General features: G+C 39.7%; 2 protein-coding genes across 3 annotated transcripts; one reads left to right on the forward strand and one right to left on the reverse strand.

The window, feature by feature from the left end:
- Positions 1–43,851: 43,851 nt before the first annotated feature.
- Positions 43,852–68,119, reverse strand: EMB (embigin). Of its 2 annotated transcripts, XM_064736681.1 has the most exons (10): positions 67,875–68,119; positions 63,067–63,150; positions 60,020–60,097; positions 57,779–57,938; positions 56,437–56,525; positions 52,882–53,006; positions 51,670–51,949; positions 50,955–50,988; positions 49,186–49,253; positions 43,852–48,072 (listed from the first exon to the last, which is right to left on the reverse strand). In XM_064736681.1, the coding sequence occupies exons 1-9, from the start codon at positions 67,957–67,959 to the stop codon at positions 49,217–49,219; spliced, it is 972 nt and encodes a 323-aa protein (XP_064592751.1). In that variant the 5' UTR covers positions 67,960–68,119; the 3' UTR covers positions 43,852–48,072; positions 49,186–49,216. The 2 variants fall into 2 exon arrangements, with proteins under 2 accessions (XP_064592751.1, XP_064592752.1); XM_064736682.1 differs by lacking the exon at positions 63,067–63,150.
- Positions 68,120–101,722: 33,603 nt separating this feature from the next.
- Positions 101,723–224,679, forward strand: PARP8 (poly(ADP-ribose) polymerase family member 8). Its single transcript, XM_064735205.1, has 26 exons — positions 101,723–102,105; positions 102,758–102,812; positions 156,480–156,517; positions 161,218–161,307; positions 162,629–162,699; positions 165,029–165,106; positions 169,701–169,795; positions 173,058–173,118; positions 174,172–174,262; positions 177,112–177,178; positions 178,570–178,695; positions 180,841–181,405; positions 183,736–183,789; positions 183,893–183,988; positions 196,720–196,812; positions 202,732–202,857; positions 204,473–204,538; positions 205,827–205,894; positions 206,198–206,246; positions 206,945–207,057; positions 207,227–207,299; positions 208,216–208,285; positions 210,217–210,293; positions 211,253–211,322; positions 214,340–214,424; positions 215,041–224,679. Exons 1-26 carry the CDS (start codon positions 102,015–102,017, stop codon positions 215,141–215,143), a joined length of 2,571 nt encoding a protein of 856 aa, XP_064591275.1. The 5' UTR covers positions 101,723–102,014; the 3' UTR covers positions 215,144–224,679.
- Positions 224,680–271,024: the final 46,345 nt, after the last annotated feature.

The following is a 271,024-nucleotide window of genomic DNA, read 5'->3' on the forward strand; positions in this document are numbered from 1 at the left end:
CTACTCACACTGCTAAGTAGACAAACAAAAGTACAACAATGAAGTGATGGAAACAGCCAGTTTTTATAAATGCTTCCCTTAGAGCAGAATGTTCTTGCTGTGTCTGAGAATGCAGAGGACAAAGAGGAGCTGTTCTCTTTAGAAACCTGCAGAGCCTACACACTCTGATGGCCTTAAATAATGTGGAAAATGAAATGGGGCCTTTTGCCACAGGGTGTTTTGAGGCCAGACAGATATATTAAGTACTACATTGCCAGAAGTCTTTAGATTGCTGCAAAAGCAAAGCTTAATGAGTACAGACTACTCAATACCCAGAGAGTTGGTGGATGTCCCATTCTTGGTAACATTCAAGATCAGCCTAGTTGAAGATGTACATAGCCTGATCTAGTTGAAGATTTCTCTTCTGGTTGCAGAAATATGGGACAAGAAGACATTTACAGGTCCCTTCCAACACAAACCATTCTATGACTTCTCAGAAAAGTGAATTGGAGATGCACTAGATACCCAGAATGTTACTTTGCAATTCACTGACTTGTAATCTGCAGGTTGGGTGGCATTCCCACCCCTCAGCCAGTGCTCATACCACATCAAGATGTGAAGCCTCATTAAACATGTGAAGTTCTTGCCAGGACTGAGACCCCACCAATCTTGCCTGAAGCTTCCAGTTGTACCTGTTGCAGACTGGCTTAATATGCGAATTACATATTAATGTAATTATTTACAGCCTAACGTAATTAATTAGAGCTTAATGCTGTAATTCACTTGAACTAAATGACTAATTTGCAAGGCTTAGAATGTGCCAGAGCAGCCTGATTATGAAGACTTAAGCTGTTCTTTCATACAAAAAATACAAACAGGTACAAACAAGTATTAAATATATTTTACTGTTATGTTCTGTAAATATTTCTGAAAACATTAAGTTGATAACTGTATGAGTGTGTAGGCTTCTTGTACAGCTTGCACACTGCTGAGTGATGATTAGTCTCTATGTCATTAAAAAAGCTTGTCCTTTCAAGGATCTTAAAATACTCTGCAGAGCACACATATAGAACGTTAAAAAAAAATTATTTCATCAGCCTCTCATGGGATAGCATGTAAGGATTTTGTATGGAGATTAAAGTGTGGTTGTCTTTTAGGAGTATGTATTCCTAGAGAGTACCAAAATTCTGGGACAAATTGTCAAGCTTCCTTTGCTTTTGTTCTCAGAGTCACTGAATGAGTTTCAATTGTCTATCTTGCTGCAAAGCCCCTGTGTCTAAGGTAAAGTGTACATGAAAGGCAAGACCATTCCCTAGCCTTCATTTCAGTGTACCCATTCTCACCTGAAACATAATAGTCTTGCCTTGTCTAGGTTATGTGATAATGTATTCTGGTGTTCAGTGGTTTTGTGCTACAGCAATTGCTGCATCAGCTCTTCTAGCCAATTAATTCCAAATCAATTCAAATGTTTGTTTTCTTCCTATCTCACCTCTGTAGCTGGGGAGTGCAGCTCTGACAGCCTTCTTGAAATCAGAGCATTGTTCCTTAAATCATAAGAACAAAGCTTTCAGGGAAAAAGATACGCCAGAGCCGCAGCAGGATTCTCTAACCTGAAGTATTGGTAGGATTAACATAATTGAGCTGTTTCTCAAGTTCACGTGTCTCAGCAGAGATCTGGCAGGCACAGCTGCCTGTGGGTGTCTTGCAGCACTGCTGCTGAGGGAATACATGCCAGCACATGTGTGGTCTTGCCCCACTGGACCAAAACTAATTCTGTAGCTTAAGTGAAGGGCTGATGTAATTCTTGCCCTCTGATTTTGAGGAAGCATGTTTGGGTCATTTTCTTAGGTTTTTTCTGAAGTAAACCAGACTAGTCCACTATAAAAACCCTGATTACTTCGTCAGGTTGCAGCATTTATGGACAGCTACCAAGAACGCACAGTGATACTTTGTAATACTATGTCCTGTCAAGTATTCAAGGAAAGTGAGTCTTTGGGGTTATCTCATGCAATTACCACATACAGTTATGTGGATCACAGGCGAAACATCAATCCTCCTTTATCAAGATTCTCTGAGGTGAGTATAGGAAGAGAACCATTGAGAATCAGCTACAGTTGACGACCACAAACATAAATTTGTTCCATCAGCTCTCAGCTGCAATTATGATGACCCTTTAAGTTCACGGAACATACTGGCAAGAAGAATTTGGTAAAACCACATAAGCATCCAGAAGTGGAATACTTGGAATAAGAAGAATCAACATTTGTTACACTTCTTTACAATGCCTATTTTTTTCCTTTCTGTCTAACAGCAGCTAAAAGTGAAGAGAGACTTCAACTTGAGACACTACAAAAAAATTCAAAGGCAACCATGTTGCAATTTCTTAATACTGCAGTATTAACATTGATATTGGACAGTTGTACATGAAATAACTGTAATTGCCTGCTTGTGTGTCCCATAAGCAGCTAGCCCCTCTCTATGCAAACACTGTAAATTAACGTGCCAATTAAATCCAGAGCTGCAATCTGTTATTCCATCCTGTCCATCCCTGGTCTCACATGTCTTCCTGAAAGCTTGTCTGATCTGCTGAAGATAACCAACAACTTTGACCAGGCATTGGAAGGGTATCAGCCATGAACATTTCAGGATATTTTTTAAGGATTGTGTTCATAGTAATGAGTATCACATCAGCATTATTGTACTCATTATCAGCTTTATTCACTGACTACTTAAATTTGCATGAAAGAATCACCTATATTTCTGGAATACATAAGAAAAAGCCTAAGGCTGAATGTAGCCTTTTCAAGTTCTGCCTTTAAAATAAATCCATCATTAACTCACTGCTCTTCTAAAAAATAATCATTATAAAAAAAGAAAATCAAAGGGGAGGTTTTGGAGCTAAGATGACTTTCCTACTGCACAAATATACTGAGTTCAGAACAAAATGAGCTTTTAGGGTCCAACTGAGCTTGTTGAATCAAGCCATATGTACATAATTGTCTTCAGGGGAGTCTTGGGCATCACTAAGTCTCAGATCACAAAATACCATTGGTTTTTATTACAAAGTGGATGTAGGAAAACTTGCAATTTTCTATTCTTTCCAGACAAATTCTTTCTGAGATGAAGAGAGCAATTAGCAAAACCATGTGGACTCTGAGGATCCTAAAGGTTCCCTGAGCATCTACAGATACTGTGGGGAAACCCCTACCCCTAGGTCCTGAAGCATTTACACATGTGATGTGGACTTTGACCTTCTTCTGTAAATATATGGCCCAAACAACAGGTACTATTGCTTTTTGTGGGAGAAAGGACTGATGCTCATAAAGAAAGAAGTTCTACTCTGCTCAGCGTAAATAATGATCTTTGATCTTGAACTAATAACATTACCCTAATTTTAACAATAAAAGCTTTCAATGCTTTCATTTTTACATGTGAAAAGACACACTTTTGTTGTAAAAGGCTTCTGTCTTACTGCCATTCAAGTAGCAAAAAGTATGAAATAAAATCTTATTTCCAAGCCCTTACAACTACAATGCTTGATGCAAATGGGAGAAATGCAATTTTCTGCTGATCTTTCTGAGACAGTAGGAAGCCCTAGGAAGATCACTTGGTCTGAAAATTTTAACTGGAACTACAGGTGGAAAAGGAGTTTGAAACTTTTAAACTCTTCTTCCTCTGAGTAGCCCCTTTGTCTCACATCCCTGCAAGATTTCAACTGTTCAAGTGAGTTTCAACTGTCTTCTTAATGTTTAATATTTAATTGATCCTTTAAAAGGCAGAAATCTTAGGGTTTTGTAACTGAGAAGAGGTGTAGGTAAACAAACATATTTGTTTGCAATAGTGTTGTAGGATCACAGAATAGCTGAGGCTGGAAGACCTGTCTGGAGGTCAGCAAGTTAAATTCCCCTGCTCAGGGCACAGTCTAATAGTGAGTCACTCAGATTGCATCTCCATTTTTTTTGTTCATTCTAGTTTGATTTTTTCAAGGAAAAAAAAATAAGGGTTTTAAATAGTAGTACTTCTAATGAAACCAGACCCTTGTAAAAAGGATACATGAATTAGAGGAGAATGAGACCCTTATTAATGAGCTCTGTATGTCTTGCTTTTCATTATAGTGGAGACTCTGTTCATGAGATTATTTAGGTATCTTCATTTTGGATTCATGCTATAATGAATAGTGACAATACGGTACTAATGGTGTGAATAACAGTATCAATATTTATTGTGGTGAGTAGTTTTAGCTTTGCAGTTGCTGAATTTACAGCCCAGCAGCTCAAGGACCTGTCTGAGGTTAATTTGAAACCAAGCTGAGGTTGTTAGGGCTCATATTTAAAGTAAACAGAAGTGATCCTGGACATCTGATATTACCTGTTGTTTGCCTTGTACCTCCTGGCATAAAGAAGTGGACTTTGCCAGAGGATATTCTTCCACTTCTCTGTTCCTGAGGCTTCTCAGGTCACTGATACTGTTGTCAATAACAATCCAATGACATATTTGGTAGGATGAGGATTTTAAATGCCCTTTATTGTCCTCTTCCCATCATAAATGTAAAGACATTTTATGGATCAATTCCATCTCTTTATGACTGTATAGGTTGTCTTTGCTTGTACACAATATTCCTGGGGAAAACAACAACAACAACAAAAATAAACAAACAACAAAACACAAAATCCAACAACAAAAACAAAAAACCACACAAAAACTCAAAACAAAAAACAACCAACAAAAACATCCACAAAACCCCCAAACAAAGAAAAGCATCCAAAAACAAACAAAACCAACAAAAAACAAACCAACCAAACAAAAAACCACAACAACAGCAACAATAATAACAACAACAAAAGAACACCCCAAAAAAATCCCCAAAAACCCAGCAAGAAACCAACAGAGATGAATCATCCTGGTCTCTGCTTTGGGATAACTCTTGTTATCACAAGATATGAAGGACTGTTTTGAATATTTTCCTTGTTAGATTCTGAACTTCAAGCTTAGGTAAAGTACAAAACAATAAAAATTTTCAAACACCTAATGAGGATTGGAGTTTTTAATTTTTATTTCACCTTTGAAAGGTGAACAGTATTTCAGACAATTAATGGGGAGTGTGAAACATACAGAAACAATATGTGTTTTAAAGAAATTCAAACACAGTGACAACATCCATAAGCTTGTTTCGTTAGTTATTTGATTTCACATTCCTATATGCATAGGATTATATTAGGTAATCTGAGGGTGGAGTTTGATTTCAGCACTTTATTTTTCTTTTTCCTAGCTTTTAAATGTCTTGGTTTACTGCAGAGTTGATTCAAAAACCAGTTTGTATTTACAACTCTGTTTCCAATTTTCTGTCACTTAGAGACAGTTCTTTTAACATCTATAGGTTGCTACTGTCCAGATTTTTAGGCAGTCTCTTAATATTTACTATGTTCATGATCCTTTGTAGTATTTCTGAATGTTCAACCAGTATATGTCCTATTTTTCTTAAAGAAGGTGACAAGACCTTTTAAGCAACAGCATCATTGTAATGAATTTCAGAGAATTTCCTTTAAAAGAAGCCTGAGAGTTTAATATGGATATAATTACTCTTTTATAAATAATGGAAAAACAAAAAAGAAATGGAAAAAAGCATTGAGAATTAAGGGAAGGGAGAGGCTCACAGTATAGTCTCTAGGTCTCTTCCAACCCAAACTGTTCTATGAATTTATGAACTTGCCCTCCATGGAGGATTTGTCAGGTAGAACCAACCTATTTTTTAATTTTACATTTTTCAGGGCCATCATGTACTGGTGTGTAGGAAAAACTACCCTCTCTGCTAAAATGCAATAATTTCCCCCAATAGAGAGCAAGAATTACAGAAGCTGTTTATAAGTAGTGCAATTTTAGATTTCTTGTTGAATGTTATCAGTAGTGTGACATTAGAGATTGTAAAATATTAATGGTTTGTTAACTGAAGAGCAAACCTTGTTCACCTTGTTCAGAATGTGAGTCTGTTTTGCCAGATAGGATAAGGTTTAAGTACCAGTATTTGATATTTCAACTTTTTTATCATTACAAAACAAATGAGGCAATCTGAGGGGAAAAAACCCCAAAAACCCAAAACCCCAAAACCACAAATTACTGTAAGATGCAGACGTGACAAATCTTTTTATGCTTGAACACTGCACATGCATGGATGTCTCGTAAAACACTACTGAGGTTGTTCCTTACTTAACAACACAAAAGTGCTTAATATTTGTGAAAAAAATCTCTAGTATCAAGGCACTTGGAAAATGTCTTGGGAAATCTTTAAATTAAGGTCCAGGCTCTGAATTAAAGAATACTGCCAATAATGTTGAGCCTTTAAATTGAAATCTCTAACACCCTGACAGATACAGCAGGGTGAGTAAATCTTTAGTTTGAGAAAATCTACATAAGTACACAACTATGACATGCTTCAAGTAGATGTCACTGATCTATTTTTCTTTTACCTTGTCTTCCGAAGAACTAAATAAAACATTCTTATGATGTCCACTGAATAGAAAAGAAATAAAAGGGTGAATACTGGTCTCAAGAAAGCCCTGTTCCTCAGGGATTAAATGTTAACAAGTTACGGTGTAAGGGCTGAAAAAAGCTTCTTTTTCTCTCTGGGTCCTAAGCCCTTCCAGTTAGGTTATCTGGCATTTGATGAGTAACCTATCAGTTTTCCCTCTATAGGAGTACTGAAAGACTGTTCTTCACACAATTTTTGCGAGTTCAATACTGTTTCCATCAGCTGTGGCTGAACTTGGCCAGCATGTTCAAAGGTTATCACAGGATCTTGGATACACATTTCCACAAAAATAATTCTCATAAGAACACAAAACAGTAACTTTAATGAGTAAAGAGCCCATTGCACTAGCTATGACACTCCTGGTGATGGAAAACACTGAAGGAAAACCCTCCAAAAACCCAAGTTAAAACAAGACAATCTATCTACAAACCAGAATTATTCCAGATGAATTCACACTGATACTGACAGTACCGGTTATTAAACATTCCACTTTGGATTGCTAAACTGAACTAATACTATTGGTTATAACAGATTGCAACTGACCAGGACTAAGTCTACACAAAATCAAAATACTTCAGTAAAAGACAATCTATTGGATAATTCATATTGTATTCACAGTATGGTATTTTTGGTCAAGAATTTCCATCATTTTAGTAGTACATTTTTAATTCATCACATTCATCCCACCCCCCCAAAAAAAAATCAAAAAAAAAAAGTATTAAATGTAACAGTTAACCAGAGAAAATTTTAATAATACGCAAATTTTCAAGTTAGGTTAAAATGAAAGTCCTCTGGATCTAAGCTTAAAAGTGTTGAATGAAGTATTTAGATTTTAAAAAAATTATATATATCTCATCTAGAATGTGATGTCAAAGGATGAACATAAACAGTGCTTAGAAAAGTTGATGATGTGGGACTCATTGCTGTCAAAAGGAAAACCGAAGCCCTGGGAATTATGCCAGACATGAAGTAAGTGTAAGAGGAGACTGAGTTCTGAGTATCTGTACATACTGGGATGAAAGAGCTCACATTAACAAACCATGGCTATACCTCTGTAGGACAGCTTTTAGACAATACAAGCATTAGCACCTAATCCTACAGTGAGGGAGATGATGATTTAATACTTTATTTCTTGCTCGTATTTTCTTTTCCTTCCTTCCGCCACTTCCTTCCTTCCTTCCTTCCTTCCTTCCTTCCTTCCTTCCTTCCTTCCTTCCTTCCTTCCTTCCTTCCTTCCTTCCTTCCTTCCTTCCTTCCTTCCTTCCGCCACTTCCTTCCGCCACTTCCTTCCGCCACTTCCTTCCTTCCGCCACTTCCTTCCTTCCTTCCGCCACTTCCTTCCTTCCGCCACTTCCTTCCTTCCTTCCTTCCGCCACTTCCTTCCTTCCTTCCTTCCGCCACTTCCTTCCTTCCTTCCTTCCTTCCTTCCTTCCTTCCTTCCTTCCTTCCTTCCTTCCTTCCTTCCTTCCTTCCGCCACTTCCGCCACTTCCGCCACTTCCGCCACTTCCGCCACTTCCGCCACTTCCGCCACTTCCGCCACTTCCTTCCGCCACTTCCTTCCGCCACTTCCTTCCGCCACTTCCTTCCTTCCTTACTTCCTTCCGCCACTTCCTTCCTTCCTTCCTTCCTTCCTTCCTTCCTTCCTTCCTTCCTTCCTTCCTTCCTTCCTTCCTTCCTTCCTTCCTTCCTTCCTTCCTTCCTTCCTTCCTTCCTTCCTTCCTTCCTTCCTTCCTTCCTTCCTTCCTTCCTTCCTTCCTTCCGCCACTTCCTTCCTTCCTTCCTTCCGCCACTTCCTTCCGCCACTTCCTTCCGCCACTTCCTTCCTTCCGCCACTTCCTTCCGCCACTTCCTTCCGCCACTTCCTTCCGCCACTTCCTTCCTTCCGCCACTTCCTTCCTTCCGCCACTTCCTTCCTTCCGCCACTTCCTTCCTTCCTTCCTTCCGCCACTTCCTTCCGCCACTTCCTTCCTTCCTTCCTTCCTTCCTTCCTTCCTTCCTTCCTTCCTTCCTTCCTTCCTTCCTTCCTTCCTTCCTTCCTTCCTTCCTTCCTTCCTTCCTTCCTTCCTTCCTTCCTTCCTTCCTTCCTTCCTTCCTTCCTTCCTTCCTTCCTTCCTTCCTTCCTTCCTTCCGCCACTTCCGCCACTTCCGCCACTTCCGCCACTTCCTTCCGCCACTTCCTTCCTTCCTTCCTTCCTTCCTTCCTTCCTTCCTTCCTTCCTTCCTTCCTTCCTTCCTTCCTTCCTTCCTTCCTTCCTTCCTTCCTTCCTTCCTTCCTTCCTTCCTTCCTTCCTTCCTTCCTTCCTTCCTTCCTTCCTTCCTTCCTTCCTTCCTTCCTTCCTTCCTTCCTTCCTTCCTTCCTTCCTTCCTTCCTTCCTTCCTTCCTTCCTTCCTTCCTTCCTTCCTTCCTTCCTTCCGCCACTTCCTTCCTTCCTTCCTTCCTTCCTTCCGCCACTTCCTTCCTTCCTTCCGCCACTTCCTTCCTTCCTTCCTTCCTTCCGCCACTTCCTTCCTTCCGCCACTTCCTTCCTTCCGCCACTTCCTTCCTTCCGCCACTTCCTTCCGCCACTTCCTTCCGCCACTTCCTTCCGCCACTTCCTTCCTTCCTTCCTTCTGCCACTTCCTTCCTTCCGCCACTTCCTTCCTTCCTTCCACCACTTCCTTCCTTCCTTCCTTCCGCCACTTCCTTCCTTCCTTCCGCCACTTCCTTCCTTCCGCCACTTCCTTCCTTCCTTCCACCACTTCCTTCCTTCCTTCCACCACTTCCTTCCGCCACTTCCTTCCGCCACTTCCTTCCTTCTGCCACTTCCTTCCTTCCTTCCGCCCCTTCCTTCCGCCACTTCCTTCCGCCACTTCCTTCCGCCCTTCCGCCACTTCCTTCCTTCCACCACTTCCGCCACTTCCGCCACTTCCTTCCACCACTTCCTTCCTTCCGCCACTTCCTTCCACCACTTCCTTCCGCCACTTCCGCCACTTCCTTCCTTCTGCCACTTCCTTCCTTTTAAAGGGTCTCCTATTTGTTAAAGTAGGCTGTTATAAGATCTTTGGATTGTACCTGAGGAGATGTGGGTTTTTCTGAACCTGCAAGGGTTGTAGAATGACATAAAAGACCCAGTTCATCACCTGCCTGACTCTGGCAGAGTGACATTTTGAGTGTTCTCTTTCAGCAAGAGCCACATGCTGGAGGCAGAAATCTGGAACTGACTCAGTGGACATAATTTGCCACAAGTCTCTCTGATGGCAGCTACAAAATAGCCTTTTTATCTTTCTACAGCTCTCTGTACAGTTAAGAACTGAATTCCTGCCCAAGTTTGACATGCCTGTGGATCAACTCTGTAGCTTGACGGATACTGCTATTCCTACCTACTTATTGTTCTGCTTAAAGACAGTGAGCAAAGGGAGGAAAACTGCCCCTAATTAATACCAGAAAAATCTGACCATGAAAATATTTTAGTTACTTTTCCTTAAATGGTTATATAAAACTGTATATGTGGACAACAAAGTTTTGCAAGACTGAAACCTACATGTTGCAATCAATTTTGATGTCTGCCACTTTTAAGGAGGTGGTAGAGTGACAATGTCATTGAGGGAAATCAGTCTATTGGAGCACTTTGATCTCAGTCATCTTGTTTTCTTCAGGCTGCTTTCATGAGTATGTCCTATCACTATCACCGGGTCCTGATCTTCTTGCCAGAATTATTTTGTTACTGATCTCATTCAGATCTCCTGGCATCTTAAAATATATAATTAAATTCTGTATGTATGAAAACTAAAAGAAACCCCAATATAGATAAATATGAATACACCAAAATAAATGTAATTCAACAAAAACTTATTTTCAGACCACTATAAAGTGCCAAAATGGGCTAAAATGGGCATGTATTTGAAATTGGCATGATATAATTAGCAGGACACTTCAATATAATTGGTGTCCTTATGATTTTTGCTGATTTCATCATAATACTTTAAATTTTTATAATCGCCAAGAGTAAATAGATAATTAATCCTAAAAAGTATGATGAAATGCCTCTTGTTCTATTCTTGACCTTCAAAATGTTAAAGAGAGAAAGAAGTTATCAATTATTTTAAGGAGTCTCTAGAAGACCATGTATCTGAACATTTCCATTATTTTTGCAGAAACCTTTTTATAAGAGGGTCTTTCTCATTCTCTGTATACTTGCCTATGTGTTTCTCATATTCAGGGATTATTCAGAATTAATCCTATAGAGAAATTAGTGCTCTGGAAACTGGGTTTGTGCAGATCAACTTTCAATTTTAAAGAAATCCAGACAGCAACTAATTGTGACACTACAGTAGCATGTGCTTCGGGCCTTACTAAGCCCTCTTGATAACCTTTTCAAAAGTACCATGTGATTTCTCCTGAATGCATGATGAGTTTATCCTAATTATGTGAGAAATTACTGAACTACTCAAAAATATTTAAAATATTGTCCTGAAATTGACTGCAGAGAATGCTGATGGGCCCAATACTCTGATCCAATGTAAGAAAAAAACCCCAGAAATAAAGCTTTTGAAGTTGTTGCTTTAAGAGTAATTTGACAGAAAATAAACCCCCTTGTAGGTTGACCTAATTCTCTAAGAATGCATTTTTTCTAGAGATTCTTAAGCAACGAAATAACAAGATTTCCAAATTAAGATAACTTATTCAGTACAAGGAGGTAGCATGCCCACTGAAAAACTGAAGGCTGAGAAAACCAAACATTTTTTTATGAGGTGTGGAAATAAGTCACCTCTAACTGAAAGTACTAACTACTCAGATATTGGATATTTTGTTGACAAGACATCATACTGTATTCTAATTTTACAGAAAAATCTGTTATTTCTTAAAATTTCTCATAAAATTGAATTTTAAAAAATCTTTTTAAAACATTTGAGATATTTCAGTGTCATTTGTTTACATAATCACTTTTGGTATTACATAGAAGAATCCTTTTCTTTAAAGGAGGCCTGAAATTCAAACAGGAATTTTCATATCAAACTAAGAAACTTCAGATTCATTGAGGGGATCTTGACTTACTTTACCACTTTTAAGCTTTGATGGAGATAGTAATGTGTTTGCAAACAAAGTATTTCAGCCTGAAAACTTTAATCCAGTTCTTCTGCAGGTTTTGTTTATATTTCCCCTTCTACCTGCTCTTAATAATGTTTTGAGATTTACATAACTTTTCACAGCAGCACTGGATGATAAGTGATTTTTTTTTTTGCCAGTGATAAGAAATGAATTAGCAAAACTTCTGTGCTGCTTTGAAATAATATTCCATTATATTTTGCTTTGCTACTAATTACAACTGATTGTAATTTCAACTGTATTGAAAAACAGACATAAAACACTTATTTTTCAATTCTCAGTTTTATGTAGTTACTCTTATTTGAAGAAAAGAAATGTAAATTAATTAATCTATATTTTGTTCTTCACAGACTACAAAGCATAGATAATACATGCTTTGTGCGTATATAGATGTGCAAATGAGAACAATTCTGTAGACATTTGGAAAGATTACCTGTCCTTCCAATGAAATTTGCATTTACTCAGAAGTCTTGCCTGTGTGGTATGCAGCTTAGCCTTTCTTATGGCTTTATGGTTTAGATATTCAAGAAATAGTATGAAAACGCTTACACAAATGCACATATGCAATCTTTTGTTCTGCCTTTTTTTTTTTAATCCTACAGCTCTGGGTCTATAATCATGCTGTAGCAGAAATAGTTTCACAAAGGACGTGTGAAGAGGTGATGTTCTTCCAAGTGAAGTCATAGAATCACTCAGATTGGAAAAGAACTTTAAGATCATTCAAATCTGTAACTAATACTTTGAATTTGAGCACAGATTTTAGGCTTTCCCTTGAATCTAATTTTCTTCACTAGAAAACTGCATTAGTATCTAACATATTTCTAATGTGTGTCTGAGTGGAAACTGTATCAGAAAACCATGGATCTGAATAAATTTAATTACTGATTTTAATTTGTTGTATTCCAACACCCTATTTATGTATTCCTTTTCAGATGAACACCTATCTTGTTCATCTTGGGGAGAACATAAGCCTTACAAGATACTGTGGCAAGCAATAATAGCACTTTCTTACATTTACTCATGCGCAGATAATCTGTTCCTCAGCCCCTAAGCTTTTCCATGTTAGACCTGACATTTATGGTGAAAGGTTCCCCTTTCTTATTGTCAGCTTTCTCTAGAACTGCTTTTCCTCTTAGAAATGCTTATACTCTGGTGATATCACTTCTGCTATCTGCCATGCAATCTTTCACAGACATTTTTTAAATGCAGAAAAGATAGAAAGATTCTTTTTCTAACTTGGATAAGCAGATTATACAAACAACCTCACTAGGAATTTCAACAGTGTTTTAAATTATCTCATTGTTTCAGCAGACTTACTGTGAATCTTACAAAACTGTCGCTTCAAAAACAAAGGTTTCCATGTCTATTTACACTGTTGCAGAATAATATTGACAAAAGTGAAGCTCAATGTACTCCAATGCTATCTATCTCTCTGGTGATGTGAACAGATAGCCACCTTCTTTGTCTTCTGCATTGCAAGGTTTATTCACAGGGAAGTGCTTTTTCCCAACAGTCTGATGGAGATTGAAGTTCCAGAGCTGGTAGATTAGACTGGAGAGAGGCTGCAAACTGCAATGCTGGATGTCTTCTAAGAGGACATGGCACAAAATCTGTGATACTTATTTAACATTTAGTTCAAAATTCCATTACTCTTTCTGTTCTGGGATAATAACATTTGTTTAGTCTATCACCAGGCTAACAAATTTTCTTTATATTATCTCTCTGAAAATAGTTCCAGATTATTCCAGAAGGCACCAGAGAAGCTTTGTCTTTAAGCACTGGGTAAAAATACATGTACAGATTGCTAAGACTGTTTTTCAGGCACTTAAGGAAATGTCTGGCATGTGTTGTTAAGAGTACTATGTGAAAAACACCTTGGTATTTAAATGTGTATGTGTGAACTTGTGAAATGCAACATGGATCTGAAAAATGAGGGATTTTGTACATTAATGGAGCTAGAAGATGAAATTATCCTACATCAGTGTTGAAATAAAGGAATACCAACTATGGCCCATAGAGGATGAGATAGAGAATAAGATAAGATTTTGTTAAAAAGTTCAGTGAAATGACCTTCAAAAAGTATGAAATTAAAACCAAAGACACTCCTTCCACCAAAAGAAAAAGAAAAAAAAGGAGAGGGAAAAAAGGGTCAAAGGGTCAAATCTATTTCCAACAAAACAGTGGTGCTATGTAGAATTGGTGCACAGCATCTTCTATCCCCCAAAAATATAATTTAGGTGAGAAAAAGACTGAAGGAAACAACCTATCCTACTAATCTACAGTGCATTCAAGGAAGAAAATTCTTTTTTACTTCTTTGGAATATTCTATTTGCAACATCTGCTTGGATAAAATCTGAGTTTGAGTGTAAAAACTTTTATTTTAAGGTTTAAATAATCTTCATTACTCTCAAGATGCTTTAAAAAAGGATAGAGGCACATCTGCCTCTAAGTTCTAGCTTGGTCTTCTGACACTACTGTCATGCCTAAGAAATTCAGTGAAAAACAATACACGAGTCCCCAAGAAAAGAGCAGGGGAGAAAACATTCTGTTCTTGCTTTCCTGGTATCTCTGTATGTTTTCTGTCACTATGAGAAATAGTATAAGAATCACCTCAGACTTTCTAATCCCACTTCCTGAGACAGGTTATTGTCTGTTTCGTAATAAACTGGTTCTGACCTGAAATGCAGCCTTACATTTATACTGAATGTCTTTTTTCCTTCAAATTTGACAAGATTTCAGGACAACAGCACAGACACTGAGAATCTGGTTCTATATGCCACCTTGTTTGAGAAAATGGATTGTTTCAGCTCCCACAGTTAGAGAGACATAAGGTAGAGGAGGTGGAGTCCTCCTAAAAATGAAAGTACCTGAAGAGAGCACACATGAGACCAAAAAAAAAAAAAAGAAAAAAAGAAAAAAAAAAGAAATAAAAATACTGTCTTTAGTATGTGTTGATGACCTGAATACATTTGAAACTTGCTTTATAGCTGCCAGAGGAAGATGTGATGCACTGAAGTTCACCTTCTGTTTTGTGCAAATATGCATTTACTCCAAAGGTGATCCTTTAGAAGAGACTGCTCCCAGACTGCTGAGCTGCCAAATTAGAAACAGGTCTTATTGAATAGTATGCAATATTAAACAGTACAAGGTTCTATATTAATATAACTGAATTGAAGGTGACATAAACAACAGTGATTGCAACATCCATGTGCAAGCAGAGAGCAAAAAATAAACAATGTCCTAACAGAAGTCTTATGTTCAGCTCATAAAGGTAAACATCAGCTATCACACACAAGAAATAGACAAAAGCTTCGGAAATTGCATGGTTATTTGATGACAAAAGGAGGATAATGCCAAGAAATCCAGGATAGAGTCTGGAAAAAAAATAAGATGGCTTCTATTTGGAAATGTGGTACTGATGTCAGTTTGAAGCCCTTGGTGGGTTGCCAAGGAGAACGACCCAGGACAGAAGACACTGAGAAATGAATTCAAATTTCCTGGAAACATGAGAGACATACAAGTTGATCTATATGCTGTTGCTACATAGCAATTTGGAATATTTTTATATGCCTTCTTTCTCAAAACCCTCCTGGGGTTAAGTTCATAAAAAATTAACAATATAAAAGGAAATAGATCAGCTCCTTGGTCTGTGTGTGTATATGTAATGTGAAATATTGTATTTCTGGCAGTTCTTATTAATGAAGCAACACCATGTAATGGTGCCACAAAGAACAGTCCTGCTTCCTGAAGGAAGCAACTCGTCTCTACAGTTGTCTGACATGCAGCAACACAATAATTTTGCACCTTTCCAATTGCATTGCAGAAACAACATCTTTTCTTTGAGTGCTCTCTAAGTTGTCCATTGAATATTATCTGATTGCCTTACAATAAACTAATAGATTTTTCTTCCTAATCTGCCAAAACAATTGGAAAGTGTCATTAATTTCAAGACGAAACCAAAGGTTAAAATGAGTTAATTGCCCGTGACTATATCACAAAGTATCTATGGAAATGAGCAGACAATTCTCTGAACTGCTGAATCTCAGTCCAGTGCCTTAGTCATTTTCTTTTCCAGAAGAAATTTAAATCTTAGAAAATCTGAGAAATTCTTGTAGATTCTGCAGTCGAGGGAGTTTTCAATGTTATGGAAAAGTCACTTTTCTTTTCCATGGAAAATTAAAAAAAAAAAAAAAAGGACAGACTGGCCCTTTATAAAAAATTCAGAAAATTCTCACTAAAGCAACTTTAAATCCTAATGTGACTGGATTTGGAGATGCCAGAAAAATCCATAGTTTATCTAAAAATTACCAGGTGCTTGAGCTGAGATAGCAACATCTGAGAAAACTGGCCTAAATATATTTGCACATTGTGTCCAATCTCCCGCAGTCAACAGTGCTATGAGCTAGATCTGCCTCTGTGTTCTTCTAATGACCTCCCCAAAGAAAATGAACAGGCATAGAAGAGCAGACAGTCTTTATTAGATCATAAATTAAATTCATTAGCTTTTGTTATAGAGATGGCATAAAGAAAATTCAAAGGGAGTAAATGAGAAAAGAAATCAAAAGAGGTTATAAATAACTTCCCCACTGCCCATTCTGTCCTTGCAGGGCAAATACTTGATTTCTGTCAAGGTTTTAAAAAACTCAGTGGCTTTCTTTTTTTCCAAGTTCTGCTCTTTTCTCTCTGGTTGTGGACAACTTCCTCCCATAAGGTCTGGCTATTTGCAGTCTACTCCATAGCCCATAGGGTCTGCATCAGTGCAGGCTGACAGGACTTTAGAGATGTTCTTGTTTTACTTCTTCTGTTCTATTACCATCTGAAAAAGAACCATTTCCCTCCCTTCTTTTGGAGGCTTCTAAACTGACCAACTCTGTGATAAATGGCCAACATTAGTTCTGTGTAAGAGGAATGAAAACCATTGCTACCACTCTCTTCTTCATACTGGTAGTAATGCTGGACAGAGGTTTGAATGAACCTTTTCAGAGAGAGATGATAACATCCTGATCCCTTCTGGGGCAAAACACACTCATGAGGGCTGCTAATCAAACCTAACTATTCCAGGCATTAGGCCTGTGAAAAAAAAATGTGCTTTGCTTAAACAGCATCCAAGACAATTGAAAAAGACTGAAGCTGTCCTTCTTTGACAGGGTAAAGGGCTCAAACAAAAGGGACTCATGGAATGGATTTTAGGAGCCAGTGATGAGACTGGGGATTTGAGGAATGGGGCCTGCTGTTGTAGAGAAGTGTCACAGAAAGGCTCAGAGTGGTGTGCATGGAGGATGGCAGAGGCTGTTTGAGTTCAAGGAATCAGCAGGATGACCCAGCACGGTGAGGGCAACCAGCTGGACAGTCTTGTGGTCTCTGGATAAGCAGCATTTCAGGACCATCAGCCCAGCTGCTGTTCAAAGGGCTTGGATTATGTGGCCCTGGTACAGAGAAAGGGGAGGATAAAAGCAGAAATGCCTGCTCTCCTTGACCACTTACTTTGAAGAACATGAACAAACACCCTGTGAAGAGCTACAGTGTATTTATAAGGCTCTCAGAAAGGAGGCCTGGACGTGCAGTGGGGGCAGTGCCAACATAACAATGGGGAGATGTGCTCTACCCCCAGGGCTGACCACAGATTCCCCTGTGCTTAGGGGTTTTGTGCCAGGAAATCCCAGGCACAGATGCCTGCTGAGCAGAGGAGCTTGAGGGGCCTGCACTTCTGGCACCACTCATTGCTTGGTTGTTCCTCCCACGCCTCCTCCCCCAAGCTGGGATGCTGTTCCTCATGACATACCTGGACAGGACCTAGTGCTGCTGAGGGGATCTGCTGTGGGACCTCTCCCTGGCCTCATTTCTCTGGTGGCAAGTGAAAGAGCAAGCTCTGTCCCCTTCTTCCCTGGCATCTGCCAGATATGACTGAAGGACAGCCTGCAGAGAGGGCATGCAGCTCTCACCATGGGCCATCACTGGACACAGCCAAGGCAGGAGTGATGGAAGCAGGAGGCCAAGCAGGCTGTGTTGGCCTTCTCCTAGACAGATGGGGCATGTGTCATCTTCTGATGCCTCTGGCTGCCCTGCCTGCTCCAGCTGGCTCCTGCTGGCCACCAAGGCAGAGCACACTCCTCCAGAGCTTCCTCAGCAACAGACACCATAGCTTGCAAAGACAGACATGCCATATACTAGGCTTACGTGATACTGAAGGGGAAAGTAGCAAGAACCAAAGCAAGAGGTGGGACAGGGAAGTTCCAGGTCTCCCAAAGGCTCCTTCCTTGAGCAGCAGCAGCCCTGTGGGGCAGACAGAAGGGCTGCTCCCCTCATCTGCTCCCCCAGACCTGCTGAAAACCAATCCCAGTTCACCAGCCTCATTCCACAGCTTCCAGACATACACCACGACTTTACCCAGCAGGAGCCTTCCTGAAGGAGGAGGTGCTCTGTGAAGACAGAGAAATTTGCTGTCTGCCTTCAATAGGGCTTGTATCTGTGGGACAGCAGCTGAGTGGGACCCACAGCAGGAAGGGGTGGCCTTAGCACCCAGAGCTGCTGATCTCCCAATGCCTAGACTTGAGCCCAAGACCAGGCTGTTGCTCAGGTGTGCCCACAGGTGCCCTGAGGACAATGTGCCAGGACGGTGATGGGGCCTGATAAAGAGCTGAGAGGCCACAGGCAGTCACAGGTGTGACATTCCACAGGCACTGCCTCCCAGCTGCTGCCCTTTGCTGGTCACAATGGCTCCAAGGGAAATAAGTCCTTGCTTCCCATGACTTCTGCTATTGTCACATGGCACTCATCACCTTGTCTCGTGTGAGAGACTTAAAACCGGAAAGGGTTATTGTAGTCTCAGACACTTGTCAGGGGAGAACAGGAATGTTACCATGCCAGTGAGGGGAAAGTGCAGTTAAAAAGATGGGGTTGCAGAGGCAGGGTAGCACTTTTCTGGGAAAAATTCCCTATCTTGGGTAACTATCTCAAAAAACAAGTTTGAAACAGCATTGCACTTGTGTATCTGACCAGGGGAAGGGAATTGAAACCAAGAGACTCCCCAACCTCCTTTTGAAATGTTCCAGAATAACAAAATGTGTGTGGGTAAGGACTGTTCTACAAATAGCACAACTGAGAGGAGCTGTGTGTGCACTGACCATCCATGCACCTATCATCCAGATGAACCACGCCAGAGATGATGCTGGAACCCTGGGTGGTGACCTGGGTCTTATCTCTGTTTTCCTATCTTTCCTTCTTCCTCTCCTTAGAGTTTAAATCACTGAATCATGGGATGTTCAGCCTGATTCACATAAAGTTCAAAGTCTGAATTGCTGCTGCTACAGGCTCTTCCAAAATCATTGTTGCCATGTGCTGTTCAGAAAAGTTTAAACCTCTGCTGCCGCAGGCTGTTCAAAAATGTAAATCATTCCTGCCAGAGGCTGTTCAACCTATCGTAAGGTCTAAAAGTTGAAATCCTTGTTGCCATAAATAAAACTTTCTAAGTATTGTTTGGCATGGTTCTGCCATAACTTCACCCAAAAGGTATCCTGAAGGTCAGCTATCTCAGAGAATGCAGCCCTGGACTCTGCTCTCTAGACGTAACGTTTTGGATTGGCATCAGGGACAGGATACCATTCTTTGTGCTAAAAACAGTCGAGAGCACCAGGTTCCTTAGCACAACCCCTTCTCTGAGAAGACCCATATCCCAGGGAGCAAGAGTACTTGTAGGTTTTTCTAGGGCCTCCCCAGAAGTGCCCTACAGTGACAGACTTTGCACTCGCCTGCTGCAGAGATTAGAGGCTCACCGTGCCCAGCCTTCTCCCCTTGTCACGACTCTGGCCCGTAGCTACACTGCCATGATTCACAGGCAGTGGCTGAATTTCCATCTACTGAATGAAGGCTGAGATGGGGAAAAGGAAAACCTTCAGTCTCTGTGCCTTAGTCACCACCCAGCAGAAAAAGCTCATGAGCAGGCAGAACAGGCAGAGAGTGGAATGGTTGAGTCATCACCAGACATGGCTAAAGCTTTACCGGAATTACTTGGAACTGAGACAGCCTTTCCCATTGGCTTGCTGGTGAACTGATATGTAGGGACTGCTGGCCACCTTTGTGGAATCATTGGACAGGAAAAAAAAAAATAAAGGAACAGCTGGAGAGGGCTCATTTCCTCCTTGAGGAGGACAGAAGAGGGTGTCTAACTTAGCATATCCATCCAATGACTTACAAAATATGAAAGAATTGCACTCCACGGTGGAAGAGGGCGCCATGTGGGGCCTGAGTGAGACAGCGACTGTCACGATCAGCTCGGGAGATGTTCAGGAGGCCACCACATGCACCATCCCTTATTCCCCTAGAGATCTAGGTAAAATATTAGGAATATATAGGAAAAATATTCCCAGGGCTTCTCACAAACCTGAAACCGAATACGTGTGGATGATGCCTCTCACGGCAGGAGATAACATCCTAGCGAGGCAGGGCTGGGCAGGATGATTAGACCTCGTGGAGAAGGTCAATCCAAACACCCGCGGCGGGCCATACTCTGAGAAGCGCGCAGAGAGCAGGTGCCTGAGCTGACGGTGACCGAGCGTGCGTCCCGCCACAAGGCTCTTTCGGAGCGGGCCCGCAGGGTCCGTCCCGCGGGCAGGCCCTGGCCGCCGCCTCCGCGCCGCTCGCGGGGCCGCTTCAAGCCGGCGGCGGCGCAGCTCCGCCAGGGGCCCGGGGAGCTCCGCGCTCGCTCCGCCCGGACCGCGGTTGGGCCGGTGTCGGCAGCCCTGAGCGGGGCCCGTGTCGGGCAGCCCCGAGCGGGGCCGGCGCTCCTGGACACCCCGAGCGGGGCCGGCGCTCCCGGACAGCCTCGAGTGGTGCTGCTGCTCCCGGGCAGCCCCAGCTGGGGTGTCCGGCAGCCCTTCGGCAGCCCCAGTCCGGGCAGGGGTTGCGGCCGCGGGAGAGAGCGGGGACGGGAGCGCACGGCGGGCAGAGCGAATTGAAAATGCCGAGCTTCCCGTCCAGAGGTCGCCACAGCCTCTTCGGAAGCATCTGCTCGATGATAATTAATTCGTGGAAGAAACACTTTATGATTTGAAAGCACCCACAATACCTTTTGCTGATTCACTTCCACAAATCAGAATAAATTGCCGTGAAAAACTATTGCTTGATGAGTGTTAGTTTCTTTAGTGGTGAAAAACAAGTCACATAGGGTATGTACATTATTCCCCAGAGAAATGGAGGCTTTTTGATTCAAATCCATACAAATCAATTGTATCAAGCATACACATATTCCTGCATCTCCCAAAGGATATGTGTAAAATGGAACAAAGATAGATAATAAATTCACATTTAATATTTGGATGCACTCCCTATAACATATTGTTTTAAACTAAGTATTTTGATGGAGGCTTCAAACACATCTGATTCAGTCCATAAACACCAGCTAGGGATCCCAGACCTGGGAAACTTGTGTTCCCAGAATTCATTCCTCTCATCAGGAGATATTTCAGCTCTCTGCTGCACTTCCAACTCATCTCTGTCTCCTGATTTCTGCCCTGGCTGTGACCTTCGCCTTCCCCCATCCTGGTATTCCCCATAATGCAGGTTTTAGACACACAGCTCCACAAAGTTCTCTCTTCCTTACTATTTGTCTTGCAGGTGAATGTGGAAGGAAGTCAGAAGGAAGTTAAGTCAGAGTTCCATAATGCTGAACACCATTAATGAATGCCATCCATCAGCCATCGTCTCTATAAATCAGAAACAGTTCTCTGTCCCTCATTGCCCTGATTTTTCAGTGTCTGAAACACTCTCTGAAGTCTGAGAATCAATCAGATGACACATTCAGCAGTCATTGCACTGTTCATATATGTAAGGATATCATTACTCCAGCCCACAAAAGGGACTCTGTGACAGGCTCAGGTATGAACTGATCTTTGCTGTCTAGCAGTACTTCAAGGAGTTACAGCCCTAACTAAAGCTGCAAGCAAAATATAAAAGATGGAGCAACTATGGGGAAGGAGAGAGAGAGAGAGAGCATGTCTGGTTCTGAGAGACATCTCTGAATAAGGTCAGAGGAGGTCTGTGTTTCCTCAAATACAGGATCAAGGAATCACAAAACGGTTGAGATCAAATGGGCTGGACAGTTTACATCTCATTATGATCTTTTGTAAGGAAGACATGTTTGGATAGTTTGTGGATTGATTTTTTTTTGAAACTGCCAAGAGTATTTATGCTTAGGGCAACTCAGTAGCTCTACAGCTGTGTGCAAGTCCTAGTGATGACATGACTACTACAGCTGCTTCCTCTGAATTTGCCACGGAATACACTTTCAAAATTGGTTTTCAGGCTTCCCCTTGAACACAATATTACAGGTGCTGCACCTGTGTTCCTTCACAGCTCCAGCCCATGGCACAAAGCTGTTATGCTTCCATGGCAGTCTTCATTCCAGCATACAGTCCAGTTTCTAGGATATGAAGCTTTGCTACACAGAGTGGACAAGATAAGGTTGGAAGTCATCAAGTCTAGTCTCCCTGCTCAAGCAGGATCCCGTAGAACGTGTAATTCAGGATTCTCACTTGTTTGATGGATTTATGATATCATGATATTGTCTTGTTCTCGCTTGCCCTCCCTGAGGCCTTGATTCTTAGTTCCTGCTGGCAATCCTGCAGAGATAGGGTCAGAAAAAATATTTCCTTCTGTTTGGAGAAACCTCCTGTGTTTCATTTGTGTCCTATACATCTTGGCACACAGCAAGGGAAAGAGTCTGGATCTGTTGTTTTTGCACCCTCCCTTCAGTTCTGTGGAATTCTCCTAAAACTTATATGCTGAGCAGTCTGAGCTCTCTCAGCCTTTTCTATTACGAGAGATTTTCCATTCCTTTTATCATCTTAGTGGCCCTCCTTCAGACTCCATCTCCAAAATGTACATTTCTGTCTTGCACTGAATTTCCCAAAACTGAGGTGCCCTCACCAATACCAAAGAAAGGGGAAACATCATCTCCTTCAGTCTGCTGGCAACAATCCTCCCAGTCCATTCCAGGACTCTGCTAGCCTTGTTTGAAGCAAGAGCACATTGCTGGCTTACGCTCAACTTTGTGTCCACCAGGATCTCAACATCCTTGTCTTCAGAGCCAGGATGAGTCAGCCACAAAAACTCTGTGCAGGGCTATTGTAGGCTGACAGGGGTCACTGCCTCCAGATCTGGGAGAGACTTTGCAGGATGTGAAGCAAGAGTGTTTGGAGTTGCACAAAACTGACGGAGGGATGTTGTGAAAACAAGTGACACTCATCCACAAAAATGATTTGGGAAAGAACTAAAGGTGAGAGGAATGGGATGAGGCAGTCTAGATAGGAGAGAAAACAGTGTTGGAAGAGAGGAGTAATCGTAGATTCATAGGAAGTTTCAGACTGGAAATGACACCAGGAGGTTGCACCCTGTGCAACTATCTGCTCAAAGCAGCATCACTGAGGAGGCCACGCCATGTGGCTCAGGGATTTTTCAAGTCTGGCACTGAAAATCTCCAGGGAGGCAGATTGCACAGCCTCTGGGCAGCCTGCACCACTCTGAGCTGTCCCCAGGGGAAAAAAATAGTTTTCCTTTATGTCCATTCTGAAGCTGTGCTTTTTTCAGTGTTTGCCAGCTGTCTCTTGTGCTTGGCCTTGAGAGTTTGGCCTTGCCTTCGCAGCATGCAAGGTTATAGGTAGGAGATGGCTAATCTGAATTTCCCCCAAAGCCCTTCATCTCCAGGCACCCTTCAGCTCCAGTCCTTTGGCTCTCCTTGCAGAGCAGGTGCTCTAGTTCCCTCAGCATCCTGGTGGGCCTCTGCTGGGCTCACTTAATCCTGGCACTGTTTGTCCTGAACTGGAGACCCCAGCTCAGAGGACACGGTATCTACATCTGCCTTAAGTTGTGTGGAATTGAGGGGGATCATCTTGTTCCTCCTGGAAGCTGTGCTCCTGTTCCTCCAGTGCTGGATGCTGCTAGCCCTTCCTGCTGGCAGTTTCACAGTGACTCCTCTGCCACTCACTGTCTCCAGGGTTCTGGCACCATTTGCAGAACTGTTATCCAGACTGACAGTGGTCGGTACTTTACACAGAATAAGCTTATTTTGTTGAACTGTTTGAGGAGTTACTTCAAGACCTGGCAATCTTCTCAACGTCTTTTAATAAAGCTTTGACCAGATTTCAACATTTTTTTAATGTGTATCTGTGCTATGATATATGCTCACCTTAAAATGATCAGATAACTGAGGGATCATTCACAGCCATTTAATCCAGCCCGGGTTTACAGCAAGATGTACTTCCTCATGTTAGTATCTATCTTACTAAGAGCCTTGTTCAGATGTGTTTCAGCTATCTCCAATGATGGATTGTCTTTAGTCTTTCCTCTTTTTTTTAATTTTTTTTTTTCTAGGTTTCATCCATCATTGTCTGTTCAGGGCTGCATCAGAAGCAGCATGGCCCAAAGGTTGAGGGAGGTAATTCTGCCCCTCTCCTCTGCTCTCATGAGACATCACCTGGATTAATGTAGCCAGCTCTTGGCCCTCCAACATAGGAAGGATGTGGAGCTTTAGAGTGGGTCCAGAGGAGGCCAGAAATCCCCAGAGGGATGGCACACCTCTCCTTTGAGGAAAGGCTGAGAAAGTTGGGATTTTCAGCCTGGAAAGGAGAAGGCTCCAGGGAAACTTCAGTGTGGCCTTTCAGTACTTAAAGGGGGCAGATAAGAAAGATGAGGACACATATCTCATCAGAGTCTGTTTAAATAGGACAAAGAATAGTGGTTTTAGTTAAAGGGTCACCTCCTTTCCCCTTTTGATGCTCCTTTTGATGTAGCCCAGAAGCACCTTGCAAGCTCACATTGAGATTTTCATCAACCATCACTGCCAAATCTTTCTCTGCAGGGTGGCTCTCAATCACCTCTCCTTCCAATCTTTGGATATGTCTGGGATTGCTGCAAACTCTTTATCCTGTTTGAAAAATGACTGTTGGAAACTTATTAATTTCTTTTATGAGTTTTTTTTTCCTTATTTTTCTTGCTTTGAGAAAATAAGCATAAGTTAGAAAGACAGCCAGTGAAGACTTACTGCCCCCAGGTGTCCATATGAGGATTCATTTGGTTAGGAGGCAGCAGCGATATCCTTTACCAAAATATCTTTCTTTTTTCTGCCCAAGAAATAAGATTTGATGCTTTTATCATAGATGTCTGAAGACTTTCACTTTATTTTAGGATATAAGGTATCACCACAAGGACTAGAAAGAGATAAGATCAGGTTTTGGGCACTGAGCAAATACATAAGCTGATTTTTCTCAGGAAAATTTTACTTTCTGTTTTATTTTGGAACAGGCAATTTTTTAATAAATCATTTGATTACAGGTAATGATTTTGGACAAAAGAAATTAGAAACTTACCTAGCTTACTTTCAGTAACTAAGACAACAAAACTGGGGGTTATTCTCAGAGGAGAGACAGGGTTAAACATAAAAGCAGCAATGAAGGAAGCATTGTTTCCATCCCTTGAAGAACCATAGGACAAAAAAAAACCACAAAAGAAGAAACAAACTGACTAAACCCCACTAAACCCCACAGAAATACAGAAAATAAGATATTCTCTAAAGGCTAGAAGGGTGATATTCCTTAATCTGCATATCCATTGACTTAATTCTCCGGACATGACAATTCACACATTTCCTCTGAGGCACATTGGTCACTGAGTAAGGAAATACTACTGTATGACTGGAGCAGGTCGACTCCTGGTAGGATCCTATGCTCCTTGGAAAGCTCATATAAGTTTGATTTTAATGGCAGCTGCCCATTAGTACCTCAGGACTCTTTCATCTTCCTGATGTGTGTCCTGTTACAATTCAGTACGCTGAAGTGCCTTTGCTTGGTCTCATGCAAACTTTCAAAAACTGCTTGAATATTTATGGCTTCTGTTCAACTTTGTGCCCACCAGGATCCCCAGGCAGTCTCCTGAAAAGTAATTTTCCAGCTATTAGGTCCCTATCATATAGGAATGTAGGGAAAGAAAACAAAGAGCTTTTAATTAGAAAGGAAAAGACTATTCAGTCAAGGCAGGAAAGATGTAATAATATTTCTAAAATGTAACAAGTAGCAGAAGCACAGTAGCTTTGCAGAAGAAATTGTCATACAAGCACTTGTCTTAGGGAAAAAAGCTGATGTTGCTATTAGGGAATCAATCATGTATATTATTGGTTAGCAGACAGCTGAACATACTAAGCCAGTTCTCCTTGGTATCTTTCCATCAGGAAGCTTGGAAAATGCCCAGTATGCAGTGCATGATTGATATTTTTGTCCTCTGTACAGAGGTAATAAATTTTTACATTTGGCATGTGTTTTCTACATTGTTATGAGAAAATTAGCATAGATTTTTTGACTGAATTTGAGATTTGCTGGTGATTTTTATGTCTGTGTTTGTGTGAGCGCTCGCATGTGACTTTTTCATAACCTGTACATGCAAAAGTTAAAAATTATTCTCTGTGGTTTGGCAATTGCTTGGATATGTTAAGGAATCTTGATGTCAGAATTACATAATCTATTGATGCTTTTGTGAAATGGTTTAGAGGGCAAACTTGTTCCCAGCAAGATAGCCAAGTAGATTATCAAAATCTTTTTTCAGTGATACAGAAAAATGTAGATAGATTTTAAAAAATATATTTAATTATATTTTTACATATTAAATATATATTGTTTTTGTTGTAAAAAAATAGGTTATTCAGTTATGAAAAGGGAGTTAGGGATGAAACAGATAAATATACTTATAAAGCAATTCATACACCTATTAAATACATTATCTTAACTTGATCATTTTATTGTTTAACACAATTATGTTTGCAACAAATACTTCTCTTACACAGTTTGCCTCCAGTACCAATTGCTTGTTGCAATATGTAAAACTTTTGGCATAGTTTTGTAAGATTTTTTTCTTTTCCTTCAAAATTACTTCAAAATACCTGTATCCTTAGAAAATATGATTGTGAGATAAAGATGAGTATTATCTAGAAACTATGTGAATTTGTGACAAAAGCTCTGTTAATATTTAAGGTGAATATTTCAGAATATTCATGAGACTATGTAAAACCTTTTTTTTTTTCTTTTTTTTTTTAATAAGGCCATACCTCCTTATTTCTCGAATCTAACCTGGATTATTCAGAGTTAATCTCTGGCTTTTCTATAGCTTTTTTGTCACCTGACATCTTTCCTCCTCTTTCTTACATATTTTAGTCCCTGTGTGTTCATCTTCACACTTAATATTATAATGTTACTGCATTTCTAAAGTTCACACAGTTTTTCTGTATTTCAGAAATATTTTTAGTTATGCTGTCTTTCCACAGAAAGCCTTCAGCCTTTACAGTCTATTTCAGTATTGCTTCTTTTAGCAGAAGCTTCAGCCGTTTATGTTTGACCATTAATCTGTTCAGTGTAAATCATGGTAATTCTATTTCAGCCTATTAAGGGGATAAATTGAAAATTAATTATATTGTTATTATATTTTTTCCTATCAGATAGACCTTTTCAATATAAATTGCATTGTATGTTATTTATTTTACTTCAAATAAATAAACAATGGCAGTGGTCACACCTAGATTATTTACCTGTTGCTGACCCCTGCGAAACTATGGGAGAAAAATTCTTAATTTGATATGACAAATAATTGATATTTTGATATTTTATTTGTCATTTAGACAAATTTTTTTCTGAAGTGGCTTTCTCTTTGCATTTTTTTCATGGTAAGACTATACATGTCTTTGCAAGGACAAGTAATCATCAATAGTCTTCCCCTCAGATTTCTTACCTCATAATCTTATACTTCCAAATAAAAGAGAACATAACAGGAGAGTCTTATTAAAATACTTAGTTCTGAAGAACTATTAGATGTGTTTGTAGTACATTCTATCTGTTCCTCAAAAACAAGACAAAAAATATGACTCAGTTTCTATAAATCATTATTCTTTAAACAGGTCTTTCATTTGAAGAAGTTTGCTTCTGATTTTGAGTTTGAGTCACACAGTAATTTTAAAAGAAAGACAAAAAAATGTGCCTGTCTAGACAATTTGCTGCCCTAGTTGCAGAACTGTAAGGAAAGATAAAATTAAGATTTACCCTTTCTTTGGTTTTTTTTGCAAATAACATCAAAATACTGTCTGCCCCTCAAAGTGTGTAAGTCTAACCTTCATGCTGAAAGGAATTAAAATTGAAAGAAAGAAATTGAAAAGAAGACGTAAGGGTTATGTTTACAATCCTTATTATATAACTTCTCCACTACCTTTCAATCTGTAAGAGCTATCTGGTCACCCAATGATTCAGTAGCGATATATAAAAAGAAAGCTCTGGCATAAACCTTTCTAGGGAGGAAAGATCTCCCTCCTACTGAGATAAACTTTATAAGACAGAATGTACACTGTACATAGAACTTAATTTTCATCTTATTTGCTTTATTATTATTATTTCAACTTTATTGATGTTTTTGCGTAGCATTCTCAAAAATGAGCGAGAAGATTATGATGCATTAGGCCCTGACCTTTATGACCCTTGATAAGTTAATCAGTGCTTTTGCTCCATGCCTGTCTTGGTTTACCATACTTTTGTAATGGAAGGCAAGAGAAAATCAGTCAAAATTAATTGCTGTTTACTAAACTCATATGAATTGTTCAAAATTATTTGAGGGCTCGAAGAGCCCATAACTCTGAAACACAGGTTATCAAAAGGTTTTTCTTTCTCGAAAGAAATGACTGTTTGAGAGAATTTGCCTGACTGACAGGCAAACAAACACAGAACATGCAAGTTTATCTTTCTGTCTCAGAAACTTCCATCTTTTGACAAAGTAATAAATCCTGGCAAATACAGAGCAGAGTGAAGCAGAAGGAAATGAAGACTGTGTAGCAATTCTCCAGGGTGTAGTTCCAGTGTTCATAACTAAAGGTCCATCTGTTTCAGATATACCATCTTCATGTATTTTTCTTGGACGAATATTTGTTCACTTCTTACAGGTCCTGCATAAGCTTTTAACATCTGCAGTATTCCGAATCAAGAAATCTGAAAGCTCAACTGCAATTGCCTAAAGTGACCCTGGAAGAAACTACAAACATTTGTTCTGTATTTGCCTTCTTTGTGCCACTCATAATTCAACTTTCACATATAGGTTGCCAGCAAATCCTACTACCAGCCACTTGTGGGCTGAAGTGTAAATACCTCTCCTGAAAATACTTTCTTAGTTGTAGAAATCCAGAATGGGTGTGCCAGGAAACAGCTAAGTAGCTTGAAATTCTCCAGCCTATGGAGAGCATATGGTGAACTTGTAAAATCAGGAGAGAGGGTGAATTGTGTGAAAATACATTACATGTTTTCCAATGTACGTGCTGGAAAGCACGGATGAAACTATTGTGCAAAGGCTGAGAACAAACCAAAGGTGGAGGTATTTTTCATGATGTTCAATTAAACTATGGGACTTTGCTGCCATGAGCTGCTATGGAGAGAGAATATTTGCATGGATTCAATAAGTTTATGATCAAATGATGGGAAGAAAATCGTCTGCAAGTTATTAGTACAGAGGCATTGCATTCAGTCAGTAAGCCCTAGACCTGCATGGTTTTGAAGATTACAAGAGCATTTGAAAAACCTACAGTATGCTCATTCTGTTCTAATTTTTCTACTTAAGCATCCGCTGCAGCCAGGTATTAGAGCGTGCATAATGCGTTGGATCTATGCAGCCCTTGGGATCTGCACTCTTGTGGGCTTGCTTTGTCACTTCAGTTTCTCTGTCTTTACTTTCTCTAAGATATTGCAAAAATGAAGAAAACATAAAAACTGAGATTAGCATCATAGTCCTTTATCAGGGACATCTTGGATGATGATTGCCTTCTAAAGGCTGCAGAATGTTTTGGACTGTTGACCCCTAAAGTGGGCATATTCCTCCAGCTGATGCAGGAGCTGCCAGCACAGTTAATTTGAGTCCTCTTAACTGAAAAATCCCTTTAGCAACATGTGCTCCTCTCTCTGCCAGTCACTTGCTTGTGAAGCATAGATGCTGACAGTAATGTCTTTGAAAAAAAACTGCCCTTTGGAATTACTGCAGCAAATGTTGCCTTTTCTTAAAATGGGAATTTTCTACAGTAGAATGTCTCATCTGGCAAATACAGTTTGCCTTTAGTATTATTTCTGCCATGATTTTGAAGCAAATGGTAACATTTTAACCTATCTAGCAAGAACTAGAATATGTACAAATCTAGATACAAATGCTGTTTCTCAATATACAGAAAAATCCCTTCTCTTTCTACGCACCTAATAGTATTATTTCTTAGGTTTTGCTAGATATTTTTGTAGGTATTTGTCCCTTTTTTCACCTTTAGCTTTCTAGAGAATTATTTGCCTAGCGTTTACAATTCCAGCTGAAATTTTCAGGTAGAAATTTACATTCATAAGATGCTGTGAAGCCATGAAGCAGATTTTTACCTTATTATGTCTTCTGCAGTTTGTATGGTGATTCCTTCAGTCCAATTATTAAACATAACTCAAGAGAATAACATCTGTAAGCATTGTAAGCATTGTATCATTGTCCATTTAAAATCAGATCTCTGATCATGTAACTACAGTCACCCTAAGTGTAGTAGATCCAGGCCAAAGAGGAGAGAATGATAATGTGTAATCACATAGGTGCATGTGATCTGAAGCCTGAAAGCTTTAAACAAACATCATGTTTTTAGAAATAAAGGTGCATTTGAAAGCCTTGGAGTTTTTGGACTTTTTTTTTTGGTTGTCTTGTTTTTTTAATTCTGCTGACCTCACTGAGAAGAGGATGTCATGGGTGACTGTCACAATTGAGGACTGATTTTACCAGCTACTGTTAAGAAGGGTGCCAACACTTCCACATGGGTTTCACCCTCATTACTCAGATTTTTCATCAACTGATTCTGTAATGCAGCAGTCTTCAAAATGTTTTGATCACACACTCCATCATTAAAATGATTTTCAGCACACTTCCTATATATTTTTAATGTTATACATATTTACTGTTGTGCTATTATGCACACTATGAAGCATGCACAAAACCAGAGATTAAAAAAGATGAGATTAAGTTAAATTTTGAGATGGTTTTCTAAAATCTCTTTTATTGACAACATAAAAAATCTGAAAACCAGGACTTTCCTGTGCATGCACCTCACCTTGGAGACCAGTGAATCATTTCAGACACTTTAGAAAAGAAATGCTGAAAAAAAAAAAAAAAAAAAAAAAAAAAAAAGATCGCTGTATAAACTCTCTGAATAATCTTCCTGAGAGCTCACAGAACACCTGGGGGATCAGGACGTGTCACAGGGAGGTGTGACTATCCCAATTGTAGCAGCTGGATCATCAGAACCAGAGCTTCATCTCCTGCCTTACTGCAGTAGCCCAGTGTCAGGCTCCCTTCCATGTTTTTCTCATTTGCAAACTGGTTGAGTTAACCCCTCTCAGGACAAAATTACCTGTATGGCACCCTGTGTTATGATTATTGCAGCCTTAGTCCTTGAACCCTTACTTCAAGGAAGCTTGAATGCAGATTTTTCCAGCCACTTCAAAAAAAAATTTACCCTGAGAATAATAAAAGATAACTTTATGTACTGAGCTCCCTAGGAAAAAAAAAACGTGCATTACAGACTAGTTTTAAAAGTATATAATAAATATTTTCTATCAAGGTAAAGGTGAAGAACATCATTACTCATTGCAGAACTAGAGTGTAGGCAGACTCATTTGACTTGTTTCTATCATCTTTATTTTCATCTTCCTGCACAGAGAAGCAGACAGCTCTATATATCATCGTGTAAGCCAGAGCTCCTCTTTCCCTTCTCCCTGTACTTGCACGAGCTTTCTGCCCTGCCCCAGCAGTCAGGGACAGAGACATCACAAACAAATGACCAGGACATGGCATCTCCTCACGGGAGCACATCATGTCTCAGCATCCCTCCGCGGCAGCACGTCCTGGTGTCACAGCTCCTGCTGCCTTCACAGACAGACGTGCAGGCAGCCTGGGCCTGCAGGAGGGTTTAGCACCCACAGCACTGGATACTGCAGTGGCTCCTTTTTTGTTACATCCCTCAAAGAGACTCACAGAAAAATTCATTGTGATGTGCTGGGAACCACCGATACTTCCATAGGGCGCATTAAGATTGCTGCTAGGAATTACTGAGGAGTGATGCCTGTAAACTTCCTGCTATCATATTCAAAATGCGTAACTGCAAGAGCTGTCAATGAGATGAGCTCAGACATCCATTTAAACTAAGTTAATCTATTTAATTTGGGCAGAAGCAAATAAGAGAAAAGAAGCCTCTGCCTTTGGGAACTGATACTATCCACAGTCTAATTCTTCTTCCTGACCTGTAATAAGACATACCTGTTCTTACTGCCCTATCTACACTGAAATAATATGATGTTTCTCATGAAGACAAAACTTCATTTTTCATGGACTAGAAAATATAATGGTGAAATGGAAGTACAAACAGCAAAAATACCGACAGACCACTTGATCTGGACATTTAGAAGTATTCTAAATGAACCCTTTTTGATGAAATGTATCTCTCTTGGCTGATCATCCTTCTTTGATTTGGCAGTCATAAAATAATGTCTTTGTCCTGATTTTTCAGCTTCCTGTCACAGCTCATCCTTTTCAGATTCATTTGGATTGAGGAAGTTATCAATCCTGTGGTGTAATCAATGTACCCTCCTCCTTGCAGCTGTCAGTGCTACCTGAAGGGAGTCTCATGCATATTAATGCTGAAATTTTATTAAAGCTTTTGTACAGAGAATATGATACCTGGTGGGACACTAAGGAAGAGAATACGAGACATCAGGATTTATAACTGAGAGCGGTGCAAATGACAGAATGCTGGTGAAAGTCCTTTATTCATTGCTCATTTTCTGTTTCTTGATGGAGAGACAACTGAACCAAAAAAACCCAAAAAACCAAAACCCAAAAAAACCCAAAACCTCAAGTCTGTGAATAACTTCAGTTTCTCTTCAATAAATGATTACTAATTTGATATTTCCCTCTTTAATTTCTAATGAATCATATAAAATATTAATTGCCCCTCTTGTATATTAGGCTGGACATCTGTGAGTCAGTTACAAACATACTGCTGCAATATTTGATACTGCTGTAAGATCAGGGTCATTTTGAAAAGCGGTCTCTGGGGAGGAGGAGGAGTTTTCCTGAACTGCTGGTAAATTGGAGAAGACAGTAGAAATTAGAGTGATTTCATTGGTTAGGTCAGCAGAGAGAGGTGGCTTGCAGGCTGCACTCTAATATCTATGCTGCCTTCAGGTCTGTCAGCTAAAATTAATGATTCACTGCAAACTAGAAAGGACTGCTTTCTGTGAGCTGCTGGGGGATAAAACAGCTTTGCAAGGTCACATTCTGTGCACACTGTTCCTCATTAACCTCCGCCTGGCCTAATCACCAGTGAAAAAAACAAAATCCTCGTGTAGACATATGATAAAAGGCAGTAATATCTGATTATATTTGGGAGACCAGCAGGAGGTCGGAGAGCTTATTCTGTGAACAATGTATTTAGCAAGATAAGACCTGGCAGAGCAAACCTGGGTTTTAGTGGAACTAATGGAAACAAAATATTAATATATTTCATATCTAAGAACAGAGTGTGATCCTACAATATTGACTTTATAATATGCATTTCTTTATTTAAAAATGCATTTCAGCTTGCTTTCTCAATTTTCCACTATTCATCAATATTAGCTACAAATAAATATTTTCTGTATCTAAAGTGATAGACATCTAAATTATCTAAATCTCTGAAACTACCATTTTTTTTATTCTACTGAGATTACTACAAGAGAGTTTGTAGTAGGAGGGAGGAAAGGAAAAGGCTCTGGTGGAGACTATCAATTCTTAGCTAGAAAAGAGTATATTTTGCTCTTTATCCAGGATACTCTTCCCAAACCAAATCAAAATCTGGATTAAAAAAACAGACACATTTTTCTTTCATTTCTTCCAGAAATTCAGAGATGGTGTTAAAAATCTTCAGATAGGAAGGGAATTGTGTATCCCTCAAGGGACTGAGAAGAAAGCACATAAAGCAAACTTTAGAAAAAAGTCCATAAATACTTTGGAACTAGAGATCTTGAAGCCTTAAAAAAAGCCCAAATAAAGCTAAAATAATCAAGAATTATCTCAAATACACATGCTTAGTAGAAAATATATTCTGTTCACACGCTATAGATTGACATCATGGTATTTCAAATACCACATTCTTAGCCAACAAACTAGAAAATGTATACAGTTCACATGACATACATTGGTATAATGATGTTGCCCAGTTGTCAGCAAATTAAGCCGGGCACTGAACACACAGTAACAGCCCATTTTCCAGTGAACTCAGACTGCTGCCACTTTTTTTTTTTTTCTTTTTTTTTGGCAGCCCCTTGGAGCTGCTATCTTTCCCAGAAAGGAAGAACTTCCTGAGTGCTCATCAAGAACTTCTGGCTTTCTCAGTTTACAGCCTCCCTAGTGGGACGCTCTGGGCTCTAAATACATTTTTAGTATGCTGATGAGAATTTTTTATTTGACCTATTGTACCTTATAAAATAGATGACCTCATTGTCCCCAGAAAAGTAATGAGAATCTGGTATTTAGTATGATGTGTAAGAGCACTGCCTTCCTTTTATTTTTTTACACACTTTTTAAGATTTCCATAAAACATTATTTAAGATAAATAGTGAATTACAAGAGGTTCCTGATATGTTTTTAATATAGGTATGAATTAGAGAAATAATCTGCCACTCTTTCTATCACAGTGGAAAGGATCAAACATACTAAATGAACTTTATTGTTATCTCTAAAATGAAATATAGGGAGCCATTTTGTTGTGATGTATCGCAAGTGAAAACATACCACACAGTGATTTTCTGCATATATTATACTTGTTACATATTTCTGCTTTTATAGAATTACTGTGCTTGCCTAATGCTTCATTAACTCCATTCTAGAAGGTCATGTCTTTTGTACTGGCACAGCACGTTGTGAACTAACATGGTTGACAACAGTGAGTTATAATGTTGGAATAACACAGCAGTGTTATTCACAGTGATTCTAATAGGATCTGACAGGGAGAGTGTGTGAAGGCTGTGCAGAAGGTGATTATCTAAAAACTGCTACTCCACAGAACATTTGCAAGGATGTTTGCATAGATCTGCTACTCACAGAGTGTTTCTTTTGAATAAAATCTGTGATGCTGAAAAACAGTTGTGGAAACAAGTAGAGCCTTGCCAGGGATAAAGAGATCTATACCTTTTACTACTGATATAAATCAATGTTTCAAGCATTGCATCCTTGTTCTTCCTTGTTGGAAAAAGCCAGTGAAGAAGGGGTGGCCCAGATTCTCCTGGCGCTATCTTCCAGCATTTTACTGTGATGCTGAGCTAGGGGGAGTCCTTTAGCTCAGAAAGCTTTTCAGACAGAGGGCAGCTTTATGGCTACATTAACTCTGAGTTGCTACTGGACCCATCTTCTCTGTGTCTTCATGAAATCCAGATGGACTATGATAAATAGAGCTGGGAAGCTGATTGAAGTGCCCAGCATTAGGAAAGAAAACATCAGGTCTGAGAATCCACTGCTGTTCTTCCCTCCCCTCCCACTCACTTCTCAGTAACATTGCTGCCTTTGGTCTCATGCTCCCCCATCATCTGTTAGTTGTCAGAAGCAGTACTGGCTCTGGTAGTTTAAAACAAAACAAAATAGTTCAGAAACTTAATTCTTTGAACAGAAGACAGTCCTGTCTCCTGTGATGAACATGTTGCCAAATGCTGGCAGAAAGAAAACTAATTAAATGGGTGCAGAAATTCAGGGATGTTACCTAATTCAGGGATAGAAAACAGTAACACTCCTTAAAAGCACCAGGAATGAGAATGCTGGGCACACTTGCAGTATGAGTGCCATTTTGTCTTTGCTGTCAGGAGGCCCAGCTGAGAGCCTCGGCTTGGTGGCTGCAGCCACAGTGCTCAGCACATCCCTGTGCTCAGGGCATCCCTGTGCTCAGGGTATTCCTGTGTTCAGGACATCCCTGTGCTCAGCACATCCCTGTGCTCAGGCCATCCCTGTGCTCAGGCCATCCCTATGCTCAGGGCATCCCTGTGCTCAGCACATCCCTGTGTTCAGGGTATTCCGATGTTCAGCACATCCCTGTGTTCAGGGTATTCCTATGTTCAGCACATCCCTGTGCTCAGGCCATCCCTGTGCTCAGCAAATCCCTGTGTTCAGCACATCCCTGTGCTCAGCACATCCCTGTGCTCAGGGCATCCCTATGCTCAGGGCATCCCTGTGTTCAGCACATCCCTGTGTTCAGCACATCCCTGTGCTCAGGGCATCCCTGTGCTCAGCACATCCCTGTGTTCAGCACATCCCTGTGCTCAGCACATCCCTGTGCTCAGGCCATCCCTGTGCTCAGGGCATCCCTGTGCTCAGGGCATCCCTGTGTTCAGCACATCCCTGTGTTCAGCACATCCCTGTGCTCAGGGCATCCCTGTGCTCAGCACATCCCTGTGTTAAGCACATCCCTGTGTTAAGCACATCCCTGTGCTCAGGCCATCCCTGTGCTCAGCACATCCCTGTGCTCAGGCCATCCATCCCTGTGCTCAGCACATCCCTGTGTTCAGCACATCCCTGTGCTCAGGGCATCCCTCTGCGGCCGCGGCTCTCCATTCGCGGCGCTCTGGGCACTGCGGCGCTCTGCGCACCGACAGCAGTTCGTGCCAAACCTGCAAACGACGGTGACAAAGTGACACCTTCCGGCCAAAGGGAAGATTTGCAAAACGCCCCGAACACTTCCGTAGCTCGGATAGGGCAGGCGTGGAGAGAGACCAATTATTGTCTCTCCCGCAGCCTCTGTTTTCTTTTACAATATTGGTAGCTAATTGCTTTCTGCCGATACCATTCAACCGCCTAATGCGGGTAATCGAAATACCCTACGGCTGGTATTTGACCAGTGATGTTTTCGAATTGGGTTGAACTAAATAAATCAACGCCAATAATTTTTTAAAATTCTTATGAATATTCATTCAAAACCTAGTGAATATTCATTACTCAAGGGAACGAAGAATGTGACGATCTCTGGAGGTGTGTGGTAATGTGTCATCATTCCCTTGTCCTAACGCTGTGAGGCAGGCACAGAAGCGTTCCATGGGACACACACTGAACTTCTCAAGCAATGTGGGGCTCCACAGATTGTGACACAGGTGCCAAACAACAGCATGCAGTTTCTTTCACAGCCTGAAAATGGAAGGACAGGTAAGGCTGCTGAGTGTCTGAAGCATTCCAGGATTAGCTAGTTAATAAAAACCTTATATTATTCCTTCTATGTACTGAATTTGCTAGAAGTCTTCAGAAAGTCTGCCCTTGATTGAAATGCTGCCTATCATAATGGCCATTGAGGAATAGGATTGGTGGTGAGAGCAGGGGGAATAGCGCAAGGAGGGGTTTTGGTTGGTGGACTCAACTGTGCCAGTTCTGTACCTTTAGACCAACTGAGAGCTTATGAACCACCATAAGATAAAAATACTGTTCTTTTAAGCATGACCTGGAACTTAATAACTCAGCCAAATGAGTTCAGCTTGACTTGTAATAAGTCAAGGGGTGAAGCAAAATAGACTAGAACCTCATTTTCTCCTAATTTGTGTGCTCGGGCAGGTCACTAGTTAAAAATATTCCCCAAAAGAAAGCAATCAATGTTAGTAGTATATGGAGAACCAAGTAAGAGACCATGGTCATGTTCTGATTGAATATGATGATGCTTTGCTATTGCTCATAATTTTAACCAGGCATACCTTATAGATCTTTCCCTTTGGGGATCTTCAGTTATTTACCAAACCACTGTATGGAAACCTCACTTCCACTTAGGATTTTTTTCAAATGCTATGTTAATATTTCTGCTTGCAGAAATCTTTTCTGTTGTATTCTTTCCAGCAACAATCTCTGTCTGTAGTTGTTCAGTAAAACTACTGCACCATGTCTCATCATAGGCTGCATTTTTGCCTTCTAATCATGTTTATGTGATCCCTTCCATTCAGTGATGATAATCAGTAACTCTTTGTAACTAAGTGATACTGGACAGTTTCAATAAGAAATTGAATGACAGCGTGTGCTATCATTCAATAGCACTCTATTTCTTCATTGTCATTAGAGCTATAGCAATGAGAAGGAAGCAGTATTTTAATTTCAGTTATCAAGTTTTGATAAACAGGACATAGACTTTCTTTCATTGTTACTTTTTGTTTAATTGACCAGTAGTTTAAATAAATAATTTCCTGACAAATTCACATCAAGTGTCATATAATGTTTCCTGACTGGCTTTCCACTGTTAAAATAACTTTACAGCCTCACTTGGTCCCTTCATTTTAGGGTGCAGATTTTACCATGTAAACTTTCTGTAGCTTTCAGTATTTTGCTGCAAGAATTTTCTTTTCAGAGTCTGGCAGTCACTGGTTACTCAGGCTCCTGGTGAGCAGGGGAAAGGAATTTTTGAGACCTTCTAACTACTGCAGAAACAGTTCTTCCATTTCTCCATATGAACAATATCAAGATATTTTTTTCTGGGTAAAATAATTTAAAAATAGGCAACATTGGTCTGTGAAATCATTGGATTGACAAATGAGTCAACAGAATTACACCAACAAATTCAAGCCTGAATCAGTTTTTTGATGTCTAGGTGTTTTCTGATGTCAGCAATGACCAAACACATTGCACCAAAGCCTTTAGGTGCCTTTACTCTGATCCAACTCTAATCAGATAGGGCATAAATATATACCTAGTTACAAGGTATGCCTTCAGAGTACTGTGCAATGTGAGGTAATTTGCTTTTATGAATAATTTTATTAAAGGAAATTATAATCTTGAATTTCCATTTGTGAAGTACAAAAATATGAGGAGTTTATTTTGCTTTATTTCCTCCCACATATATAGATAATTATTTAGCTCTTTTTGTGCAAATTTAGCTCTTTTTTGATTGATAGAGAAGCAATCATGACATTTTGCACTATATGATGGATCAAGGATCAATCTCCCAGCTTGACCTTAAAGTAAAAGATTAGATTTCATCTTCTGCTAAGATTTGTGGCAAAGAGATGAAAAGCAAATAATCTAGCATCTGACAATCTTGAATCTGACTATATTGCTGCTTCATCTTGCATGAAAAGTACTTGCTTCCAGGAACACCCCAAATCTTGAAAATTACCAGTGGCAAATAAGGATTATTTGAAAAAATATATAATCCCCAAAGAAGTAAATTTACCTTACCTATTGCCAGCTATTGAAGGATATATGCTTTAAAGAATTATATCGTTTCCATTCAATGTTTTCAGCAAAGGTGGAGGAATTGTATTGCTTAAATGGTTGTTCTCATTATATGGCCTTTGCCTTTTTGACTCCTGCTAGAAATTTAAAGTCAATTAACTCAGTGGGAAAGAAGCTTGATAAGTTTATGAGTTATATACAAAAAAAGATATTTTTGGACATTTTTTTTCCAGCCAGTGTTGGAAAGGAGACTCAACCTGGCAAAATGTTGTTGTACTGGGTCTGGATGGGATGAGTCAATGTCCTTCACTGCAGCTCAAACAGTGATTGCTTCAAAACTGTGGTCAAGTGGCAGAACAGTGTTGATAACGCAGCAGTGTTTTGGGCACAGCTGAACAAAACTTGCACAGTGTCAAGGGTTTATCTTCTGTGCTCTGACTCTGCAGAGTAAACCCAGCATTGGCAGACATTAGAATACCACCTAATCAGAACAACTCCCTAATTGACCAAAGGAATTTTCCACCCCAGAGACCATCCTTATCTTCAAAAAAGACTCAGAGAAAATATCTGAGATATGACAGAGGACATGATATTTGCCCTCTCAAGCAGCTGTTGCACAAGCTGAGGCCTTGGTTCCCAGGAAGAATTTGGACATCTGCCTACCAAAGGCAGGCTTGCCCTGTCAGAGTGTCATGTCCTGATGCTCGAGTGGCTTTGCCTGCCTTCCATTTCCTCCGTGTCTCACTGGGAAGCAGAGCGAGTGAGCAGCTCTGTGGGGTTTTGGCTGCTGGCCAGGGTCAAACCGCCCCCACAGCCAGCTACCCAACAACAGGAAAAGCACAGCGGCATGTGCCCCTAATACAGCTCTTCCAACCTAAAACATATTATTGAGGAAAAGATAATAGCCTTTCAATTGTCTCTTCTGAAATATTTATTAATTCTCCTCATATGAAAAAGCCCAAAGTACAAAGTGACATGGGTGAAGAACAATACTTACACCAGTAAAAACATTGGTGCCTTTTGAAGGTATATAAATGGTTTCTAGATAGCATTTTTCACTAGGAAAAATTAAAAAATGGACAAACTGTACTTCAGTTTTCTCAATCTAAATAGTCTTTTAGTCTTAAGTGGTGACTATCAATCTTGGAAAAATAAAATCTGTATTATGAAGTTCTTTTATAATTATTGCAGCATTAATCCTGAAGTAAGGGAACAAGCAAAAATTCAGCATATTTCTGCTACCCTTAGCATATGAAAGGGTTTGAGAGTATGGCAGGCATACAGTGATGTGCTTCAGGGATATCTGCACAATTTGACCCATCCTTGAATTAGACTATCCTTAAGACAAAAGCTCTAATCAGTACTTAATATTGGCAGACTTTTCATTTGTGAATTTACATAATTACTTTTTAAGCTTGTCTAAACTTTGATATTCATAATACGCTGCACCAGTTAGTTCTCAGTTTAATGACATCTCATGGGAAAACTACAACCTAACAATCTCTACATAAACCAGCTATTGTTTTGTTTTTATCAACTTGTTATCTTGCTTAAAATGTTTTTCTCCTACAACTCTGAGCACTCATTTACAGATTCATAACTATCAGTGGTCTATCCGCTAAGCACCCTTGATTTTATTACTATGTTGAACATCATGGATCTCAGTGTTGGTCCCTGCACTTTATTGAAATATTTCTGTTTCTTGTTAAATCAACTGTTGTTCTATAATAGGTCTGTTGCTTTTTCCCCATGTATTTTCAGACACTGCTAGTATGGGACCTTGTAAAAAATTTTTGGAAGTCAAATACACCATTTCACTCTTTCCATGAGTTTATGGTTTCCTTGGAATAACTCTTGTACATTTGTGTGGTGACACTACTCCTCCTATACTGACTCTTGCTCAGTGAACCATCTATACTCTTATCTGCTGATTTTAGTTTTTACTGATGTATCAACAAGTGATAGAAAAAGCATACTTGATCTAGAAACCATTTACATACCTTAATAAGGCAAAGTTTTTACTAGAGTAAGTTTTGGTTCTTCATGCATATCGCTTTGTACTTTGGGCTTTTTCATATGAGGAGAATTAATAAATATTTCAGAAGAGACAATTGAAAGGCTATTAATTATCTTTTCCTCAATAGTATGTTTTAGGTTGGAAGAGCTGTATTAGGGGCGCATGCCGCTGTGCTTTTCCTGTTGTTGGGTAGCCCCTGGCTGTGGGGGCGGTTTGACCCTGGCCAGCAGCCAAAACCCCACAGAGCTGCTCACTCGCTCTGCTTCCCAGTGAGACACGGAGGAAATGGAAGGCAGGCAAAGCCACTCCAGCATCAGGACATGACATCTGATAGGGGAAGCAAAGGCTGTTCATGTAAGCAAAGCAAAACCAGAAATTCATTTACTACCTGTTTTCAAAGCCTGCTCTTCTCTTCTTTGCACATTTTTCTTACAAGCAATGCCAGAAAGCAAGAAGCAATGTAAAACACTTCCAAAGGCAGGGAACTCTGAAGTGTTAGAATATTCAGAATATTCACTAGTTCTGAGTAGTCTGCACTGTCAAAATCTAAGGCATGGTAGAAGTGAAAATCACCTGAACAGCTTTTTAAGTATTGAATCTTACTTCCTCATGATGACATCTCAGAGCATACAGACGTACAGATCCTTCTGTCTAACCTGCTGGAACAAACTGATCCCACAGCTCCTTCTCCCAAGTTAACTGATCTGACAGAAATGCTTTTATTTACTTCTCCAAAAGCAGGCTTTGCCTTTGCATTGTATTGTCTAGGTAGTGTCTATATATACATGGATGCAAAAAGCCCAGTAAGAACTTTTTCATATGCTCAGTGTATGGATGAAAAGGGTTAAATACAGAAGATTTGGTAATGAAGAAGGAATAGCTTTGCTCAAAGTGACCTTGCAGCTGGGAATTCTAAAATTGACAGTGTGAGAAAACTCCCATTTCCTATGCCTACTGTTGCTCATCCTTTGAGAAGCAGAAATCACAGGGAGAGATAAGACACTCAGACACGTGGAAAGCCTTCTGTTGCACAGGGGGAGGCAGCAGGGCACCCCCACTGTGTGCTAGGGTGAGCTCAGCCTGATGGGGGCCCTGTCCCTGGTGCGTCTCTGCTGCCTGCTCTTGCTACCAGGGTAATGAAGTAAGTCTGCTCTCTGCTTTTTGTCAGCGGTTTAATGGCTGTCCTTGAGTATTTGTTTCTGTCAATTCACACACTCAGCTTTTCTGAATGTGTGGTTGTGTCTTCTGAGATTTGTTTTTTTTTTCTCACTGCTTCCCTCCTTCATTCCTGAGTCATGAAAGTTAGTGTTTGCAAAGATTTGAGTGAACTCTCTGAGCAGAACCACCTGAACCCCTAAGTTCGGACAAAACAATTGCATGCAAGGGCTGAACTATGTAGCAAATTGAGATCAGCTCACAGAGAGAAATACATCACTATAAAAAATGATCCTAATTCCCAAGTTTCAAAGAGTAACTGCATGACCTTATTTTGTCTGACAGTCTTAGAGGGACTTTAAGTAATGTAGAGGTTAATGTATTTAAAAAATGTCAGACATGATTACTAGCTCTTTATCCACAGAAACAGAATTAAAGTCAGTAAATAGCAGTTGTTCTGCAATATGGAAAGGCTATTGCTATTTTACTTGCACTGGGGAGATGTTTTCTTTCCAATCCAGAGTGTATGTTTGAGCTGTCAAGTTGTTTGGCATTTTTAAACAATACTATTCTACATGTTTTCCTTTATGATTTTTGGAAGTAGTCATGCATTTAGAAGACTCGTGTTCCTTAACAGCAAAGGATAAAAATTCCCTTATTCTCTTCATTTGGAAGGACTCCAAATTTCACCTCCCTCTGCTATTATTTGTCAGTTTCTACATGATGCTTTTTAAATAGTAGACTTTTAAAAAAGAAAATAAAGAAGTATTTGGTACTTCAAACACATAGATTCACTTTCACTCTATTGCAATAACTTATCCACCAAATGCTCTTGGCTGCACATCTACCTCTGCTTAGGATTTGACCATTTATTCACAGGGGTTAGCATTAATCTTTCCTATTTTTGTACAGACTCGTTCTTCTGTACAGCGAACTCCCAGTGGCAGAAATGCAGGTATTGGTATTCCCTCCTCTCCACAGGTCATCCTGCCTGGTACCTGTCTTCTGCTGGGGGAAACAAGCTCACAAACATTCAAAACAGCTGCCAAAAGAGGGACCAAATATACACATGCAATTTATCTCACTTGAGCTCTTCTGGGGAAGACAGCAATGAGCAAGGATGTGCTCCTGAACACAGCACAAACAGTGCATGTACTTAACAAAATGTCATATTGTGCCTTGGAGATCATCAAAGGTGACAACCTCAGAAATGCCCTTAGGTGTTCCTTCAACTGACAACTGGAAGGATAAAAACAGTGCTTAATTCAATTTCCAAGTGCAGAGATTTACCTTCATGGGAAGACAAAACCCCTGTAAATGTGTCTTGATATATTGTGCTTCATTAAAGAAACAGGACTGATACAGGGTGATACTCACCCTGCTTAATCCAGATTCTATTTAGGCTGCTATTTTCTGCTGGAAGATACCCTTTAGCACCACCTCCCATTAACAGTGAAACACTAGATATAATCAGTATGTCCAAGTTACAATCTAGGATGAATCTAGGCCACATACAGTGTGTGCATTTAAAAAGGAATTACTTGGATTTTATTTTATCTTTGGGAATTTCCATCTAGAAGGTTACAGATCTAAGTAAAGACAGTTGGGTAATCAAGCAAATGTGCAGTCCAGGTCTAAAGATCTGAGGGTATGGAGAAGTAAATAAATTTTAAAAAAAATTTACAAAAGAGAAGTTTGATTTTGTTATGGAGTTTTTGTTTCTCTATGACACCAGGCATCAGATCACAATCACTTTATGGTCATATTTATTAAAATTATTTCAAAATACACATATCAATTCATACTATTCATAACTACCATCCCCATTATGTGATATGTATCAAACAAACCGGGTATTTCCATTTGCTTACTTAATAAGGGAACAGTCATGTGAGCACAGAATATAAAATCAGAATGTAAAATAAGGCAAGTGTGAAAGAAGCATTAGGCTTAGTAGTCTTTTACTAGACAAACAGATTTTGCTGTCAAGTTTCAGAGGAAAACTTTTAACAAATATATTGTGAAAAACAAAATTGACTATGGTAAACAAACATATTCCTTCAAGACACTGTTAACTTTTAGTATCTATCTGAAAATAATTCAGCAAATTAGTTGATAGAAATATACTAAGTAATAAAAAAACCACAAAATCTCTTTGGTTAAATACAAAGCTGAACAGAAAAAAAAAAGCAGATGAAGTTTCTGTAAGGAAGTTTTTGGGCAGAATTTTGGGTATGACAGAACAAACATTATACAACTACATAGGTGAACTCAATTGCCAACAGTAAATTTTGACAAATCAAGACCTTCCATTAGAAGCTGTAAAGTCTGGAACTTAGTGGTTTATTTTTTCACGAAGAATTATGCACATTCTAGCATAATATAGTAACAAGACTACAAAACTGTTAAACTAGCAGAGAAGTATTTTCTAAGCATGTAACTTCTGGTTCTCTTTATGAGATATCTCATTTAGCTTTGTGCTTTCACCTGTCCAAGCGTTCAGCAATGGCAGATTTTTTTTGAGCTGTTGTACAAAACTTCCTACACAGTCTGAGTGGTACAACTGAAAACATGTTTTCTCCTACAGATTTGCATTCAGTCTTCCCTGTACATGTCTAATTGTAAGTTACCTCAACTTCTGCTTTCTGTCCCCCAGGACCCTACACAACACCACAATGCCATTCCTTCCCATGTTCCTCAAATGTCCTCACATCTAGTTGCTTCCTCACTATCCACACCTTCCTGTTTCAGGGGAGCTTCCAGCTAGAACTGAGTCATCATGCAGCTAATTGTGGTCAGACAACACGTGCTAGGTAGCTCAACACTTAGGGTGCCACGCATCTCAAAAACCTCCCCTGCCCCTACTGTACTAATCATTTTCTTTTCAATTTTCATTGCTCAGCAATGTTTCATTGCTCAGTCAACTATTCAAAGGCTCTGGGGCACAATTTAAAGGCAGAATATAAACCTAAATTTCTGGCCGAAAAAGAGTCAGAGGCACACAGGTGCTGATTCCAGTAGCAACATCAGTACTGATGAGCTGTCCCTCTCTTCCCCAGATTATGTGAATCAAAGGAACCACAGCTAATCAATTTTGCTGAACAACTGCAGGGTAATGCTTAGGTTTCCATACTAAAGAAATATTAATGCAGTTCTATTTGAACCCCCATCTTCACTAGAAATTTGGTCTCACAGCTATTTGTGTCTACTTTGGACTTAAGGGGAGGAAGAATTGGCAGTGCAGCAGCTTAAACTGTTAGGAAACGGGCCTTCAGGATTCTTTTGCAGATTTCAACCTTTTCCGCTACGAAACTGGTAAGGCTTTTGATGGTCTAAAATCCAGTAAAATATCCCCTCTTGCAAGAAAAGGTTTTAATCTTGGAAGACAAAATTTGCCTAACAGCTGTAGTTAAGATTCAGTCTACCAATGTAAGCCTGTTGTTAATGTTTTATTATTAAAACCAATTCTGTGGATCCTTACACTTAGCTCCAACTGTGTTTGAAAGAAATTTCACAATTTTTTTGGATCTTATTTGGTACCTCCTGGCTTGAATGAAGTAAAAAAAAAAAAAAAATCACTTCCCAGAGTTTTAAGGTTTTTTAAAGTTATGAAGTTTTGTTCTATTCAATGCTAAGATCATAAAGCAACTACACCGGGAATGTTTTGAACATAAACAATACATACTTCTCAAAAGATAAATTTCAAGATTTCCACAGCTTCTGGTGGTAACTGGAGCAAGAAAGCAGAGGTTATGCCATTGAAGCTGACCATTAATTATGCCAATTACTTAATATTTACCATTTAATATTGTTTGTTCTTCCCCTCCACAGGGCAGCCCAAAAGGATTTAAACCTAGGAGAACATGCATAGAGTAAAACCTCTTATGACGAAAAACTACTCACCAACCTGAAAATAAAACATCAAACCCCTTAGAAAAAGCAAGGAGAACATGCTAGAGGCAGGTCAAGGCAAATCCATAGTTTCAGCAGCCAGTCTGACCAAGCTTATATAGTCCTAAAAGATTAAGATGTGCTGCTTCTAAAATCCATGCTTAATCCAGGTTTTCCCTGCTAATGCCAAAAAATTATCTCTCTGTATAAGTTGCGTATGTTAGTGAAGACTTTACAGCCCAACTGCAGGATCAGGTAGGAATGCTACATGAAGGCAGAAAGATTTACATTTTTGATTAACTGGCAGGTTTTTTTTCCAGACAGTATCTAGCCTCATTTCCATTGCAAAATATACTAATACTGCTTTATTCAGAATGTAATTCTTAGCTCTCTAAAGTAAAACTATCTTTTTTACTATTTAACTGCCTACAGGAAACAAACTACTACAAACTCTGAAATGTGCCAAAAAATTTACAAATGGTTACCAGAAGTAAACATTTTAAAACTGCCCACACTTACTTGCTGCAATAAAAATATCAATTATATCAATGAGAAATTCATATAAAAAACTGTAGATGCATTCTGGTTTTAGTAGTGCATAGAAAGTCCAAGGCAAAATACAATAAACACAGTATCTAAGCAAGGGGAATCTTTATCAGTGTCCACTCCTTACAGTCAATCACCCAACGGTTTTATAATTCTCATTGTGTCTTATTTGGACCTTAACTTGTAGTTCTTGAAACTGGAAAATAAATTATGAAAACAAAAAAGCCTACATCAGACTGGATTTTATCTCCTATTTCCAACAAAACAGCCAATCCTAGGATTTCTGATATTTTTCAAACCCCTAAGAACAGTAAAATAGAAAAAAAAATCAAGGAAGGAAATTAAATTTGGTTTATCTATTTTTTTCTACATTCCCTTATGTTCAAAGAAAAATGACCAATACAAAGAAGTACTGTGTATTTTTTTTTTCTTTCACTTTCTTATGGTGTCTGTAAGTGCTGCCTTTTTCCTTACATTTTTATGGAGAAAAGATATTTTTCTGAAGACTTCCTCCTCTCAAAATTGAAGCTTCAATTACTTCAAGCAAAGACAACTGATGCAACCAACTGTCTTCTTATTAGCTAAACATTTTCAATTGCTGAATGCATAACTAAACAGAATTATGGCAACACACTCTTCTAAAGTGTGTAAGTCACATAAGATACTGTAAGTCACTAACAGCAGCATTAAATTTTTTGTGTCAGAGTAGTAGTGGTATGTACTCATGCTGCTTCATCCTATTATCCTGAAAATTTCAGCTGCTCAAGACCCATTCTGTGCTTTGCAAGGAGTGTAAGAAACAACAGCTTGCTGAAAGAAGCAGAAGTACCAACTAGACAGTGTATGATTGGAAGCTTATACAGGTATATTCCTGAAAATTCAGCACTCCATATAAATTATAATAACCAAACTGATTTTGCAGACCCACAGAGTGCAGTTAAGTTTTTCAAGCATTAGGAATTATTCCAGGTTTAGTCTGAGAAGGTACCGTTTCCCCAATACTTCTTTCATCAACTCTGAAATATCTGAGCTATATGGTATCTAAATGTTTAGCCTATTGAAGACTACAATATAGTAGAACTAAGAATAAAGCTAAGATAAATTAGAACGAACACATTTTACTATTCAGAGCAATTGCAACTCTCTCAATGTTTCATTTAAGTCCTGATAAAGATTCCCCTTTCACCATTTCTTTGGTAAAAACAGCTGCATCATATTTGCTTCATCAGCTAGTAAAAGGCATTTTCTTTGGTGGAATACTTTTTTGATTGTACATATCCAGTTTTATAACACTCAGATAATATAACCACTCTATATTGACCATTTTTTCAATGAATACAACACTAGCTCCAATTTGGGAGATAAAAATCAAACAGATCAATCATAAACCAACAGCGAGCCTAATCACATAAAAAATGCCCTGCTAGTAGTAAAGTGGTACAGATAAACATCTAAATACAATACATCGTATTATCATCAGTACAAAATGAGTAGTTTCAGAGCTATTTTGAAAACATCTTGTTTCTCAAATGTAGAGGATTTTACTTCAAAATATAGTGAATGTTTAAGTGGCTGCATACATCTTCTGTAACTTTATGATGATTTCTACTTCTATTGGCTTAAATCTCCTGCAATAAAAAAGAATAAACACATTTCACTATAATACAAATTCTGTTATTTTACTGTTTAGCATTTTCCCATATTGTTTGAAAATAAACTTCATTCTAATCAATAGATCCATTTTTTTTCAATGGTCCAATGGACCATTGCAAAGTTGTTCAGGTTAGAAAAGACCTCCATAACATCAAGCAGAGCACCTGCCCCCATCTGACCACAGGGATTCTCCCTCCCATAGGGCATCATGCTCAGCAGGTAAAGCTGGGGGAAGAAAGAGAAATGGGAAGGGACACACATTCTGAGCCACAGCACTAGTGTCCCTAATTAACCCTATTACACATGTTCAAACATGATGAAGCCCTTCTTTCCTGGAGACAGATGAACACCTGCCTGCCCATAAGAAAGAGTGAATGAATTCTTTCCTTTGTTTCTGTGTTCACATTTGTTTTCTTCTGTCAAGCTGTCTGTATCTCGGCCCCTAAGCTCACCCATTTTTACTCATCTGATTCTTCCCCCATCCCACCCGACAGTAAAAGCAAGTGGCTACATGAGGCTGAGTTGGCAGCTGTGATTAAACCTAAGAGGAACAGAGACCATATAATCTTGGAAAACATTTGTTCTGGATAATTTTCTGAGCTTTAACTCTCTTTATGTGAACTCCACCTGTCATGTTTCCTACTGTTCTTTGGTAGGGCAACAATCTTTACTCAGGTAGATGGCTTCTGGTAAGGATGAACCAGCAGCCACATGAATGCAAAGTCATTCACACCTCTCTTCTACAGATCAGAGGTTAAGGTGCCAGATGCAGAAGAGAAACAAGTGTGTGTAGGACTGGTCCTCAACTGACAGACTGCTCTGACAAGCACTTCCAGATGGTGGAAGCAGAAACAGTCTATAATCAGACTGTGAAGATGGAAGAGATTCAGGAAATATATATATATATATATAGCTTTCATAGCACTACACATTGGAGGCCTGTGAGCTTACCAGGGCCGTGCCCTGGAAGGGCACCTCATAGGCTCTGGGAATTCCCCTCTAGTTTGGGTGAGAAGAAAGGAAAGATGGGAGCAATTATGCAGACTAAATTATTCCATATAAGGTTATGTTACAAATCTCTTACTTACCTTTAAAGGAACCTTCACTCTCTGCATAGAACTACTTATCTTTCTCAGTTACGTTGTCTCCTGATTTACTACAAGAAAAAAAGGGTAAATTCCAAAACTGAACAGTAAGACAGCACAATCATTCCCAGTCTCCTTCTAGAATAACTGCAACTAGGTTTTATGCTGTGCATCACTAAAGAGACTTGATTAAAAGTTCTCTTGCTAAAAAAAAGTTTGTGATTCACTAGGCTCCCATTTAAATACACTGCTGGATGTGACATTTAATTATAGCCTCATCAACCAAATACAGCTGTATTAGTCATCCCCTGACATAACAGACCAGACGTGTTCTTTAGGAGCCACTCTCTGGTACACAAATCCATCTTCTAAACAGCCATAACTGAAATAGCTTTCATTTCTTGAGTCAGGGAAGTACATAGTTAAATAAATTTTCCTCATATATGTTTATCCAAGAATTACACAATAAAGATTGAGCAGCTGTAGAGAACTACATCCCACATTGACAAAAAAATTATTTTAGTGAACTATTCTGTTTTACCATTCTAGTATTTTCAGCATGTTTATGAGAAGCAGGCTATGCAATGAAAGCAATTTTTCAATTTTCAACTCAAGGCATATCCCCAAACATTCAGCAGTATAATATAATACTATATTCCCAAGACATACTCCCACTTTATACTGTAATTTAATTAGAGCTTTAAGTCTGTTCAGATGAGTGGAAAATAACCATAATATATTTTCAGCACTTAAAAAAGGAATGAGAAAGTGAATATAACACAGGAAAACAAAGATCGTTGCAGCAAAAAAAAAAAAAAAAATCAAAGCAGGAAAGAATAATATTAAAGGGTTAGAAGAAAAGGGGAGACAAACACAGCAGCAGAAAAGGAAGCAAGATGACAAAAACTAGAGTAGACTGGACACACCTAAAATGACCTGTTGGGCAACTTTCCTCTTTTAAGAGGTAAACAGGTTAAATAAGGGGAACCAGGCTTCAGGGGACAGGCAGAGAGACAAGTATAGCATACTTAAGCAAGCAAGCCTGAAGAAATACATAATCCTAAGGACAGGGGAGCCAGCATGGGAGCACAGACCCTGGAACTGCAGAACAGCAACACAAGTGCCAACACCTGCTCATTTGGTTGCAGCAGCGCAGCCCAGGAAGCCCAAGGTACCACCACAGTGTGAGATCTCCTGAGAGGTTGGAATTAGCCCCCAAAACAGCCAACCATGCCAGCTCCCAAGACGCCAGCAACTACAGGCTTAGATATGAGAGTTAGGGCTTTGACCACATGCAAAGCAGAGAAATGTATGTTAACATGGACAAATACACTTTGGGGGAAAAAAACCTGCCACAAACTGCCCAAACAAACAAACAAAAACAAAACAAAAAACAAAAACCCCAAAAAAACCAAAACCAGGGCCACTTCTGATACACTTTCACCTGGAAATAATTTCCATGCAGTTATAGTCTTCTAGAATGAGCTTATAATGAGGACACACAGTGCTCTCACAAGAAGAAACAACAAAAATCCAAAACCAACACAAAACAAACAAACAAAAAACACCACCAAAAAAAAAGTAATTTCAAAATCAACTTCCAGACAGAAAATAAGTGGAATTAGGAATTCCTAAGGAAAAGAATAAATCGTTCTTTTACATCGACCACCACCCCCCTTGTCAATGGGATCAACAACAATGTATAATTTTGTACAACACAAATACACGTAAGAACAAATACTGAATTACAGTATAGGAACTTTTTTGCTTACAGTTGCTCAATTTGGTCAAATTCTTTTTCACCTTCTGCAGAACAAAAGAAGTATATATATATATATAAGTATCCATTTAATAAACAATAGAAATTTTTTTGTTTAGTACATTTAGTAATTGCTTAATCAGTACAAGACATTATTTTTTAATTTTGTTAGTTTTCTTAATCATTTATTTCAAATTATCTTTTTTATCTATTCAAGGGAATCACCTCCAAAGTGGTGAAGAAGCCTATTTTGATAAGGTTTCATTAGTCTGATTTTAACACAAACAAACAATCTTTTTTATATACATAGGTTTATACATTTCAAAATACAGATAACATGCATTTATGTCTGTATTATTAGACACATCTATTTCTCCTTTTTACTAAATGTCTTTAAAGAAACTTCTCCCATCAAGGCTAGCAAGAATTGATTCCATTTCTAAGCATTCTCCTAAAAATTACAGCCTCAAAATTCTTATATTGTAAGGGAAAAAATCCCCCAGGACTTTCAAAACGTTTATGGATAAGTATTGCTTAGTGAAAGCTCTTTTCATTGCAGTGTTTTAGATGAAAGAATTTTCAGAAATACAGATGTGAAAATGACTTAACTTCATATATGCTGCACCAAAGGCCTTACTTTTCTACCTTTGGCTGTAATTTCAACAGAAAGCTAGAAATTAATTTAAAAAACCCAAATCGACCAACCAAACCTCCCCCCCAAAACTTACCTTTTGCTTTCCTTTTCTTTGAATACACTTCATAGAGGCCAATAAGAGTTACAAGAATAGCAACTTCAGCCACAACTGCTATAAAGGGTTTGAGAGGTTCTGCGACGGACAGAACTCTAACTTCAAACCTCGCTTTACCGGGCCCTAATACAAAATCAGCTTCACACCAATATTCGCCACTATCTGCCACAGTGAGCCTGTGTATCTCCAAACGGCTTTCACTGGCAGATCGGCTCAGAATTTCATACTTGTCTTTAGGCAAAATCTTATCAATGGAAACCTAAAAAAAAAAAATACATTGCAAGTATTAATAATGTAATGAGGAGGTATTTAATCAAACTATCATCAACATTCAGCTCTGTATAGATACATACAATGAGTTAGGAACAAAAGGCATTCATGAAGCACGATTACCCCACATTAAAGGGAAGGGTTTATTTTAGCTGGACACCCGAATTCCTTCTAAACTCACTGGAAGAAAATACAAAGTTTCAGTGGGCAAATTGTCTCATATGTTTTAGTTTATTTTAGATGAGATAAAAGGCACCTTTGGCTCTACTGACTCTCCAATGACAAAGGCATCCTTGGCTGCCAGATGTAATGCATGGGTTTCACCACAGCACAAAACGTAAGTTTCAAGAAGAGGGAGCTCTCCTTTGCCAGGAAATATACTGATACTCTTAAAAAGGTCATTGCTAGTCTCCAGACATATTAAGGAGACAGATCTCTTCACCTTCTCTCAGTTGACAACGCTCAGAAGAGGGCTAAAAGAAAGTGGTTTAGGAAACTGTGCTTTCTAGATAGGTCATAAGGCAAAGAAATAGAATTACTTGTATGTGGAGGAAGTAAAGGGTCCTACAATATCTTACACGTGAAAGCATGTTCTGCTGTAAGATGATTTTTGGATCCAGTAGCAAGATTTGAGTAGTACAGCTAGTATAAATACAGTAAAAACAAGTCTCTCAAGACTCACCTTATTTGGGAGTATAGCAGGGCCTTTTTCAAAAAGAAACATACAAACCAGATCAAAAAACCACATCTCTGTAACAATGAATACTTGTAAATATTACAGACTTTTTTTTCCATTTCCATAAAGATTTCTGCTAAAGTTAATCAAAATAGAATTCGTAGAGCTTGCAATGAAGCATGAAGTAGCTGTACTTTTTTTTTTTTGTCACACTGTTTTGCTTGCCCAACAGAGGGAGATCTTACCAGCTCGGTTCCATTGTTCATAAACCACTTCCAAGCCCTGGGATGATGCTCGCTTTTACAAACCATTACACCTGTATCTCCTATATAAGCGATTACGGGTTTTTCTCTTCCATCAATAGGTGGTACTAAGAACAAGGAAAAAAAAAATCATCAAGTGAGATACGGATTTTCATTAGTATTACAAAGAATATATTTAGGTATTCATTTATAGTACTCCAGTCACTTTTTCTACTTAAAGCCCTCAGGATTCTATCATTTATGACATGAGAAGTTATTTTGGGCAGCTATTTCAGATATATCATCTGTTCAGAAGACAAGTGGAATCCTGTTTCCAGTTGCTGTGTGATCTTGTGAAGTTGCCAATCAATACCAAACGTCAAGTGAAAAAAAATCATACTGTGATTTCTACTCTTGCCCATTTCCTCTTTCCCTTCCTTGGCAGCTGCAAGCTACATGCTTCAGTTCTAGTACACTTAGAAACAAACGTATAATTTTCCTGCAATTTCACTCTTTCTGCAGAAACTGCTGGAAGTCTATTTCAGCCACAATGAGACTACATAACTACATAATGGTATCTGACAAGTTGTACATGCAGAGAATGCTTCTGTAACTGAGAAAAAAATGCAGATTGATAGAGATTTGTAGTTAAACATTTTCTGAGATGAAGCAATGACTTTTGGGTACATGCCAATAAAAAGGACTTTGGGTCCAATCTTGCTGAGGACAGAATACAGTCAACAAGAAACAAGGCATCAGTCTAACTTCAGAGGTACTTGTCCTAATCATTGTCACTGCTTGTGCCCTGCAAACTTCCAAAAGCATGCGTCCAGAAAGGCTACTGAATATATTAAGACTATCCTACAGATACTGTTAAGAGCTTAGCAAATGCATTATGCTGAAGTATTTCCACTTCCTTCCTCTCTTTATTACGATGTTTACCAACAGACCTTCCACAGATCCACTCATTTGAAATTTTACTTCCAGTTTCTTTTGCTGTACTTTTTAAGTACAGATCTGGAACATACTTCAGATTTTATGGATCACACTAGACTAAACAGGCCAAGTATTTGCCTTTGGCAGTTATGATGAACAATCTGATATAAGCTAAGATTTTTCTTGTCCTCACCCCTTCTTGACTGGTGAACACAAATTATTTTTTCCACAAAGAAGTCTGCTTCTCATGTGTATTCAAACTTATGTTTCCTATCCAGAAATAGCTATGAAACCAATTTGTTAGTAAGAACACTGTTTTCAGTCTCATAATTTGCTGCATCATACATCAAGACTCTTGACTAGTGAAGTTCTCTCAATGTGTATATTTTAATCATTAAACACTCTAATTTTAAAGAGTACTGGCAGTGTATCTTCTCTGCTGCCATTAAAAGGGATGACCTCACCAATTACTGCTGCAATCTCCCTTGCAATTTAGAAGATATACAAGCAGGTCAGGATAAAAAACCCTGTATACCCAGCACAACAACCTTATGTGGCAGTCAAAAAGATTTAGCCACACTGGTGAATGACAAAGGTCAGCTGTAAGCATGCCAGCAACATATGTGACCACATTAGCCATGATTAAGGATGTGAATATACATTTCAAATTCTGGGATCTGGCTCTATAACAGCCAATCCCTGAATGCATGCAAGGCTTGTGACAGGTCTTTTTGCAAGTGGATTACACACCAAATTTTCATGACAAAATACTTCTGCTGCACACACAAAGCCAACTTTTGAAGAAACAAACATACAGGTGTCAGCAACAGCATGTACACAAGTCAGATTTCCACACAGTGTTAAAAACCAGAGCTATTTCACAGTGCCCATAACTCAACTGCTGCTTTAAGGATCAACAAAGGGCAAATAAATTAATCTATTCTACCCTGTAGATGCTAGCAGTACTTCACAATATTTTGTAACACCCATTAATGTCCTCTCTGTTTATTAACTTGAACTTTCTGTAAATATCTCATTGTTTTCTGCAAACTTGAGTAAAAACGTAACTCCTCAAAATCTGAGGGGTTATGCCAGGCCAGGAATCGGGGCGGGGGGAAGGAGAGGTAACATATGCAATAATCCCTGACTGCCTTGTGGGAAAGATATTGCAGTTAGTTACAGCAGTGATGATGACTTAAGCCACTGAGTCTATACCAACACATTACTCATCTTTCAGTTTGAAAATTGTTCTCCCTGCATTACTGACTGGAAGATTCAAGGACTTCTCTTTCCCATTTCCTTCATTCTTGCCTTGATCTTAAAAGCATTAAGCCAGTAGGTTTTATGGCATCAGAAGTGGCAGCATTCAACCATCAGGCAGCAATTCTCTCATCTTCTTATAATAAATCAACCAGTCCTATGCACTGGTCTGGAAAAGATGACTTTCCTATTGAGTCATTGCTGCCCTTACTGTAATAGTTATTTTGTACTTTAAAAAAAAATTTCTGTAAAAAATTCTCCTTTGACTTTTTTCCATCTACACCGACTTAGTTAGCTATTTGATTAAACCTTACCCACATGCTGACAAGAAAAACACGTAGTTATTTTTTAGAGATTAAAAGGCCTGAATAAACTACAACCTTGTCCTTATTCAGCACTGCAATCTAGTCTCTCCTGGCTGAAGGTCTGAAAGCAGGTATCAATGTCTGATATTTGAACCCACGTGAGTTTCCTCAAGTCCTATTACTGGATATCCCACTGAACAAAGGCAGCTTGCAACTTCAGAATTAGGGAGACCCACCGCTTAATTTAGCTAAGGTTAGGTAATGATTTGAATAGTTAGGTTTTCTCAGAGCCTGTTTAGGGAAAATGTCTCTGTATCTGCCTTTACAGATGCTTGCCTTGCCCTTTGCAAAATTTGGATGGTAGGAACAGAGAAAGGATTAACTCCTGTTAGAGATATTCATCAGCTCAGCAGCTCGTATTACCGTTTCCACATATCTTCCATGCATCTGAATTTCACCTAGTACATTACTGGATTGGGTAACATTATTGGAGAAGAAAACAAAACAGAAAAAAGGGCACTCATACTGCTCAATGAAGTACACTAATTGTTAATCTAAGTACTATTCTTATAGTATTACAGAATAAAAGCACTAAAGCAATAATGTAGTGTTTCAGAAATACAAATAAAATTTTAAAAATCCTGCCTCCATTTTACCAATCACTGCTTCACTTTTAACACCTAACCTCAGGCTCAAATTTCAAATTATTGGCTCTTTTTGAAGAAATTTATCTGAGACACCGTCTTGTAATCTCATGCCCCAGAAAGTGAAGTGCATTCACATCTGGAGAGGGAAGGGGAAACCAGTTAGTCAAGAAGGGTAAAAAACAGACTTTTGGTTATTAGAATTTTTTTTAAAGCCTTTTTGTTTTTGGCTCAATATTCTTCAATCCACGCTAGAGAAATTACTTCGATAGTTACTCGCACTTAGCCTGACTGCATTAGCCATTACTTATCAAATTACATTGCCATTTTCACTGTCCAGAAAGAATATGAATACAGCTTCGCAGTAGTCAGCTGAACAAAAATGTTAAATAAACACAAATCAATTAAATTACCATGCAAATGAAACGTAGCACTGAGTTCTTTTTCAGCCTTCAGAAAACAAGTGTAACTTCCCAGGTGACTGCTCTCTGAGATGGTTACTCTTAACAAAAAGGAAAAAAAAAAAATCACAAATTTTTTATTGCACTACAAGTGACTGCTAATTAGCATTCCAGAGAAAACAGTAAGAATTAGTAATGAAGCAGAGAAGATACCACCACTGAGACACTAGGATTCAGGTTTAGTGCAATGCAGAAATGGTGTAATGTGTTTAAGAAAACAGAAGAGCACAAGCACACTTTGGATCACAAACAACATTTTCACTCTTCATGCTGACAGAAGGACACCTTTAAGCAGCGTTATCTACAAATTACTGAGTTAGGATATGCTTCTTAGTTCACATGGTGAATCCACATCTATGTAGGGCTTCAGGAAGAACAAACCATTTAAGCAATCTTTTCAACACAAAATAAATAAATACATAAATAAACAGTTTTAAAGAACTTTCATCTAATGAAGTCCAGCATCTTCTCCACTAGCAAACTATACATTTTACTGTCACTTTGAAAAAGATGTAGGTGTCTGTGTATATAGATTATCAAAAAAGTGATAGTTATAGTCTCATCATATTTTCTACAGAAAAAAATATAAACAAATACATAACAATAGATGAAGATCGATAATAGATTATAATAGATAACTAATAGACAATAATAGATAAATAGAAATTTTATCTAAGTATTACTGCACTTAAAGCTATACAGAAATCAAATGGAGACCAGTCAGTTAAAATGTGTAACTGGCCTAATTCTAAAAAACAATAAATTGTACTGATTATAGAAAGGCTTCTACAACATATTTTTGAATTTCTGTACAAGTCTCAATGACTCAAGAAAACCTTCAAAGTATCTTTACTGGAAATCTCACTTCTACCTTTTGTTATCTATGAAGGAAAGAAAATGACCATTATGCCTCCCAGACTTGCAAAGCAGCAATGAGGAGGAAAAGAGCGTGTGGAAAATGAGGGAGTGGAAAGAGAAATTGCTACAATATTTTAATCTCAGACTGATTATTATTTCACTTACTAAACAGGACTAGACTTTAAGGAACTGCTTTGTTATTCTATGCTCTTTTTTAAAAACAAATTATGTGCACTAGAAGAAAAATAGGAGCTCATCTTCCAGGCTTGAGATGCCTGCAATCTTTCTCCTTTCTGACAGGACATTATTCTCTACATTTTTGATTAACCTCTGCATTTTTCCCTTTTCTAATATACATGTTACTAGTATTGGGCACTGTATATAAAATGGTAACTCATTAGAATCTGCAAATCACAATGTAAAGAATGCTACTTACTTGATGGTCCAGCTGTTTGGAGCTTTACTGGTGTGACTGATTGTTTCACTTCCCTTTTTCCATGTCACTTGAGGATTTTTCAAATTGGAATTCTCATCTAATTTGCATGTAAGATCAACTTCAGTTGGACTGGCCACAGAGATATTTTTTTCAAATGGACCTATAAGAAGTGTAAAAACATTGAATTAAAAAATTAATTTCCTCATTCTAGGTAAAGGAACTTTAGACACTGCATTTACATATGCAGGATTACAGGGGGACACAGGTGCTCTTTATACTCTTCAGGGCAAAAAAGCCCCTGCAAAATCAGTTTCACAGAAATTTTCTTAACTAGTAACTGAGTTAAAATACATATCCCTTTACAAAATAACACACTCCAAATTTGTAGGTAAACTTCCTAGAGGGCTCTAATATAGAAGCACAGATACTCATTTCACTGAGAGCAAGACAGATTTAAGCTTTTACATTACTTAATCCAAATGAAAAATATTAAATATTTAATATATATATAAAAAACTATATTAATGTCAAGAAGAGTAAGACGTAAGTATCTGTAACTATTTGGATCTTAGCAGATGTAGATTTTTATGATACTGTGAGATCACAGGTATATCCTATTGCTGGGGAAGCTATTGATAAAATCTGCACCCTTAACAGAGTTGCGTCAGGCCTTTCATGCCTATAGTTACCCAAGCTGACATCAAAACCTCTTCAAACCCATTTAGGGCTACCTTTGCCTTCCTGGCAAGTCAGTAGAATCACAGTATGAAAATATTACAGTACAAGAGAAAAATTTGTCAGTTTTTTGCTTTTTATGAGTATAGGCTCATAAGCATAAAATAAACTATCAACAGCAAATATTTCTCTGATCCACAGAAACAGCCTCCTATAAAAGAACACTTCGGATGTTTTATCCATTAGTACCGCCTTTTTTTTTCATAACTGGCCTTTTCATTCATCTATTCCTGGATAGAAGTGTAGTTTGTCATATAAATACTCCAAGAAAATGTATGCATGCCTCACTTCAATTCTAGACATACCCTGTAGTATTTGGTGGTCAAAAACTATAGGTGCATTGCACAGCTCACACTCCTTCCAAGAGAAAATGAAGTTTCAAGGTACAGCTCACTGACCTAGTACTGAAAGTCATATATATGCAGCAGCAAAGTCTCACTGGAGGGATAGCACGAGATCCAGAGTAAGTGACTTTACTGGGTCTGGCAGAGCCATGTACAACCTAAAGAACAGCATATTCAGAACTGCAAGTCCCAGCCAAAGTAATTCTAATCTGTTGAACTGGAGATAAACTTAGAAGTGCAACACCTCAGTCTTCCTTTGCAGAGCAATATCAGTCACTGAAACTCATTTATTAGGGCAATTAGGCTGAATAAATATAAGCCAAGCATAACTCAGCTTGTTGAGGTTGTTCATTATCATAATTTCACAACTGGAATTGGTTCCACAGCAGCAGAAGTTTCACAGTCAGCCTAGTTAGACAAGCTGAAAACAGTATCTCTCTCTTATGAAATAATTTTAAAATGTGAATAAGCAAAATACAGAAATGGATGAAATCAACCAATAGCAGGACTGATGCCTGGGCACTCCTGCACTAAGAGCGCAGATACAAGAACAGGTAACAGACAGTACTTTAAGTTTCCCGCTAGAAGAAAATGCAGCATTAATACTGCAAAATTACATCCTTAAAATATCACACCAGTACTTTGCAAATCTTCCAGAGATACTTCAGTTAGATCAGTTTCTTCAGCTATCCAAGAAATCAATTCTAGATTATTGTTTGGCAACTGGGAACTTCGTATGTACTTTAAGAACAGGTTTATTTTTGCTGTTCTTCACACTTCAACTCCTGCAATGTTGCTAAGCTACCACCTGCTGTTCAGCAAATACTCTAGCTTACGTTGTCTCTCCAAGTGGATTGATTCATTAGTGCAAAAAACCTATTGTTTCAATTGATTTGGAGGAAGAGTTATGAATTAGTTTTAGTTTTAATAAAAGTAGGAATCTAATTCTCCACTGCAAAATAGTTATTACCAGAACAGAGAAATTAATAGTAACATAAATGCACTTACCTTTCACTAGGCCCTCTACATGCTCACTGTGAACATTTTCACTTTATCAAGAACTTGCCATTCTAGATGCTGAAAAGTTTCATCTAGATGTGAAAGTTTGTGTGTACTCACATTCAACAGAAAATAATTGGAAGACAAAAAGTAACATACTCACCAGCAGGCAGGACTATCACATGCTCTGAGAGATCAACGCTCAGCTTGTTTCCTGGCTTGAACTCTTGCGTGGCAGCATCTGGAGGTAACAAGGTTTGGGTGGAAACATGGTTAAGTTATGCTATATAAATAATGACACAAGCACACAATATGGTATGGCAATTATTAGTTATATCAATCTTGAATGGAGAAAACAGACCTTGTCAAGTGCTGACTACTGTGGCCATCCTTTTGTAAACCTGTCTTAGCAGCCAGGACTGCGAAGTTGCTGTTACAGCAATTATGCTGCTAGATAAATGTTTCTAGCTTTATCGTAATGTTGCAGTTGTGAATGTCAGTATCTAAACCATCATCACTGTTTTACAGCTTGACTCAAAAAAGTCACCAATAGCTTACACACAGAACTACATCAACATTTAAACAGTTCTTGAAAAAGTAATAAGCTCTAGAGAGCTTTTAAAAACCCAGCCAACCAACCAACACAACTCACTCAACAAAAAAAGCCCAGAACAACAGAATGCTGCCATTCCCAAAGCTTCTACAATCTAACAACACAGCCAGGAAGTCAGAGGTAGACAATCTAATCTAAGTGCTAATTAATGAATTCAGGGGCAAGAACACCTTGTGGTCAACTACAAAATGGTCAAAGACTGTTACTGCTTCTCAAAACTTCTCATATAGAAGGCAATGCCCTTCTACAAAGAAAGAATACCAATATTAAGTATCATATGGCTGACCTAATAATATTCTTCTCCTTTTGTTAGGAAAACCTACATGTACGAGGTGTATGGCCACCAAACTTCCTTTTTGATGAGGCTGTGGATCACACACCCTTCAGAGAGTATGAGATCTTTTATAAAGATCTACAAAGCTTGATAAAGCAACTCTAAGTACAGTCTGTTCCCATCACTTGCTCCATGCATTTCAAGAACACAAGAAAGCAAATTAATAAGCTGCAGCTCTAACAGATGTAGCCCAGCTACGATAATATTCTTTTAAATAAGATGATGAAAAGAAAGAAATAGATTTCCCCACCACCCCAAAAGATACACTAAATGCTTTATGCCACACATGCTTTTAGATGCTTGGAAAATATCTTTATTGTCAAATATTTCATAATGCACTGCAGAAAAATATGAACAGTAGTTAGAGACTGATTCTGCCTAGTCACACAGCATTGTAAGAGAAAATTATTCTGGTTTTCATAGAAGGAAAGGGGCTTGATTACATCTGCTGTTCATGGGTTGCAAAGATTCCCAATCACAATTAAGACAGAGGAACTGGGCTACACTTTTTAGCCTTGCCACTGAGAGATGCATTGGGTGGCAAAATCGACCACTGTAAAGTAGAAAAAGCATCTCTGAAAGCCTACATCTCATCAGAATGACTCCTTCCCTTCCCTTGCATAAAATACTGAACTCTCAGGTAAAGATCTTAAATGCATGCCTCTGAGCTGCAGCTGAGAGGATTTGGCTATACTGAAGGAGGCCCCTGCTAGTGGTTTGCATCTAAAGGTTTAAGCAGAAGTACACCTGCCTTTTCAAGTTGTTGGCCAGTTTCAGAAAACATCCTCTCCAGCTCACAGCACAAGGAATTCTGTGCCACTGGAAATCACACTTCTCCTGGCTTGTTCCACACGCATTTTTATATTTTCCCTCAAGCTTCAATCAGTTTAAATAAAATAAATGTGTATATTAAAGTGTTTTGTATGGAAGAACAGAACTTCAGGCTATTTCATTTGGTGTTGTTAGCAGTAGGTTGTTGTCAATCTTAACTGATAGTACAAAATGGCCTTTTAAGCAGAGAAATCAAAGCTGTCTTTAGCAGTAGACAATAGTCCTGTTGGCTCTAGACAAGGACAAAACAAGCCTTGATCTCTGCCCCATGGAGAAGTAAACTAGTCCAAGTGTTTACCCAGGAAATTATATCAAGGTTGAAAAGCTCTGGCAGATCTTAGCCTGCCTTTGTGCACAAACACTTGGACAGCATGCCAGGGCTGTCACAGAATAGTTGAGTTTATGTCAGTTCAGTACACACATAATTTTCACAGAAATCCCTCGCAATGATACATTCAGAAGGCACAAATGCCAGTTCATATGGCAGATCCAGCCAGAAAAAAACTAAACAGCCTTTAAAGTGTTTTGCAACAAACAGGATTTTCACAATTACTTTCTTCCACAATTCACATATCAAACGAAAATATTCAGATGAAATCATACTATATGAAACATTTTCTGTATTTCATATATGTCTATGTGTGTTTATGTATGTAGAGAGTTGTTGAATCTATTAGCTATTGCACTCTTAGTTCTCACATTGTGCTAAAAAGCTTAGAAGATGAACACCAGATAAAAACCATTATTTCATAAAAAAACCCAACTTGTAGGTGAAATAACTTGCCAGAAATTGACTTCACATACAAATATAACTTAGCTCATGTTTGACTTGCACTAATCAACATGAGCTTTGCGAGACAGTGCTGAAATTCTGATTCTCTGATCTTTATGGAGAAAGAAGCAGAACCAATAATCACTGGTTTCCTGTCCTGCCTGGAACTTATTCTCAGCTCCCTGTTAAAAATACAATTAATGTATAAGGGACAACAGACAGTTTTGACACAGCCATAACTCAGAAAGATGAAGCTAGCAGGCACAGTGATGCAAGGGTATTTTTTATACCTTTCACTAATACTCAGGCATAAGGAGCTCCCATATTAAAAACTTAAGGCTAGAACACAACCTCCCTGCAGTGGCACGAGCTGGGCACTGCCTGACCTCCAGGGTTATTGCCTGCTCTTAAAGCACATATTCCTAAGGGCAACAGGTCACAAAACTGGTAATTGTATAGCTTTTTCCAGTTCTGGAGATACTTATGACACTCAAGCTCTTTCAGTGGCTTGAAAAGACCTGTCCTGTATCTACTTCTGCTTCTTCCAGAAAGTCACAATCTTATTTCAAGAGACTTAAGTGTGAAAATGTTGACTCTGTATGACAGATATCAATAGGAAAAAGGACTATAGTTTTAAGTGAACTGAAATAAGACAATTACCAGATGATTCATGTCCAGTCACGGACATCTTAGTCACAGAATTCACCTGAGTCTGATTGGAATCTTGTGTTGTCATAGCTGGATCTAAAAAAACAAAACAAAACACCAGAAAAAGTTTTAAGAAACTCTGAGTTAGAAAAAGTTACTTCAGGAAAATAATCCCAGCAGAATGTCCTCACCTCAGCCTTTTTTCCCAAAGTTCTGAGCATACACATTAAAAAATTCACAAGAATTGTTTTTTGTTAGCTCACTTTAGGCAAGAGAAGATTAAAGAATGGAGGCAATATTTATTTTATCCCTAATTTCTGTACAGAGTTATTTTCTTGCAGTTAGCTTACCAGCTGGCAAAGCCACTCCTCAGAATGTTACAGCAACGTTTTAAGTTGTACTCATATCCTTTGTGTTCATAGGCTTAAAACACCACTTATGCCACTGACATTGGTCAATTACTTTTAATACAAATTAGCAGATTTTCCAATAGACTACAGACTTCCTTACAACTTTACAAATCTAGTGTGATGAACAAGCAATGAACGTACCTAGCACCACAGTAAACAAGAGAAAAGACATCTGTATCAAACAGTAACTTCAGCATCCCATACTAAGAATTATTTCCAGTTTACCTCAGTACCACTGCAAACCTGATCCTCCTCCTATAATACAGTTTTTACAAGAACCATTTAAGACTCTAATCTGCTTTGTATTCTTGACTGGAAAAAGAACAGCAACGGAAGGGGCAAAGGACCACTTGGTTAGTAGTTGTGTAACTCTTTTAAGAAAATCAAGATATCTAGATGTTTTAGAAGAATGGAAGCGTGCCCTCATTCCTTTATTCCCACCTTTGGGTGTGAGAGCTAGTGTTTATTTTGTTTATCTTCACTGACAAAGGTATTTCAAGACGTATTTCAGTGCCATAGCACTAAGAGAGAGTGATTCAGCCACCCATGGAAAAGACATGTATCTTGCATTTGTAATTAAAGTCTTTGGCAGGAGGGTGGAATTGGGATCATGAACTCTTCTGGATATCCAAGACAGCAAAGAACATGCACAGATCACAAAATCACAGAATATTCTGAATTGGAAGGCAAGGCTCCAGTCTTAAGTGAACAGTGAAAAGCTGCGTCATATTTTAAGTGCATTCAAACTTGAGAACCACAGGCCTTCTGCAGAAGGTGAAGTCAGAACTGTGCCATTTCCTACAAATGAACATTACTAACTGTCCTACCCCATTTCAGCAACAACAGGCATAGACCAACCCATAGATTCTCCATTGGCACCTCCAGCACACAGTTACTCCATCACAGCCATGGCTGGTTTACACCATTTGCTGTCTCAATCTGCCCATACTTGATACTTCAACCACTTTGGACTATGAGTAAAACACAGTTGTCAAAATATATTATAAGAATTAAACATTAGTGAAAAACCCACTTTTTTATCAGTCCACTGGTCCCACAGCCAGTTGCTCCTTCCCAGCCCTTCAGTTAAGAGAACTTAAAAGATCTGTTCTGATGGTGTGCTGGCTTATGAGCCAGATGCTAAAAAGACTGGGTCTTATTCTTTGCCTGACAGAGGTACTGAGCAGAGACAGCTATTATTTTTCTTATATACACAGTACAACTGAAGAAAGATTTCCATGAATTTTCTTATCTGCAGCATCTTGAGACGTTCTAAGTATGTCATGGATCACCTCCATATTAATTAAAATCCCCAAAGATGATAAATTTAGAAGGTGCCAGTGCCAAGCTGTACAGCAGCACTGTTATCTCTCAGCAATGAAGGCAGATAACCTGCAATGTGGTTTGCATACTAACAAGGTTCTCATCTTGGCTTTCTTCCTTAATTCATGTAGCAAGTGAAAGAAGTCAAGTAGTGTTATTTTTGTCCCCCCTGCTTATGTATCTTTTCACCTTACCTGGGCACACATCAAACTACACAGAACAGAGATAACACTGCCCCACTCTCTTCCTCTCACATATACTTACTGAATAGCACTGGAGATCAGCATGGGCCAACACAGCACCTTCAGTGTCATCCAGCCAGGCAATGATGTAAGCAAGTCGCGTGGAGCAACTTCTGAAACTACTGAGTCATGGCTGCACACCTCAGCCTACAGTAGCTTTGCACTAGATTTAATCTTGTAGAGGTCTCTTTTCCTTGATTTTCATGCAGCAAGGAATAGGAAAGAGTATGATATAATGAATTTAGTTTTCTACACTACTTCTGCTTCATATGGCAGTTGGTATTTTGGGGCAAAAAAGTATGGATGTACCATGCTTACTACTGCCAGAGTAATTTCAGGCTTAATCTAATTGCTCTCTTCCAGCCAGAAAAGCAGCTGAGTAAGAAATGACTGAAATACAATTTGGTTTAATTTACCATCTTTATTTTACTATTTTATGTAACATCGATAATATACTTTTTAAGATCACACGCATTCCGTAGCACCCAAAACCATGCAGCAGAACCCTCCTCATGCCCCAGAGATATCAGAGAATCAACACTAAGGTCTCCCAAATACCCTGATAAAAGCTGCACCCTCAGGTCAAACCTGAAAAACCCAACTTGGAAGCAAAGTCTGTAAGGAATGAGGTGTGTTCTGTGCTCATAGCTCCTTGAATTCTTCAGGAGCAGAAACTGAGAGATGAAGGTGAGTGATGGGATGGTTTGTCCTAAATCAATATGACAGCACTTGCTGCAGCTACACTAAGACAACCACAAAGGGAACCCACACGATGCAGCAAGTTCTGAACAAGTGTTCTGACACTTGGTTAGAAATTACCCTTAAATCAATACAAAATAAAAGCAATAGTTTAGATTCCTCCAAAATAAGCAACTAAGCAGTTACATGACCAAGATAACAACATAAAGATCATCTTCAACATATTATCTCAAAATAAAAATCTAATAGGGCTTTTGCAGCATCTGTGTGACCAGCCTGCCGACCATGCAATTCACCTTTCCACAAATCAGTCTGTGTGTGCAAGTGCTCCCTCTGCTTACTTTTACTATAAGCATTTCTTTTGGATGAAGCACCATCACATCTCCAAAACAAACACAGTTTCTAGACTTCGCTGGAAAACAGTTTTTTCTGCCTTCAGGTGTCATGAACTTCCCTTTGCTGCAGCTGTGTAGAGAGCTCCTGTGCTCAACTAGCTTCATACACATTTAGTTAATAACCAATGAAAGAGTAAACTACCGGTTTTTCACTGAAATCAAAGAAGTCACAGTATGATGCCTCCCTATCTAGTTCATACAGCTGTAAAAACATTTACTAGAAGTCTGGAAAACAAAACCTTCACTCTATACAGATGAGAAGTACTAAAGCTAGTGGCTCATTTCTTAAGTCTGCTCTACACCATGATACTCCCCACTTTAGAGAGATGGTAGATTTGCACAGTTTTTGGAAACACAAAGGTTTTGCTGTTTGATCACTGGTTTATTTTGTTTCTTCCCGCAAGAGGCTATAATTTCATTTCACCAATGGCTTTACATAAACTTAAAACTTCTTCAAACACCATCAGGTATGGATTTTGGCATTAACAGCTATCAAAAATAACTGTCTTATGGAAATTAGCCACATGCTAACTCACACATTTCTACAAATATCAGACCTTTTGCACTCAAAAAGCTCCTCAAGTAAGCTGCTAGAAATGATGTCAAGTTCTGTGTGTACATGTATTTTAAAGAAGACTTAAGAACTACTAAGTAGATTTTTGTCTGTGTACATACTTAAATACTTATTTCAAACAAGACTTGAGAAGTACAAAGTATGTTTCCTTTCACATTATATGAAACTACTATAAATTTTAGAAAAGTTAACATCACCTAGGGAGCACTAGTGGTCTTCTCGGTACTAGGAAGCGCACCAGAGGCGGAAGGAAACATAACTGCTTCTATTTCACACACTGAAAACGCAGCTAAACCACAATGAGTTCAAGTCACAGCATTGATGTTGACATACAAGTATGTATATGCTCACATACAGAGGACAGAACTCTTGGCCATGCCAAAACCTACTCCAAGAATCTCACCCTGGACAGCAAATACCAGCCATATCGTAATTCCTGCTATAATAATTTTCTACTAATCTGAAATGCTTCAAAAAGAAAAAAAAAATGACAGGCATCCACTAGTTTTAGGCATAAGATCGTATTTCCTGAGAAAGAACTGGCCTGCTGCTGAACTGCTGAAAGCCTCTAGAGGAGGAACAGGGCCCAGAAAGCTCAAGCCTGTCTTTCTTCATGATTTTAAATGCTATATTCAAAAACATAAAAACAAATCCCAAGGAGCACCCCTCATAATCCATGAGGCACACTGACACCCTAGTGTTTTGCGGGTTTTTTTCATTTAAACACTTTACTCAGCAAGGACACGACAGAAATAAGGCACAACACCGCACCTTCTCAATCCTGCACCTGTGAGCCAACAAACCCTTCTGTAAGCAAGGGAGAGGGTGCTGAGGCTAGGGGACGGCTGATCGCCGTTACGGCTCTGCCCATCTGCGGCCGCCCACGGCCTCGGTGCTGGGGGACAACGAGCGCGGATCCCCGCTGTCCCAGGAGAAAGAACCCCGATCTCCTGAGGGAGACAAGGGCGCCAGGAAGGGTCGGGGTCGCTAAGAAAAAGAAACGCCTCAGCCGCTCCCACAGGCAAGGCCGAGAGGCAGCTGCCGTGCTGAGGCAGCGCTACGCCCCCAGAGAACCGGGGGGATGCTGCGGAGCAAGGACCTTTGCTCCCAGGCGGTGCTCCGGCCCTCCCGACACGGAGGGCGGAGGGGACCCAGCCCGGGGAGAGTTTACATTTACCTGCAGGGTTCCCGCCCGAGAGGCTGGTGCAGAGCAGCAGCAGCAGCAGGCGCACCAGGCAGCGCCCGAAGAAGGTGGCAGGCATGGTGCCCCCGCCGCGCTCTCCTGCCTCGGCCCGGAGCCGCACCCCGCGGGCTGCGCCACCTGAGGAAGCCTCAAACGGGCCGGAGCGGCTCTGCAGGAGAGCCGGCTACTACAGCAGTGACGGGAGCAAAGCAAAGCTGCTCCAAATTCGCTGGGACGAAAAAAACAGGCAAAAAAAAAAAAAAAAAAAAAAAAAAAAAAAAAAACCAAAAAAAAACACGCCAGGAAGAGGCTGTTGCCACAACGCCTGCTCTTCGCGTGAGGACGTGCTCCGAGGCGACCCCACCGCACTTTAAGTGGTGGAGGAAGGGCGGGGGCTCCCACCGGTGGCTAATTGGACCGAGGCCCTGGGGCCTAAGCCGCCTCGGAGACCCCCAGGGCGGTGGGAGGCTGGCGGGCTGGGTAGGGACCCAGGATCGGGACTTATTTTTGGTCCAGAGGGGCCGTGGCTGCAGGAGCAACTGGGCCGGGGTAACGCTCGGCGGCAAACGGCTCCGTTAGGGCTTGCGCGGGGAAGGTTGCCTCGGGCAGAACGTGTGTGACCCTGGCCTTTGGCTGGTGATCTTCTGGAGAGCCCAGCTTCGAGGGTCACTGCCTCCAGGACAGCTGGGTTATACTGTATGGGAGCTGCGACTATTTTGCATCCCTTTTTCTAAATCTCCCACCTTGTACAATAGTGACCCGGGAGCACAATTTCTGGTGCTCAGGTTTGCGATTTGGGCTAAATGAAATTGTTTACACGGTTTTCTATATGTGTGTGTGTGCTTACCTAATAAGCCCACTCACATGTGTGTGTGTATATATTTAGAGATGTGCTTTATATGCATTTCTGTTTATTGCTTGGTAAATAACAATGCTGGTATTGTGAAATGAACTCCAGCAAGGTGGTATTTTCTGAAAGAATAACTTTGTGGTAGGGTACTTCCTGCCTTCTTCCTTCTTGCCAGCTTCAGCTAATGCAGAGGGTGAGTTGTGCAAGAGTTTTGTATCTATAAAAAAGGTCACTGCAAAAAAGCGTTGTTGTTATCTTAGCTCGCCATGCTGACAGAGCTGTCAGAGTTTATGCAGAGTAAATGCCCTGTATGTTGATTTTCCTGCACTAGACATGTTCATGCTTCCATCCATATTTTCCAATACCTCTACAGTAACCTTCAGAATAAAATTTTATTTCATAAAGACTCCCAGTAAACACAGCTAATGGCAAAAGACTGGGAACAGGACTGTTTCATTAGGCCCTTTGTTGTGTATTCAGGTGTACTTACAATGCAATGTGCTATGAGGAGAGATTGAACCCCCCATGACTGTTAATCTGCCACTTTGCAAAAATGCACGGAGTGATGAGATTCAGAGAGAGAATCCAACTCAGATAAAGCTGTTTAGGAATGGTAGATGATCTTCAGCTTTTAATAGGAAAAAAACTGGCTTGCACTTGAAAGCTGTTTTATCTGAACCAGTTAGGACTGAAGAGACTTACTTCTTGGTAGTGGGGGAGAGTGAGGGAAAGGAGAGGAGAGAGACTGGAAGGAAAAGAGAGGGAGAGGCAGAGGAGAGGGGAGTGTCGACTGCCTAAAGATATGGAAGGACTGGCTTGTAGTTCCAGTTAGCTCTCCCTGGAATGGGTGAAAAGAAAACTTTTTATTAACTTTCTTTACTAGTTGAGTATGCAGCACCTTTTGGTAAGACAGATTTTATCCACCTGGAATCAACATGGATTGGTTGGTGGAAATATATGCCTAAACACTGGGGGCTGGCACAAATGGATTTGCTAGGGCAGTCCCATCTGGGACCTAGCTGTAGCTTTGTCAGCTCTTAATAAATGGAAACTGTGGAGGTTCAGATGGAGACAATTTGTTGTGAGTGACTTGGTGTTTAGTCTTGCATAGGACTGGACTGTTTTTTCCACCAACTTAACTTTGGTGAGCAGTCAGAAGACATGATGAACATCTTTGCAGGGTTTCATCTTAGCTCTTGCCATCTTATATCCCACACTTGCTGAATTGAAAGAAAACAATTATTAAACTGCTGCTGAGGGAGCTGGTTTTTTCTTTACTCATGGTATGAGGTACAGAAGCCATAAATGAAACAGTATGAGAATGGAACAGTAAAGAGAAAAGCAAAGGCAAGAGGAAGGATGGCAGAAGGAAGGCAAAAAAGAAGCAGAATTTAGAGGAACTGGTCAAGCAACCAAACAGCCCTCTGAGGGTTTCCATGCTCCAGTGGCTGCCTTAGCATTATAATATGATTAGATTAGATTACCAGATTAGATTATTTACTAAGAACTACAGCTGTATTTGGTTAGATCATTGAAAAAGCGAGAGGTTTCAGAAATTATAAGGTTAGTGATAACAATGGTAAAGTAGAATATTTGGGATATTAAAAAAATATCAACTATTAGCTTGCATTTGGAAACATTGTCTGGCCAGTAATTAGAAATTTCAGGAAAAGCATTTACATACCAAGTCTAATCTACTCCATTTATTCATCTGCAGTGTATTTTCCTCTTCTCTCACTTCCACAGAGAAAGTTTGACTTATTCTCACATGGTACTTACTTGGCAAATGTGACAATTGTTTTGGAACAAGAATTCATATGTTGCACCATACTCTGGCTTATAAAAAACCTTATATTTAATAAAATCTCTGATACAGGGAAATTGCTTGTTTATTCAGCTGATTCAGGAAGATCTTTGCTAAACATTTTCGTGGCAAAAGAAAAGTAAATTAAACTCTGAATACTGATATATGCTGATTATTGGCTAAATAAAAATGCGGATTGTAATTTGTGCTTTTACAGTTTGTTTTCAGTAACAACCAAATCCTATGTTCTCAAAGCCCAGTCTTTGGCATTCATTTATTTCTTTTAAAAACTGAAACAGCTAAATAACCAAAGGACATATGTGATCCAGCAGTTTTCTTGGTTGGAGGTTTGCTTTTTATAAAATCATCTCATATTGTGCAAAGGTAACTTGCAAAGGTAACTGATGTGTATCTCAGAAGAACTGTGAAAAAAGAAGGAAACAAACAAAATGGACTTAAAACCACTTAAGGTGGAAGTTGGCTTCAGGGACAGTGCTTAGCAGCTTTCAATGTCTAAAGCTGAATCATCAGCACCTTATTAGACTTTAGATAGACTTTTTATTTGTTTTATGGGTATGACATTTTTAATGTAATCGTAAAACGTGAGAATAAACATTAGTTAATAGGAGGCACAATTTAGAATTACTGTAGAAATAAGTCTTGCAAGCTCTCCAGGAAATAATTTCGCATGGCCAGGAGATAATGTGTTACTAAACTCTGGAATACTATCAAAAGGATGTGCTGAAATAGATGTTATGCAACACAAGCATTGGGGAATTAGTTCTCCATTCTGTGGTAACAGTCTATTTTGCACTATTTTTAGAAAATAGTGCAAAATGTGCATGCTTCTAAGAACCAAAGTAATATACTGAGTGCAAGTACAAGACTACAAAGCAGAATTTTATTGTCTCCTTTAAACATTTATCTTTTGCTTGCTCTCTTTTAACTAAACAGAGGTCTTGTCTGGATTCAAAATTACAGTTTATGCAATCTGCATACTCTGCAGCTGCCTTCTCTGCACTGACTGCATCCTGCTGAGTGGCTGTATATCCAAATATCTCCTGCTACCTCTTTGAAGACAATTTGCAAGATAAAGCATATAATCTCTATTGAGAATTCTGCCATTTGTGAAATGTTTAATGTTGTGTTCTACAGTCAGAGCTGTATATGAAACAAAAATTGGTACTATAGTGCTTTGTGATCATATTTTTTGAAAATCCTAAGTTGCTGCCAGTACCAGTTATTGATATTTTTGATACTGATTATCGATACTGTCAATACTCAGTTGTTACTGAGGCTAACAGGGTTACTGTGCAGGATTGCAGATCAGGCAGTAAAGGCTTTGTCCACATGGCAAACCCACCATCATAAGGAACTGGCATCTAAAAATTCAAACCAGATTTTTGGCAAAGAATTCTTTCTGCCTACCAGTCCCCGGCTTTCTGATACCTGAAAAAAAATATTTTTTAAAATGGAAAATATAATGAAAAAAACAGTACTTTGTTGAAAACACAATTTAAATTGCATCCATTATGTACAGACAAGAAATGTCCACAATCTGTTAGTTTGCTGTAGAATTAAAGTTCACTGTGATACAAATGGATGCCACCTCATCACAGGGTTTGCTCTGCAAGCTGTGCTTCAAAATTTGCAGAAGATATTTTAAGTGACTCAAACAGGATCAGACTTCAAAGGAGGAAGGGAGGCAGTATCCTTCATTGCAGTAATATACATGTCAAAAGTATAAAAGCAGCCTCTAATCTGAATGCAAATTGAGAACAATTACTCTAATTGTAATTATGATGAAGGCACACAGGTGAGTCTCACCTACTGCTTTAATATCAGCATGAAGATCACCTTTGATAAGTCTGTCTTTATCACAAACTCTCCATTTTCTAACCTTTCAGACTTAAAAACAGCCTCTCTTCTATGGCAACAATAAAAAATTGTGAGAATTTTATATATTATATAAATTATAAATAAAGGTATCCTCCATTCTGCTACAGTATTTGCTCAGTTATCACCAAGAAGCAGGAGCACTAAACTGCCTGAAGAATCAGGCCTTACTTGATTGAATTTGGGCTACTTGGGGCTCGTGCTATGGGGTAGTCAATGTGTGAATGCTTTCTGTTTCTTGTGGGTATGGTGACAGAGTGTAGACTTTTTCTCATGCCAATTATGTGTTTTATGGTTTTCCATTGCTGGGGAGGTTTTGTAATTTGTTTGGGGTTTTTTGGGGGTTTTGTTTTTTTTAAGTTGACAGAAACTCCGTTCCATCTTTTCTTTTTGTTTTCTTCTTTTTTTTTTTTCTTTTTTTTTTTTTTTTTTATTTGGAAATATGTTTGTAATTCTGAAGATAAAACCTGAAGATAAGGCAGCATAAAATAAGTAACAAATTAAGTGGCATAAGCCTTCCCTGGTGGAGAGAAGTAATCAAGTTAAATGCCACTCCACTTATTTATGAACAAACTTCAGTAAACTTTAGAAAGTCTGACAGCATCCTTTTACTTAGAACATCTTTTCCTTTAGTTTTTATGTATTACTTTCGAAGGGGAAAAGAGGGCTTCAGTGAAAAAGGTGAAGAAAGCTATGTAGCTAGAAGTATTATTTGTAATTCCAAAGCCCTGAAACTTTAAGCAGCTTCTATTAGTCTTTTGCCATTTAATTATTTTGTCTATTAAATGAAAGGTAAGCATTTTGTTTTTTGCTCTAATGACAGGATTTCTGCTCTCAATAAGACAGCAGAAATAAGAAAGATGAAAAATGTTTGAAAACCATAAGACAATCTTCAGCACTTTTACTACGGAGCCATCATAACCAAAACCAAAGAACTGAAGTTAAAACTTTGCAGAAGGCAGGTAAGAAATGCCCCTGTCCTCATCAGCACAGAGGCACAGCTCTCAGTCTGTGTGCATTGGACATACCTGATAGTAGAGAATCTGAATGAATGTGCATATTCACTCTCCTAAATTTTAAGAATTCATATACATGATGGTAGAAAAACACCATCCAAGGCAGCACAAGCAAATGTATCCTGGAATTTCCACATTTCAGGAATATGTCCATGCTTATTGTACCATACTCTTCCTGTTAAAGAGAAAATTCAGTTTTGAGGCTTACTAGAATGATAATTCGGCTAGTTTTTAGTTCACCCAAATTCAGCATTTATGTTACAGATACAGAACTATTGAAACACTCACTGAAATGATGCATACTTAGAACTGAACAGTAGTATTCTGTACAGTTCAGAACTGTAGCAGTACTGTACAGTACAGAACTTAGTACTTTTAATAAAAAGAAATATGTTAGTTCAGACAGAGGTGGTCTTGGATAATTATCTTCATATGAGAAGGAAAGCACAATTTTAATACAGAACTGTCTGCAAACATTTCTAGTTCTTTGGATATGGGCCGCTTTCCAGTCTGCAAATATTTTCTTTGGATAAGTGGAAAAATGCCATGCAATAGAGTTCAGACGAAGGAAAGCCATCTGAGCCTCAATATTAAGGAAATTACTTGCCTGCTGCTGTAAGAGTGATTATCAGGACTCAGGTTTTGCATGCCAAGAATCTGTGGAATACTTATTTTTCCCCTGTTTGTTTTTGCAGGCTGAATGTACATCACAATCCTACTGTTTTTCTGGTGCCTAAAGTGATATGTACTCTGTACTTCCGCAGGGGAATAATTTTCATCCAGAGATGTAAACCACTTGATTAGAAGCATCCAATGGGATCAATGACAGGAGCTCCTCCACTATGAGTTGTCTCATGTATCTTTTTAGACCTCTAATTACATTAATTTTATTTGACACTGGTAATAATAGAGTTAAAATGGATTTTTCAGCTGAGATTATGTCACTCCAGAGGAGTTCAAAGATGAGCTTCCGAGTGTGACTTTTTAACAGATTTGTTCTGCAAGGCATTTCCACAAAAGATTCATCAGGGTTATAGTGCAACTTGGGTAATATTTCCAGAGGCAAAACACATACATACATTTAGAAGTGAAAGTAGCCTAAAATATATTGGTGTATAGAATGTGAATTTCAAAGTGAAAAAGAATAATCATAAGTAGTTTTTAATTTCAGTTATGATTCAGCAATTGTTAATATATTTCCAAATATTCTGGTCTTTGTAAACTGTGGGAGGATTACACAAAGATAGCATTCTCTTATACAAAGATAACTTACTCTACAAAAAGATAACTTATTTTACCTTTCAGTATAAAAATAAATTTTAAATTATTAATATATAGAAGCACAGCATATCAGTAGTGAAAAATCTACAGAGCTAAAATAAAATTTTTCCAACAATAACTGTTACCAACTTATCCTGATAAGTTGATCTATGAATTTTATTTCCAGTTTTGTAAACCTCAGAAATGCCGGCGGAAAAAATGGCATATCTTCATCATTCATTGTTCCAGCTTCCTCTGTAGTGTGTTTTGCCTTCTTTTGGTTGTGAGAGTTATTTGAACCAATGCTTAACTGTACTGCAGCATCTTAATTTCTAGTGTAAGAATTAATTTAATTATTGAATTTTGGTTGATTAAGCTACAAATTAGAGTTAGTGCCACTAAGACAGTCTTTTATAAGAAAAAGAAATTATTTGATGTTTAAATAACTCATATAAGAAGAACAATAAATTGTATCTGACAGTGGTAGGGCTTTAGAAAACATTCTGCTAAGGTTTGCATAGTTACTTACTGGAAAATTATGTTTCAGATAAAAATGTTAAACATTCTAATTTGAGGATATTGGGTCATTCTGACTATTAAGTTTACTTGTATTCCGCACAGGGTTAAAACAAGATGGAAATGTGATCTCTCCACGTGGAGCTTATTCCCATGCTTAACAACATTTAATGTGTTTGTCCTTACATCAGCCTCGTGGGTAGTGTGAAGTCCAGTGAAACACAAAGTGGCTCACCTGAGATAACCCAGGAAAAGGGTTACATTTAACTATTCTTTTTAGTTTTTTCTGCCCCGTGCCAGGTTATTTTTGATTTCAAGGATAAAGCTGAGTAGATAGAAAAGGCTACTTGGCGTGCACTGAAAAAGTCAGAGACATTCCCTGCTGACCTTTATTACTCTTCTTTCTTTTAGGAGAGAGCACACCATGCCCTTTGTACAGACAGCATGTTTGGACTTGGTTTGGGAAGGATGAGAGCTGCAGTCTGCAGCACACAGCACAGATTGCAGGTGAGCATCTGTGGCAGCAGGCAGCTCTGTGAACACAGCCATTTTGATGAAAACAAATGTTTAAGCACTTTTATACATTGGTACTGTTGGAAATAAGATTCCAAGTATGAGTGACCCAAAAATTGCTGTTCAGTTTTTTTTATCTGCTAGGACTTCTGCAAAGAATTTTATTGTTTGTAGATCTCTAGGGGCTTTGTGGTTACAGATCTCGATTTGTTGCTAGTGTATCAACTACAAAAACTGCTTTCCTTTTAAGGAAAAACTTCTTACAGAGGTGTCTTTTCTAGGTTTATGAAAAATACTGTCCAGCTTTACTGTAAAAGTGGTGTGCTCACTTCTACATTTTAACTGTCTTGGGATTTTCAGACCAGAAATAAAATTTCAGTTATAGTTTCATATTGATACACACTTCTTTAAAATATGCTTGAAAGTTTCATAAAATTATTTCAAGCTTTTCATAAAGTTGTAAAGACAAAGCTTATTAATTCTAAATTGCATTGAGTCTTTCTCTTCTCTCAGTTACACACTCTTGAGGATGGTGGAGCTTCACTAGTATGATGCATCAAGCCAGGGGCAGTGCAGGTGTTAATTACATTTTAAAAGGCAATAATTAAATAGTTTTTACTTCACACAGAGACCATGAACTCCATGAAATAAATTAATTGAATTTAGGAATAGGAAAATAAGATAATAGATCTGGATTGCAGAAGGCACTACCAGAAATCTGTGACTAGAGTGGTTGGAAAATAAATGATACTCTTTTCACACGCCTTTTTTAATCACTGTTTCATTTAACTTTGGCAAGGGAGGTTGGATTAGATGTCCTTTTATAATTCTCTTCCAAACCAACCGATTCTGTGATGATTCTGTATAGGCATGGACAAGCCTGCGTCATCTAGTACATATCAGCTTTATCAGTGCAGTATAATTCATCACTATTTCTACAGCTCCTCCGCAGCCGTATCCTTGAGCAGTGAAAGAGAAAACAGTTCTCAGGAAGTTCTCATGACAGTGCACTAATTTTTCCAGCTGTTGTGTACTGCAGAAGTTGTTCTGCCCACTGAAACTCTGTGAATCATGTATTCCCCTCCTAGTAGGAAAAAAAAGTGACCCATCCATGGCCCATGAAAACCTTTGCACTATTTAACAGACCCTCAAAGCATGTTGTGTAACACCTGAGTTAGAAGCAGTACAGGTGTTAAGTTACTACTGGAGAAACAGAGAACCTTGCAAGGAAAGGACATCTCTCTATGGGATTGTAACAAGGAATATAATGTGGTCCATAAGGCACTTAGTTTTATCTTACTGGCCAAATGAGTAATGAATATGCCGGTTTTTCACAGTAGCTGGTATGGGACTGTGTTTCAGATTTGCTGAAAACAGTACTGGTAATACACAGATGTTTTAGTTATCACTGAACAGTTCTTTTGCAGTATCAAGCCCTTTTCTGCACCTTACCTCATCCCACAAGCCATCCTAGGGATGTCTGAATGTCTGCCTGCCAATGGAAAGCAGTGAATGAATCCTTGTTTTGCTGTGCCTGTGTGTGTGGCTTTTGCTTTCCCTATTAAACTGCTTTTAGATTGAGTCACGAGTTTTTGCACTTGTTTTCCTCTGATTCACTCCCCTGTTCTGCTGTTGGGGGAAGAATGAGCAAGCAGCTCTGGAGCTGAGTTGCCAGCTGGGGTTACACCATGACATAACCTTTCAGGTACCTTATTTCACTTATTTTTTTTTTTAAATGAAAAAAGTACTTTTTTCATTTAAAAAAAAAAAACATAATAAAGGGAGAAGGTATTACTATCTACGTTTTCCTAAAACATATACTGTGTAACATTGTGAACACTCAAAAAATCCACACTTGGAGATTTTCAGAAGAGAAACTTTTCAAAAAGAGACAGGATCTTGTAATGGCAACCTGAAGCCAGAAGCATCACACTTTCCAATTCTTTGTCTGCCAAGTATGCAGCTTATCTGATTCACAGTATGACTGTCCACATTTAGTCCTAAACAGAAATCCTCTGTAGTTCAAAAAAATTAAAATTCTGGGCTTTTAAAAAAGGAAGTAAAGTACGAAAGGGAGATCTCTCACAAAAGGGCTGAATTTCTCTGGGAACTGAGCAAGCATTTCTCCAGAAGATTTCTACTGAGAACAGCAGGGCTATCAAATAGCACTTTTATGTCTCTTATTCAGATAAGGCCTTTGTTCACTGTTTGCTACATTTTCCCTCTTAAAACAGAAGCTAGAGAAGGTTTCTAAACTGTACATTTGTTTATTTCTCTCTTGATGTTATCTATCTGCAATAGCTTTTGCCATTTTTTATGTGTGTGCATGTGAATATTATCTGAATGAACAAGTACCAGTCATCAGTTGTAGTTCTTATTGGAAAAGATGAGATAGGGAATGTGAATATCATCCCTAATGCTAAGTTTATACTGTGGGTTTTTTTTTTTAATCACTCTTCTTCCTTTACAGACCTAGAGGGAAAATGCTATCAGTAGAATACATTTAGAATGTGAACTACAGGCACAAAAAACTGCCTTGTTGGAAATGTGCACATTTTTTCACAGAATGAGGTAGCAGTTTTACTGTCAGTAGGCACTGATTTGAGACCAGGCAGGAATGTGCTTGGGGTCATACTGAACAGTGCTGTGTGATTTGCTGTCCTATTAGCAATGATTGAGTCTTGCCCAAAGTCCATGTACTTCTGGCATGGATGAACTTGGACTTGTGTGCATGTTTGGGTCTGTATCTGGAAAACAGTGTACACATATCTAAACTAATCACATTTATATAAACCCCAGCTAGCAATGAATATGCAAAATCAGACTTAAATTGAAACAAAAATCCTTTATCCGATGCAAGATTAACTTTTTGAATGATAATGACAAATCATTACTTTACTTTCACAGATACCATAACTGCCCTGGGGCACAACTCTGCAGGACAGAAAACCTCCTTTTTTCAGGTTCTAGATAACTTCACTGCTGTTAGGGATATACTGACATGCGAGCATACAGGATTCAGGGACAGAAGAGAGTAGATGGGTATTTAATTTTGGAGGGAAGGTGGTCTCAATTCATCTGGAAGATAAACTGATTTTTTTCACAGTGGTCCAGTAAACATATTTTTAAATCAGTCTTTGTTTTTCAATTCAGTAAACTCTGTCAAGCTAACAATAAGTTTGCATAGCTGCAGTGGATCAGTGGTGGATTAAATTTGTGTATAACAGAAATCACTGACACATACTAAGAAAAAACTTTATCTTTCAAAGACAAAAATAGTATATATCTTAAAATCATACTGAATTTGCCCTTCTGTGAGTTCCCACCAAATCTTGTTACAAATGTTTTATATTAGAAAATAATAAATTGGAGAATAAATTTGGAATTCTTTTGACTTTTTTTCCACTTTGTGCTGCATGTAATGTAGGGCACAGTTATGCTTTCTGGCTAAGTAAATGCATTTCTGAACCTCAATTCTGTCTAATGAGCTAGCAGAATACCCTACTAATAGATTAACAGAATCCTTTATGTTGGAAAGGACGTCTGAGATCATCAAGTCCAGTCCTTGACTGATCACTGCATTGTCAGCTAAGCTGTGGCACTAAGTGACACTTCCAATCATTTGTTGAATGCCTCCAGGGATGACCACTCCACCACCTCCCTGAGCAGTCCATTCCAATGTATAACAGACCTCTCTGAGAAGAAATTTTTCCTAATGTCTCAATTCCTTTTGATGTCCAAAACTGGCACACCATCTTGCTTTCTATTTATGACACAAATCCATATTGGAAAAGAGTCAGCCCACTTGAGATAACTTGATCCCCCCCTGATACTTGTCGTAAATTGTGTCTCTCCTGAATTCCAGCTCCAAGCAACAGCACAGTGCCTGATTGCAAACATCCCTGCAGCCAGGCTGTGTTTGGACGCCACATACCAGCAGGTTAGGATCCTGGCACTCATAGCTGGTTGGATCATGCTTAGCAGGCACTGGGAACACACTTTTAAACTGTAGTTCCCTTGTTTGTGGTTGTCTTTGAAACTGAGGAGAAATTCCTGAGACTACAATGTATGGTGCTATTTTAAACAGATGAGAATCTGATGGTGTTACAATAAATAATGTACTTTCGGTGTGTAGTTTTCAGCCAGGTTTGGAATCCTATTGTTATTACATTGGACATTCACATATTTACTTACTGCATCCTTTCATTCTAGAAGCTATCTTCCTCCAGTAATAGATTTTAAAGGCATCCTTCTTCAAAAACAGATCAGCAGCCCAGGATAGCTTTATTTTCTCTGAGCTGCGCCTTCTTTTATGTGGGACCTCACTAAAAGTAAGTATTTCAGTTGTTTTTAAAAGTGCTAAAATTATCCCTGTAGACTGCAATGTGCTTGCACTCCATATACTGCAATAAAGCTTTAGCAAAAGAGCTCAGAATGCAACAACAATTTGTAGTGCACTGTATAAAGTACTGAATGCTTTCATAAAGGTAACAGCATTCACTTATGCTTAGACAAGCTCATTTTGACTGCTGACCTGTAAGATGAAAGGAGAGGTCCTCATTCTCTGTTGACACCTAAAGAATTAAATAGTTTCAAATGTAAAAAAGTGTTCTTGATCGTTGTTGGCAGATACTATTTGTTTGGGTTTTTCTGAATATTTGGTTTTTTTGAGTGGAAGATTTACGATTGGTTGAGGTAAATCATACATTTAGTAAAATGCCATAGTCATAACATCAGTGTTCCTGGTAAGTGAATTTTACTGACAGTATTGAATCATAGAATGGTTTTGGTTGGAACAGACCTTATAGATCACCTAGTTCCAAACCTGCCATGGGCAGGGACACCTTGCTCTAGACCAAAGCTCCATCCAACGTGTCCTTGAACACTTCCAGAGGTAGGCAGTCCACAACTTCTCTACCCCATCTGTTCCAGTGCCTTCTCACTCTCACGGTAAAAAACTTGCTGATATCCAGTCTGAACCTATTCTGTTTCATTTTGAAGCCATTTGCCCTTGTTCTGTCACTGCACACCCGTGTCAAAAGTCCCTCACCAGTTCTCTTGGATTCCTTCACCAGGAACTGAAAGACCACAGTAAGGTTTCTGCAAAACTTTCCCTTCTCCAGGCTGAACAACCTCATCTCTTGGATTCCTTTGCCAGGAACAAAAAGACCACAGTAAGGTTTCTGCAAAAATTTCGCTTCTCCAGGCTGAGCAGCCTCATCTCTTGGATTCCTTCACCAGGAACTGAAGGACCACAGTACAGTTTCTGCAAAACTTTCCTTTCTCCAGGCTGAACAACCTCACCTCTTGGCCTGCCTTCATAGGAGAGGGACTCCAGCACACTGATAACCTCGGTGGCACTTCTCTGCTCACTCCAGCAGGTCTGCATCCTTTGTGGGCTGTGGATCCCAGAGCAGATGCAGTGCTCCAGGTGGGCGCTGACAAGGGTAGAGCAGAGGGGCAGAATCACCTCCCAGCCTACTGCTGCTTTTGATGCAGCCCAGGCTGGTTCTCTGGGCTATGAATGGGCATTTCCTCCTGACAGCAGGATGCAAGATGATGAACGACAGTTGTATGACTAGATCAAGAAGTGTGAATGTTTTAACATGATCTGTGTGATTTTTTGCTGTTATTTCTGATTATGGTTACATCAACTCAACTTTTGGAACCATTATTCCTCTCTCATGCCTATTATAATAGTAGGTAGATGGTAACAGTGTTAGGTGAATTTAAAGCACTTAGAAATCTGAGAGAATGCTGAATGTGGCAAAGAGTTCTTTTTGTTGCAGTCAATACAAAATGAGATGGCCTTAAAAACAATGCCTTTATTCTTCCTTGTAAAGATTAAAGTGCATTATTTCAAACACTTGAGTGCTACAGTTAATCCGAGCATATGTACTTAAATGCTACTGAGGATGTTCCTGTAATCTAGTAATTAGTAAAGCAAGGCTTTAGTTATCTAATTGTAGTTGATAATTCCAGACTTCTAGTGATAGTGATAAATACATTGTGGAAAATGCAGTGTGGGAGCTTTTGAGAGCTTTCATTTCTTTAAAGGAGGGAGAAAATGCAAAAGTCTGGGTCAGATGTTTAAAGTTTGCTTGGGCACAGCATCTTGGAGTTCTGGATGCTTCATGTTGTATGCAGCATCTAACAAAAAGGATATAATAGGAAAGGTAGGGAAACCATTTTTGGGGAAAAAAGTAGTTGTGTATCTCAGCATTTCTTGGTGTACCTTTTATTTTTATTTTTATTTTTTTTCTCTTGCTGTGTCTGCCCAAACCACCCTGAATTAAATGTTTTCCACATATCTCTTCATGGTGAGAAAGGCTGAGACTTGATAAAACTGTTCCTTAAGATAAGTGTCATGTGTTTTCTCCTGTTTTTCTTTGACTGTGTTCTCTCTCTGTTTACAATCCAATTGTTTTTCTAGATTTTGCCTCAGTTGTTTATTTTGTGGAAGTGAGGAATTTATGCACTCCCGCACATAAACATCTGCTCATCTGTCATTATGCTGAATTCAGTACTACAGTCAGCACTTTGCATATGCTTTTATGCTTGTAGTCTCTCATAATTTTTATCTTCTCATGTCTCACATTCTCTCTTTAAGGGATTGTCTTTATTCTTCCTTATTCCTCAGGTTTGTCACGAGACTCTTAAGAGTTTTGTGTTTTTAATAGAGTTCTGGCTGTGCTAAGTTCAGAATGCTTTTATTTTTGTGCTGTCTGGTTTTGTGAATTTTTTTCATTGTTTTGGTACAATGCTTGTACAGACACTTTAGAATATTTTTCTTAAGGAAAAAGCTAAAACAAACCTGCCTTTGTCTCCCTAATATACTACTTAAAATACATAATCACATAATGTATGCTCAAGGTAGGAGTTACTGATATCAACATCACAACTAAATTACACTTTCCATGTTTATAATTAGAGCAGATACAGAGATGTGTCCTAGGGATTGACCCTACTCTGAGTTGGTTGATGAGTAAGAAACTGGGAAATGATATCTTCTCAATGTCCAAAGTGGGATAAAATCCCAAAGTTGGATGGCACTGAAATAGTACTGGTTCTTGCACCACGTCAGGCTCCAACCCCACCCCTTCTGAAGTAGTTTTCATGTTTGTTACAGTATAATTGAAGATTAATTGCGTGGAAGAGGCAGACGGAAAAGGGGCATGAATCTGTGGCCACATGGTCACTGGAGAGTAACTGGAAATACTCTAAATCTCAATAATGTACTTTGTTTAGTAACAGTTCTTGAAACAGTACCAGGTATAAAATTTTTTATTTTATTTCATATTTCAAGTTTTATTTTTAGAATGAAACTGTTATCAGTGGCTGTCAACTCATGTGTTTCCTGTGGTGGAAACATTTTTCAGCCCTTTGATGGGAAGCAAAAGAAACCTCATTAGCAGGGGAAGATGCTGAGCCCATGCACTGAGGTGTTCAAGGCACTCTGGGTAACTCCAACACCTTTGAGTGCTCCAGTCATTCCATAAGCATTTAATCTAATGACACTTTAATTAATTACAGACCTTGAAACACAGACCAGAAGAAGGGCCTTGTGACATTAAATCCCTTTGATGTTCCTGCCAAGCCCTGAATCTCAGGTGTTGAACGGGGACTTGGCAGTGGTGGGGAGCCCTCAGCTGCGAGGTGAGACCCATGCTCGGGACCTTCACTGGGGGAGGAGAGCCTGGAGCGGTGTCTGTGCCTCACAGGAAGGTCCTACCTGCTGACCCTTGCCTCTGGCTCCTGGGACTCGCTGCAGGGCTGTCCTGCGTGGAGCTGGTGTTAGCAGACTGGCTGCCCTCGGGAAGGGAGCTGGTTCTTAGCAGTGCTAAAAGGCCACCCTGGCACACAGAGGCACATGCAGGAGGATTACGGTGCAGTCTGAACTGGGGACAGTGGGCACTTCAGTGCCATCAGAACGAACAAACCTGTGATGCACAGAGCCCTTTTGAGTGATGCCTATCAAATGCACAGCCCGTGGCACTTTGTGGCATTTGGCTGACTGCAAGGTAAGGTGCCTGCTAAATACTGTTTTCAGGCTGAGTAGATAATTCCTCTCTGAACACTTACATAAAGGACCTCTCTCTTCCCTGGATCCAGCCCAGGTTTGTATTAGCTGTTGTTTGATGGCTACGTACCTCCTAAGGGTTACATTTTCTCTAAAGGAGACACACACTAATTTATTCAGAAAAAGTAATCTTCCATTGCCTCAATACAGGCACGCTCTTTTATTATTGTCCCTGTGAATCTCCTCAAAACTGAAGTGCTTTTAAGTAGCTCAGTCTTTAAATATCCTCTTTTATTCTCATTCAAGAAATTCTGGTTTTGATAACAGTCAATGATTTTAGTTTTTCATTTCAGCTAAAAAAAAAAAAGGTCAAAGTAGAAATATGGTAGTTTTTATTCCTTTAATTATGGGGGTATTTCCTGACATGGAACAGTGAAATCTGATTAACAACATATAACCAAAGAAAAGTAATTTTATCTTTGATTTTACCGTTTTAGCGATTCTTGAAGTAAAAATACACCTCTGTGTATGATTTTGCTCACCCACTACTTTTAAGCCTCAGTAGGAGCTGCTCATGTTGTACAGTCATCAGCATTTTGCCTATATTTTTATGCATGCAATTTGTCATCAGTTTATGCCTCTTTAAGGCTTGGCCGTGATTTCTTAAAAAGTCTCTTCTAATTGCAGTGTTCAAAGACTACTTTTTTCTTCCTGAGGCTCCTTGGTAAAAGACAGAAGAAAGCATAGTGGCAGAAGTATTATAAACTGAAGCAGATGGAATTTTGGTTTTGTAGAATATAATGAAGCTTGCACATAAAGTTAATTGTCCCATAACCAAGTACATTTCTTGAACTATGATGAAAATCAACCAGATATTTCCAGGAGGAAGGATTTTCACATAATTTAGCAAAGTGTCAGTAAATAACATGCAAATAAATAGAATCATTCCAAGCTGGGAAGAATTGGAGCGGTCAACAAATAAGCTAATGCAAGGAGTTTGGCTGGCTGATGCTTTTGAAGATGTCTAGTCCTTTCTGATGACCATGTTTAAAAAACTCATGTAAGTCAGAAACTTAAGTGAGTAATGCCAAGTACTGAAACATCAAGATTAAGAGAAGCATTGAATGGACTCATCTCCAGTCACTTCTTTTGGGAGCTGTCAGTAGCTCAGATTTGACAAATATATCATGTAAATCAGATTTGAAAAATACATCATGGTCATTTGAGATTTCTCCATTGAAGGTGAAATAAGCTTTATCAGTGCAAAAATGTAAATGCCTTTTCAGATGAAAAAGTAGTTTGAGCAGAGTTTTTTAAATGATATCTAGTGCAGTGTTCTGTTCTATTTGAACAGAGAAAACTGTTTATAGTTCATTATGGAGAAGCAATAAAATATGTGCTACTGTGACAGACTAAATGGTGGTAAACTTACTACTTACCATAATTTTAGGGATTAAAAAGATGCTATTAGATCTGAGAACTTCTGAACAGGCATCAGAGAATATTAATATAAACTGCAGAGGCAAAATCAGTGTCTTTGGTGTAAAAAACAATAAGCATGCAAGACCCTTCTTGCTTGTTTTTATTTTTTTTTAATGTTCTTACTAGTCTCTGGACTGTCTTACCTCTTGCAGTCTTTCCCTTTTTTTTTTTTCTGTCAACATGTTCTTGGATTATAACTCTTTGCCATTATATATATTTAAAACCTAGTAATTTTTTATTCATTCTTTAAGTGTGCGCTGTAAAATTGTATGCAAAATATACCATGAACCTTATATAAAATATAGAAAGAGTTGCCAGCCATAAGTCGTGCATGTGCAAGGAGACAAAGTGTTCATATCTGATTATGCTGCCCTTCATCAATATTGGTGGAACTCTTATTATAACCCAGTAGTCTACAGTCTGTATATACAGAGGGCTCTCTTCATTAACCACAAAACAGTGGTTTACAACAAATCCATCTACTTGATTTTGCTTAAACTGCAAGTGGTCATGCTTATGTTTTTTTTCAAATACTCAGGAGTGGTTTTTCCCCAATACAGAAAATAACGCTGAGTAGTAATGATCTAATTCTGTGGGAAGAATTTTTTGAAAGAGGAAATCTCTTGTGCATATGGGATAGTAATGTAATATCTGGAAGATATGTGCATGATCTCGAACCTATATGAGGGGAAGAGGGCAATTCCCACAGGTGCTTCCCTAAATTGAGATATGCAATCATACTGTTTTTGAAAGGTAATAGCCTTTTATCAAGGAAATACTATCGAACTAGAGGAGATTCAGATTCCATATGCTCCTCCATTGTCTATAGGAGGCTTTGCTTCCTTAATCTCAAAGCACAGATTTAGGCTGTAGCCATACAGAGTATTTGTAAGTTCTTTCTGCAACAATTCATCCAACGTATTTTCTACCAGCCTGGACATTGTGTAACTAGGCCCTTGTTTCCCTGTCTACTTCAGCTGTATGAACATGCCTTTCAAAGGAAATCTGTCATTGTTTTTTGTTCCCTGCTCCCCATCCCTACTCCCACTGTTGAAGAAAATCTCTGCCCGATGGAGTCCAAGTCTTCTGTGTGACTGGTGCAGAGCTCACAGCCTGGCTGACAGCAGCAACAGAAGAATGCATGGAACTGAAGGAGTGGCAGCCAGAAACAAACAGGTAGTCTGGGGACACCTCCAGCCCACAGCAGTGAAGGCAGCCCTGGGTACCTCATGACTTTTGCAACTAGTCAGAAAGGGGGGATTGGGTTTCAGAACATAGGCATTCACTTTAGCATGACAGGCAGCTTGCCTCCAGCTATAGAGAGAGTAGCTATGGGAGTCTACAGGAGTCTTATCTCTACAGTTGCTTACCCCCAACTCTACTTACCCCCAGTTTTTGTCATGTGGTATTATGTATAGGAGTGAGCAGCAAACTGTTGAAGAGACTAGGCAGTGCTTCTTGTCAGAAATAATCCAGAACTCAAGCTTCTGCTATAAAAGTATAGTTGCTTAGGGAAAAAAAAAAAAGTGAGGCAACTTATAAATTAAAACTAAATCACCATCTTCTGCTGTCTACTTGGCTTACATACCTGCCCCATTTCCTTTTTTGTTCACCTGTTGTGTTGAACCCCGAACACATACTTCCCAAAGCCCTCAAGTCCCCCTATGTCTTAGAAGACTCCAAGAAAAACAAAATTGTACCAATCAATCTGATGTGCAGTCCTAGAACTGAAAGAAGTTGTACAGCCCAAAAGCAATTTTTAGCTTTCAAAAATAATGAATGTAAAAGGCCTCAGATATCTAACTGAAAGTTGTGAATACATACAATTAAAAGGCTTACTCAGATGTATGTTATTTGCTATGATCTCAGAGACAGATAGGTGGGATTTAGCAAATCTTTTAGTAATGGGATGAAGTTATGAAGCTCAAACTTTTCTACCAGCTATGTCTGGATGTAAATGAGAAAGTAAACACAGGGAATAATTAGAGAAAGCTGCAAACAGCTACATAAGGAGCTTCATTCTTTGTACTCACAGTGTGAAGCTTGATGCCAGTACACTGCCTTTACTATTAAAAAATATTTCAGGATAATGTAGATAAATTGACTACATTCTATAGCTGAATACTGCAGCAGCCAAAGAATGAATACAAGTGCACAGGTCTCCACACTCATTTATTCCTGAAGAATTAGGAATGCTATATTACTTTCTTAAAATGTAATAAGGCCATAGGACAATACATAATTTTTAAAATGTGAAGAATTTAATGGGGCATTTGCTGCTAAAGAAATTTAGTTTCTGAACTTGTGATAAAATGCTTGTATAGCAAGTAACTATGCCTCTTTTCCCCTGCAATATTTCTTCTGAAATATATTCTTCACAAATGGTGCTTAGAACAATTTAATTGAGTAGTGTTGCCACTCCTCTATAGATAGGAAGACAAGTGAGTGACGGTCTTAACAATTTTTGCTTCTATGGATCATCCAGTGGGAAGCTCACATAATCAAAACTGCTGGTGCCTCTTTAGGTGAGACAGTGATAGTTGTTATTCCAGACTGAAAGGGGGCTTGACTCAAGGATCTGTGCCCTCATAAACTGGAACATACGGGTCTGTTCCGAGACTATCTGAAAAATAGAGACTGATGTTTGCATTATGAGGACCATTCCTTCCTGGGTAGTTTGTGTCCTTTCCCACTCGGCTGCCTACCCATCTCCAGAGTCCAGGTGTTCTGATCACCTGTGTGTTAAGGAGGTAACTGAGACAAGTGCATCATGTTACATGGGCCGCAGTTTTCTAAAACCTCACTTTGTGATGAGTTACTTTGTCATCACATCAAATGTTTCAGCAGTACAGCTCAGCTGGCGTTTTTTAGGACTGAGGTGAAGTGACATATTCTGTACTTCTGTAGAAGGTTTATATTTTAGACCATAATGTTTATGTTCTTGTGCAAGGGGTAAGTAGACTGCTTGGCTCTTATCAGTGTTTGCACGATGACATTTGGACTTGGGAAGTGTTGTGGTTTGACACTGGCCTAGCGCCAGGCACCCACAAGAGCTGCTCATTCACCTTCCCCTGCTACAGCTGGGCAAAGGAGGGAAAAGGGAAAAAAAATTATTGAAGGCTTCATGAGTGAGACAAGGACTGGAAGAAATATTTCAAGGGCGAAACAGGCTCAACTTTAGTTGCAAAGTGAAATTTATTACTAACAGATTCAGGGGAGGATAATGAGAAGTAAAATAAGCCCATAAAACACCATTTCCCCCCAGCTCCTTCCTCCTTCTCACTGCCAGGGATACAGGGCAGGGGAATTTTGGTCAGTTCATCACCAAGACTTTCTTCCATTGCTGCGGGAGAGGAATCCTTCCCCTGTGAGGCCATGGAGTCCCTCCCATGGGAAGAGTTCTCTGTGAACTTCCCCAGTGTGGGTTCACTCCCACCAGCAGCAGCCAAACCACACCTGCTGCACTGTGACTCCCTCCCACGGGCAGAAACTCCTCCCAAAACTGCTGTGGTGTGGTCACTCTTCCACAGGGTGCTGTCCTCCAAGGACAGGCTGCTCCAGCCTGGAAGCTGGGCCCTTTCCACTGGCTCTCCCACTGGATCACAGCCTCCTCCAGGCAACCACCTGCTCCTGCATGGGCACCTCCCCCATGGGCTGCAGGTGGATCTCTGAATTCCCCTTGGATCCCCACAGGCTGTGCATAGATCTCTGCATCCCCCATTGATCCCCATGGGCTGGGGGTGGATCTGTGCATCCCCCATGGATCCCCACGGGCTGTGCATGGACCTCTGCATCCCTTACAGATCCCCACAGGTTGTGCATGGACCTCTGCATCCCTTAGGGATCCCCATGGGCTGAGGGTGGATCTCTGCATCCCTAGTGGATCCCCACAGGCTGCAGAGGCACAGCTGCTTTGCCATGGTCTCATCACGGCCTGCAGAGGAATCTTGGCACCTCCTCCTCCTCCTCTTTCAAAGACGTTGGTGTTTTCCAAGTTGTTTCCCTCACATGTTCTCACCTCCTCCTTTTACAGCTGACTAGAAGCTGTAACCTTGTGACTTTGTTTTGATTTTCTTGACATCAAGGTTTGGCTCTGCTGGACACAGTGAAAGCTTCCAGCAGCTTCTCACAGGAACCACCTTTGTGGTCCCCGCACTACAAAAAACCAGGCTGTGCCAAACAAATACTGGAAGCTTCTCAGGGTAACTACAACAGATCGGTGTGGTTTGCTCCATCCAGTCCTGTCCCCTCTCTTGAATCAGCATGTTACTTTGTGTACAGCTTTGCAAAACCCCATTTCAAGAGTTGATCTAGTTGAAAATCACTTTTATGTATATTTGATTTTTAGTTTCATTCTCTGCTTCAGCTCACTCTTTGCACAAGGTCAAATGGTGCACATAGGCAAAGTTAGAAGATAAGTGGACAGTGGAAGCTCAAACTGAACCGGTGAAATTTCATCATCATGTCAGGGGAGGAAGTGGGGAGGGGAAGGAAGAAACTGCTTTCTATACTGTGTTGTAGTGGCTGTTGTTGACATTCACATTCAAAGTTTATTCTGGATTGTGGGTTTTTTTTTTCCTTTTATCTCTTTATTATCTTTTTGCAATTGCTTAAAAATAATGCTTAAAAATTTTGTATTTTACAGTGATTTTGATTGATCATATTTTGCCCTGCTGCTTGTTCTACTTCAAGGAACATGGCCTTGAGAATACTAATGATTATGTCAATCAACAAGTTTCTGAAAATTCCAAATTGGAATTCCAAATTCCAAAGGTGCTCAAATTATGCCTAATTTTCCTGGACATTCTTCTTACTTATTCCTTCTTCGTAGAAGGAATAAGAACACCACTTATTCTTGAGAGTGGGATATGAAAAATTGTTCTTTTTGTCAAGTAACAGAAATGCCTTCTAAGGGAGACTTAAAATTTTTTATTCTGGTTAAATGCATGAATAGGTTATTTTTTTCCCAGTAGAACATAATCTTCTCCTTCATTGAATAATGTGGCTTGTGCATTCACTCCACATACGGGAAAGTAGAACTGAGTTCCTTCCTCTTCAGGAGACAGATTTACGGTCCTGAAAAGAGTGCCATAAATACACAGCTCTCAGATGAGTGCATTTGCTCTGAGCTTGTAAAGTTGTCTCTCTTTGTCTAAACCAAAACACTGAGCAAGGGCCTGGGGTCCTCCTGGGGGATTTCAGAACAGTGGAGCTGAAGGTTCACTGCTTCTCTGTTCCAATCAAGGCAGAAAAAAAACCAAACCTGGATTCTGCCAAGTATTCCAGCTAGGAGCTGATGGAGTTTTCTAGAGCTAGGGTCGTTTGTTGAAGCTATTTCATCTTCTGTAAAATATTTACACACATGCCAATAGGCATTCCATAAATGTGAGGCATTGACATGAGGTCTCCTCAGGCCTTGTAATCCTGTATAAAATTATGTTTCTTCATAGGGTAATTTAATGAACTTTAGTTTTTCCTCAAATGAGTGTCCCAAAACAAAACTTTTTGTTTCAGGCTTAAAAGATCAATATTTTGTTAAATGGACCAGAACTTCTCTATATCCTTTTTCAATCTCCAGAAGGGTTGACAAAAATAAGTTTAGCTTTATAAAAACCAAATATGATTTACCTTTTTTGTTGATTCAACAGCCAAGGTGTCAGATGAAATGACCTCAGAATACCAAAACCCATTGCCCTGCCATTTTCATGAATATATGTATCACTTCTTAATTTAATCACCTTTCTGCGGACATCTGTTGAGTACTATATTGCTTCAAAATACTTCAGTTTAATATTTTTAATAATTTATTTATGGTATTTATTGTGATTATGTTACATAATACTGTGTCTTTCTAGACTATATAAACAGAAAAGAATAATTTGCTGTCTCAATGTAAATCCTAATACTGGTACCAGAATTATCATGTCTGCCTATTCATATCATCTAATACAACAATCCTGCTGAATATTTTCTGAGATAAGCAAGTATAAGGGGTAGTATTATAGTCAAGGGAGGAATTTGTAAATGTCTCCATGAAGATTTTTTCCCACTATTTACTCAGTGCTGCTCTTGTGACCATGCTTAATGAAATGCAGAAATCAGACCGGAATATTTTAGAAGTCTATCCATCTGTATTTCTCTTTTAGCATTCTCTTTTCAGTATGAAATACTGTGTCAAGAGCTACATCTGTGTAGCTTACAGAATTCAGATTATGTAGGAAGATGAAAATCTAATTTAATAAGGGAAAAAAACCCCAAAAAAGCTGAGAGTATAGAAGTGTCTATAGTGGCATAAAATAAATTCACAAAGATAAGAAAACTAAGGTAAATCTCCTTTTGTAACATTTTATCAATATTTAGCACACCAGACCTCATACAGCATATGTAAAAACTAAAATAAAGACAACGATGAGCATATTAGTAATTAATGCAGGCAGATGCAAATGCAAAAAGAAAATTTGCTGACACATTATCAACTGATTATTTTCACCCTTGAAATATTTCACAAATGTATATGTTTTCAAGATTTGAAAGAAAAAGAAAACAAATAAGAAAAAATGTATTTTTATATAAAAATATAAAACCCCTGAAGTTTACACCTGGAAATCATTAATAATGACCTAGTACCAGTTTTGCTGCTTTTCTGTACTACTCCCACATAGCAAGAATAGTATAATTCAGTTAGACTGTTTAGACAACTAGATACTTTATGTTGTGAATGTTAAAATAAATTGGTCTTATTCTATGCAAGTTTTAGTATAAACACACTGTAAGCTTTGTAAAAGAACCTTATCAGTCACAAGACACCTCATCTGCATTTTATAATATATTTAATTAGTGCTTATGGGTTTTAGATGGGACAAAGTAAAGACAAAGTTCAACCAAAACAGATGGAGCTACAGCAGAATTTGTAAAATGGGTTACTTCACTGCTGGCAGCCTAGATCTCATTTAAGAGAAAAATCAAAGCAGAGCTGAGAAAGAAAAGGAAAGCTGAAAAGGTCACATAGAAAATCTGAAAACACACTTAATCAGAAACTTTTTTTGCATGTTTTTCCTCAATATTTTTGTGGTTTTGAATTAATATGACACCCCTCTCTCTGAGCTGAGGTAGAGAAACTGCCTACAAGAGTGTATCTTTAATTTCAGGATATAACCATGGTCTTACTGCATGTCTTGTGTATCAGGGAAGAAATGGAGAAGGTAGACAGTACATACACTGCTGTAGGCTTTGCTTCATTAGTCATTGTGCCATAGAATCAGAATCATAGAATGGTTTGGGTTGGTAGAGACCTTAAAGTTAATCCAGTTTCAGCCTGCCTGCTATGGGACATCTTCCACCAGAGCAGGTAGCTCAGAGCCCATTCCAGCCTGGCCTTAAACACTTTCAGGGATGGGGCATCCACAGCTTCTTTTGTCAAACTGGGCCACTGCCTCACCACCGTTACAGTAAAGAATTTCTTTATGAAATCTAATATAAACAAACTCTTTTTTTCCTGTCACTACATGCTCTTGTAAGTTGTCTCTCTCCATCTTTCTTGTAGGCTCTCTTCAGGTACTGGAAGGACACAAGTCACCTTCTTCAGGCTGAATATTCCCAGTTCTCTCAGCTCTTCCTCACAGGAAAGGAGCTCAATCTCTTCAACCATCTTTGTGTTCCTCCTCTGGACTGTCTCCAGAGGTCCCTGTGCCTCCTGTGCTGGAGCCCAGCTCTGTGTGTGCAGTGCTCCAGGTGGGTCTCAGCAGAGCAGAGCAGAGGGGCAGAATCCCCTCCCTGCCCTGCTGCCCACGGGGCTCTGGGTGCAGCCCAGGACACGTTTGGCTCTCTGGGCTGGCAGTGCCATGGCTGGGCCATGTGCAGCCTCTCAGCCACAGCACCCCAAGCCCTTCATATCCCAACTTCCTTTCCAAAGACATTAATGAATCTTTACAATAAGCACACTAAATTATCTTGGAATCCTTTTCAAGACTATATTGTATTTATGAGGGCTTGCTTTTAATATTAATTTAAATTAGATAGATAGATAGATAGATAGATAGATAGATAGATACTATTACTGGAACAGATTTACAGAAAATGCCACCTTTTTTAATACGCTCCTTCTTAAAAAAATCCAACAAAGTATGGATGTGGCACAACTATGACTTGTGTTAAAAACTTAATTAATAATATAATTTTAATTCATAACTTATCTTGCTTGCATCAGTGGGACTACTCATACTGAAAGCTTATATATGCTTTGCAAAAGCATGGTCTTCATTAATAGTTAATACCCATGGGCATTATTTTATTTAATCAGAAGCTAAAATACTGACTTTACGACCTTTAAAAAACCTGTAATACCTAAATATTTCTTCTCTTCCAAGTAAAAGCCATCTCATTTTCTTCCAATTATTTCATAAATTTTTATTAATTTCAGTTTTTACCTCCCCTTCTTCTCTTTCCCCTGCAACATTGTACATTTCCCTGGGACAGATATTTTTGTTTTAAATATTCCACCTTTTCTTTTTATATTTGCTATACTTGTGGCAATCATGAGCATGGCTTGCAAACAAATTGTCTGCATAACTACCAAAAGACATGGCCAATATGATGAATACTTTACATGTTTGCCTGTATTTCCTAACAGCTACAGAAATAAGCAAAACACACAATACACTCTCTTCCATGATTTTAATGTTAAATACAATGGCTAAGCTATTCTTTATAAAGGAGAAAAAGCTACCTTAGCTCCTGCCGCATGACACAACTGTTCTGCCAGATGAGAAACTGCCATAAAAGATGGCCTGTAAACAGTTAAAAAGATAAAACCCTTAGCTGTTGAGGCATTGGATGGAGGACTGTGGGAAAGTGACCAAGGAAGACACCCTTACGGAGTCTGAAAGTTTGGCTGTTGTATACAAGCTTGGGATGCCTTTGGTAAGAGTTAGATGAGACAGTTGCATACGCTCATTAATTATTGTAAATGTCACTTTCTTTTATGTTTAGTTCCTTAAGATTAAAGACAGCCTTGGTTTAAGAAGACTGACTGAACATTGCATTAACTCCCGGTTCCAGTCTTCTGAAGGGAACAAATGCAGGCACCCAAATCTAATTATGTCTGTGAAGTTAAGCAAGGTTGTGCAGCAGTGGTGGAGCAAACACTATATGACTTTGCTTGGCTACAGGAAAGAGTACAGCTGCAGCAGCACAGAGGCTAATCTTCAGCCTCTCATTTAGGGTTTGGTCAGAGATCAGTACCCCACAGCCTGCAGTGTAAATGTGACATGGGCTACTGATGGAATTAGTCCTCGGTTTTTAAGGGTTAATCTTGCAAGGTGCTGAATGCTTCCCACCCTATCAATTCCATCTAAATAGGAAATACTTGACAATCCTTTTTAATTTGGGGTTACAGATTCCTAGTTAAGGTGAGGCACAGGCTGGCTGCAATGGAGGTTGAAGGAAAGCATCAGTACCTGATAATAGATGGTGACTTGGTGAATGATATTTACTATAGCAGAAAATGGACTTAACTGGTTATTTTTAGCAAGGTAAGTATTATTTATGGTTTCAGTACTTTCTGGCATGACTATTTGCTATTAAGAAATTGCAATCTGGATAAGAGAACAGAGTAGATTGTTTTAAGGTTTTTAACCATGTATTTGCTCAGAAATTGAGAAATTTAGCTGAGAAATTTACCATGTAGTAAATGCTTAATGCTGCACTTAATGACCCCAGAAATAGTACAAATTTCAGGAATTGTGTACTCTTGAGCCATTCACTAAACTTCTGGGACCAGTGTGTCCCTGGGAGCAGTGTGTGAACTGGGAGCAGTGTTTACAGGTCTCAGGGTCATAAATTCAGCCATCCTGTGTGCATAGCAAAGCCATCCAGGTTCCCTGTGAAGTGACTGGAAGAAGCAAAGCTCTTGGGAAGGTTATTTAGAAGAGTTGTAAAGAGGCACAGCCTGTGGCCAGGTAAGGGAGGGACCTGAAATTCTGCCTCTCCCCTGGGCTTATCTGCCTCCCTGGAGACAGGTGCCTCAGATGGATGGGGAGGCTTTGTTATGCTCAGGCAGGAGGGTGGACCTTCGGCACTAATCACTGCTTGGCCTTAGGCTGTAACTGATAAGAGGCACAGAAAGCTCAACTTAATGACAGTCTATTACACACTAAGGACTCTCAAATTCTAGAGAAATATGCTGCCTATCCTGCCGTAGAGTAATCGTGAATTGAGGCCCCATCACTTCCATTACACAGCATTGCCTTTGTGCAGCCAGGAATGCCCACGACTTGTAGAAATAGCAAGGTTACTGGAAAGAGGCAAATCTGTTTAGGAACTGGCAGGTACTTAAGGGCTTCCCTCTGGGCTTGATGGTGACTGACATCACAAAGTTCTGTGTATAAGGTTTCGAAATATTCCTGCTTGCCTGTCTTTTAAAACTCCAGTTTCTGTAAAAAAAGTTCAATTTCAGCCCTTTTAATGCAAGCTGCTTATGCAGTGAGATACTAAGAGTGGGCTGCAAAAAGGGTACTGAATGTATGCACAGGAGTTCAGAGTTGAAAAGAGGGAATAATGAGAGGCACCAGGAAAAGAAATGTCCTAATTGTATAAGAGTTAGTGAGGAAAGGAAAACTAAATAGGGGAAGTGAGGCAAACAAGCAAAGACTGAAAGCTGAGCTGATACTAGTGAAGGAGGAAAAAGAAGAACAAGTTAAAACCATCATTACAAAGTATAAAACTAAGATTTACAATGAAATGTGGTGTCATTTGGGACTCTAATTGCATGCTTTACTAAACATTGTTAGGAGCATTTATCATGCCAGCAGCCATAGGTTTAGCTACTGTGGGCCTCCGTGCCATCTGGAAAGACGAGCACTCACTTGAATGGAATGTTAGAGATCATTGTCATAGCAATTCAGAGCAATCCACACTGCATCTGTGTGTAGCACCTGTACATGTTTATGGGGTTTTTTTTGAGGTGACTATTTCGGCTGTTTAATACATACACTTTTTAAAATTATAAATAAATACAGTTATTTTGGACTGAATTGAAAAAAATAAGGCTTAGTCTTCTATCACTTCAATGCTTCCCCCCCCCCCCATTACTATTAAAATTTAAAAAAAGTAATGTGAAAGTTTTTACGCCATAAGCTATGAGATAGCTTAAAATAATTCCTCAAAACTTACTGTGTGGATGCCATGGGACAGAGAGAGAGAGAAACGGCAAGCGCTTCTCACAGCAGCTTGTGAGAATTTTTAGGGACTTATAAGGACGTGATGACTTGTTAAGTATAAACAATCTGCAGGTGGTGTTTTTCTACTTAGTCTCTCTGTTCTTTTCAAGGACGGTGTATGAGGAAGATGTTTTTGTTAGTTAGCTAATCAAATAGAATGTATCGTATCACTAAACAAACCGTGTGGTTCGCTTGAATAAAGCCTTCTTTGCTCTTTCTACAACACTGCCTCCTGCCTGTTCCTGTGCCGTTCTCGGCGCAAGAGTGAGATTACTGAGGGCTGAACAGCTGATATATATATAAACTATTGTTTCATATTGTAATTGAAGACATTACTTTTTAAAATCAAAAATATTTGAAGTTTTTATTAAGAATTAAACCAATACTTTAGGTCATGTTATTAATTACAATTTAACTTTTTTCTTTAAAGGAAATTACTTTTATCAATGGATCAGTGCTAGCTTACTCCAAAACTCAGTAAAGATGCTTTACTTACAGTGAAATTCAGGCTGAAATCCTGTTAAGTTCACTGTGTTAGTGTGTTTTAAGCCAAGTAATCACAGACTTGCAGTGATGACCCAAAGAAGTCAATATATTTGTAGCTTCACCAGGAAAACATCACTAAGAATTGCATATACATAGAGTGCCATTGACTACTTGGATGGACAGCAGTAATGGTATTAAGCACAGCTTAATACCATTAATACCATTCATATCTCCCTTAAAACTCATACAGGCTTAAAGAACATTACATAAACTCTGAGTATTATTACATCATCACATCTATTACATCAGAATAGTAGAATGTAGTTGGTAATAATGGGTGGCTAGTGAAAATTATACCAAAGATGTTTTCATGCCATGTGTCACTTCTCTGTTAGCATGAACGGGTAAGTGTTGCTCCTACATCTCTCACACCTCAGTGTTGTGTTTTCAGGCTAATCACAGAACCAGAGCATGGGTCGGGCTGGAAGGGCTCATAGCAAGTCATCTGGTCCTCCCTGCCCAAGCAGGGCCATCCTAGACTGCATGGTACAGGATTGCACCCAGATGGATTTTTAACATCTCCAGTGAGGGAGACTCCACAACCTCTCTGGGAAATCAGAAAGCATTTCTTCCTCATGTTCAGGTGGAACTTCCTGGGCATCAGTTTCTGCCCATTGCCTCTTGTCCTATTGCTTGGAACTGCTGAGCAGAGTCCAGTCCCTGCTCTGACCCCTCCCTGCAGTCACTGACATTGATGAGGTCCCCTCTCACTTGTCTCCTCTCGAGGCTGAACAGGCCCAGCTCCTTCAGCCTGTCCTCAAAAGTTATGCCTTGGGAACTTTGTAGCCTTGAGCTGGATGTGGTGCCCGGGCTCCATGTCCTTCTTGTCCTGAGGAGCCCTGAACTGGGCACAGCTCTGCAGATGTGCTTCACCAGGGCTGAGCAGAGCGGGCAGGATGGCTTCCCGCACCTGCTGGCACTGCTCTTCCTAACGCAGCCCAGGACACCACCAACCTTCTTGGCCACAAGGGCATACTGCTGGCTCATGGATGGCTTGCTTTAGAAATTACCATCATTTTACTGTGTTTTATGCCTTAAGAGTGCAATGGTTTTGATCCTTTAAATGTTCTACCTCTGGAAGTCACTGTCTTAGGACACTTGAGATTCACTCTACTGGTGACTGGCAGATATTCCTGGACCTTGGAGAAAAATTAGAGGTTTGGTTTGGTTTGTACTACAGCTTTATTTGGAGCCTACAAAAGCAGAGAAAGATTTTTGTTGCTCTTTTGGAGTGTCAATAGCCATTTTGTGGTTTTGGATTATTTTTCTAGCCTCTGCCCTTTTGAATGCTCTCCCGCACTAGAGATATTAGATGCCAAATACCTCTGCCCTAAGTTGTATGTATTCCCTACAATGGCAAGTTTTCAAGTTTGTTTTTTTATTTTAGTTTTCCTTAAGGCTTCCAGTGTGTGTTTATATGTCACATGAACATGTTTAGAAAAATATGTAAAGAGAGCTGGGGGGAGAACAGGGTGTCCTGATACTTACTGAAATATTTCTAACAGCTTTACTAACAGGGGAGTTCATTTTCTGGCATAAAATGGAAGATATCTGCTTAGTCTACAAAAGGCAAAACACGTTTATGAGCAGAATTTGTCTGACCTATGCATTTCCTCAGTCACTCTGCACACATTACTGAAACACATTCACTCTGTTGCTTCTCTTTTATTTTCCTGTGTTACATTTAGGGCCTGTCTTGTCATATAAATTTTCTAATCATGTGCTTCCATTAATTTAATTTCTTTTCACTTCATTTACACCTCTGTAAATATTTTCAGGTTTCCAAATAACATAAAAGTTATTTGTGTTTCTTTTTTAGCTCAGTACAATATAACTGAGCTGAGCTGAACTTGGGACAAAACTAGAAATTACATGAACCAGTTTTTAAGACTGAAAGCAACTGGAAAGCCATATTCTGAATTCACTTGAGCCATGACCATTACTTTCAAGGCCAACTGTTCTATTGCTCATGAAATTACTTGTAAAGCTCTCCAGGAAGTTTCTTCATGGCTGTGTGTCTCTGCTCCAGCCAAAACCAGCACAGAGAGTACATCCCCTGCAGAGGGATCAAAGCATGCATACAGACACATTTGCCGTAACACTTAAGGCACCTGCATGCCATCTGGAAACATGACATCAATCTTGTCAATCTTTACAAATTTACAGATCAATTCTATGGATTCACCTTGACTTTCCAACACCTGCTTTTCAGTATTTTAATAAAGGGAATGGCCTTAGGCTATGATCAGGCTTTTCCTCACTGAAGTCAGCAACTGCTGCCATAACTGTACTGAAGTCATCAGGTAAATCAGTGGCCAAATTGACTTAAGAAAACAGGAATTGAAGAGCCACTAACAACAACAATAACAACAACAACAACAACAACAGAATAAATAACCGTACTTGCAGACTTCTTGTTCAATTTAGTTGATGCTGTCAAGCCAAACATACTAACTTTCTTGAACATTGTGTTTTTAGTTCGTGGATGACTTTTCAATTCACTGTTACCAAGCCTACGAAAAGAGTCTGAGGCTTAAAAAGGCAGTCAAGAATTGTGCTAATTGACATGACACTGAGAAGAACCCTGTGGTAAGAATAAACTGTAAGCAGAATTGTCAGCATAAATATCCTGCAACTGGCTAATAACCTTTCCTTTCCTGATCCACCTGGGAGGGATAACAGAGACATTTCACTACAAGGTTCAGGACCAAAACCCCATCAGAATAAATCAAATTCTGATTAAGTCTTTAAAATGTGATGAAGGGGAAGGCAGCAAACATGGCTGCTGATATTCTAGACGGAAGAGCTAGAAAGACACCTCAAGAAGCAGCACTTCTTAACCAATGTTCACTTGACAGAATCACAGTGTCTTACCATATTATAGTGTATTTTGGACTACAGTGACAATTTCTGTATGCCTTGGAAAAGTCTTGCTGAGTAAAATCATAGAACCATAGAATGGTGTGGCTTAAAAGGGACCTTGAAGATCATCTAATCCAAACCTCCTGCCATGGGTTCCAGAAAAACTTCCTCATATAAATCTCCTGCTGAAAAGCATTAGCCTGGTGCCCCATCTCCTTTACCAAAGCAGAAGCAAAAAAGTATAAGCTTTTATTGTAAAAAAATTGATTCCTAACTGTATGTAAGTTTTATTCAAGGATAAACTCACATGAAAAGCAATCTTGTTCAGTTTCCACACTGAAAACTCATCTGAGAGTCTCCCTTCAAGATAAATTATTTTTATTAAGAGACAGGAAGTCATATCATGTGATGGATTTAAAGCTCCCTTCTACTCCCTCCTATAGATAGAAAAAAATAGGGAGTTAATTTTTCATAAAATACTGGTTGTGTTCTGTGTTTGAAATCAATAATACAAGATTAATAGAGACTTCCTAAATGAGAAAGAATACCCCACCCACTATGAATGAATAATCCATAGGAGCTGTTTAGAGCAGGGTGAATACATAAAACCAGAATTTTGTGAATATTTTTTCAATTTTATATCAAACTCGTTTCTACTACTTTCAGACCTGATTTTATTAATTATATGTATTGCACTGGGGTGGAAGAATACCCGTTTTTGCGGACTTGATGATTCCTTCCAAGTTATATTATGGTCATTACTTGTTCTGGACTAGAGCCCCAAGTCTGTACCTGGGATGAGTGCTCACTGCTAGGGACTGTGCTACCGGAGCCCTCTCCGAAGCCCTTAGGTCTGCGAGACGCTTTTGCTGGAGAATGGAGAGGATCGCAATTAACACCGCGGTGGTCGCAGAGATCCTCCTTTTACTGTTTCCATGGGCACGCACACCCGTGGACAGGTCGGAGGGGGAGGCTGGCAGGGCACGGCACCGGGCCGAGGTGGAGCTGCCGGGCTGTCCTACGGGCAACGGGCACGACGGGGCACAGCCCTGCCCTGCTCCCGGCGGGCCAGGAGCGCGGCACAAGCGCGGAGGCGGGCGGCGGGAGAGCCGCAGCGCCGGCAGCGCAGCCCGGCCGCTCCCGGGAAGGGCGGCACGGGTCGGCATTCCCGCCGGGGGCACGGAGAGCAGCGGGCCCCGCCGGCCGCAGCCGCCCTTCTTCTCCGCCCCGCCGCCGCCGCCGGCCTTGCGCAACACGGCGCTGCCCGCTTCCTCGCGGCGCGGCCGGGGAGCCGCCCCGCCGCCCGCGGGACTCCTCCTGGCATTTCCCCGTTGCTCGGGAGGCGGCGGCAGCCTGTGCCCGGAGCCCGGGCGGGCGGAGGCGAGCGCCGGAGGCAGGGCCGGGACCATCGCGCCCGCCGCCGCCTCCCGGGGCGCCCGCACGGCTCTGTGCATCCGCCTCTTCCTCCCCCCGCGCCGCCTCCGCCGGGGGAGCCGGCGGGGGCCGTACGTGCCGGGCCGGGAGCGAGGGGAGGGTCTGCGGCTCGGCGTCGCTGCAGCAAGCGCCGGCCCCGCCGCGCCGCCAGGGACCGAGTGCGGGTGCCGCCGCCGGCTCTCCGCGCTGTGCTGCTGCCGCTGCTGCTGCTGCGCGGCGATCGCCGCTGCTGGCGGGAGGGGCAGGGATGTGAGCGGCAGCGGCCGGGTCGGCTTGGCCCCCCCGCCCTCTTTTTTTTTTTTTTTTCTCCTTTTTTTTTTTTTTTTTTTTTTTTTTCCCTTTTTCTCTCGCCTCCAAAAAAAGACCAAACCAGCCAACCAACCCCAAAAAACCCAGAGGGCGTGGGGGGGGTGGGGGGGTGGGGGGATCCCGTGTCGCCGCCGCCACCCTCCCCTGGATCCATTGTGAGGAAATTGCCATTCGCCGGCAGCGGCGGCACATCTGGGCGGGCGCATCTGGGCAAACAACATCGGCTCCCGCCGACTGCCTCCAACGTCCTCCAACCGGCCGAACGGATCTCACCGGGCCGCCGGAGAGGCTCCTGCTCGTCAGCCCCGGGCTCCTTCTTTCGGGCTGAATCTTAAAAAAACCCTGGCAGCGCGGGGGGTGGGGTGGGGTGGAAATAAAGGCTGCTATTTTTTTCCCCTGGGATTTATTTCATGGGGATGTGTTCAAGACAAGAGAGGATTCAGAAGGATATTGACGTTGTGATCCAAAAGTGCAAGGCGGAAAAGGACTGCCTGTTTGCAGGTGAGTTTGTCCCCGGGCGCCAGGTTGGCGGCGCGGAGGCTCCCGTCGCCGCCGCCGCGCCCGCCCCGGACCGCGCTCCCGCCGTGCCCGTGCCCTTCGCCGCCGTTCCCGGCCGCGGGGCCGCTCTCAGATCCCGTCTTCCCCCTCTCCTTCCGAGGGCATATGAGGGCAGAGGAGACCGGGCGCCGTCCGGGCAGGGGCGGGCGGGCTGGGGGGCGGCATCCCGAGGCGGGGAGCGGAGCGGCGGCCGCACGCAGCAGCCCCGGAGCGCTGGGGCGAGCCCGAGCCCGGCGCAGCCCGCGCGGTTTCGCATCGCGGCTGCTCCCGGGCGGCCGCCCCCGGTGCCCGGCCTCGGGCCGGGGGAACACCCAGCCGCACACGGGGCCCGGTCGGTGCCAGCGGCCGTGAGCCGTCGCAGGAGCCCGGCCGTCGGCTGCCTGTTGCCGTGTGTGACAATGGAATTCCCTGCCGTTGCCATAGCACCGGGCACTTGTTGCGAGGGGCTGGGGGGAGATGCTGCATTTCCTCTGGCTCGCCCCGACTGCCTCTCTCCACCGCCCCCGTGTCGGGAGCTGAATGCTGCTCCGTAAAGCCTCGGCTACTTCAGCCGAAATAAAGATAAGTTGTAATAAAGCAGCTCTTTGTCTTTCAGATTTCAGGTACTCAGACTCCACCTTTACCTTCACCTATATTGGAGGCTCCAAAAGGTACTTTTTTTACAGTAATGACTCCATTTCCTGGTGGCAGTGGTTCGATAACGTGTCAGGTTTTTTTGTTTCCTTGTGTTCTGCAAAGGATGATTAAATCATCCTTCGTGTAAACGTAAACTGAGGAAGAGGTGTGGAGGGAGGTGATGAGAAAGGTGATCCCAGTCGTGAAAGGCTCCTTCCTTAGAGTCCTGCTCTGTGAAGCTTTTTGTCTTTGTATTTTTCCTTAATTTATGTAGAGACATAGAATTCCTGCCATATGTAGAACTAACAGAAACATTACAAAGGCTTCAATGTATGACGTAAAGTTAATTCATGTTAAAAAACTGGGAAAAGTTAAGATTGTAATGGCAAGTAGGCCGAATTTCACATCAGCAGCTTACTTCAGTGCATGAGAGCCATATTTGGTCCCATGGCAGAGGCAAGGCTGTCTGCAGTTGACCAAATTAAATTCCCGAGACATTAAATGAAATGTCAGTATAACCTAGAAGGCTAAAAAAATGTTGTGTTGAATGTTTAAATAGTATTTTTAAGTGGATCCCAGCTCGTGGTCATAAATTGGATTGTACTTGTACACATTTTCAAAATATATTTCAGCATTCATTTGTTGTACTTGTCAGTTTTCAAAAGGAAATATATGTAGAAACTTGAACACATTTTTCTGCTTTCCCTGATTGTTAGTTATAAGGTGCTAAAATAAAAGTGAATGGTAAGGTGGTCTCTTTTAGCTAGATTTTTAAAATTTGATGTAGCAAGAGATTTTGCTTTTATTTTTGGTTCTTTTTTTTTTAGATAATTCAGTTTCTCTCTGCCTTTGTCAGTTATTTTTCTTTTGCAGGGTTCATCACATTAAAGTGCTGCATTCTTTCGTATTCTTTGCAAGTGAACCTGTCAGTGGAGGCAGCACTCCCACAGCCATCAATGCTCCCTCTGTGCATACTTTGGGATCTGGCTGTAGGACCAGACTCCCAGATGGTCCCCAGGCTCCCAGGGCTGCTCAGAAAAATGTTTTCCCACCTCACTACCCTACCACTTCCTACTAAAGGAAAGGACAACTTCTTTCATTTTCAGTGAAGTAGAATATTTCACCCAGTATCTGAGAACCAGTATTTTTTTAGGGTTGGTCACAGTATACTTTTTCCTTCAGTATTTTAATATATGCTTTGTTTTGGTGTGGTTTTAAGACAGTTTTGAAAGGATTGATACTGAAACACAGGTCTCACGTGACATAAGCACCTTAGCATAAGTATGAATTCACAAAACCTGAAAGGTGTGGCTGCTCACTTTTGCAAGCAGGGCCTAGCTCTGGTGGGCTAAGGTGATAAGGAAGGAGAGGCATGTTAATTCTCATGAAAGGCAAGAAAAATGCGAAATCATAAGTTCATAAGTTTTGTTTTAATAGATAGAAATGAGAAGAACGTAATCAATAAAGCACTGTCATGGCAAAGCATTGTATCAGTTGGATAAATGTGATAAATGTGATAGGAACTATCTGCCATGTTTGTAACCCTATGATAATGAAACCACAAGTTATGTAAGATCTCAGCCCTTAAAACTGTACCTTTCAGATAAGAACACAAAAAAGGGGGTATGGCAGAATTGTAAAAGTATAAAAGCCTGTATAAAATAAACCACAGTCACACATGCATATGGAGGTGCTAACCCCTGCATGTTCTCTTGACATCAATAAAGATGTGTGCTTTTCTTTACAGTATCTGCTGTGGAGTAGATTCCTCAAATCAATACAGTAAAGACTATTTAACAGAGACACTATTTAACTACAATGACTGAACTTGAAAGTTGCTTTGGACTGTTCTCTAAACCAAAGATCATAGAAAAAACCAGGAAGCTGAACATGTCTATTGTTTCCATTTTCTGAGCTGAATAAAGTGAAAAGCCTAAGGGCATAACTGAGGGCAAACAAACTGGTTTATCTAAGTTGAAATAAAGTGTTGGCACTTGCTCAGTGAGAAACAGAAGAGGGCCTTACATTCCTCAGCCTTGAATTTAAACAGGGGTCAGCATTTGCTTAGGAAATTGATGACTTTAAAACAGTCTCAGGACCTCGATGATTCAAACAGAATTGAGAAACAATGGTAATGCTTACAGAAGTTGGTGGAAGTGGATTGTTAGTTAGAGCACACTCAAATTCCACTTTCTCTTTCACATTTCAAGCACATTAAGAAAGCGTCCTTTTAGGGGAGGGTTTTGTGTTCTCTGTGTTCCCTCCTTGTTTGTGTTGTGATTTAGGAAGTTTTTCTGTGTTATTCCTGGTGTACAGTGGTGTGCTGAGTGGCAAGCTTACGCCAGTAAGCTCTCATACATATAAAGTGTGTAAAATGAAAGCTATTTAGAAAATAATTTCAGCTTTGTACATCGAAGGTGTGTGAGTGGCTTCTTAGAGGAGGCTCTCGTGGAGCAGCAGCAGCTCTACTGCAATGTGTGCAGCATTTGGGCAAGTCTCCAGTAAGGGTCAACAGCAGTGACTTATACATGGTGACAGTTTAGGAGAGTGCAAGGTCATTCTCGGACCTTCGTTTTGGCCTTTGGGTACGAGCTTTTTCTTGCTGACACTGCTGCAGCTGTGCTCTTCGTGAGTTGTAACACCATTTTCTGGTTCTTGCTCTCAAGACTTGTCCCAAAATGATAGAGCCTCTTTCAGGTCATGGTCATCAGCCAGTGGGCCCTGTTTCAGATATTCAGCCCAATGACTTTTGTTTTTCCAGTCCACAGGAGCCACAGGCATTAGAGTAATGCCCAGAGCAGTGGATGTTCACAGAAAGGATGTTCAAACCAAGAAAAGGTCTGAATGAATAAGAGTAGAAGTGGTGTGTAAGAAGGATTAAAGTATTTTAGTACTTATTATTAGCCATGCCTGTAACTAAATTTTTCATGCTTTGTTTCCTTTAAATATTTTTTTTTTTTAGGTCAGTGTGTAATACAGCCTTGGTTTAGCCATGGTGGTTACATGGAAGAGCAGAAGTCCTTGAAAAAAGGCAATTTGTTTGAGAAGCAGGATTCTTTGGCAAATGATGATATTAGCAAGTTAAATATCTCTCTGGGTTTTCCTCAGCATACTGTAGTTGCCTCTAGTGTCCATTATGTTTGTTTATCAGTGGTCTTAAATTTATAAACCCAGAGCTAGACTAACAGTGCATCAGGGTAAGTCCATGGAAGTCAGTCTACAGTTGTTTGAGCAGCTAAGATTTCAGTTATTATGAGGACCTAAGATTTATTTGTGCTTTTTTCCTTCAAACTGCTAAGTTTATCTGTGTGAGGTTTTTTTCTTGGGACCAGCTTCTCAGGTTTTATCTGATTTTTCCGTTATTGCTTGGATTGATTGAACAGCCTCTTCGTGCACTTTTGAAATATTAAGGTAGTACATAAGCATGCTGCAGATCCATCCAAATAGATAAGTCTGATACAGAGGACATTTATTATTGCTTATGTGGACTTAACTTGTAATTTCATAGTAAATTAGTAGTAGTTCAGACAATCCTTTTAGAGGGTATTCCTTAATGCACTGTGTTCACGCTTCCAAATTATTAGATCTGTTTGTCACTGCAGAGATGTGACCTGTTTTGGGAAGGTTGTAATTAGCAATTTATTAGTGAAAGCATGTCACCATGCATAATGTGGGCACTAAGTAGAGGGCAGATTGTTTATCAATTTAATATGTTTTTACTTCCTTGTCAGAAAGCAATAAGTATGTTGATTTCTTATAAAAAGAGGTGTTCAGCCAGATGCTGTGACTGTGCAAGATTTATTCTCCTTTAACTATATCTAGAAGAAAATTTAAAAATTAGTTTTTTTTTCCTGCAGGATCTCAAACAGATATTAAATTGTGAACATGTGGACTTCTTCATTTTAAAAGAATCTCTAGTGTTCTTTTTCTGTCCCTGTATGAAATACTGTTCCTCCAGAAACCAAGCAGACTGAACAGATCTGCTGATCTGTCATCTTTCAGATAAAAATGCATGCTGCCCTGAAGTTGTTTTCAGTTTATATGTCATTTGACATGCTTTACATAGAAACAGTACTTGGTTGTCCTGAAAAAAGATATTTTCTCTTTAGTATTTTTTCCACCCTGCTCTTTTTTTTTTCCCTGAGGCTAAACAAGGACATCATATCAGTCCTGAAATACTTCTTCATTCAAATACGTTCTTAACTCTCATTGGCAGTGAAGGACAATGACGATAAGGTTGTGCATGAGAACTAATAATGAGATCTAATACTGCAGCATATTGCAACTAGGTAACACCTGAACATGCAGATTAATGTTGCCAGCAAAGCACTCATCTCCTGTTCCTGCAGTGGATTTACATTCTGCCTTCTGTACTTCAGCACTGTGATTGTAACATCGGTAGTTCTGAAAAAGCAAGGAAGTTTTGGTCTTTTAATTATTTTTGCTTAAAATAATGACAGCTTGTTATCCTATGTGGTTTTCATTTTGAATATTTGGCTTTTTGTGTTTTATTCAGGAAGTTACTGTAGAATCAGACGCTCTCATGTAAAATGATGAGTTACTTTCCATTTCACTGTAGTAGTGAAGCATTTCACAGATAGGGCACTGTGCCACTGAAAGAGTGACTAAATTGCTTGTAACTTTATAGCTAGAGATGAAACCACTATCTGAAGTTCTAGCACATTATGTCCACAAGGTGTGTAAACCACTTGAAAATAAATAGGTGCAGATAACCTTTTTCTCCCCTTTTATGGTATGCTCTATTGATTCTTCTGTGGATTTATAAAACTGCCTACATGAGAGATTCCATTTGGTGAATAATTTTGGCATTCTGGTGTAATAATGATAGCACTGAAGTCTTTGGTACACAAAGTTTTAAAGAAAAACATGTTTGGGTAAATGATACATATCTTAATATTGATGCTCATTTTATGTAAAATACAGGAAAAAAGAGGAAACTGAAAAACAGTTTTTAAACTAGAACATGAAATTGTGTCCATCAGAAAATCCCAAAATGAAGCACATTTGTTTGGTTGGTTTTCTTTATTTCCAAAATCATGTATTTTTCCAAAATCAGTGTCTTTTGGATTGGGCTCAGCTCCTCTGTCAGGTTTGTTACATGGCAGTGTGCTTACTGGCTGTGCCAGGATTGGAAGGGCAAGGTTGGACTGTTCCTTTTGGAAACAGTGGTAGCTTACATAAGATGAAAGTATGGCTTACAAAAGTGAGAACTTGATTTTAATGGAATTCATTGCCCTGACTGGTTTTAGTTTAGATGTAATGAGTTTTATGCAGAGCCTAGGAAGGGCTGGTGCAAGCACAGTTCATCTCCTGGTGCTGATGGCTGTGTATGACTTTTGTGTTCAGGTTATTAAGTAGGTAATTACATTCTCTTGCAGCAAGAGAGGGGTGAAAACTAGATACACAGCTTTTATCTAGCCATCTGTTAATTGCTGATTCAGAATACCTGGAAATTTCTACATCTTTCAGTTTTAAATTTCCTATCAAATATGGCTTAACATTTTTTGCTATTACTACACCATTTCCTACACTGTTTCCATGAGAGAGAAGTCTGTGGTATGAGATAGGAATCTAGTTTAGCTATAACATGGCAAGAATTGTGATTTTCATTTTTTCACTAAAGATTCTTTAGATAAGGTAATGTTGAATACAGCCTTGGGCACTCAAAAATAGCAGTTTTGGGTCAGGCATTACTAAAACTTCGTGTTTGAAAACTCTCTCTAAGACGGTTTTTATTCTACAGCTTCTGTTAATATACCTTCATTCTAACTTTATACTACTTCTAGTATTGTCCGTGTGCAGTACGTACGTGAAACCTATCCATACATTTTTGTAGACAGTTGTTAAATGCTGCACGTTCAGTAGGTGTGATTTAACAAATTACTCATCCTAGAAACAGATCTAGTAGAACACAATAGTAAGAGGGCATCATTAAGTCCAATGCTAAAAGGTTGTGGAAAGCAGAATTGCCACTACCATTCTACTCATGGTGATACTGAGCTCGACTTATTTTGCTGGGTTTGTGTCTGACAGCTCCTTCTTACCTTGCTGTTAAAAAGTCTGAAATTAACTCTGTCCCCGTCACTGCATCATGTAATAAACATATACTTCAGGGAGAGGATGGTCTTGTGGAGGTCCTGTTCAGGTTGGGTGAAGTAAGCTGCCCTCTTTCAGCTGCCTGCTGTACTGATACTAAGAACAACTGCTTTAAATGGTGAACCCCTTCCTTTCTGTGAGAAAAATGTGGTTTTAGGCATTTAAATTAATGGTCTAGTTTTCAGAAGTGTCAAGCTGTCTCACCACATAGCAGTCTTGGTATTACCATGGGTTGTTCAGCACGTTTTAAAAGCATCACCATTTTTATTGCAAGTGTTTTTGCTATACAGATGTATGCACTGTTTTTTGAATGGTTTTCCAGCATGGAGTTGGGGAAAGTGCTTGAATGTCTTTACAGAAAACAATTTCAGTGACTTCTTTCTCTACTTTCATCACATATTTTAACATATTAGTACCTAAAAACAAATGTGTAGGGTGTCACTGTTGAAATGTTAATGTGGTACGACAAATAAATTTGAAAGCGGAGTTCACTCTGCCAAAATTAATTTAGATCATTTTCCTCTATATTGGGACTAATGCCATTTCTGCCTTTTCCTGTTAGTCTCTACTAATTTCCCATATATTTCATTGCTCATAAATAAAGATCTGAAGATACCTGTTGGTGTATTTTTTTCCGTGGATTACTTACTGTGTAGAACCTGAATTCTCATTTGAGTCAGAGTCTAACCACTCCCAAGTCAAAATAGTTTCAGCACCTAGAGTGAAAGTAAATTTAAACTTACTGGAAGAGTTCATTTAAAACTAAGAAAGGGATGAAATGTGAGTAAATCTAAAAAATGTCCAATGTATGATTCTGTCTCAGCATTAAATAAATCCTATGGAAGAGGACAATTTATGTTCTCCTTGCTACGGGAGGGTGAAGATTTTTACAGGTATTTCATGGAATATGCGTCATCTGAGGAAAAGCTCCTTTTTAATGACAAAATTGACTCATAAGAGTGAACCTATTGTCCCATGTAGCAGTAGCTAGAAAGTCTTACTGAAAGAAGAGAGCCCTAGCAAGATACAGAATTAACATCTCCTTCCCCTGACAGTCCTCTGCACGCTCACACAAGATAGCATCCATCCCACTTCTATGGGCAGAAGAGCAAGAAAGTGCCTTGAGTAAGGAACGGGGGCGGTTGTTTCTTTCTCCAGTCAGAGTTCTCTGGGAGTTTTGCATCAGAAATTGTATTCCGCTACTGCTAGAGCATCCAAGTAAGCCATGGTCTTTCACATGCTCATGCAAGGCAGCGGGCAGAAAACTGCCTTGGTCCAGTGCTTTGAGCACCTTTCTTCTGTAGCTTGCTTGAAGGCAGAGGATTTGTGTGAGCCTGCCTTGTCTTCTCCTGTCTGTCACAGAAGATGGTGGCATATCCTGGCAATTAGGATGGAACTGAATTGTTCTGAGGGAAAGGTCTGTAATGCTCAGTGGGAGCCTGTCTGGAGCCAGGAATTAAGGGCAAAGAGGAAGCTCAAAGAAACTAGCTAACCCTTCAGATGTTTCCTTCCAGCCTCAAGGCATTGATCAGAAATAAAAAGGGCAACAGCATGTCACCTGGATAATGAAATATACTGTTTGCCAAAACAGAGTGCAAAAAATGGCCACATACCATTTGTAGAAAGGAGTATGTAATTAAAGGATAAATGCCTTTTGGATTGTGTAGCATTCTACATTTCATTTTGTGCAGGCTCCTATCTTCAAATCTTGTTGCTTTAAATAAGTGTTCCATTTTAAGCTTTTAGAGAAGAATTTTTTCACATTAAGAGCCAGGCTAGAAGACAGCATTGCTTTGCACCATTAAGATGTCATCTTTCTGCCCAAAAAGGTGTTTGTGACAGACACTGGTTGCTCTCAAGTAGAAAAAATAGTCTATGGATTAGACACAGTATTTCAGATCATTAGCTTTTCAGCAAATTATTTTTTCTCTGTCTGTGTGTGTGTGTGTGTGTGTGTGTGTGTAATCACTCCTTCTTGCTTATTCTCCTTCCTTAATGCTGAAAAAGTCATCCTGGATAGGGAATTCTCACCCCAGAATATTCACACACAGAGTAAAATATTAAAATAATTAGGATGCTCTTCTGTCGGTCTGGAGTTGATAAAGGTGTTGAAACCAGGAAGAATTCCATTGTAATAAAAGTACCTGTTGATAGTCAACTTCTTGGTCTGATTTACAGCTCTGAGTCTAGAGTGGTTCTGCTGATGTGATGAGGCTCACTTGTGTCCACAGTGATACTGCTGAATATTTGGCTTTGTGCTGACTACTCATAGTGAACAGTGATTTTTTTTTTGTATAAGTGGGGGAAAATCTGAAGACCAGAATTCTGTTTTCTGTCACCTTTGCAGATGTTTTCTCATTTTTGTGTACTTTTGTGGATTGGAGAGCTGCAGTCTGTCCATGGAAAAAACTCTGTTTCATGCGTGCTCACCAGGTTGCTGATGTTGCTGAACATGGGCAGATGGCCAGTTGTCAAACTCGTGCTCCTCTGTCTTTCTAGCCCTAGCATGTGAAAACCTGGTTTTCACAGAGTCATCTTTTAAGAATGTAATCTTCTGGGCCACATGAAAAGCCTCTTTACCTGTCATTCAGTCAGAATCAGTATCAATTCTTAAGCTGAGTCTGGAAATGGTTCAAGATCTTCTTGTAGGTATAACCCATTAGTTGAAAGAGAATTGATGAGTTCTTCTCAAGGACAATTCAGTGAAAACCACGAAAAGGATCACACTGATTTTGTCTGTATTGAAACTGTGTGAAATCTGGTCATTTCAATATATATTTTTGCTACAATGGAAACATAGGAAAAGAAAATTGTACAGTATTTCAGACCAAAAAAAAAGACATTCAGGTATTAAAATCTTCTGGAAAACCTACTTGGTTTATACTGTAGAGCAGAAGTTATGGGCACTATCAGTAGTCTTCTGTTACAGACAGGGACTTATATGAAGTAGTTTACTATTTTAATGCAGTTCTATGAATTTTTTATGAACTCTTTCATACATGGTTGTAGCTATAGTAGAGTTGCAGCTAAAAACTGGACATGCTAATTCTGCTCTTTTAAGAAGGTATAATGTTAAAGAATTATTTTGCTGTGAAGACATTTAACCATTCTGTAGGAGAAAGCTTTTTAGACTTGGCATAAAAATTTCAGTGCTAGGGTTTTGTAGGTTCATGCTGAAGTAGAACTACTATTTTATCAGTGGGTGACAAGAATAGTGAAGTTGGATATGAAGTGGCAACATGGGGAACATAACCTTTGCCTTTGGTATGCAATCCTGCTTTCTACATGTTCTCTGTGCCAGATTTAGCTGTTGATGGAATTTTTGCAGAAAACTTCAGTGTTGATTAAAGCATTAAGTAAAATGAAGTGGGGGTTAGCACCTACCGGTTCAGTTTCTGTTAAACTGTTTTGCTGTGTAATCTGAGGACATTTACAGTTCGATGTTTTAGCTGTTCCATTTTATTTGTTCATTTTGGTGTTCTATTTTTAAATTATGAGTTGTGATTCTAATACTTCCTTGGTTTTAGCTAGATACAGTGAATTAGAAGAATTGCATTCTCCCTGTGAATCATAGATGGGGAGGAGGCAAGTACAGGGAGACTCCAGGCTCTTTTTGTACCTGAATTTGCATCTCATTCATAATCATTTACTTGCTGTGGTTTGTCCCTCTTGTGATGAATAATTGCCTATTATGCTGTTTCTGTGTTTTAATTATCAATGATTAGGTATTGAAAAATATTACTTCACTAAAATATATGCCTTTATTTAAGACATGAAGAAACACATTCATTCCACAGTTCAGCAGAAAACTGACCTTTGCCAAGGGCAGCAAACATAAAGAGATATGTTGGGTAAATATATATCTTCTATATCTAGCTCTGTCTGGCTTCAAGGCAGATGTGGATGTGTGGAAGATGCTGGCCTCCCAGGGGGCTCCTAAGGATTAGGCATTTCTGTCTGTGAAGAGAATAGGAGTTGTAGTTAAATGAGTCAGGATAAAAATTACAAAAGCTATTGGTTTTATGGAGCACATAAATTGATCACCATTTGGGATCAAGAAAAGCTGGATACAGTCTTTACTTATTTACCCTATTAAGAAGTCACGATCAGCCAGCAGCACAGTGAGTCGAGTCTTTGGAAGACCACTGTGAAAGGTGGCCTGTCTTGTGTGGCATGGCAATTTCTAAAGCACATTTCCAGCATATCTCAGCGTGTGTAAGTTGCAGAGCTTTTGACACAAGTACTGAGCAGATCATCATATATTGCTGGCATTAATAAGTGTTTTGTCCTTCTTGTTGCTGCTTACAAGGTATTCTGTCTTTATTTTGTTACAAGTTAACTTCTCTGTTGTACTTTTTGTGACGTAACATTATTACCATATTCTCAGCTAATTTAAATTGACAAATTGCCATGGAATTCGGTGAAGTCCTGCCAATTTGCAGCATTGCGGACCTGTCTATAATTGTATTCGTCTTGTTAAGGAAGTGTAAGTAGAGCAAAGCTAAATATAAATGTTATCTCCTTTGACTTCTAATAGAAAAGTTTAGTATATTCATGATTAGTTACATACCAAAGTGAAATTGCACATTATTTGTGTTTGCATTTAGGTGACAAGTAAGGACAAGTTGCATCGAGGCTGATGAAGTGAGATACAAAGTATGGTTTTTAGGAATGTCTTGTATTGAAGTGGGAAGGACCAAAATGATGCAGAGATGCCTGAAGTGACAGGGACTTTAGATGTTCTCCCACACAGAAAACAAGTGTTCCCAGCAGTGTGGTATTTGAGTCTCAGGTTTGCATGTGCTCCAGCTTGTAGGCAAAGGCCAAGACACCACAGTAGTCTCTTTGTCTCTTTTTTGATTTTTAGTGCTAAGCTGAACTTTGCAAAGCACTGACCAGTTTGTTTATAATGTTGGTGGTCCCATGGGATACCCCTGGCACAAGGAAGAGTTTATCCCATAGAAAATGCCACCTCTGCATTCCCCCTTGGGCAGTAATGATGACTTCAGTCTGCAGAAGTTAGAGAAAGTTTGACACCAACTCTGGCTATTTTCATTTTGTCTGTGCCACTGGGGAGCATAATCTCCTTGCAATTGTCTTCCTATTTCTTCCCAACTTGTAATTTTCCACCTTCTTTCTTACAGCCTTTTGTTTTCCAGAAAGAAGTGATTTATTCTAACATACTGATTAATTAATTATATATATACATACATATATATATAGAGAGAGAGCATACTGATTACTGATTTATTCTAACAAAAACTTCTGGTTGTTGCATTCATATTGTTGAAGCAGACAGACAAAACAGACATGAAACAGTTACACAAGTGTGTAAGCCACGAAGGTTAACAGCACAGAGCCGCTCTAGACCACGCATCTCCCAGTTCTTTTCAGTTTAGATTTAGATTCTGAAACGCTTGTTTCTGTTCTTTGGAAGTTTCACCAGAATAGCGAATGCACATGTTAGTTGCTGTGTGGCTAGGAAAAAAATCCCCCAGAAGTCACTGCTGAAATAATTGCAGCTGCTGCCTGAGTTGTTTGCTGGTGTAGGTTTAAAAGTCCTTTTAAGCTGGGGTTTTTTTGTGATTTCTGTTGCACCTAAGTAAGTGTAAACTTAGATGTTCGGAAGTGGTTTGTATTTCAGATCTTTAACTGTAGATGCTGCACAGGTGTAAGAGAGAATTTTAGCTTGAACCAGTAGAAGCTGCATGCTCTTAGCATGATAGAAATTGTAAAATAGAATGGCAAAGGAAATGAACCCTACATGTTGCCTACATGGTTTCCCATTTTTCATATTACAGGCTCCTTATGCTTTAACAAGCAACCTCTGTAGACCTTTGTGAATCTCTCTCCAGTAACTATTTTTTAATTCAGTTCCCCTAAATAAAGACAGTCTGATATTTTGATCAGTAACAATGCATGGTTCATTAGGTACATGGTGCTCTTAATTGTCACTTTGGATGTAGAAATGTTCACTCACAGTACTCACTCTGGCGATCATGACAAATGTTCTTTTCATGTATTTGGTCAGTAATAGAACTCCTTGATAGTGACTTTTTATTCACTGTAATGTCTGAGCTTTTCCTTGGTTGGATTCTGCTTTGATTTATAATAGTGTAAGTCACAGATGAATTACTTGTCCTGTTAGTGGAGTCCTGATGGTGGAGTTTGACTAGTGTGAACAGCACACCTTGGGTATGTCTGTGATTTCTTTAAGGGTCAGGCTTGAAAACCAGGTTTGCCTGTTGTTCAGATCACCAGCCGCAAAGGCAGAGGGTGGATGAGGTGTGCCCTGCACACACAGGACCTGTAGTGCCCAGGAAATCTGCTGGGGGTGTACCAGTGTGTACAGCTGGAGGGGTGAGCCACGGAGATGGTGAGAGTGTAAAACTCCTTCCTGTGCGCTCGCCCTCCGCAAAGGCTGCTCTGTCACACCTGCCTCAGTGCACTGCCATGCACCTGCAGGGACTGTCTCTTTCCAAGCTTTCAGAGCAGGACAGAGAGCTGTCCCAGGGGAGCCCTGCGCTCTGTGGGACAGAGCCTAGCAGTTTGCCAGGGGAGCCTGCACTTCCAAAAGGCTGCTCTCCTCCATTCCCAGGGCAAGTGGGACTTGAGGACTAGCGGCAGGCTGGCAGATAGCAAAACCCTGCAGGGCAGCTTGGTGGAAGTTGCGTCAAGTAAAGTAAAAATTAACTTCTGAAAAATAGTGTTGAGGCTGGGGGAAACCTTTTGTTGTCAGCAAAAAGCTTGCCAGGCAAATAGAAGGAATTCTGTAAGTTCAGTATCAGTGAAATCTGAGAAGAAAGGAGTTGAAGAAGGATCACAGACTCTTTTTATTGCCTCTGCTTCCCAGAGGTCTTGGAGTCCTTCAAGTTAAGCATAAAATATTTGCTACTGAAGAGGAACTCTGCAGAAAGTATCTCTTTGGCATTGCTAATCTTATGCCATAATCCATCATGAACCAACCTGCAGCCCATGCAGCCACTCCAGACCATATCCAGTGTGTGCACACACATTGATTTTTGGCAAGTGGTGTCAGCTTTCTTGTTAGTATTCTGTCCTTTCTCAGAGGATTTATAGATCTGAATACATCTGAGCTCTTCATAATAAGTATTTTTTCCCTTTAATTTTTTTTTCTGGTTCAAGTCTGTGAGTTTTTTTTAAATACTCATGCAAATGAGTTTTGCCCTTAATTTCCCTCCTAAGTTGTCACAGTGGCCCTGAGGCTGGCAGAGGTTCTGCAACATTGCTCAGGGTGTTGCTAATGTGTGGCTGAAGGTGGAAGATCCTTGCCACAGGAAGAGGTTCATTGTTTCCTCTTTGTTGCTGCTGCTGTTGCATGAAGGACTACAGAAGTGAAATCAGGTCGAAGTAGAGCAAAGAAAGACCACAGGTTGATATTTAGTTCTGTTACACCAGTTTAAGGTGCAAGCCTGACTGTGTGGGGAAGGCATCTTCATTAAAGAGATTGTGTTACACAGCAAAGACAGAGTAAGATGCACTTTCCTCTACAATTAATATATGTTAAAGGACAATAAGGACAATGAAAATATCTGTTCTCTCATAATCTGTTTACCTCTTATCTTCTTTGAGTTATTTTAAATTTATTTTTAATGGCAATAAATAATTCTGGCAAGAGTTTGAAGCCGGATGTATTACATGCTATAGTAGTATTATTTCCTTAAGAGATACAATGCCAGGCTTTGTATTACTTTAATGTGAAGGGCTGGGCATGACTAATACCACTCTTTGTTCAAACTTTCTACCTAAAATTCAAAAAGTAATATTTTTACATCTGACTGATGTGTATGCAAGTCTCGGATAGATAAAACAGTTGAGCTGTATTATCTACCCCTAATATCCTTAAGCTCCTTGTTGGGTGCAGCCCGTAGCTCTGCAGTAGCACATTATGCCAGTGATGGGGACATTAACTGCTACTGACTGAGAATCCTTTACAGCTCTCAAACTTCAGTGATTTCAATGTCTAATGATTGCAATATGCTTATGATGAGCTAACTACATAATGTACTGTACTGAAAAAATGCTTGGTTGGTGAGGTGAAGGCTGAGTGGGCTGGGGTGATGTTGGGACTTTCCTACCTAGATTGTTTCAATTTGAAGTCAATCGGTCAGAACTGCTGAGGTTTTTATTATTGTACTTGATAAGTTTCAGGAGATTATCACAGAAACATTTTCATTTTGCTGCTGATCAGTATGTTGATTGAAATAGAATTTATAAAAGATATATTCATTTAGCCTGATCCTCTCCACCTCTGGACTATGAAAGGAAACTGATGAGATGACATAAGATTAACTAAAGAGAAAACACAGTTTAATTTCTTTTATATGTTCATTTTTTACCTTTAATGTTCCATTTTTTTCAGTTAAAGTTTATTGGAGTAATTCAGGAAAATATTTAACTTCTGCCCAAACTTAATTTAGAAATAGTCTCATTTACAGTTTAAATTTCTTGGATTATTTCTGTAGCTGCAATCATCTGCATAAAGTTGAAGCAATGATACTGGCTTTATTTACACTCCAAGAACCTAACCCAGTGTATCTATGTGTGTATCTTGGCCATCTGTCTAGCTAACCACCCCCCACCCTGCCTTATGTTTAAGTGTAACAGGTGTGTATTTACAGAGCTCAAAGTACTCTCTGATGCCTTAATATAATTTTCATTAAGATTGACCGTATCACATGGTCAATGCCAGCAGTAGCATTTTGAGTAATTCAGTTTGCATTATTTCATAACCAGCTGCTTCACAGTTACATTTAGTAAGGTGGCAAATGAGCCTGCAGAGATGTCTTACAAAACAACGTGGTAGAAACATCCACCTTTTAAAATAAAATCTAGAACTTTATTTTCCACTGACAGCGAAGATGGATGAGCATGCCATCAAGTGCCCTTGTGCTAGTAAGAGGGCAGTGGGACATTTGGTCAGAGAAGTTTACACTTGTTGGTCTTTTGAATGATTTGAAAAGTAACTTACTCAGGTCTTGGAGCACCTGTCTCGTGAGGTGTACTGGAAACCTTTCTGTGGTTTCCTGTGCCCTGGGTCTGACAGCATGGGCACCCAGCTCTCGGTGGCACTGCCAGGGTGGTGAGGAGGGGCTTTGCAAAGTTGTCCAGTAGGAAAAGCTGACAGACAGCCTTGTGTCAGGACTTGCACTCCCAGGGAATTTAGGTGGGTACTTGGCTCCTGTCTAGAGTCATGTAGTGTGGATGCCATGGGATAGAGAGAGAGAAACGGCAAGCGCTTCTCACAGCAGCTTGTGAGAATTTTTAGGGACTTAAAAGGACGTGATAACTTGTTAAGTATAAACAATCTGCAGGTGGTGTTTTTCTACTTTGTCTCTCTGTTCTTTTCTAGGACGGTGTATGAGGAAGATGTTTTTGTTAGTTAGCTAATCAAATAGAATGTATCGTATCACTAAACAAACCGTGTGGTTCGCTTGAATAAAGCCTTCTTTGCTCTTTCTACAACACTGCCTCCCGCCTGTTCCTGTGCCGTTCTCGGCGCAAGAGTGACAGTGTAGCATTAGGTATCTGTGCAGGCCCTTTTTGTTTCAAAATACGACTAAATGTTTTGTCCTAGTGGTTGCCCTCCATTCACTGGTGTATAATCTGATCTGTTCCCAGGGGTAGAGGTGTCAGGGTGCTCAACTGTGAGACAACACAATCCAGCCCCACAATTAGGCTGTACCAGAATGAAAATAGAGCCTAAATATTTCTTAAAACCTCTTCATTGTCAGGCCCTTTCTCATTTTTTACCTTTTACTTTTTCTAAGCTTAGGTCTCAGGATCCTAAATCCTTTTGTAAGGATTTTTGGGTGTGAGTGATTGTGCAGGGCTGCTTGGATGAATGCTTTGGAGCAACAGCATTGGTGGTTGGTGGAGACAGCTGGTTAGGAATGGAGATGTCAAAGACATCTTTTTAATGAGCATTCAGTCTTTTGTCTCCTGGGTCATCTAAAGAGTTCTGTTGGTGAAGTGAAACTCAGCTGAGTCAGTCGACATGGGTTCCTGCATTTTTCAATGGGATTTTGCTCTAAGTCTATCTTTTAATACAAAGCAGTTGTGAGTTTCATGCCTTACTGTGGTGTTTTGAGTAAAATGACAGTGCATGTCCAGCATACTCTCTGTGTGAGATTCAGGTGCCCCTGAATTGTGACATCAGGCCTTTGACATCCTAAGATATATTTCACAGGTGACAGAATTTTCTGGGTTGAAAGGGACGACCCACAAACATGGTAGAAACGTGCTTGATCCACAAGGATCCTCAAGTCCTGCTCATAAGTGAATGGCCCATATGGCGACTGTATTTAATCATTAAAGAAAAATAAGAGTTGATTTTTTCCCCTCCCCACAGTAGTAAAGTCTGTGCATTGTGATCTCCAAATCTATATATCTCATTCTGCAGCTTCACCTCAGGCTGCCTTGGTACAGCATGGTTTATAACCTGTTTCTGCTCTTGCATGTTCTCCTCTTCTGATGGTATGTTTTAAAAAGGTTAGAGATAATGGAGGAGAAGGTCTGGATGAGTTTGTCTTTCACAGCTGGGTATTGCACTGAGGACATAATGTGGCTTATGAACTCAAGTATCTGTATGAATGCATATAGTTGCATTCAGGTATTTGAAATTAATGTTTAAAGTGGTATCTAATGGCATGGGGAAAAGTGACATACCATTGCATCAGCACGAATGTCTGTGGCTCTTGATGAGAAGTGCTGTTGTACCAGTTTTAAAGCAATATGATTATGCAGGTCTTGTCCTAATGTAGCTTTGGTGAATGTCTCATGGCTCAGTGAATGCTGTTGTCTTGTTACAAAATCTACAGATGAAAAGGTTTAGTGACATTAGGGGAGGTGTCCTTGGCTTTACTGGAATGCTTTGGGATATTTCAGGAATTATGATCTTTCATTGCCTTTCATGTCCTCACACCTTTTGGCAGCTGGGCAGATTGGAAATGTGACGTGGCAGCATAGCTCAGACTAGACACACAAGCAGTGCTCAGGTGGGTGTGATGGAGCTGCCCTACTGACTGGGAGCCAGGTATGGGTGCACAGAAAGGGTTAATCAGGAGACAGCACTGGAGAAACCGAGGGAAGGAAGATGGCTGGCTATTAGTAGAAAGGGCAGGAGGAGCCACGAGGAGATAAGCATGTGATTTGGAAGGGGAAATGGAAAGATAGGTGTGAGAGCTTGAGTCAGAGAGAAAATGACGCCAGTGTGAGAGCATGTGAAGAAAGATGGTGTCTCAGGGAAAAAGAAAAGTAACACTCCTGAGAAAAAAGGAGAGGAATGTATTATATTCTAAGAACACGTAGCATTCCATATTGATAGTCTAGAAATAAAGGGAAGAATAAAGTTGATGCTTTAGGGAGAAAATGGACTAAACAACAAAATGGAGTAAAAATCAGAATCTGTGAGTGCATATGTACTCAGTGCTGCTCTGTAGGATAAGACAGGTTTTTTCACCATGTATTATGGAGAGAAGCCTGTATGGATAGATACCTGAAACATCATCTTGCTCTTAATATCATGTTCTTGATCTAAAGCTTGAGGCCTCCACATCTGGCAAATAAGTATATATTTTTTTCATTTGAGTAAAAGGAAAGTGTTAATTAGTCTCGTTCTTAGAAATAATTGGCCCATTTTAGATTTTATTTTTTAAAAAAAAAGAAAACTAAAGATAATCTGTTGGAGAAAGTGCCCCCTAAACATTACAGTTTGATAAAATCGTAGGATATTTTTAATGGTGGCCATGATCAGATTCAAAATTGAATTTAATTTAATTTGTGTCCCTATAACTTGTAAGTGTGATTGCACACTGTAATATATTCACTAGATCTAACTCCTGGCTGAACTAACATCTTCATTTCAGGCAAACAAAGTTGAGTTAATTATACAAAACCATTTGGATGTATATAGTGTAGGTTTCTTATTAAAATACTTTACTTTCTTGTCTTCAGTCTGAAAACAAAATACTTGCATATTTGCACGCATAAAGTTGAAGCATTTGTAGTGTTTGTAACATCTGTCAGTGGGATTGTAAATAAGGACTGTAATCCAGATTCACATAAATTTACTCATATAACAGGTTACTGCAGGGAATGATCAGATAAGGGTTTGCAATGAGGCCTGTGGTGATTGGTGATGCCTTAGGATTTTAGCTTTTATATTTTTCATGTATTTGTTATGCTCCAGTTCTTTAGTGTATAGCTAAAATCCATATCAAGTGTTAGCTACTGCTTTCCCATTTTGGTCAGAAAAACAACTCCTTTCTAGGCCTGGGAATCAAGGACACTTCACGCTCTCAGGCCCTGAGAAATGCAAACAAAAGTGATTTGGGGGGGAGCAAACTTGGAAGTAAATGACTGCATTACCTGGAGCTGTAATTGGAAAATTAACTCCCAATATGCAAATGGACTGAACTTATAAAAGTGTGAAAACCCGTGACCCACCATCCATTTTTGGGTGTAGCCCCTGGGTGGGCTCTGTCTGCCCTAAATGTACCTCAAGGCCCTTCAATAAGTATTACTGCTTTTTATGCTCTTAATTTTGCCTGGCCTCTGGTTTTAGGTAGTCCCAAAAAGGCACCAGCAGTAGTACATGGGAAATATGGTGAGCCACCCGGGGTGTGGGTCTGTTGCTGGTGTGTTATGTGTATTTTAAAAGAAGCTATCACAGTATTCCAAAAGTAACACCTGATACAAGCCTGGTTATTGTTGAAAAGATGTTATCCTTAATGGTTTTCAGAGTTCCTTCAAAGCTGAAGGTGCACAGTCGTTCTTGGACCTGCATGAGTTAAAATGGAGAAGGGAGATAAGAAAAGCGCATTGGGATGTCTTTGAAATTTTACATAAGTACTTACACAAGTGCTGTATGAAGTGCTGCTGTATGAAATCCAAGCTCACAGCATACACTGTTAGGAGCATCCTCCTTTTGCTGTCCCATGGGGCAGCTCAGCCCCCGCAGGGCACTGCCGGTCACTTGGTGGCCCCAGCCAGAGTGACCCGGGGTTGGCTGTGCTGGCTGGGCCCTCTCCCAGACCCTTGCCCACCCCCAGCACGTGGTGCTGTATAAGCTCTGCACACCAGTGCCTAGAAGAGCCCTGTGTTACCAGCACTGGTTATATCAGAATCATGGAATGGTTTTGGCTGGAATGGACCTTAAATAGCGTCTTGTTCCAAGATGGGTAGGGACACTATCTTCTACATCAGGTTGCTCAAAGCCACACCCAACCTGGTGTTGAAAACTAGGAGGGATGGGGCATCCACCACCTCTCTAGGCAACCTGTGCCAGTGCCTCACCGCTCTCATAGTGAAGAATTTCTTTCCAGTAACTAATCTAAACCCACTATCTTTTAGTTTGAAGGCATTCTTCTTGTCCTGTTCCTATCTGCCAATGTAAAAAAACGTTTTCTGTCTTTTTCATAGGCCCCCTTCAGGTACTGGAAGGCTACAGTGGGGTCTCCCCAGAGCCTTCTCTTCTCCAGGCTGACGTCTCAAATCGCTCAGCCCATACTCATATGAGAGGCTGAGGTGCTCCTAGCCCTGTTATGAGTTTTGTGGCCTTCTCTGGACCCAGTCCAACAGGTCCACATCTTCGTTGTGCCGATGGTTCTTCAACATCTTTCCAAGGAGCATGAATTCCCTGTTGATGTTTTGCCACCTCCTTGTTGCAGTCTCCTTCAACCCTACATGAAGGAGGTGGACTGGTCTCTTCTGGTCACATACCCAAAACAGCATTGTACAAGGTGTTGTGAAGAAAATTGACTCGAGCCCAGCCAAAATCTGTACAATGCCATGCTTTCACACGTGCAATTCAAGGAATAGGTAACACATAAGCTAATAGGATATGTGTCAGTCTGCACTGACACTGGCATTTGTGGGAGTTTCTCTTCCTCCCAGAAGGAAAAAATTTGGAAATTATTCCCAGCTCAGCAAATCCCTTTCTGCCCTCACAACATGTGAATTGTGAACTATTTCCTTGGAAATCAATAAAGTTTGGAGGAATTATAAAAAGCAAAAAGAATAAACTTCTTTCACCTTATGTGCTTTCTTTCCCACATCTTAGACTGCAGATCAGTGATCCTTAATTGGAACCATTGCTACATATCTATTTTTGCATAAAATCCTTAAAATGTTTTAAAGTGAATTGAAGCATATTGAACATTTACTTGTATCTGTTCCTAAGATTGCTTTAATTTCTATCCCTCATGTTTCATATAGGTCTAGCCACTAAATCTGCATGAAGTTAAACTCTGGTGAAATGAGACACCAAATGCACTTTTCTGGGTTCAAGGAAATGAAGTCAGGTTGGGACATCATTGCACATTTTATTCTTCAGAGGATTTGTTAATGTGACCAAGAGCTATTTTCCTTACTGATTCACTTTAAATTAAATGTTAGATCACTTCTGTTCAATAGACATAGTAAAGAATATGTCTGAGAATATGATTTAATTCAGATCTTCTTTCTTGCTTCAAGACTTGTGGTGGCAATGGCAACCGAGAGTTACATAGTACACCTGAAGGAAAGATGATTGACATTTTTATGTCATGTATTTAATCCATCAATGCTGAGACACTTCAGAATTAAAATGGTCCCATTATCTGTTTATGTTTCCTAAAGAAAAGAAGTGTCTGCTGCGCATCTTTAGAGCATCGACAGGCTGTGGGTTAGAAACAGCACCTGTCTCTGGAGGTAGCGTTGGGAATATCAACCCCCCAGCTCCTATCCTTTGAAGAGTTTCCTGTTTTCTGCAAGAGGAATAAGGTGTATGTAACTGGCAGCTGCCAGTGCTTTTTTTAACAGCATCCCTTCCAAATTGTTAAAAATCTGCTGCTGAAAAACTGCGTGATCAGTGAGGTCTGTAGGTAGTGACATTTGCAGGCAGAGCAGCAGCTCTGTTCCAGCTGTGCAGAGTGCTGCATCTGAAGGGGAGGGAGGGTGTAATGGTCATGCTCTTAGTGTGCTCTTTGCTTGCATAGGAGTCCCAGATGTATATTTCCTGTACCAAATGTTAAACTCCTAACCTTTCTCCCATTTAACCGTAAGTGCTCAAATTCTGCTGGGAATGTGGCCTCTGTCTATCTGTAGATAGATATATGTTATGAAGTCTTTGGGTTTATAAAATACTGCACATATTTGGCTACTCTTCCTGTGGAAGCTGAGGCCCTTCTTCACAAAGTAGTTCTCAATATTGAATACTTCTCCTTTCATGAAAAATGTTTCTACTGCCACCTTTTCTGCACAGAAGGCATTTTGTGTTGTAAATGTTGTTTTGGATAGAAATAGAAAATAGTGTTAGGAACTTTGGCAGGAACAGATTATTGTATATCCCGGAGATGCTCAGAATGGGGATTCAGCTGATCTTCCTTAGAGAAGTGAAATGTTCCCAAGTTATTATTTTGTCCTTGTCTTTCATAAAGAAGTCTACCCGGTCATCTGTGGTGGTTTTGAAATGCACTCTTGGCTCACCTTTGACCCAGCAGTGTCTCCCTAGCTGGATCAGGGTCTTTCAGACAAGCAGTGTCTTGGCCATGTGCTTTAATTCAGAAGAGGCCTTTTGGAAACAGGTCAGATGTGGTACTAGCTTCAGCTCTTGGCTGGTGTGAGTCCTCTTCCAAAAGCAAGGTAGTGGGGGTGGCAGTGAGAAAATGGTAAACCAGGACAGTGAGTTGGATTCCAGGAGAAAACAAGGAAAGCTGCAGGGCTGCTGTTAGCTCTGCTTGGTACTGTACAGACAGTAGGAGATGGTGCTTGGGTCATATAATAGTAGCTTGTGCCTTTCTTTGGGTTTTGTAGAGGCTGCCGCTCTTTTTTTTATTTACTGTGTTCCCTGGGAATGGCCACTCTGTAGTGACCCTTCCACATTTGGAACTAGCTTGTCTACAGGTAATGGAGCACCTGCTGATGCCTCAGACTCTGCACTGCTGATTAACATCTGTTTCCAGACCTTCATTACCAGGGAATTTTTATGCTTTAATAGGTAGCTGTCAAGTGAGAGGTGAAGAAGCAAGTAGAAGGTAGGTTTAACATGGGTTTCTTGTCTCAGTTTTGCTTAATTTAGCCCATATTATACACAGGGGCTCACTGTCTTGTTTTCTTTGCTGCTGTGAACATATTGTGGCCTTGAATCAGGGTCAGGTTCTTTGCTGATGTATAAATCACCTTCCCAGATTCCAGACTGATCTTGAAACTTGGAGCTTACTGGCTTGCTGGAAAACCCTACTTCAGCCTGACTTTGGCTTGGCACTTCTGTCCATGTGTCCTTCTCCTCAGTCCCCAGAGACCGCAGAATGCAACATTGGAGCCTGGACTCTTTATGCCAATGATTTATTTCCAGACTTAACACTTTTTCCAGCGAAATCAGAAAAGCCATTGTGTGTTGAAGTAACCATGCTCATTACTTACTAGCTCTTAATTACTGTATTGGCTATTTTTTTCTCCCTGACAAATTAGTAGTTGTTATTTCTCTTCTTTTAGTGGAAGGGGCGCAGGTCAGTGTATTTTGAGAGTGAAAAGCAGCTTAGACATAAAAATCAAGGCAGTTCATAAAGGCAGAACAGAATTCTTATATTTTATGCACACAGATTCACCCACAGCACTGCAGACAGCATTTTCAATTTTCACTTGTGCCCTCTCCTTCTTTCTTTGCCATTTTTGCCATGCTTTCAGTTTTTGTGCATTTTTTTTTTATCTGTAAAAAAACTACAGGCTTTAGATGCCCAGTGCAGATACTCTTTTTTCCTCACGCTGTCTCTCTTGCGTGTTGCCTCTGCCATCTTGTCCTCCTTTGGATTTTATGTGCCTGCATGGAGACTGTAAATTTGGAGGGGGGTATTCCTAATACTGTGCAGTGCTCACTTCCTCTAGCTGCAATAATTGTCACCCACACAGCAAACCCACTCAGAATCACAGAGGTCCTGGGTCTGTGGGCTAAAAGGAGGGCTGAAACACTTGTTGGGGAAGGTGATAGCTCTGTGTAGCAGTTTTGAGGAAGGAAACTATCAGTTTCAAAGGCATGTATGGGCAGGACCTGTGTTGCCAGAATTAATGTGATGAGCACAGAAGATGTGTAGTTGTTTACATGACTTCACAACTGAGATTTGGCTGAAAGATTAGTATGTTCTAAGCAGCAGAGTTCCTGTTTTGTAGCACATGATATACAACTGTGTTGGTAAAATATTATATCTCTTTTTTTTTGTGCCTCTCTGCTGTCATATCCTTAATCTTTGTTTGGTCACACACCAAATGATAAGTCTGGTGAATTCAGTTTGTTGCAGAAAATATTTGTTCTCCCAAAAGCAAGACTAGACTATATGCCTGGTGGCCAGGCATGTTTTAAGTATCAGTTAGTACTTCAGTTTCACCAGTATTGCATGGGAATAATTTGATTTTACTTCATAGTAGTATTCTGAGATTAATTAGGTTATTTTGTTAATACAAAACCCTGACTGTTGTAACTTGTCATTGTTGTGATATCTGAGGTTCAGGCAGCAAGAACAGTTGCAGTTTCAGCACCAGATGATCTCAGTTTCTCCAGCTGAACATGGACTCTCCTGCTGTGGCTATTGTGAGAATTGTAAGGTAGTCCATTTATTTGTGTAGCAAACTTTTCTTTTTCTTTTTTTTTTTTCCCTGTCTTTCCTTGAGCAACATTTGCATTCCTTTTTTTTTCCTTTGGGAATATCTGCAAACTACATATGCAGTTGGTACTTTAAATCTCTGTGGATATATTCCTTAGGACCTGACATTTCAGGGCTTAGCTTTTCGATGACTTATAAGGAGAAAATTTCACAGTTCATGCTTGTGGCCGCGCAAGTTATTCTCTCAGGGGTTCTGACATTCCTTGATACATCTGAAAGCTTTTTGTTGCAGTTTTGATACCAGATGGGGGAAACATCTTCATAACCAAGATGGTCTCTCACGTGTACAGCTCCCCAGATTAGAAAATTTAAGGCAGATAATGTAAATACACGGTTGAAATTAATGTAGTATTTAGGGAAATGTGGGTGCCGAGGCTGTGCAGTTCCAGAGTGTGGTTGCTCATTGTGTGCAATCCAGCCTAACCCCAGAGTGCTGCCCGAAGGGAGCCTTTTCATTACCTCCTGGTAAAGAGGGGTATACAGCTATATTAATTCTCTTTCACTTCCTCCAGTGCCTTGATTTGCTAGAGAACTAGTGATTATGGCTGCACAGTTGTTATATGCAGTACAAGGGAGAGATTAAATAGGTTGCTGGTTCTTGGGAACAGTGAGAGTGATGAGGGAGAGAAGGGAGAGACTCTTGTTGGTGGCAGCCCAGTGTTTAGGTCAAATTAACCACAGTACAAAACTGCTCTCTTGGGTGTCTAATATTTAATAATATGTGAGATGTTTTAGTAGTACTGTAACTCACTGCCCTTGCTTACTTATCTCCCCTGTCAGTCAGACCATTTCATTCTCCCTTGGTTTCAGCTCGCTTTGCCTCGTCTGTTATATTTATATATTTGTCATTGCAGACATAGCTGTATGCCGTACACATTCTGATAGAGAAAGCCATGAGCCTCTTGCCTTGTTCCCCTGTGGTTTGGATTTCATTAGGCATACACCTTCTGGTCCCTCTGCTGCCCGGGATGTGATGCCTGCTGTAACATCTGCTCCCTCAGACTCGTGCCTTTGTGCAGAGAGCACGTTCAGACAATCTCTCACTGTCATGCTGCAGCAGCAGGACCAGGCACGTCCTTGCTGCACACAGACCAGTTAAGGATTCAGGAGCAGTTCTCCCACTAGGCTCTCGTTATAGCTGTGGTGGTGAGAATTAGCTATCAGAAAATTTTCATACTCTTCATATTAATCACTGTAGGGCAGCAGTGCTGGCATTATGACTTCCAGCTATTTGTTTGTGTTTGTAGGACAGGTAATTGTGATAACTAGGCAGGCATGTGAAGAGAGAACTGGGAAAGGAGTAGGCATGTTTTATTGATGTGCTTTGGATTTGCCTACTTATAATACTGCTGAGAATGGGATGGACTTTCTGAAGATAGTGTGTACTGGTGAGAGATCTGGCTGGAGCTTTGAATGTAAGATTGAAAACATTCTGTAACACTGAATCCAGCCTATTTCTGAGCAACTCTTTTGTGGTAATCCACTTGGTAAATGTATAAATCTCCAGAGAGAAATTGGTGACATTGGGAGATAGTTTTAGACACTTTCCTTTTAACAGTAGATGCTTTTCCAATTTCTGACCACACTGTAGGTAGTGAACCAGTATCTCTCTTGTTATTGCAAAAACATACTCCTTAATTAAATAGTTGCTCTTCCTTTTGCAATTTTGCCAGACCCAAGCTACACTCATTACTGCTTTGTTTTCGCTTGGCCTCCCTGGTTAGATCCCTCTACATCATTGTTCAGTTTGGAAATGGCTGTGAAGAGCCTGGTACTTTACATCTTATTTCAGGCTGAAAAATAAGCTCTGATCTTTGTCTTTGTACTTTGGGTTAGCGTGTTTTTTCTTTGGGTTATTGTGTTAGGGCCTGTTAAATCAGTAGTAAATGTTTGTTAACTGCACCTTTGACGAGTGTATATGATTAAATGAAAGTGACTCCTAAATGAGAGGGTTGTAACTGAAAGACATACCTTCTTGTTCATGGCTGCTTTTAATTCATTCTGCTCAGTTTGAAAGAATTTAGCAGTTTAAAAAGTGTCAGCCATTAATGCTGTGGCATCTTAGTGTTTGCATTTTCTGTTGAACCATCCATTCTTAGTATTAGCAAATAGTGTAAATGCAGGAACTCAGTGTTCCCTAACATTGTGTAACATTATTGTTTGTTGGACCTGGCTGTTCCATTCTGAGAGCTAATTTATAATACAGTTTAATGTATTGTACATCCACATACAGTAGGAGTGGGAGCGAGAACCTGTGGAGAGAAGTTTCTCAATACTTTAAAGAATGTATGTCTTGCACAGGGTTTTGCTAATAAAAATTGGATGAAAAATTTATTGTGGTGATTGAGGGCATGGCTGTCCTTTTATATAAAAATTGGAAATGTTAGGATAAAATTAAAACAAGTGTAAGTATGTAAGAATACGTGCTAATCTATGTAGTTTGTTTTCAGACATTGCTGGAAAGTGTCAATGTAGGGAATGTAGACGCAGCTCCAAAATGGCTGTAGAAGTGCTTCCTTTTATCACAAGGAAAAAAAAAAAAAAAGCAAAAAAAAAAAAAAGCCGCACTGGCATATTTTTTTTTCATTGGTGTCTATTTTGTACTTGCCTCTGATACACTATGCCTGATAGACCTATACTTGAATTTATATTTGAATTTATATTTACAGGTTACCAGCTTCTACTTTGCATATTAAAGAGTGCAGTGTACCCAGCTGCAGACTGGGCCCTCAGCCAAGACTCTTTTCACATGTGTGTGCCTTTCTGCAAGGGCGTGCCTTCACTTCTCAATGCACATCTTCACATTTGGGTTTCTGTATAACACAGATGTATTCTTTCTAAAGTCAGCTACTTGCTTATAGCAGATGCTCCAATGAGTGGAAATTATTGAAAGGTGTATTTTTTAATATAACTCTCTTAATATATTATTTTATTCTTTCCTGTATTTTCTGTCTCATATTTGAGGCTGTGACGTTTGATTATGTGAACAGTGAATGTTCAGAATAAGCAGTTTTTCTCCATGCATTCTCTTCTCAGATGTTCTGTTTACTCATGGAAAAATAACCTGTTTCCCATCTCTGCGCATTTTAGAGAAAGCAGGGATTACAAATCTCCTTTGTGTCTTTCAGATACTTGTATTAAATCAATAGGTGCTCTTGCCTTTGAAATCCATTATTTCTGGACTGTTTATTGAAGTGGGACCATTTAGACTGTCATACTCTATCATATGGTGCACTGCTGTAGTTTTTCTTTCAGTTATGCATTGCTGTGAAGATAATTTAGCATTGTTGACATAGTCTATGCTTCTGTTTGATTTGTCAGTAAAATATTTCCATGTGTAGAAAGATTCATTAAGAAAGGAATTTTAATAATGCATGGAGAAGTAGGGGTTCTGCTAATGAACAGACTCCAAAGCAACAAAACCAATTATTTAGCTAGGATCCATTTTAATGTATCTGTAAATAGGCAAAATGTTAAAGTTGTTTGGAACTCTGCGATGTTAGTATTTAATAGCCTTAATAGCTTTGCTCTAATATAATTCAGTTATTATGGAGACAGTAGGATTTGAGTGCTTAATTTCCTTACTTGACCAGTATAGCCTGTGTTCAAAGTCTTAGGGGATATACTTTCTGTATCTTTAGGTTGTGGTGAGATTCCTCTACTTGCACTAGCATGATCATCATCATCATTATCATAATCATCATTATTATTGTTATTATTATTATTATTATTATTATTGTTATCAACAACAACAACAACAACAATATCCACTGGCACTTAAATTGGAATTGTTAATTTGGTGTCCTAATTTGAATTAAGAAAAGAGGGAGAATATTAATTTCATACAGAAGTCTGTGTGTTCTCTAATGAGGCTCGTGCATCTTGTCCCTGTTAGTGCTTGTGTGTAAAAACTCTCGAGTACTTGGAAGTATAACCCAGGGAGGATTTTAATTGTCAAGTGCAGTTTTCAGCCAAATTTTGTTTTTGTTCTCCTGTGAAGAGGCAAAGAAGTCCCCTGTTGTAGTGGTGCTGATGCCAATCTTAGAGGGACTGACTAAACTGAGGGGATGGAGCACTACTAGGCCTCCCTCACAACTCAGGTCAGCCCTGCTTTGCCAAATACTTTGTTTTGTTTTTCAGTCATTGGCATTGACTGAAAACTTGTGCAGGACTGATCTCACTTGCCTGGAAGTTTTTGTTGTACAGAAATAGCCATTGTGCTTCTTTTCACTGTTCAGTCTCCAATGGTATTAGGTACTGTAGTGAGGCTTTATCAGCGATTATCTGCAGGAGATTGAAATGGTCCTCTTAGTGCCTCCTACCAGAACATAGAATAGGACTGCTGAATTTTATGTCTGTCACCTCTAGGTCATGTATCCTAGCAGGATGGAAAATAATTGAAAGGTCTAGATCAGTTATTTGTCCAGTGTATGTAGGTGAACCTACATTAAAGTCAGAAAAGGCACATCATTATATGCCTTGTGTATTTGCCAAGTCCTGGTATGGCCATTCCCTTCCTGTTTGCCTTCAGTAATTCACACCTAAATCCACAAATTTTAGTCCAGTTTTGCTATGTATTTGTGTGTTCAAATAAGAGACCTTGATTGAATGAGGTTGTAGCTTGGCTTGGATAGATAGTCTTGAAATATATATCTATGAAAGACACAGGGAGCCCCATTTTTGCCTGAGTTAGTTATTACTGAAGTGTTTAATTTAGACTCTTCATAATAAAACTCACTTAAAGTGATTTTTAATAATAAATTGTCTAATTATAAAAGTTTGTAAACGTTTCAGTTCAAATACTGGCCTAATATTATGTCTTTTCTTCCTTACTGTGTTGTTGACAAGGAAATGACAAAGCAAACAAATGTCACTGTTCTGGTGACCCCTGGACTTTTACTGCTGCACCCTTTGCGCTTGGTCTACCTGGCAGCTGAAGGCAGAAAAGTTTAAAATTCTTATTTCAGCCCAAGACATTTTGCACTTTGTCTCCTGTGAGGCTTCTGTGCCTTTTGTCCCTCTAGTGCTCCTTTTATTATCTCTTTGCAGTGAAGGTTGGTTGGTTGGTTGTTTGCCTGGGGTGATGGATCATGTGCCAGGGGGACTGACACGGTGTTAAATGTGGGATGCTTACTCTGTTCGGGCCACAGAGGACATGAGGTTTCTCAGCTCCAGTTTCCAGGATTCACTAAGGCTATATAAATGCATTTCAGCTGTAAGATATTTGCCATTTTGATCAAAAACTCATCTGCATGGAGGGTGTGTTTCTCATGAAATTTTTTGTTCTTCTGCAGACATGACTTTCTGTTGTTAAATAAATGATGGGGAGTTTTAAAATCCATTCCATTTTGCATGATAAACTACATCCCTTTTACAGCTCTGTGCAGATAACGAGAAAAGAAAAGAAATGGATGTGAAGAAAAGGTGAGAAAATAAAATGCAGAAGAAAATTGGAAAGAAGGAGAGAATCTGATATGCAAATCAGGAAGAAAGATTTCATAGAGGAGTGAGGGAAAGCAGAACTTGACAGTCATTATAGTAGACTGAAATGAAGTTTGTATGTTATTAAGTGATTAACATAACATAACAAAGAGAAAAATGACTAAGTAATATTAAAGCAATGCAATTTTAAATGCACAAATCTTTAGCAAAATTAGTTTTGGTAATTTAATAAGTGAATGTGTATACTTTAAATGTGAACTAGTAAAAAATGCATTGGAAATCTTCGTTTTCTACAAAACTGGTAAACTCCTATTTGCATGGCCAGCAATGGTTTCCTAATGTTATTTTGTATTTGAAATTCAGTCTTTAGAAACTGTCAAATTAATGCTACCAGATTTTATTTTTATGCTAAAAATATAGTAACTTACACATTTTTAAGATAAAATAAAGTTAAAATTAGTTAGTCTTGAATTTATTGGCACTTTATGGGGATTTTTTACAAGATAGAGAAGCAAATTGGCATGGGATATGAACAGTATGTTTTTGGGCTGCTCAGTCCTGAGATTTAAATTGGTAGGGGAAGTGATAAACAAGTAATCTTCTGCTTGCTGGCTGTGGGTGGCAGAAGCCCCAAGTTGCCCAGGCAGAGCCCAACTGGAATTCTTCTCATCAAACTAAATGTTGCACTTCATCTAAACATCCTGCTTGTGCAGGAGAGGGACAAGGACTTTTTTCTTTATTCTTAAAAATAATCTCCTACACCCTGACAGGATTGTGTGCCATGTTTGCTATTGGCTTCTTCTGGTTTTCTTTCCAATGACTTTCCCCCTCCACCACCTTTTCCTCCTATTAATCATTGTGAAATACACGTCAGCAAAGATGTTTCTGCCAGACTTCTGACCTCACCATATCTAAATGGGATGTCAAGGGTGAAAAGTTTATCTCTCTGCAAAGGAGATAACAAGCTATCACTGAAAGTACAGGATTGTCATCCCGATCAGTTTGAAATTGAGGGGATGAGAAATCAGCTATTCTCCATTCTTGTTTGTGTTGGGGTGTAGGGGCATGAACAGATTAAAAGCCCTCTGAGACACGGATGTGGGGATCTTTCATATGCAGCAGGAGGGTTCTGTTCTGACCTGCTCTTAAGAGAAATAAAGTATAATACAATACCTTGAAAGAATGATAAATCTTTAAACCCTATGCAGACAAATAGTGTTCTTCAGTGATAAATTGTTTTGGAAGTTCTCAACTAAGGAGAGATTTGTTATGCCTGCAAGTATTTCAGATGAGTTATGACTACTCATGACTAATACAAAATCTGGAACCCGAATGAAGACATAGTTGGACCGCGGTCTAGTGACACCAAGTTCTACCAATCTTCAGAAAATAGTTGTCTCTTATCTCTTGTTTAGCAGAGGATAAGGGCTTCATTATTATTTCTGTACTACAAACTCAAACAGATATGGTCTGTGTTTTTAAGTACAGATTTACGTGGTGGACGTGTTCCATTTATTGTGGCTTTATTCCTAATCCTGGGAGATACACGAAGGATAATTTCTTCTGTAAGGTCAATATAGAACAGTTACTCAAACTACATTTTCTTGGTTTAGCACCTGCATTTGTCAAGATTTCAGAAATTAAAAGGTTCACCAGGGGTGATAAAGCCTCCATATATAACAGCTGTCAGTTCTTTTACTGTGTCAGGAGTTTCAAGAACATCATGGATGTGTTGGAAATGCAGTGAACTTAGAAAGCCTTAGTACTTCTGATTTATATTTACTTACAAAGCATAGGATCCCTTGAGGTAATCTGAATTTGGATAGCCTGCTCAATGAAGAAAGTAACTTTGCCTGTTGCCACACCCAGAAGTATTTCTTTTCAATGCTTGCTTCTTCCATGGTGACAGAGAACAAAGTGTACTGGCCTGCCCCTTGTGCAGCCTTATCCTCTCTTGTCTGTGACAGCCTTCGTACTTCTGATGTGCTGGTTTGCAGTTTGGAACTTCTCATGTGCCTCTATTGTTTCTTTCTTGCTGTTTGTTTGTTTGTTTGTTTAGTTTTGTTTAGTTCCTTCATCATATCATGCACAGACATTAGTCTGTTTGGTGTTACCCACGTTTAGGACTGCATATAGTAAGAAGTCCCTAGTTTATTCTCATGTTCTCTCTGGGAAGTAATCTATGGATGTGTGTTTGGTAGTGACATGAGAGATGAAGAGTGTGAAAAGGCATTTTGAGATCTGTGCTCAGATCAGCAGTCGCTGGGCTGAGGAGTTTATGCACACAAGAGACTGATTATTCTGTCAACATTTTTAGGGCTGCTCACCCAAGTGCTCCCTGAGAGCGCTGCTCTTTTGGGTGTACCTGTGCTTGCTTCTGAACATTTTTGTTTCTGCCTGAAAGCACCTGTCCTCTCTCTTTGTATGATCAGACTTTGATCTTTCCCCCTTATAAGTGTAAAATCACAGGCTGAAAGACTGTACTATCTCAGAGAGAGATCTATGAACCATGTCAAATATTTGTTATCAAACAGGTTTAGCTGGACACCCGTGTTTTCAGTTGTTCTAACAGAGAATGGACTTGGTGCTGTGTAATGTTTAAACTTGATTAAATAAATAAGTTTATCTAGTAAGTAAAGGGAGAACATGGAAAGGAGTTCCTGCATTGTCACAGACACCCTTAGAAAGCAGTGACTGCAACACAACAAAGCACTAGAGAAAATTGTCTCAAAGTAACAAAAGGTACTTCAGTACAATTAATGTATATTCTTACTGCATTGAAAATGAGCATATGTGGCTTCCCTCTTAAGCTAAGAATAAGGCAGATCTTGATTTATCAAGAAGCGTAGGACCCAGGACAGCCTGCTCAATGAAGAGCGTAACTTTGCGTCTTGCCACGCCCAGAAGTGTTTCTATTTGATGCTTGCTCCTTCCGCAGTGGCAGGGAGCAAAGTGTACTGGCCTGCCCCTTGTCTGGCCTTGTCCTCTTCTGCCTGTGGCAGCAGGGAGGGACCCAGGGTGATCGCACAAGGGATGCTAGGTGTGCAGGATGCAGCGTGGCTCTCCAGGTTCTGCTGCAGGGATACTGCATTCTGGAGGTGTTTAATAACAGGGGTACTGGAGAGGAAGCTGTGCCCAGTCCCTCTTATAACCATCTGATGAGCTTTCTGATCCCACCTGAGACAAGCTTCCTCTGCACCCCAGCCTTTCAAAAAAACTCTGTTTTTCTGTCACCCCTTACAACTCATTAGAATTTCATTACTGCCCCTGCAGAATGCTTTGCTATTGCTGGGAAAGACTGAGCCTGTGCTGCTGAGAAACCATGAGTCAGCTTGCTCAAGGGAAGGAGGAGGAGGCAAGGAAATCTCCTTTTATGATGAATCTTCCCACACTTCCTGCTGTTTCTGTTTTGGGCACACTGGTTCAGAAGCTGTGGGCTGTTTTCTGCCTGGCTCTCAGTGTGTGAAAATTGTTCCTTCCCTAAGAGGGATCACCTACTTGTCCTGATATGAGGTGACAGTATCCCACGCCTTTCCCCATCTAGAACAAAAGGGATAATCTTTCATCCTCACTCCAAGTGAAGCACGGTGTCATGGGGGAACTAGGGCAGGAGAAAGCCCTTGCTGAGCTTTGTAGAGTTTCAGAGTCCAGCAATGTTAGAGAGGTTTTCTGAGTCACTCTTTACTCTGAGAGGCTGTTGTTTAGTCTAATCCTGTGGGATAAATATATTCTCATTAAATTCACAGGGGCTCACATCCTAACTTAACTAAGGCGTGACTGGACTCACAACACTTAACAGCAAAGAGTTTTTTTGCAAATAGTATACTATACATTTGTGTAGGTTATTCAGTAAAAAACCCCACTTCCGCCTCTTTGCTTGGAAGGTCATATTCTGAGGGTGAGTACAACAGTGCTGAAATGGTTTTAATATAATATGATTCTGGATAAAAATGATGACAAAGAGGTAGCAAAACAGTGCAGTTCACTTGCTGGAAACATCTTGCAAGTGCTTCAATTATATTTCATGCTCGAGTTGAGAGCTGCTACAATAGTGACAGGAGGAGAAAAATAAAGTTGCTTCATTTCTTTTCTCCCACCCACGGACATTTCTCAGTGTGGAAAATGAGTCATCAAGAAGAGGTATTTTTACTTTGCAACAGACATTAGAGAAATGTTGATCTTCAGACAAGCTGTGTGTCAATTGATGTACTAGGCAAGAGGTCTGATCCTGCTTGCGCAGACTTTATTTCTTTTGGACCCAAGAAGCAGCCAGCAGAGACTCCCCGGGATTCACAGTCGGCTCAGGTGTGGCTCCCACTGTGGCAGCTGTGTGGCATGGCTGATCTGGGGACTGCGCCAAGTTGCTGGGGTCTGAGTCTGCTTTGACAAAGCTGGGGTAGATCCTCAGCAGAGGCTGACGGTCCCAGGCCCCGCTGCAAGCCCTGCCCCAGCCCATTGGCAGTGGCATGGTGGGTCTGCCAGCACAGGGCCTGCTTGCCAGCTCTGCCTCAGCTCTGTCAGATATGGCCAGGGACATCTGTTACTTTTGGAGATGTAGACTGACGTATCACAGCTTTCAAGAAGTTTTTTAGAAGTCTCCTGTCACAAGTGAAAAGTCAGCATCAACTAAATCATGAGGTGGCCTCTTGGTTTGAGAATATAATCATATGGGATGTCTGGGCATGCTGCTTTTTGCCATCTGAGAATTTGAGCACTTAATCTACTTTTAATTTGTATCTTATTTTGGAGTGGAAGGCAAACACAGGGATTTTATCTGTCATTGCTAAAGCATTTTGCAGAAGGGGAATAGGAAACTTGAGGCTCAAAGCCATGTAAAGGAGTTAATCAAATCGATCTGCAAAGCGCAGATCTCATCTTCATTGCTTCTCACTAGACCACACTTTGATTCCTCTAAGCTCTTCGGAGGTGCTGGTGGCTCAGAGGATTGTAAAACAACAAACCTGCAACCACAAACTAGTATTTCTCACACCCAAGCTAGTATTTATCACCCAAAATAAGTTTTTCTGGCAAGCCAGTGTTACTGTTGAATTAATGTTTTTCGCTTTTACTGCCTTGAACTTTTGTTAGTATTTACTCTCAGACGCCAGTTTGCACACATCTGGAGGGCTTTCTGTGTTGTTCTGTTGGGTTTGCACAGCCAGGTTTTGGTAGCAGGCAGACTGCTGGGGGGGGGCTTCTGTGAGAAGCTGGCAGCAGTCCAAGATGAATGTGCTGCTGGTCTATGATGGGCTTATCAGAAAAGGTATTAACACCTCTGTGATATTTAAGAAGGGGAAAAAATGTTATTGCACAGATGTAATTGCAGCCAGAGAAGAGAGGAGTAAGAAGATGAGAGAGGAACAGCTCTGCAGGCCAAGGTCAGTGGAGAAGGAGGGGCAGGAGGTGCTCCAGGCTCCTGAGCTGAGAGTCCCCTGCAGCCTGTGGTACAGACTGTGGTGAGGCTGCTGTGCCCCTGCAGCCCATGAGGGAATCCAGGTATGCAGAGATCCATCTGCAGCCTGTGAAAAAGACCTGCAGTGAAGGAAATGGGTGCCTGGGAGAGGAGGAGGCTGTTACCCCATGGGAAAGCTCTGCAGGAGCAGAGTCTAGGCAGACCCGTGGAGAGAGGAGCCCACGCTGGAGCAGGTTTCCTGGTAGGATTTATGACCTGGAGCAGCCTGTCCTTGAAGGACTGCACCCCATGGAAGAGAACTTGCCCATGGGATGGACTCATGTTAAAGAAGTTCATGGACAATTATCTCCCACGGGAGGGAGCCATGTTGGACCAGGGGAAGGACTCCTCTCCCTGAGCAGTGGCAGGAGCAATGTGTGATGAACTGACTGTAATCCCCACTTCCCTCTGCACCACTATGAGGGAGAAGGTAGACCCTTCCTCGTAGGAGGAGGGAGAGGTGCAGGAAAGGTGTTCTTAATTTTAAATACTCTGGTCTGATTTTGATTAATAATGGAATTCAATTAATTTCCCCAGTGCGAGTCTGTTTTGCCCATGATGGCATTTGGTGGGTGATCTCTCTCCCTGTACTTATCTCATGAACCTTTCCTTACATTTTCTCTCCCCTCTTCTCTTGTGGAGGGGAGCAATTGAGAAGTGTTCGTGGGGACATGGCAACCAGCCGGGGCTCACTCACCATGATAACTGATTTTTGGAAGTTTGTGAGCTGTGGGGATTATTGTTAGGACATCCTTAACCACGCTTTGGTGGCTATATAGTTCTTTTTTGGGTATCACATAAAGAGTTGACACTTACTTGTGTAAATCCAGTGCAAAGACTGTGTCTGCCGGTAGCCGTTAATTTTGGTAGCCTGCCAAAGGTGAGGCTGACACAGCTTGGTGTCACGAAGTCCAGCAGGCAGTGGGGTTGGGCATGTGCAGGTCTACATCTCTCTATGACTGGCCCCCGTCCTGCTCACCAGCTAGGCCAGCTTGCTGCTTACGAGAGGCTTGCTGCTCATGCTTACCCAGTGCAGGGCAAGAAAACAGCAGTTCTGATGGCATAAGGCCACCCTCTTTTATTCCCTCCTCCCTCTGTTTCCCCATGCTTGTTGCTGTTACCGTGTTGCTCTGTTTTGTTGCCTTCCTTTGGTCCTTACCATTGCAGGACTTCAGGAGTTCCCAAGTGCACTTCCCAGGAGCCAGGTGAAGTGTCCCCTGCCCTGGCAGTAACCTTGCACTTTGGAAGATAGTGCAGGAAACACGTGTCCCAGTGACCGCTGGTGTTGGGTGTCAGCCCCCAACTGCGGAGCCAGCAATCCCTGGCTCAGCTGTGGCTGCCCTGGGACTGCCCTGGTCAGAGCAGCTGCTGGCCTGCCTTCCCTGGCTGGTGTCACTGTGGATGGACATGGTCACCCAACTGGCCAGCAGCCCGAGCCCGTTGCCAGTACATCTGTTCAGAGCTCCCCCAGGGAGCTGCATGTTGCCACCAGCGGCTTCAGCTCTAGATATTGTCATGGGTGTCCATGGTGTGTGAAAGCTGTGGGGATTTCCCTCAGCTGCTGAGTTGTACTGACTCATTAGGCTGTTTCCGTATGTTTTTATCTCTCTATTAATAACTTTTATTAGTAACTTCTAATAATAGCTTTAATTTTTTCCTAGGCAGAACTGAACTCCTTGAACCCTTGCGTCAGTGTATTTAAATTTTGATTTGAGTGCAAACTGAATTTTTTTCCTCCTTTTTTTTTTTTTTTTTTTTTTTTTTTTTTTACTTTGGCTAGATCTCAATAGATTGTAGAGAAGACAGCTCGCTTGTATTTCTTCTCCTGTACTTTCACTTACTGAGACATCCCCTTGCCTGATCCTCTGTGAAGCTTTGTAACCACATGGAAGCAGTTTTTCCCTGTGGAAATGGATGCCAGGGCTCCCACTGGATTTAGGAAGAGCTCTATTTAGAAATGTAATTGCTAGGCTTTCCCAGTTCATATTACTCTCCATTGTCTTTTCAGTCTCACATGGTCTCTGGGTTAAAGCATATCCTCTCCTTGCCCCCCCTATTACAGAAGAGGGGCCAGCAGGGTGTACTCAACTCTTTATTTATGAAAGGACATTAATGTCTCTCTGTGGATTTGAAAGAAGAGGTGCAAATAGAGAGACAAAACAACTTTTGCCTTAGAATTCTGTTTTTCTGAGGTCACTGAAGGGATTGCATGGCCCTGAAGAGAGGAATGGAGTCCTGTTAAGTACTTCATATGCCTAGACGTCCAGTTTCCTGAATCAGCTGTACCCTTTTTTTCATATTCAGATTTAGGTTTAGACTGTAGTTTCTGCTTGCACAAATGCTTTGATGAGAACAAATACAGCTCAGTGGAAATACATTGTGAGAGTAGTTGTTGCCTATGTTTTCCTACTTTATTAGGCACATTTACAGTATGCTGCATTCTTGTTTCTCTTCTGATCTAATAAAGTAAAAATAGTACATCAAATTAAATTAGCTTCATTCTATACTTACTCAGTAGTAGATGAAGTGTCTTGCAGGATCTGCTTTTTATTTTTAAAACAAATCAAACAAATGAAATGCAGTTATTTCTCAGTAATTTCATTTCTTTCTAATTATAATTTTCAGAGGCAAGTGGTTTTGATATTAGAAAGATTATGCTGATGTTCATTAGGTTAGAATGACATGGTGAATTCACAGAAGGGGAGGAACAACAAATTGTTTGAGAGATTGAATTTGAATTATCGTAATTTTCTCATTAAAGCCTGGATTCATTAGTGAAGTATATCAAACAAGGGCAGTTTTCTTGCTCACATTTCAGTGTGATCTGTGTTGCAAAGAATGTTTTCAAAAGAAATAGAACTAATTCTATAAAGCGAAGGATTTTTCTTTAGATCAAAGTCACACAAGCACTCTGTATGATCTTTTTCTTTCAATTTTGCTTACCAGTTTTCTATAGCATTGCTACATCTGTGAGCTCTGCGTTGGCTTTGCTGCTGCTGCAGAGCATTTGGCGATGTGGGGATGGTGGCTGGGGAAGTGTGCTCAAATTCAGTAAAGTCTTGGCTGATTGCACTGTCCCAGTTGCAAGAGAGGTATAGCTATACCTCTTCCAGTGGAATCACTTATTGCCCCCATTGCCTCTTACGCTCTTTACAGACATAACAGTACTAAAATGTCAATCTTTTAAAAATACAAACTAGTTACCACACATCTGGCTCTCTTTGCAGTTTAGCTTGCTGTGAGAAGCAGTGGCAGTTGCATAATCAGCTGCCGTGACCTGATGTTTAGTGGAAGTTCGGTAAAAATGCAGAAGGAGTGTTCTGAAGGTAAAGCTCAAAGTCCTTATTTTATTGAAAATGCAGTCGCTTCCATGTGAGCCTTTTCACTCTTCTGAAAAATGGAAGTGGCAGGATTTTGCAGTGTGTGGAGGAACAAAGCTGTGTTGTCTGCATTACGTGGATTTTCATTGCATAATGTACTCATGGGTGGATACACCTAGCTAAAGTAGGCGCGTGATAAATGTAACATTCTGGTTGGGTGTCTGATGACTTCAAAAACTGTAGCAAAAGTCAGCCCAACCTACCTATTGGGAAATGGGTAGTAAATCACCTACTGGGATTGAAAGTATCTGTATTTGGCAGGAGTCTATCAATGTGAAAGACTGGTACCCTGTGGATAACAATAGCTTTGGTGTCATTGAAGAACGTACTGTGGGGAAGGATGGTTTCTATCTTGTACCTGTGATGGAAGAGATCTTTTGTAATCTATCACAGACTGTCTGTGGGGCTTACACAATTCGGTGTCATTGCTGAGTATTTGTTTCCCACTTGGAAAACAGAACCATCAAGGAAAATACCTCCAGGTAGAGGCCCAACCAACAGCACAGCACTCAGAAGGTTACAACCAGACCACATCCCATGTGCCACATCCGTGTGCACCCTACATCTCTCCAGAGATGGCAGCCCTGCCATCCCACAGGGCAGCTCTGGCTGTCCCATCGAGGTGTTGTCCCAATACTTTGGTAGTGTTTCCCCAAGGGCAGAGGCCCAGAGAGAATGCAGCTGAGAGCAAGAGCAAGAGCAAGAGCTGTGTCCTCTGGTGGTCCACCAGCTACAGAAGTTGGGAGGAGGAGGGGAGGAAAAGTTTGTTTCTGTTCCCTTTGACTCAGAGTTTTGAATCTGAGTAACTTGGGGTGAAATAGTCAGGGGTTTGTGTGGTGGTGGTTGTAGTTTGGGGTTTTGGGGTTTTTTTGTAAAGCTTGAAATTTATTTGCATTTACTACTAACTCCATTGTTATTGAATGTTGTTAAATAAAGCTTTTTATCTGCTTGAGTAATTTAGGCTAAATTTTGTTTGACTTTTCCTTTGAGCACTAAGGATCTTGCCCTGGAAGGTGCTAAATAACCTTATGCTCCCACAGCTGTCTCAGTAGGAGCTGAGAGCACTGCACTGCCCCAGGAGGTGGCTGGATCTTCATGAGGCCAGGTCACACATAGTCTAGCATAATTTAAAAATAGGATGAAGGTTTTCAAATGTTTTTTAGTTAACACGTCATGGCCCTCCTAAAGTAATAGTTCCTATGGCTTAATATATCACTGTAAGTATTTTGTTTATTAGTAAAATCTTGCTAAATTTTTCAGGCTCTTTGTTACTCATGTCCTTTTGTGAAAGAGGGCTGCTATTTTTCCTTTTAATTTTGCTGGTGCAAATAAGTGGTACTGCTTTACTGTTCCATTTCACCACAGGCAATAATTTCAAGTGGTTACACCACTTCTTTTGGGTTTAATGGCACTGTCAGATGATAGAAAGTGAGTGACCTTTCAAAATGGAGTGAACTATAATCACTCTGCCACTGAGTTCCTGGTTTTCTGTTCTGGAAGGAACAGCCCCCACAGTGGGGGCTGTGGGAGAGAGGGGGGAGTTTATTGATCAGGTGCTGGCATGACTCACATCACCAGTGCCTCTGTAATAAACAGTCCTGTAAGCAGGTGAGCAGTTTGACCCGTGCATGTCTGCTTGTCACTTTTCCAGGGGAATTCATTTGAGGTGAAAATGTGGTGTACCCACCCACAGGTGCCAGTGTACTTGACGCTATATTAACAATACTTGTGCCAGCATTACCTGATGGTTTTTTCATGTGAATTCTCTTTCCTCAGGACCCTAAGCCTCAGATTTGAAAAACAGTCTTCACGTGTGCTGATACTTAGGTTATTTGGGCTCTTCCTACTCGTAACTCTTTGTGGTTGGGTGTTTGTATGTTTTGTGTGTCCTGATGTGCCTGAGGTGACAGTCTGTATCTTGGCAAAACTGACCCAGATTTTAAGATGTAGATGGCTGAATCAGATTTTTTTAATCTCTATATTTAGGTTCCTCTGTACAATGGCCTCAGTAAAAACAGGATGACAAGCACTTGCAACTGCATTACTGTTTCTGCTGATGCTTTCTGTGGAGTCTGGGCCACTGCTAGCTGAGCAGTCCTTCAAGTCACTGCAAATGTGTGTGGTGTCAGTGAGACATCCATCTTCGGTGTCTGATCCTTCCTTCTTTCATTCTGTTGGTTAATTGGTTTTGTTCTCTTCAAGCCATCTAATTTTTCTTTACATTAATTCTTCATAGCTCTGTCTTTATTAAAGACTCTGAGGAGATCTTCAGATTAAGAGCTCTGTGTTAGTGAAAGGCTTACTGGTCTTAATCTCACATTAGCAGAAGACTGACATTTTCTGGCTGTGTTTGCTTTCATTCTCTAAACTTACTAGAAATGCTTAATAATAGAATGCCTGATTATAAAACTTACACTTTACAGGTTGTTTCTCATCTTTTGGATGCTTTCCATATTTTGGTGATAATTTTGGTGGGTGAATGTGCAAAATAGTACAGTCAGAGCAAAGAGTAAGAAAGAGATGAAGGGAGTGCATCATCATGTTTGACAATTTTAAATTGCAAATTTGCTCATGAAGAAGCAGACAGAAGGATAAACCTTCAATTTTGCCTGGGAGTTTTGCCTGTGAAGTTTCATGGGACCAGGATTTCATTGTGTGTTTTAAAAAGCATGTACCAAGTTTGAGTACCTTAGGATGAGTTCTGTTTTGCAATTTTCTCAAAGGTATTTAAATGCTGGTCTCATAAAAGGTGCTTAGGTAGCCATATCCCTTTTCAGATACCTGAATTTTACTGAAATCTGCAACAGAATGGAAATTTTTCTACCTTAGTGAGTACATTGCATTATCTAAAATGGTGGGTATGTACTGATGGTATTTTCAAGGGAATATGAAGTTTAGTTTTCTAACTGCCTTTTCTGCACAATTATTGTTGACCAATTATTTTTAAAATCTGGACTCTAAGCCCTTTTTTTCAAAACTGCTGATGGTTCCTACTGATTTTTCTTGGAGATGTAGTGGTTCAGCACACATGAAAGGTAAATCAATGACTATAAGGCTTTGTAGTTACAGATCGCTTTTTGAGAAAGTGTGCATTTTTTCTTGCTGGGAGGCATATAACAAGGCACAGCTGGGAATAGAACTATCTCTGCCTTTGCAAGAATACAGGGGCTTCCTAAACCATTGCTTCATCTGGCATGTAATTAGTTTTTTGAGAAGACAGGGATCTAATTAAGACTGGTAGAGAGTTTTATTAATTTTATCTTTACAAATTAAAATGGTATTTAAAATCTTAACTACATGTTGGGGTAGGGTACCAGTGTTACCTGTTGTTTTTTGTTCTATAGTTTGCTTAGCATTTTCTGTAGGAATGTCTGCCAGGCAATATTCAAATATGGTATGTTTAGATATAGTATAAAATTAATATTCTATGACAATCATGCGTCTTGAAGCATTCTTTGGCTCAAGAACAGCCCATATATTTAAAATTGTTATTTATTAGATGAGCTGCTACTAAATATAGCTACATTAAAAAAAAAAAGTTCTGTATGCTCCTATTGCTTTCTGTCAGGAAGAAGAAACAGATTGTGTGATATTGAGGATTAGCTAAAATTTGTGAGAAGGTGGAAGAACTGTTTCAGATCCTCGCCAATGCTGCCACTTCAAATGTATAAAAAGCTCTTGAACTGAAATTCCCTGCTGCTGTTATTCTGCACCCTCTTGAAATATAGTACTGGGTTATGCTTTGAATTTTTTCCCTGAGTCACATTGAGAGTTGTCAATGTCGTATTCAACCTACAACTTTGCTCTCTGACTTACTAGTGAGAAAGAGAGGTAGCGTTTTGCTCATTAACATTTTACTCATGGAAATTAGCAAAGGAAACACAGTTGTTAGTTACCTTGCAATTGCAAATTTTTTCCATTAATTTTACTTAAATTCCTTCTCCATCCCGGCTTTAAATGGTTATGTGGTTAGCCCTCCACCCATTCCCTGGAAGACTAACTCAAAGTTTAACGGGGTTCTCCATTTCTGATACTCAGTCAGGTTATGCCTTCTCCCCTAATTTCACATGGGTATGGCTTGCCATTTTTCCCTGGGCCATTGTGTAAGAATTACACCCATCTTCATGCTTCCATACTGCAGAAGGTGCTGCAGCAGTCATCACATTTCCTACCATGCTTGCTCAGTGATTTGCCACACTCTGTAGACCTGGCTGTCTGGACCCACATAAATATTTTTGATCACTGTCTGTTCTTCCACATTTGTGGTTGTTTCTTGATGATGGCTGTATTCCCCTCAATTTACTGACATCTTTCTAATTTTAAGGATATCAGGACTGAATATCTTGTTGGAAGTATATCTGTGCCCTCAGACTGAAACTCTCGTACCTGAAAAGAAAGGAATAAAACCAATATTTCCTTGTCATCTCATACTGAATTTTCATTTTATTTGCTGTTTGTGAGTGCATGCTCTTCCATGACCATGGTATAGTGGTGGAGATGGGTATCCCAGTGAGGCTCCAAGTGTGAGGAGTGACCTACTCTGCTTTTCACGTTGCACCTTTCATCCCTGTAATTCTTGAGTCTTTTGGGCAGAGGAGACAAACTCCACTGGCATTGCCCCAGCCATGTAGCCCGTCCTTTTGTGTCTCTAACCACAGGAAACAGAAAGGCTTTGACCATGTTAGTGTAATGGGACAGGAGGATGAGCCAACCCCTCAGGTTTGCAAGCAGTCCTTGCATGTGTGAGCAGGAACAGCAGCTGTTGCCTTGGATTTGAATGTGTGCTGGATATGGGACAGTGCTGTACCACAATATAGACATTTTCAGAGGTGCTGGACTTCACCATAATGATCTGAAGATGGGACTCGTTGTAACTGTAAGCAATAGATAAATTACTGGCTGTAAGTATGCCAGTGGTCCTGAATTATGTGAATGGATTATATTGGCATAAATGAATTACTATGGACAATTCCACAGGTAACATGTATTAAAACTCTTGCTCCGTAGGATTTTGTCATGTTGAATGTGTGCACTTTTGGTTTAGAATCGTTTTAAAAGCAATAGTTTGACATTCAAGTAATGTATTTGGAAGTTAAACATTAAATCTGTACTAATGTTAATGGAACCTGAAAGTATGGAAAATAGAGAAAAGAATAATTTTAGTTCATACAGTGTTTCAGCTCTACCAAGAAGTATTCATGGCTGACTTTAGAGGCAACGGGAAAAGTTTGAGTTCTGTGAGATATATCAAAGAATGGATAAGAAAGAGTGTTTAAATTTGTTTCTTTTTCCCTGCAAGCAGTGCCTACTGCACACCTCATTAGATAAACGAGCAAAATGCCAACTAATTAATGAATGTGTAGAGTGTTCAAAGGACAATGCCTTAGACTTTCCTCCTTTTCTGAGCACTGCATGCAAAGGAAAGGAGCCCTTCTGCATGTCAGGGATATAATGAAGTTAAACAGTGAATATCTCCAGGGATTTATATGGGCTTAAGTTTTGGTTTTCATTCTGCTAAGATGCTGAAAATATAAAATTATCTGGTAAAATTTCCTATGTCAAGATTCTCTCTTCTTGGATAGCTATAACCTGTTCAGTTTGTAGTTTACCTTGTGCTTTGGGTTTCTTTGGTGGTTGTTTCTTTTTTGTGTCCTTCTATTTTAGTTTAAAAAATAACAACATAAAGACTTTGTACAGGGGCTGGACAGGGTGTTACTTGTCAATTGATCTGAATTGAAAATCTGATTACTTGAATTACAACCATAGGGCCCTCAAAACAGGCTTCTAGTGGGATCAATGTAGATTAAACCCTATGGCTTTAAAATAACTCTTAACTGGCTTCAAAAAGAGCATATCACACTGTCTTCTGACAGCAGTGCTCTAAAATTAAAAGGTGGAAGCTGAAAAGAGAAAAAACTTTCTTCTCGAATACCACTCCCAAAAAACCACCCACAAAACCATGAACAGCAGCAAAAAAAAACCCTGAAACCCCCCAAAAACCTTAACTAAAACAAAATCAGCCTCTAGAAAGGACGTGGTGGAAGAAAATGGACCCCATGATGTAAATAAGGTGGCCAAAGGCACATGATGCTATGTGATGCTCTGGCTGCTGCAGAGCTGGGCTAAGAATTTACTGTCCTGAGCTGTTTTTAGTGCTCTGTTTCCTGAGGAAGACTGAAATTGGATGAAGAGCTAATGTGGAATATGCAGGAAGAATTCAAACCCACAGGATCTGCGGAGAGAAAGAATACAGATCCCAGAAGGACAAAATGCATCCATGCTGGGAGGAGGGAGCTGCGCCTGGTCAAGCAGGGCAACTTTACGAACGGGAGGCTTTAGTAGTTCTCAGTGAAATGGTCAGATTCTGGTGCAGTCTGGTTGTGGGCAACCTGGTTTGCACATGTAGACATACTTGTGTCACTACAGGACATGAAATAACACGATGCGAATGCGGGACTCTCCAAGGTAAAAATAAGAGCATTCCATTTTGGACTCCAGCATTTATGGATTTCTAAAAGTGACAGTGGATTGGAGGGTGACAGTGACACTGGACAAACTGACTCCATCAAATTTCTCCTGCTCCATAAAAGAATGCAAAACAATAAGTTATTTACATAAAGTACGTGAGGAAGTTCATTACAAGAATTCAAACATCAGAAGGCTTAGAAAAACTTTAAAAAACAGAGCAACATACTTTAATGTACCTCCTTCCAAATGACGCACAGCACATACATTTCTCCCCCCCACAAACTGTTCCTGATTTCCTAATTTTACTTTTGAAAATCACCTCACATTTGCTAAAGTAATGATCAATCATGTAGAATTTGATGTAGTTACTAGAAGTTTTTGTGCCTTCTTCATTGGAGGCTTTGCTAAAGGGGAATTTTGGAGCTGCTGTTTTCTGTGCCCCCTTTATTTGAATGACATGCTAAATCCAGCAGGGCTTTGTGAGTAACATTCCCCATTTGATTCAGGTGCAATTCAGTTTCATGAGAAGACACTAGCTCAATTATTCTTAGTGACAAATGCAAACTATAATAATTTTGACTCACTGACTCTGCTCATCTCTCTTTGGAGTAGGTCTGATCTGTCATCAATAGATGAGCTTGGGACTTTTCGTATGTCACCGCACACGCACATTCTCCATCATCCAGAGGAAAAGATTACTCAGAATCACTTGTTGTTCTTTTCTGTATTATTGCTGGTGCATCATGGGGAGTTACGATGTGTGGTGAAGGGGGCTTGTGCACAAATTTCAATTCTTTATGGGTATCTGTCTATATCTAGCAGCAAAAAATAGCTGTGACTAATGCTGGGTCATCAGCTATTGGATCACAAAGAATATAGAAACTCACTGAACTGAGGTGTTTCAGGAGATCTAAGGTGGCCTGAATATCTGTAAAAAAAATTGCTGAGATGCAGACATGTGCATTCAAAACATTTTAAAGGGTACTTCAGAAAGTGTTTAGAAAACCATGAAGATGGTTTCAGTAAAGAATCTAGAAAATGGTATGGATGTGAAATAGTTGGCAATCTAGTTGTGTAGCAATATGCAAATATTAATGAAAAAAAAAAGAAAAATAGTGCTCAAAAATATTTGCATCCTTTGGAATACACACCAAAATTTTTAGCAAAGCAAGGAAGTACTTGTTTCTAGAAAATAACAGAAGTGTGGTAGGGGGCCAGAAGTCTCTTATTTTCTGTGTAACTTGCCTGTAATCTTCTTTGACAAGTACTACAGTCTCCCTTGGACTTCAGTGGTATTTTGTTCAAGTTCTAAATTCTGTAAAAGAAAATAAACCAATCATTAATATTGTGAGATTATTCTTTCTGTGCTTGACTGACAGTCACTTTTTTCATAGCTGTGCAAATACATGCACATACAAGTCCACCTCCTTTTAATTTTTGTCTCATTTGTGGCTTCTGATGCTTTCTCCCAGAATATAAAATTGGTTTTCACTAATCATTAGTCTATTTAATGGCATCAGTTTTAAAATCACTGCTTTAAGAAAAGGTAGAAGTCTTGTGCTTTGGTAGCTATTTCCCCATGTGAAAGAACAAAAGCCTGTATAATTATTTGTATTTTAAAAAACCTTCTGCAAATTTTTATTTCCAGAAGCATATTATGAGATAGACTGTCTTGTATGTTTCTAACGGTTGTGTGTCTTGTATGTTTCTAACGGTTGTGACTCTAACACTGTTTGTCTGTCAGTGTGTTTGGAGATACACATCACTTTGTGGTTAGTGTTTTATGCTTCTGAAACATTTACTTAGTGCTGTTTATGGTTTTGTCACATTACTGAGACTTTATTGTAAGGGTATTGTGAGTGAGTGGAGTGCAGCACACACTGATTTGTACTGCCTAAGAGTATTCGTGGATTCTCTAAGTGTTGTGAACTTTTTTTATTGTTTCCCTCAGCTTTAGCAAGGCTTTGGCCACTGTCTCTCCCAATACCTTCATGGCAAGGTCAGGGAGTGTGGGCTGGACGGGAGAGCTGGCTGAAGAGCTGATCCCAGAGGGTTGTGATCAGTGCCACAGTGTGCTGTCACCAGCGGGGTACCCCGGGGTCAGTACAGGGCCCGGCGGTGTTTAATGTTATCAGTGGCTTGGAGGAAGGGCAGATGCCTCCCCAGGGAGTTTGCTGATGACACAAAGCTGGGGGGGAGTGGCTGATACCCCAGAGAGCTCTGCAGCCCTTCAGAGGGACCCTAACAGGTTGGAGAGGCAGGCAGAGAAGAACAATCCAAAATTCAGCAGAGACAAATGCAGGGTCCTGCATTTATTCTGTTATTCCTGTTTATTCTGTTGGTCCATCTGTTATCCATTTATTCTGTTAGTCCAGCATTTCTCCTGTTATTCCTCCTGTGGGAGGAATAACCCCAGGTGTCAATACAGGCTCAGGGCTGACCTGCTGGTCACCCTCTTCTCCTGTGGAGAAGGACCTGGGGGTCCTGGTGTCCACAAGCCAGGACAGCAGTGTGTCCTTGTAGCCAAAAATGACAATGGTAACCTAGGGTGCTTTAGGAAAAACATTGTCAGCAGATTAGGGAGGTGATTCTGCCTCTCTTCTCAGCCCTGGTGAGGCGCATCTGGAGAGCTGTGCTGAGTTCTGTGCTCTTCAGGACCAGAGAGACAAAGTGGAACTCCTGGGGCGGCTCCAGTGGAAGATGACAGAGACGATCAAGGCATCTCTGTTATGAGGACAGACTGAGGAGGCTGGGCCTGTTCAGCCTTGAGAAGAGACAACAGAGTAGGGGCCCCATCAGTGTCTGTCAGTGCCCACAGGCTGGGGTCAGAGCAGGTCCGGGCAACAGGACAAGAGGCAACGGGGCAGGAACTGATGCCCAGGAAATTCCATCTGAAAATGAGAAAGATCTTCTTTTCTGTGCTGGTGACCAGGCACTGGCACAGGTTGCTCAGAGAGGCTGTGTGGTCTCCTATAAAGAAGATGTTCAAGGGCCATTTGGACACAATCCTATGCCTTGTACTTTGGGGTGATCCTGCTTGGCCAGGGAGGTTGGACCAGATGACCCACTGTGGTCCCCTCTGGTCTGGCCCCTGCTGTGATTCTGTCATATGTAACAGACTAATAGCACAGCTGAAGTTTGAAAAGGTCTCTAAGATCATCAAGGACAACTCTTAACACATTACCACCATGTTCACTAGTAAACCATATTCCCAAGTGCCATATCCATACACTTTTTGAATACTTCCGAGGGTCTGTTCCAGTGCTTAATCACCCTTTTAATGAAGAAGCAGAACAAAATTTGTGTTATATAATTGTAAATGTACATTTATAAATACATTCTAAAAGTCTCCATTATTTTTTGCTGGAGACAAAAGTGAATACTAGCAAGAGTTGCTTACAAAATCTGCCAGGTAAGAAAATGCAAAATGCTGCCATGGTTCTGTTTCTGAATATGAGCTTCAGTGGACCATTTCCTCAGCTGATGTGTGCTAAGTGAGATACAATCTTTTAAAAGCTCCAGAGTGGAAATCATGCTTCTATTTTTTTTTAAGAGCTCCACTGAAATGTAATGAAGTATTTCTCAGCACAGCACTCATATATACCAAGTGATGGAGTGTCTTGCTAATTTACTTGTTCATAATCTATTGAAAAACCTGACATTTATCTTTCACTCCTACTTGTGGCAGGTGAACACCAAATGGAGAGCTTTCATTAAGTTTCTTTGTCATAGCTGTAGTAATTTTTCCTTATTTATCATTTATTGTTAAAGTTATTTTGTTTGCTCTGTTTTCAACATAAAATGAAATGGTTTTCTCCAGGCTGCGACTTTATAAGACTTGTCTTTTGGTGGTGCCCATCAAACAGGAGACACCTTTTTGCCATTGAAAATTGGTGCTTCTGGCTTGTTAAGTCTCTTCTGCTGTTATTTGCATGCATGTAATCTGCACACAAATTGGAAGAATGGCTTGACATTGGTGTCTTTTGCAGTGTGTTTAAATATTAGTTTTGAATTGTACTTCTCTTCACATAATCTAATTCACCTAAGGTGAGTTACAACAAAAAAAAATTGTTTTTTTTTTTCTGTTAATGAATCCCATTTTTTGTGTAAATAGTGTACCCTAGATGTTCATCTGGTCAATACCTAAATGCCTTCATCTACCTGTTCTCAAGGCATTTCTTCAAAGGTCATCTATTTCAGAAATGCTATTTGGAAGTTTTGTTTGGGTGCAATCGCACAGTTTGTCTTCAAAAAATAATTTCTACCCTGTATTTGTGATGTGATTTATTGTCTGGTTATAAGGTTTCAAAGTGGATCTCAGAATAGAGAGTGTTGAGAGTGACTTGTGTTCATGGTGAAAGGCTTTTTGGAACCAGTTTTATTTTGTTTGAGGACAAAGGCTGGTCAGAAGTAAAGCAATATAAATGGTCTGGTTTCAGGATCAAATGCAGGTCTTATTGAAGTAGAAAAGGACACTAAAGGCTGTGATAGTAATAGGAATCCCCTGAAGAATTTGTAAGCATTTTCAAAGACAAGAAAACAAAAATTTGAAGATAGAAATATTTACTGTATAATTATTGAATGTTCATGCAATGTTGCTCTGCTGTGGCATGTTGTGTGCAGATACTGAAAATGTAAGAATGTTGTGAGTTCATAGCTAGTAAGTGGTGAAAGAATACAATTCCACTTGCATCTTCTGAGCTATATCTTATTGCTTTCTACAGTTTCACCCAGAAAAGAGTAAAAGCATGTTGTGTATATGATGTACTTTCAGAAATAGTATGTAGATCATTAAAAAGGTCGTTTGGCCCAAAGTTGTCACCAGCATAATTTTTTTTTCTTTTGTATGAAAGATTCAGTCATATTTTTTTCATTTCACCAACTTGTTCAAAACCTGACTCTGGCATATACTCAATACCACAGTAACATTTCATGTTTCAGGTTTATCCATAGCTTGCTTTGCTGAGCTTTAGTATCCTTCTTTAGTTATAAAATTTTGTACTGGTTGCATTACATCATTGATGAGCTAGATCTGAGATCTTGATGTATCATAAACAAAATCTCTTCTGAATTCTGTAGCTTCGGATGTATTATGGTTAAGTCCTATTTACTCTTTCTTTTGTATTTTGTTACAGATTGGCATTACCATCAGATTCCACATGAAAAATAATCTTGTTTTCTTTCTTCATCAAGTTTGCTAGAAAAAATATTAGGACATAGAGATCTGGCTCTAATAGAGATGACTAAAACTGGAATAAAAACTAGATCACAATTTCCACACTTAATAAGGCAGTAAGTCAGTTGTTGCTATGGGACAGAGCTGGTTGAATTGTCATGACTATTCCATAGGCATAAATCTTAGACTTGCACCAGATGCTTCACACTGTTCCTGCTGTGCAAAACAGCTGGAAGTTCAGCTTAAAGGATTTCTTTCTTAGAGAGAAACAATGGGTGGCATGGAGCTGATAACCCGAAACTGACGGGAAGCTGCTTCCCAGAGGCAGCATTGCTGGTATGGCTTTAGGATGTGTATCTGATTATGGGGTTCGTATCATGATGGGTAAAACTGCAGTTCAAGGCTCAGGAAGCAATCTTACAGATGGATATAGGGAGGTGAAGCTGGTCGGTTTTCCTTTTATGAATGTGCTTTGCTGCAGTAACTTTCGCTTTGCTCTCTTTTTCGGTTTTCCTGAGTATTTTCCTTTGCCCTGGAGATGCAGTTTTGGGGTAACATTTTGCCTGGGAGTATAATCAGTTAAGACTTTCTACTCCTTTTTAACTAGCTTTGAGAAATTGTAGTAATGTCAGATGAAGATGAATCTGCTTATTTTGTATTCAGTTGGGAAAGATTAATTTAAAAAATAGCAATTACGTGGTGCATACCCATCTGGTTGATGAATTAGTTCTCCAATGGAGATGAACTCTTGCATAATAATTTTTCTGTAGAAGAAATAGATATGGTTAAAACACATTGGAAAATTCTTGCAATGAGGCCCCTGTGAGTAAAATTGTTACTAAGCCAAGGCTATCGATGTTAATATTATTTTAAGCAATAAGAAGTTTACATTAAAAACATGAAACATGACAGTTCCCACTAATTTCTCTTGTAGTACTTTACAATTTGTTAAATAACAAAAAATTTTACTAGGCCATTTCAAGTATGAAGCTTGTTCTAAGCTTAGGGGTTCAGAAATATATGTATTGCAGGATGTCCTCTGTAGAGGGTCAGAGTAAAACAGAAACAGCACCATCATGGAGGCTTTGTTTACACCCAGGAGTTTAACTGTTCCTGTAGCTAAAGCAATATAACTGAATGAGCAATGGTGAACGTGTTTATGGGAATGGGAATAAATTATACTGCTGTAAGCTCTATTTAGTAACTGCAATAAGGGTGTGCTGAGGAGCTGCATTGCCAGAAGGAAAAATCATTTCCCTCACTGGAATAATCGTGTTGTACTTCTGCGTGAGGGCCAGGCCTAAATTAATTCCAGTTGCATTTGTGAGTTCTTAAATGAAAAAGCTGCTTCAAGAAAGGCTTTCTTTGGCTTTGGGAGGATTTGACACTGAGAGGTGTTGAACATCTGCATCTTCGCTGAAGTCTGTGCTGTTTGAGGTGCTGTAAGTCATCACGGTCGTGTGTTTGTGGCTTGGCTCTAAATCTTGTTAAAGTCAGTGGGAAAATGCTTGGGTGGCTGGAGGACAGGAACCCTTGGGAGACCTTTGTTTGCCTGGCATATCTTGTTCTCTGACAAACCAGGTGTGCAGGCAATAGGAAGCAGTTTATCCTGAGAGCAGAAAAATGTGCTGAAGGGTGACTGTGTGTGACAATCACAGAGGAGAGCTCAGATAAAAATCCAAGTTTTGTTTTGTTCAGTAGTTTCATTTCCACTTTTTGCTTCCATGATCCACATATAACTAACAGGAGTTGACAAGCTGAAGCAAAACACTACCACCTCTCTCTGGGGGAGGTGGAGTGGATTTATTCTCCCTGTTGCTGGATTCACTGGGCTCTGGATCAGATCCCAAGTTTGAACAGTCAGGTTTGAGCCTATTTCTAGCTTGCATTTTCCTTAACCTTTTAATTTATTCCTCCTCACAAGACAAACAGTATGTTGTTTGGTCACTAGTTTCCGTTTGGCAGCACCACAGCTGCTGCTGGCTGAGCTAACCACATGATGAAGAAAAAGGAAGAGAAAACTCAGTTCCATTGGGTATCTGCGCATGAAGACATTGACCAAGCAGAAGTTAGCTTTGAAATCAAATGCAGCTTCAAAGTTAGGTTAGGTTGCTGATGTCTTTTCCCAGCTGAATTTTGAGTATCTGCACTCAAGAGGTTGGGAGACCCTTCAATCCCTGTTCTTGTTCTCAGTATTGGGATAAACCCATACCCAGAAATTCTGGAGGCAGCAAAGAAGTGTGCAAGCAGCCAGTCAAATAAAGTAAGGCTCTTTCACTACCTCTTTCAGTAGTAGAAGGAAGAAGTCATGGTTACAAATGTTTCTAGAAGATGGGGTTTGCTGAGAACAGGCATGCAGTTAAGTTCTCAGGAATTTTTCTGGGTATTCTGGCTTTTTTCTGCATCACAGAGCAAAATTCTCTATATATGACTGCACTGAGATATAACATTTCCTTATTTTGGAATATTTCCTTATTTAAAATAGCGATACTATACATGGTGACAGATTAATTAGATTTAAATAACCCAGTCCTTAGGAAAAATACTCCAAGATGAGGAGATACAGATGCTGCCTATTCAAAATATCTAAAACATAATTAAACCAGAGAAGTGATAAAATGTTGAATTTTTACAGTGATGGGATTTTAACCAGCAGCTGTGTGGCAAAATCCATGGTCAGATGTAATAAATGCTCCTTCTTCTTCAATTTGTGAGAACATTTGCTGCTGTTGGAGAAACAGACATCTTTGTGTCTTAGTCAAACAATACATAAAATATTCCAGAATAGATGCTGTGCAGAAACAGATGAGAGAGCTGTGTGTTAATAGATCGACTTGCAGAAGGAAGTGAGGGAATTGATTGCCTCTTACAGTCACTGGATTGTGAAAGTGGAACTCATTTAATGGAAATCCCTGAGAGAGAAACATTAAAAATCATACCTGGCTTCAGTTTCTTGTCTACATGGAAGCTGTATTCATGTCATTTAGAAAGATTGTATGAACCAATTTTCAACAATTTTTCAGCAAGTGCAATGCATGCCAAAATTTCTTAAGAAGACTGTACTATCCTGCTTTGACTTAACTCACTACAGAGATGAGACCACACCATATATTATTTAAATGTGTAAGTTGACACAATATATAGGATTTAGAATTGGAGAGAAAATGAATTATACAACAGAAACCTTTCAGTGGGCTTCATATTTGAATGTTTTTATTCCAAAAATTAAGATGGACACTAAACTTAAAATCAGAAGGACTTGGTGGGTAGTTAGATGACTGAGCAAACCATCACACCTATTTGTCCTGCTCTCAGCTGCGAGTTGAGTGAAGATCTCACTGGAACGTAGGGAAAGAAGATGTAACTGAGTTGCAGAATCGGGATGGTGGTTCTGAGTGGCTGTTTTCTGATGAAACAGATTCAGGGAATCCACGTAGTGAAGTTGCTCTTCAGTGTGACTGTGGCTCTCTCAAATTTTAATTTGAACGCAGATTGACAAAAGGTATAGATACTATGTAAAATAAAGAGTTTTGATGGAAGGAAGGAGCCCAAGACATCCAGATCCTTTGGTGAAACTAACAGAAATGTACAACAATGAGAAAGGTGTCCTGCTGAGTCTTGAGTCAACTACAGAAACCAGATAGAGGAAAAAACTGGGCTTTACTAGTTCTCTTGTTCTGGTGTTCAAAGAGTGACCTTTTTTTTTAAATCAGAAGTGAAATGTTACTCTAAAGGGAATATAATGCAGCCTTGATACTCCTTTTAAGAACACTGAAATCAGGATATGCCAATTTAGCAAAGTAAGCTTTCAAATTGGGCATGGCGCTTTTTATTTTCAACTGAGCACTTCAAAAGCCATCAAAATAGATGTTACCTTCTGTTCTGGAAACTGTCAGGAAGCTATAAATAAGCATAAAATAATACAGGAGCAGGAAAAAGTGTTGTGCCAGCAGTTAATGTTGTTGTTTCTAATTTTGTTGTTGTTTTTTTTTTCTTCTTTTTTACAGTGTGTCCTATTCAGTGCATGTCTCTGAGGATTACCCAGGTACAGTGCAACATCCTTGCCCGTGACACATGCATATACATGTTACCACAGTTTGCTATATACAAATGAGAATATCTGAAAGGGTGTTGATGTCTTCGGGGTGCATCTTGTACTAATCATTTTCCATTAGTTAAGATTATTTTCACGGCCACTTCCTCTTTTCAGGCATCATTTATCAGCTGGGTCAGGGTGAGAGCGCAGGTTCACAGGTTGTAGCTTGGGGTGCTGGTGCCAAGAGGGTAGGAGAGAGAAAGTGCCCAGCTCCTCTTTGGCATGCTGGAGGAAGCTGGATCTCTGAGGAGGCTGGCGCAGGGCCGGCAGAGCAGTTCCTTGTGCTGGAGGCCCTAAGGAGGCGGCTGGTGCTCTCCAGGTTAAGCCTGCAGCTCCAAGCCTTTGGGGTGAGCCCGAGCCAAGCGCTCGCGTGCAGCTCCTTGGTAGCGCTGGCCCACAGAGGGGCTCCCAGCTGCCCAGCACAGCCCCCCTTCCGCGCTTTGAGCTGGGCTGGCAAAGGTGTTTGTGCAACCCCGCGGCCGGTCTCCACGTGGTGTGTTGTTCGTAGGAGACAGAAGCAGAGAAGGACAAAAGCAAGTTTTCAGGGACCCTATTTCCCCAGTTTCCTGCACAAAGACACTGCACAGATACTTCAGGCAGCACAGGCTATCAGAAGCAGAAGAGGGAAGTGGGGATGACAGGTGCTGTGCAAGTAAAGGTTTATTGGTAGTACTGTTGGACTGCACCACATTGTGCACCTGTGATTATTTAACAGTATAAGTACCGTGAATGATATGAAACCCTCTGGCCTTTTTTGATCTTTATCTGTCGCTTTTCTGAAATGTTTCTCAAAGAAGTATTGTTTCTTTTAGAAACTCTAAAGAAGTGTGACTTTGATCTTCTTCGCTGATAAGCAGCAGATTATGTCTCATCAAAACACCAGTGTTTGAAGCATTAGACAAAGAAATCAACAGTGGTGCCAAAAACAATGGATCTGTGAAAGAATGCTAAAACCTCTATTAGATTTATTTTTTTTACCAGTAAAAACTGTGGAGGGGAATATTATTAGTCTATTCAACATTTAGAAATTGGAGAAACTGAGATTCATAAAATGCGCAGTCATACCAGTGATAAATGGATTTAGTTACTGCATTGAGCTGACAATGAACAGAGGGACAAATAGTTGAAAAAAATCTTCACCGTGTGTTATTAACAGTTTCTTCCATTAAATATCACAAAATTTGACCTCTGGGAACTTCTAAGGTAATGGTAAGCTGAACCACTGAAACAGCAACAGTTACTTGCACAGCACATGGGAGCTCATTTCCTGGCCAACTCTTCTGTCTGATAGACCTCAGAATCTCCTTCTGAGTGTTATTTGCAGCATGTCCTGACAGCCTACAAGCTTGAGTGACTTAAGTGTCCCTAAAACCTGATGAATATTCTGTGCCATCACGCCAGATAGCAATTGAACATTTCACACTGTAGTTAGTTTGGAGCAGAGAGTAAATCAGTACATGTTTACTGATTAAAATCCAGCCCTTCAGGCCTTTGGAAGAGCTGACTTCAATCACATCTAAGCTTTTGCTGGATATATGTGTGCTTTATGATGATGAGATGTTCAGTATGTTGGGAGCAGTAAGGACTTTCTGCCATTTTGCAGCTTTGATCGTAAAAAAACTCATTTTGACTCAGTGAGCCAATTATTTGTCACCTTTTTTTGTCCTAAATTTCTAACCTAATGTTATTGCTGACTGTGTCTTCCTTCTCTGACATGTGTCTTAAGGGAGGTTTCAGGGATATATCAGGGTGTGATGGTGTCAAGTCTGGGAAGCTCTGTGCTGATGTCCTCAGCTGGAAGGTGCTCTTCAAGTACTGCTGCAAGGTGATAGAGTTCAGAGGAGCATGTGCTCTCAAATTAAATTTCTCACAGGATAAACCTTTACAGATTAAGGTTTAAGTCCATTAGTGCATAGCCACAGCAGACTTTTATCCTGTGTAGATTAAGACTGTGTAGTACAGGGTGGATCAGATTTGTAAATCCAAGACAAGGCTGCCAGAGTTGATCATCTGATAAATTGCTAATGTGTGCAATAAAGATATGAAAGTAGGTGACATTAGGCCACGATGCAATTGATGCAATTCAGCTAAAATGCTACAACCAAAAGCAAATTTGGATATTAAATGAAGAGCCTTGGGTAGTATACATACTCCCACAGCCTGCTTTGCTGTAATGTATGCAGCATCACCACTTTGGTACTGACAACAGTGTGTAGCTGTTGCTGAATTACTTATTGAAGCATCAAATAGAAGCAGCTGGGTTTTAAATTGTACCTATGGAAACCGTAATGTGACGTGACAACTTTCAATAATGGAAGGTATTTGAAGGTTTCATATTTAAGAGTGAAAGCTAAAAATGTGCTCACAAAGGCAGACTGAGGACTTCACGGTAATAGTGTTGGAACAGTAATGTCTAAAAGTTACATATTCATTGCTGGAGTTGTGAAAACATAACTGAAAAGTTTAGAGCCAGGTAATAACAGTTTCAGCAAAATATCACTGTAACAATTTTCTCATAACATTGACACAACTGGAGAAAATAATCCTTCTAAGGAGCAGTTATAGAATATAACATCCCTGAGTAGACTGCAGTCCCACTTGCATGAGTGTACCATGACTCCTGTGGGAACCAGCAGTGCAGCAAGCATTTTGCTAATGAATTTATGTTCAGAATGATTTGTGTTGGCGGACAGCAACTTGTCGAACTGCTATAGTCTTTTATCCCAGTGATTTGTGGGTTACACACCTTTTTAGACTTCAATAGATTGCAGCAGAGATGGAGAGAACCAGTTTGGCAGCTCGTAGTTTGCTGCATTCCTCTGCTAGGTCCAGACACTGTGTCCTCCATTGAAGAGGGTAAGTAGTCCTAGGTGTCAAGTGTTAGAAATAGGTTGTTGAAGAAAGCAAATCAAAGCCATTATCTTAATTTCAAGTCTCATCATATCAATGGAAGGAAAAAAAAAAAACCAAATAGCTGCTGAAAAGCAAAAGAAAAAAAACAGCTTGTCAGTGAAAGTCATGTTATCCAGCTGCCAAGAAAAAATGACAATGGACGTAAAAATACAGTTAAAATCTCTAAAACCCGTAGCTGAGCAGTCCTTTTTCCATATATGTATGTCTGTGCTGTACAGAACATACTCTGTTCCTAGTTTTCTGTACAGCAACAGGCTGTAGCACAAGGATTCCCTCTCTCCCTTCCATGTATGTGGTGTTAGGTCTTTTTAGAGCCAAATGATGTCCTCAGTTATCTCAGCTCATTAGACTCTATAGCAGTAACTTTCACTCCCAAAACTGGGAAACAGATGTGCTTGTGTGGTATGTGCGAGGTGGACATGGAAGTGATGGTGACGAGATGGAGAATGCAAACAGGGTCACGGCAGGGCTCGGATTGCCTCACTGGACAGCGCAGGAGTGGGAGTAGACGAAGGTGTGGGGCAGAGTCAGAGCTGGCAGATGCGTGTGAGTGTGGCAGAAAGGCTCTTTTGCAGTGGCAGCCAGGAAAACCCATCTGTGCATGGGGTGTCGCTGCTGCCCTGCCCAGCCTGGCGCACCGTGCGGGGAGCGGCCGCAGCCCCGTGCTCCCTCTTGAGAAAGGTGGCCAAGAGCTGCTGTGGTACAAAGGATTATATTGTTGTATTATTGTACTTTCCTCCCAGTTAATGTTAACACCTGCAACATTTCACTGGGAGCACTCAAAAGCTTTGAGGCTGCAGCAGTATGCCTAAAATTGCGTGTGATTTCGTGCACGTTGCTGGTGTGGGACACAAGTGTTTAAAATGATAATACGTAAGTCACTTTATCTGTGATTATCCTAGTTGGCCTTTTTGCTCTAGAGCATAGGTTTCAATTCAGCCCAGACCATTAGAAAACAAAGTATCATTACTTTCATAACCACTTCAGCAATACATGCAAAATTAGCTCCTGCAGACAGTACAGAAGACCCCGCTGCTTCTTGGTGTTTGTTAGGAAACATTAAGCTGGAAAGAGAAAAAAGAAACAAAAAAAAAAAAAAAAAAAACCAAACCCAACAGACACATTCCTTGGTCTAATCCCTACATTTTTAAAGAAAATTTGGTGAAATAGTTATAATATTCATGCATTTAGGTTAAGTGGGAGGGATTTCTGTTCTCCCTGAATCAGGGTGAAGAAAGGTTATCTGCAGATTTGAAGACACTTCAAATTACCTTTATGAGACTAGGCAAAATGAGGCACAGGTATTTGGCATAATTGGCTGTTAACACCCAGCTCTCAGTGCAGCTTTCACTCTGCCTATTAGCTGTAGCTTGAGTTTTGGTGTCAGACATAGCAAAAACCATAGAACAAGTATTAATTTTGAGAAAAGTTGGCCACCCTAAGCCTTATGGGTTGGTTCAGAGCAGAGTTTGGTGTGATTCACAAAAGCCGTGACATCACACTCTATGGTTTTGCTTTATAAAGTTTGGGTCTGAATCTCCCGTACTTATAATATTTTTCTTTTTGTTAACAATTTCAAGGGGTGAAATCCAAACGCACCAGGAAGGTGGTAGTGCTCAGCTTCCCTAAGCATCTGGGGAGTGGTTCCTCGTGACAAAAATCTGGGATAGGAAACATTGGAAGGGGCTGACAAAACACAATGGAACTTCACCATGCAAAGTGTTTTTCTTTTGTAGATAACACTTATGTTTCCAGTTCTGATAACGATGAAGATGTGTTAGTTACAACAGAGCCAATTCCAGTAATTTTCCACCAAATTGCTACAGGTAATCCTATATCTATGGAGTTTTATCAAGTTCATAATTTTGGAGGAAAGCAAAGATGTTGTCTGAACTTAGAGGGAGATATGATGGTAAAGGGTTCAGCTGTACAGTTTGCTATTTTCTCTGGGCTTGTTCTAGTAAGTTGTCCAACATTTTAGAATAGAAGAAATTAAAATATTTCTTCTGGGGATCACTACAATTGTGTGCAGAATGTATTTTTTGCTTTTAATGTCTTGCAGCTAGAGCAATTCCCCTTGAATACAGCTAGAGATGCTGAATACTTTCCAATTATGAGTTTTCATGATCACTTGCTTAAAACTTCACTAAATCTTCACCACTGCAGAGGAAACAGTCTGTAACTACTACTGCCTCTGGTGAATTATTTCAGGAAATGGTTCAGCTGCTTCACTAAATTCCGCTATAGAAAAATTATTTGTTTTTTCCCAATGATTTTAGGGGCCTTCTCATTATAAATTATTTCCTTATTTTCAAAAAGATACATGCCTTGATACATGAAAGGGGTATACTTGTCAGATATACAGACACATTTTTATTGTATTTAATAAAGATTTGTGCACACACTTCATGGAGGCAGTTTAGATTCTAGCAGACAAATTCTCTGATTATTTCAGGCTGCAGAATAAACTGCAAGAGTACTCTTAATTCTGGCAGGTTTTCAGATAGGAACACTTGACTTTGTAGTATTATTATTATTATTATTATTATTATTTAGGACATTTTTTTGCATAACAGAGAATTGTTTTGAATTCTACTGTGGGACCAGTATGATCTTCACTCTCTATCTCATTAATACTGATGTAAATCAAGAATAATCTTACTGAAGTTATTGCAGGGGCACACAAACACAATCTTGCTATTATCATCAGAAGTTTGTGATAAATTTTACTTGCAAATATTTCTTTACTTTGAATAGAAATTAAGCCTGTAATTTACAATACAGTAAAAACTTATCTTTTATATAGAAGGTTTTGTTTTCCTGAGGGGTTTGATTTCTCATTCTTTTATAAATTATATTAAATTAATGAATGACACTAAATTGTAAATCACGAATTGGGAAAACCAAAAATCCTATATGGATCAGCTGAGTTTCTGTTCACACTTGAAAAAAGTCTTCTGGGAAGTAGAGGCTTCCAAATTTTAGACTGTTGCATTGTAAACTCTTTGATGCATTTCATATCTGTAACTTTTTGTTCCTTAATTACTCTACTATTGCAACTAAGGATTCCTAGTCTGCATATGCAAAACTATTTTCACTTTTTTTTCCACACATATGTTCCTTGTTTTCCTTTTCTCTTTTTTCAAGAATTAAGAAAAACCAATGATGTCAACTATTGCTTATCCATAAAGTCAAAATTACAGAGGGAGAATGGAGAGGTATGTATTTCTTGTATGTATATCTAAACAGAAATTATTTTAAGGAACAAGAGAAAATAATTGAATATGAATAATTAGCATAGACTTCCTATCAAAATGTGCTTGTTCAGTCTTTGCATGTTTACATGTTTTAGAATGTTACCATATTTCTCTGGGTTTCATAAATGGATTAACCAGCGATTCACTTAGTTGGGATAGAGATTCTCCTTCTATCCTAGGAAATATGTTTTTGGTGTTTCACTTTTAGACTCTTTTGGCCCTAAATATACAGCTGTCCTGGAAAGGTGGGTAGTGATTCCATTACCTTTTACCCTACTCTGGCACATAAGACCACATCTCAATTACTTCTTCCTGAGGGCTCCTTCAAATATCCCCCAGCAATCCCACTGCAGACTCTAGACCTCTGTGGGACTCTTTTGACCATGAGCAGGGTCTTGAATGTTAGTGCACATCTGCCCTGTGCCTCTTGCACAGCTCTCTGGCCAGTCTCACTGAGGAAGAAGAGGCACAAAGGGGAAGCCCACACTTGGGGCTTGGCCTCAGAGAGGGCACCCAAGTGCTCCTGCCTCAGGTGAGGGGTTGGGCGTTTCAGGACTTCAGGTGCTTGACCTAAAGTCTTCCTTTGGTAAGGGTGGGTGCTGAGTTTCTTAGCCGGGAAGTGGGAGGTGAGCGTGCCTGGGTGCTATGTATATCGGGTTTTTTAGTAAATGAAATGTCATTTGACGTGAAAAGCTGCACTGAAAATACTTTGCTTCTTCTGCCTCATCATTGTATTCAGTGTATGCTCTGTGAACATAAGAAAAACAAGTGTGGGAAGAATTTACCCATTTCCTTAAAAGCCTGAAATATAGTTAACTTCTTGTGGACTGAGTTTGAGGTTCTATTTTGTTTCTAGTTGAATGAGGGTACTTAAATGTAAAAGTACTGAGAAAAACCCATTTATAAAAGAATCTCTTAACACTGATGATTTCTTTTGGCTAGACAGTTCAAGGTTTGGTTAGGATATGATGGGCTTGTCACTATTCTAATGTGAGAGTCCTGTGTGGAATTTTTGTTCAGTTGATTTCTGTTTTGAAACATACTTCCCTCTGAAGTAATTTTGGTATAAAACAAAGAAGACTTAAAGTTTTTTTGTCTATTTTCAATGAAGTAGAAGAAATTATTTTTCATGTCTTGACAGAAATTGCCATGAGATTGGGTGAATACACCTTTGCACTGTACGTATACATACACTGAATAGAGCAGGAATTTAGAGGCAGAGGTAGTAAATGGTATTACAATATCTGACCACAGAAATTGGTGATAAGTGTGTATACCTACTGACATTTATGGATGTGGAATTTAAGGGTAACTTCTGCTTTTTTGATTAATATTTCTGATTTCTATTCCATTATGGCATGCCTGTGTAAAACATGAGTAAGAAAAAAGGGGTTGAATGCATTATGTTCAGGTTGAAGTGAAGAATGATAATTTTACTAGGTGTTCTTTGGGGGCCACTAGTCACCATAGGGCCTAGAAATAACACGTGCATTGTGGGAAACAATAATTACTCTCTCAAGCAATTTTATAGTTACAAGTAAAGGCTCTAGTGTGGGAAACAGAATATAACATTTTATCTTATGCTGAGTTGCAGTCAGTACCAGGATCAGTTCAGTTTACTTGATATTATTCACAAAGCAGCCTATTTGGAGCAGGCTTTACTTAGGTAAGCATAGGACTCTCTAATCCTTACTTTTCACTGTTTCAGAGAAGAGCTACTCAGAAAATTAAGTTTGAAACTTTCCCTGCACCAGGATGGAACCTTTCTTGAAAATAATAATTAAGCAGCAGAGTGTCAGGTTTTCACAGAAGGAACCATAAGATATTCCATGTTTGGACTTGTTTCCTGAAACTATTAGGGTTTAATTATGAGAATAAAGTAAAATAAAGTTGTAGTAGGTTGCTGACACACCAAAAGATCTCTATCCAGAACCAGCCTTGATGAAAAAGTTAGGCTTTGTTTAGCAAAAGCACAGAGTGAAGTATCCCCACAAAGTCTGCTGAATTATCCAGTTCTTTAAAATACCATGCTGTGTTTCTAACCACACAAGTATTATTTCTCCAACATATATTCAAGGTGTTTTTATGTACCCTGTTTTAGGTGCTTTTTTCATGTGATATTTCATTATTCTTAAAATGGGTCCTCTGGAAAAATTATACTAAAAGATCTCTTAAGAAAGGATGCTATGGGCTTATTCATAAAAGCATAATTCCTGTAGTTACATTTAGATCTGTACATGCAAGGTCAACATATTGTTTCTATCATTGTTCACTTTCCTTTTCCTTTAAGGAGTCACGACACAGCAGCACAGTTGAAGAAGACTCTGAAGGAGATAATGACTCTGAGGAATTTTATTATGGAGGACAGGTAATGCAGGAAATTTTTTGCACAAGTTCCAGGAAAGTAATATTTGAGAGTTCTTATGCTCATTCCATTTCAAATTTATAATATTTATTTTCTTATGTTTTTTTCAGTGTTGAGTAGAGTGGCATGTGTATGTATGTACAAAACATAGTATTTTATGGCATAAATATTGAATGTGTTCAAAGTTATAATTGCAACATTTTCAAAATAACATTCCTTGCTTTTGCAAAGCTATAAAAATGGAAAAAGCAAATACCCTCAGAAAGCTTGAAAATAGAACTACTGGCTTACTTCCAGGAAACAGATAACTGACTCTGTAACCGCTTTCACCCCATTATTAATACAAATGGGAAGTCAGACTGGATCCAGATCTGTTTCCTTTCTGGAGAATTGCCATTTTTTAAAGTAAAGAGCACTGCATTTTTATGGTGAAAATCGTTATTAGAAAACAATTTAGGTCTAGGCAATAGTCCATTCTTTTTCTGAGCTCTAGAGTAAAATTCACCTTGAAAAATGCTGCATATTTTAGATGATTGCACTGCTCTGTGTCTTTCCTTCTTATTCCCTCAGCAGAATTAATTCTTACATTCTCTTGTGTATTGGGCAATAAAATCTTTTCATGCCTTTTTCTTTTGCAGTGTGCTTTGCACTGCTAGTCTCTTTATTCAGATTTCTCTTGTTTTTTAGCCTCAGTGTTGCCCCAAGGAGTCATTCCTCGCTTACGTTTATTAGAGCTGTTTATTTCGGTGAGCGCTGTAGTGAATTACGGTGGCTGTGGGTGAAGGCTGTCCCTTACCTCAGCCTTGAGGCTGAAGCCATGCGTGCCCTGGGTGCAGAGCCAAGGCTGCAGGATCACGGCAGCCGTGCCAGCGGGGTGGGTCGGTGCAGAGAGCGTGGGATGCTGATGGGCAGGACATGCCGAGCCTCCTCTCCTGCAGAGCCAACAGTGCGCTGGGGCTAGCACACAAAATTCATGTTGAGGCGCTGTACAGTTCAAAAAAACCAAACCAACAAAACCCCACAAACAAACAAACAAATAAACAAACAAATGCCATGCCCCTGAAAAGCTATTAAAAATTATATTGAAGCTTGAACTGAAATTATTTATTTTCATCGTTTGAAATAGCCAACATGGGGAATTGACTCGTGTTCGCTTTAGAAATGATTGCAGGAATTGCCTCCCTTCAGCTGCTGACTCCTACAGCCCCATGCCGGGGAGTGCTGGGGAGGACCATACACATAATTCACTGCAAAGAGAGATGTTTTATTTTAATCTGCCTGAGAGGAAAAAGCTTCTGATCTTGTCCTGTAGTGATGAGTTGTGTGTACTCGCTTCATTTTTCAACTCTGAAAGAAGGGCAGTAACTTCAAGGTGAAAGAAAAGGCAGAAAACAGCTGGGAGTGCTTATTTCTTGAACCAGGGCTGATACATTTGGTGAAGGATGCCTGGCAGCGCCCAGATGGATTAATAAATATTAGCACTGCCTGTGAGATACGAACACAGATAGCAGTACAGCATTTTGCAAGGCATAAAAGACCTGTGTAATAGCCAAGACTGGTTAGAATTTAAGTGCCTGATATTAAAATGGAAACTAGATTATATTGCATTGCCTTCACTATGAGGTAATACATTTAATTGAAGGAATAGTAACTGGAAAAAAAGAAAATCCGGTCTGCAATACAAATAAAATATCAGTTGATTATTACTGTTTTGAATATGAAATATCCATAAACAAAATACAGTGAACAAGAAAATAAAAAAGGCCTCACAGAAAGTGTATTTAAAAATAGGAAAAAAAGACATGTCTAATTTAAAATTTCATGGTCAAAAAGATAAAAGTCTAATGAAGACATTTGGAGTTAAAAAATAACACTGCGGACTCAGAAAATAAATAGGAAATCAGGTAATGAGCAAAGTTCCTTGAAAGACAAAAAAGAACAGTCCTTTTTCAAGCAGAGGGATTGAAGGAGTTATCAAGTGAGCACCAGGTGTATTGGGTGGACAAAAGATTTGACCATATACGCGGGGAACAAACAAGGCAGGCTCCTTCCTTTGAGATAAGTGCCCACAGGGAGAGGGGGCAGAAATACTGGCTGTAACAAACAGAGGGGAGAGATGCCAGTGTAATTGTGTGCAGTACAGTTGGGAAGGATGGAGGTCAGGATAATTCTCAGCATTTCTGAGTGGCTGCAGCTGGAAAGGCAGGAGAGCTGCTGCGGATGGAACAAGGCCCATGGAAGATGGCGTGTGGCATTTGATGGGCAGTGTAAAGAAGATGCAACCTTTTGCTTGTAAATTAAATGTTTGTATCCACTTCCTAAGCACCTGCTTGTAATCCTCCCTAAGGATTTAGTGGATAAATACTTTAAAGTAGCTAAGTGGTTCAATAGTCTAAGGCCTATTGATTTTCAATGGGATTTAGGTTTGTAAATCGCTTAATCTCCTTCTAAAAAGCAACCTTTTGTAAAATAATCTGAATAAAGTCTTAGATAAAAAACAGAGACTTTCTGAACATAGACCTTTCAGTCACAGCAGAGTTACCAGATTTTTTTAGCTTTTATATTCACTTTTTCTGCAACTCTGCTAATTCTTTCTTTGAATCACTATCTTCTACATTTGCAAAAAAGAACAGGACATGAAAAGAGAAATAGTACTGCCTTTGGCTCTCTCTCTACGTGTCTGTTGTGCTTCTGCTACAAGACATGCTTGAAAATGCAGAAATACAAAACCCTGACAGCCTCCTCTGCGTACATCAATATGTCTGTGGCACTAATTCAGGGGTGGGAGGTACCATACTGTGGTCTTAAAATTTGCCAGAACAGTGTTTTATTTCCTTTTTGAGTTCATAGCCTCTTGCCATGAGAAAATAGATTAGAAAAACATTATTTTAAGCAGTGTGGTGTTCTGCATAATGTTACTTTTGTATTTTACTATTATTGAAACACAAAACTGATTAAAAAATCTGATTTTGGACTGACAAAGGTGGCAAGTGCACCACTGCTACGATTTGTGAAATGATTGCTGGCTTTCTTTGGAAGCAGGACAGCAATTATTTACGCATCTTTAAAGAATTCTTCTTTGAGTAATGAGCATGGAAAAAGGATTGGTTTCCCCCTACCTAAAGTGAAAAAAATTGCAATAACAATTTTCTTCCCGTGCTCTTCTACTTGGAAAATTGTTCTGACATACCTGCCCAAACCAAAGAAGGATACTTTTTTATAATCTTCTGGTTATGGATAACATTTATATCTCTGACAAATACATGTCCGTTCCATGCTGATGAATTTTGTGCCTTATACTTAAAGAATTCTAGGTCTAAGTCTAATCAAATTGCTCTCTGCTGATTTTCAAATGTGAAAAGGTGATCATCTGATTATTATTTGAATACTACTGACATTAAATAAAATTGAAGAGCACATCTCTAAGTATTGGACCTGAGAGTGTCATAGAACTGGTTTCCTATAGATTTGGGTGTACAAATCTATACACTGTACTATAAGAAAGAAGAAATAGTACTGCATGTGAGTGTGGCTCTGCAATAGCAAGAATTCTCTGCAGGATTCCTATATAAGATTATATATATAATCTGTGGGTCTAAAGGGATAAATTGCATTCTGCTGCTTTGCTTTCTGAATTTGTCAACGCTACAGACCAAATCCTACGATCATTTCTGAATCTGTTCAAATCTAGGGAGTTCATTGACTTCTGTGGAATTACTGTCATTCTAATTGTTCTAAGGACATAGATTTAAGTTCACACAATCAGGATCATTTTGCTTGCGAAGAAGGTAATAATAGACAGATGATGAATAGATTGTTACATGCCCAAAGAGGTATTTTGGACCTTGTAGAAGGTAGAAGGATATTAATTATTTTGACTAAACACAGTCCAACCAAACCATTTCACAAGTTTTGCTTTTTGGTATAAGCACAAAGATAACTTTCTCCATTTTTCATGTAGAGTTTGAAAAAAAAAAAAGGAGGGGTTGGTGTTTAGATGTATACTTCTTTATACCTTCTCTGGTGTAACACGAGAAAGTGTTCTTTTAATTTTACTTTTTTCATCTGATATTACTGCACTGGTGGGCAGAAAGTAGCCAGTGAGTAACCTAAAAATGTAATTTAGACGCTGAGGTGGGGGTATAGAAAATAGTTTCATGCTTCTCTTGTGCCCAAGCCATTCTGTATCTAGTATACTTGAGAGTGTGACAACAAAGCAAGAGTGAGCAAACTTTTGTGCTGTAGTGGTTGGACTAGGATGACAAGACTGGGGACATCTGGTCCTTACCCTACTTAACATTTTTAAAATACACAAGAACAAACCCTGGGACAAAATAGGACAGATGGATGAGTCCTTTACAGCTTCTTTTCCCACCAACAGGAAGACAACCCTCAAAACACTTCAAGGCAAAGGTGCCTGCTTTGAAAATCTTACTGCTTTAGCAGATGAGGTGGCCTCAGGGCTTCAACTCGTCCTTCGAAGTGTGGCCTTAAAGAATCTTAATGCGATGTATTTTAGGGAGAGTAAATAGTCTAAATCAGGTGCCTGCCAGAAATGAAATACAGAACTCCCAATATATTTTTCTTTCCCCAACAGGTTAGCTATGATGGAGAACTTCACAAGCACCCACAGCTGGAGGCTGATTTAACAGCAGTGAGAGAGATCTATGGACCTAATGCAGTATCTCTCAGGTATGGCACTGGCTTTTCTGTGTTGTGGAACCTTGAATGTTTTAGACTTCGAGTTCTCTGTGGATCTTCCCTGACTGCCAAAGCACAAGTCTTTTCTGATCATCTCTGCATGTTGTGAGACAAAGGAGGAAGCACCGCAAACCAGCGTCAGTGCTGGGTTTTTGGGGGTTCTTTTGTTGTTCAGCATGGTTGCAAGTAGCTGTGCTGAGAACAGCCCTGTTCTAAAACATCATTGTCTTTTGCAGTTCTAGTCAGGCAGCTGTGTTTTGTTGTAAATTACTATTCAACATTTCTCTAAACCCTTGTTAAACTCTTCTTCTGTCATATTCTGTATTTTGCCCGGGAGGTGAACAAGAGGGAAGGGTAAGAGATTTAATAAATACTTTCCCTAGGGAACAACTGAAGGAATTGGATTTATCTAGTCTAGAAGAAAAAGAGAGAGAGAAGACACAATAAGAGCTTTTCTTCTTCAAAAAAGCTGTTTGCAGGTAGAATGAGTGATCAAATACTCTGTATTGTCATCATGAGAGAGACAGTAAGAAGCTAGGATTTGATCAGAGATTAGGGAAGTTTTCAGATTGTGGGGATCTAAAGTACCCTACGCAGGGAAGCAGTAGAACCTTGGTCAGATGTGAATTGCTAAGAGTAATTACAGACTGATTCTGTTGGGCACATATGAATGTGCACGATCCTGCCATAGTACATGTCACATATGTATTTTAATAAGCATCAGGTAGTTTATAACTTCATTTCCATAAATGTAATCCTAATAATTCCATGAAAACAATAGGTAGGTAGGCAAGATGTAACAGAGTTGTCCTGTATTGCAAGGAAAATACTGAAGATGTCATACAAACCAAGTAAGAAGAAGAGAGACCATACCTACAGCTGTGGTGTACTATAGCTTTTGAAATTAAATGGAAAGTTATCACACGTCAAGAACCTGAGGAATCGAAATCTGAATAGCTGTATATAGGTTTAGGAAATGGATAAATGTGTATTTGCTAAACTGATAACTAGGAAATTCCTTCATGTTCCTAAAATGGAAACATTACGTGTAACCTTTCGAAAACTTAAATGCATATATTTTATTGAATCAGCTGTTTCACTGGAAACACTGTGGTCCCCCTGGGCTCACTCTAGTAGAAACTGGTACCTGTGGCTGCTTTTGGCATGTGTAAAACTTTAATGCTTTATCCACTCTATTGCAGCTGAAAATATTTACAAATTCTTGGAAATACACCCCACAGCTTTAAGTGTTCCTTTTCATCCTCTTTGTGCAGCTCTACTTCTCTAAGAAGACACAAGTTTGTCTGACAAGGGTATTGACTGAGAGTGGATATTTCCTAGACAGTGGACCCTCCTTTCAGTAATCTTTTGCTGTCACAGAGTCAGTTTTAAGCAAAAGTGAAGTTTCTGTATTTGCGCACTTTTCACCACTGCCCTTAGAAATCTGGCCACAAAAGCCCTGAGAAAGTGATCCATCCAGCTGATCTCTTTACATTGCTTATTCATTTATGAGCAGAGGACCTCTGGGAGCTTCAAACTCAAGATGTGTTGATGAAGCTATTGTAAAAGCAGATCATAAGATGCAGGTGTTCGAATAAAACATGATTTCCTCCTCATGTCAGCTTGGGAAATTAAAACTAGTATCACGTGTCTAAGATGGTAGTGGGGTGGGGGCAAAGGGATTTCAAGTGAATATGGAAATGTCACAGTTAAAACTAATTTTTATCTTATTCATTCTTCACTAATCTTTCTATTCCATTAGTTTAACCATTCCTCAGTTTTGTTTATAAAATTTTTCTTGTTTACAGCCTTTTGAATCTCAGTTTTGTGAGTAACACCAGCCTGCATTCATAAAAAATTACTTAAGATACCATAACAATGTTTGGATCTTCTGGAAAGTGAACAAAAATGATGCCACTGATGGGTAGGGTAGTGGCTAAGCCATTTAGTAGGCTTCCCTGGAGAGCTTCCCTGTTTCAAAGGCAGGTTTTCAGTGAGCTGTAGGTCACCTCTGGGTGAGGTGACGCTGGAGCAGCCAGCCCTGAAGGTGGCTGGGAAGTCTCCTGTAATACAGGAGGTCCTGTCCTGCTGCGCACCTGCCCTGTGTGTGCAATGTGTGGGCAGACCTGATCCAGAGAGTGATCCTGGGTTTTCCCTGACCAGAGAGAACCATTGGGTTACTGAATTTTGGTGGAAGGGGCTCCCTTCATCAAACTGTGCAAGAGTTCAAGCGATTTCTAGTGCAAACTCAGCCCTACCACAGCCAAGAGGTCACTTTGGTAGGAAACTGTTACATTTTACTGTTTCAAAACTGCCTTATTGACTGATTTATGCACAGCTGCTGCTGCTCTGCACTTAGTCAAGTTTAATACATAAGCATGAAAGTGGCTGTGACAAGAAGCAGAGAAATGGAGTTTTAAAGTTAAAAACATCCTAGTGTCTGGAAGCTAATCTGTGAAAATTTGAGAGATAGTTCTTTTACAACATTGCCCACTTAAGTAATGTAAATGAAAAGGAAAACAGATTTTTGTTTAAGTGCATGAATAAGTATTTTCTAGCTCTGTTTTTCAGAAGTCTTCAAGTATGTTGGGGAAGGGCAGTCAGAGTGAGTCAGAAAATAAGAGACAGAAAAGTTGCAGTTTAAATGTAAGATTGCAGATGGCAATGAAATACCTGTTAAATCTGAATCTTGCAATACTACACATAACAGATAAAAAAGGTAACTATTGCCTGGAGCACATTACAGGGCAGTCTTTATTTTTGACAAACAAATGCTTGAATGTATGAAGCAATCCCCCAGGTGTATCATGCCATCCTCTAGGCTATGTTGTATTTTTCTACAGTGGTTTATCTGAAGCCTGTTCGTAGGTTACTGGGCTGTTAACCCGAAATAGTTTTGAAAATTAACAAGGGTTTTCTTGTGTCATAAATGGGAGTAGCATGTGACTATTAGTTTTTCTTTGTTTATCTGCACAATAAGTGAGACAGAACTACAAAGCAGCAATAGAGAGATATTTTGGAGGGATCAGTGGAAAAGCAAGCCTGTTTAAGCAAGATCCTCTGAAAAAAGCTTTTAAGTGCAGGAGATGGTCACCCACTGGGAATATTGATCCAGTCTATGTAAATGTGTATTTTATAACTATTCTGATTTTACAGATAAGATAATCCTTTATAAAATCTTCCATGTTGTAAGTACTCCTGGATTGAGGAGTATCTTAAAGAGCTCTAATGTAATGTAATTATTTCCTTTCAGGGAATATGGAGCCATTGATGATGTAGATATTGATCTACATATTGATGTTAGCTTCCTTGATGTAAGTAATCTGATCCCAGAATTACATAATGAACATTAATACCCATTTAATTTCGCTACACATCAGACTCTCTAGACAACCGCTGATATTGTCCCTTTTTTTGGGAGACTTGATCTTCACAAGTGGGTGTCACATTATTGATTGATACACGGCAGAAAGGTTTTCTTCCCTTTTATGACCACATTGTTAAAATGCTGTGTTAGGCTTTTATTTGCCATATGTGTATTTCCGTCCAAACATTTTTGTGAATGGTAAATGTTTTAATAAATATGAATGAAACACCATTATTTTTATGTTAACCTAGGCATGAGTCAGGAGGAAGCACTTCTTACACTCCTGAAGGGAGGAGGACTCTATCAGGAGTGCTCCTGTACAGTGATTAGAGCGAGGGTTGACTGGCAAAGGGACAGTAGTGCTGTTTCTTGGCTGGCAATGTGGCTTCTCTAGTTGTTGTGCTGTCATTCAGCTTCACACCTCCTCACCTCATCTGTGCAGCAACTTGCTGGCCTCTATATAAAGAACAAAAATGAGAAATTTTAAGGTCATCGTTAGCTTCTGCGCAGATATGTCTTATTTTCAGGCCCACACAGCACATAAGACAGTTACTGAGCCTTACTAAATTTTTAAGAAAATCTGATCATAGCTTGAATTATTTAGACCAGGTTTAAGGAGCTAAAGTTTCCTTAGCCCTTAGTTATGGGGCTAGTTTCTGTTCTGTTTTTTTTGGCTCCTTTGCGTCTCAGCTTTGAAGCAGTACCGGTTGGTAGATGGGAGTGTCTCTGCCTGTACGTGCAGTGTTGTTGCAGGTTGTAAACCTCTGCTTGGTTTAAATGAGCTCAGCCAAGAACTGGAGTAGTCTGACTCTGCTCTTTGGGGTATGTTGATGTGCCATAATTTGTCCTGAGTCTGATGTGTTAGGTTGGAGTAGATGCTAAACAGCTGGGTGAATGGATGGATGGTGTTTATTTAGCAGCCCTAAGGCAGACTGACAAAAAGCAGTAGTTCCTCACAATGGCTAATGATGTCTGTTGTTTTCTTTTTGTCTTACACTAGGAGGAGATTGCTGTGGCCTGGGATGTAATTCGCACAGAGCCTATAATAGTGCGACTGCACTGCTCACTTACACAGTACCTAAATGGTCCAGGTTGGTCAATTTTGTGTTATTCTTGTGCCTTGTGTGGTGCCCAGTCAGAGACATGGGGCAGACACTTGCTCACTACCACCAGATTTTTGACCCTTCTTGTGCTCACTTTGACTGCTGAGAGGAGTCCTATTGATTTGAAATTAGGCTTATGTGTATTTGCATGGCTGGGCCCTTCCTAGTGACACAGGCATCTAATTTAAAGTTTCATAGGTTGATTTTGGGAACTTGTTTTCCTGATATCCTTTGAGATGCAACTGCTTCCCCTAGGAACCAGGGTTAAGCAGTAAAGATTGAGAGTTTCTAATACGCGATTTCCTCAATTTTGAAATAAAACATCATCTGCACCGATGAGATATGACTGGTAATGAAGACATACACAGACCTGTGCAGCACATTAATGTGCCCTTCTTCATGCAGCTTTAAAGAGTCAGGCCGTGGTAATTGCCCTTTCAGCTTCTGGTTTGTACATAAGTATGTGAACTCTGGAAATCTTCAGATTTGAAAGAATTTTTAAGTGAGTAAAGTTTCCTCTTTAGAGAAAAATGGTCAAGCTCATAAAGAATCGACTGGTTTTGAAGATTTGTAAGCATTCATATACGAGAGTGAGCTCCAGATATTTTTTTACAGTGCAAGTCAGACTCAGTTTGGATAATAACTTGCCCGCCCTCGGAGACTTGCAGTGCAGGCTGTCAGTTCATGCTTTTATCTGTGGGAGAATTCTGCCTCTGGAAAATGAATAGATATTTTCAGTCCTGTTTAGCAAAATCCGTCCCAATGAGCTTTTTCTATAGGACATGTTGTCCAAAAATTCTAACTATAAGCTATATTCTCTTCATTCAAATAAGCATTTCATTATACCAATCCTTTTTTTTCCCCTTGACTGTGGTCTTTTTGTCTGTGGTTTATTACTTCAATCATTTTTGTTAATGTAGAGATCTTAAAGTACGCATTTGCGATAGCAGGAAGCAGTGTTAGTGTTCAGAACATTCCTATCAAAATGTAATTTAAAAAATAAAGGCGTACAGCAAATATGAGAAGGCGAAGTGTATAGAGCAGCGTGCAGTGAGAAATGAGGAATAACAAGAATATCTATTCTGCATCACTGACAAGGTTAAGGTGGCAAGTGTAGTTCCCAGTGCTGCCCTTAGCTGGCTGCTTGTGGGAGTGCCGGAGTTCTGAGAAAGGCAGGAGCAGGGCCACAGGCAAGAGCTTTGCTGACGTTGGCTTTATGAGCTCAGCTGCTCTTGCAGCCATGTCTCTTTATTTACTAGCAAAGCACAGTGAGATCCACCACCTTTTGTGTTAATTATGTGAATTCCTCTGCTGCTTTCTTGAGAATACGGAGCCAGAATTTTGTGCTGTATCTGTTTCTGCTGTGCAAGGTTCTATTGACTGAGAAACTGGAACACAGTACATTGCAAAGCACATTGGGGGATATGAGCACCACCCTGTAGGTGTGTAATGTACTGATTTTAGGTGGCTCTTCTAGTTAATAGCTTGTCTCAGCAGTGTCTGTGTGGGCAGCTTGTCCCTCATGCCTTAGAAACCTGTCTTAGAGAGGATGAATCAGCCAGTGGAGGTATTGGCATGTCTCATCTGATTGTGGAGTCTAGACAAAAATTTTGGTCTAGATGTCAGATTTTAAGATTGTTGATTGTAGGTGTAATAATATTTAAAGTATTCCCCATCCCCCCAGCCCCGTGTAGAGTGTCTGAAATTTGACAATCCAGAGATATTGCTATACTTAATGAAATAATTCATCCCTTTTGAAAAAAATCATTGGTTTGTTTTTAAAAGATGAGTTTATGTTTGATATTATTTGAATAATAACATTAGAGGAGAGGAACTACTGACCTTTGAACTAAGTTAAATTGCATGGCAAACTTAGATATATTGTATTTTATTATCAAATTTAATCTATTAAAGCAAAACTAAAGTGCAACTTGGATATTCTGAATAAAATTCTGCTGAATGGTCAGAACAATACCAAAATATTGATTTTCCATTCCTAATAAAATTTGAACAAACTCCAAATTTTTGTTTTAATTTCTTTTTTATTTTACCTTGGTCATTATCACCTTATGCGATACAAAGTATGCAGTTTGTTTGTGCTTGTAATATGCTTTGGTTGTTGTCCTGCCTTGAGGCCCTGTGGCTCTCAACAAGTACTGGCTTCCATCTGCCACTTCTATCTAGCAAATGTTATTGAAGGATTTTAGTAATGCCACTAGCTAATTGCTGTCCTTTACCCTGAATGTTTGCCATTTCTGACATGAATATGGATATACCAGTGTTAGGACAGGCCTTGAGGACATTTCAGGGTAATCCTTAGCCACTGGAATTCACATGTTAGGCACTTATATGATGGTTTTTGATCTTGTATTAAAACACCCTCAAAACCAAAAGCCAGATACAAATGAATTCAGTTTCAGTCTGGGCTTTCTTTGTAGCCACAGGAATTCTGTGTATAGACTACTTACTTGGGAAAAAAGTTTAAAATATTGGGTGAGATGAACTGCCAGTCTGTATACGTTTAATCTGATGCTGCTTGCCACTTGCATAGTGTATATCTATAAAATGACATATTTTTGTAAATAAAATGAGCAGGAAGAGATACATTTGGGAGAATTCCATGTGTAAAATTGTAAATTATATTGGCTGAGGTTTCAAAAAGGACAATTCCTTTCTTAATATGCTTAGATGACATGTCCACCCTTGCCATTGCTTCAATTTAATTGTCTGTAGTCAAGCTCCACAAAGAAGAGGGTCCTTAAATAAGACTTAGGTGGTCACCAGTTTGTCATTACTGCTGTAAGTTCATGTATCAATGAAATATTCTTTTTCCCTAGTGCCAACTGTGGATGTATTTCAGATTTCTACTAAGGAAAGATTTGGGCTGGGACATCAGCTGAAAAAGTAAGTCTAGAAAAGTACAAACCCATGTTTATAGGCAAATATTGCACTCTTTTAGTTACTGGAGCATGTCAAGTAGAATTTAATTCTTATTGTCAGGTTTGTGTTTGGATCAAAGTATCTTGAAATTGTTTATCTTTAAATAAAAGTCAATATTTGCCATACTGAGTTTGGATTTGACAGCTGTTGATGAGAACCTGATTTGTGTTACTTGCCAGAGTTTTCTGTCACTTTGGTACCTTTTAGGAGGTAAGCTATAAAAGGTATAGAGACCATATCTGGGAATGTTCAGTTTCATGTTTCTGCTTAGATGGTGAAGCCTCTGGAGCAGGAGTCTTTTTGAGCCCCACACATACCCTGAGGGGGCTATGCTTTCATGGTTTCCTCTAGGATATACCACAGAATATAGGCCATCCCTGTTTTGAGGACAAGGTGGCAGGATAGTCCAAAAACCTGGCAGTTTCATGTGGTCATAGTACAACTCTTTTTAATACAATTTTGCTGACTCATCTCTTTGCATATGCTTTTATACATGTGATAAATTTTTAAGCATATAGGCTTTCGTATCTCACCATTACAATGTTAAGAAACCCCTGAGGGGGGAAAAAAATCCTGTTTAGTGTTTTAAGAAATTCAGTGCAGCATTTTCGTATTCTTACAAATGAAGCAAGTTATTAAAATCTCTATGGTACATGACTTTGAAGAAGAAAGAAAAAAAGAAATGCTCCCTCAAAATGTTCTCTTAAAATGTTTTTCTGTTTACCCTGTCTGTGATTTTTGCACCAGGTTATTACTAAAGGTTCCCATGTGACATTTTCAAGAACATAGCTGCACAGTTCACAACTGAGCAGGAGTAAAAATTCCTGTGAGCCCAGTGGTCCCTCATGGCTATGGCAATGGGATATTTCTTTTTTTCACCAAATTCAGCCTTGACTTTTATCACCATTAAGACCCCCACTGCCAGCTTAGTCAGAGAACAAGGTTCTGCTTAGCCATGCAGATGCAGTAGCCTGTGATCATGTGAATCATGTGAGAGGTAGAACCCTGTAGCTGGATTTGATGCCCTTGACTCAGTTTGTCTCTAGACCTCCACGATAGGAATAGTCTGCATAAGTTTTGCAGTTGCAGTGGTTCTTTACACAGACTGTATTCTCATTAGGAGTCCCATATTAAATTAAATTCTATGTGGAAAAAAAAAAGGCTTTTTGAGGATCTGGGGCACCCAATCACTAACTAACACTTTTAGTGTTCTGCCACATACATGACAGAAAATTTCAGCTGTAGAGTGAGAACACTGCATTGTCACCTGCGTGGTGACCACTGAGATCATAGTGTTAAAATGAGTATGTCCTGGCTGGCATAAGAAAACCTTTCTTTTCTATCTTAATTTGCAGAATCATGCAGACATTTGTTACACAACAGTGGAAGAACAGTAAAGAAAAATCTAACTGTACGCACAATAAGAAGGTGTCTGACAAAAAAGTGAAATCCCCTCTGCACATCTTTTCTACATTGCGCAGGTAATAGCAAGAAAAATGGGTTGTTATTACCATAAACTGTTCAAAATCCACAGCAGACTTCACAAGGTGAAATCTTGACTTTTCTCCACAGAGAAGTTCTCTATTTATATCTTACCTCATGGGTTTCCTGTCCTTGCATTGCATCACATCAGGAGTGAACTAGGTACTGTTGCAGCTTCTAAGATTTATTAGAAGCCAGAGCATTTCAGTGCCCTGCTATCTGAAACAGCCATGTTACAACTGGAACTGGAAATAAGTAATTTTATTTTAACTTGTGCTGGAATTTTTATTTTTATCTTTACTTGAATAGCAAGAATAAAAATACAAGTCATACATATGTATAGCATATGTTATGTATATTTTAAAAAACTTTGTTTTTCCAGCTCTTCTTTATACAGCAGTTTGCATATTTAGTTTTTTTTTAAACTGGAATAATCATAATTGAAAGAATGTTTTTTAAAGATGCTGAGCACCCTCCCCTCTCCAGTATTTGACTACATTAATGTTTTCCACTTCTGAAATGCAGGCACAGAATTTCAAAGAGAAAAGGCATTAGAAAGCGTAAGAAAGAGTTTATGAATAGTTTGAATGAATTTGAATTTAATACGATTTCTGCCAGTTGCTCATACTCGTAAGTATATGTAGAATCAGGCTCTGATTTTACCTCTTTCAGGGTTGTGACTATTTACTCTAGTGTGTTTTCCTGATTGTGGAGGGTTGACAGATCACCCCTTCAATTCAGTTACTGAACTTGAATCGAATGCTTCTTTGAATATTCCTTCTTCTTGATGAATTTTACCGTTCTGAATTCGGAGTATGAAAAACAGATAGAATAGAGCAATTGCTCAGATTGAAAAAGGAGGGAATGCCCGAAGTGACAAAACATTGTTTATACAAAGGTAGAGGAGGAAAGTGTTTTGAGTAGCAGTCTTTTCCATTCCCTACCAACCAACACACCGCTGCCAAGCACAGGCTGTAGCTTGGGGCTTGTTTTTATTCAGAATACAAAGTCAGCTCATTCTTTTTCCTCTTGGTTTGGGAGCTTAAGTCGAGAGCCTTCAGACTTGGCTCAGCCCAAGCGCAGGGTCCTCTCTGTCCCATCTGAGTGAGCCAGCTGCTTGCAGTGAATCAGCAGCCGCCACCTGCATCCTCCACTGTCAACACTTGCTAACAGGGTGGGGAAACATGCCAGCCTCTCCCCTTGGGTTTTGACTTCTCTATTTGATGCAAAAAAAACCCACCCAAAAAAAACCAAAACAAAACAACAAAACAAACAAACAAACAAAAAAAACCCAAAGAAAAGCAAAACAAACAACAACAACAAAAAAACCAAAACAAAGAAAAAACCTCCTAAGATTGGTGTTGCTTATAAAACATAGGAAAATGATTCAGCATACCTGTTACAGGTTCTTTGCAAGGACAGGGGAATGTGAACCTTACAGAAGTGTGACAGTTTGTGTGAATGTTGTTTCATAAAAACCTTTTGTTTTTTACTTCCTGCATTTGTAATTTAGGTCTGTCACATTCTCATTTCTGGTGGTACATATGTAGAATTTGTCTATAACCAGAAAGAAGGGTAAATTTGTCTTTCACAAAGTGCCCAGATTATTAGGATGGTTTTAAAATAATATCCTTTTCATCTGAATTAAGTTTAATGTCTCCAAGTTTCACTGGTACTTCATTGTATCTTCCATTGGATCTGAACATAGAATTTCTTATGCTGCTTCCAGAATGCAATAACTTTCATGGGATCATGCTGTGATCATTACATAGAAAATACAGATTTTGATAAGGAAAATCTGTTATAAGAGGTGGATTTCATTTTGAAGATAATTTCCTGAATAATTGGTTTGTTTTGAGACACAGAAGACCTTACAAAAAACTGTGAGGTCACAGATCTAACTTCTACTTGAATAGTTGATTGTCTTTTTGATTGATGAGCTCATATGTAAAGGAGTAAGTTGTTTGTTCCGATATTGGAAGATGTTTTATATACATTTTTTTATTAAAAGTCTAGGTTGCATTTATCACTAGTGAAAAACATAAACCCGGGTGACACTTAGAAGTCTTTACATTTGTGTGATCCTGCTTGATTTGCCCAGGATTTTGATTATTCTCCAACTTTTCCATGTTCTTTATGCTAAGGTCGCCAAGTTATCCTCCACCTGGCTGTGGTAAAAATAAATCAAAACTGAAGTCAGAACAGGACGGCATCTCCAAGACCCACAAACTACTGAGAAGGACTTGCTCTAGCACAGTGAAGGCGGAGGATGTGTGTGCCACAAAATCCCACCGAACCTTTGGCCGCTCGTTGTCGAGTGACCCGAGGGCTGAACAGACAATGGCTCTCAGATCGCACAAACTGCTGAGCCGTGCTTGCTCTGCAGCTGCCAAGCAGGAGGAGTGCATCTCTTTAAAGCCCCATAAGGTGTTAAATAGGTCGTGCTCTGGGGATCCTCGATGTGAGCACAACAGCACCTTGAAGCCCCACAAACTTTTAAGCAGATCCTACTCCAGTAACCTTAGAATGGAAGAATTGGATGGGTTGAAGAACCACAAGTTGCTCAGCAAGACTTACTCCAATGCCCCTAAATCATCCAAAATGGAGCCTTTCAAGGAGTCCACCATGGCAGAGAGCAGGAGGCTCTCTCTTACCTCAGGGCTTATTGGTATCTTAACACCATCCTCATCATCACCTTCACAAGCTGCTGTGCGTAATATTTTTTTTGTATTTTGCTCATTTTCCTCCTATTATTTTCCAAGTGTGCTATTATGCTTTTTGTGTGAAGGCATTAATACTTAGGATATATGATAGTGATTATATTAGATATACTTGGAGACAAGAACAATGAAGTCAGCTTTTTAAGGAGGATTCAAACAGCTGTGCATACACGTATACTTAAGTTACAAAATCAGAATCTGCTGGGGTCAGGACAGAGATTTTATGTGTTGTGTTGAAATGCAGCTCAACGCACAGCTGTTGGCCATGGGAGAAATCCAGTCACCCACTTCTTCCCTGCATACTTCCTGCAGGAAGACGGGAGAGTGTGCACTACTATGCTGCAGAATTATGCTGGTTGCAGAGCAGAGAACTTTTATCATTTCCCTGCTTGTTTCATGAGGGAAACATCTGTCCATTAGATGGTTTGAGTGCCACGTCACCTCTCCTTCTAGTCTTTGCATCTGCCATCATCATCATCATCACCATCATACTGGAACGAGCTCAGTCATGGTTCCACCTTGTCTCCATGGTTCTCACCTCTTGCACATTTGTGATTTGTGAAGGGTTAAACTTAAACCTTCAAATGTGCTGGGGGACATTGGAGGCCATGCAAGGAACTGGGCCTATGCTCGTCCTCTTATTTTCCTCAGAGACGTGATCAATTGGGAAAACAAAGGGCAGCATATACTCTTGCATTTAAGAAAGACCTTTCAAAATCGATTATTCTACCTATACCTCTTCAAAGATGGCTTTTTACTTTAGAAGGAAGAGTGGGTTTGTTTGCAGTCTTTCAAGGCAACAGCCTGTTTTTTGTGTTTGATGTGGGGAGAAGTGTTTAGAAAATAGTTCTCTGTACTCCTTTTGCCTGGTGGTACCTTGGAAGCTGATTCTTCCTTCAGATGCCATACATACATTTAAAATAGGGCATTCTAAATAATGAAATTACATTGAATGTGGGTAATTTAGTTTAGTAAGCTTTAAGCTGTACTCTTCAGATCTAAAGTCAGGGATACACTTTCATAAGACCATTTATATGTATGCTGTGTGGTTGATTTATGTGATGTGCACAGCAAAATTAATTTAAGATGAGCCATCAGACTTTATTCTTGTTGCAGTTTAGAGATGCAATTTTTTTCTGATTCAGCAGAGAATGTATTACCATAACAAGACTTTTCTCTCCTGACATTGATAGGAAAAGTCCCTTTGGTTTTCTAAGATAATGAAAAGCTGACCAGGTTTCATTACTGATGTTATCACCTGATAAAGAAAAAAGGCAAGCCCTGTTTGGCAGCCTATAAAAACTACCCATAATTTATTGCTTCAATGCACTTACCAAATTTGAGGGGAGATCATCACATACATGGTCAGATGTAGTTTGACTTTAGTGGAAGGGCATCAAGAGTCTTATTTCACATTTTATATGCAGGCATCAGATATATGGGTCACCTAGGTGCCTAGCTGCAATTTGAAGTCAGTTGAATGTAGGAGTGATGAATTAAGATACTGAGTTCCCTTCAATTCTCAGCTAAAATGTGAGTCTCATATATGAATACAAGGAGGATTGTTTCCCAGAAGAAAAATGAAAAAGCAGTTAAGCAATTAAACAGTAGAAAAATGAAAGGAAATAACCCTATTTAAAAAAACCTGCCAAAACACTGTGAGTGGAGCTGATGTAACTCTGTTCAAAACAATGTTTGATTGAAATAGGTGTCATTTATAGATGGATGTCTCCACAATAGATGCCTCCCTTCTGGAGGGAAGTCTGAACCTTACTGACTCTTGTTAACAGAATAACAGAAGTTACTTCTAATTTATGTTGTTGTGTGCTAAAAGAAAAATTATTCGAGTAGTATCTGAGCATAAAGATCTGTTAGTGCAGTGTTGCAGAAGTGAGACCTTAGTACATATAAAATAAAGAGGTTTTCAGCCTTACTGAGAGTTACAGAAGTCTTTCAAGCCTTAACATACAGCCCATATTTGGATAGGCAATACGCAGTGAAAACGCAATGGAAGTTGCCAAACTTTAATTTATTAGGATGGAGTGAAGGCACTGGTGTTTTCATTTGAGATTAAAGTTTCTCAGGTGGTGAGATACAAATCTTCATTAGATTTAAGAACTAGAAAGAAATACTAGAAACCTACGCCATACTCAGTAAACAGTAAAAGGATTGATTATTTGTAATGCCTGGTTCACAAGTGAGAGATCTCTTTAGACGCAAATTGTTTACATATTTACATGCAAAAACTTACAGATGCTTTTACCATTCCCTTATAATTAGTCTGCCAACACTGAAATTGCCTCAACTTTTTCCTTGCAGCAAAATTATGGTGCAAAATGCATTCCAGTGCGAGACCGTGGCTTTCTTGTGCAGGTAGGATGTCATATCCTATTCATATATGAAACACTGTGGAGCATGAGCTGACTGTTAATTATTTTTAAGCAGATGCTGTTATTCTCATTTTCATTGTTCTCAGACTATTGAATTTGCTGAGCAGCGGATACCAGTATTGAATGAATACTGTGTGGTTTGTGATGAACCTCATGTGTTCCAGAATGGCCCTATGCTGAGGGTAAGTGGTGTGCTCGTAAAACAATGCATTTTATAGTGCCTTGAATAGCTGTGGACAATACAAACCTGTTGGAAAACCATTAAATTATTTCAGATGGGTTTCATCCTAATACTCTTTTGAGATGCAGAAATATGAAGCATATTAACTAGACTTTGCTGTAAATTTGGAAACAAAAAAAGTCTTACAAGGAAGAGAGAGAGAAATTAGGCTTGTATCATACCACCGAAGGGGCATGTATTTCATCGAACACTATTGTGCTGCAGTAGTCACAGCCAGATAACACAGAGAACTGCGTTAAAGTGTTTTTCCCAGTGCTCTGGCATTCTTCTGAAAGCTTAGGGCACCTCATCCCTGAGCTTTTATCAAGCCATGACCACAGTATTTGCATACACTGGTGTTAATGCCAGCACTCTGCAAAGTTCTTCTGACCTTGTTTTGCTCACAGGCTGCTGGAATGATCCATTCTCAAATGTGATAAAAAAGGCAGTAGAAGGAGATGTTCTCTGAAGTGCCTGATCTAGCAGTGACCCAGCCTAGGAGCACTGTTGTGGCTCAGTATGCCCAAAGTCTGGCCAGTTAGGCAGCTCTTCTTTCATTCCTCTATGACTGGGAACAGAATTTTGCCCGCTGATCATTGTAGCCTCTCTCATGCTGTTGGTGGAACAGTGGAAAAGAGTAAGATTGGTCATGAGGGACACGCTGCCTGGAGCTGCTGGATCAGTGCAGCTTTGTGAAAGAGTATATTAACAGAATACAGTTCTTAGTTTAGGACTGGTCTTGCAGTTTAGAATCCTCTTGTTTCACCTGTCCTTTATCCAGTAATGAAACATGAGTAACCTAAAAAGATTAAAGCCATGGAAAACTAACTCCAGTGAATAAGTGGTCTGATACAAGGCAATTTCTCCACAGTGTGGCCAGCAACTCTGCGTAAGCTGAAGCAGACCTTGTCTATGATAGTTCCATGGAACTAAATTCATGAGGACTATTGCTGTAGGTGGTAGCAGAAGTCACCTCAGTGTCACTCCCCATGGCACTGACTGGCACCAGAGTCAGGCATTCTGACTGCATGCAGGGTGTGCAAATGGGCTGCTGGTAGAATTCGAAAAAGCATATACATACCGAGTTTGTTTAAGTAATGGATACATTACTTAATATACTGTTTAAGTAATTGGATATCCAAACCCCTATAGTTTTGGATATCCAATCAGAGTTATTTTTGCTTCTTCAAGCTCATATCTATCTTTTAAAAGCAAGGCTTTCTGATAGGTTTATCAATAGCCAAAACTGATAAGAAGCCTGTAAAAATGCATCAGTTCCTCACTGTTTGTCTTTGAATACACTGCTATGTATATTACCCATGACAGAAAGAGATAAGACAAATTCAGTAATATTTGGAGAGTGATTAAAGTTTGGAAAACATAATTTTTTATGTTATTGGACGTAATATAATTATTATGTTATCTATTATCAAAACAAACATAATTATTATGTTATCAATTATCTATAGGTCAAAGCAAAGAGTAGGATTTATTCTACTAAAAAGAACCAGAATGTAAAGTTATCTGCTCTAAATGAAAAAAATCTAAATTCCTTCTTTCCCACCATAAAGATTGAAATCTCTCAGAATTACTCTTTTGTATCTTCAATTTAAAGGATCATTTTATAGCTATCTGTTTAAGAGTTTGTCAGCATTTCACAACAGAAGAAGCTGCAACCCTTTGCTTCTGAACGTATATTCATCAGTGTCTTTGAAGTAGCATAACCTGACAAGCTTGGCAAAAACGAAAGAGTGTCTTATATAACCTAGGAAAAATTAGATACCAGGAAGAAATCTAGCATACTCTGTGTATGCTTGAATGACTCAATAAGCAATATAGAGCCATTAATGAGTTTGCATTTTTGTAGAAGGTGAGAAAGGATCTCAGTGTGAATTGAGCATTAGCTTGCCCTGGAGTGTGTTAAGGAAATTTATGTCTCATTCTACTGAGAGCTCTGGTCAGGGGCAGCTTGAAGAAGTCAGTTTGTGGGGTTTATGTATACATGCTTCAGCTGAACACACGCACACACATACATGCATACATATATATGTGTATGTAAATAACAAGTATGAGGAGAAAGAGTATTTTCTTTTTAGTACTGCTGCCAGAGCAGATCTCAGAAATTGAGTACTTTTGTTGCAAGAATGCAGCAAGCTTTCATTTAAGCCAAGGCTGCATGCAGTGTAGCTTTATTGAGGATCCCTGATCTTTGTAAGGGTTCTCTCTTTGGATACCACAGTAACCTCACCAGGTTTCGGAATGGTGGGTGCCTTGCCATGGTGTGCTTAGGAAGAGTGTCCAGATCTCGTTTTCCACAGATGCCTGCATCCCAAGGGCATCACATGAAAGGCTCTTTCTGCAGCAGGTTGTGTCACAAGGCGCACCACAGGCTGTGTAGTTCTGGGTCATTCACCAGTTTCCCCCATTAAAATTCAGCTCCTCCACACAGGCACACATGAGTTCTTGTCTAGGTGTGGGTACTCTTAATGGTGATTTTCCCTTCTACATTTTGGACCTTTTTTTTTCAACAGCAAAGAAGACCTATGAAAAGCATAATAAAGTTACTGCTTGAAAAGTTACTTTAATATGTATATAGGTTTGATTTTCTGATATTTTATGGAGTTTTATGCAGTTATAAAGAAGCTGCAGAGAAATTTGATTCTCTGTTCCTCCCATATGTCAGCCCCGTGCCTTTCCTGAACTTTAGTGTAGTTTATTAATTGTCTTAAATGCAGTTTAAAAAATTGAACAATTGCCATCACACAACAATTACAGTCTTTTAATACTGTGAAGTGCTATACCTACTCACAAACTGTTACGCTGTAGTTTTTTGTGCTAGTTATTACTGACTTGGGAAGTTCAGATGTCTCATCCTCACAACAGCTGAAGAAACCATCTGAAACTGAGAGATAAAGCTTTTTTCTTTCTGCAGGCTATGGTTTTATCTTAGTTGTAAAGTATCTTTCAATCAATCTCTCTCAGCAAGCTTTCTTCTCAGTATTATGTTTCATTTGCCTAAATAAATTTTTCTGGGGGAGTAGTCTGGCTTTAATATCTATTTCAATTTAAGTTACTTTTTAAAAATCCTGACATCTTTTTTCCCATAAGATAACAACAAGATAACAACGAGATGTTTCATTTTGTATGGCTTTATTTAGGCACTAGATCCACATGGCAGATGTATCAGTGTGTGGAAGATTCTGTTGCAGAACAGCTGCATGACACGATTGCATATGTTTGACTTGATGATTTTACAGTGGACATCTGTCTTGGTCCAGAGCCCTCAAAAATTATCTGATCATGCAACTGTTCCCTGCTGGTTCAGGGATCCTTATTGTACATTGAAATCTTGTTTTTAGGCCTTCTTAGTCCTTTATTGAGGATAAATAAAGGGGCTGCTTTATTGGCTTACTGAAGACGAATAAGTAAGAAATTCTTATATTTCTCTTAGGAATTTCTTTACAGAGCAAAGTGAGTATCTGTGAGAATAACCAGCTTTCTTTTGAGCTCCAAGATTCCCTGAAATTTGGAAGACCAGACTTAAATACTGAGTTCCTCTGTGTACTCCACAAGTCTGTGTGTGTGGAAAACAAAACAAAACAGATTGGGTAGATGGGGTGATCTTAGTACATGCCCAAACCTAATGCCCTCATGAGGAGCTGCACCTGTATTACTGTGAAGGAGAAGAAAAAAGGTTCTCTTGAATGGAAGAAGGAATCTTGGAAAAGTACTATAACACATCATGAAGTTGTAGCGCACTCTTCTTTATAAGGGCTGATGGTCCACTGCTTCATTCCATCTGCTTAAAAAAAACCAGTAGTAAAGCAGGCAATGTTTTCCCGTAAGTATTCACACTTTCCCCAGATAAGATTGGGATGAGTGTAAGTTCTCATCATAGCATGTTTCTTTTGTATTTATTTCAAAAGCACAGTGAGATCTAAGTATTATTTGCAGTGCACCAGAAGTTATAAAAGCCGAATTGGATGTTTTGGTGGTACATAGAGTACCACCAAAATTGGAAAATTATTTGAAATCACTGCGTGGAATGATTTGCAGTTGTTCTGCAAAGCAGAAGAAAAATGCAGTGAATCCTAAGAATAAAAAATATTATTTAAGCTCTTACATAGCATGGATCAATGCTATTTCATGCAGTCATTTCTGAGGATGATGAGAATCCTGCATGTTTCACTTTTCACAGAAAGGTTAAGAAACAATTTTAAAATCATTAGCAAGTGTTGGGACTGCATCTGTACATCCAAACGACTCCCTTAACTTGTATGAAGAATCACAGTGCATCTTCCTGCAAGGCACCCTGTGCTACAGAGCTCTCAGGAGCTCTGCCATCTTCTGAAGTAGCTCCATGCTCTGTTTTGAAAAAGGGGGAAGTGAAAGGTCAAACAGAGTTTGATGGAGGAGACACACAGAAGGCAGACATGGCAAATCTACTGAAAAAGTAAGGGTCTGGTAATTTGAATTATTAGCCTCATGTTCCCATCTTTGTTTTCAACAGAGAAGTTGTTTAGGGGAGTGAGAATGGACTATTGTGTGTTTGTAATAAATGGCTAGATTTGGATTGTCTCAATAGCATTGTGAAATGCTTTTTTTCCCCTAGCATTTTCAAACGGTTGGTATTTCATTCACATCTATGTTGTTTAAATAGTTCCATAAATTATCCTGATTTCCGTCAAACTACAATATTAGATTAAATATTAAAAACTAACCTAGGAAAGTTGAATGACTTCCACAAAACACATTATGAAGTACTGACAGATTCTTGCATGGGGCATGTGTCTCTAGTGAAAAATTCCTGAAACTGGAATTTGTGTCATCCACTGCCTTACACTGGCTTTACACTGCACAGCCACTCTGATCAGCCTGTTACATTGCTTGAAAAAGCTTTAGGAAAAACTTATTTTAGCTTTATCTAAAATTTTGGAAAAGTTTAGATAAAGTTAGTCCTATATGAGAGAATAAAAGTACTGACTGACCTCTAAAGGTCCTTTTCAACCATCTGATTTGGTTCATCTATCTCAAAAATGTATTTTCCAAAGCAGATTTAAGAATGTAATAAAGAAACCTAAGGATTATTTGATTCAATGTTAGAAGGCTATTAACTTCTTTTAATGCTGTATGAAAGTCTTCCTTTTATTATTACTAGAATATTCTAGGGAAGGATTAAGTTGCATTTTCATAATGCAACAGTTTTGCTGCTGTAACAGTAGAGAAATAAGTTGTTTAAGGAATTCAGCGTGTACTTCCGTTACAAACATTTTATGTAATGAGATCACGAGTCCTTAACAAAAGTGGTTATTATATTTAAATATCTGATTAAAAGAAGTGCAATAAAAACTGTGATATCATATTTAAAGACTGGAGTTAAGAAAATGTCAGTCCTCTCTTAAAGAAGGGCAAGAAGGAGAGGATCCAGAGAACTCCACCCTCACCTTCATCTCTAGGAAGGTGATGAAGCAGCTAACCCTCAAAACCATCTCCAGGCACATCCAGGACAAGAAAATGTTCACAAAGAGTCAGCATGGTTTCCCCCTGGGAATCCATACTTGAATGACTTGGTTAAACTTGTTTGAGGAAGCGACTGGTCAGGTAGATGAGGACAGAACAGTGAATATTGTCTGCTTGGACGTGAATAAGGCTTTTGGCAGTGTCTGCCATAAGATCCTTTTAGAAAAGTTGTTGATGTGGCCTAAATGAGGAGGTGGTGAGGTGGGATTGTCTGGGCCTCAAGTGTGATGTTCAGGGTAAAGTTACTTAGGGGTCAGCAGCTCGCAGTGTACCCCAGGGATCAGCAGTGGGTCCAGTCCTGTTTAGGACCTTCATTAATCACCCAGATGATGGTGCAGAGTGTATCCTCAGAGAGTTTGCAGATGATGGAAAGATTGAGAAGTGTGCAGTACTCCTGGGCAATGGGCACCGTTCAGGGGGACCTCAACAGGCTGGAGCAGTGGGATGCCAGGAATATCATGCAGTTCAACAAGGAGAAGTGCAAAGTCCTGGAGCTGGTGAGGTGCGCGCGGGCGTACACGGCCCTGGATCCGGCTAGCTGGTGAGGGGCGAAGGCCGGTGCCCCTGCCCATCTGAAGCCAGCCCCCCTCGGCGTCTTGGCCTCGGGCTGAGCTGGGTGATAGCTCGGAGCAGCGCGGTGAGAGACGAATTAGGAGGCGACCACTTGCTGGGGGTAAACTGTCGGTTTATTACAGAAGCACCAACGAGGAGGGGAACCACCCAGCAAATGGCCCCGAACAGGGGGCGGGAGAGGGTTTTAAGGGAAAAGGGGGGAAAAAGGCAGGGAAACCCGGCTAACCAATAGTAATACATATTTGGAGATGCGAAACATAATTGATATACCAAAGTAACCAACTGTTATGAAACATAGGAGGGGCTCCGGGGCTACAGCCAACCATAACTCCCAGAGAAAAGAAAATTCTTGAAACCTGGGAGGAGAAGGGGGTGATTGACTGGGCCCAGGGAGGAGACAACTTTCACTTATAAGGGAGAATATGGGAGGAGCAGTTTCATTTCGGCAGCTAATAACAGCGAGGTTTCCATAGCAACCTAACTGACAGGGTAGCAGCGGCGGGAACTAACAGGGAAGGAAGAAAGCATTTAATACAGAAAATGGGGGAGCAAACTGACAAACTTAAGAACACACTACAGCAGTGAGGAACAAACCCAGGCACCCGTGTATGCTGAGGGCCACTCAGCTGAAAGCAACTTGGCTTGGGCAGGAAAGGACGCCAGCTTGGACAGGAGAAAGCAATGTGCACTTGTGGTATGGAAGGTTGCTGGTGTTCTGGGCTACACTGAACAGTAGAATTGTGTGTGTGTGTGGAGGGATGTGATGCTGCCCCTGCACACAGCCCTGGTGAGGCCACACTGTGCCTGCTCTGTGCTCCTGAGCACAAGACAGGGACGGTGCTACTGGGTGCTTACTAATGTCTGTAAATATTTGAAGGAAGGGAGCAAAAAGGACGGGGCCAGGCCCATTAGGGTGGTGTTCTTTGGCGTGACAAGGGGAAGAACATATAACCTGAAACACAGGAAGTTTCAGTGGAACAAGAAACACTTCTTACCTTTTTCACCTTTTCTGAAGGTGACTGAGCATGGGAATAAGTTGTCCAGAGAGGCTGTGGAGTTCACATCCATGGAGAAATTCAAAAGCTGTCTGTTCAGGGCAGCTGGCTCCAGGTGACCGTGCTTGAGCAGGGATGTTGGACTAGATCACCTGTGGAGATCCTTGCCAACCTCAATCTTTCTGTAATTCTTTGATCTTATTCAGCTTTTACATAATGTAATTTGTAAAGCTAATGTCCATCTTGCTGTTCTGTGCCTTCCCAAATTCCTCATCTGCAAATACCAAGGCCATTGACAGAACAGTGTGACTGAATGGGTTTTAAAGACCTGTGAGACAATTATACAGAACAAAATAATCTCAGAATATATTCACTAAGGTTAATAAAAGACCATCTGTGTACCAGTTCTGTTGTTTCTAGGAAAGAAGTTTCTGTAGAGTGCCATCTTGTGTTGAAAGCTCAGACTGAGACCTCCTTTGAACAAAGAAAGGATTAGTAAAAAAAATCAACAAAATTAAGTATTATAACTAGTTTCTTTGAAATTTGTACCCTGGTGCATACATTTCTGCTGTTTAATGTTTTTCCCATCAAGTATGAACAGTAAAATACCATTAAGTAATATTTGAAATACCTGTTCATATTATTTAGCTGTAAAAGTAAGTGCAGTCTTGTAATTCTGATATATTTCTTCCATTAGTAAGCTTAAATTTTTAAAATGTTTTTCATCCCAAAGTGCTCCCAGTTATGTTTTATTTCCTATGGGTGAAATCTTGACCTTGGAGGGTTCTTGTTGACTTGAAGAGGCCTTGGATTTCTCTATGCTTTGAATACAAGGGTCTTAGATGCTACTGAAAACACAGGAGCATTGAGTATGCTGCTTAATCATGGGAAATTTCTTGAACAGAATAAACATCACTGAACTGTGGAGAAAAGTGTAGGTGTACAAATATGTTTAGTCAGACTGGAGTTTAGCCAAGATGCTTATGGAATTCCAAGATTTTTGTGGAATAACACTGTGGTCTTTCTAATCCTTATGCCACAAAATAGGCTAGTTTTATCTCTTTTTATGAAAAAAGCCTTTCCAGCTACAACCTGTATTTTAATAGAATAGATTTAAATTAATTTATATTTTACTGACAGAGTAAAATGACTGCAGTATAGCTTTTCCTGTTGCCAACAAGTTACCAAGTGCATCATGCCCATCTAGCATTCTATAAAGCTTGTTTGTGCACCATTTTTTTCTGTATCTGTGAAGTAAAAATGTATTTTTTGAAAGTGTGTAAGGTGCAGAAAAAAAAAACAAACCAAAAAGCCCAGAAAATAAAATTTAAATCACTAAATTTAAATTACTAAACAAAGCCAAACAGAACAAGTGGCATTTCTTATTCAGCTACAGACTACTCTCATCTTTCTTCAGGTTGTATCTGATCACCTCTGTGGTATCTCCCATGTCTTTGAGCAGTGTGTTCCATGTAACACATGATTATTGAGAGACTATTCAGAGAGTTTACCTTACAGTAAAACTATAACTTGGCATGGTGGAAAGTAGGAAGCTGAACAGAGATTTGAAGTTCCTTTTGTTCCAAAAGCAATTTGTCTCCTTGTCTGTTGCTTTCATTAGGAAAAGTGGGGTGATCACTAATGGTTTCACCTTCACCATTTATTACATTTGCTGTATGTCAGGCAGTCAGCCTTACCTGAAGCATCTCATGTTAGATCAATAGTTTTTAGGTGTGTCAGTCATGTTACAGCCTCTTTAGTGTCTGTGTGATATCCCTGAGAACACAGGAAAGGGTGACACGTTGCTCTGAGCACAGCTGCAGCCCACATTAGAAAGTTGCTAGATCTATATAGACTGTGAAACTTTCAGCTTTTTGAAATTGAAAGGATGTCTAGAAAACCTTTTAGGTAGTGTATTAGTCCAGGAACCAGGATATGTCCTAGTGTGTAAGTGGTTTGTGTGTCTGCCAGACTCAGTCACTGCAGAAAGAAACCACACTTGCATTGTAACACGCGGAAACTCTGTGCTGCTTTTCACCACAGCAGCAGTTGGGTGGGAGCTACTGATCATGCAAAGAATGGGGGTGGCTAAAGGAGAAATCTGAAGACTTCCAGCATTTAGAAGATGCTGTCTGGTTCTGTCATTGTCTTCTGCCTCCAAGCATTTGCAGTCTCAGGTTAATGGCCCATGTCTTATTTTTTTGTGTTTTTTCCCCACTGGAATAATGATCCTCATAACGGTGTTTCAGCACCCAGTGATCTTCACTTAGCTAATAGTTCTGTGAAGACCAGTGGCTTTATGTTAATTTTCTATTTTCAAGAGAAAAAATAAAGTCTGTGTGAGATCCTGGTAGCTGCTCTTTCTGAGAAGAATTACAGTTGACTTGTTCAGGAAGCAACAAAGTTCCCCAGCCAGTCAGCTGTATCCTCAAAGTGGTTATTGTAATCTGTGGAACTATGTGCGCCTAGGATGAAACTCAAATTCAGAAATAAATGTTTAAGTGTGTAAGCCCTATTTTGTTGTGTATTTTCCCCTTGAAAACAATGGGAGATAGTAATCCAGGAAGAGGTGATTAATCTGCACGTGTGGCTGTGAATTCCACATCAGTAAGAACATATTTATTGAATATTTCAAGTACAGACAAAAATTCTTAGAAAGTTTACCTTGATGAGTGTTACGTATAAATGAACTAAAGTGAGAGTATCCAAAGATGACATTGGAACAACGTAGCTTTTATAAATGTGTCAGTTCTTGTTTGTTTAGTGTGGCTGGGGAAATTTCTCATATTTAAGATCTGAAGTCAGAACAATACTGTTCCCATCCCAAAATCTCACATCCTATGGCAAGAGAAGAGTGGATTCCCTATAAAGGGAAACACACTATCAATATGCAAAACATTAACAGCAGATTAGGAACAGCCTTGAATCCCAGTTTCCCCATAAAGCTTGTGGTTTTCTTTAAACTCTGCTTTCTAGAATTGATTTATTAACTTAGTTTTCATATGTTTTCATTGGTTCTAGCATGCACAATTGCAGGCAAAACATAAGGAAATGTAACGCTGAATAGGTAAGGCAGAGTGCGACAAACAAGGGTCCCTGAAACATTTCCTTCCTAATTGCAAGGTAGCTTTTTCATTTTGTAGGGATTTAAACAATACAAATGATTGAGCTTAACTAGTGACTGGAGTAGAGGACACTAAAATGGCCATACCAATGTCTCCTGGAACACATTGCTAACACCTGTGGGAAATTTAAGTTAAAAACATCTTATCTTGATAAATTGAGACAATTCCAGAAACAGAATTCAAAAGTACTTTTAAAATGACTGTAGGGTGGGCTGAAAGGCATTTAGACTAGATGAATAATACAGACTGTTGAAATGTCCCTTTAGCTGCAGGGTTGGGATTATTTTTCCCGTTTTATTGTATTGACAGAATACGTAGTGGACAGAAAGCTTTGCCAAAATGAGAAGAATTGTATAGATCCTAACAGAAGTATGTGTTCCACTTCAGGGCTGAAATTCTGCTGTCCTGCTTGTCGGTATATCTATAGTTGTCCAGTGTCAGTCTGAGGCAAAAAAACTCAACTATCCTCCCCCCCACAAAAAAAACCCCAAAACCAAAACAAACAAAAAAAAACACCACCACCACCCTCAAATAAAAAAAAACCAATCCCCTACCATAAAGACACAAAAAACTTTCCAAAGTCAGGCATAAATGCAATGTCTATTTTCCTAACATCCTTCTCCAGATGCTCAGACACTTCTGGGATCATAACAGAGGGGCAGGAAAAAGAGAAATGGTGACAAAATGTGTGTTCCTTTACCATCATTAAGTTTCAGGATAAATTATTTTGCTGAGACTGTAAACAAAATGTCAAAAATAAATATCTTCTTACAAGTTTTCTTCATGACAAGCATGGCCAAATTTAGATTGCCTAGCTATTCCAGAGTTATTTATTCCTTGCTTTGAAATAAAGGAAGTCTGTATATTCTGTTGATTATGATAGTTGCCCCACTGAACAAATGATTTAACCATCTTCTAAATGTGAAAAACCCAAGAATAATGATGGCAGTAGATACCTCTTGTCCAGCTTGCCATGGCACAATGAATTTGATCATGTTTGGCTTCATCTGCTGCCTAATGCAATGTAACATGACAGATAAACTAAATCAAATGGGTGACATTATCAGATTTGAAATATGATAGCTCTTGTAAAGCAAATGAAGTGAGACTGTATCAGTCCAGAAGATTTGAGATGTTTGTTGAGGTATTGAATCTTTGAAACACAGCAAGTGAATGTTTTAAGTTCTGCAAAACAAGTGACCGCAAGGACAACAGTATGCTTATTACTGGCAAAGCTGTTGCCTGAAACAGAATTCAGCTAAATTTTAGGTTTCCTTTGTGTGTTTAATTAATTTTTTCATTTTTGCAAGTGCTTTGTAGAGGCAGTGGCTTGAACTTCAAAGCATAGTACTACAAATACTCTTGTACTTGTTGTGATCACTAGACTCAGAACTTTCAGTTACAAAGATGAGTTTAAGTTTCAGTGAGCTGGGATTTAATACTATGCATTCAAATAAGTAGTATCCAGCCAGTATTTTTGATTGTTTTTAGCATTGTTGTAACGGCTTGTGTTTATTAGGTAGTTTTAAGGAAGGTTTTAATTCATATTTCTTTCATCTGTTTGTTCATTTTGAATACTTGCAACAATTCATGGTGTGATGTTACTTGAGCCTTTATAAAGTTGGTCTGCTAATTATCTTTCAGTAAATAATATGGAGTTGCTGTAAGGATTGTAAACAGTTAGGAAGCCCATGAAGACATGACTATTTTCATTACCTAAAGCTGTGTTCCTATTTGTTTCTGCTTTGTTTGCCTTATGAAGGAAAATGTTCCATTCTCAATATGTGATTTAGATTATGTTTTTTTATTTGTGATTACATCATTAATTACTTTTTAATAGGCAAAAGCTGGTTCCACAAGAAGGGGTTTTTTATTATTTAATACCTGAAAAAAGACTTGGAATATCTTTATTTCTTAAAATAAGTAGGCTTCAAAATAGTCTTTATGCTGTAAAAATTTAATGGATTTTCTTATAGTCTACCAATAATTTGTTAAATTGTCAAAAAACTAAAAATAACCTCTTCAAAAAATTGTTTTCCAGATCAGATTTTTATGTGTGTTCTGAACAGCCGTGTAAGAAGCTCTGAAGAATAAACCTGCTCCCATTAGCTTCATGATTAGTTCTCCATTAAGTTTAATTATGTAGGAAGTTTTCAGATAGATAGTCTTAAGAACATTTGAGTACTATGCCTGTAATTTTGGTTTTGTAACAGTGCTGGGATTTCTTTTAAATTTAGCCTCTCTGAGTACTTAGGAGTTTTAGAATTTTTCACTTTTGCTCTTCAGGTTATTAAAATGTTTCTCTAATGTATCTTCCTCAATAATTGATATGTGTTTATATTTATTATTTAAAATCAGTCCTGCAGTTAAAATATGAAGAATTAGAATTAATCGTGTGGGTTTTCTCGTAGCTCATAACATGCTAAAAGCAAGAATTCAAATTAGAACAGAAGTAAAATTAACTTTCTTTCTTTGTACAGCCCACTGTTTGTGAACGGGAACTCTGTGTATTTGCTTTCCAAACATTAGGAGTGATGAACGAAGCTGCTGATGAAATTGCAACTGGGGCACAGGTAGGATTATCTAAAGTTTTCTGTAGTTTACTCAGTCCTCTCTGTCTCTTCTAGTATGTGTTTTGACTTGCATGCACCATATGAGTACTGTTTGGTAAGTATTATTTATTTGTCCGCTGTTATAGCTGTAAATGCACTGGGTTTATGCACAGTGTATTCAAATAGTACTAATGAGGTGTTTCCATTGTTTTGCTTCCTTGTAATTCGAGTAACTGTGGTTTTGTGCCCTGTTTTATTCAATTAGGTCACCTGGGTTGTTAATAAAAGCAGCCATTGTAATTTGGAGATAATTTACATTTATTTTCACCTAATGAGCCATTACTACTCTCATGCAATTAATAAGTTACTTCCTGTTCATGGTCTTGGGATGCAGGGATCCACTGAGCATCTGTTGTTTCCATCATTACGTAGCAGTGGGAAAGTCCTTGCTGATATTGCTACATAGGGTTCTTTCTTCTTCTCAAGGATCAGGAATTTAATATAAGCCTGCTTCCTAACTCTAAATTCAGTTATTGATGTAGTTACAACCCTATAATTGTTTTCTTAAAGTATTTTAAATTACGCTTCCAAGTCACTAACCTAATGTTTCATTAGAAAAAAAAAAGTTAAAAAGATTTTACATTTAAATTCCCTTTAAGATCTCATGGTAAATGCCTGCACATCTTAAGGAAAAGTGCATTTGTGTCCAGTTTTCTGGTTACTGTGTTTCTACATAGTAAGCAGCATGGGTTTTTTGGAAGAACAAACCTTCAATTTATTTAACTTTAACTAGCACTAGTGAGTATAGTCACTGGAAATAAACTATTCAGGTAGGTGCCTGAATACAACCCTGAGCACATCTCAAAGGTAAAAGTTGCAGCAGTGTAGATCAGCTTCCTCATTGAGAATATGACTAGAATCAGAATAGCAGCTATTCATCTATTGTCTGAAGACCACTGGATTTGTAATATCTAGATACTGAATATTGGGATAACAGTTTAGGCTTGTAAGATATGGAAGGAGGTGTGCAGATGAAGCCCCACCTCTTTATCAGCCTGAAGTTCTGTGAGCATTTAGGCTTTTTAATTCAGGCACATGTTACATTACATGTACATTTAGAACCATAGAATCATAGAATAATTGGAGTTGTAAGGGAGCTGTGAATGTCATGTAGTCCTGTGCCCTGCCATGAGCCAGGACAACTTCAACTAGATCAAAGCCCTGTCTGACTTGACCTTGAATGTTTCCAAGGATGGGGCGTTTACCATGTGTTTCATCAGTGTTTCGTCAGTGTTTCATCACCCACAGTGTAAAAGTCTTCTTTATATCTAGTCTGCATCTCCCTCCTTTAGTATAAAACCTTTACCTCTGGTCCTATCACAGCAGGTTCTGCAAAAAGATTTTCCCTATCTTGTCATCCTGCTTTAAGTAGTGAAAGGCTGCAGTAAGGCTTCCCAAAAGCCTTCTCGTCTACAGGCTGAACACACCCAGCTATTTCAGCCTGTCTTCATCAGGGAGGCATTCCAGTCTTCTGATCATTTTTGTGGCCCTCCTCCGGACTTGCTCCAGCAGGTGTTGGAGCACTTTCTTATGTTGGGGACCCTAGAGCTGCACACAGTGCTCAGGTGGACTCTCATGAGGGCAGAGGGGCAGAATCCCCTCCCTGCCCTGCTGCCCACGGGGCTCTGGGTGCAGCCCAGGACACGTTTGGCTCTCTGGGCTGGCAGTGCCATGGCTGGGCCATGTGCAGCCTCTCACCCACAGCACCCCAAGCCCTTCTGGGCAGGGCTGCTCTGGGGCTGCTCATGCCCTACCTGTGCTGGTACCAGGAGTTATCATGACCCAGGTGCAGCACCTTGCCCTTGGATTTGTTGAACTTGGCGAGATTCCCATGGGCCCATTTCTCCAGCTTCTACAGGTCCCTCTGGATGGTTTCCCATCCTTCAGGCACATCAGCTGCGCCACTCAGCTTGTGTAATGTGCAAATTGTGGAGAGAGCACTTGAACTCACTCTCTATGTCCTTAAAGAGCACTGGTCCCAGTACTGCTCCCTGGGGGACACCGGTCATCATCAGTGGCCATCAGGACATTGACCTCTACCATCTGGATGCAGCTAGTTCCTTATCCACAGAACTGCCCATCCATCTAATTGATCTCTCCCCAATTTAGAGAAAAGGATATTGGGAGAGGTTGTTTTAAAGAATATAAATGACATCTGTAGCCTTTCCCTTATCCACTGATGTGGTCACTCCATCACAGAAGACCACTGGGCTGGTCAGGCAGGACTTGCCCTCAGTGAAGCTGTCGTGGCTGTCATGAATCTCCTCACTGTCCTCCATGTGCCTTAGCACAGCTTCCAGGAGAAGTTGTTCTATGATCTTCCCAGGCACAGAGGTGAGGCTGACAGGTTGGTAGTTTCTAGGGCCCTCTTTTCTACCCTTTTTAAAAATAGGTGCAATATTTCCCTTTTTCCAGTCACCTGTGACTTCACCTGGCTGCCATGCCTTTTGAGTTAGCATGGAGAGTAGCTTGGCAACTTTATCAGCCAGTTCCCTCAGGATTATGGGATGCATCTTAGACCTTTCTATGTTCACATTCCTCAGGGACTCTCAAATGTAATCTTCGTTGACAGTGGGAAGCACTTTGCTTCCCTGCTTTCTGTCTTGAGTTTCATCAACTCGAGAGGTGTGTGAAGGGGAGACTGCCAGTGAAGACAAGCAAAGAGCTGTCAAGTTCCTTGGCTTTCTCATTGTCTGCAGTTACCATTTTCCCAGTCATGTTCAAAGAGGGGTGAACTTTCTTTGACCTTCCTTTTCTGTCTCACATGCCTTCAGAAGCCTCTTCATTATTCTTTGCATCTCTTGTCGAGTTGATCTCCAGTTGCACCTTGGCCTCCCTCACCCCATCCTGACACAAGCTGGCTGTGTCCCTATATTCTTCCTAGAATATCTATCCCTGCATCCCTTGCCTGTGCATTTCCTTCTTTCCTTTTAATCTTACCATCAGGTCTGGAGTCATCCATGCTGACATCTTGTCTTCCTTTCCTAATTTCCTACACATGGGTATTGAGAATTCCTGCACTCTATGGAAGGCATTCTTAAAGATCTGCCGGCTCTGATCTGCTCCCTCCTCTTGAAAACAGTTTTCCAGGGGATCCTATTGAATAACTCTTTGAATAGCTGGAAGGTTGCTTTCCTAAAATGAGTAAAGAATTAGGTATGAGCCTTTTTAAGTAGAGCTGACTAAGCTGAGGAGAGGTGGCCCTGGTTAGCTCTCACTCTGTTTTGTATAAGTGTCAGTGTTGCAGGCACGTGCAGAGCTTGCTGTAGATCTCTGGAGTACCTCTACATTTACAGAGCTTTACTGTAGAATTCTGAAGCAATTGCAACCTTAAGAGTGCTTAAAAGAGTTAGATAAGGGATTTTTTTTCTGTTGTCCCATTGGACCTAGGTAGCTAAATTATGCTGTTTCTAGTGATAGCATTGCAGCCAGCTCACTATATTGGATCTGACTGAGCCCCCTGTTCCTGTTTGCAGAAAAAAAAATCATCAGTTCTAGAGTTTTATTCATCTGAGTTCTTTTTGTCATTAGTTTAGGACAGTATGAATCACAGCATAGACTGTCAGTACAGTGGTTATTTCTCCAAGAGTCTAGCAAGCTTAGGCTGACTAGTAGAAGGTAAGTGTTCACATTTTGTCTGATTAATCCTCTTCCAAACCATTTTGTCTAGTGAGGAATCCTAAATACAGCTTCCCATCATTAGAAATCATATCCTGTTTTGTCTTTTGTGCTTTCAGCTCGTTTCCTGAGGTGCACAACCCTACTTTGTCACTCTAAATAATCCGATGGCTTCTCCTTAATAATAAATAAATGCTTGTGCTTTCTAAAACTTTCCATCCTGAACTCAGGTTGCCTTGTGTTAGTCATGTAGGCAAAATGCTTGAAAATTAGATGACTGATTTCTTGATAGTTCCAACTCCCTATAAAGAGTCTCTTGAGAGTGAGAGGCCCTGTCTGAGGGATTGATGTCATAAGAAGAATTGACATCAGCAAGTGTTGTCTTGTCCTTCACACGGCTATTTTAATCCTTACTTACTTCAGTACCTCCAATTGAGGAGTTCACATCCAGTTTTAAGGACATCTGCTTGATCCACAGCATCTCCTATTCCCAAGGAGTGCATATGCAAGGCTCTATTATAGGGTTTCTATTAGATTTACCTCCCAGTTTAAGTTGTTTTGCATTGCATCAACTCAAAACTGTGACCTCAGGGGAAATCAAGTGTAAAAAAAAAGCAGAGTAGGAAACAATCTAGGAGTCAACAGTTTGTTTAAAGGAGGGCTTAGGGATGATGGTGTCTGAGTAGAACTGTGCCAGTTTTAAGACAGTGTCCCATCATGCAAATCATAAGGCAATACAACTTTGAGTCTCTGCATTTAAAGATCTGGGGACTCAAACAGCTCTTCCCTAGGAGTGTTTTGTGACAGCAGACTAAGAAGTGCTTCTCAGAAGCAGGGTGAGCTCATGCTCAATTTCACGGTAATACATTTACACAAGGGCAAGTTTGCTGCCTGATCTGGCTGCTGATCTCCTTTGTAAATGCCAGTGCATATGCCCTATTTCAAAACATTCATCTCACATACAGGTAGTATAAACTGGAAAGTATAAATTGGGGAAGGAAGGGATCATTATTTAAGTAATTTCATTTTTCAGTATATGTGAGATATTTAGTAACTGGAACTAACAGAATATATTAAAACTGATGGAGAAAATTGTCCATTAATACTGAAGGAGCAGAGAAGGAGAATGGCAGCTATATGACTCACCACAGCACAGTTCTTTTTCCCCTTTCATCATTATTCTTATTTTCATTCTGATTCTCTAAAAGACTGTATTTTTTTTCCATCCAAATGATCAGATATAATGACAGACGTAGAAAATCTTCTAGATGAATATGAGCTGTGAGATGAGATCTGATCCATGTGGACTTGTGGGGGGAACCAGGAATACCTATTAAGTCAGCTTGTCTCAGCTTTTCCTTTCTTTTGTGGAAAAGTTGTTTTCACAGAGGAATGTTTTCAGAAGGCACATAAAAAACGAGGAAATGAGTTAATCTGCAGCTACTTTTTAATGTAGCAATTTTGGATTTCATTATGGGCTGAATTTACATTTCACAGCTGCCAGAAAGCTGCATTCTCTCATTTTTGTTATTTGCTGAATTCTATTTTTAACCTCTGAATTACGTATTTTGACACAATTGCTTGGGAATATGTGCCTAAGTAGTGTATTTACTTATATACACATGTCTATGTGCACATTACATGCAAAATCCCTGGGGAAATTGTGAAAATCAAAGACAATCAATGAAGTGTTGTAATTTTGTATAACAGGAAGGAAAGAAGAGAATGCCCTAGTGTGAGCTGTGCAGATGACTGTTAAACCATTACAGTATTATGGGTTTAGCAGAAGCAATGTTTTCAAGTGTTTCTGTGATTACAGTCTTCAGGAGAAGAGCAGAAAGTGGAACAAATTTGACAGACTATTCCTTGTTCTTGAGCAAAGTGTTTACTGGTGTGTCTATACAGAGATACACCAGTTTAATTTCCTTAATGAATAAATTTGATACAGGAATTCACATGTGTGCACAAGAGAAAGCAACACTTCAAGCAATATATTTGATGTTATAATACTTTTAGGACCAGAAACTGGTCCTAAAAGTGTATATGCACATGGAATAATACGCCATGGCTGACTCCAAACTCTGTTGAGGTCAGTGAAAAAATTTAGTCCTGAACTATCTCCTTGGATAACCCAGTTTGGGCAATATAGGTAACAATGAAATACAATATATCTATAATGTGTAAAAATGGCAGATTGGAAAATATACTATAAAAACATTTATTTTGAATAAACATAATAAATATGTCTCTCTTTATCCCCAGGTAGTTGATCTGTTGGTATCTATGTGTCGGTCTGCATTAGAATCACCTAGGAAAGTTGTCATTTTTGAGCCATATCCTTCTGTAGTTGATCCTAATGATCCTCAGATGCTGGCCTTTAACCCCAGGGTAAGTAGTTACCTTTAATTTTGTCATCACTTGGTTTTAGTCATACATGAGATTTCAAAGCAAAGATTTCTCATGGAGGAGTCTCTTTTATTATGTGATACAGCTCCAGAATATAGCACAAGTGTGTTTTCAAAACTTTGCATCTATTTTTATTGTTGCTGAGAAAGTACTTGAATACAGACTTGTCCTGGTTCTTGCCAGGACAGTGTTAATTTCTGCAGTTGCCAGAATGGGGTATGGCTAAGACCCAGAGGTTATTCTATACCACCTCACATCATTTCTGGGAGCAGGGGGAGGGGAGTCTCTTCCAGGGAAAAGAGGGAAAAGAGTTCACATTTTACTTGGCAGAGGGAGCAGTTGGATGTTGTTTGTGGCTGATTTTCATTGCTGTTTCCAGCTGATTGTTCTTACCTTGACGCGTGATCTTTACCTTTGTGCCTCCCAATTCTCTATCCCACACCAGGGGGGAAGTGTAAGGAAGAGAGGGAGGAGGACAGTGAGCAGTGCTACGTCTCAGTGGGAACAGTAAATTGGAGAATACCATCCCTAAACCATGACAAAAGTGTAGGTTATGTTAAAGCCAAGAAACTCTTCTAAGGAACAAATTCTGGACGCAAAATTTTATATTTTAAGTGTTTTTCTGTCAATGTGCACATTGGACACAAAAAGAAAGATGGCTTTTGAGAGACAGAGGTCATGTAAGCCAGGGGATTTCCAGTCCATCTTTTCATTCTTAGAAGTGTCATTGCTGTCATCTCATTTTCTCACTGCAAGCAGTTATTTCCTGATATGTAATTTTATGAGATGTTAATAGGTGAGTTTTTTACAAGCATTAATTTTGAAATAAAGAGAATTGTGCTTGTGTTACCTGCTCCTTGGGCTCCAAATGCTGCCTTTCAGGAATGCCCTCAGGCTGTGAATATTCCATCTCCCTAAAGCCATTTCCCCAAAGGCATAGAGGAGAACTCAGCTTGTCCTGCACTGGGATGCATCTCACTCTGAACAAAGGCCAGCTAGCAGGAGTTCTTTGTCAGGAGAGGCTGAGGTGTTCTGTAATGTGTTGGCAAGACCCCAAGATGGGGAGCAGTGGAGCTGCTGTGGAGTGGTGGAGCCTGTTCCCTCAGTTCACTCAGGTGGAGCTGCCTGGTAGTGGCTCCCAAGCAGCAGGTCAGCAAAGATCAGGGTGAGGCAGAGAGACCACTGAAGGATCTATGAAGTTTTATAGAACTGCTAGCAAAGGAAACACATCTGTTTATATGCATTTTTTTTTAAATCTGTTTGAGTCACTGCATTGTTTACCTCAAGAGCATGTTGCCCAAATAATTTAGTTACATTTAGTTACAAGTATTTGTTGAAAAATAATTTGATTTTTGGAGTGTTTTTGAAGTTTTCAACTTCAAAGAAGAAAGATCATAGCAATATTTTTTCAAGGATTTTTTCTCGATGATGAATGACAGTCTGTGGAAGAAAGCTAATGGTTTGAAATGTTTGAAAGAATTGATTTGCCCAGCATTTCTCCTAGCTTTCATTTTATACACACTCAAAGAATTCAGGTTTTTTTAGAGCCAAATACTAATAATCTTTGAACTTATTTGTGTATTTTATGCCACATTAGAAGAAGAACTATGACCGAGTCATGAAAGCATTGGACAGTATCACTTCCATCAGAGAGATGACACAGGTAAATGTAAAAATATTTACCTAATTAACCAGTGTTTCTAGAACTTGAAAGATGTTTGCATTGCCTGCCTATCATGGGTTGGGAAGTATCAATAGTATAATCTCTTTCCTATATAACTGTAATGATATTGAAATGTTCGCTCAAAATAACGAACCTATCCCTAATGTCAATTAAATAAAAGTAATGAAGTATAACTCAGATTTTTTGAAGTTTAAATATGAGATAATAACAATAGAGTGATGAGACATTGTAATGAGGTAATCACCAGCTGCTACCTTTCTGGAAATGTTCAAAGCCAGAGACTTTACTTCTAAAGCAAAAGAAATTTATCATGTGTCAATGTTCTGAATGGTATTCTGAATGACATGATATTTATCTCTATTATAGCAAAATTCTCGATCAACTAAATATAGCTGGGGACTTGGATTTACTGTCATATTATTTCTCATGGCATATCTGATGGTTGTATTTCTGTTATTTTTATGTTCCTTTATATCTGTTTACTTTTATGTTCCTTTTCCAAACAACCCAGCTGATTATAAGTTGTTTAAATCTATTCCATATACCTTGCTTTTCCAACTGCTGTATAAATGCATCCTCAGAATAGTTTTCTATCTTGCTCTGTGTATTAACAAAATACTTTGGGATTCTTGAGTGAAGAACGTATAGAGAGGAATAAAATAAATGGAAAATTAAAATTCACCTTTTTTTGTTAATTTGTGTAACATTTTGTAAAAATTTTAAAAATCAGGCATTTCAGTGATTTCTTATGATGTCTTTTAAAAATAAAAAATAATCACCATTCTGCTTTTTTAAAATGTTAAAACACTTCTTGACTAATGAATTTTAAAGGGATGCTTTGCATTGTGATTGAAATCAAGAACAGTTTTAAAGGGAATTATAACATGACATGGTACTTATACATTGAAACAGTTGAAAATACCAAATGGATTATTTTGGGTTTCTTTGAGAACCTTAATTTTGTAAAGTCCCAGTTTCTTAATCAAGAGCTACACAAAAATAGATGTCTTCTTCTTTCTTCCCTGTGATCACCAGTGTTTGCTATAATATAGTCATTTTTATGCTAATTATATGCTTATTATCTTACTCTAGGGAAAATAATCGCTATATTAATTCTTGTTGTCAAAACACATTTATAACTCTACTATGCTGTGTATCAGTAAAGCTGTGTTTTCAACCTAATAATGTATTCATTTTAAAAGATGAAATCACGGGGAATGTAACATATAAAATTCAACCTAGAAATAACATAATTACTCTTTTCTAGGCACCTTACTTGGAAATAAAGAAGCAGATGGATAAACAAGACCCGCTTGCACATCCTCTTCTACAATGGTATAAAGTTGATTCACATGAGATAATAATTACTAAATTATCATTTGTAATGAATAATCACTTGACCAGTGTAATGTGGTATAAGGTCAGCCTAATAATTAACATTGGTATTCTCAACTGCAGCTATTCTGAACTGTTTCTGGACCTCATCTGGGTCATCTGATCTAATTTTCTAGTTAATTTTTGGCCTACTTCCATCTAATAGGTTTAGAGGCCTGCAGCTGGGTGCTTTGTGATAGCCATTCATAACATATTTTTAAGTTTGGTTTGGTTACTACGTCTAATACATGTTTCTTATTTTAGGGTTATATCTAGTAATAGATCGCATATTGTGAAGCTACCGGTGAATAGAGTAAGTGTCTGTGTGTTTTCTTATTATTTTCTGATCTTTTTTATGCATTAGCATTTTAGGTGGGAGTTTACTACCAAAACGTAGGTGTATGCATTTTAACTGATTGCATGGTGTCCTTTAATAAACAAGGCAGTTTTAGGTCCTGATTTTTAGAAACGTGAATATCTGAAACAGGTCAAGTTCAAAAAAAAACCTATGAGGTGAGTAGCTCAAATTCAGGTGTCTACCTTGTAATCATCTGGAATTAGGTGAGAGAAACATCACTTTTTGGTTTTTTACCATATAGAATATTAGATGCAGAATTGTACAGAAAGCAGTGCACACAAACATGCTGTATCAGGAGATCCACATATAAGTAACTTCTGATTAAGGGCGCAGTAATATGCAGCCTTCCAAATAACCTTAATTCAAAGTCAGCTCTGATAGAATATGACGAAGAAATTGTTCAGTTTAATTACTAAAGTCATTTTAAATTTTCCAAAAACTTCCATATGTTTCATAAACTGAAAGTCATTCTTACTGTTTGATTTCAGCTTGAAACTGTGGAAGTGAGACCAGTTTCAACTTAGTTCATGTAGTTATTTAGATGCAGTCATGTGTGGTGTGGAAAAGCATGATATCTTAAGGATTGCCACCAGAGAATTACAATACTTTCATATTAATCAACTTCTCTTCATATGCACTCTTACATTTGACAGCAACTGAAGTTTATGCACACTCCCCACCAGTTCCTTCTTCTCAGCAGTCCACCAGCCAAAGAATCCAATTTCCGAGCTGCTAAAAATCTATACGGAAGTACCTTTGCATTTCAGTGAGTACATATATTCCTAATAACCAAAGGTTATTGAAATGCCATGCTATATTTTTTACTTCTGGCATTTGAGGTTTGCAGCTGTGAATCTACTGTCTTAAAGGATTTCTGATGTAATTTTTGCATTTTACACTGTGAATTTTATGGCTTTCTTTTTCATTTTATTCAGTGGTTCACACATTGAAAATTGGCATTCCATCCTGAGGAACGGCTTAGTTGTTGCTTCCAATACGAGGCTGCAGGTAAATAAATAAAAGATTTTAGCTAACCTGTACATACTTGGTTACATACTAGCTTTGACAAGTTTTCAAGGGGTTTCATTCTGGTAGCCATGTATAGCTAGAGGAAGAGATAATTTCGAATACTATCTTGTTTCCTGTGAAAAGTACTTTTCTGATGCAATTAAGATGAAGTAATGTTCTGCTAAAACGTCTAGAAAATCTCTTTGTGGGAATCAGTGTTTCAGTTTTATGTTGCAGAGCAGCACCTCTAGGAGGCTTCGCTCGGTACTGCTTAAAAGCAGTCGCAAGTGAAAGTCAGAGCTGCCTAAACTGTCTTGGTGTCTTGGGATCCAGAAACATGCTAGAGTTACAGGAGCTGGGCTTGCAGCACTTTCTCTGCCCCTCTGATTTCTTTGGCAGTGGACGCATGAAGTGTGCTAGCCATAAGGGATCTAATACAAACTTCTCAGACTGAATCACCAGAACACCACTATTGCAGAGCAAAGGAGGCACTACAGAGGGACTGGGGAGCTCTAATGCAGAGTATTTTAGCATTGTGGTTAGCAGCTTTCCCCAGAGCTGAATCTGTGTACCTTGGAAGAGCATCCCAGGGCACATTTGGTCAAGTACAGAAACACTCTTTGTAGACATCCTCCATAGTAATATTAGATTTAAAAATAGAAACCACAATTTTATGTATAAGTCTTATGTAGAATTGTGGGCATCTGGTTTTTTGTTTGGACATGATTTCCAGGATATATATATAAAATAATTTTATACTCAGGGCATGATTTTTAAAAACACTTCTTTGAACACTGTTAATTAACCAAAATAAATTAGTAGGGTGGGTAAGCATGCTATGACCTGTTCCTGTAATTATTATTATTTTGTCCAGGTGATCAAATTAATGCTAAGTAATCACTCTGCTCTTTTTCAGCTTCATGGTGCAATGTTTGGAAGTGGAATCTACCTTAGTCCATTGTCAAGCATATCATTTGGTTACTCAGGTGATACTTATAGATCACTCTAAAGGTGGACAAATATAGGGGCATATCTTATTCTGCTGTTTCTTCTTACAGCCTTGCTGTTTAAAACATTCTATTCAATTTAATCTTCATTGACCATGATTAAATTTATTCCAAAAAGAGAATTTTTTTAATAAATAATAAGAAAATAGAAAATTACCTTGTTAAAATAAACATTGCCCTTACTTTTCAATGTGCTTAGAATTCTTAAGCTGTGCTTGAAGTAAATATTAGCTAATACTGAATGCTATAGGTAGTAGGTCTTGATGATTCAGCTGAAATCCAACTTTGTGATTTTTGTCAATATCTGCCTAAGTTCCATCTAACTTTACCCATGAGTTCATGATCTTTTATGACTTTATCTGACAAAACAAGTATTGATCAATAGACATGTTCAAAACTGTATATTTAAGAGTATTCCCAAGTATCACCATGTCACGATTACATTAGAAAGTACAGTTCAGTGTGTTTATTTTAGCCTGAGAAGAAACATAATTTGTTCCACTACTGAATCCTAAAGTCAGTTGTGCAGAGTTTTCCATGTAAGAATTAAATAATAAACAAAAGCATATTAAAACAAGACAATGGATATGTACATTGAGAAATTAAAGGGATTTTAAAATAGGGTGGCTTTTTTCTTTAGGTGTATAGTATTTACCATTTCCTCACATATGAATGTGCAGGTATATAGTTTAATGTGTGTTCATGTGCATGTAGATGATTCTGAGAATTTTGGTTTAATCTCTGATATTCAGGGTTTCTAGCTCATGTTTTAGGAGCTCATCTTTTTGAGCTACTATTTGAGGAACTTCAACATCAATTATGTCTAGATGTACTTTTAGCTTGTCAGAGATTACATGAGTACGAAGGCTTCTTAGGTCTCACTAAATGCGCTGGTTGAAGTATCCATATTTAACAAAGTGTCTTTCCTTTTGGACAATACTGCTTTGTCACCTTCAGTGTGCTATTGCTCCTCTCTCTGCCTGTCTTGGCCTCTTCCATCCTGTCTCCTCCAGAAAGGAGGCTTGTGTTCCACTGAAGTGTGTAATCCTTGCCAATAAAAACCACGAAGGAGTCCTTCACATTCACATTGATGAAGGAGTTCCTGCACATTCCTTCAAAGAGTTAAGCTTTGCCATAACTCAGTCGTATTTGTAAAGTGCCAAATAATGGAAGTGTTCAAGGCCAGGTTAGATGGGCCCAGAGCTACCAGGTCTAGCGGAAGATGGGTGTCCTTACCCACGGCAGAGGGGTTGGAATGAGATGATCTATCAGGACCCCTCCCAGCCCAAACTATTCCATGTTGCTGTGAAATACAGGATGCTGGAAACTCAGGGAAGCCCATAGTATCATGCAAAACAAGAATTTTATATAAACCAACATGAGGGATATGAATGAAATCTGAGGCACGAATGTAGATGTTTCAGTTTCTGAGATGGAATTGGATCAAATGTGACTGACTAATAATTTAATATTTTGTGTGTAGATAAGGAGATCAAACCAAGGTGGATTTCAAAACTTAAATTGCCTTTCATACCCACAGTAATCAGAATTTACTTCAGTCTGAATAGGGTAAAGTGGATTGAGCACATGCTGACCTACAACCCCATTAAGTCACCACATAAGAATATTCCTGATCTGAATTCAGTAGCATTTAAGCTCAGGTTTATCTGCTTTTACACCCACTTAATGCTAGCTTGACTTTGCTAAAGTCTTTGCAATACATGCAGAGGTACCTGTAATTTACAGGAGTTATATTGTGATGTGCTGTGACAGAGTTAACCAGCTTTTTGAGTGCCATGCAAAGGACAGATTGTGATTCTCACTGTGCTACCTCTTCCATTCTCATACTGAACTCTGCATTTTATGGTATTTGTAGGCCAGGGTATCTTACATGTTTTTAATATTCCTAGGGATGAACAAGAAGCAGCAGAAGGTGTCAGCTAAAGATGAACCAGCTTCAGGCAGTAAGGGCAGTAATACATCACAGGTATGGTACATCAACCGTCTCTGGAAGACTTGTGGGATTTATTATTGGGAACTCAGTAGCTGAAAGAGAGGTAATATTTCCTTTGTGCAACTTACCAGTGTTTTTGCATTGAATGAAATCAACAACTTCAGAGACTGCAAATATCAAATACAGTTCAACTGCTCTAGTAAAAATTTACGGGGCATATTGCAGACCTTGTGCCATTCTATTCCAAGCAGAAGAATTTAGGAAGAGAATGAAGATGAAATACAGGTTGCATTATGGCTCCTAGCAACCCCCTGCCTGCTGAGTTTTAGACTTCCAGAACAATGACACAAAAGAAATTGAGAATGATTATTGCTGGGAAATGAGCAGAATTTAACTTATAGCAAGTAATTTTTTCCTTTTCACAAATTTTACATGGTGAACCATTACAATTCTGCTGTATCTAAAGCAAAGTCACAGCATCTGCGCCCAGGGCTAAATTTCAAGAAACTATCTTATATCTGTCTCCATGATCAGCACATAGAAATTACAGAATAATCTGGCTTTAAAGGTAGTTTGGCATGTCCCAGCGGAAGCTCTCAGAAGTAGGAAGGAAAATAAAATATCAGGGTAGTGACCAAAGAATTAGTGACTATTTACCTTTTCTTTCTTCTTTTTTTTTCCCTGATATTAATTTCTTTTTCAGTAACACTGATATTTCTGCTAATATTTTAATTTTGCAATAATTAGGCAGTTTTGGATATTATTTTTTGGATAAAGGAGTCGTAATATCTCCTACAATAATGCAAATAAGTAATAGGGGGTTTTTTATAAATTCTATTACGTTTAGAAATAAAATAGAGACATTTTAGAAAAACTGCCTCTACCTTTCTTCATTAATAAGTCACTGAAAATAGCAGCTGTCACTTTTGCTGCTTTTTGTCTCTGTTTGGTTTACTGTGCTAATTCTATTTTCTCACTTTTTTGCATCTCAGTCCCAGAAGAAAGGACAGCAGTCACAATTTTTGCAAAGCCGTAACTTAAAATGCATAGCCTTATGTGAAGGTAAGCTGAAAGCCCTTGTGAAGGTGCTTTAGTCATGGCCACAGGATGCACAGGTTACAGGCTGCAAATCAGTGGGAGCTTTAGTTGGTTGTTTAGGTAAGAAACCACTGGTAGGTGTAGGAGTACCTGCTCAGCAGCTGACCTTTATGCTCCAGTAAGGACATTTCCCCTCTTTGAACAGAATGTGTAGCAGATGCTGAATTGTTATGGAATATCATATACATATAGTGACTGATCATCTGGTCTGTTTTTCAAATGTGATCCTCTTCCTAAACCATCAGAAAAACCAAAGTCATGTCCTTTATTTGAAGCACTGACTTCTTGCAAGCTCTTGACAAACACCTTAAACACATGAAAGTCAGGAAAAAACACCTTTTATATAGAATTTCCAAACAATTTTTCGCTGTTCAAGCAAGCATACTGATCATCTGGCAACCAGTATGTTCTCTTTGTTTGCTTCAGAAATTTTGGGAAGTTAAATCTAATGCTTGAGTACAGTCATTCTTGAAAGAATTGGCCATTCTGTTAATAACTAGTGAAACCTCAGCAGGTTTTAAGAACAAATTGTGGCATTTGAATAAGAAGTGCGCCTGTAGTTAGGAGCTAGTCTTAGAAATTAACCCAATTTGCCTATCATTTGGAGTATTTGTTTGTTTTAAAAAGTGAAAATTAAGAATGTGGAAAATGTAGTATTTAAAAATAGAATCAGTGCCTCACAACTGTCACCCAAGTCCAATCCTGACCAATTCAGGGTTCCCCAAACTTTAAGGCATATCATTAAGAGCATTGTTTAAATGCCTCTTAAACACTGACAGGTTGGGCACACCAGCCACTCTGTAGGAAGCCAGAGTTTGACCAGCTGTTACGGTTCAACCCCAGCCAGCATCCAAGCCCCACAGCCACTCACTTTCCCCCAGCAGGGCTGGGGAGAGTCCAAAGGGTAAAAGCCCAAAAGCTCATGTGTTAAAGAGATAAAGACGTGTTAATAGGGAAAGTAAAAGCCCTGCATGCAAGCAAAGCAAAACAAGAAATTAATTCACTGCTTCCAACAGAGCTGTTCAGCCATCTCCAGGAGAGCCTGGCCCCATCACATGTAGAGGTTACTTGGGAAGACCAACACCATTTCTCCCATTTCATTCTTCTTTCCCTCGCTTTTAATGCTGAGCATGATGTCACATGGTCTGGAATATCCCTTTGGTCAGTTTGGGTCACCTGTCCCAGCTGTGTCACCTCCCAACCTCCCATTAATCCCCAGCTTTCCTGGAGTGTGGCAGTATGAGAATCAGAAACGGCCTTGGCTGGCTCTGTGTAAGCCCTGTTCAGCAATAACAAAAACATGTCTATACTATCAATGCTGTGTTCAGCACAAATCCAAAAACTGCCCCCTGCCAGTCACTGGGAAGAAAATTAATTCTACCCCAGTCCAACCCAGCATGCCATCCTCTCAATTAACAAATGCTTTGAAATGTCCAGTCTAAACCTCTGCTAGCTTTGAATCATTCCCACACATCCTGTCACTGCATACCAGGGAGAGGAGCTCAGCACCTCCCTGGGCCCTTGCCCTCCTCAGGAAGCTGCACAGTTGTGAGGTCACCCCTCAGCCTCCTCTTCTCCCAACCAGACAAGCCAAACCCCTCCATTAGCTACCTCCATTAGTGTCCAGGACATGTTTTCCAGCCCTCTCACCTGCTGTTTCCCTCCTCAGGATGTGCAGAAGGACCTTCCCATCCTTCTCCACCTGTAGGGCCCAGCAGGCCCCAGGCGAGGCCCATCCCCTCCCTGGGCCGTCTCTGCCCTGCTCGGTGCTCCGGGATGGGCTTTTGCTGTTCCCTGCTCGGTGCTGTAGGATGGGCTTTGGCTGTGCCCCGCTCGGTGCTCCGGGATGGGCTTTGGCTGTGCCCCGCTCGGTACTCCAGGATGGGCTTTGGCTGTGCCCCGCTCGGTACTCCGGGATGCACTTTGGCCTCGGGGCTGCCCGGGCACTGCTCACCCACCCTGAGCCACCCCTCTCCCACTTCACCACTGTGCCCAGTGTCACTCCTTCCCAGCTGCATAATCCACCATTTGGACTTGACAAATTTCACCCCATTTAAGATTTCTCAGTGCTCCAGTCTATCTAGATCCCTCTGCACAACCCTCTTGTACCTCAAAAGAACCCACAGCACCTCCCAGTCTGGATCATCAGCAAACCTGCTACTGGTGCACTCACCTCCAGCACTGATACAGAACTGGCCCTGGAATGGAGCCCTGAGGACACCACTGGTGTGACCAGTCACCAACCAGATGTTGCCCCATCACTACAACCCTTTGGGCTCAGTCCCTCAGCCGGTTCTTCACCCACCACTCCACGAACCTGCTCATCACACAGCTCAACAACTTGTTGAGAAGGATGTTCTTCAAATGCATTTAGATATCTTCCAAGGTGGATTGATGGTAATAGCTTCTAGTTAGCAATGGAAAGCTTTCTCTCCTGTTCTGTCCTCGTTCTGGTGGTAAACAACCACCAGATCGTCAAATCTGTAGAGCAAGCTTTGGCAAGCTTTTTGAACCTCTTGAGTCATAATTGCTTTTGTTTTAAATATTTGGTAGTATTGCACATCCCATGTATAGCAATTTCAGGCTTTGTCTTAAGCATCTTAGTTTCAGATCAACCATCACTAAACACAAATATCTGTTCCAAGTGCTGATGAGATGTCTCAGACCATCTTTAACAGCCCTATGGCTTTTTAAATTCAGGTTTTAATAAGTGCATTTTTAAGCTTTCATTCAATTTAACAACTTTGTCCCATACACCAAACATCTGTTTTTTCAGAAAAGTATATTTTGGAAACAAGAATCAAGTTCATCTCCCTTCTTGTACTAGCAGCCAATTCAAAATCTGCACTGCAGCGCAGACATGTAGAGGAAAGCTACCCATTCCCAAAAGACCGTTTACGATATATAAAACTCAAAATCTTTTAAAGCAGTGTTTTCCAGGCATGTTTTCATCACTATGAAATTTGTTCTTTCTCTGATAGTGATAACCTCACCTGATCTGCACAAACATGGGGAGATATGGGTAGTTCCCAACACGGATCACGTGTGTACAAGATTTTTCTTTGTGTGAGTACAAAGCTTTTCTTAACATTCAACTTCATACTGGACCTTTTTCTTATGTTTCCTCCAATAGCTGTAATTAAAGTAGATAAAAGACATTTCTTCCTAATTCTGTTCAGTATTAATTTTTTATCTTTTACTGTACTTACTTGAGCTAGAAATGTATGGATAAGCTAGTGTCAGAAGTTTAGTAAATGTCATTAATACAAATGAACGGAGAGTTCATTATTTTTCCTGTTCAATTGCATTACTTCATGTTATAGTAAGTCTGTCCATGTATTGTGAAGCACAATTTTTGTTTGGCTGTCTGTATTTAAGCTGAGGAATTCATTAAAGGCTTCCTGTCTGTGCTGTGAGCATTTCCCCCTTTCACCTAATATTTGTCCCCTTTGGGTCCTAGTGGCTAATTCAGCCTCAGGGTTTCAGTGACAATGGCAGCCTTACCACCTCCTAAACTCTTCAGAGTTTAGGATTTGCATAAAGGTGAAGCATGGCAGAGCACCTCAGTAGAAACATGTGAACATACAGAATAAGCACTCAGAAAATGAGATTTTTTTGATGTTTTTACGTAGATTAATAAAACACTAATGTGATATTATTTTCTGTACCTTTTTTTTTTTAGTTATGAAGATGGTCAAGTGGGTGATACAAGTATAAATACACAGGAACCAAACATTCATAAAGAGATTCTTCGAGTCATTGGCAATCAAACTGCTACTGGTTAAAAGGACCACTCTTATTTAATTGATGTGAAGCCTTCCTCAGTCTCAAAGCTGGATTTTGAACTGAAGAAGATGCAAAAAACTAATTTATTATTACTACACTAAGCAAATTAACCATTTGAATACTTACTGTTTTCTTACTTAGTATTTCGTATCTCATCAAAATACCTGAGATGATATCAATTAGCAACTGTAGGGGTGCAAAGTCTATTATTATACTAAAACAATTAATAATTAAATAGGCATTTGGGTTGCTCACATAAACAGACATTAAAAAGGACTTTTGTGCTGATATTTTTATACTAAACTTCAATTGGAAGTTTTAGTACTGTATACTGGTATTTTAAATTTAGAATGACTGAATTACAAGTAAGAGAGAAGATTTTATAGCGGAGCACCTGTATTATGCAGGATACTTTGCAATAAGTAAAATATTCTCGTATTAAAACACAATAAAAGGTTGTCTGGAATATGTAAAATTGAAGAGATTGGTTACCTGCAGCTGTCTTTGATTCTTTTTATTTTACTCAAATGCAGTTAGAATTTAGACTCAAAGGTGAAAACAACAATGCATTTTTTATTTACTGGGTGCAACAAAGCAAAATGAATGTGATGGTATATGTTAATCTTTCTTTATTTTCTCTGGAACACTGTCTTACCCATTAAGCAGCTCACTTGCTTTTTTTAATTATACAAGCCTCAGAAACACCTTGAAAACGTACAGCTGTTATTTTTCTTTTTATAATTTTTGGGTTTATATACTAGATTTTACAATTTCATTAGATCAACAAGGTTTTTTAGCGTTTGCATCTTAACTTCAGTGAAATTGCTCTGTGATGAAATTTATCCACATATTTTAAAGTATGTGCTGAGTTAAGGCTTTTACATGGTTGAGTTGATTGTTGGTACATCAGAAAATATATACAAATGCAAAATTCTACTGATTTTTGTCTTGGTGAAATAGTTTTATTAGGTGATTTCTAAGCTATAAGAAATCAGTTTAAATATCTCTGTCTTTTAAATTAACTACTGTTTTTTCCAAGTGAATACGATGGCAACACAGATAGAGAAGGGTCCAGTCTCCAGGACAAAAAGCATACCCTGTGCCCTGATGGATGCCTTTGGCAGCCCTCATGGTGGCTATCCTGAAGCATCAATCACCCCCTTGAATATGGAGAGCAGTTGAACTTTCCCATCTGTGCAACTACTGCGAGCCACCTCAGAAGGCAAAAACAGACTGAAACCTCTCTTATGTTACTTTCATAATAAAGATACTAAAGCACCAAATAACAGCACAAGAGAGCACAGCTGTGTTTGTTTCTTTTAAAGAGAACTGAATTAGATATGCTGTAATGGATGATTTCTTCTTTCTAGTTCATGCTACACTCCTGTATTACTTGTTGCAGTTGAAGTGCCCTACAAGTTAATAGTGGTATTTGGCCTAGGAGCATATATGGGATGTATTTTAGCATTCTACTCTTATTTGCTTTAGTGTTAATTTTTCTGGGTTCATATCCAGACTTGTAAAGCAAATTCTGTTTGCATATCCCCATTTTGCTGTTAGTTCTATTGACTTGGGCTCTCTTTTGGTGGACCTCTAAATTAGAGAAACTACTCCAATTGTTGTCTTTCATGTTGGGACACAGGTTAACTTCTTGAAACAAAGAGGTTTCCAGAAATTTGTCTGTCTACATAATGACTGCCATAGGTTGTGTAACTGCAAAAAGTCAACATAATTCAGAAGTGGAGCTGAAACCCTGGTGTGACCATCTCTGTAATGGTGCTGCCATATGTGTCTGAATCATTCTGTTTTGCCTAACAAAAAGAAACTGGGAAGCAAATCCACAAAGATGTTCTATGATTATTTCATGAGCTGGTAGTCCACCACTCTGGGATGCCTTTTGTCGAAAAGAACAGGAGAAAAGAGAGTTGAGAATGAGTGAACTGGAGAAGCCAAGTAAACAGTCATCTTCCCCATCCCCTCAAGTTTAAAGCAGGGTCAGAAATTAAACCCTTGAAGAAAGGAATCTGAAATGTAGCTAATGAGTTGACCTCTGTTTGCATTGTGGGGTTGTGATACTGGTCATGCATGGTGCCATCATAACTACAACCCCAGGAAAGGGAAGAGAAAAATACATTGCTGCCAAATTTTAAGACTGCTTGGAGGTTTGCTTTAAATGGATGAGCCACAACAAGGGACAGTGTGGGGGAAAGCAGGACTCCAAGTTGTGTGGAGGCCTTGCTGTTGTGCCTGTCTCGGGGAGAACTTTGGTGACTGACTTTAGAGGGGAGAAGAATAGTGAACAAAAGGTAGAATGTGACAAGCACAGGGGTTACAAACCAGTTGAAGAGGGCAAAGCCTTTTTAGGGAGAAAGGTAGTTCTGAAGGGACAAGATGGCATTAGCAGCTCAGGTCCCACGTGGTGCATGGCAGAAAAAGGGACTGGCAGAACCAAGCTGCAGCGTGGGGATACACAGCCCATAGCAGTATGAGGCAGCCCAGGCATGCCCCAGCATCGTGCTTGGGGCAACAGGGCAGCTTGAAAAGCTGTCACTAGGCTACAGTGCAGAGACATAAGCTTGGTGTCACACATAAACAGCAATGGAGCTAGAACAAAGTTCTTTGGCCAGAAACGAAGTCACATTTTTCATTAGCCAGTATATTAATAAGAAACTTCCAAGGCTTTGTATTATTTGCAGGGGAATTTGAATCTTCAGATCATTTAACAAAGTATTAGTTCTCATTATTTTCAAAAGATATGGGGAGGGAGGCATGTTCATTTGGCATATGTTACTCCTTATATAGGAAACCTCAAAGCCAAAAGACTTGATCACCAAGAACTGGAATGAAAAAGCCTGAGGATAAGATTTTCTTTGAAGGATTTTCCTTTGAGGTTTTTTGCAAAGGTGGCAGTTGCATGTAGCCAAATGCTTCCAAATAACTTGCATTAACATGGAATCCAGGGGATGAAAAATAAAAATCTCTAGAGCAGGACCCTGTGTTATACCCAGAGCCCTTGCATTTTCCTTCCTCACTTACCATGCTCACCATATTAGTGACAGACCAGTCATTGTAACTCCTGCTGTAAAAGATGCAAGCTTTCCAAAGATGGCTTTTAATTAAAGCAAGTAGAGCCCCAGGCTCTGCCATCTCTCTTGATAGAAATTTCCATGAAGTCATTGCTGTCACCATACCCAGTATGGAGCAACCAAGGGAGTTATAGGTAAATAACTTTCTAACTTCTTGCTACATCCTACAACAAAATGCAAGCCCTCCTCACAGTAGAAAGGTTTGACAAAAAAATTGTGTTAGTCCTTTGATGTTGCACCCTAATTATGAATTGCTGTATTTATACTGCTGAGTATTTAAATATTGTGAAAGGAATTCAGAAATTGCTTTTAAATGCTTTTAAATCTTCCTTGAGATTCAGGCAAATATTGAGCATTCAAGGGCTGAATTAAGCAATTTGAAGTATCTTTCTCTATGATATGAATCAACCTGGCCCTGTTGTCTTCAACAGTACTACACTGCTTTGATAACCAAATCTTTGGCTTCCTATTACTTACCATAAAATGGCCAGGTTGTGTAATATTTCGGTTAATGTTTTGCAGGAACTAATCAATGACACCGGAATTTTTTAAGCTTAAATTTTTATTTCTACAGCCCTTGAAAAAATTCTAAATGAAGCCGAATGATTTTAACATACAGCTTTTGGTACTAAAAATGCATCTGATGAATTATGCTAAGATTGTCCTTTGTTAATAAAAATAAAAAGTCACTCCAAATTAAGACTTTGTGCACAGATCAATTAAACTTTGCTTATAATCACTTATTACTGTGAAAACAATTAGCTTGATTCCGACAAGGATAAATAAAAAATGGTAAAAGAAATCCAAAAGGGAACAACTGAATGAAGAGATTCATGGTTAAGAAGGAGATACAAAAAAAACCCCAAACCCTAAGCAAATGCAAAAGTAGTATCTAGTTACTTAAGAATTATAATAATTTAGGCAGAATTTTTTCTTGGCTCTGGGAAATGAAAGTGAGATACAAAGAATATGAGCCATGACTCACCCCATGCAGCCTCTGCTGGCAGTGCTGCTGCAGCTGGAATGGCCTTGGCCACCCATTCTCTTCTCTCCTGTGGCACACAGCATCCTGTCGTGTTTTATTTGCAAAATTCAGGTGTTAATCTGGTGTCTGTGCAATTTCTTCATTACAAATACCACCTCAAGGTGAAAGATGAGCCTGTTGAGTAAACTGAGCGAGGTCTGTTGCTTGTAGAGCAGTTAGGATTCTGTGAAGCACCTGAAGTTGTCCAGAAAGGGTCTTGAGTACAGTCAGATGATTTTATTCCTTAAAAAAATTCCACTCAGGAGTGGAGTGACACGTGCTTCAAAAGGGGATAAATAAAAGGGGATAAATAAAAGGGGATAAATAAAAACGGGAAAGTTTGCTCCAAGCGGAGCGTCATTCAATGTGCACTGTTCTGTGTGAAGTGCACAAGGATGTCGCCAGGAGTTTGAATTTCCCGATTTGTGTTTGGAAACCGGTCTGAAAGCACCGACCTCCTCTGTCTGTCCTGGCATGTGAGTGTTGTACTCCTGCTCACTGGCTGCAGCAACAGCCACTGACAAGAGCCGAAGGAATAAGACAGCTTGAACTGCTGTTCCATAGCGTTTTGGTTGCATGCTCGTGCTAAGTTTCAGTCTGACACAGAATAGCTAGGATGTAAATTACTGCCCATTACACTTTGCATTGGGATTTTGTACATGTAGTAGGCATAAGGCTTTTGTAAGGGGGAAAAAAAGATTAGTTTTTAGATGAACATATCTACTGTGCTGAAAACCTATTGAAAAGATTGCGTTGATCATTTATCACAAAGTCAGTAAAAATATTCCTTATACATAGACATTTAATGTAATGTTCTAAAAATAATTTTTGAACTTACCTAGTATATATTGTATCTTTGAACTTTAACAAACAGCCAGTGTTTTATGTAAACATAAAATATGCCAATGTTTCTTTTAACACCATAGCCTTTTTTTCTCCAAATAAATTTATTAAATTTTGTGCACAAAAATCATACTGCAGCCTGCTATTTAGCCTATGGTGCCTTAGAGTTACTCAAATATTTAACAAAATGGAGATAATGTAAATACTGCCAGAAGATCACTAAGGCCAAATATTTTCTCTATTCACTTTTTACTGCACTTGCTTTCTATTGCTATATAAGCCTCTTTTATTCAGCTTTGTAACAGCTATAGCATTGTAGCCAATGTAAATGTTTACCTTCAATAAATCAGAATTTGTTCAACAAGCACTGGGCATTTGGGCACTATTTTGAGAACTCTGTTGGAAGTTAAAACAGCCATCTAAGAATTAAACTGCATCTGAAGCAGTTTCTTGACTTTTGCTAATCTCAATGACATCTAAAAGTTATGCCATGCTTTTACACATGTTTTTGAAGTAAAATTTTTTTGCAGTGATCTTTTTAAAAACACTTAGATGAACAGTAAAACCAGCTTTTCTTGCTGTGTTTATCTGAATGGGTTACCCAACTATAATAAAAACATTATTTTGCATGTACAGTATCATAAAATGCATAAAGATGTCTCAAGATGCTTTTTATAATTGCTTTTAAAGAAGTTCTCTGTGTTTCTGTAGAGCTGTTTTTGTCATGAAAACACAGCAAATATATGACAAACTGTGTCATACTTTAATGTGGCTATGTTTAAAGTATAAATACACATCTGCAACTCATAAAATATGCAGATGTTCGTGGGACTGGTTATTAATTCAGTGAGTGTGCTGTTTTTTTCACTGCCTGTGAGCTCATTTTAATTATATGGGTGGATGTAGCTTGAAACTTTTGAGAGTTTTACCTTTTGTTTGTTAAATTTGTTATTTTGTGATTGCAGATTTTGGATTGAAAGAGTCAAAGTGGTACTTACTATTATTTTGACTGCTGCGAAGCGTATTACACAAGTATGACTGTCAGAGAGACAAAAAGACACATCATTGCTACTCTAAATGACTGATAGTTTGCCTTTGATTTAAGAATTCTCTAATGGAGGAGATATTTCAAATTTTGGGGATCTTGAATGCGGAAGCAGTAACCTCCAAACTCACAAAAGAAGAGCTGAATCAGTGGGGAAGTCTCAGATCTCTCTAGAATTGGTACCCATAGAGAGCACAAGGGACAGAATTTATATTTGCTTTGGTTTAATTTACTTCATTTCCAAGTGGCTGCATCACAAGTTCTCTCAATATGCACCAATATTAAGTTTTCCGCTGAGAAGCTCTTTGGTACATTGAATTCACCTCTTGAACAGTTCCATGTGGGACCCAAGAGATTAATAATCTGAACAGTAATTGAGAGCAGTAAAAAAAAATACTGCAATGGATAAGAGCTACAAATGCACACATTGCATTTTTAACAGGAGGAAGATCATAGTATCTTCTAAGAAAATATCAAAAAAGGACTTTAAAGGATATTAAGCCGTGTTTGCACACTTGACCAGCTTCTCTATTTTGGAATTAGTGAGCAGTGCAGATTGAAGCAAGTTATTTTGCACAGGGGTCACAGCCTTGGCCCTCTCCAAGAGGGATTTGTCCTCCTGAGGCAGGTTAAGTGGAGCTGCATCAATTGAATGAAGCCAGTAGTAGCTGAGGGCCACAACTTTGCTGTGCCCAGCTCTCAGCACAGTGTAAGCACTTTAAGAGAAGAAAACTTAAGGAATGAAGCAAAGGGCTCAGTGCCTTGCAAAAATCTAGTGTCAAAGCAGATGAAAAAAAGAACAGCACTTGGAAAAAATACTAAATTGGCATTTTTATTAAACAACATTATCGATCCTTCAGGCTGATTTTCTTAAACGTTGAAAACATTTTCCATTCACAGTTAAGGGAGAGAAGTGTAATTCAACACACAGAAATTGAAGTCTCTGAACAGAACATAAGACCCTTTTAGCATCAGCACTGTTTGTAGCAAACCCATGTGCAAGGTGTCAGCTATTGGATTCCAGCCAGTTCCAAAACTGGCATTTTGCGAGATGCTGAAGCTGTGGGAATTACACTAGCAGCAGGAACAGTGACTGCTGCAGAAGCAAGAACAGCACAAGTCTCCAGGGATTGTGTCTGGAGCAAAATGCAGGAACTCCTGGCTTATGGTTTGCTCAACAAAAGCCAGAGCTTATCATCAGCAAAGCAATTCTAATTCATAACTTTTAAAGAGAAAGCTTTCCATTGTTTGGGAGAAATGGGAAGGAAAAAAAGAGTAGTTTTCTTCAACTTGCTGTACTGTAGCTGGATAGTTCAGTCTAGTAGCATGTCTGAGGCAGTGTCCCACTGTACATGCATGTAGCAGGTTTACTTACAGCACTAGTTAGCAACTTGCTTAGAGATCTCAGGCAGAAGGAGGAATGTCTCAATCAGCTGACAGTTCCTTGGAGCCACTCATATTTTATATATAGTCTAATGGAGCGCAGAAAAGGAATAGGTGGGTGACACTGTCCTTGATGGTTTTCAAGTCTGATCAAACCCTTCTTCCCATGAGCTGCTGAAAAAACAATTTTGCTGATTGTTTAAAAAAAAACCTTAATCTCTCCTGATCTTTCCATCTCTCCTAGACAGTAGCTTGGAGTTTGTGTGTATTTCTGTTCACAAACATCTACCAAGGTTTATTCAGTATAAAGAGTTTCAAAGATGAGAGGAGTCACAGGCCAAACTAATTGGAATAGGCATAAATGTAATTAGAATGTATATAGATGAAAATATGTAAGTATATATTTAAAATTTTGCATTTATTTGTGGGAGTGTAAGTTGAAACAGAACTTTTGACTCAAAACCAAGGATCAAAATTTCACTGCTTAGAACCCTTCTGAAAAATGCAGTGTATTAGAAACAAGTTTTAACTACCCTAATATGATAGGTTTTGGTAGATCTGACTTGCTGAATTTTTGTCAAGGACATGTTTTGCTAGAGGCTTTTAAATTTTTGCCTGTGGGGAATTCAGTCACTCCTCTGTATGCGTTATCACGTAGCTGTCATGTTGTGCTTCATGCGGTATTCCATATGTGTGAAATTGTATTATTCCACTCTTTGGCTTTTTATTGTCTTACGCAAACTTTGATTTCATGCTTGCCATTCTGGTCAGTAGTACTGAGTATCAAAAATCCCAAGATCTTCTAGCACCAGTCTCATTTCAGATTCCTGCTGATACTTTATGCTTTGGAATTTTGCAGCTTTTTTTTTTTCAGCTGCATCTCTCCATTTTATGCCCTGGTTACAAAAGTTTTTGGGTGGTTGCTAAACATCTTGCTAAACCTGAGAGGTGGCACTTCTGTCTCTCTGAGAGTTGATTTATATTTTTTGCAAAGATCTCCTTTCTTTTTAAGCCTCCAGTGGTCTTCTCCACTACCAAAAATAAAAAAAAAATTAGAGGACTTGTTGGGGAGATGATTTTACTATTTGTTATGTTGTTCAATGACTTCACATTCTGTATATCTATGCTAATGTGAGCTGAATTTCTGATTCATTGAATTTCTGGTTCTTTCCTGTTGCTTTAATTGCTCACAGAGCTAGCCTTTAGAAGAGCATCAGATATGAGCATTAATGGACAATACTGAGTATATTTCAGTTAAAATGCAAAAATATGCAGCCATGAATAGTAAAAATGTATTGAAATTATGGTCCTTCGATATAAAAAGCATGTGTACAAACTATTAACTTGCACATGAAAACAAGAATGCGTGAACAGATAGGTATGCCAAAAAGGATGCTATTAAAAGCTGAAGAGTTTTATAAATACTATTCCCTGTCATAATTTCCTTTCACCTAAGCAAATTTGGTAGTGTAAGTTCAAAATATTCCCTACCTTACTTCTTGCTCTGTCTTTAAACAGGGTTCAAATTGAACTGCTGATCATTCCTTCACAGATTCATTTTTTCCCATGTTTTTCTGAGGAAAGCTTACTGGGGTCTTAATTACTTTAAAGAGTGTTACTGATCTCCTAAATTAATCTGCTTGAAAATTTTCCATAGATTGGTTTGAAATGGGCTTTTTCATCAATAAGCTACCATAGGCATTTGCTTCCTTTCCATGGAGATTTCTTTTATGTTTGTAAACCTCAAGTCTTGAGTTTTTACTTGAACAAATCTTTTCTTAAGGGGATTGAAAGACTTGATGGTATGTGTGCATGAGATTTAATATGAAAAATTTACTTTTGTCTTTGTAAGTGGTGTCTCAGTGGCCTGGGCAGCAGATTCTTGGTGTAGTGCAGCAATTTATGAATTGGTCCCAATGAGGACTGATTTTGATTTTGGCTTTTAGGGTATCATTGACCCACTGGATAAAGCTAAAAATTCTGACTATTCTTATCAAATTCTGTTGTCTGTAAATTATGTTACTTTGTGTAAACTGTTCCTTTACATTATCTGCTCTGTGGATCTCTATTCATATATATTCCTGCCAACTCTACTATGCATGAATGCAAAGAAAGAAACAAAGGTACAATAAAGATGTGGTTCATGGTCCCTGCTGACTGGAAATTGTGTGTGGGTTCATGTAGGGTAAAATATTGCAAAGGGTCACCCTAACAGTTCTGTGAGTTGATCAGTTGCCTTTCATGCCCATCAGTGTTCTTGGGCCTGTTCATTTTGCTTGTATAGGCACAGCCATTCTGGTCAGACTTGATCTGTTTGTTTGTCTGGATCAAGATCTTTGCTCTGAAGTGACAAGGTGTTCCTTGGTAGAAGGTTATATTTGTTTGGGCACTACTGTGCTTGCTTTTCATTTTGTACAGTTTTCTGTGACAAAAACAAGTGCAAAATGGATAAAGGATGCTATTATTTTGATTTGTAGCATTATTCCTACCTCATGAGTAAGTAAAAGTGATTCCATAGCATTCAGGCCTCTACATACACTTCAGTATCCACAATAATAGATTTTCTCTGACTAATATATATCTATACATGCTTGCATCCTTTTTAATTTTGATATTTTCATTGCCAAGTAGGTCTTTGAATACAAGAAAGTGGGCACCATTGTTTTATATACACAGAGATTTTCTGGACTTGCTAAGAAAGCTGAGCAAGTAGAACTCAGTTATGAACAATGATTTATTTCAGTGCTCTGCTAAACAGAGACTACTGAATCCTGTGGGTGGTTTTATGAAAAAATGTGAGCAAACATCTACTGGAAAACTAATTCACTCTGATCAGAACAGATTCAGAACAAAGCTTCTTGAATTGCAAGGCTTGTTGTTCAATGTATTCCATCCCACCAGCCCCAAAACAAGGATTTGATTAAATACTTGTACTTGCTCTTTTTTTTTTTCCCTTTCCTTTTCTTTTTTTTTTTCCTCCCCACCAGAAACTTTCTCTGGGAAAATAACTATATCCAAAAACTTTTCTAACTGTAAAAGCCATTGCTGGTTAATCACAGCTATGTCAGTTTTAGGATGTGATTTCCACAAGTTAGTCCCTTAGATTTATGGTGCTCTCTATGATTTTTATTTTCCCCCCACATTATGAATGCCTCATTCCTCTTGAGGGTCATAAAAACTTGAAAGGTATAGTAGCAATATACAATGCAGACTTCCTTGCACCCTCTTGCTGGTCTGCATAAAACCTGAATTGAGGTACTCATTTCCTGCAGTGATTAATCAACATAATGTGATCACTTGATGAAAATCAGGTTATAGTAGTTAGATACTTTGAAGAGGAATGTTGAGCTTGAGGTTTTGGTTTCCCAGAGCCCTTTCAGCATTGAGTGAAATTTATTCTTTCTCTTGTTATATGAGCTCATCTCTATATCCTTAATTTGTTTTTATTTCTTTACGTAAGGATGAGTCAATCAACTGAGGGCTACATAACTGAGAAAGCAATTTTGTTTACAGCATGGTTCCTCCAATGTCCATACTAGACCAAACTGCTGGTATGAAGTGCCTTTCCAACGTGTTTCTTGGTGGGCAGGTTTGGCTTCTGCAGGGTGTACCAGGCAGTGGGTCTTAAAATTTGTCCATTCCTACAAATTCTCTCAGAACTGAGTGCTATCTTAGTTGCACCAGAAACATGGCATCCTCCACCTTCTCCAACTAGCCCAAATGCATTTTACTTTTCTCGTGGAGAGAGAGAAACAAAAACTTTTTTCTTTTTTTTTAATCAGCTCCAGCTGCTCCAAAGGCTCACTTACAGTAGAACACATATTCTTGCCCAAGAATAGTTCTTAGATTAGTTCTGTTCTCACATTTTAGGCATTTGCATAAATGCTGTCTTGGAGCTGTAACTCTGTTGTTGCCACAAAAAGTATCAGAGGCTCAGAGGACCCCTCCCAAGAGGACAGGCCAAGAGAGCCTGGGGCTGTTCTGTCTGGAAAAGAGAAGGGTCTAGGGAGACCTTACTGCAGATTTCCAGTACCTGCAGGAGACTTAAAAGGAAGACAGAAAACTTTTTTCATCTGGGCCTGTTGCAATAGGACAGTGGATAAGGGTCTTAAAATAAAAGGGGATTGATTCAGACTAGATATAAGGAAGAAATTATCTACAATGAGGACATTGAAACACTGCAACAGGTTGTCCAGAGGGGTAGTGAATGCACACCCCTGGGAATATTCCAGACTGGATGGAGCTCTGGGCAACTTGATCTAGTTGAGGCTGATTACAAGGAGTTGGACTAGGCGGCCTTTACAGATCCCCTCCAACCCAAATCATTCTATGATTGTGTGGAGAACCTTTACCAGAATGTAATCGCCTGGCTATCTCCTGGCCAATCTCTGAAGGCTGGAAGCCTGTTTCCTCTCTTTTCCCACTACTGGCTAGACAGTATTGCCTCTGTCTTTATTGTATACATGTACAGGAGTTTCAAAGGAAAAGTGGCCACGGCCCTGGATCAGCAACAGAAAATCTGGCTTTTCTACTGGCTATGTTTGCCACATTACCAGACACACAGATTTGTTCAAGTGATTCTTCTCCTGTGTAAACAAGATCAGCTGGTAGAAAAATAAAACAAAAATAACAGTGGACTTAGGGAGTGATACTTCTGAGATCTAATGCTAGTGGTGTAGTAGCAAAAATATAACAGCCTGAGCTTTCAAACACTTGTCAAACTCTCTGCTTACCTCAGTATGATCAGATTTGGATTCTCATCAGCGCTATGTGAGATGAATGCACTCTACCCTTTCCTCCACAATCCCATTAATGGGTGTGCATGCTAAATTCAAGTCAGAGCCTGTCTTCTACACAGCAGTCCTGAGAGAGATCAGCCGCAAAAACTACAGAAATGCATACAGTGTGTCATACCTAAGGGGAAATAGTGCTACAAATCTGTAACTGTGAGGGTAGAAACTTCTTTCTGAACAGGAAAAAAAAGCCTTGTGTCAAAGATGTAGGAACAGATGGTAGTGATTTATCCTAAGTAGGATGTGGGATTTGGGTTCTTCCCTCTGTTCCAAGAACCCCTTTTCCATTATCCTCCTTGTGGTGCAGGGCAGCAGTTCTCAGTTCATAACTCATGGAAAACCAGGCACACCCAGCACACAACAAAAAAAGAAGAAGAGGACAGTGGCATAAAACCACACATGTAATATACACCAAAAACAACTGAAACCACCAAGAGTGCATCTTTTACAAAATGCAACGTGTTCTTCAGCTTATAAAACTAGTACAGGAAAAGCAAATATTTTCTGTTATGTCATTGGTTGCATGGGCAGAGGGAGGAAAGCTCTTCCTCAGCAACACTGACAGTGCAAGCATTCCCTGAGGAAATCTGGCTCAAGCACTATGCTGAGCTCATCCCATTCCTTCCGCCCTTCACTGTGGACTCCGGACAGAAAGTCTCAGCCAACGCCAGCTGTCAGTAGAAAATTCCAGGAGAGAGGGAGGTTAATCTGTGAAAGGTAAAACCATAATTTACCAGAACAAGATCTGCAGAAAAGTGGGTGTGTGGGCAACATGTTTTCTACCAGAAATACCAGTGAACAAATGGATACTCGGCAGTGTTCAGCGGGTAGAGAAATGTGTGTGCCATGATATATTCCCACTCATTTTCCATATAAATGGCAGGGCTATCTTTATTGTTGTCCTTTTCTCATAAAACGAACTCAAATGAATCATTCTCTTAGGACTTTCCTTAGTCCTGCTTCTAAAATTTGCAAGTATCCTAAACTGAGAAAACTGGCTGCTAGAATTTCTACAGAAGACTGGATAGCAAGACATTTCCCAAAGCTTGGAGAAGAAATCAGTCATGTCAAAGTTCAAAGAAAAGGTGATGCAGCAGGGTGTGTTCCTCACAATTGGGTCTCTTCTTCCTGGTGGAGTAGATACAAAATTTAATTATCTCAATCTAAGTAAGCAAATCATAGAACTGAGTTTTCTACTAGTGAAAAACTATATTTTTCTTTCATAAAAGCCAATGCCTTCTTTGGCAATCATTAATAAGGAAAATAAGCTGAAAAATCTCTGTTTTTCCTAAAAGAATATATATAATTCACTTGCCTTCTCTCCTAATTGTTTGTAGAAGTATTTGCCTGCAGCTGCCCAGCAGGTATCTAATCTATATAAAAGTGCTATCTAGTTCATGTTTTCTGAATTTTATGTGAATATTGGCTTGAATAGGGATTTATACTGTCATGGGCAAAACAGACTTATCTTCAGGATACTGACCGAATTTGTTATTAACAAAATGAGAGCAGGGCAATGAGAAATAAAATAAACCTTAAAAAACACCTTTCCCCCACCCCTCAATCCTTCCCTACCCTACCCCCTTCCCCACAGCAGTGCAGGGAGACAGAGAATGGGGATTACAGTCAGTTCATCACACATTGCTCCTGCCACTGCTCAGGGAGAGGAGTCCTTCCCCTGGTCCAACATGGCTCCCTCCCGTGGGAGATAATTGTCCATGAACTTCTTTAACATGAGTCCATTCCATGGGCAACAGTTCTCTTCCATGGGGTGCAGTCCTTCAAGGACAGGCTGCTCCAGGGTGGGTCCCCAAAGGTCATAAATCCTACCAGGAAACCTGCTCCACCGTGGGCTCCTCTCTCCACGGGTCTTCAGGTCCCTGTGAGGGCCCTGCTCCAGCAGAGTTTTCCCATGGGCCACTGCCTCCTCCCAGGCATCCCCTTGCTCTGGCATGGGTCTCCTCCAGGGGCTGCAGGTGGATCTTTGCCCCTCCTTGCTCCTCCAGGGGCTGCAGGGGCACAGCAGCCTCACCATAGTCTGCAGCAGGGTTTGCAGGGGAATCTCAGCTCAGGAGCCTGGAGCACCTCCTGTCCCTTCTTCTCCACTGACCTTGGCCTGCAGAGCTGTTCCTCTCTCACATTCTCATCCCTCTCTTCTCTGGCCACAGTTACAAATGTGCAATAAATTTTTTACCTTCTCTAAATTCGTTATCCCAGAGAAGTTACTACAGTTCCTGATGTGCTTGGCTTTGGCCAGCATCAAGTCTGCCTTGGAATTGTCTGGAATTGGCTCTGTTGGACATGGAGTAAGCTTCTGGCAGCTTCTCACAGAAGCCACCCCTGTAGACCCCTCACTACCAAGAACCTGGCCAGGCAAACCCAATACATCAATACATCTTCTTGACTGGAGTAGGATAAAATAATTTATCTCTGTGAATAGCTGAATATTTACATTATTTGTCTGTGAAATGTGCAGTCCAAAAATGTGTAATGTTTCTACATATTCCTTCACCATGAGACTTAAGAGATTTGATTCTCTTGCATATGATATTGTTTGCTTTCTGTGTTCTTTTGGTGTGAGAATAAGGGTTATCTTTTCACTGAGATTTCATCTGCAGAAATATACCAGTTAAGGTTCACAACATGGCCTATAATTTTCACATTTGTTTTTTATATTATTTACACTTTAGAATAAGGATTATTTGATAAGATTTTTTAAAAATTTTATTTTACTTGGAAAGAACACTAGCAACAGTCTTTAAAAAATAAAGATGTATATTGGCATGCCAGCAACTCTTAAATGAGTACACATTTGTATATATTAAATCCTGGCAAAGAAGAGCAAGGGTTTTGCCATGGAAAGATTGGCCCTGACATCAGCATGAGAAGTACACATGAGATACACATACAAACCTGACTTGCCAAAATATACTAACATCTCATAGGGTAACTAAAAGGTAGTGATATAAAATACAGCCACTCCCAAGCACTCTCTGGATGGTCCTGCTCCTGTGTTTCCTCTGATTTATTGCTTTTTCTCGTCACACATACAGGGGTGAAGTGTTATATGTACCAAAGGATAGGAAGGCTAGACTGACAGCAAAAGTGACTAAAACCAAAAATTATCCTTAGCTGCTGGGAACTGATATCCAAGGCATAAGAGTAGACATACCTGTTCATTTTAAACATTTGCTTGTCTGGAGCTTTTGCAGAGACCATGTACTTTCTTCTGCATATTTCCAAGGACGCTGATTTAGCCAGGTGTTCTTGTTGGAATGGTGGTAATAAAAATTATTTCCAAACACAGTGACTGTGGTTAAATACTTTGTATAAACAGGTGAGGAAAATCCTTAACATATATTTTTCTCTCATCTGTTTTAATTAAAAATTATTGCTGCCTACTAGGATGCCCTCATTGTGGCAATGCTTTGATTGACTGTAATGTCTTGTTCATGAGTGAAATTTCCTCTGGTGTGAAAATTCCAGCATATATGCTGTTCCACAGAAGGACAGTACGTCCAGGCAGAAAGTGTGAGTAGTGAAAAGGTGGAGGTAGCAGTAGGCTGGTAGGAGGGACACAAAAGAAGGGTGCAGTGGCCAGCTTGTGGTTCAGGGCATCTGCCATGTCTGACACAATAATGTTTCATTTGTGGCAGAGATTTCTATATGCTGGCACTGGACAATTAAATTACATAATTATGTAGCCTAGCAAAATTCCAGTGTGTTCTCCTGCCTCCAGACTGAGCAGCAAGGGAGCTTCAGAGTTCTCTACTGGGGCACAGGCATTTGGGCCGGAGCTCCTTACCATTTATCACAAGATAAGATGCAGGTTCATGCAGCAGAACAGACTTTTCTGGCACATCACAGCAAATTTAGGTCCTTCACTAAAACATGTATTTAAATAATCTTTGAAATGACACTAAGGTCATCAGTTCTCATTTATTACTTTATTCCTAAATAAGGTATTGAATTCACAGAAAAGTAAGGGAAAGAAAGAGAAAAGCCAGCAAGGTTTGTCCTTCCCCTCTTTTTTTTTTTCTGGCAATGACTGAAAGGAACCATTTCTTCAGAAAAAGAGCCAAAATGTCAGGGTTTGCCATGTGCAGTGGGTAGGTGCTGCCACCTGGGGAGAAGGCTTAGCTGCCTAGCCAGTTGGCTCTGAGGGAGGGGCAGAGTATCACACTAAGATCTCCTTGCAAAACACATTTTCTGGTTATGCAGGTAGAATGAAATGGAGGCAACAACATTTCATCTTGAAAAGTGTGCTGAGAAGCAGCAGGACACCCTAATGGAAGATGTGCAAATACAGGAAGAGGGCATTTCTTAGACTTGTTTTTCAGCTTAATTTATATGTCAAAAGGGTGTCCTCCTGTTGGTGGCACAGCAAGCTCCATGCCTGAGTATCCATGGCCAGGGATAGACTACTTCCAACTACTTGTTTAGCAAGAAAAGATCTGCACCCTGTCCAAAGATCAAGGGTGAAGTTTTCATAAGTATTTGATATGTAGGAACTTTAAATTCCATGTTAAAACCCTTTTTGCTTAGAGTACTTCTGTAACTGCTTTACTACTTCAGCATATTGATTTCCAGCAGAACTGAATTTCCAAACTTTTATCATTTCTGGGCACAAACATGGACAGCTGCAGCCAGTTAGGTGCTGAGGTACATAATGATATCTGATTTCTCATTGCCCCAGAAACAAGACTACACAGGAATATTTGAAAGAAAAAGCAACTTTATTGGGAAGCAGCAATTCAGTAAAGTTTAATAATGCTTTCTGGATGCCCCATTCATGGAAATGTACAAGGCCAGGCTGATGGGGCTTTGGGCAACCTGGTTTAGTGTCCCTGCCCATGGTAATTCAATTCTATGAGTCTGTGTTCCTACGTATTGTCTTCTGTGAATTAAAATTAAATAGAGACAAGCAGTAGCGCCAATGCACAGCTGAGGAGGCTATGTTCCCAAATTTCTGTCTGCTGGGCAGTCGGCCAGCCCCCAGCAGTGCTAAGGGTCTCTGCTTCCAAGGATACTCAAGGATTCCTGGGACTCTGTCAGGGCATTAGGAAAATAAGAACTGGGGAGGATTTTAGGGTGCAGATGGTTAGTGTCCTGAATTGTGCTACAGCATGTTAAGCTGCCCTTCAGAATCATTGAAACTGCTCACCTCTAAGGTTTTATTTTAGAGCTTTTTTGTGTCAGATTTTCCACTCTCATAGCAGTTCTGTAATGCTTTTATTTCACTCTAGGAAATAGCACTTCTTCTCAAAGAGCTTAATGCTGGGTGCAAACTCAGACTTTGAACCAGAAACTATTCTTGAGTTTGGTAGGTGCCCATAAAAATGTTGGACCAAACTTGACATCTATGGTGCAGCTCAGAGCTTTGTGAGAAGGACACCCAAGCACTGTAATAGCTCCGTTACTGCTCCTTGTACTCATGAGAGTTAAACTTGTGCCTCTGGTAATTCATACCTGATTAATATTGCACTCAGAGTGTTTTATTTTCCCTTCCTGCCTGCTCAGGTCTTCTGAGGATCAATTATACTAATCTTCATAAACCAATTAATATACCACATTCTCATGCCACCCAAAGTCATCTTTTCTTTGGTTTTTCTGCCCCAAATAGTAGTGTAAGTTAATATAATGTACCACCAGCAAACTTTTCAGGAGGTAATCTGTGTTGCATTCATTTGTAAGCATATTTCTAGCCTACAAAAATCACATTTCCTTTCCTAGTACAAACCTCTTATTTTACAAATATATTGTTTTTCTGGGGAAAAAAACAAAACAACTACTCTGAGCTTACAGCTGTTTTTTTGCACTGCAGGTTATTTCAACACATACTAAAAGAAAATTATCTCCAAGCTTAGTGTCTTGGGATCTGAGTCTCTGTTACTTCCTCTTCCATAGTCATCCATGCATTGCTTTGTATTCCATCTTCTGTCCTGTACCTGATCTGCATATGATAGTATGAAAAATAAGTGGTATAGGTGAGAACTATTAAAAAAAAATTTGGAGTTACTGTTGTTTGACAAATTTTTTCCAGATGTATTGCAGAGAGAAGCCTGTTCTATTTACAGAGTTGACTAAATTAGTTAGGAGATAAATTGAGGTGACATAAAGCTGGTTTTGAAAAATTTCTTAGGAACAAAACCAGTAATTCTTGTAATAGATTTTAAAGCCTGGTCCCTTTTCTTCCTCTAGACATTCTTGCCACTGTTTCCTGCATGGTTCCATTTTGAAATCTGTGCTGATTTTTGAAGGATTTTGTAAAATATAGCTGCTAACTCCACATGATTCCATAACGTCAGCTGCAACATGTTTGAAAGCAGTAATTGGACAAGTAAGCCTTCCAGGGAAAAAAAATCATGTCTGGTTGTAATGGTCTGAATAGTTCTTATTTCCCATTCTGTGTAGTGTTTGTAATATTTTGGTGGAAACAGGGAAGTAGATCTTCAAAAACAAAACAAAAACTGAGGAGTCTGGCAGAGAAAGATCAAGACAATTTTACCCCTAGAAGATGAACAGGATACAAAATTACACTAATTTTTTTAGCAGATGTAACCAATGGGAATGTTTTGAAGTTATCTGTAGTTTTCATCCAATGGATATATGCTTTCTTAAAAGACATCTGTGGGGCTTAAAAGACTTACAAGGGGAAACATAATCAGTTGTCCCATGCAGGAACTGAGGTAAGATAGCTATGTCTATTTTTCACAGTATTAATTATATAAAACTCTTCATTAGCCTTTCCTCTTCTTATCTGGTTAGACAAGTAGTAAAATTGCTATCTCACAAATTTACTACCACAGACATCTGCCTAGAAGTAATTGATAACTATTCAAATGTACAAAACTTGCCCACTAGGGCCATTTCAAGTCCATTGACTATAAAGCAGAATCTTTAGGGGGACTGCAAATATGGTAATACCAAAATTAATGAAAATATTCCCATACATATTCCCATACATGGCTAATTCCCATAGGTAACAAATTCTATAAAAGTAACTTAATTTGTTTTTCACAGGAGAATTTGCACTTAATGAGACAAGGTTTTCCCCAAAGATGAAAAAAGGTGAGAAAATAAATCATTATTTGCAAATTATTTTCAACAAGAAAGAAACTACGGGGTAATTGTGGATATTCTTTTGAGAATATGAGGTCTGTATTCAGTGTCCAGAAGACAAATTGAATTTTAGGAGTTACTAGGAAGGAATTTCAGAGTGAAACCTGTAGTCTGTATACTGTTCAGATACTAAGTTCTACATATTTTACAATACAAATATATAATTATTTATTAGTATAATTAGATATTGCAGGAAGATGGATATGTGGCTAGGTACTCTAAATAAAAAATAAAACAGACATTAAGTCTTCAGCTTGCAGAAAAAGTGTCCTTAAGGACAAAAGCCACGTAAAGTTGGCACCGTAGAGAAGGTGAATAGAAATGATTCACCATTATTATAAAAAAAGAACTGCAAGGCACACAATAAAGTATACAAAATCAAATGTAAAAAAATGAGGTGCTTTCCTCATGACTCACAATGACATTATGAAATGCATTGCCACAGGGTGTTGTAGAGGCTAAAAAATAAATAGGATTAGATAGTTAAGAGAGGGTGAATCCATCAAATTATATGATCCTACTTCAATCTGTAGTTCATCAGATCATTGCTGTTGTAGCCAGAAGTCAGTGGGGGTAAATCAGGAAAGAATCACAAATCTCTTTTCAATATAGGTGCTATATTTTTGCTATAGGTGCTAAGACTTTGCTATACAGACAGTGTACTGATAAGAACATGAACTTGTGTCAGGTCACACTTTTCTTACCAAGCTATACATCTGCTTTCAAATGCATCTAACTTTCTGGTGATATCAGTCTTTACAATTATTTTCCTTTGAGTCATAGCAGGAAGAAATATTTTCAATACCCATTATATATCTAAGTTTTTCTGTTCAGTATACAAGAGGAATAATTTAAGAGTTTTGCCTGTAAGTTTATTTATAACTCTATATTTTACTTGTTACATACTTTTTGAATGGAATGTAGAGAGGGAAACCTAACAGGTAAAGGAAGGAAGTAGGTAGCTGCTGCCTTGATAAATTGATGTGGCTTTATTAGAAATGTTGGGTCCTGTGCATACTTTGAAAACAATTATTTTATATGCTGGCTCAAAGTTTCATTAGATTTTAAATTGTAAAATAAAAAGAAAACAGATAGTATATTTCAGAGAAAATGAGTTCCTGAAGTATCACGTGGATATATAAGGTGTGCATCCATTAGGAGTAGGCTTCTTGGCAATCATATGAATACAATTCCTTTGCTTATGTTTTTCATAATAACCTTTTTACAATAAAATAACCAGTCAGTTTCCATGTGCTGCCTTTTAATTCTCCTTGCAGGTCTAATGTTGCTAATAGAAAGCAAGATCCTGACTGATTCACATCCAAATTTGATGTCTTCCTCCATCCTTTTATCTACTCTAATTCACTTCTTTCCCTTTTTTTTTTTCCATTTCTCTTTCTCTCTCTTCCTTGCTCTGTACTCTGCGCAATCTCAAAATAAAACATAACTTGATCAAGTAAAGATACCATCATGGTATGCTTAAGGAAACTGTAAATGTAGAAGTATGCACAAACCTAGAGGCTGCATATCTGATAAAGTTCCAGTCCTTCTGCTCAGGAACACAGTGTCTGGTACTTGTTTTCAGCATTGCGTAAAAATCAAGCAGGCTTTGATATGCCTTATCAAATAATTGTTTTGAAAGAGCAAGCTCACATGTCTTCTAAAGACACTAATCCCACATTCACATTAAATCATGGGATGAGAGAGAGAAATACAGACTGTAATTTGATATCAATTATATAGAGTATGTCTCAGTTGCACTTGGAGATAAGAATGTAGATAGAGGAGGAGTTTGCAGGTGATCAGGAAAATGGTTCAGGGTTTTAAGCCAATATTAGAGGAAGAGTGAAAATATCTATTCTAAAATAACAGAAACCATGAAACAGGCATCATTATAAATTGAAAAAAAAACCCCTGATTCTAAATCTCCACATGAACATGCACAAACTGGATCCCAGCAGACCAAAATGAAATGTCTAAATCAGCAGTGTACTCCTAGGTTTTCATAATACATACACTGAGAGAATATGAAACAGCAGGGTGATTTCACAACACTGTCCAGTCAAAACAATGGAAAATATTGTGAATGCTCCTAAGCAGTTGTTGCTCAGCTACTGCCAAACACCTGAGACACATTACAAAAAGGACTAGACATTCTCTGTTAAAACATGGAAAATATGAATGATTAAGATGGCAGAGTGCATTTGATCCCTGTAGCCTCAGCTGAAGTGCCTCAAGCACTGCCTGAGTTTTGCAGGGCAGGAGGAACTGCAGTATGCTGGTAGCTGCCAAGTCCTTGCCTTTGCAGAAAGAGTTTGGTGATAACTTCAATTGTTTGTACAGTAGCTAGCACAATAAGATAGTTGTTGAGAGATGGAATAGTATATAATAACAGCATGACAATAAAATAGTTATACTGCACTTAAGTTTCAGACCTTAGAGCCAGGAACAAAAATATTTACAGTTACTATCAAATAATACGTATAGTAGTACAAATAATATCATCAGTTCCCAATTCTCCTCAGAACACACTTACGCCTTGAGGATTTTAAAAATATCCACCAAAACGCACAGTGACAAAATAATAAATAGCTCTGATAATCTAAAACAGAAATGGAGAGTTCTAATATTAGAACTCCTTTGCTTTGGTAATGACAATCTTCCTTTGCTTTGGTAATGACAATCACTTAAAGGATTGATGTAATGATACTATGAACTTCAGCTCACATAAGACAGACCCTGAATAGTGTCCAATAAAAAAATCAAAAATTGCACTACAAATTTCCTCCTAGACCACTGGAGCTCTAGAACAATAAACTTTGAAGTTGGTGATGACTTCAGTAGTGATAGTGGATTTACCCATGAAGCCCCGCGCAGCTGCCCTAAGTACAGCCATGACTGGTGGCACTTTGCCTACTAAGTTGCTGCACAGTCTAAAATCTTGGCATTTTCAGTGTCATTTCTGTGTCATTTCAAAACAGTTGAATTTTCCTTACAGAAAAGTAGATAATTCTGATCACAATCCCATAAAATTTCATACTTTAGAAACACTGTTTCAAATTATTTTTTCCATATTAGTTCTGCTTAGCTGCATTCATATCTGCACTACCTGGATATTTTTTGATTGTCAAAACAGGTTGCTTGTATAAAGACTGTAGCATTTCTTCTTTCTTTATATTTTTCTATTTCAATCTAGCTGGGATGGATCGGCTAAATTGAAATACAAATGCAACATTTCTGCAGGAAAATTGACAGTAGAGGGAAATGCTGATAATACTGTCTCGGTGTTGACTGTATTCTGTAGTGCTGTTTCCTGTGTGGACCTCAGCTGCAAATACTACAGATTATTTTCTTCCATGTGGCCCACCAAATCCGCATGGATTATGTTTTAGTCCCTTAGGGTAAGAAGAAGCTTCCTCATAAAACCAAACAACCCAGCCCTGTAGGATCCCCTGTCTCCTCTATTATTCCTGCCCAGCAGTTTACATCTGTGTATTCAACATACATCTAAGGCAAGAAAGCATAATTCTGCCAACATGAATAGCTGCTGATATTTTGTGATTCAATGTTATGATATGAGTCATTGTAAAATATCCCATTTCTTCAGAAATCATCAGATTCTACTGTCAAAGACAATATTATCTGCTTTTGTATTTATATATACGCTCTTTGATAAAGCATTTACAAAACTTCTTATCTCTAGCTCTGCTCACTCACCTTTGCAGAGTAGTCCAAGCTCTATAAATCAGTTTTTTTAAATCATTCTTATGTTCTGTCAACACTACTCACACAACAAATCTGGATGTGTCTGTAGTGACCTCCAGATTCTTGCTTTTAGCTGCTTTGGTTCCATAGGCCTGCAATGGGTAAATGCCACAAGCCAGTAGTGGTTATTTGGTACACAGATGTTCTGAAATCTTTAACTGATAGAATTTTTATTAGTTTTTTACAGATGCTTTTGTCACAATGTTTTATGTTAACACATGCTCTGTTATTATCGTCTAACCCTGACACAATGTTCTTAGATGGTTTGATATGCCTGTTTAGATACAGTCTATTGATATGCCTGTTTAGATACAGCCTAATACTTTTTGTACTATCATTTCTGTAATACTGATCATCACATTTGATTTGCTTTGTATTCTGTCTTCCACAAGATTTAGTGCTGTTTTGGCACTACTGATGTTTTGCCGTTAACTCTGGGTGAGGCACACATTATGTGCAGCTTGGAAAGGAACCTAATGATGTCCATTTTGAATTTTAGATTCTCTCACTGTGGGAGACCTGCAGCTTTCTGGTGTCTATTCCACTATACAAGAAATGTTACAAGGCAAAATTCTAATTAACAAGTCTGGAAAATGTTGTATGAGCCAAGAAGGTTTTTACTAGATGCAGGAGTCAAAGACTAACTTCTCAGATATTGAAGGTTGTGTCTACTGTCTTCATTGTATTTTCAGATCTGTACTTGGAACATATTAACTAGCTTATTAATATACTAATATGGTTTGCTGCACTTTTAGGCCTAAAATCTCTACCTATGGCATTAATAGTCTTGCCTAAAGGATTTTGCATAAATTTCTATCCTTTTAAAATACTATTATAACAGCAACGTAAGATATCATGGAATGCTGGAATGGTTTGGGTTGGAAGGGATCTTATAAATCCATTAAAGATCTAATAGTGAATAATTGCACAAAACATTCATTTTGGAACATTTGCAACAGTTAAATTACTTGCACTCTTTTAAGCAGTTTGTTAAAATGTGGACCCCTTGAAAAATAATTTTTTTTTATCTCTGTCAATATGAGCTAAACTAACACATATGAAACATGTGCTTGTTGCTCTGGAGAAGGGGAAGTCAATTTCACTATTCTGCTATGTGAGATGTTGCTTCTGTAATTTTCTTGAGCACCTTAACATTTTGGAAGACTGCACTGCTCTGAATGGTCATGTGATGGTGTTCAAGCGTGACAGAACTGGAACCTGACCAAATTTGCAATGAACTATTGCCACCAGAAAACATCTACTACCCCATTGCATGGGGACTTAAACAAGAAGGTTTCTGGGTCACTGAAAGCAGGTCACGCAAAAAGAAATTTTGCTGGCGGAGGCAAGTCAGGACTTGCTGACCATGATCACGTTCACAGTGCGCCCTCTTTGGTGGATCCCATGTTGGCAAGTCTTTGAGTAATATGTCAGTCACTTCTGCAGGAAATGGGCAAAATCTAACTTTGTGGGCTACTTCAAATGTTGACAATATTCATGGCATATATTTTGGACCTCCTGTGTAACAAGCTCTGAAAATCTCTGCTGAGGGGGATCTTTCTGGTTTGCTCATTTTCATAAACTTATTACTGAGATTTTTTTGAGATTGAGTTTTAGAAGCCCAGCATCACATTTATAGTGTGGTAACAAATCCTGATATTACTCTGTAATATTTCAGCTACTCAAGCTAGCAGTCACATATATGTCATTCTCTCAAAGAGTGCTTTCTACACTGCAAATGAATTGTGTAAAGTTATTCTGATGTCATGATATCCCTTCATTGCTCACAGCCACAAAGAGAAATTTCCATAGATTGATCTCTGTTCTTGTCAAGAAAATCAATTTCTGTGATTATGCAATGTAGTTTACTACCGTCAGTGAGACTTTAGTGAAGTTATTTATGGCCCTAATGTGCCAGTAGATAAGTATAAACTATTAAGTTCTGTGAACTGAAAATTGACCCAATTCCTTCCTCTTTTGCCATGAATTACCCTTCCCAAATGAAACTGGTTGTGGAAACCATTGCTTTTGACAAATGAATTCAGAAAGCATGTTAATTTATTTTGTTTGTGTTTCTGGGTGTTACATGTCTGTCGTTAAAACTCTAGCAATTTAGAGTGAGGAAGTAGTTTCAGCTCTTTGCAAGATGTCACACCACTGCAAATGTGCTTGTCTTTTTCACCCTTATCACTTTTAGTGCTGGAGATGTTACATTTATAGCAGTTTGGAAGATGGCATCCACCACTCCCAAATATTCCTCACTTCATGGTGGTGTCATCAGTAATTTTAAAAGTCATTCCCAAGGCTGCCAGTGACAAAAATACCAACTGAGAGTCTAAGGAGGGATATAAGGGTATCTTCTGAAGAAAGAGCTGACACAGACCAGCCAAGAAATCAGGGCTGAAGACTCTCCTTCTTGCATAAAGAATAACATTGTGCTTGGTCATGGGGTTGTTTGTTCATTTTGGAGCATGAAGGAAATGTTGACATGTTCCCATGGAGTAGAGAAACTGAATTATGACTAGTGCCATCAAAACCAGAGGATTCTAAGAGCAAGGATGGAAAGATTTTCCTATAAATTGAGCAATCATTTTAAGAGGCAGTAAAGAGTGAGACAGTGTGGTGCCATTTCATGCCTCTAGAGGCTGCATTTAAATCTTTTATTTCAGTTTTAATTGCATTATTTCATGCATAATTTGCCTCTGAGAGGCTAGGACATTTCTAGAATAAATACTAAAATTTAGATTGCTTGTGACAGGAAGGAAAAAAATAGTCCTATAGCTGGTTATTTATTTCTTTGTTTAGTACTTCACATAATACATCACTTTCCATCTGCATATGCAGTATATTATAAAGTAAAAGCTTTTTTTTTTTTCCCAGAAAATGCCCTTAGTAGATGGTCCCATGTCGTAAGAGACCTCCTTAAATAACAAAGATGCTGTCATCTGTCAGGTGCTCTGACTACTCACAACATTATTGATGGAGATAAAAATATAAGACAGTTATCAGAAAATGGGAAACTGAATTAGAGGATGGGGAAAAAAGGGAAAATTCATTTACAATTCTTAAACTGAATCATTAGGACTTTTCTATAACAGGAACTGTGACCTATTCAAGGTTATTCCTAGTGTCAGCTATGAAAATAGCAGAACTGATTAATGGCACCAGGTGCTGTCCTGTAGTCTGGATTAGGTCTGAGGAAGAGTATTTTCAGATACTTTCTTAAAACAATGCATCAATGTACATATCAACTTGTTATTCTTCTCTGTTAAAATTTTAACATAAATTGGACCAAATTTTCAGTGGTTTTAGTCCTCTTTGTCCAGCAGTCAGAACAAAACCCTGCCTGCCACTCCTGCTCTTTGCCTCTCCTTGCCTCAGCATGTGAGATGAGCCTGAGGACTGAGGCTGTGCAGAGGCATGCACACAGACAGCTCTGTCGTGACCATAGACTCTTTAAATTTTTGTGACAATAAAATCTAAGTCATTTATACAATTTTCTCTTCTTGTCTTTTGCATTTGGTTCTGCCTTTCCAAAAGAGGATCTCCCTGAAGAATATTCTTTCTTAGGGTCTGTCACAATCTTTATACCTCCTGAGGATATCCAGGAAATCATCTAATACTAAAATTCCTCTTCTGGTAATGAGTAGTCAGATTAATTTTTAGATTAGTACGATTCCTGAGGCAATTTTTGGGGGTGTGGTGTAGTTATATAAGGTCATTTAATGTGAGTGGCACGTTAAGAATTTATGTGATTACCTACTTTCTTCTGTTAGGGTAAAAAGGTAAGAACCTCTTATAGAATAATTTAGCCCGTCCTAAGATACACACATTTAAGGGAATAAGTCAGCATCTGGAGGTGCTGTTTGCAGGTAGGAATAATATTGAATTCCAGGTGGGAGTTGGATGCTCAGCTAAGTAATCAAAGCTTTCAGCTGTATCTAGGCACCTTAATAGCATAAATAAAAACAATTAAAAGAAATTCAAAAGAAGTTGGGATCCAAGTCTGACTTTCCTCTCTTGAACCCACTGTGTACTTTGGTGTACCTGGAGGCTTTTTAAGTTCTCTCTTTGACTTTGCAAATTTTATCTTACAGTTTATTTTTAGAAGTGAGCCGGACATTTTGACCTAATTTTTTTAATGCATTTGAGCATCTTACTGCTGAAGGCATGACAGAGAATAAGAAGCATTTTCCAAGCCCCCAGCTAAATTCAAGTAGCTTCACTAATGTCTTAAATCCAGTGTACTGGTGTTCTAGGTGCTTAGCTAGTTCTAGGTGCTTAGCTAGTTCCAGGTCCTTAGCTAGTTCTAGGTCTCCAGCCAGTGGTGAGCACTTGGGTCATGGACTCTAGAACAAGCTCCTTAGAGTCTTAGAATCATAGAAGCATTAAGGCTGAAAACCACCTCCAAGATCAATGAGTCCCACCTTTGAATTATCATCAACTTGTCAACTAAAATGTAGCACTTCACATTTAGTGCCACGTCTAGTCTTTTCTCAAATATATCCAGGTATGGTGATTTCACCACTTCCATGGGCAGTCCATTCCAATGCTTTTCAAGACTTTTGGAAAAGAAAATCTTCCGGAACACCAAACTGAACCTCCCCTGGCACAGCTTGAGGCCATGTCCTGTTGTCCTGTCACTGGTTGCTGGAGAAGAGGCCAACCCCACTCAGCCACAGCCTCCTTTCAGGCAGTTGTGGAGAGTGATAAGGTCTCCCCTGAGCCTTCTTTCTTCCAGGATTGGCACCCCCAGCTCCCTCATTTGATGGCTGCTTCTCATTTGACTTATTTTCTAGACGCCCTAGGTCACTCTGTCCTCTGGTTCTTTGAGTTGTAGGTGTCAATAGCTTTTATGCAGGCTGAAAGAAACATTTTTGTTGTTCTTTTGTTGGGCTGTGGTTTTTTAAATTACAAGTTGAAAGTTACGTTTAGTTTGGGAGTTCCTCATTATAAAATCAGAAATTATTATAAATCCTTCAGTATGGATGTACAGTTTGCCTGAGAAGCACTTGCTGGTACAGAGGGGAGGCGGTGACAGAGGGGTCCCGAGAGGGAGGAGCAGCTGCACCAGTTTCTGGGAGCTGGGCACCTGGGACAAGTCCAGGCACGCAGGAGCTCAGGTTTACCTCTGGCGGAGAGGCTTTAGGCGAGGCGAAGGAAAGGAGTCGGGTTCTGCTGGAGGGCTTTGATCCAGAGCTTTATTCCAGGCACACAGGCCTCTGAGTCCAGCAACAGCTCCAAGAGAACTGAAGAACCACGTGGTTGCCGTGTCTTTTAACTCCTGGGAGAGGGGGAAGGAAGGGGTAGGAATCCCACCAACCAGGTAAGGGTGTGGGGATTTTCAGGGGACAAATGACACCTAGATAGCCCAATGTCCTCCAGGGCTGAGAACTTTAGAACATCTTTAGAACTTCGCCAATCACACAATGCCCTTTCTGGAATGCCAAGATTGATGGACAGCACTCAGCAGAGGGCAAGGGGAGGGGAAGGGAGAGGTTATTGGCACACCTGGGCAGAGAACCGGGATGGACAGGCTATTACATCACACAGCAACAACAGGGGATGCTATTGTAAATCAAAGGCGACTCGGACAAAGGGGAGAGAGAATGATGCATCTGACTCCATCATCAGAAGGCTAAAGAATTACTTTATTATGCTATACTATGTATATTTCATCTAAACTGAATCTGCCATGCACTCACTCTTGCTCACAACTGCTCACACTGCACTCATCTCTGATTCTCCCGTGACTGTCCCGTGACACACACACACACACACACCTCTTGATAGGCCTGATAGGCCAAGGGAACAAAACATCCTCACTTTGGGTAAACAATCTCCATACTGCATTCTACTTTATCACAACACAGGCCCAGCAAGCAAGATAAGAATTGTGTTTTCCTTCTCTGCTTGTCTCACAGCTTCTCTCTGTTCAGAGGGCATGTGAATACCACAGGATGTCCCATACACAGAGGGTGAAAAGTGTGCAGACATATGCCTTGATTTTATTTTTTATTCAAAATATAGTGAGTATAATGCACCTCTCATCTTGCTTTCTATTTGCAGACAACACCCCTTCCTCAAAATTCCTTTTTTTGAGTTCCAAATCATCAACCTCCTTCATTCTCCTAGCTGTCATACACCTTCTCAAACAAGAATAGCAAAAGTTTGGCAAGATCCTGTGGAATGTTCCTTGTTGCGTCCAGCTCTAGCCACACAGGACCTCAATGAATCTACTTGCTACTAGGCACAGTTAAGTATATACATATGTGCTTTGCTTGTTCATGAGTGTAGCATGATTTCAGTGATCACACTGGAGCAATGAATATAATTGTTTGAGAAAGCCTATTTTAAAATTAGCCAACAGATAACAGTGCGGATATAAAGAAAGAAATAATATATGGAGTGGAGCTAAATGTTGAGATCTAGGATGCCTTACAGCATTTAAGCCAGTGCTCTTTATAAATGCCCTATATATTATGCCAGGCAGTGTGCAAATGCATTTATTTTGGTGAATATTTAGTATTATGCATATCTCTGGGTTAAACAGCCATGTTAGAAGACACCCTGTAAATACATATTTTGTTTATGAAATAGCAAGGCCTTTCAAAGTTTATTTCCATTTTTCATGTTACTTTCAGGACTGATACAGTAAAAGAGAGTCAATACTTGACCAGGGCTTAAATAAGATTTTAATTTTTTAAAATACTACATTTTAAATTAACTTCGACTTCCCCTTGTCTTTGTGCTCATTTGGTGAAGCTCACACTGTCATGACAGTGGTTGACAATAATAGATAAAGTGCTGTAGATAAAAATGAGGTTGATACATTTTACATGAAAGCCCTAAAGCAACTGGGTTTTTAAATCAACTATCTAGCTGGGATTGCTTTCACTTTCCTTTTTAGCACCTCATTAGGCTTACTGCAAGTTTCCTGCAGTACTGAACTGCTACCCCAGTCACAGTTAATTTTCCTCCTCTAATGTCCTATTATTCTGTTTACTGAAAATTATCATATTTTAATTACACAATAATTTAATTAAAATATTTCATTCTAGAATATAAATCAGCAACACAGAGCAGCATCATGCTGCATTTTTTCTGTTACAGCTCTGTGGCATCCTGGGAAACAGCACAGCTGTCACAGCTTGCAGGGAACACCAGGAGAGTTTTGTGCCATCCCTTTCTTTTTAAATATCACTGAGCGCCCTACAACATTCTTAGGCTTCTAATGTCCCAGGGCAGTAGCAGCGCCTCTGCAGTGTGCCCTGAAATCCTAGATGAACATCCAGTTTCTTCTCACTGACACTGCTTTTGTTCTGGGCTTCCTTTAGAATTGTGGTGCCTCTCTTGAGCGCAACCTCTCAGTATTCTGCTTCCTACCTGTCTTCCCCAGCTCCAGACACCAAGGACAAAGAAATTTTAGCAATCTTCAGTACCAATGCCTGGCTTTTGCAAACACCTACTAGCACACTGAAATGGAGAAAGATATGGAATTACTTAGCCATTGAGAGCTACCTTACAAAAAGTAGTGGAAATTCTTGTGTAAAGATTTCAGCACAGTAATATTTGTGGAATGAGGACAGCTACCATGTTTTTTTTCTTGCTCAAGGAGGAATATAATTATTCCTGTTTGGAATGATTTTCCTTGACATTAAAAATGACCCCTGTTCCTTGGGATAAAGAACTATTTAAAAACTGGGATGAGCTGCCAAGCCAAGGCCCGGGGTTGCACACCTTGGTGGACGATGAGGTAGAACATGTGGTCAGCTCACAGACCTCTACACTACTAAGTTTCAAAGGCACAAAATGAACATTTTTGAGGCCTCTGAAAAAAAAGCTAGAATGAAATCTTTTGAAAAATGGTACTTAGGAGAAGCTCAATGCCAGAGTATTTCAATGAATATTTTTTTTGTAAGGAAAAAGAAAATGTGAACTAGAATGTTAAGTCCCTCATAGGAATCTTCACCCACGAAGAGCTCCAGTACTTGAATGTACAAGATCCTGAGGAATCTCATTGTACTTTCAAGTTATCCCAGCCTTAGGCAAGACATGAACTATCACATCTAGATAACCCTTTTAAACTAGACTCATAATATGATTTGGTGAATAGGTAAAGTGTGTTATGTTTCATAATACCACTAGGCCTGACCAGGTTGTGTTCTGATTTTTCTCCTCTTATTTTCTTCAGTAAGGTAATTGTCTTTCTTTTTCCATATTTTTGAATTAAATATAGGACAGAAATCCATGCCCCTTCAGAACAGATATGCTTTCATTTGTGAATTTGCCCGCGTTCATTTAAAATATTTGCCTAACTCAAAAGGATGTTGCCCTGCAGGACAGTGTTCTTGAGTTTATAGGCACTAACTTTGGCTTGGGCAGACACCCTCAGGCTGCTAAGACAGCTAACTCAGAGCTAGGATACACTTGGGCTACGGCCAAAGATGCAAGATCTGCACAATATGACAAGTATTTTTCTTAGAAGTGAGCAAATTCTTTGAAGTCTCTGTTTCTTGTTGTCATCCAATCAAGTTTTTTTCCTTCAAATATGGCTGGGATGTAGAGGCCAGTAAGAATGAGCCAATTTACTGGCAGCAATCCATTAGGGAGGAAAATGCTCCTGTTTCCAGGTGCTCCCAGTAATCATGATACAGTCTGATAAGATAGAACAAGATTCACTAAAGAAGGAAAAGTCTTTCCATGTTGCATGAATATCAGATCTCCTCAGGGCAGCTACGAAACCAAGGTTAACTTGTGGAAATGATATTTGGTGGGAGGCTGTAACTATGGAGAAATGGGGTGGAATGCAGTTTCTGAATCCACGGTCTTCTTACATATACATTTTACGTATTTATGGCTCTATATATTCTTGCCTCATATGTACTTATTTATTAAGCATACTTATTATTTCTTGTCAAAAGTAGGTGATATATTCACAAAAGAATGCGAGAGCATTTGTGTACCAGAATTTCAATGCTTTTGTTGAACATATTTATAAAATTGTTTTTTATAATATGAGTAGGTGTTCTTTGACACTGGAAATAACTTAAGCTGTAATCAGAGTAACTCTGCTGGTTCTTAATCACAGGAACAATGACTAGGGATAAGAACTAAAGTTCTGTATGCAAAGTTCATTTCCATATAGGATGCCAATGCATTAAAAATATAATTTTTCCATCCATTAATGCCTTTGAAGAAAGAAAACCATTCTTTCTAATAAGTAGAGATTTTTTTTTTCAGAAACAAACCTATTTTATAAAACCAGATTACATCATCTATTCCTACTATATATTTATTTATAATCCAGGTGATCTTTTTTGGCGGGGAGTATGTGCTCTTTTTTTACCTAGGTTAACATAAGGTTCTAAATTTATTAAATTCAGTTTGTGTGGAATACTTTTCATTGGCGATATAAATTTTTATTATTTTTGTCCTCTTTTCCCTTATTTTTAATCTAGGTGTCCATGATGGAAACAAATCCTTAAGAACAGGTAGGTGATGAATTGAACTGCTCAGTGATTGCCCAAGGCAGAGGTCAAAATCCAGAGTACCAAATCAGGACACCGCAGGGATGGTTAGCATGCTATGATAATGTTGATTGATGAGCCCCTTCTATTCTTAAACTCCAGCACAACATGACATTTCCTAAAACTGGGGTAATTGAAATAGGAGGCTGTAGAGTGAACTTGGCACATAGGGGAAGGTGCATGCAGGAAAGAATGGAACAGAAAGAAGTAACCAGGAGTGCCGTGATTAGGTGTGTGAGAACTGTAGTGCACGATACAGGTAGTGGTTATTTTCTGGTATCCAGAAATGAAGTTAACAGGATGCAATCTGAACCTTAGTTGCTGGTAAGCTTCCAGTTGCATACATAACAGAAGATCTCCATACAAAAAGAGTTTGTAGTCCTCTTTAGTGTAACATTTTAAGTCCCCCAAGTACTCAAACTCACAAAAACCATGGTTTCATAACCAATTTTTGAAAGGATTTTGAACTTCCACTGTACCAAGCAGCTCAGCTTTAGCCTTGGACTGCCCTTTAGCAGCCCCAAGAGTACAAGATGGGCAGATGGTTCCCTTTTGGAAGGTAAAACCCATGTCACTAGCAATCCTGCACCTTACTACCATTTCACTTGACTTCCTAAGTTTGTATGGCCACCAAAATTGCCTCAGAAAAAATTACAGCTCTGTAAAAATTACTGTGAATTGCATTACGTATTCAGTTATTTTCAGGTTAAATAACATTATTAGTAAGTGGGTGGAATTACAGGAACCCCATGACTCTGATATTGGTAATAAGGCAGAGACCACAGAGAAATCTCCTTATTAAGCTACATAAAAATCTGTCAGGAACTAGAACTTTCCAGTGCTACTGAGATGGAAATCTCATTCATAACTGTAAGCATTGCAGCTTCTTGAATTGACATTAAATTAAACAATACTTCACATGGCTGAGGTATTTATTCATAAAACAGAAGTTATTGGTTGAATGTTTAATGTAGTCTCTCCAGCACTCTAGTCCTTCCTCTTGCTTTTTGGCACATAAGCCTAGCTCAAAAAGCAAACCTGTTTTGGTTAACCAGCATGTGTGCTTCCTTTCATGTTGTTTTGTCAAAGAGATACATGGGTAGAAACCAAAAATCTTACACAAAAACTATTGCAAAGAGAAAGGTTTGTATTCTGTATCTTTTGAGAGAGGGCAAGGGCTTATTCAAATACACTAATAACTAAAGGAAAATGGAAATTGTGCCTATGAAAAATATTGGCCTGCTACTGAAAGAAGCAGAGGTTGCAGAGAAGACTGAACACTCATTTTGCTTCAGTCTTCACTGATGTGGCCAGTCCTCAGGAATCCCTGGCTCAGGAGACCAAGAAGAAGGCCTGGAGAAAAGTAGACCCCATCTATGGATTTTATTTATTGTAATTTTTCTATTAAATTGTAACTCTGAAATCTCTCTCAGAGGTAATGTGTGGGACTCATTTCTCCTGATGGTTTACTTTCAAACCATCATGATTACTATTCCATCAGACTATTCCATCTGTTCCTTTGGGTCAAGGTACCAGTCCTCTTGCAGTTCAGTAGTTTTTTTGATTGCTACCTATCCTGTAATCTTTAATTATTTCTGCAGAGTGAAGCTATACCATCTAAAATTCCTAAAAGATGGGATGAGAGAGGTCCATGTACAACTTTTATTTGTGTCAAAGGAGACAATCCCATTTTTTAACTTCAGAAATGTGACTCCGTCCTTAAGTCACAGATTTCAGACTGTGTAATTGCATTCTGGACATAGGGCTGCAGCTCTTATGCTCAAGAGGCAGATACACACGTGTAAGTCAAACATTAGAAGCACAAATATGTCTCCTGTAAAGCTCCAATCCAGTAGAAATTTGTTTCCAGGCCTTTGCTAGGTTACTAGGCAAAATTTCTCCTGCTATCCTTTGATTTATATTTTAAAAGTTGGCAGAAAGCATTTGAAATTATGGTACAGAGAAGGCAAGATTAGAAGTGTTTGACAAATCCTTTACCATTTGGAAAGAAAAGGTATTTTCTGAGCCAAGATGGCTCTCAAGAAGAAAAAAATTATAGTCCTGTACTTGATTTGAAGTATCATCCAAGCACACACACTTAGGTACAATAATCTGCAATGTAATGTACTGTTTTGTTTAGCACCAAATAAAATGTGACCTCTTCACTTTAATGAAGAGACATCTGGAAAACTTCCCATAAATGCATCTTTTCTTGTAGACAAATGTAAGGAGAAAACAGTACCTAGCTAATCAAGAACCTTAAGCAATAATTCAAAGCTCCTGGCTTTTAAATCATTACTACTGCTCTTCTAGTGACATAAAAAGAAAATGCTGCCAACATCACTCCTTAGCAGATAATAAAAAACTCTTAAGAGTGGAAAATTTTGGACCCAGTGGATGTTAACCAACATCTTTTAAGCAGGTGCCTATCCCACTTGTGAAAATTACTCTCAGTGGGAGGTTTGGAGGTGCTGCTGCTTTGAACAGCCTCAAGAATGTCGTAATTGGATGACCCAAAACCTAGAACCAAATATCCTGACTGAGGATCCTCATGGCTCATATGCAGAGAAGAATCTTGTTTTGAGGTTTATAGCTTTGTCTTTAAAACATACAAAGCATAAAAACCTCCCAAAACAAAAATTGCAAGAGTTCTCTGCAATGCATTGGGATAGGAAAAGTTTCAATGTTTGTATCAATTTCTGACTCTGCCCAAGACACCTTTTTGCCTTTTTTGCGTTTATTAAAATCCCAATGAAGCATGACAAATTGTCAACTGTTTGACAGGTGGTGGGGTTTACCCCCAGCCAGCAACAAAGGCCCACACAGCCTCTCACTCAGTCTCCCACTATTGGGCTGGGGAAGAGAGTCAGAGGGGTAAAAGCTGGAAAATTTGTGGTTCAGCTAAAGACAGTTGCTATAGCAGGCAAAAGCTGCACACACAAGAAAAGCAGAGCAAGGAATTGATTCACCACTTCTCATGTTTGGGTAGGCATTCAGCCATCTTCAGGATAGTCAGGCCCCACCACAGTCAACTTACAAAGGCAAACTCCAACACTCCAAATGTCCCCTCCTTTCTCCTTTTTCCCTCCACTATAAATACTGCCCATGATGTCATATCTTTTGAATATCCCTTTGGTGAGTTCTATTAGTGTTGGTGTACTTACTTTACCTCAAAAAAGATGGAGAAAGAATAGGGGCAGGAATTCAACTCCTGGTTCAGGTCTGCAAAGTTCCCATGCAGGCAATGTATCACTCAGAATTCAGACTCTGTTCAGGGGCAAGCATACAGGAAAATGAATTTCAATTGGTCCCAGTGGCCAGGCAAGGTGTGTCAGCAATGGAGGAATAGGGTGATGCAACCAGAGATTTGGTATACAGGATGGGGACTTCCAGACTGGCACCAAGCAGCAAGGAAAGGAGAAACACGGTTCTCCTTCCAGCCAAACCCGGGCACTCACCCTGACTGTTACTGACTTAACACCAGGTTCTCATGTACTCTGCATTCAGCAGAGGCCCAGGTTTGATTTTCTCCCCACAGTCCCTGCAGGCAGCTTGTTTCCACGTTCTCCCCTCAGCTGACCAGGGCTGAGCTGCCCGGGCTCAGTTCCCTTTTTCCTCACCTGCCTCCTTTTTAACCTTGGGAATGTCACAAAGGAAAGTGATCCTGATCCTCAGGTTTAGGAGGCTAATTCTCACTCTCTCTGTTTCTTTACATGTCCTAAAGTCTGTCAGTCTTGTCAATACAGACCAGGTTGGTCTCACGCCAAAGCCAGGAACACTAGGTGCCTTGTAATGTGCCTCACACATGCCAAGCGGATGGGTGGAGGATCAAAGTGAAATGCTGATGTCAGGGGCATTTTATGTCTGACTCAAAGGCTTCAGCACTCAGCTCTGGGATGGTCACAAGCTAAAACACTAACCCACACATTATTTATTCTGCAGTTTCTCAGAGCACCACTTTTTGTGAGAACATCCCTTTTGTACTTCAAAAGGGATGAAAGAAATATTAAAGGAGTTGTCCTTAAGTTTGCTATTGGTGAGACAGACTCTTAAAATAAGGTAACTAGAATTATGTTTCAATGGTGGCTGTTTGTCTGGAGAAGATAATGTTGATGCCCTTAGGCTGAGTTGACATCTAGGCAACCTAGTTGATATCTAGTAGAATGCAGACATCTAGGCAAGCAGAAAGAAAGTGCTGTACCTATTTGTATTTCTATTCACAGTAGAAATGGTGATGGGGTTGTCAGTTCTTTCAGATATTCTGGAAATTGCCCAGGGTACATCACTTCCAAACAAAGCTTATTAGCTATTTACCACTCACAGCTGGGTGTATCCTGTGGTCAAATTTTTACAATAACCTTCTCTTTGTATTCATAAAAACCTTTTATCTGGGATATATATGGTACTTCACAGTCTGAATATTTTAACATGTTGCCTTTAAAGATGCTGCTTGGTCTCAGTGTTCTCTGTAGTCCAAATTGTGTTTCTGGACTGTGATTCCAGAGCACTACCTTCTCGTGTTGGTGCTTTTTTATGTCTTGCATAGACTTTGACTTGAATTTGTACTGTTCAAGAGTACTGGCAAGTTTTCCACTCAGATATACCATTTTGCAGCCCTTTTAGTTACTTTCTTCAAGAATAGTAATAACCTATACTATTCTAACATAGGTTATTCTATAGTAATTTACCTTGAAATGCACATTTAGTGACTTGACCCGAAAGAACAGCTCTTTTCCTTCCAGGAAAATGGCTGCCAACATACGGAATCAATTTGTATTAGTTGAAAGAGTTACTAAGAAAAAATTGTGGTTTTTTTATTTTTGTTTTTTAACACCACAACCACTCTGCACTAAACAGCTTTAACAGGCACTCTTAATGATTATCCCACATTTAAGGCTGATGAATACAAACTGTATTTAGGCATAGTTTTTTTTACACTTTGTGGGAGTTTCACTAGGTCTGCTGTTTTTATGTACTTTTTGTGAGGGGAAGACTCACTTAGCCTTAAAGCAGCTCTCTGCGAATGTTGGAGTGCTGTGAAGTTCAGCTCAAGATGAAAAACCTCCTGTGGACAAACACTAGGACAGTCAGAGCGTCCTGTGCAATTTTAGCCCCTGGTCTATCTGTAATTGGGACCAAAGCACAGACATTACTTACTAACTCAGCGGTGATGCTGTCAGCTCTCTCCTGTCTTCCTCCTAGAGACAAACTTGTAATAATTGAATTTTCTCTTGGGTTCATAAGATCCTGCTCATATATGCATAAAACAAACCAAGCCTTACCTCACAGGTAATTCAGAGTTAAGACAGTCTATGAAAAAGCTGCAGTCAGTGGAGGTACCATGGGTTTCCTTCTTTGCACAGCAACTTTTTTGATACAGCAGTAACCTCCATCACAAGCATGTTGCAGCTATTAATGGTTTAATTTATATGCAAATTTAGAGTTACATAATTGATTCTCTTCATGGAAACATCTAGACAACAAAAAACTGGTGTTTTTCTTGTTTTATTCTACCTGTGTCTCAGTTATCCTGCTGGTTGAGAAGTATGTCACTGGGCATACAGCAATAAAGCAGGAATATTTTGACTTTTTAGGAAGATTGTAATCTTCTGATTTTTTTGTTGTTGTTGTTTATTCATATGGGCAATGCACTGATTTTGTTTGGGCTTATTTAAACTCCATAAGGAAGCTAAAAGTAGAGGTTTTTATGATGTAATAGTTATATCTTGAGAAATACCCTACCTGAGCAAATGCCACATGACAGGGATCCCTATTACCTTGTGTAACTCCCCACTTCACAGTTCTCCTTAGTTATTGACTCTAGATTTGGAATTACAAGAAATGCCAAGATCTGCCCCAACACTGTCAAAAAGAGAAAGCACAAAAAAGCCCATGAAGACACAAGAGACTTCATATGTCAATTATGATAATTAACTGCAGGTGATCAAGTGATTCTCAAAGGTGTTTTTCATGCAGCTGTGATGCTATGCATAACGTCTAATGCTTTTGCAGCTTTTGATATCTTTTATCCTGAATCCTGAAATAAGTACCTGTTTTGTTACCCCCAACAGTCTCCAGGCAGGCTCCACACCTGCACAAACACAGGTGGCACTTGCCTCAGAAACTTTGTAATGCAATGAAATGCCCATAGATAGTACTGTTGGAGGATACAAATGCAGACACTGCCATGTACTAAGCTGAGGTTTGATATTTTATGCAGAATAGCTTTGTTTCTTGGTAAAGGAAGTCTTTTTCTTTTCTCCTCATCTTTGCATATTTCATGGAGAGCAGATGCTCTGGGCTTGCGTGCACACTGCTTCTTTCTAACTGGCCTGATCCCAAGCACTCTTCATTTTTATGAAGCCACATCCTTCTCAGTCTCTCCATTATGAGAGTGCTCTTGTCACTTCCTCCCTGTTCAGTAGTGGTTATCCTGCTGCACTTAGCTTCTGCCCCTACCTGTGGAAAGGTTGTCTTTTCATGATCTGCTCTCTCTAAGTCTTGTTCAGAGAATTGTCTCAGGAGCAAAACTGACAAGACAGCAATGGAAAGGGGGTAGGAACCCCTGTGAGGATTCTCCCACTATCCTCTTTCCCAGGATAAAAAAAGAGCATGGATAAAAGTAAATGATGTAATAGCCTCTTCTGCCACAGAGCACAGGGTGTAACTAAGCCTAGGGACATAAAAGTAATGTTGAAAATGCTAATGCCTTAGTGGACTTTTGAGCCATCTTGATAAAAATTAGTGGCTAAAGCAGAAATGTTGCAGAGTGGAAATGTCAGTGATATGGGGCAATCCAAGTGTAAAGAGAGCAGGTGAGGCATAAGCTTGCACTTGAATTAAGCAGGTGTGTTGGCTGAATTAATTTCTGCTGGAATAGCATACAAAACATCAGCTCTCCAGCTGCTGAATTTGTGAGGTATTTCGAATTGCAACAGATATGAAAGCAAAAAGACATATTCATGGTTATTACAATTGTTAGTATACATGTGAAAGGTGTTTTTTAGAGATTTTATTAATATTTAATTTGTGAATTAATGAATAAACCAAGGATGTATAATCCAAAGCATGGAAAAAAGTTTGTTATTTCCATTGTAGTTGTGGTAAATGTGGTGCAAACAGCTTTTACTGTAAATATTTCATCTCTATTATAATATCTAATAGTTAACAATCCAGTCACTTTAATTAACAATTTACTGATAACCTAAATGGATTAATATAACTTTTATACATTTACAAACAAATTTTATATAGACACATAAATGTATATGCGCATATATGTGTGATAGGCACATATATATACTCTTTTTTTTCTTTTTCTCCTAGGGAACTGATGAAATGATCATACAAATAGTTGAATAGTGTAATTTTTTTCAGCAGTTTCAATAGAAGGAAAAGAAGAAGTAATGATGGAAAGAAAAAAAATTTGATTGCTGGGAAATGACAAGTGAAATTTCTGTAGCTAATTAATTTAGTTACAGATGTTTCTAGTTCATATAGCCACATTCTGAGCAGGGGCAATTGCCCTAGTGCCATTGACTTCCCAGTTCCTGGTCCCCAATGAGTCTAATAAATTACTCCAATTTAAACGTGATTAGGAGTGATTCCTGCAGTGATACATTCCAAGAATCAAGAAATACATTCAAGATTTCCTAGACTCCTGCAGTAATAATGAAGAAAACATTCACCTCATTGTTTTGTCAGCTGGGATCCTTTCTTGCCTGTGGAAAGAATCTGTGTGGAATTTCTGGGGTCAATAAAATTCTTTATTTAAAAAGGGATGATGAGGGATGTAACAGGATGGATAAAAGAGCCATCAGTCTTTGAAGCACAGAATGTCATTTGCACTCATCTTGGTAACTTATTGACAGTCAGTATGGCTCTGTGTGAAATTTACATGTCAGACACAAATTTTGCAGTACTTCAGTGTAAGAATATTTGATTCATAAGTCCCCACGACCCATGAATTTCTAATAGTATCTGGAAATAAATGTAAATGTTATGAGCAGGCTTTGTCCCTATTTATGTATGAATCCCTCATCTAAGATTTTAGCAAAGAGTTAATGAAAGGACATAAAGATATTTACTTAGCAGAGGAAGGCATGGGCTAAACTCAAAGTCCACTGGATTTGTACAGTGGATCGGTGGCTAGTGAGTACTTCAGATATACCATCAGTTAGAACGGGTTGTGTCATTTGCTTACATAGTAATGGAAGTAAGAATTATGGCTTTTTGTTCTGCCACAGAAAAAAAAAAATCTTCTCAGGTTGGATTATACCAAGCTAATGATAACTAACCATATCAAACTAATTATTTGGCAAGACAATCACAAGACTGTGCAAATGTCCTTAGGATACCAGTTATGGCCTGGGATCCATTGAGACCTGGCTGCCATCAGGATCTGCACAGTTGCACAGCAATGTGTCTGGCTGGTGAGGTGTAGTTTAAATACAGTGATTTACCAAACACCCATCTTGGGCCCTGCTGGAAGTGACCAGTGACTCCTTATTAGTTTAAATGGCTCATAAAATGGGCTCGTGTTCAGGTCCTGGATCAGTAATTGCTGAGGAATTCTATCCTGGTATTCATTTAACACAAGAGAGTGAGATGAGCTTACGCACAAATAGACCCCCGCCTTGGCTGTGGTCTACAACTGGTTCTTCTGAAAGGACCAGCTCAGGGAAAGATGTAAGAAGTAGAAATAACTAATCTCAGACTAGTACAGATACTGAAGGCATGCAGAAGATCGTTTCCTTAAAAGAAAAATTGTATTTTGTTCATTTTAGATATTAGTTAATATTGAAGTTAGTCTCAACTCATTTAGCGCAAGTCTTAAGCAAAATTTTGAAAGGAAGGACTGTTCTACTGAAAATTCATGTCTTTTTAGTCCTCTTACTCTGCAATCTTCATACATCAGATTACTCAAGAGAGGACTGTATGGGTGCTGAGGCAGTAGGGGTGATGTTTCCTCTGCTCTTGTCCCTATCCTGATCCCTACCCTTCATCACAGTCGCATTTCATAATGTGACGCTATGCATTCCTCCAAAACCACGAAGGAGAAAACACTGCCTTGGACAAACGCTCCACTTGGTAGTAAGCACGATGTGCCAAATCTGGTCACCGAAAATGGAGGCAGAAGAAAATAGCTTGCACTACACCTCCTGAAACGGGGGCTGTCGCGTTTTCCCTCGGTCCCTCTCTTTTGTCGACACCGTTGCGCAGGGCCTCCTGGACCTTCTCCAAAGAGACAGCCTGCCCTCAGGAGCCCTGCGACCGCCCGTTAAATCACGGCCCAGTCTCGGGCCGGGCCGGGCCTGGCCGGGGGCCCCCGCAGAAGCTCCCCGGGGAGCGGGAGGGGCGTGCAGCCGGCGGCGCTCGGTGGCGGCCCGCCAGGTGGCAGCAGGAGCCCGCGGGACGGGCTGGGCCGGGCTGGGCCGGGCCGGGCAGGGCCGGGCTGTGCCCGCCGCCGCCGCGGGGCCGCGCTGCTGCTCCGCCGCCCGCCCCGGGCACGGCGCTCCCCCCGGGCACCGCGGCACGGCCTGGCTGACCGCGGGGGCTCCGCGGCGGGGCACAGCCCCGAGCTGCCCGGGGAAACCGGGCTCAGGAGCGCTGGGGAGGGCGAGGCGCTGGGCAGTGTGGTGCAATTAGCGGTGTAACCTGCGCCCGAGCAACTCGCGGTAAAGACAAAGCTGTATGCAAATCGCCCTCCCCTTCCCCATCCCCCGCTCCCGGGGGCTGACGCCGTTCCCCGGACTGTTTTTAATGATGCGGTACGCGGAGTAACTTGAAATTAATTACAAGGTTCCTGACTAAAAGGCGGGGGAGGCGGTGTCACCCGGTGGGCTCGGTGCTCGGGGCTTTGGCCACCTGCTCGTGGCGGCGGTGGCCGCGTTGTGGAGGCTCCGCAGCCCCGCTTGTCGGGCAGCCCCGGGCCGGGAGCCCGCCACGGAGAGCGGCCACAGCTTCGCCCGGCCAAGGTATGGCCCGGGGCGGCAGGGACAGGGGCAGGGGGACGCCGGGCAACGGGATGGATGGTGGCGGGCTGGGGAAAACCCGGGCGGGGGCGGTCTCTGCCTCTTTCCAGCTGGAGAAGCGCTTTTTGGTTCGGAGTGCGTGTGTCTGTGTGTCTGTGTGTCTGTCTCTGTGTCTGTGTCTGTGGGGGGTTTGTAGGTGTTCCGGCTGGGGCTCCGAATTTTCGTCTGCAGACTCTACTTTTTCTGAAGACCTACATGATTTCTTCCCCTAGAAGGTAGCTTGTTGCTTTCTGGCATATACTTATCTAACTCCCACCCCCGAAGATAAATGTTTCAAAATACTGAGAAGACATTACCACAAAAATCGCTGTGCTGTCGGGAGGACTGGAGGATGTGAGGGCTAGGGAAATTCTTAAAAATACGGCAACTGACATGAATGTTAGTTTCTGTAAATATATATGTTAAATACGTATATAATACAGAGTTCTGTGTAAGCTAGTAACAGGGAAAAATAATAAGGGGTCTTTTTGACAGGACTTTTATTTGCATCTCTTCTCCCTCTCTCTCTTACACATCTTTCTGTTTGTCTCCTCTATATTCTGCTTTTATTACAAGAAGTTTGTTAATACGACATGTCAACGTTGCTGGTTTCAGACTGCAGCACTTTTTTACAAAACCAGACTGAAAAAATTTCCTCAAACCTCCACTTAATGGCACAACTGGTATGTATAAATAAAATCTTCATTATTTAAAGTGACCTGGATGTGGTTTACTCTATAGCCTCAGTAATTTAAACAGCACCTATCTCCTGCAGATAGAGTTGCTATGCACCTCTCTACTAGTGAGTTTGAAAATTCGAACCCGGCTTTGATTTATTTCCTCTCTATCAGTGATTAATGCGCCATAATTAGCTAATCTCAAAGCCATTATTTACAACCGGGGCAGACAAAGGGAAAAACTGATGATCCAGCACTTAACTCGGTTTGAAATTATGAAACTGAAAAAAATGTTTAGGTCTCGTCTCGGAACCGGACAGTCACTCCGATAACAACAACAACAACAATAACAATAACAATAACAACGGGAACAACTTAATCCATTAATTATAGCTGATTCTTTTTTCGGCCGAGAATGTACTTGTACCATCAATGACTTTTAAAAAAGTAAGCTGTCAGTCCTCTGTCTGTCTCCTCCTTTGTTGCTGTCTCAAGGAGAGGACCTAAATCTGCGCTACCCAAACGCGCGGGCGGCGGGCACGGGCACCGAGGAGGAAAAGCCCACGGCCACAGGGGCAGGGAGTGCTCGCCATTCCCGCCGCCCCAGTCCCGCCGAGCCAGGTGCGTGCTAGCCCGGTGCTAGCCCGGTGTTAGCCCCGTGTTAGCTCGGTGTTAGCCCGGTGCTAGCCCAGTGTTAGCCCGGTGCTAACTCGCTGTTGGCCCGGTGTTAGCCCCGTGGTAGCCCGGTGGCAGCGGGGCAGGTGCACGTGTGAACAGCGGCCGGGGGGCAGCGGGGCCCCCGCAACAGCGGCCGCCCATGGGCACCGAGGTCGCCGTGCGCCGGCTGGGGCTGCCCGCCGGTGTCCCCCAATTTCTTCAACGTTTTGCGTTAAATCCTGAGATTCTTAAGGGAAGAATATCTTCCTTTCTGAGTGTGGGAATATGGCTTTCTAAAAATATCTTAATCCCCCGACCCCCGCCAGCTCGGGAAGATAGGCAGGATTCGTTTGATCTGGAAATGAGAGGGAAGACGGGAAGTAGAATAACCATGAAAATATCAAGGAGGGAATGAAGAAATTTGATTAAGAAATTTAAATTAAAAAAAAAACCAAAAAAACAAAATAGAAGAGAAGAAAAACAAAACGCGAGGGATGTTGGAGTAGGGGCAGAGCAAAGGTGCTTGGTGTGAGCAGGCGCTGATTGTCCAAGAGAAGAGATGCAAACGTTCTTTGTTCCGATATGCCTTGTCAGGGGCGCACACAAGTCATCCTTATAGCGAAAAAATATTAGCACATTGAGAAAGAATAAATGAAAAGGAAGAAGAAGAAGGAAAAAGAAAATCCATCAAAACCTCCCCATCCTGTTTATGCTTCCTGGGGTATAAAAACCCCAAACCAAACCAACACAAAACAGATAATCTGTAACCTTTCCAGTTGCTACTCGCTCTTCCCCTGGCTCTCTACTCTTCTCTCCCTCCCAAACAAACAATGAATTAGAGATGATGGCCCCTGCCCGCTGTAATGCGGCGACACGGAACAAACCGGGAGGGACCGGGCAGGGGAGGGAAGTGAGGAGCTTCAGGGATGGACACCCAGGGCAGTGCGGGACTACTCCCCTCCGACAGGGCCAAAATCTCCTCCTCGCTTTTCTTCTTCGTCTTCCTCCTCTTCTTGTCTAATGAAGGATTGATCGAGACATATGAGTAATGTCTGATGCTACTTAGCCCTGGAAAAAAAGAGTTCAGGCTCTGAACTCCAAAGAATTTTGCATGGGATTTTGGTTCTGAGAAATGCCCCTGTTTGTCCTAAATCCAGCCACAAGGGAGGGGGTTGGGCGAGGGGACATCTGTTTAATTTGAAGCAATAAATACGCCGGATCTGTGGCTGTTTGGGTGTTTCCATTTTTAAAGATGATTAATCCCACCTCCACCCCCCCTTTCCAATTCGACTGTAAAGAAATGGATTAGGAATGGTATCAAGAAGGATTATTCATTTATATCAGGCAGATGGAGCTGTACAGTAGGGTTTCAAAGAAACAAAGAAAATGGTTTCTAAATGGTTGTTTGGCATGAATTATTTGGTGGATTTGCAAACAAGCAAGGAGAAGCACTGTACAGCAAGATGTAGAGGAAACCCATCTGGCACCTTTCCCATCCTTGTCTGGGGCTGGAGGGGTTTCCAGACAGGTAGCGGAGGAGTCGCTGAGCAGACCTGGCCCGAAGGGAGCGGGTCAGGGAGCGAGAGGCTGCTCTTCCCTCCGCCTGCCCGAGCTGCCCGCGGCTCGGCTGGCCTGGGCATTGCTGGCCTTCGCTGCACCTGCGGGGCACAGACGGACCCCTGCGGGCTCTGGGGCACTACGACACAAGAACCCGGTGGGGTCCTGCGTGCCCTCCCCGCTTCCCCACCCAGCTCTCCTCCGCCTCCCCACCTGGCCCTCCCGGCTCAGCCGGCCACAGAGCTCAGGGCTGAGGCAGGAGGGGGGAAAGGGACGAGGGCAAACAATAAAGAAGCAACAAACTTTCGGAAGTGTTTTCGTGGCGATCCGCCCCTCCGCGCATTTCTGTTTCTCTCGGAATTTTTCAGTCAGCCCCGCGTTGAAATCTCCGGCCATTTCAAACAGTTAAAAATGTGATTGACACTTATGTTAATAGTTTGTTTTTGTGCAAAGCGGATCTGCAAATTTCCAACACAAACACACTGTGTAGATCAGATGTTGGGTATAAAAATGGTTTATTGATTGAAATAATAGAAGCATTATTTTGATTTGTCCTGACATGCTGACTGATTTATAGATTCCTACCCCATTGATTTCTTCTTGTCCGGGCAGAAGAAAATGATCAAATCTCATGAAAATGCCCTGTTGTACTAATTAAGAAGCTGAGGTGCATTTCTTTCTTTCTTTCTTTCTTTCTTTCTTTCTTTCTTTCTTTCTTTCTTTCTTTCTTTCTTTCTTTCTTTCTTTCTTTCTTTCTTTCTTTCTTTCTTTCTTTCTTTCTTTCTTTCTTTCTTTCTTTCTTTCTTTCTTTCTTTCTTTCTTCTTCTCTTCCTTCCTTCCTTCTTCCTTCCTTCCTTCCTTCCTTCCTTCCTTCCTTCCTTCCTTCCCCTTCCGCCACTTCCGCCACTTCCGCCACTTCCGCCACTTCCGCCATCTTCCGCCACTTCCTTCCTCCTTCCTTCCTCCCTTCCTTCCTTCCTCTTCCTTCCTTCCTTCCTTCCTTCCTTCCTTTCCTTCCTCTCCCTTCCTTCCTTCCTTCCTTCCTTCCTTCCTTCCTTCCTTCTTCCTTCCTTCCTTCCTTCCTTCCTTCCTTCCTTCCTTCCTTCCTTCCTTCCTTCCTTCCTTCCTTCCTTCCTTCCTTCCTTCCTTCCTTCCTTCCTTCCTTCCTTCCTTCCTTCCTTCCTCTTTCTTTTTTCTTTTTCTTCTTTCTTTCTCTCTCTCTCTCTTTCTTTTTCCCTCTTTCTCTCTCTCTCTTTTTCTCTCTCCCTCTCTCTTTTTCTCTCTCTTTCTTTATCTTTCTTTCTTTTTCTCCCTCTTTCTCTCTGCTGGGATTTACCAGATTTATTCTCTGCTCCATGGACTTGGTGCGTGTATATTTTTTTTATCTTTTATACATCTGTTTTCACTTTGCACTTTCAATGAGCTGTAGCAGACAATAGTGAGAGAAACATCTGAAAATGCAAGGAGACAGAGTTGCATATGTGTTTCATTTCTGCGGGTTAGTTGGAGAAAACAACAAAAGGACACCTGGAGGGGGTGTGCGTGGAATAAAACACACAGTTAGAAAGAGGATTGTGACCCTGTAAGAGGGAAAGGCGAATACAACGAAAAAGGACTGCAAAAAGTAAGGAAGAGCAGCAGAAGTGAAGCAGGAAAGAGTGTCAAGGAACATTGATCCAGAGCAAGAAAATGAAGTTAAAAGCCCGTTCGGCTGGATGTTCCCTAACCTTTTTTTAAAAGAAGAGTTAGAGAAAAGACATGTCCGTCCGGATAAACAAACTGGGAAGACACACCTGCCGAAAATGTGTATCTCATCTATCTAAACAAATGTGTGTCTGTTTATCCATCTGTGCATTTGTATAGGGAGATCTAGAGCATCCCAACAATAATTGCAATCCTGCATCGAAGAGGTAAGTCTCACAATTCTCTCTTTTATGAACGTGGAATCAAATCGAGTATCCACCAGCAGCAGTAACATCCCAGGCAGTATTAGTTTGGCTGGACTTTCTCTGTGTGTTTGCTTGTTTTCTTGGGTTTGTTACCCTTTTTTTTTTTTTTTTTTTTTTTCTTTGGTTGTGGAGGAAACAGGGTTCAGTGGGAGACAACCATATGGGGAGGGAGGGCAATCCCATTTGTCTGCTCGCCAGAGGATCTCGTTTTGCCCTGGAAAAGACGATCAAACGGAGCCAGGGTCCACTCAGGAAAGTAAAAGGGATGACGGGGGTGGGGAGAGGAGGGGTGGCGGGAGGAGGGAATAAGAGTGGGTGCATGTGGATTTAATACCAGTGAAAGTATTACAGGAGGATCAGATTTAGCGAGCGAGCGAGAGGGAGCTTTTGAACATCTGTCTAATGCAGCTAATAGAAGTGACATTAGTGATATTGGAGAGAGAGAGACACCACCACCGATCGGGCTGGGATTACGCGAGTCTACCCAATCCGATTAGCCGCTGCCCCTCTCCTGCCACCGGCCGAGCCCGGGCCCCTCCGCGCCCTGCGAGCCCCGCGCAGCCCCGGCCCTGCTGCTCTCCCTCTTGCCGGCAGCCGCGGCTCAGACCCTCCGCAAAACGACGCTGAAGGGCAGAGCCGCAGCTCGGCGGTGGCGATCAAGCCGCTCGGGTTTAATATTCATCAATACACCGCGATGAAATTCCACCCCGCTCCCGAGGAAACCTTTATTCTCCGGCTAATTGTAATTTACAATTACGCTTTACGCCTTATCACGTAGGAGGTTAGGAAACAAGATTCTTCCATATAATTATTAACCTCTTTAATCCTATTCCACTGCATATCACCTCGCCCCGCAAAGTCCTATTGTTCCCTCCTACCCATTGTACCAGTCATTTAAACTAGTGCTTTAAAAAATCCCAGTCTGCATAATTTTAGACATCACACCCACGCACGCCTCTGAGCCCGAAGCAGAAGGCATGAATGGGTTATAACTCCGGCAGAAGGAGCGGCCGGCTGCTGAACCAGGCAGGGTCGCACAGCGCCGGGCTCCCCTCGCAGGGCGGGCGGGCAGCCGCCGGGGCCGCAGCGCCACGATGCACTCTGATTTTGGATGGGTTAGTAGATATTTTCCCTCTAGTTTGCTTGTCGAGTCGAATAATTTAAAAGCTTTCCTTGATTATACTAGCAGGCAATTTACACAGAAACATACACTTGTGAACTCCTTACACCTAAGCAAGTATCTCCTGCCCACACGCACCATATGTATGCCTTACAATCCTTGCTTAACCGTGACTGTAGCCTTCAAAGTAAAGTGCGTCTCTCTAGCTCTCCAGTGCAGAGAAAATGCCTGCAGTTTGTACCTCCAGGCATTACAACATGCCTCAGCCCAGCTGAAAACAACACTGCAGCAGGAGTTCAGCCGGCCGCAGAGGAGTGTCACTGCCGGCAGCTCTGCCAGGGATGCTGCCAGGGGCTGCCGTGGGGCTCTCGAGTACTATCAGGTTCAGCCTTGTGCCTGACTCTTCGCAAGCTGTTTTACCACCCGGTAGGAGCTACCCGAAGCATGACTCAAAGGCTGACTAGCATCCAACTCATGAATTACAGAAAATTGATGCCCTGCTTAAAATTCACAGCAGTGAATTTGTAACGTTCACATTTCTACGTGACAGTCATCTTGCAGAGAGATAACATCTAACAGCTCCCGAGTTTCCCCCTTGTATCACTGTGGGAATAACATAGCAAAGGCCAAAAAGTCTCTCTGTTGCTCATTCACACACAGTGCTCACACTGGAGTATTGTGCAGCAGTTTCATGATTTGTAGCACACCAATATAATATCTATCCCTGAGAAACTACACTGGTGGGTTTGATTTTGTTGTTTGTTTTATTTTTTTGTTTGTTTGACTGGCTGGGAGTTTCTTATAAACTTTTCTTGACCAGGTGATCAAATCTTACTAATCTTTCATGTGTACATTTCAGGCACCAAAGCTGTTATAAATTAAAACATCCCAAATTTTAATAGTAACAGTCTAGTCTGCATCAGCTTCTTAATTAGACATAGTTGGGGCAGAGAGCTGATGTTAGAATTAGGAGCTATCACCATCGAGAAGGTATATAATGAGGTATATAAAGTCTTGGTTTACCACCCATTCATCTCTGAACCTTTGTCATTTAAACAAGGAAAAAAAACCCAAAACATTCTCCAGCTCCTAACAATCTTTATTTTCCATAATCTTCACCACTTATTTTCATAACAAAAGTTCATAAAGTTAACGTGGGAATCCAAATAGTCTTAGAAGAACAAATTCTGTCCTACCCTCGGGGCCTATGTTCATTTCATTCTTGTATTTCTGTTGGTTGCATCGCTGTGTTGTGACACACTCTTGAGTTACTATTTTCTTATTAACTCTCTGATGTTCCTAATAAAACAAGTAGCTTGCATCATCCAGGTCATGCTTTGTTCTGGAACAGAGGGTTTTATGCCAGGTGGATGTTGGATATATTCAGAGGCTGGCCAGTAGGAGACAGCGACAGTTAGGGGATCATAGCGTGTCTCTACTATGTGCACATGCAGTTCAAAACACTAGAGAATTTTAGCACAAATTTGTGCTTCTGAAGTGAGAAAGATGATCACAATGTCTCGAATCCTGTTTTCTGGATCCCCAAACTTCATATGAATTGTGTTTATAGATTAACATGAGGTGCCCTAAATCGATTCCCTCCATTTTAGTGTTTCATAATATTCCATTGGAGTTTTTTAACCATATATATTTCTAAGTTTTAACACATACTTAAAGTAATATATTGAAATAAAATTAATTTTGTAACAGATTCCATTTATAGGAAGAGGATGGTAAAAACATGCACATCTACTATTTATTATGATGCTGGATTTTTACCCTGCGGTAGATAGCAAGCATTTTTTCCTAGTATTTTCCATTATTCTTACTAGGCTTTATTTATACAGTGCAGTTTTTGAAAAATATGACTAATACATTCCATATAAGCATGTAGTGAATTCCAAAATGGACGCACTCTGATGTAGAATAATACCCATTTTAAAGCTCTTTTGTGAAGTGCTCAAATTCCTCCTTACATCCCTGACACTTCAGAATGGCACATGCCTTGTACTGGAAACTCTGGGGCTGAGAAAATGAATATGATATTGAATATCAAAATATCAAGAGCAGAAACCACTACTCTATAAGGGTAATTTTAGGTTACCAACACAGAGAGTACCTAGATGCAATTGTCTGCAGATGTGACCAAGCCAGGCTGCAGGATCCTCTATTTAGATGAATTTTCTCATCATGAAAGAAGAGTTTTTTTTGCTCCTATTAGCTGAAGACCAGCAGCATATAATACACAAATTCTAGAGCAGTCATGGACAAGTGGAGTGGCTTTTAGAGAACAATTAATTGGCAGATTGTCTTTTAGATGTTATTACAGCTGTTCTAGATGATTATGTCAGAGGCCAAACCCTGATGGGCCACACACTAGTCAAACCTGAAATCAGAATGCTGGTCGCTGCTTGGAGTTTCTTTCATAAGTTGAAACCCCATCTTCTGTTTTGGTTTGTTTCCTTGTGACTCTGGTGCTAAGAACACCCCTGCACCTGAGCTTTAAGTAAAGTGGTACTACCTAAAATGTCCCAGATTGGATAAAATATCTGAGGTAAAGCGTAGGAAAAAATATAGAGAAATGCAAGAGGAAAGACAGAGAGAAAAAGGATGTGATGGAAAATATGGATCAGAGAGGAGGCAGGAGAACTTGATATATTTTTCTTTTACCAAGCAGTATTTTCCAGTAATTCTTTGGAAGAGATAATTCTTTGTCACACTGTTCCCTCTTAAATATTTATGTATTCCCCAGGCTACCACGGCCAAGAACAAAGGGACTGGGAGACCTAAGAAAATCTCAACATAGAGAAGGAAGAGAACAGATTCAAGAAGAAATTACATGGTCCACATTCTTACCTCTGCAGGATCAGCTTTCAGTCTCGTTTGTGCATCAATGCATGTGCACACAGGCACACCACATATGTCCTTTGAACTGCCTCTCAGAAGATATTGCTTAAACAGCCAATTGTGCCAACATATATCAGTAACTCGACTAGTGCCAGGAGGGAAGAGTGAAGGACCGAGACAGAGGGGTATTATCAACATATACATTTGATTCCCTATAAACCAACCAGGTAAACCTCAACAGGGCTGTCTTTATACACCACAAGGTGTAACCTGTTGGTAATCATGGCTGGAGTGTGTTAGAACAGGACTGACCAGCTAATGGGGGTGGATTCTTGATGGTGATTCTTTGTATGCTTTTTAAAATAAGATTTGAAGACTTGTGAAGAATGCAAAGCAGATGACATGAGTAGCATTTAGCATTGCTGTGGGCAAGGCACTCTTAGATAGCTGATGCACCCTTGCTCATATTGCTCTGCCAGAGCAGCCCCTTAACTTGGAAAGTAGCTGCTGCTTCTTGCTTACATTGGAGTGAATTGAATATACCTCAGTAAAAATCCATGCAGTTCCACTGGTGTAAGCCTGCTGTGTAAGTGATGTGAGACCCAAGCCCTATTTCACCAGCCATTGCAAAGGGATAATTTATGATTTGGGCTGCTCAGCTGCTGCCACAATGTTTGAGCCTGGAATCAGTGGTGCTTAGAAATTAGTGCACCTTGTGCCACACACAGAGGTGAGAAGAGGACTGGGCTGGGGTTTGTATTCCTGTTAACATCAGAGAGTGAGTGGGCATTTCTCACAGATTGTGGCATGGTGCAAGTGGAGGACAGCTCTGAGCCTAGAGGAGTTGCCTGGGATGCTAGGCAATGTTTCTCCACCCTCTACTAGGCAGGCTATGTGAAACACTATGAAAGCCAAGATTTTTATTATTTACTTAGTGAAAAGGTGTATCAATACTTTGTGATGGTTATAGTAGCTGAAAACATGATCTTTGCTGTCTTGTCTGAACTCCTTTTACCTGCTTACTATTACTTGTCACCAGGGATAGCTTTTCAGTTCTCTTTCCTGGATCTTGATTTCACTGTTTGGATATATTTGTCTGAATGTTTGCAGGAGATTGTATCTTCATCAGCTAAAAGGAGAAATAAATAACAGAGTGAGAAGCTTGCTTTGCTGAGCAATTAAACTCTTAATTTTTGCAGCATAATTCTGAAAATAGGTCTGGCTTTGCATGCATTGGTCTAAATGCAATTTTAATTTCGCTGTGTCTAAATGGGGAAAGGATGACGAGGGGATGTGACATCATACTTAGCAGTACGATGCAGGACACAGCCATTCATTTGGAACATCATGATCTGTGCTAAAAAGGAAGAACTTGTTTTTAAGTAAATTTTGTTTTAGGTATTCCTGAGTCTTGGCAGGAGAATGAGGGGCACCCAAGTGAGATCATTCCAAGCTTCCCATGCCTCCTTCGGTTTGGAATTCACTCATCAGCAAATAGAAACCAAGTCTTGATTGTGGCAGCACTGCATATAAGTAACTGCTTGGCCACCCATTGCAAAAATCATGTCCTAACACTTTCTGCTGGTTTCATTCCCACAAATTTCGACCCACAAAATTGAAAGGAATTATCTGTTTCTAACAAAAACCCAGACATTTGGCAAAACAAAAAGTCCCATTTAATCAGGTATGTTTTTAATCTCACTATGTTTTTGTTCTCTTAAATTGTTCTCTGTTCAGTACTAGTGCTATTATTTGACTGTAGAAATAGCAGGGCTTTGTTTGTTATTTTCTGCAAATGTTTGTATCTTGAGTGCTTCTGTCTCAGACATATTCAGGGGTTGACTTTGTCTGTTGTGCTTTCAAAATTCAGGAGATTAGTATTAAGCTTTGGCAACGATTTATGCTGTTATCAAAGATCTTTGGACAAATGTGGAGTTAGGAAAAAATGAATCCGATGCTAATGACCTATGTAGGCCAAATTCAACTACGTCATAAATTACAGAAAAACTTGCATGCATTGTTGATCAGAGAATAACGAGGCATATATGCTTACAACAGGGTCCCTTGTCTAAGGCTGGCCTTGAATCTGTAAAAAGGGGGTATCTCAAGCTGGTGTGTGCATACATGGTGCGTGAGTGTGTGCATATTGGAGAAAGTAAAGCTTTATCCCACTCTGGCTGTAGGAAAAAGCCTTAATCTGGATTTACTTGTATTTCATTCCCGGAGTGACGTAAAAGAGTCTTAGAGCCAATCTGTGCACCGCAAGGGAGTCAGGTGCAGAGATGTGTGTGCTGAGTGCCAGAGAGCTCTGTGCTCTGTGCAGGAAGAGCCCCTTGGCTCCAGTACAGCAGAGCTTAGCTGCTTGGCCCCAGCTTGTGGAGAGGGGCTCCAGTGTCACTCCCACACCAGTCCTTCTCCCACCTGCCTTCACACAGCCATCACTTCTTCCTTTTGCCATCAGTGCTCCACAGTTTGAGCTTCTTGACCAGTTTCAGTTTTTACTTCCAAGCTCTAGATGTAGCTTTTGGATACACTATTGCTTTCTTTTCTTCCTGGATTGTTGTAACCCTCCTAACCCATCTGTGTTACAAGACTGACCTACCACCTTCTATCTACCCCAGATACCTGATGTTTCCAGGGCTTTGCTGCTCCTACCTGTGCAGTCCTGGTGTGTAGAATGCACAGTTCCCATTTTGTGACTCCAGCCTTTACTTACAAATGAGAAGAGGGACATGTTCAATGTTTTCTCCTGATAAAAAACCTTCAGATTAGTAGAGACAATGAAATACTTATTTCTTTAATTAAAACCAATTTCTCTGTTCACTGTAGAGCTTTCCCATTGCCTTAGCAGTGATTAAGACAGATACCACATGAACCTTTGAACTGTGGGCAAACAGCAGAATGTGTTAAGACCAGCAGATGGGTTAAAACTCTTTCCTTCTGGTGAAATGAAAGGCACAATTAAGTGTCTAGTTATGGAATAGCAGTAGACACTAGAAGCCACAACTGGGGGTATATAGACCTGAGCAAAGGACTGTTAGAGGAAGATTGAGTGAGCCTGTAATAAGATGCAAATTGAAACTGCTGCTGCCATGAAAATTCTTTCCTGTCCATTCTTCCAGCCTTTTATTCACACCCTTGCACCTCTCCTCTGCTCTGTGCTGACCTGTATGTTTGTGTAGTGCACGGGCAGCTGAAACAGGGAACATCATGGCTAAAAATTACCTAGTGAAAAAATACCCTACATTTATAAGAGTAGTTCAGCTGCATAAAGTCACTGAATAGCCACCACTGTGAAGATATAGCTAGCAGAATCCCTGGCCCTAGTCTAAAATCCAAGGGAATAGGCAGTCATTTGGTGTTCCATGTGCAGGTGGGAAGAAGCAAGAAAAGGGCATTTCCAGTGCAAGGTTGACTAAGAAAGCATACAGGTGGGGAAACAAAACAGCTTTATGCTTCTGAGTTGTGTGATGCACTGATGCCTCACACTGATGCATGAACTTGATTGCAGCAATGAAAAGTTTGTTTTGTACAATACATTTCCTCAGCCACCACAAACTATTTTATAAGAACTTGATATTGTATAACTGCTCGTGTCCTAGCATTCAAGCTAGGCTACATATTTTTAAAGCACATAATCTTTCATGTGTGCTCCCACAGAGGCTGTCCTCAGTGCTAGTATCAGAGTAGAGACCTTTTTATGACCCCTGTGACATCTATCTTTGTATGACTTGGGAAGTGGTCTGAGACCAGAATATAAATGCCTCCAAGACTCTGCTTCCTTCTGCATACAGTGCTTAATATAAGATGAGATTTATTCTGTTTCAGTATATATTTAAATATAAATTACTTAATGTTAATGTACAAAAATACAACAAAAAATAAATATGCATGCTTTGAAAAATATCAGTTATATATAAATATATGAGGACACTTTTCTAAATCTTTCCAGAAGCAATTAAATTCTAGCATGCCTTATAGATCATGGAATGAGATAAAACAAGTGCTATTATGAAATCATGAGGGTGATGCTGTTTTCTAAGGAACTATAGTCAAGATTATCCGGTTATTCTTCTTTTTAACTATGTCCTGCTCTGGGTTGTTTTCCATGAGATTTCTAGAAGACATTTTTCCCTTAATAAAATAAATTCATATTCATTTACCATAGTGAAATTCAAAGTAACTTTAAATTCAGGGTTTTAGCTTCTGATAACAATTTCTTATGTAAAGCAGCTGCTATTTTAAGTCTTTCTCTATTGCCTGCTCAAGGAAAAGTGTAATGGGCTTTGGTGGCTATCTATAGTAACTCTAGAATGTTTGGCTTTTTTATTTTAGCACACTGCAATTTAATTAATTTACAATATATAAGATGTTAACAACAAAATCCATCTGATAAAATGATTTCTATGTGTTATTTATGGGGAAGACACAAGGATTTCAGTAATTCTCAAAAACATTCACATTTTATT

The sequence above is a fragment of the Zonotrichia leucophrys genome, chromosome Z, assembly GCF_028769735.1.
Source record: "Zonotrichia leucophrys gambelii isolate GWCS_2022_RI chromosome Z, RI_Zleu_2.0, whole genome shotgun sequence".
Taxonomy (NCBI): Eukaryota; Metazoa; Chordata; class Aves; order Passeriformes; family Passerellidae; genus Zonotrichia; species Zonotrichia leucophrys.

Excerpts from the sequence above, each read along its gene's own strand:
- EMB (XM_064736681.1), bottom strand. The coding sequence starts at position 67,959 with ATGCCTGCCACCTTCTTCGGGCGCTGCCTGGTGCGCCTGCTGCTGCTG. Across the intron at positions 63,151-67,874 it reads CTCGGGCGGGAACCCTGCAG|ATCCAGCTATGACAACACAA; the intron begins GTAAATGTAAAC and ends TTGTTTTTTTAG. Across the intron at positions 56,526-57,778 it reads CCAAACAGCTGGACCATCAA|AGTAACCATCTCAGAGAGCA; the intron begins GTAAGTAGCATT and ends CTTTTTGTTAAG.
- PARP8 (XM_064735205.1), top strand. The coding sequence starts at position 102,015 with ATGGGGATGTGTTCAAGACAAGAGAGGATTCAGAAGGATATTGACGTT. Across the intron at positions 102,106-102,757 it reads AAAGGACTGCCTGTTTGCAG|ATTTCAGGTACTCAGACTCC; the intron begins GTGAGTTTGTCC and ends TTTGTCTTTCAG. Across the intron at positions 173,119-174,171 it reads TTGATGTTAGCTTCCTTGAT|GAGGAGATTGCTGTGGCCTG; the intron begins GTAAGTAATCTG and ends GTCTTACACTAG.